Genomic DNA, 288358 nt, shown 5'->3' with positions numbered 1-288358 from the left:
ATGAGTGATTACCTAATTAAACGTATTCTATGATAAGCATCTTTTTAATTTCTGAATTAAAATTAATTTGATCTATAACTAAATTTTTTACTAAATTTCTGTATCGTGGACACTGTAATCATTGTCACAAGTGTCACTGATTGACCCTCTTATCATTCCAAACCAGTGACTCACCATCTTCCGTAGAACACAAAGGTTAATTAATTTTTTAAGAATATCTTGGCCACTCTTTTTAATTTCATGAAGTGAATACTTTTTCTTATGCTTCAAAGAGGATGAAAAAGCACCATAAAATATCATAAAATAACTCAATCAAACTTAAAATTTTGTGTTCAAAATAATAAAGAAAGTCAAACACGTGGGGTAAATGAACGATAATAGAATTAGCTTTTTTGGCATATCCCTTTAAATGCCATGTTAATTCCTTGAAAAAAAAATTATTCTGAAGCTTTTGCATACGGTAAAGTACGTCCTTAAATAACACGGAGATAAAATGTATTCCATCAAAGCAGACATATTGACAAATATCCAAGCGTCAGACAAATAGAGGATGTTTATCCGGGATAAGAAACAAGACGTCTTACAAGAGACACAGCTGTCACTTACCGGGGAACCAAACACATGCGCACACACATAAACAGACAAACAGGCGCGTAACCTTAGCAAGAGGTTGAGGATGTCTAACCAGGGCTGGGTATGCAAACAAACATTCCAGCGATTTTCTGCCTTTGTGCTGGTACCTTGTTAGTAAGGGTGATCATAAAGAGCTTGCAGGGCTGTTTGATCTGGCGAACACATAATAGTCTTGCCATTTTCTCTCCCCATTTCACACCCACATGTGGCATAAAGAGAATTATTCATTGTTTTCCACCGAGCAACAAAGGTCTGGCAGCTCAAAGAGCGTCTGCCTTCAACGTAGTTCGTTTGCTGCTTGTCTGGATCCACAGCCATTGATGGTTTAGGGCTGAAGTGAGTCATTTTTTTCTCTGTTAAAATGTGTTTTACTATCCCAGATTAATATGTAATATATAAGCAAGCTAGGGTCGATTTCCCTAAAAAAGCATAAACACTGCAGCTCTGTGCTACTGCTAAAACAAAACAAAATACTTTTGTTTGACTAGCCCAACAACAACAACATTCGTTCAGACAAATGCCGTGAGTTTGTGGGCGGGGGCTATTTGTTTGGCCAACCAATGGTACTAGACAGAGGATTGTTTTGGAAACCTGTTCGAAAACAGTTCATTTAGTGATGCAAGTGGCACATAAAATACACACTTCAACTTTAAGAAAGAAAGTAAAATATTTTTTTGGTTTACATTTCAGGGCTTTTTAACCACAATAAACACAGCAGTCAATACATGCGAGTCCCTACTACAGTTTTTACAGTCTCTTAAAATACTAGGTGGTTCTTTAATTTTCGTTTTAGAATGGAAAGTCTCACCTCATTGTTTTGTAAAATATTTCTCCTGAAACCGTTCCCGCTTCACCACTTCCTTGTTATTTTTGAGAGGTTTTCAGCTGGATGCCCCAGGATCACTGTCTTTGTATTTGCTTCTGCTTGTTCACATTCTGTTTGTTGAACATCATGATTTGTTAATCGTTTGTGTCAGGGTACAAGACGATGACATTAATAATTACAGCAAATACATCTTGATGTCTAACAAGGGACATTTCCAATATGAAACACCCCCCAAAAAGTCCCCCATCTTGTCTGAGTCACCTTCAGACTAACTCATAAAAAAAGACGTCAAAATATCAGGGGATTTCTCATGACAATGATTTGAAGCATAACATTTAAAATCTTGAAAATCTTCTTTATCCATTCAGACATTTAGGGAGCACTCTCTGCACCCTGAATATCAAGTGTAAGCCAAAAGACAGGCCGTGACTTGTGCCAAGCCTCATCACTAAAAGTCACACAATTCATTACAATACACACCTTGAGTTCTGTCTAGACGAGTGTACCCGCTCTGACTGTGAGTGTCTGGCTTTGACTTGGATGCTGGATGTCTCTGGTCGTTCTTTGCAAGCAGGGTGAGTGCACTGGCCGTAACCCTTCACACAGGCACACTGAGCTCTGCTGACTGCCAGACTCACACCAGCAATCCCATTAGCAAGAGACAGATGATAGTGTTCAAATCAACAATGAGGCAGAATAGCTCCGGTCTCACCATCACTGTGTGATGTTATTGCTTTTATTTGAAGAATGATGGTTATTTGGCTGTCTAGTGTCTAGGTTTCCAATTTTTCATTACGTACCCCAACATTCCCCATTGAGTTGCCCTTAACCGATACCAAATATGTCCAGAAATGTGTTCCTTTGGACTAATATTACATTTGTATTGTTTAGCATTATTACTAATATTACTAAACTTGTCTTAATGATAAGAATAAGAAATAATAATACTAAATTAACTTTCAAGATGTTTCGTCTTTATCATTGTTATTGTTATAATTATTAACTTCTGGAAATGTAATTTATTAATATTATTAATAATAATAATTATTATTATTATTATTATTATTATTACTACTACTAATAACAATAATAATAACAACAAAAACAACTAATAAATCATTTATTATTATAAAATTCATATAAGCATTTATTTATTGTTGTTGTTTTTGTTATTATTACTAGTAGTAGTAGTAATTATTACTATTATTATTTAATTATTTACTAGTACTACTACTAATAGTAATAACAACAAAAACAACTAATAAATCATTTATTATATAATTAATAAGCATTTATTTATTGTTGTTTTTGTTGTTATTATTACTATTAGTAGTCGTGAGAATACATTTTTAATTAGAAATAATTAAGTACTATTATTATTTAATTATTTAATTATTTACTACTACTACTAATATTATTATTATTATTATTATTATAGGAATTTCTTGAATTTAAATTTGCCTAGAGTATAATAAACAAGAAAACAGTGTGAAGAGCAATTAATTACAGAAAACTGACCAATGAAAATAAAACAAAAGACTACATCATGGGAACAAAATGAGACAGAAGGAAACCAAAACAACAAAGCAAAAGCAGAGTGCTGAGAAAACAGGAAACACACACACAAGAATATTTGAGTAAATCAACAGCAGAAGGAGAGAATCATTAAACTGACATGTGAGAGTAGCACAGGGAAAAGAGACTGAAGAGTTTGACGGAAGAGAGGGAAGAGACTTCACAGAGCCGGTGAGAACGGACAGGGGAATAGGAGTGGAGTAGCTCAGATGAGTATTAGGGATAAAGGATGAGGGTCGCCGGTATGAAACAGGTAAGCAGTGCAGGTGACGGGAATGGGAACGATGTGAGCGGATCTTTTAGTGCGAGTGAGGAGGCGGGCAACTTTAGATTGGCAAAGTTCGCCTGGAGAAGAAATGTCTTGTGATTGCACTTCTCCTTTTTTTTTTTGGTCCTTTGCCAGGCTGTGTTTCTAGCCAAGACAGAAAAAAAACAGGAGAGTTGTCTAAACCTGGTAGACAGCACAGAATGTGTGAATTGACAGGTATTCCAATGGCTGCCAAAATCAGCTGTCTGAATCTTCCGCCATCACAAGATCTGCCTTAAATAATTCAGTGCGCGTATATTCACAGTCTCTCTCTCCCTCAAGGCTGAGAAGCAGAGATAAGTGTATAAACTCGGGAAAAGCTGAAAAGTCAATTACTTTGACAAAACTTTCTATTTCAAGGAGAGCGGTGAAACCAAAACCGATCAGGAAATTTGTGTTATCACAGCAATGTGAATTAATGCCAATCCTTTCAGTTGTAAAACTTGGACTGAAATGTGGTAAACAAGTTGTAACCATTTTAAAATAATATTACAAATTAATGCTAATTTTAAGACCACTGGTTCTTAAAAATTTGGTGTATAATGTAAAAACAAAAAAAAGTTTGCATGGCTTTTTGGAGTGGAATTAATTTACTCTAAACTTCAAATGTCAAGTTGCCATTATTGTAAAAAGTGCTTATTTAGATTAAGATTAGATAACATTTTTTTTTAAAGCATTCTATGCTAATTTATTTAGGCTTTTTTCCAATATTATCTTCATCTAATGTTTTATATATTTATTTACTTAAGAATTTATTTGGACTGCATTTTTTATGGACTGCATTTATATAGCGCTTTCACAGACCCAATGGCCACCAAAGCACTTTACATTTTGCCTCACATTCACCCATTCACTCACTCATGATTTATTTAATTAAGAAAGCAAAAATCAACAAAAACAGTGTAAATAAAACTGGCAAAAGGTCCAAAAAAGCAACCATATTAATGATTCATATGCCGGGTACATGCTGGAAAGAGGGTGTACACAAACACAAACACCATTACTTTCATTTAAAATTACTTTCTTTTCACCCTTACAATGTCTTAAATAAGCATATTAAATCCTGATCATGGACCTGGTAAAACAAAGCAAGAAAAAAAAAATGATATGGTAAACTGTGTGAGATCTGCTTAACTATTCTTGGATAGACTGTTGATGTGTAGCGTTCACACAGCCCACCTGCCTGTTTTCTCTCAGGACTCACACTGGAAACAGATGAGAGCGCTCTCAGGCAAAAGCCAATAGATGAAAGAAACTCCACCATTGGATTAGCAGAATCCGTTCTGCATGCCTTGATGAGACTTTGGAATGTTCCACCTCCAAGTTTGCAATCTTTAAGGTCTTTCAGAGACTGTGACCAAAAATAGGCTCGTGTTGTATGTGACCATGTGGTGTTTGTATTTGGATGAAATCTGTTAAAGGGACACCCAGCTCAGTATGCATTGGCTTTGAAATATGGAGCGACAGTTTTGGGAAGCGTTCCACACAATGATAAATATGCTAACAAAATGCTTCAAACACAACAGGACAGACTGACGATTTACACTGAAACATGATGGGAGCTTTTTTAGCTCCATGGCAATTTAACCCTCATGGTCTGTTTTTTAAGAGGCCCGACGACCCCTCAAAAACATATTTAATATGGAAGAACCAGGTTCATACCTTTACAAACCTCCAACATGAAAAATGTTGCACTGCTTTCTAGATAAACATTCCTGTGAATTGTTTAATTAAATTTTAATTAGAATTTCCTACAATGTTGTGATGTCGACCAGCCATTAATCTGAGGGTTTTTTTCTCCAAACAAACAATCGGCAACCATGGGTTTGTTTTTGGCCGATCTCTAGGGACACACTGAAGATGGATGCAAAGAGGAGAGGAGAGCACAGAAAATACAAGGCACGGCAAATATTGTACGAAAAATTGAAATATTGAATTAAGGGTGGGGAGTTTATATGAATACCTATGAAGGTAACTGACTGTCTTCAGAAACGTTTCAATGCATTTTCTTTTCCTCTTACCTTTAATGCCTATTAAAGTAGTGTTTAAGCACAGATCTGCTTTGTGTACAGCGGTAACCAAGGAAACGCTATATCGCTTCTGTTTCATAAGCGCCATAGGCTTTATTTCGAGCGTCACGTGACCAAGCCGGAAAACAGATCACATCGCTTCCGATTCAGGTCTTTTGTATGTGCTTCATGAAATTTTTAGCGGTTTTACTCAAGATAACTTAAAAGGAGCACGCAAAAATTAGCATAACCAATGTCCCTTGCATGTGCAGATTGATATTTAAAAGTTGTAAAAATTTTCTTCATCACATTAACGTTTAGATTTTTAAATAGCATAAAACACCAATAACAAAGTGAACTTAGTAGGTTAGCTGATTACCTTAAAAATCCATAGATATCGTAGTTAGTTCTTACGGCCGTTAACACTTTCTCTGACAAGCGGATGCAATGAGACCCGTTTTCCGGTTTGGTCACGTGACGCTCGGCATAAAGCCTATTAGTGTCAGAGAGTGAATTCGCATTTTTATCCCGTCTGTCTGCCGTTTTGTTTTGTGCAGGTATGTTTTATGTAGCATAATTTCAGAAAGCTAAAGTCAGACCATTCTGTTTTTGCTTTAAACCTTGAAATTATACATTCTAATTAAAATGTTATACTACATGCGAGTGCATCTTTGTTTGGATCATGATTAAAATGCAGTGGTTGCCTATCATTTCAAATGGCTACAGATATGTTTTTGTTTAAGGCCAGTTTGTGCTGTAATAGTGCAAATAAACACCCAACTTTTTTTTGCTTAAGCAAAAATTCCGGTATCGGAATTGGCCAATTTATAAATCAAAATCAAATAAAATCAAATAAAATCAAAAATCAAATAAAATCAAATACTAGTGAACTAGTGAATCTTAACAGAATAACAGGGATAAAAAATAATAATAAAAAAAGTTAGCACAATTTCTATGAATATGACAAATGAAGGGCATGGCCAATGTTCTCAGGTTTCCATCAGGGTACATCATCTTTGCTGACTTCCCATTTTTTATACACCAAAGACAGAGGTAGAGAGTTATTTCGACTCGGTGAGATACACCACCTGCACCCTCAGAAAAAAAAAGCATTTTCACAACAGCTAACACTATCTTTAGACATCTAGATAGTTTGCAAAGTGTCTGCAGAAACTTTGCACTGACCTACAACCAGTTTGGCATATTTTCCAATAATAGAAGCAAAAAAAAAAAAAAAAAGAAAAAGGATTTTACAGACAGAAGCTAGTTTACCCAGTCCAACTTGAACTAGAAGAGCCATCATGTTGTATGTTAAGAGACCCACAGTGAGCTAGAAGTTAACTGGCATTATGGGGTTGGACCGTAAACAGCGGGCCCGTGGGAAGCTGTAAACAAAGCAAGAGCTTGATTATCAGAGCCGATTAAGATGCAGACACAGGACTATGCTAATTTTACCCTATATCCTACAGAAGTAAAACAACAAGAGCACGCTTCATTAAAAAAGGCCATGCATTATTCAGATAACACGGCCAGAGAAACGACTTCAGGCCAATTAAAGGACTGCGCTGGAATTCTCCATAGCCTGCACTTTCCTTTCAAACACATGCAGAGAAACAGATACGCCATTCAATTTTAAAAAGCCAGATCTCTTATTATCATTATAAATGACCAATACTGCTAAAAGGTCTCAGGCAGGGCAAGGAGACACCAGCAAAATAAATGAAAATGGCGTGGACTGGACTGGTGGGAAGGAGAAAAAAAGCATGTATCAGCTATTAGAATGCAAACTGTGCAGGTTTCCCCAGGGTAAAATGGTTGACCTATTTCTCTAATGCCAAGGTTCAGTGCTGCTCTTAAACGCGCACACACACAGTCAAAAGAAAGCTTAAAGGTATAGTGTGTGAATTTGAAATTTTAGAATTATTTTGCATATCCTAAATTGTTATTTAGAGATAACCAAAAACCCTCTGTTTGTTCTGTCAAAAGTCTGGTAGTAGATTCAAGTATCTTCTCCACCAGTGCATCCGATACACACTTTACTATTAAATGAGGCCATGGAAGCTTCAAGGCGTCATAAGTACCAAAGTTGTTAAATAGTACCTGTAAAAAGAATCAACTCTGCTGTTAAACATTTTATTGTAAGTCAAAAGTTTAAGAACATCCAGGTCAAATGCCAAAATAGCAAATGTAGGATGCCTAAAAATATATTCACCCATTCCTCCCTACAAACCTGCATATGTATAACGCACTTCATCAACGCATAAGTTCTTCATTGAATATACACTGTAAATACACAATTTCGGACACAGATAGTAATTATTTTTACAGTAGTGGCCAAGAAATTCTACACTTCACCTTTAACCATTGTATTACAGTAAAAATATGGGTGTGATTTTAATGTTTGGAGTCAATTTGGAGTTATTAAGATTCAATACAATTCCAAAAGAAAAAAAAGCAATGCCAAGATCATGGGTTCAATTCCCAGCATTCTGAACATGCGTGACATAAACAAATAAAAATGTATGCCTTAAATAAAGCATTGTAAGCTCCTTTGGATGAAACTGTCTCCCAAATGCAGGAACGTCATGGTAAATACCCTCCGAGGGTACATCAAAAAATTTATTTTGGGTCTGTGCAGCAACTCCTTTAACAATATAATATCATAATTGTAATATGAATGGTGTTCGCACATTCCACAACACATTAGTGTCAATATTTCTGCAGGTATGATCACCACCTTAAATGAGGAAAAACATCATAGGGTAACCAGTATTTAGAACTCAAATATCTCAATGGGTCAAATTGACCCGCAACATAGTATACTAAAGAAAAGCTACAATCAATTTCCTTTACATAAGTAAAAGTTAAGCTCACACGTTTTGGTAATATAGCCAATGTTCTGTGCTTTTCTAGAGCTGAAACATAAATATGTATGTGTATACAGTACCTGTCAAAAGGTTTGGAAAGTAAACAATTTGTTTATGTTTTTGAAAGAAGTATCTTCTGCTCACCAAGGCTGCATTTGTTGAATCAAATTCAGTAAAAAACACTAATATATGAAATATTATTACAAATTAACTATTTTCTATTTTAATACATTTTAAAATGTAATTTATTCCTGTGACGCAAAGCTGGATTTTCAGCATCACTAATCCAGTCTTCAGTGTCACATGAACCTTTAGAAATCATTCTAAAATGCTGATTTGCATCTATTAAATAATGTTTTGTAACATTATAATGTCTTCACCATCACGTTTGACCAATTTAATACACCCTTGATAAATAAAAGTATTAATTTATCTTTTTTTTTTATCTTAACACAAATGTTTGAATGGTATCATTGTTTCCACAAAGATGTTAAGCAGCTAAATTCAGCTTTGTCATTACAGAAATAAATTACATTTGAAAATATATTAAAATAGAAAACAACTATTTTAAATTGTAATAATATTCCACAAAATTACTGTATTTTTTATTAAATAAATGCAGAAATGGTGAGCATTAAAGACTTCTTAACATTAAAATTGTTGAATGCTTCCCAATTTTGACAGGTATTGTATGCCATTTAAAATGTCTTTCTGTGTGTGTATTGTGTATGTGTTTTTCAGGTTAAACATTAGCCAGTTATTAGCTAGTTGATTGCTTGGCTGAGTCAATGTGACCCTAGCTGTCTCTTGAAGTGAATCATAATGCCTCTATCAGCATTCACTCTCATTCTCATGTCTCTTTCTTTTTAACAACCGCCCTTCATTTGAAGTCACTCTTAATATAGCCTCCGGAAAGTGTCACCCTACCTCAGTACAAGGACAAAGGCAAAGCCTCACAAACCTTACTTTAAAATGCTTAAAAGTTCTCATAAACGCACATGAACAGATGTGAAAGCTAACACAAATGTACTAATTGATCTTCATAGTGAGTGTACCTGTGAAAAGCATATCACCTTCAAATGCTGATGAACAAATCAGCTTCTAGCCTCGGTGCTAATTGAGAATGATGCTAATGTTATTAATACTGAATTAAAAAACTGGGGAAAGGTCACAGGAACATCATGTTTACAGCATGATTCTACTGTTCTGTTATGTGTTGGGCAGCAGCTGGCAGGATGAGGGGTGCAACTCGCACCAACAGTAGGAAGTGATGAGGGCTGCTGACAGGAAGCCTGGAGTTCAGGCCCGTGCTAAGCTAACACCAGTCCACTGGCGATGCAGTCACATGCCCTGTGGAGACTGCGGTTGTCAGAAAGTGGTCTGGAGGCCCAGCTGGCGGGGTGTGATGAGGTAACAGCGGGGGAAGTGCAGGGCAACATGTGGCATGTGGCAACCGCACTCAGCCCTCGACTGTTAGTGACGAGCGGCAACTCATCCTGTCACAAGATTTACCACAACTTTTTTTTTGAGATCCACAGACAATGAGTTCTGTTTCAGCACATGGAACCTTGGATAGTCTGGAACAAGATTAGTATTATATTAAAGTTAAAAGAATATTCTGGGTTCAGTTCACTCAAACAACAGTGGCATATTGCTTATTACCACAAAAAATATTTGTCTTTAAAAAAGCAGAAATCTGGGTTACAGCCAGGTACTTATAATAGATGTGATTGGGGCCAATCCATAAACATTATGATGAGTCAAAATAATTTTTTGTAGTTTTTTAAAGTTATTTCAGCTTGTTAACCCGGAATAACAATACAACATTAAACAGTTTTCAGTCCATTAACTTCCGCATTTTTGAAGTGAAACAGGATATTCAACAAGAAAAATATATTTCGAAAAAGTCATTGGACTAAGAAGTGGACATTATGTAACAAAATTAAGCCACATGGTTGAAAAATAAGAGAGATTGGTGACAGAGATCAGCCAAAAAATAGTCATTCCAGAGTTCTTGATTCATTTATATCCCTTTGGAATATGCCCAGTAAGACCAGGAACATTTATTAAGGTAATTATGGTCAATTTTGATTTCATGTTGATCTTAATAACCAATAACATGCTTGCAAGTAAAGGGCTATGAAAACTCTGTTCAAAATCATTTATAATATTCCAAGTGTAACTATTATACTAAACAAATTAACATGAAATAAGAAAAATGGAAGGCCATAATCCTGCAAACAACCAGAGACTGACATATTCTTGGCTTCAACCAGATACATCCAGTGTTTCAGACCATATAAATAAGCTCTCTGCCCTGCATCTACAACAGGTCTCAAAAATGAGCTCATCTCATCTGTAAGTCTAACTCTACCCAGTCTACATATATGTGTCCTGCCCTTTCCTGACCTGCCCTGCTGTGCCCAGCTGGCCTCGGCTTTTGCAGATCTCATTACAGTGAGATGCTATAGACCAGGACCGTGAATTTTCTCTTCTCACCAATACAGCCAATGCAGACTGAGTCCCACACGCCGCCTCCAAAAGTCCCTGAGGTCAGCACCCCATCTGCTACTGAGACAAGGCTGCGTCTTGACGGACATGTCATAAGGTGTTCAGCTGCCCTCCGAATGGGACTAATGCTGGAGATCTCAGTCTATGCACAACAGTAAATAAGGAGCCTCACCTGGTGATTTACACAAGGGCTGATTAGGTGAGCCAGGCTTTATAGGGGATGAGGCCATACCCAGCGTGGGCACACAAGGACTGGGCTAAACATAGCAGCTGCGCCCGCTGTGATCTCTACCCCTCTACAGGAGACTGACACACACCGCAGTGAATACAAGAACATGGTGTTCGGTAGCTTGGAGGAATAAACCGATGGCTGAAGGTGCATCTAAAGGGTGTTGTGGAAATGATGGACTTCAGTTTTGCCAACATCCATGAAATGGAAAAGCAACTGGGTGGAATGACAAATAAGAGTGTCCAAGATAAAGAAAAGAAACGATCGTTTAAAAAACTAGTTTAAAACATATATGTACCAGTAATGTCTTAGAAACATTTGATTAAATCTGGTTTTAAGAACTGTTATATTGACATTTGCATTTAATGCATTTAAAATGTAATGTGGTGTAAAAAGTGTGAATAGTGAGTTTACATATTATAATCAATCAAATCAAGTATCATTTAAAGTATCTTAAATTGTAAAGACTTGTTGACCTTGACACACAGTCATGAGTGTCTACAGGGTCCTCTCTAACATCATTTCCTGTTTTATATTTATAGTATGTTTGTTTGTTTTCTCGACATTTTAGTTTGACCACAACTCATTGATGGACCCAAAAAGTTTTTCAAATATTAATAAGCATATAATATGATAAAAATATATATAATAATAAAAAACATAAACATCTAACATATAAGAAATATTTTTAGAATCATTTATAATAAATAAAAGATTGTCAAAAAACAATCCTTTCAAGAATGTAAAGGCTTTTTTCTTCATTATATCAGGGCATAGGCTATAATATGATATCTTGGACAGTTGTATCATATTGACATTTTTGTGCCCAAACAAACAAAAAATGAATTCAGAACTTAAAACAGGCTTGTCATAGAAGAGATGTATTAAAGTCATCATATTTTTATTGCATTTTTAAATATATAGATCAGCAAATCAAAAAAGATAAAATCATGGCGCTAAACCATTTTTTGGTTCAAGATCAAGATCATATGTTACTTTCCCCAATAATCTTTAAAAGAGTGAGTCCAATGATCACCGGGTCATATAGATATAGAAAAACTGACTCTATCGAATCTATGGCTCAGTATTGTTGTAACCAGTGCTGATGTCTCCTCCCCACATGGTGATGGCAACTATAAAACACATAGACACGTGTGATGGTGGTAGAACATCATTAGTCAGAGTTAAGTACAGATAGCCAAGTAAAAACACAGACAGCTTAGTCAACAGAGAGCAAACTGCTAGTATGATGGGTACAGAAAGAACACCATGCCAATCCAAAGTTTACTCTGTTTAACAGAAAGATCTTCAAACTGTTCAAGAAATTAGCGTGTCTAATTTATAGGTTTGTACAAGCTTCCCACTCCAGGCACTCAAGGTGAAAATTCAGTCCAGTGCTTAAGCAGGATTATGATGCCGATGGCAGAATTGAGCCACCCTGCTTCTGCACAGGGACCCACTGAGTTTGCTGGCTTTTGTTCCAACAGAGCTTCTAATTACCTCAGCTAATTGAGCTGTTAATTGAACTGTTGTCTTAATTAAATATCTCCTGACGCTTCTTTGCTCCTAGTCCCTGCCAGCAGAGATGAGTGGCCATTGCCACACATACAGGAACGAGCCCATCAAATCCGGTCAGCTAATCAACCTCCTCCTGCAGCCAAAACAGAAGCTATTAAAGATTAGCCTGTGACTACATTGAGATACAAATCAGAAATCCAAAAAATTAATAACAGGTGAAATTAAACTAAAATGGCCTGTTCGTCACACTGAAATTAAAAAGTAACACAAATGATAAAACTCATATTGGTCATTTATCATAACTTGGCATCTAAAAAAAGTACAGAACTGCCAATCAAACGCATGTCCTAACCAAACCCAAAAGTAGCAAGCAAAAAAAAAAACTCCATCTTCCATGTTAATCCGAGTTTCGGTCCTAACGAGCCGCAAAGACAACAAGCAATGTGCAATAGGACATTTCGATTTTTAATCCTGTCATGTCACACTGGTTAGCCCCGCCCACGACAAAATCTCATTGGCTGAAATATGTGCAGAAAGGTCTTTTGTCACTTCATTTGGGACACTTGATAGTTGTCAAAAAGTTATCATGGTGTAAGAAACAAAACTCAAACTCAAGCCATAGAGGCCAGTGATAGTCAACCACCTGCAACAACCACAATACATCCCTTCACCCACCCATCCTCCGATTTCTCCCTCTGTTTCCCCTCCCACTGGGCCTTCATGGGAGCCAAGTCTGGTCAGCCACACTCAGCTGGACGCCTGACTCACACACACTTCCTGGAAGAGGCCAGCACTGAAAAGGAGGAGGATGCAGTGGGACGAAGACGCTAGCGATGATCATGCTAACTTTATCATCCGCTCCCAGCCTGGTGGCAGATGGTGCCAAGCTGCATTTGCGACATACACCAGCATTTCCCACGAGCTCGGGACCACGTGAAAAGAGAGCTTTGTCACAGGCCTCCAAATGTCAACAAGAACGACAAGAAGCTCAAGGCACGGCATGCAGTAGGGGAGGGGGTGCCTTCTTCTGCTTAACATTTACTCATGATAATGATTGACTTTTGTGAAGGAAATGCTTTACCAGCATAAACCCTTAGTGTTTTTTTTTTCCTTGAAAGGATCTTTGGACTAGTGGACGAGGTTCCACATATGGAGAAAGAGAGAAAGTGTGAGAATGGGAGCAAACGAGGCAGGAAGAAGAACTGCTGAGGAATGTGTCGCTTTGAGCAGCAAGTAAATGAACTATTATAAGTGTTTCCATGGCAGCAGTTCATGGTCAACAAAAGAGAAAAGGTCCTGCTGAAGACAACAACAAGAAAACACACGAAGAAAGTAGCTAAAACACAGTTTCAGAAAGACTACATTATATGAAAAAAAACAGTATTTGATAGATATGCAAGTAGCTACAAATTAAAAATGTATTAATAAGTCTAATATGGAAAAATAACAGTGGCTTAACATAAATGTACTACTCCTACTCATCTATAATATCTGGAGAAAAGGGGTTAAGACCCCAAACGAACTTGGTGTGATGTCATTTCGAACAAAAATAGGCCAAAAAGAAGTCAGTTTGGAGTTTGTGAACAGCTTGCTAAAGACAACTTTCTGGCTGGTGCAAACAGATCCACATCGCTATGATCACATGCTTTCTTAAGTGCTGTTTTCTCACCGCTGTCATTTTTGCCCTCTGTTTATTTTGTTATTGAGAGGAAAGCATGCAATATCATGCATAACACAGTTACATATTCATCTACATGCCACTCGCAGCAATGAGAGTGATATTGGTATTTTTGCTCAGGAATTTTACATTTATTTTACTCCTAAGCGAAGAACGACAAAGAACTACTTTGTCATGATGAGTATATCAGAGCCTATAGCGTTCCCATTTCCCTCAATGGCATTTATTTGACTGTGATATAACAATTACATTTTTATTTATTTCAATATTTGAGTATTGTGATTTAAATGTTGCTTGAAAAAAATACATACGTGTATGGATGCATGATATATCTATCACCATATCGGTTTTGGCTGATAAATGTTAATTTTTAATGTTATTGTTATCAGCCCGATAAAAAATATATATTAAAGCCGATAAATAGTGGATTATTTCCTTCAGCTGAGACACTTCAGATGCGCACTGCTCATCATGATGATTTTGAATGGCTTTAAATATGATTGGAATCACTTCAAAAAGGAAAATACAGTTAAATATTTTCAGACAGACGTGCAGCGCAAGTCTGTCATATAAGCTACATAAAATTATAATGAGAACATTACAAGTGTGTGCTTAGGACATGGCTTTTAATGGTGAGACTTTTGTTTTTGTAATCAGGCTCTCAAAAAAAATTTAAAAACAATTGGATTTAGACTTATCGGCCAATATATTGGTTATCGGCTTTCAAATATAAAGAATTATTTGTATTGGCCAAAATTTTCACATCGGTGCATCTCTATACATATGCGTCATCGTCAGACAATTTGACTCGCTTAACTAGCAAGACTTTCTTGTTCAAAGGTAACAGCGTCACCATGTTAGCCTTGCTCAGTTACGTTGGTCCACCAGTTAGACCACCACCAAAGCAGAACTAACAAGCATAAACCAAACTAGAAGAACCAATGTGGAAATTTAATTCTGGTCTGAGCTGGTTATTTCCCCAGTAGGCTATTTTGTGGCCGGAGCTGTAATGTATGGAATGAAAGTTGTGATGGGGGTTTGTCTGTTAAACATTACTGCTTAAACCTGAAAGAGAGTGTAGTTGATGTGAAGAGTTCAGTTTTAAACTGCAAAACTTGCCATTTCACAAAAAGACAAACTGCAAAACTTTCAGATCATTGTATAAAGATTAATATGATTTAGAGTTCAGTTACAGTTGGGTAGTTTAATATGTTCAGGCTATAGATTCAACAGAGAGTAATGCATCATGCTTGGCATCATGGGAGAGGAAGGCCTGCACTAATGTGATTTATAACTTCTGTTAGTGTTGTATTTCAATGATGAGGAAGTTCAGAAATGTACACCACAGATAGGGTGTCTGGTGATACTGATAAAACATGCTATCCTGTCACAATATTTCATGTTATGTGGGAACAGTGGACGATTGCAATATTGCTTACAACACGCAGACAGTTGTGAAAGTCTAAAAAGGCTTATACTGTATGTACACAGCTACAAACCAGCCACAGTGTTATATTTAATAATATTAAAATGATTTTGTCTTGATAATATTTCTAGCACTTAAATGGTGGTGGTACAGCATTTCCACTAGCTGTATTTTAAACCGTAACATTCATTATCTTTTTGCCTACAAGAGGATTGCAGTCATGATCCATTCACAGTAAACTGAGCGATATTCCTATTTGATATTTGTGACAAATGTGTTCCATTTGTGTTGCGATGTGTGGACTGACACATCACTGCTTGTCTGTTCTCCGACACTACAGTGCGATTTTGAAATGCTAGAAAAATTCGGATTTATCTTCACTCTCAGCTCTCCCACTTTACAAAAACGGGAAACTGCAGGGTCAAAGGGCAAACGTTTACACAAAACATAATGACCACTTCTAGAAGCACATGTGACTTCATTTGGGATGTGTACTTGGAATAGTGTTACTGAGTGTGCGAGAAAGGGGTAGGAAAGAGAGAGTGTGTGAGGGAGAAAGTGAAGGAGAGAGAGATCGTAAGGCAAACGTGGGGAACTTTTGACAGTTTTGTGTGTTTGTTCCAGAGTTGTGAGAGAGCAGCAGATGGCTTCACTCCGTGTGAGTTTGCCGTGGAGTGTGACTTTGCCTCTGGTTGTGCCACTGATGTTGCCATCCACCAAGTCAACAGCCAACCGGTGAAGTCAGTCTGTTCAGTCATCCCACCCTCTGACAGAAAGACACTCTGTGCCTTAGTGAAGACACGAACATAAATAAATACATCACTGCACAGTTTTATAAATGATGAAATATTGTGAAAGTCCAAATAACAGAACATGCTGATAGTCCTCTCTTAGATCTTAAAGCTAATATGCGTAATTTTTTTAGGGTGCGTTTACACAAGAACAATGCCTGGATTATTTGTAAAAAAAAATTATGCCTGGATTATTTAAAAAAAAACTTGTGTTCCACATTAAAAAAAAAAAAGTGTCACATGAGAGGAAGTCAATTATGACAGAAATGTCAGTTTTTTGGGAAGAACTGTTCTTTTAAGCTGGGACCAGAGAAAGGGTTTAAAAATCGAAGGGACTGTTTACATGACATCGGTTTTGACTAAAAACAGAAAACTTTTATGCATTTTGGCTGTTCATTTACACGACAACAGTGTTTTGGGGGCCTGAAAACGCAAACTTTTGAAAATGATACCGTTATCATCTCTGTGTAAACTACAAAAACGATGAGGTCATGCGCATAAGTATTAAGGTGAAAAGTGTTTCTTTACAAAGTGACATCGCCAACTACTGGGCCTGGCATGCATAATACAGCGTTTAGTCGCTTTCAAGAATCCGGTTGAAAAGGGATTGGTTTGACAGCGGTCGTCGATACGCAAAAACAGAAAAAAGGTTTCCATTTTTTGTTGAAACTGGTGTTTTGTAAACAGCTCCTTAGATTTTAATACCTTTTCTCTGGTCCCAGCTTAAAAGATCTTTCTGTAAGTTCTGTAAATGCAATATCGAACCCAATAATGGGTAAACTGCACAGCTGTACCCAAATAAAGGCCCCCCAACAACAAAAGAGCAGCATTATGACCACAAACTCAGGTGTTTTGTCAACTAGCGCTGCCAGCACAACTCAACACGCTCCCTTTATCTTCACACACTCCTCGCAAGACGTGTTCCTCTTTAATGGAACATCTGTTTTCCGTCCTTTCATCTCATGGGATTTTCATTTAGCCAAGTTAATTACCCTATCAAACCAGGTTGATTATCATATTCCTCGACTTAAAATAAATTAATTAATAAATAAAAAATTGGTGGCACGGTCTTGCGGTGGCGGTTCAAATCCCACGCAGCCTCTACTGCAGGTATACGGCCCACAAAGAACAGCTGTGTCTGGACCCGGTCCCCTGGGTGGATCCGGGACTATGTGCTAAATCAGAGTCTGGCACAGGTTTGTTGAACAATCTCACAGTAAACATCATTCCTGGATGCGCCTCTAGGGAATAGCCTATAAGGAAATGTGTTAATAGTGATGAAAAGCAATTTATTGAATCGGGAAATAATCCTTGTGCCCCAGCCTTAATCCAAACAGCTCGCTGAGCGCAATTAATAAAACATTTGTCTTTTCACATCAACCTCTATTGACCTTCATCGCTAGACATAATTGAAATGTCTAGTTATTTTTATTTCAACTCTTCAACTGAAGCAATTAAGCTTTGGGGGCGTCCGTTTCTTGTCAAAGCAGATCTTTATTATTTGGCTCTTTCTCCTTTACACATCAGTTAATTAATGTAAAACAGGCCATATTTTCCATGCCATATTTTCACTCTCTAAGGTCTGAAGAAACCCTCCCCCACAAGTGTTTGAACACGCACTTTAAACTACAGTATGTGGACTGTCAGAAAGCTTTATAGAGTTACACAGGGATCATTACTTTAAATAGGTACCTGTACTTGAAATGACCTTTAACACACTGCCGTTACTGTATTAATCTATTATAAAGATAATCTGTTAAATGAATTATACATAGCGTATTTCTGCCGAGCAGCGAGGCACAGGAGACCAGATGGCTCAGGGTGGAGCACTAACTGCTGTAAATTGTCAAGACGAAAATGGATGCTCTAAATATGGTCGTCATGCTGCTTCGTAGGTAGAGATGAGGGAACCAATGGATGGAGAAACGAACATGACCAAATGTGCCACAATATACAGAATATTAGAATATATGATGATACTTTAAAATTAAAAGGATGGTTGCAGGATAGAGAATTGAAGCCAGATGAGACTGTCAATAAAATAGTGGGGCATGATGTTTCAGTGGGGTTGTCACAATGGAACATACCACTAAATAGCCTATTATTGGCTATTCAACTAAATTTAAACTGTAAAACCGCAGGAACGTAAAAGATAACACAAAAAAATCAAACCACTGTTTTGGCCATAAATATTGTAATAAATTGTAAGAATTTATAGCATTTATGACAAAAATGGCCTAGTCCTTACACGGTAAAACATTTTTGTTCAAATCTGCTCTAGCTGACTCATAAATAATTCATATTACAAAACATTTACAAAAATATTGAATAACAGGGTTTTTAACCAAGTACTGCTAATAGGGCTGGGCGATATGGCTGAAAACTGTATCACGATATCAGTGTTTCATATCGGTCGATATCAATAATTATTGATTTTTTTATGACCCATTTAAAATAAGGACCAGGAGAAAAAATATATTACATTTATACATTTTTATTTTAAACTTAACCTTCCTCTGATTACAATCCCAATAAGTTTTATTAATAAAGGCATAGAACCAGTTTATTTATAGTGCACTGATAATAGTTTTATATAATTGGTTTATTAATTAAACTAATAAAAAGATAGATATGAGATATGTTTGGTAATTGTACCTGAATGAATTTAAAATTAATTTGCTATATTTCAGATCAATATATTTGTTTTCCTTCATTTTAATTAACCCTAACTTTATTCTCATCAGAATTATAAATAATTGATTTCCGTATAAAATAATACTACCAACACATTTCATTTTCTTTTTTAATCAATGTGTAACTTAAAAATAAACAGATTAGTGCTCTGTTTTGAGGAGAAGAAATGAAAACCAATGCGATATGACGAATGTCCAAAAGATGGAACACACAGACTGTTTTAAAAAGGGGTTGGATAAATGTTTTGCTTTTAAAACGGTGTGTGACAGTTGTAGGTTACAGTTTGACAAGAAATACAGTGTGACAAAAGCACAATGTTGTGTTTTATTGCGAGTATAGGCCTACACAAATATAAGTAAACACTTTGCAGACTGAATGATGTCCTGTATTAACAAAATGACGGGAGTATGTTTTTATGTCTCCACTGTTCGATCGCGCCCGCGTGTCTCTCTCTCTCTCTCGTGCGCGCGATCGCACACACACACACACACACACACACGTCACACACACACACTCCAGCATTGCAATCTTGACATCGCAGCCTGTTTATGATGCTGTGTTCACATCAAACGCGAATAGAGCGAATTATCCAATAATGTTTCGCAATTCTAGCCTGCATGGCATGCAGATGAAGGGCACTCATTTTCTGCTTATCAATCGCCGGTTACTGAAGAGGAACCCAGCAGCACGAGACAACGATTCTGCAACATGAGTCTGGATATGGCGCAACCAAACTGACACGTTACATGATTGCCTGTTAGCGTGCCACTCCCTACTTTGCTAGGTTACCAGAGAGCGAGTCCCTTTGTTAATGCAACCAAACTTGCTTCGCAACCTGTGGTTTCTTCCGACGAAGAAAAAAATATCGAACGTTTTATCGAACACATTTTTTATTGATATCGATCACGTGTCTATCGCGATACATATCGTTATCGTTTTATCGCCCAGCCCTAACTGCTAAAGAAAAAAATACTACTAATAATAATAATATTTTGAGTATATATTTGAGATACAGACCTTGAGGCAAGCCACGATGTGACAACTAGCCCCAGTCTCTCTAATATCCCCACTACACCTCTACCGTATAAAAATCCCAATAATTTAGAAGCATGGCATTGAAACCTTTGATAAGAATTAGTGTCTCTAACCAAGTGAAACTTTCACATCTTATTATATGTTTGGCCTTTTGCCACTTTAATTGAAAATAAGAAAGGACCGAAATAGAACAAGAGAGATAGAGCCTTATTAGGACATGTTGCGAGCCAAATTCACATTAGCAACGCAGCTGATTGTGCAGGAGCGTATGCTTAGCTTACCGCTAGACCATAGCTCTGACGCTTAACTCTTTTGGGTGGAATATACTGAGGTGAAATCGAGGTTAGTTTATCTCCTAATTAATCACTTTAAACACATGGCTGCACTGCCTTAATTCCAACCATTTGTGTTTACAGAGTACACTTAGATAATATTCAAAAATCAAAACTTTTGGAAAAAAAATTCTGAGAATGTAAGTGAGCCTTTTGTAGCGAAAAAAGAGAGAGAAAGATGACTGCATGAGCTACTGTTATGTAGCATAAGACAGGGTGAGAAAGTTTCTGCAGGTGACCGTAGGGCCGCTGTTTTCACGGTTGCATGCCAGCAAGTAGCACGCGCCTCTGCTACTGTTTAAACCTGCGCGGGTGTCCCGCGTGCACACGCTAATCGCACTGAGTGCTCCCCTGCGTCTCGTTTTATTACCTTGTTGACACCAGCTGCTAGTTTTTAAGCACTTTTAAATGCGGGTGTGAGTGGTGGCTCAAATCACAGAATTAATGCCGTTATTCGGCACGCTTTTCTTTTTGGCAGCGACTTAAGCCCCAGACTTAACAACAAGCCTGTTTTTTTTATGCATTCCGACAGCTGGTGGGAATAAGACTCTTGCCAGTGGAATAAAAAAAGGCCGTACATGAAAACACAAAGAGATAAGTACTGCGCACATAAACCACTCCTGATGGCTCTAATTCTCAGCAGTGGGCCTCTGATTTTATTTTTATTTTTTTGCACTGCGAAAAAGTTACTTTCCACTGTCCTGATATAAGCATACTGATTAGATTTTTGTTGGGTTGTTAGTGTTCTAGTTTTATTCAATTTAAATTCCCTTAATAAGAAAGTAGAGCACTCTGTTTTCCACAGAGTATTAGCAGTTACTAGGGATCCAGATCCAACAACTGATAGGTTTTTTTTTTGTATGCGAGTCCAAATAGTTCTGCAATGTGAACGCTCCAATTTCAAAAGCCGCTTCTCCACAGTCGGGCCAAACCTTTCTCATTGCTTAACCATTACATCCGGTGCTGATCCGGCCCAGACGGTACGGATATGGTTTCATTTTTCTGACTGATAACAGCCACTGTTGGGAATGTAATACAAATGTTTCAGTTTTCGCCTTTGTAAAACAAGAGTTTACAGACAATATGATATGTAGATAGTGATTGGGTTATGGAGGATGATCAGATATTTCTTTTAGTTTTATTATTATTTTTGTTTACAGTTTAAAACACAAATAGCACACTTGGCAAGCTACAGAGAAACTGGTAGCCAGGCAATGCACAAATAACAAATCCTGAGGGGTGACGTCACTACTAAGTTTGGGAATCTAAAATCGATTCAGTGCAAGAAGACCCGTGCGCCAGAGTTTCCGCTAGAAATGGTGCCGGTCAAAGGGACTGGCAGTTTTTGTTTTACGGACATTTTGATGATATGCCGGTCAAATATCGCGTCAAGTTGTGGAAAACTGGAGGCAGTATGTAACTTAAAAAAATGGCATAATCAGGCCGTATAGAATGCAACATGTTTATTAGCCTAACTTTCAAATAGAAAAACAAAACAAAACATGAACGTCCGATTGGTGTCAAACAACGCCAATTGTTTTTACTATGGTTTCACATTCATAGTTTAACAAACCAATCCCCCTTCCAATCCCCACATAAAATATCTGAACAGTAGCCTATCGTTTTTACTCAAGCGAACTTAATTATATACTCTCAGTATGTCTCATTTAGCTGGTAACATTTAAATTGGCCACCGTGAAATGACTCCTTGTCAAATGAACTTGACTAGCCCTATAACATTGTCTCGCGTCATTTTAGGCTACTTTTTACGCTGTTTTGCAGTGCTGAATTGTGCAGCTGCCGACTTAATCAAAACTTCCCAGTGTCTCTCCACAACTTGCAATGCGCATAAGCCGCGTAAGGGCCTGTTCACATATCGCGTCTTTTGCACGCTCAAGTTCGTTATTTCAAATGTAGGTGCGCGGTATGCGTTCTCCATTCTCAAAATGGAAGCGAGATAAAAACATCTCGGTGTGGATTGAGGTATGGCTGCTATTTTTATTTAACGAAAAATCTTAGTCTAACGGAAAAAAAATTGCCGTTTTTTTTTTAAAGCTTCGTTCAAACGGATTCAGGGTTTTCTTTTTGTCATCTTAATTTGTTAATTTAAGTTAAAAAATATATATTTAGTGTTGGCCAATTTTATGTTTTTTATTTGTATTATTTTATTCTGTTTTTCTCTGTTGTCACTGTGAGAAATACTGCAGGTGCGTGAAAATTTGATCTGAATCCAGGTTCTGTTGTTGATCTGTTCTGTATGCTGCTGTTTGCACTTTGCACGTTAAAATAAAACCTTTGATAAATAAATAAAAATGTTTGTATTTTTAACGGGTCACAGATACGCGTCAATTTTATTTTTATTTAATGCCAATTCAATATTATAATTTTATCAGTTAAATGTGCTCTATGGAACTTTTAGCGGCCTCTAGTGGTGATGTTTCAGATCGCAACAAGAGCGCTCGTGCTCGTGTGCGTGTGCGATCTCAGGAGCGAGCATTCACTACCGGCCACACGGAGACTTTCAACGCAACGGCGAAAGCATCACACAACATGCTGGAAACTCATGTAAACTCCCACTGCAACGTTACAATAATAGGCTACTTTTATCAGCTTGACGTTGAACTAATGCTCCATGTTCGTACCATGATAACGCTACATTGACTGCATTTAGCCGACATGTGATGTTATCTAGCATAGCCTACGGCATTTCACTAACTATTCGTGTATCTTTCACAATCAACAATGTCAACATAGGTGAATGTATAATAATGATAACGAAAACGGTGAACTAGACTGAACAATGTCAGTGTAACAGTAAGACAGTAGGAAGTAACATTACTCTACTGAACGTGTCTGGAAATGTTTATTATAAACAATATGATAGTGGGATGAATTACGTTATAGTGTAACGATCCATAACGTAGATCTAGTACATAAAACAATATCCTAAAGCACCTTTTCTTATCCTGGAACAGTCTTTTGTATTCATTCCATGTCTCATGTAGTTTACCTTGCTATTTCATTTGAGTTTACTAATAATTCAAAAGCTCTGCCGATGTTGATCCGTGTTTTCGTCCTGAGTCGATCAGAATCACATTTGGCCTGACGAGCTTCAGCAGATAAAACTTTGTTTTGTTTTTTATATTTATGTGGAGATAGTGTTGGAGTGTGTGTTGTGCTGGAGGCAGGTCGTTTTTGGGTGTTATCAGACTCCATGTCGTCAGCTGCAGTGCCGTCGGTCGCATAGACTGTATATAAGGAGAGAGGCTCGGGAGCGCGCATGCACGTCACCTCCGATGGATTTCGCGGTAAATCCGACCCGGAGACTTCACATATAAATATGAATATTGGCCTTCAGAGGTAATAGCAAAACCCGACAAGTGGATCATTGTAATGTGTGATTACAACCCATTCCCACACAGGCAATAAAAAAAGGATTCATTTTAGAAGAAAAGTTCCATATAGCACCTTTAACGGTTAATAATCGATTAACGAGCGGCGGTTGTCGGTCGGGAAAATTAACCGAAATGAGCATCCCTACTGGATACATTTCGTTGAAATCGCATATGAGGACTTCGCAGGCTGTGGAAAAATGCAATCCTCCATAGCCACGGAGCGCTGTCATGACAGCGAGGGCATCACGTCGCAGGCTTACGGCATTGATAAAAGGAGCGGTGTCCGCAGACTCAAAATGGCAAATAATCCTTCTGATCGGTCGGTGTATTACATATACATTTTAGGCTTATTCTCAAATTCAAATTGTGTTAGGGGGGCGGGATTATTAGGCAATTTAATCTGACAATTTGACCGGAGAGATTTAATTTTGTCGGACATTCCATTTTTTTCCCGGCCAATGTCCGGTAATTACCGGACAACGGAATCCCTGCCGTGCGCTGTTTTCTGTGCTGCACACACACATCTAAAACGTGCACGCAGAAAGCCACCTATTGTACTGAATGGTGCAAGTTGAGTTCTCTTCCGCGCCTTTTTGCACTTGAACGGACAGATACACACAAACAATATGTCAAAATATCCCAGTGAACACAGCTGGTTATGTCTTAAGTGAACGTAAAGTTGAAAAAGAAAACATGTCAAATGTGTAACAGTATATTGAATTGGTGCAGCTATTAAAGTGACAGCAGACTAATATCCCTGCTGCCGTCTCTATAATAACGTTAATCAAACAACAAAAGCCAAAGAGAACATTCACTTGTTCTTCACTGAATAACTTTTGTAACTATATTTGTAATGCATATTTATAAAGTGCAGTGTTATTTTACATTACAGTTTCTGTACCTGAAGACAATCTTAAAACACTGTTTATCTGTTGTATCTTTTTTGCTAATTTGTTTATTTGTTCTTTATTGAATGAATATTTACTTGTCTTAAATAATACTTGAAATTTATGGTATTTTTAAACCATAGGCAAAAGTTCCTTGTTATTTTTGTTCATGGTATTTAGCTACAATGAACTGTATAGCAATAAGACTTAGAATAAATGTTAATGATATCCAAGGTTTTTTTTTTTTATAAAATAAATCAAACTAATAAATAAACAAAATCAAATAAAGGATGACTAAAAGAAACTAATTTTAACTAGAACAGTTTAATATTTACAGCACATTAAACATTGCGACAGAATGAGAAAACCATGAACATTGCTCACATTTTTGTGCAATGGAGTCAAGTGATGAAAATGGCAGGATGATGGAAGAGTAACCTTGACCACAGTATCTTGAGGGGCTGTCAGAACGGGTTGAGTCTACAGACGAGAGGCGCCGTGATTACACTGACAACAACAAGCTGCTAGCGCAGAGTGTGTGTGTTTGTGTGTGTCGACTTCTCTTTGGTGTAATGTCGAGAAAGAGGGAGGATCTGAAGCCTCAGGTAAAATAAATACAAATTCCAAATGGTGCCAGCAGCACCTGCTTGATTTACATTTTCTAATTGCAAAAGAAAGAAATGCCAAAAAAAAACTGTTTTATCAATACATTGACAAGAGAGAGAGATGCACAGCACTGGAAGCGCAGAATAATTAATCAACAGACAGAAAGAACTATTTGTTCTTTGTTCATTGGTTTGAGGGCTCGCTTAGTACAAAGTCTGTGTTCTTAAATGGGCTCTTTAAATTCTGTAGCCTCAGTTTTTATTTAAAATGACAGGAGACAGGCTTCCATAGGACCACAACACAAATCTCTTAAATAATCACAGTTGTTTCTCCTAGAGAGCAATGACTTAAGAGTTAAGACATTAGTTTAAGTCACGTTTCACAGATGTTTCCTCTGAAAAAAAGATCCTATAAATATCTCGTCCTCTAGGGTTTCAAAATGGATTTTCAAATTTGCACCCATATTTTCTACAAAACCAAAGTCTGCAAGCAAAATTAGATATTTTAATGCCCATATTTTCTACAAAACCAAAGTCAGCAAGCAAAATGAGATATTTTAATACAAACTCAAATATTTCTCATATTTTTCAAATACCCACATTCATCTATGCTTTGCAACCCACATTAATTTCCCCCTGAAAAAAAATACTGAAAATTAAACAGTTTTGAACGACAAGAATACGTTCAATTTGTTTTTTTATAAACACACAAAAGAAATATGGCAAAAACAATCACACCTTGAATAATGTGCACTGAAAATTACTGGCAGATGAAGTGCTTTGCAGTTGAGTCCCAAATCAGTTGCAGCCTGTCAGACAGACACACAACAAACAGAAGTTAAAACTGGTTAGCCAGGTCGTCTTTTGACACCTCAACCAAAGGCCCTTGTCGAGAATTCAACAAACAACACCTGCACAGGCTAAAGTAATGTCCTTGATGTAGGGCCCTATGATTTCCGCGATCACGGAATCGCGGACGGAATTACGGAATTGGACAAATAACGCGGAATCTAGTGTTAACGCGGAATTTCGTGGAATTTTACATATTTGGATTGAAATTCTGTTTTTGTTTGGGAGAAGAACGTATGTCTGGTGAAAATGCAGACCGGGGGAAGCAAATCTGGGCGACACAACCCCTCCCGTCATTTCAGCTCCAATGACGGCATCAAAACAATGAAAGCATGGCGAAGCGGCTCTCCATGGCTCTGCTTTCCTCGGCGAAAAAGTTAAGAAACTCGACGCTATAAGCCCTCAGTACCGAGCCGAGCAGTTCGCACGTGACTTTTATGCAGTGTTTTTCACACACATAGACTAATTTGCGGCCACAAAATCAACTCCGGCCGCCACATATTGCGTTTCGTTCATTTTTTTACGTTATTTAAAACACGCGGCGTATTCTTTCCGTTGTATTTCCTTTCCCCGCTCTCCCTTCGTCTCTCTATCACTCACGCGTCTCTCTCACATACACACACACACCGCGTCTGTCTATGAGGCGCCGGAATGGACAAAAGCGAAGCGAACTCCGCGAGCGACACTGGGTGAGAGAGAGACAGAGTGTGACTTTTATTTAAACTTTAAACGAATATAATTTATTTTACTGAACAGTTTAAAGCTCATAACCATATTTTGTTGTTACTTGAAGAGTGCAGTGTCATTTGGCATCATGCAGTATTTGTCCTGAAAAGGCTACTGAGTAAATGTCTGTAATTTAAGGTCATTCCTATTTTATTTGTATACATTTTAATCATTAACTTTAAAAGCACACTCTTTTTATGACTAAAATAACAGTAAAGGGTAAAAAAAAAAGAATTCCCAAAAATTAAAACGGAAAAAACGGAATTTGGGAAAAAATAAAACGGAATTTGGGAAAAAATAAAACGGATTTCATAGGGCCCTATTGATGGCATTCCAGTCACCTGAGAGGGAGAAACTTCCCAGATCTGGGGCTCATTCTCTCTCTCTTTCCCCCCTCACTATCTCTCAGCTTCCAAAACCACCAAAAAAAAAATGTTTTCTTGTGTATGACTCAGGTTGTGCTGAAAAGACAAACAATGGAGCGAGTGAGTGAGAGAAGGGAGGGGAGACAGAGGGAAAACAGACCGCGGGTCAGAAGTCTCAGATGACACAGGTGTTGCTGCTGCCACCAAGAGTGGCACTAAAATTGGCAGGAGCTTCACTGTTGAAGCTTGAGCTTGAGCTTCCTAGCAATGTGGCTGTTTGGCAGATGAGGACATGGCTGTGATTAGCAGCAGCGCACTTGCACTAACAGAGAACGACGGCGGAGGTAAAACCGATCGGCGGAGGAGGGGGGGTTGACAGCTGTGAGCGAATCTCGTAACAGAGAAATGTCGAGCCAAACTGACCAACACTTCATCAGATGTAGCTAATGCTGAAAGAAAGTGTGACAGCTGTAAAGGACAGCAAAGAACTGCACAAAAAAACATGAGATTAAATTTAGATATTCAAGTGTGTGCAATATTCCAGGTTCAATTTGAGTTGTGGCACAATGTTGATTTCCACAAAAAATTTGACACCCAAAAAAACAACAAAACAATGTTCAGGCACCATTTTTAAAGGTTTAAAAGCACAAAATTTGAAGCTTATAACTTTATCAAAAACAAAACGTATTATTAACAATAATTTGAGCTGTAAAGCTTAAATCATTAGTTTGTTTTTGCATGCATGGCTTAGTGTTGTCATGGCAAGAAAAGTTGTAAAACTGGATATAACTTTACACAGAAAAAGATTTTCAGGGATTTTTTTTTTCACACAAAATCTTATCACACATTGTTTACATCTTATGCAGTATTTTTTTCGTTAACTAAAACTATTAAACTTATTTTAAGTAATTGAAATAAATATGAAAATATATTAAACTTAGAAATGTTGCCTTGAAACAGAAATAAGTTTAAGCTGAAGTATTAAAGATTACTAAAACCCAAACTCAAATAAAAATGAAGCTAAATAAGTTATATTAATAACTACCTAAATAACTAACAAAAATGACAAAAGCACATAAATGTAGAAAATTTTAAATAAATGGAATATAATATACTATTATAATAGTATATAAATAATCCTAACATAATGCTGGTCCTGTGTCTCTTCTATTGAAACTGTGAGTATTTTAACGTTTAAAGATTGGCTCCTCACTGCAACCCATATACTTTTTGCTTTTTTAAAAACCAAACAAAAATAATTTTTGTGGGAATCCACATTAGCTGCTGATTGAGCTGAACCTGTACTGACCCGGAATATTCCTTCAAGTGTCCAAAAAAAGTTGTATTTGTTTTGTTAAAATGTTGAAACTTTATTAAAACTTGGCCTAACCGATAATCGCACAATAACACCGACTTGACAAATGACTGTTTGTATATACAACTGACATAGCTTGTGTGCAAATGAAGAAAAGCTGAAGACTGCTTAACGCCTTAACGTCACATGTGAGCTTGTGATAACGAAGAGCAAATTAATCCCCCTCATCAGTTTTGGTAGAAGTTGTGTAGGGAGCCGTCATCTGTGTCAGACTCAGTGTAACAGACACCTGACAATAGGTGAGACGTGTCTGTCAGATGTCTTTGTCATGGCCGCCTGTTCCCTGAGGTGACAACACCTGCGAGTTCAGATCCTCCTAACTGTTCACTCTCACGCTAGCACTGCCAAAAAGGGACATTTCAGTCATAATCACAGGCCAGAGTTGCTCTTGGAAACGTTGCTAAAGATTGAAATCACGCCCATGTTTTATTAAATCTCATTCACTATGTGTCACCTTTTGAATGCATGTACATTACGGCATCAGATAAAGACAGTACAGGAGAATAACAGTGGATTTAAAACTCTACAAAACCCTGTTTTTGTGATGTAAAAAAATGAAACAAAGATAAATTATATAAGAACTTTTGCACCTTTAATGCAAAAATTACATTACATTTTTACATTAAACGTGTAAAGGTCCTGGCATGATTTATCTTTGTTTCATTTTTTTTACATAAAAAACAACAGCTGTTTTGATAGGGGTGTAAAGATTTTTTTTTTTATATCCAACAAATGTACATGTAGACTGCTGATAACTAAGTGATGAATAAAATATAAAAATATTACAAATAATACATTCTGTTTTGTTATTTTGTAACCGTTTTTAAAATGCTTTGATATTTTTACATTTTTGTGAAAGATCCATGCCAACAACGGTTAAGGCTGCACAATGTTAAGTTCTGGCCGATAGAACAAGCCAATCATTATTTCAGCTGATAAATGTCTGATATTAAAATTCTGTTTCATATTCTTAAAATAAACAAAAAATAAAAAAATAAAAAAAATAAAATCAATTATTTTAAAATCTACAAGTAAAATTAGGCATCACAAGTCACATTATAATGAAGATTATGAAATTGAATCAAACTCAAATGGATTAATTTTTATATTTGCTAATGTAACGGAAGTAGGCCAGTAAGAGCTGTGCATGTACAGTTAATCACGATACAATATCGATTCTCTCCGCCAGCGATACGATATTTGCCGATACCTCAAAAAATTCTACGATGCGATTATATTTCGATTTGATTCAGGGCTATATCGATCGATTAATCGATATTTAGATATTATGTACCAAGTCCAAGTGTACACAACCAGTTACGTTTGTTAACTCACAATACATCCAAAAATATATAACAAGAAAGTTGAATTCAACTCTGAAAATTGCACACCCTCTCCCAATTGACCGTTCGCAAAGACCCGCCCCCCTTAGTTACTGTTGCTATGTCCGACAAGCTACGCTGCTCTCTCACACACACACACACACACCATGTTCTCACGCAGTGAAAAATACATCGCGGACTGACAACACGCTGACAGACAGGACAGACCAGGTTACTTTTCGGTTACTTTTGATATTAAACATATTAAACAAAGTCTCACCTTTGGCTCTTTAATGTGTTGTGACAGATCGCTGTAGAGCATCAGTTAAAGCTGCTCGTGATCCGATCATCTCTTCCTTCTAGTTCATTTATAGCATCAAATAAACATGAATGAACATAAGAAGAAATGTTGTTTTAACCGCAGAAAGGCATCAGTACATTCCGTTTTTCAAGTTCAAATCCTCCTATGTTAATCTACTAACTCTCCTTACTGCTTTGTCAGACAAAATGGCGGATGGCGAAGTATGATTGGTCAGATCACCTGTCAATCAAGCTCCCTGGGAAGGGTCAATTGGGACATTTACAAGTTGTTTGTTACAAGTTTTTAAAAAAAAAAACATGATATATGAAAATGAACAAGAACGGAGTTATCTGTTTTTGCAAATGAACTCTTCTGTTATATTAAAGTTCATTGAAAGGATTTTATATATATATATATTTATTTTTTTATTATTACTGCCACAGCCGATATACAACCACAGACAGCAATTATTTTATCGGGGGGCAAAGTTTGCACAGAAATGTAAGATTTTTCCCATCCTCACCAACCTTGTCTTAAAACTGATCATACGATACGACGCCTCCTCGATGCTTTGTCGAGCTCATGCTGCTTTTTGTTTTGATGACGCATGCGGCAGTGCGAGAGACACTGGTGGCTGGTGTTGCCAGATTGGGTGTTTTTTTCGCTACATATTAAGGCCTGTTTACGTGTGTTTTAGCCGGGTTTTCGCCTGGAAGGCTCTATAGAAATCTAGCACCCTATACGAAGTTAAACTGAGAGTGTGCGTTCAGACACCAGAATGAACGCGTTCACAGTATCGTTCACCAGGCAGTAATACAGTACGTTCAGTTCACGTTCGCCCAAAATATGAACGAGTTCATGAACTATCGTTCAATGAACGCGTTCAGGCACAACACTGGTTAGACGTTTGATCGATGCATCGATCCATATCGATGTATTGTTACACCCCTAATGTAAACCTCACTCCCCTGGCCACAAGAGGCGCGCTAGAGGCTGTGGTCTTTAGCATCCTTGTTAGCGTGCCTGCCTCCCACGCGGTTTGAGTCCTGCTCGGAGCAGGTCAAGTAGGACCAGTTGCATTTGGTGACCCGGGTGGGAGTGAGATTTTGGGGGGGTGAGTGTAACGTAGGCCCGTAAGACCTGAGCGTGTAAACCTCACTCCCCTGGCCTAAAGAGGCACGCTAGCGACTGACGCAATCGGCTGTGGTCTTTAGCATCCTTGAAGTGCACCAGCCTCCCACGCAATTTTGGGAGGCGGGTGCGGAGGGTGAGGATTTTGACTGGCCCGACAAAAGAAAAATATTTGCTTTTTTCCTCCAGAGAGTGTAATTACGGCCTTTACCAGCCGGGGCTAACAGGCCGTGCTAATTGATATACATTCTAATACTGAAAGCCTATGGGGTAAAAATCAAATAAAAAGTAAAAGCTTCTCTTCGGTTTAGTAGTCTTTGTTTGTTGCAGGTGATCCTGATCATCTCAGAGCAGGTTTTGGTCTGCCTGCAGTGGTTTCTGGTGTGTTCTCAAAGCAGCCAGGAGCTAAATGAGCAGCGCAGCAGCACCTGAGGCCTGGGGCCTGTGAGTCTGGAGTCTACTTCCTTCCTGCCAGTAGGACAGGAATGAGCTCATCACTGCTCTCCCCTGCTGTTAGCAGCCTGGAGAGCCCATACACTCACTCAGAGAGTCAGGAGGCTCAGCCATATTGCATGCACACACATGAATTGCTTTCCATCATGCTTCATACAATGTCAGACACCATCCCTGAAATGAAAGGATACCACGGCATTGTCGTGATTCCTGAGAGTGTACTCACTGTCCCAATGGTCTCTTCCTTGTGATCAGTTACTAGAAAAGCTTATGTTCAACAATAATAGCTAACCAAGGCACACTGTTCATTAACCAGTTGGTCAGAACCAAATTAATGAGTAATCCTTAAGTGAAAGAGATCAGATCAGATCAGATCACAACAGCTAAAACAATAGATTGGGTACAGGAGAACAGGAAAAAAAAAAACTCTGGTCCCAAAGTTTATGACGAACAAAAAAATAAATGCATTTTTTTCTGAAATATTAGATCAGGACATTCAGAAGACATCTAGGTTTGGCATCCGTCTCTGACTTACAGTGAGTGTACTATTCATTCAGTTATTGTAAAACTACTGATTTAATCACCTTCAAAAGGAAAAATAATAAAATCATAAACAAACAATACATTTCTCAAAACATATCATAGCTCAGGGATTCTTATTAACTACTGTATATAAATCTGCAAAATTCAATAAATGCATATTTAAAAGACTATAAATAATTTTAGACCAAATGAGCTTATGGATCATTAAAAACTTGCAGCAAAATCGAATAAAAATAAAAGTACATAAGAGCCTTTTGCCTTGTTGTACCCTATAAATCCATTAGGGCAATGATTTCCCGACTCCAGAACTAGTTTGTCCTTTACTGTCTAGTGAGCTACTTAATTATAGCAGAACTCTTTCAAATTATGGGTTACCGGGCATAACTTTCAGTATCCTTATCACCTTGAAACATGAACAATCTGGGAGACGCTAAGCTCCCATAACATATTTTCATTTGTGTTGGTCTTCTGCTGGGACAACGGGGTTATTAATTTCATTTGGGCTTCATTAAACCACATTCTGCAATTGGGCTCCTCCGTCTTTAATCATCATTTCTCCCCTTTGCCAGCGTGGCCTCCAGTGGCTTGGAGTGGAGGGTCACAATGTGTTCCCCCATCATATCCACAAAATGGATGACAATAAAAGATCATTCATCTCAATCACTCACTGTTGGACCAGAGTCATCCAAATCCCTGCTGTAATTCATCCAAACTGGAGAGCAAATCACTGTCTTACTGACACATCAAGAGATAATAAGAAAACAAATAGGTACATAAGAGATTGTGAAAACACTTATTCCTGAATGAAAGAAATGAATGCGTTAGCGAATATTAAGACTGATATATGACGGGATTGAAGTCATTATAAATGCATTCTAGTTTAGACAACTCCAAGGACACTATGCAATATAAGCTTCAAGAAAGGACTTGATAGACTGAATGATGAATGAATAGCCTTCATTTGATAGAAATAGTAAAGAAAAAAGGGCATCTAGAAGGGCAGCACATGGAAAATAAAAAAGAAGCAACCATTTGAATAAAAGTTCAGACTATATGAAGTTTTTAAAGATGGATATGAGCTCAAGGTTTGTCAGGAAATCTTTCAGAAAAATCCTTGAATAAAAATTGTTTCCTTTATTATTAACTTGAATGACAAACTTGAAGCGTTTAATAAATTTGACCGACAAACACTGAGCAAATAAATATGAATGACAGACCAGCAGAGAGTGTGATACATTTTCAGAAAAGTATACATATTTAGTATGTTTAGCTTTAATTTACTAGATATCGACAATATCTAGTAAATTAAAACAAAGCATCAAACAAAACTGTTACAAAAAGCATAAAACAAAACATGGTGCTTTTAATGGTGAGACTTTTGTTTTTGTAATCTGGCTGTCAAAAATCGCATAAAAAGTTGGATTTAGATTTATCGGCCAATATACTGTATCGGTTATCGGCTTACGGATATAAAGAATTATCGTTATCGGCAAAATGTTCATATCATCCCTAATTTACAGTTTTATATTTCTCCATGTTTTTAATTTGATTATGCTGACTGATTCGCAAGGCTTCATCATGGGATTGTAGTTATTTCCCTCACTAAAGCCATTAAGTACACAGTCTTGTACCTTTGTATTTTTGTCCAATTTTCAAACACCTTTTTGCTTCAAATCAAAGTTTGTAATGTTATGATTCACCTTGTAGCTGGTTGGATTGGTCCATGGCTTATATCGCTTTAACAAGGTTTAAGAGTCAGACTTGTAACCTGAAGGTCGCGGGTTCGATTCTCAATACTGGCAGGAAACAACTGGGGTGCCCTTGAGAAAGGCACCTAAGCCCCAATCGCTCCCCAGGCGCAGCGGAAAAATTGGCTGCCCACTGCTCCAGGTGTGTGTGTCCACGGTTTGCAGAGTGTGTGTTTACTACTCACTGCTCCTAATGTGTGCGCACTAACTTAGATGGGTTAAATGCAGAGGACAAATGGCCTTCGTGTCACTTCGCACTTATTAAACAAAGACTTTTTTGAAATCCCTATGGGAGAAAGGATTGCAAAAAAATACTTCTGGAACCAACGCTACTGAAAAAGGGGGCGGAGACAGTTGCACTATATTAGCAAATTAAATAGAACTTTAAATAAAACACAACAAAACTGCTTGTATAATAAACTGTTTTAATTTAGTATTAGCAACTAGTCACAAAACTATTACTACATTTTAAACTGTTTTAACTTGGTATAGCCATCACTGTCAAAAAAACAAACAAAACAAAAGACTACAACAAATCAAAACTGTTACTATGACAAAACTGTTTTAAATGAAATAAATGCAAAAAGCAAAAATCCAAAAATTAAATCAAGCAAAAAAACAAAAAAAAAACTGGCACTATAATAAAACCGTTTTAGCTTGTTATAGCCATCACGGTCATAAAAAAAGAAGAAAAATCAGCACAACAAAATAAAACCATTACTATGACGAAACTGTTTAACTCTGCTATAGACTGTCGCAACACCAAACAAAACAGATAAGCTTCCCATATATATATATATATATATATATATATATATATATGTATTAGTGCTGTCAAACGATTAAAATATTTAATCGCGATTTATCGCATTAATGTTAACTCGTGATTAATCGCAATTAATCGCACATTTTTATCTATTCTAAATGTCTCTTGATTTCTTTTTGTCCCATTATTTTTTCTAATTTTAATGCTCTTAACAACATGAAAAAGTGGATCGGCTTTCTTTGTGCAAATGTTTTTTATTGAAAACAACATTGACAATACTGTGTTCAATTTCACACTAAATCATTTTCACTTGGAGCAAATAATCTCTCACACAATGTAACACTGTCCATCAATAAAAGGGTGAAAGAAATACTGACGAGGTCGTGATATTGACGAGGGGGCGGAGAATTCACATCAGCTGTGTGTGTGTGTGTGTGTGCTTGGCCATCAAGTGGTATTTCAGACTGGACGTGCTGCGATGATGATAGCTCAGTTCACAACGACAAAACACACAGATCACTTTGGTCTTGTCAATGGAACCATTTGGCAACTTTTTAAAAGTAAACCTTCAATTCAGAATCTTATTGGCATCCATTTCGGCGTCTCGCGCTCGTCATCCACTCAAAACGTAACGTTAACCTACTATTTGGCCGGCTCGCAACAAGTGTGTTTCCGGTCTAGCTAGATCCGGTGCTTTCAGAAAGGACGTGGAATGCGCGGTGCTATGACAGTTTTCAAAACTTTTTGGATGCCAAAACGTTTCTATTGGCCGTGCTGGTAATCGTCACAACGGCAAAAGTTGAACTATTTTGAATTTTGACCGTGGTGTGCGCGCCGCTGCGCTTTGGTCGACGAAGCAACAAAACGTCCTTGTGCGGCGCAAGCCATTGAAATGAATGGGTTTGATAGCGCCGCGCATGCCGCGTCCGGTTGCAAAAGCATGTGAAAAAAACAACAAAGTTTGCAAGGCCAAAAAGACCGTTAATCGCGTGATGAAAAAAATGAGTCGCGTTAAAATGGGTTTGCGTTAACGCCGTTAATAACGCGTTTAACTGACAGCCCTAATATATATATATTGTGATTTTGCCATCCTAAGCTGTAGCAACTATATGGCATTTTTGTAAAAGGCCGTCAACCTCAGCAGCATCGTCGGCTGTTCTCTGTCCAAGACCCATGCTCATGGGTAACACTAACACCGACCCACATTCTCTACATTCTACATGATCACTAAAATCCTCATTTTATTCCATTGACTTAAATAGAGTTTAACTCGGAGAAATGAAGGCAGGTCGGTCTCACTACAGGAGAGCACAATAACCTCGCAGAAGCGCAGCCAAAAGCTCTTAGCGCTGTGACAGAGCAGATGCCTGGAGTAATGACAGTGGGGATTATCCAATGATTGTGGATGCGTAAATCATTTCGGTTGGGTATGGGCCGCAATGATTAGGAGAGCGAGCGAACAGTTACTTAAAACAAAGAACATATTTAAATGTGTTCTTCAAGGGAAAACAGCTTTAAATTGAGCTGCTGCACGTATCCGAAACGCCGCCTGTGCTCATTATATCCTTGTAAAAGAACAGAATATGGTTAAAATATTCTTTGAAAGGCAAGACATTGCCCAAGGGGAAAGAAGGATACAATCTTTGTATTCCAAACCATGGTGGCACATTTAATCTGTAATAGATCAAGCACAACGGAGGCAATGAAAGTCTCTTATGCTCACCTTGCTTTCTTGAGCTTCCTTTCTTCCATTTTTCTCATCCAGCATCGCCTTCCACCAGGAGCTCACATTGTTGTCTTCTAATCGCATTGCTCACACTCTCTTGATGCCTGCCTTAATTGTTTAATAAATTTTATTCAGTTAAGCATGAATTATTGTTAATTGAACTAAAAAGTAATTTTCTTAATTGAAATGAAGTGGGGGTGGGAGGCATATTAACAAGGTTAAAGCAGAATGCTTGCCTCAACGCCTCGAGATTTGTAATGTCATTTTATGTCATTTGTTTATACATTAATTTACTTCACAGTGTTTTTTTTTCTCCAGCTTTTTACTCTTAAACTCTTAGTATGCCATAAAATGGGGTTGGGGGGGTTAACAGAAATTCATTTGAATTAGCTTTCCAAAAACGTTTTGAACTGCTATTGAATGCCTAAATATTTATTTACGTCATTATTTCTTTGTCACTGTAAATTATCCATATAGCCGTGCTGCTGTGACAGAACTTTCACATGACTTGTGTGTCAGTGTTCCTTAATGCATTGAACTCTATGGAGTAGGCCTGCAAGATATTGGAAAATACTGACGTTGATATTTCTTTTCTGCAACATATATTGGAATATAAACAAAAAAACAAGAATTTTCACAAGATGACTTGAATAGCTTGGAAAGAATAATCATTCTAGAATTATTAGGGTGATTTTGTTGAGTGCAACTGCATTAAAAAACAATTTTAAAAGCTGAAAAATTACTAGTTTGTACTCTGAAGACTTTTTATAAACCATCCTTTTAGAGCTAAATGATTTGGGAAAAACTTGGACTGAACCAGAACAGAATTTAGTTAAGCCACATTCCCAATTTTTGACCCATTCAAGAGTAAGACAATAAAATAATAAGATTTTTATTGTGAAATTTATTAAATAGAAATATTTTTTTTTAATAAAATAAAAAACTATTTCAACTGTAAAAAGAAAAATTAATTAATAAAAATAGTCCAAATAATGTTTTTTTTAGCATAGGTGTAAAACTGCAATACTAATATTTACCTCTTTATGTCTTCATTTTCAAAAATTAAAGCTTTTATTTGGGGTTTGCGGGCGTATATTAATTTCAGGATTCAGAGTGAAGCACGTCACTCTTCATTTTCCACACAGTGTTTAGGCTATACTTATTTAATTAAATCATAGCTTTCGCAATATGATCGCATTACATAGATTTTATTTCAATCTATATCATGCCAACCCGATCACACTAAATGCGTCTCTATAGCACGCCGTGTGTTTACCGTGTAATTTATACGCGAAAATGAGTTTTTACGTGCATAGGATACGCATGGGTTGGTTAGGGTAGGTTTAGTGGTGTGGGGTGCGTGTGTATTATACGTTTGGGTAGAATTAGTGGTGTGGGGTGTGTGTGTATTACACGCAAATGAACTGCGTATCAAATGCACGCGAAAACTGCGTATTATATGCACGTAAAAACTCATTTTCGCGTATACGCACGATAATACACAATGCGTGCTATAGAGACGCATTTACGTGAGAACAGGCTGATCATGCAGCCTTATGAAGCAAAACGGCAAAGCTACTGTATAGCATTAGGCCTACCCACACAACGGACCAATAAGATCAGCCTGGAGGCACGATAACTATCTTTGTCAAGTGTGTTTGAGTGTTTATCTGCAACAATGTAAATATGCCTATAAAAGCATTTCATGTTCAATTCTGTTGTGCCCCCTTTAAGCACAAAAACGCTTACATTGTGAATGGCCCATGCACTTCCTGTTTTTAGCAACCAACTAACAACTTCACAAAACTGGGTTTCTCTGACGGTATCTGCAATGTTTTTCACGTGGGGGTCAAAGTGGCGAATGACGAGTTGGGAGATGCGCTGAAGCCCTGATTCATGTGAAATGACCTTGAGATGTCTCTCTGGAATCAATTAAGTGAGCCAGAGAAACTTCGACTTGGAGAGGTTTGTGTCCACAAATATTAGTCCAAGTGGTTACATAAAACCTAAATTTGTTGTTCTTTCCAGCTTAAATATCAGATGCTGCCAGGAAAGGTCAGTGGGACAAAACTTCAGACCACTTACCATTCTCTCAAGACTTTAAGAAAAAGACAAATACTGCTAAAGAAAGAATCTATTGATGGATGCGACAGCATTGATGCATTATTTTCTTTAAACAAGTACTATCATTGCCTTGGCCTGTCTGAACACTCAGATAGGATGACGGGAAAGCTGTTTATTTGATTTTTTTGGCCCTCAGATGAGTTGTGTTTACAATGACGCATTAAAAGTAAGTGCAAACGTTTCCAGCTGTTGGAAGGGGACAAAAATGATGATTGTTCCCAGACTTATACGCAAGATGAAGTTGCCAAAAACACTAATATCACAGTTTAAATAACTCTGATATGTAAAGGACATGGCGTGTTAAAGAATGTCTGGGTAAAGTTACACTGAACGAGGTAACACCGGTGTAACTGATGCTATAGTGACAAATGCCTTCAGATGAACAATCAACCTGACAGCTGGACGGTAGGCAGTGACATTATTGCTCCGCGTCCTTCTACCTCCTGTGAACACGGCAGACATTAGGCTCGCGCTCTGAATGATTTAGGCGACTTTAATAATTCAGTGTTTCCCTGAGCTAATTAGATGAAGTGCCAGAGGTTTAAGGTCTTGTGAAGGCCCCGAGGGACATGTGGAGGAATGAGCCGTGTGAAATACAACCTCACCCATTGTAGCTGCTTTGGAGGAACTTTTCATTGTATATTTACACATTTGATTCAGTTCATCAAATTGGACAAATTGCTGGGGCCCGCTAATAATTACTTTAAAATGATTTATACTCACAATCTCAATTTAAATAAATACTCTAATCGGAATACAACAGGCCTAAATAAAGTGCAAAGCCAAACTTCTGGGAATGTGCTTTTGCAGGTTTTTTTTCCACAAATTATTATTTGGTTTTTACTGCCAAAAACCACAAATTTGACAGTATTTTACAGAAAAATTACATATAATGTGATGCAGTTAACCAACTAACAGTTTTTTCAGTAAAAAAATGTATTTTGTAACTCTCTCACAATTGTTAATTAAACTTTCTTAAAACACAAAAAGGCATTTGTGAAGCTTTTTTGTAGGGATACAGTAATTATTAATAACAGTTATAAAATATTAATAACAGTTATAAAATATTGATAACAGTTATTAAATATTGATAACAGTTATTACATTTCTGGGTGAATATAAATAAATCTGAATAAGTATTTTCTCAAATATTTTTGAATTTGAATAACTTATTACTATTTTTTCTAAAATAAATAAACTAAAAATAAAACACTAAATAAATAATTGTTTAAAAGTTAAAAATTAAGGCATCACAGCATTATGATGTAGGCTACAGTATGAAAAATGGATATTCATTTTGAGATTTGCTAAAGATTACATTTAATTATTTTATTTATTTATTTTTAATTAGAGATTAACAAAGTAAGTGTTAGATGGCAGCAAATTAAATATATAATTTGTTAGGTGATTTAGAGATAAATGCATCTGCTAAATAAATTTAAAAAAAAATTGAAATTTAAAAAAAAAAAATTTAAACAAATGAGAAGTTTATGGATGTTTAAGGATCATTCAATGGAAAGGGGAAAAATTCTGCTCACACACACACACACACACACAGAACGCTATACCGTATTTCCAGAGACCTCTCTATCTGCTCTAGCCTTTTCTACCAAGTTAACTTTTGGGTCAGGTCTCCAGACAGCGTAATTTTCCACAAGGTGAACCCCCTCACAGGAAAGCTGTCACCTCTGCCTCACCCTTCCATCTCCACAGCCAGAGCGACTGCAGAAGGAGAGGCAAAAGGACAAGCAGATATCACTTATATCATCATAGATACAAAGTGTTGTTTCACAGCACTGCCGGTAAACCAACAGCCCTTAAGCTTCCTAGCAGAAATAGGAAGCTCAGAAGTGAGTTTTTATCTAAGGGAACAGAGACACTTAGTGAAGAAACATTTTATCATAACAGAAAGCAAGAACTGTGTTGCATAAACACATCCTCTTTCGTGAAACGTTGTCTTTATCTGCGTGCTTTTGCATGCGCCTGACTGAAGCTGATAAATCGCATGTAAAGACAACTCAAAAAATATTATTCATTACCCTTACTTAATTTAATTGAAAAAAAGTTTTTTTTGCACACAATTTATTTTAGTTCATCCAAAATAAATGAGGTTGATTAGATTAACACAATTTAGTTGGTTTAGATCAAATTCATTTAATATGCTTAAATTAACTTAAATTACATTTGTCAAACTAAATTTTCTTATGTTGGTCCAACTTAATTTTTCTTTTTTGTTTACTGAGGTTGAATTCATTTTCTCATATTTAAACACGCAGTTTCATTCATCATGTGTATGTATTTGGTGAATATGCAATGTATATAATGCAATAGCCTAGGTATAATGAACATCAAGAAAAGACTGGTGTCAGTTCTTCTTACTTTGCTATACTTGTACTCACTCAGTGCCCATAACCTAAGCACAAGCGCCACTCTTCAGCACAATGATAACCACAATATTCAAAAACATTACAAAAACTCCTGTAAATAACCAACATAACTGAATATTAAACATTAGCATGTCTTTCACATAAAATAACACTTAGTCTTAATCCCTAAATGTACTCTCCCAATTCAGTCTCTTGCGGGGAACTACTAGTCTAATCATATGATGCAAAACAAAATCCTGTGAGACTAGATTGAAACAATCTCATATAATACGTTATAATACACGTATAATATATAAATATATAAGTTAAACTGACACATGGTATAGTTAAGTTGTTTTAACTAAACTATTTTTAGTTGATTCACAAAAATGATTTTTTTTTTTTTTTCAATTAAAGTAAAATGTATCTATTTTCTTTACACTTACAAGTGCAAATACTTAATTTTTTGAGTGTCAAAATTCCACTAATATGAGACTGGAAGCATAGTCAATCTATCATGCAAACTATATTATAAATATTAAGAGTACAAAATACATTATTAATAATAATAATAATAATAATAATAATGTATATGGGGTTAATTATATATATGTAAGTACATTATTATTACAATTATAATAATAATAATTAAGGTAAATCTATTGCTGTTGTTGTTAATAATAATAATATAAGTACATTTATTATTCTTATTATTGTTATTATTATTATTGTATTATTATGAATACTAAAACTAATAATAATACAAGTGATGTTTTTATTATTATTATTAGATTTACTTTTTTGTAGTAGTAGTAGTAGTAGTAGTATTTCTGAGGCCCTGGTCAGGCCAGTAGTTCAGATTTGTATTTGTTCTGCCAATATTCTACCAACAATATAAAAAATCTGTTTAGATGTCAAATATATTATATATTTATTTAACATTACGTTTATAAAAAAAAAAAATAATAATAATGTAACTACAACACAATTATGAATTCAACACTTGCTACAAAAAAATTTGCTACAAAACACTTCAGTAGGCTATTATTACAAAAATCGAAATGCTTTCATTAAAAAACAAGTAAAACACATTTGATTGATTGACAGTAACCCAGACTATGCCTACTAAACCCATGGGTGATCAGAACCTGATTCCGTTTTAATCACATTATACTAACTGTATCGGTTGTCTTGCCTGAGACTCTGTGAGCTCACAAACTATCATTTGAAATCCGTCTGACAACAGAGACAGACATCCCACACAATATTTTGTCAGCAGAATGCAACAAATGTAAACAAAATAGAATGTTAAAAAAACAGAATGCAGACCAAAATGAACTAACCCACAATAAGTAACTGTTTATGCCATATAAAAATACTCTGTCGTCACTTTAGCCAGATCTAAAAAAATCAGCCTGTCATCAATTTTTTTTACATAAATGAGTCAGTGAAGCCAATTAGGATCACAGCTTTACTTGCCTGTGAAAGAGGAAGTAAGACACATGAAAAGTCTACAAATTTGTCTGATCTCGTGAGAAAGTTGACTGAGCTCATGAGAAAAACCTCTGCAAATGATCCAATCTTAGAAGGCTTTGCCTAGAAATCCACAGACTGACAGCTATGCATAAACCCAAACAAAAGCACAGCGAAATGAATGACCTCCTGTAAACAAACTTCAAGTTCCTTCCTAGAGCCAACTGCCCTTCTCTTCTAAACAGAAATCTCATATCATGCTCTAAAAACCTCAAGAGGTGAATAAGAGGAGGTGGAGTGCTGTTCTTACTCAGCTGTTTCCCCGTGCAACATCAACATGTCAGATGTTGTGAGGAACACTGACAACAAGTTAGAGTAATGGATTCAAAACACAGGCCTTTCGCCCACGCGCCAGAAATAGACCCGTGTTTTATCACCAATGACATAACAGAGATTTAACATTTTGCTCTATTTTAAAGAACATGTCAGTTACAACATCTGTAAACCATACGTTTGCATGAAGTCTAGTCATTGCTGTTATTTGTTACCAGCGTTGACAAGTTAGAGACGCTATAACTTACCTACATTTTCAGTAACGTTGGGCCCAGTGTAACTAAGTTCCGCTGTTTTCAAACGTTGTAGCTTTTCCAACATCAGGGTTCTTCTTATTCCATCGAGTAACACTGCAGAGTACACAAAGCGATGTCACTGTATTTTTTATCGTATTAGGCCTATTTTATCTGACTTGCGCTTTTACAGCAACGCGAAATGACGTAAAGAAACTTCTCTCCCTCAAATCTAGCGTTGGGATTTCCGGTTCATTTTATGAATCGATTCGTTTGTAAATGTAAATAAATGATTCACTGATTTAAAAAATCGATTCATAGATCAAATAAACCAGGGGTCTCAAACTCGCGGCCCGCGGGGTGATATTTTGTGGCCCCCTACTTGACATTAAAGTTTAATGTTAGTGCGGCCCGTCGTTGCGTGTGCCGCGAAAAAAAAAAAAAAAAAAAAAAAAAAAAAATGTATCCCTTATGGGCTACCATAGATAGTCTCGTGACAGCTTACGGAGGGTTTGTTGTCAATAGTTGTCATAGACAACCGCGAAGTACAAACATACTGCGCCTGGAAAAAATGAGCGCGTCGCTTCAATTATGAGCGAGCTTGCCGCGCGCCTACATTTGAAATTACGAACTTGAGCGCGCAAAATATGTGAGCGCGATATGTGAACGGCCCCTTGGCGAGCTGCCACCAATCAGGCCACGAGCTACTGGTAGCTCACGAGCGACGTGTTGGAGAGAGACCCTGCTCTAAAACAATGTGAGAATAATCACTTTGAGCTTGTAATATGTGTCCAACAGGTTGATAAGAAGGTTTGCCTTGATTTGTGCAGTCAGTAATTTGAGACACTATACAAAGAATTCAATAAGACGGACAGACATGACTGCAAATATTTGTATTTCAAAAGCAATAATTGTTTTTCTAAGTATAATAAAAGGAAATGTGCCTTCCAAAAAAAACATTCAATATCATTAATGTGTTGTATAAAGAAAATAAAAAGGACATAAGCAAATATAAATATCACAAATATGTGTTATAGACAAAGAAAGTTTGTAAAATGAACTTCAACTGTCAGAAGGACAGCTCATGAAGAACCAATCATGTACAGAAAGGAATGTTCAAATTCAGAGGAACAGTTCAGAAGAAACGTTAATAAATATTGAGAAGATTGGATCAGTTGTGCTCCTTTTTTGGAATACTTGAATACTATTTTTTTGTGGAATACTTGATGCGGCCCAGCCTGACCCCGACTCTACCTCTAGCGGCCCCCAGTTAATTTGAGTTTGAGACCCCTGAAATAAACGAAGGGGTTAAAAAAAATCATGCTAGGACCCACCTACAGCTATATTAACCAAAAAATGTAAGTGATATATGAAAATAAGATAAAGGTTACATTTGTATTTGTCATTGTTTTTGAATCTTTTTCTTATTTTTCCTTGTAATGTTGTTAAGTGAATTCCATGTTTTACTGTAAGGCTTGATGCATAGGCTACTAAACTTCAGCAGTTAAGTAGCCTAAATGAGCTGATTCAGTGGCCACTTCAGGCAGATTCAAACAGTTAACTCCTGGGTCTTTTAAACGATTCATTGAGGAATCGGTTCATATGAATGTTTGTGTATCGGACAACCGGTCGATCTTTGTTTTGTGAAAAGATGTGCGGGAAAATACTAAATCCAACATATCCTACCAAACTTGCTAATTTAATCATTTATAAATGTATATTATCCTATTAGGATATAGCTACTGGTTGGGTTAGAAAAATTTGTGTAGCTTTTTTTAAGGGTATTGTAGTTGACCTACTTTATATCATTAATGGCTTTGCAAAAAGGTTTATAAAACACTAATACGGGTTGGTATGGAGAAGAATGGAGTCTGAAATATATGATCTACTCAAAAAACAATTAGATACATAAACTTTTTTCCCCTTCTTGTTCCTCCTCATTGTAATGGTTATATCTTCTCAAACCATGAAAGTGCTCTTCATGTTGCGTTTCAGTGGGCGAAAGCACGTCTTTGAAATTCATCAGTGTACCATGCAGAAGGTTCCTGCAGCAATTCTGCAAACAAATGAATACCACAGCTACCCTCCCACATACACCAGCTCTGTTATACAATCCAAACTACAGAGGTAATCTCAAGAGGAACATGCTGTCAGATGATTTACCTCTTTAAGGCTAAGACATTTGAAATTGATATTTTGATTGAAGTAAAGAGAGATAGGCTGAGACCTTGAAACTGATCAATGAACACTACTACAGTATAAATATAGCCTACCATACCAAAATACAATATATCAAAATGACTACAAAATAACTATTTATTTTCAAAAACTAGTTTTGCTTACCAGAGTTTGACATTTAGGCCTACCACATGACATAAACAAGGCTTTGTAGTTACTATTTACTTGATTCCTTCATCTTTAGCTTGTTATTTAGGTGGCTAAAGTACACATAGATGGGTAAAATTCACCACTGAACATTTCTTAAACTTTTAAATACATTAAGCAGAATCGCATGGTATAAATAAATGAATAGAAAGAGGGGCACTTGGGGTTGAGCAGAAGTGAAAGTGAAAGTGATTTGAGATACTATGTGAGTGACAACAAATATCAGAATCTATCCCACTTTAGTTTACTTGAACTACTGGGTTGAATCACAGTCGTTGAGCTGAAAATGTGACACAAGTCTGATTGTAGTTCTGAGGACTCATACCATGACACTCTCTTACCTATCAAAACACAGTGAGGATGAAAAAAGAGCATGATGAAAGAATCCCACACCCACTAAAGACGTTGCCCCCCAACTCTACCTCTCATCTTCTCCAAATAATTTTCTACAAGGGCGCAAAAAAGACAGTGTACCATCTGTTTTATCCCTATTCAAATGCAGTATCTCAAATGGTAGAGTGATCAGTGTTATGTTAGAGCAAACATAGCAATTAAGCTAATTAAGTTCCCGCAGATTCCCTTTGATTTATGGCAGTCGGAGGAAGACGATTTCAGGAAACACTGATTCTCTCCCTCCGCTGCGATGCGATGATGATGGGCCTTTAAAGGCAGCGGGAGTAAATGGCTCCTCCGGCGTCTGTCACTAACCCAGGCCAGCATGGGATGAACAGTCATGATGACAGGGCCAGAGTACTGTGTCAACATGCTGACCCCAGCTGTCAATCACCGAATGATGCCCAAGTGCTGCGGTGCAGCGATGTGTGCAACAAAGAGAGACGAGGATAAAAAGTGGAGAATGAGGTGACGAAGGTTGGGAAAGGACACAGAAAATCGAAAAGATTAGTCTCGCTATGACTAGCGGAAAAAGTCTAGTCATCATCTAGACAGAAACCATCCACTTAAACAGAAAGACCCTGTCTGTCTGACTGTCATGTAATCTGACCAACCACTATTTTCTATATTTGCACCTCTTCTATGATGAGCATTTATTTTCTGTATTCACTTTTTTTTTTAAGATTGATAGATTTTTGGTTAAAAAAGTCAAGGTGATTTACAGTAACTGATATCATAATGAAGAATTTTTTTATTAAAAATAGTTTGGCATTGTCTTTTAATGTTTTTTTATGTATGAATATTAATATTTGATATTCATAATTTGTTCTTATTAATATTTGGACTGCTTTTGGTCGCCAAATCAAAGTGATGTGCTGCAAAATACACAAAACAGGAAATGATATCACAGAGCGGACTCCTGCAGAACCTCATGACTGTGTGTCAAGGTTAATAAGTGTCTTAAAATATCAACAATATCAGATCATTTTACATTTTATGATAGGAGAAGTTAGTTTCAAAATGTCACATGATGCACCTAATCAGGATATTGATGAATTTATAATATTTTTTTAAATATTTTTTTTTACCTTGAATAATATATTCATTTATTTTTTTAGACCACTTTATTAACAGATGAACTGATTAAAATTCCCTTTGTCCAAATGTTGAATAAAGCCAGCCAATCAGAATGGATCTAGCGATTTAAGCCATTTTTTTTCTCAGTGAATGGATGTTGGGTGGTCTGTGGGTATGCAGTGAGAATAAAAAGACAAATAATTTATATTGCTAACAGACATTTTACATGATTTAAATGCCTGCGACTCTGAGCTATGCAAGCAATGATGACCGTAAAGTTAAGTCTAATTGAATTACTGCTAGAAATAAACTCAATTTTTGTGTTTTCACAGCATAGCCGCTCTGTGCGTACTTTCCCGAGGCTGTCCCCACTTATAATCATTTTTCCAATATTCAGCACATCTTGCTGTTTTTCAGCTGTATATGCAGCTGGGAATGCCTTCACATGCAAAACAGCCCATCTGCATCTACAGAGGAAACACGGAGCTCATCTGTAAGTAAAGGAATGTACTACTGTACTATTGCCTGTACAATACTGTAAAAGTTCCCAGTATGTTCTTAGAAATGGATGTTGTTTTCTGCTCTGGAGTGAATTTCTCTAGTCTCCAAAGGACAGATCCTGGACAGATAAACGGGTGGGTGGATGACCCAGCAGCATGACCACAGCTGTGCCCTGCTGTGAGACACCCGCTTGCCCACACACACACACACACACACATATCCACTCACTCAGGAACACACAGATGTGGGTCATCGGACATCTGTTTCCACATTGCTGGCCATATTCATTTTAATAACCACTCCCATAATCACACGGATTATTTGAATATTAGTGAGCACAGCACACTCAAAGTTAAGGCCCAGAGTCTGGCTCTGGTAAAAATATAAAGCAGGGCACCATGTGATCAAAAATGGACAGGCTTTCCTTTAGAAGCACAAAGGCGAAAGCTACAAAAACGATTTAAGTACTGTATCCCTCCATAAACAATATTTAAGAAAAAAAGCTATAAAGAATATTACTCTGCCTTATTCTGTCACTGCTGCAACATATAGCTCATTAGTGGCAATTTAAAAATTGCTTTAAAAAACAGATCAACAAGCGTAAATAATTATATGTCGGCATGTACTATACGTGATGGCAAAAAAGTTAAATCCAATGGTTATTTAAGAAAATAGACATTTCTAAACAAAGAGATAGAAATATACACCGATGAGCCAAAACATTATGACCACCTGCCTAATATGCTGTTGGTCCTCATGGACTCTTATAAGACCCCTGAAGTTGTCCTGTGGTATCTGGCACCAAGACATTAGCAGCAGATCCTTCAAGTCCAGGCTGTGAGGTAGCCGCCGTGGATCGAACTTGTTGGTCCAGCACATCCCACAGATGCTCAATTGGACTGGGATTTGGAGTCCAGGGCAACACCTTGAACCATTCCATGTTCCTCAAACAATCCCTGAACAATGTGTGCAGTGTGGCAGGGTGCATTCTCCTGCTGAAAGAGGCCACAGAGAACATTGTTGTCATGAAGGGATGTACCTGGTCTGCAACAATGTTAAGGTTCCCAGCAGAACATTGAGCATCACACTCCCTCCAGCGGCTTGACGTCGTCCCACAGTGCATCCTGCAGCTGCCATCACTTCCCCAGGTAAACGGCGCACAAGTCCACGGCCGTCCACGGGACTCATCAGGCGCTTTGGACAGGGGTCATCACAGGCTCTGATTGGTCTGTGCAGCCCCAAAGGCAGCAATGTTGTGACACATTCCTCCCATAACCAGCATGAAAATCTTGTGTGACTTGTGCCACAGTAGACCTTCTGTTGGTTCGGAACAGACAGGATAGCCTTCATTAACTCGTGCATCGATGAGCCTCGGGCGACCAACACCCTGTCGTTGGTTGGTTTGTCCCTCCTGGGACACTGTTGGTAAATTCTCACCACTGCTGACCAGGAGCAACACACAAGCCTTTGTTAAAGTCTCTCAGATCTTTATTCCTGTCCATTTCTCCTGCATCCAACATGTTGATTAAGAGAACGGATTGTTTGCTTACCATCTAATCTAGACCTTAACATGTGGCCTTGTTGGGAGAAAGATATTCGCTTCACCTGGCTGTGACTGGTTGTAGTATTTTAGCTCATCAGTATATGGAATATATTCATAGACTAAAGGGGTTATGGGCACTCCACTTTACATTTACGTCTCTCTTAATACAGGGTGCAGAGAACTGACTAGTGGTTATAATTCAACAAATTCTATTTTTTTTAATGTTGCCTACAAAATTTGTGACAAACCCGAGACAAGAAAAAACGACCTCTAATAGTAATCACATTATGAATTTTAATTCATCTAGCATGTCTGAATTTGCTTATCTAATGAGATAAAAAAAAAAAAACGAGGCTTTTCCTAATAATCTGCCACCAATGCACACATCAATTAAAAGCACCAATTTAAAACATGTAAAATTATGCCTCTTCTGATTATTCTGGGTTCCAGAAGAAAATAATCCTTCCCTTCTCTGTCGTACACACTCCCACACACCCCCTCAGCGCTTTTTATTACCCTCTTTTTTTCTCCTAAGAGATCTATTTGTGGAAGTCGTGGCCTGCCGGTGTTTATAGTTCTCAGCGGACCCTTGGTACCGCTACTACTGCTGCTGATGTTCTCTGTCTGCCACTGCAACAGCTGCCGTCACCATGGTGCTGTTTATTACTGAACACCACATGCCCCAATACAGGACCCACTCCTAATACTCCAACAACAACCTCTCCTGATTCAGAGCAGGGATAGAGGAGAGAACAGATGACTTGACAAAATATGTGTCAAAACAACACATGACAAAAGTGTTTCAAAAACTAATAAGAAATTAAGAAGGTTTGGTAAAATATTATATTAAAATATGTATTATATTTCACATTTTTTTTCCAAAGAATAATAATAGAACACTATTACAAACTACTTAAAAATGTTTTCTTTTCAAGAATTTCATTCTTTTAAAGAGGCTTTTATCTTTACTATGGTGAAACACCGTCTAATGGCAATTTGCAACCTGTATTTGCAATTGGTGGCGAATTTGTATGCATTTGTACAATCTGATTTGTTTACATTCTACTGATGTTTAGGTTTTAAAGGTAGCCCTTCATGTTTACTTTCTTTTTCCTCTAAAAATTTAATGTTTTCATACAGATCAAATTGTACGAATTCATACAAAATCAATTCATTCAAAATCATCAACACCAAATCAACAAATCAAATCGAATTTTAAAACATGTTCATCATTGGATGTGTGAATTTGATTTTTTTATTTTTATGTATTTTTAAACGCAATAATAGACAGGACAAAATGATTGTCATGTCATTGAACCATTGGTGGCCTGCCTAACTTGTCATATAGTTTTTGAATATCTGATTAGAAATTAAACGTATGCAGGACAGGTGAAAAGAATCAGTTTTTTTTTTATTAACACTATGCAGAAACCATTTGTGCAGTGTATAATACATCTATAATACAAATGAAAAAAGATTAATGATTATCAATGCATGAATCAAACAATCAATTTCCGAAGTCTCTGTAGCTACGGGCAGAAATGAATGAAATTAAAATCGCTCACAGAAACATGAGAGAGTAGCACACAATAGAGGAATCACATGAGCTCCTCCCTGTTAATTTGCATAAATATGAACTTTTCTCAACTTTGTCACATCATGCCTGGACATGCCCATATTACATTGCCAATGGCCCCTATCTGTCATGTCGCCAAAAATTGGTAGTTCTTGTTGAAAATGAGTGTCCTGGTCACTTTGTAAGTCACTGTCAGTGTGAACTCAGTGCGAACTTGTCGGCAGCTCAGTCTTGTTTCTTGATAGAACACACACACACACACACACACACACACACACACACACACACACACACACACACACACACACACACACTCAGACTGCAGTTGGCCAGCAGCAGCTTGTGAGCACATGGACTGATCAGCCACAGGCTGGGAAGTTAATGACATTTGTGAGAGCTTTTGACTGAACCTACGTGAGGTGAGCAGTCTGGCAGGGGCCTCAAGGCCACACACACACACACACACACACACACACACACACACACACACACACACACACACACACACACACACACGTGTGCACACACACATAGCTACTGTACAATCCACAGGCACATGTATACACATACAAGTGTAAATATTTACTTTGACAAAGTTTCGATTTGATTACTAAATAATGCAATGCATCACAAAATCAGAAATTTAGTCATAATCTGTTATGTTCTGATTAGATTACTGTGATATCATTTTACAACTGAAGTCAAGAATTGTATTTTGGATAAAAACTAAATTAATAATAGATGAGTTATTATGATATGATATTTATATTCAAATTGTTATTTATTTATATTAATACAATCAATTGTATTTTCTTTATTTAAATTTGTTGAATTTGTGTGCATTTTTACAACCCTACCAGATACTTATTTTACATTTGCAAATTTTCTTGACACTTACAGTATATCCATACCATTACTGCACTCAAGGTTACATATTAGCTGCATCCCAATTAAGAGGCTGCATCCTTCAGAGGCTGCATTTGAAGGCCGAATGCATCACTGCGGTGCGGCGAAGGCTGTCCCAATTTAAAAGCTCCTTCAAATGGGGCCTACAAATGCATCCTTCGTTCCCCGGGCCACGAAGGATAGAACGAGTGGATCCATCGCAGCCTTACCAGACTGTGATGACTGGATTTTTTTGAGAGAAAATGGCGGATTACACATTTAAATGTAAGTATTGGGTTTCAACTTACTCAAATATCTGATAAAAAAAAAACTTTATAGCAGTTCAAATGTTGTCTTATATCTTACAAACGTCAAACAGTTGCCACAGCTGCTAGGCGACAAGAGAAATCCTCTGTAGGTTAGACCGTCCAATTTTACAACGCTCGCTTTGACCTTCGCAGACTTCGAAGGCATGGATTTTGAAGTATGCAGCCTCTGAATTGGGACACAGCTAATATCAATTCATGCATTCCCTGGGAGTCAAACCCATGACCTTGCTATGCTCTGCTGTTTAAGGTACAGGATCACTACCTCAAAGACAAAATACCGCAACAAAGCATTAGCCATTCATAAGTGCACATTTCAGCCACTGTGAACTCAAACACATCACATATACTCCCCAAACTGCACAGACACACATTGTAAGTGTTAGTAAAAGATAGAGTATGTTTTGCTGAGCAACTAATCGGTGGGTTCGAGACAGGCGGAGGAAGATCTGTTACTCAACATGTGAGATCCTGCTAATCTGCTTTGGCCGGCTGCTTCTCCTGAGCATCTCCACTATCCACACTCACAACAACACAGGTGTCCCTAATGGGTTTAAAAGCATTCTGCAAGAAAGCCATATGACTCTGGTCTCATGCACTTGCATGTGATCAGAGAACAAGGGAAAAGAATGAGAGATTTGAAGGTTAGACAGAGCAGCAAAAATTATAAACCACTTAATTATAATAAAAAAAACGGTGATACAATGATTCATTTAAATCAACACAACAATTTAAGACAGTACAACAAAAATATTGATCTATTATTTATGTGGTCTATATTTTGTGTGTGTCTATATAGAGTATATAAATTACCCAAACATGTTCTTTACAGGTTTTGCAAGATTCCCAAATACACAATATGTTTATGTACTGACTGGGTTAGAGTTCATGGCCTGGGTTTGATGTGGTGTTGACAAAGCTTGACTGCTTTAATGAGATAAAATAAGGCAGCAGGAAAGGATCTACTGTGTGACAACCGGGTTATCAATTCAGTCTATAAGTGAAACCGCGGTTAAACCCTTGTGCAGCATATCTTGCCATGACCAGGTTTCAGCTGCAAAGGGGCGACCAGCTTAATCACAACTGCATTTCCCCTGAAACGCCTTGAGTGGTTTCTACCCAGGGTTCACACATGGATTCTTTCTTGTGTCTCTGTCAGTCTCACTAACTCCACGTGTTTGAGTTTACAAATCACTTCTTTGATCTAGTCCAGTTCATTAGCCTAGACACACAGGGTCGGCTGTACACGGCGGATAAGCTTTATTGTGACCGCATTACTCAGCAGGCTAGCATACGGCAACACCTCTCTCTCTCTTTTCTAGATTGTCTCTTCAGGAGAAACAGGCTGTTCACCTCTTAAATAGACGCTGTCACATGGGCCAGGCACGGGCCGGATTGACTATGCCACTGATCTAAGAGGGAGTGTTTACATGTAAAACACACACACACACACACACACACAGCCAGATAGTCGTCCTGAGAGGAGCCAGGGCAGCTAGTCGCTAAACCGCGTCATTCTCAAGCTGTGCAGGATTTACGCAGTTAGCAAGAGATCAAACAAACTACAGCTCATTTGAAAGTCGCCCTGCTTGCTCTCGCAGTTGTTCCTGCCTTGAGACAGAGTTTGTTCGGTGACGCTGGGTGGACTGTTTTTTTAAGCTCCTGGAACATTAACACGGAAAACAGTAATTAATGCAGTGATAGAAGGCAATATAGAAACAGGTTGGAGAGGAACGACAGATGTAAGAACCGAGATATAGACAGTATGAGGCTTGTTGCGAGTGCTATTTGTGGCTTAACACATATAATCATGAAAATGTGCAATGCAAGGCCGTAGCAATCATGATTTTCTATATTAAAATACATTTTAAAAGCTGTTTTTCTTTGTCGCAGGGCGAAGGAAATGCAGCGGGGTCCATAAAACAACAGCTTTAAAATGAACAAATCTTTTTTTTTTTTTTTTTTATATATTTAATTTATTATAAAAAAGAAATATGTTGTCATTATTTACTCACCCTCAAATCGTTGGGGTAGGGATTCAAAGGGGTAGGGATTCAAATTTAATATGATATTTTTTTGTTTAATATTGAATTTATTGTTTAATATATAACTTTTTTAGTGATTAAAACAGTGAAGTTGATAAAAACGTTTTTTTTTTTTTTTTTGCTTTCTCCGTTAGCCACTTTCTACAGTTATTGTATAAGATGTGCCCTTCATCTTTTTATGGATTGGCACTCGATTTGCTGAATATAAAAGAAGATATTTTGAAGTATGTGCCCCATTGACCTTATTTTTCCCCCATACAATAGAAGTCAATGGGGCCCATCAACTGCTTGATTACCCATATTCTTCAAAATATCTTCTTTTGTGTTCAGCAGAAGAAACAAATTCTTACCAGTTTGGAACAACATGAGGGTGAGTAAACAATGACAGAATTTTCCTTTTTTGGTGAAATATCCCTATAGGGTATACTAACTTTTTCCACTTTGGCATTTCTGTTTAATTATGCCATCAAAATCATTATAAACTGTTCATTTTAAGGGTCAGTTATTCAATTATATTGCTTTTTTATAAACATTGCTGAAATACCAATCTAATATCTGTATGTCCAAAAAAGGTTTATTTAATTTTTCACAGCACTGCATGGTGAACCCACAAAACTGGTAGGCTACAAAAAGATATGAAATTGAACAAATAAATGAATTGAATTCTAACTGGCAGTGATTTCCACAGCAGTGTCCTTTCTTTGACCCCACTCCACCCCTGTCCTCTCCGAAGAGCAGCCCCTATGAGCGTGCTAATTAACACTCATTAGTTCATCATTGTCTGATCCTCTCCTACAAGCCCACAGATGTAACCAGGAAGCTACTCCACTCCGTCGGAGGTAGACTTCTGTCTAGCAAGCAGCCGTGCGGCTCGGCAAGGAAATGATGACAAACTACAGCCAACCACATGCTGAGAGGTTGGACGACTGTGAGTGATTGAGTGATCAATGATAATGAAGAGATATACAGGGAACCAATGGTGTGGCGGCGTAACATCCGTCCTTATGGAAGATGCATATATTTTCACACCCATTCCGAACACATGGAAAGCAGCAAGCAGAAAGACATGGCTTTCCATGCATCCCACCATCTTTTTACCACATGCAGTCATTTCAGTCCAATGATCTGCGGTGGACTCATAAAGAAACATCTGCGTTTAAGCACACAGCAACCCAAGAAAGGGAGAGAAAGAGACACAGATGACACCAGCTCAGCAGACACGACAAAGACAGCAGATTAGTGGGCAGAAGTTGACACACTCTTCTCCCAGAGGAAGATCTGAACACCATACGCCGGCTCCAACATTATCACAAACACTCCCGACACAGTCCTACTGTAACACTAACAGTTTATATGCACCCAGTGAAACATTGTATTGCTCTTTCATATAGTCAGCAGACTTTGATAACTTTTTAATTACATTTCACTTTTCACACTTTCTATCGTCATTTCAAAACATTAAGACAGAAGAAATGAAAACATTTGTTGATGTATTAAGCGTATATCCACTTTCCTGCAGAATTTAGTCTTCAGGATTACTGGAAAGAAAGACACGTGAAGGCAAGCCTGCAACCTTAGCGGAAAACAGCGTAACGTCTGCTAACGCTGCGGTACGCAGGGAAGGAGACAAGAGGCTGTATTTTTTTTTTAATGGATCTCAATAGAGGAGAGGGTTCACTACGCTGAATAAAGCTTATCACTTTTTTATTTTATTTTATTTTTTTATGTAGCCATCTGATAATAAAGGCTTTTTAATCCGAAAGAGTGCCATGGTCATCCTAAAGTTTTTATTGATGGACTATTAAAAACCCTAGACCATGGAGCACCTTGGATACTTCTCCTTAAGATGCGCTCTCTTCTATTGGAGTTTATTTAAAGCTTATCACTTATTGAATCGACAGCCCATTGGCTGATCTTCAACAGGTTTGCTCTTAAACGTTTGTTTTGGATTGATCTATTTTTAGAGTTTACACCGGGGAAAAAATGTTGTTTTATAAGAGAAGTCATGGGCAACTGCCCGACAGGTATGATTTAGTTTACGGCACTTCTCATTCATTTCTATAGTATCTGCAAACTGTGATTGACTGTCGCACAACTCTGAATGAAATTCAATGACGTCAAGGCTGTAAGGTGATTTGTTACCAAGGCACACATGATCCTTGTTAGCCGTTAAACTTTTTCCAATGGTTGAGCCATGGACCCTCATATCTTCCAATAATAAGACCATCTCTGCTAGAAAGATGCAGGCGGGTGATTTTGATCAAGGTTGGAGGTAAACTCTGCAGGAAAGTGGATCACCGGGGCCAGAGTTGAGAACCCCAGGTATAGAGCTATAAAATAGGCATGAAAAGCATAGCCCCAAAAATGTGCAAATGGTTGTTGAAATCTGTTAAAATGACTTCTGATTGCAGACACAAATGTCTTGAAAAATCGGATTTGTAATTGTAGCCAAGTTTACATACAAGGATGTTTTTACAAAAAAACTGATTCACTGATTCAATTGTTCACTGATTTAATTGCTAGTCATCAAGTGATGACACAATCTTTTCATTACATTTTAGCACATGAGTCTGTCAAAACTTCAAATGTTGCGAAAACTAGTTTAGAAACACTTTTTGTAAGGAATTTGGGCTTTAAAGCAAAACAAAATGTGTCACATGACAGAATTGCATATGCGTGCACGTCTTATTAAAGTGTTATTATCTGTAATGTTCAAAGGGTGTCCTAAATCTTTTCAGACTTCACAGTAAAAAGGCCTAACGAAATCTAAATTCTGAAAAAGCTTTCACAGAATCAGTATTTTTATGGTCCCATGAACTTCAATTGCACATTACAGTTGAAGATGCCAAGCAATTTCAGGGCAGCTTTTCTCACAGGGATTAAAACGGTTCAAAGAACCAAAACCAAAAACGAAGTAACGTATATGAAGGCAACTAGGCTGTGGGAAAAAAAAAGATGCAACTATTTTTGTAATTTTGTCAAATATATAAATGTGTGTGTGTGTGTAATGTTTCTATTATTTCGTAACATTTATAAATTATACTTTTTTTTTCTGAAGATGAAAAAAGTCCTACTGCATTCTTTATTAATTTGGAACAGACAGTGGTTAAATAATAACAACTTAATAAATACAACTTTCTTTATCTAATATAACCCAAAATTATCTGTGTTTGGGAATACACTGATACAAATATTCAGGTAGATATTCTGAATGACTTAAATATAGATTGACACATGCGTATGCCTTTTTCTGATGTCTAACTGGAATATTGGCTTAGTATTGCTATTGAAATTAGGTTATAATGACACTAATCAGAATATGACCAAATTCTGAATAATACTGGATTATTCCTGTGCATGTAAACCCAGTCACTGTTAAGACCTCTTCTGAAAAGTGCAATTAGAGCGTCTTCTTTATTTGACTTCTTTGCTACTATAAATGTGTGGTAATTCTCATTGCAGGTTAGGAACCTCCCCTCCCCATGGCCCTTTGACACCACCTCAACTTACATTGTAGTCTCTAAACACGCAGCGTCCAATGTGGGTCTAGTATTAGGATCCCCAGCCCCTCCACGCTAAGATTAGGGCACATTCTCCGATCCAGCACAGTAAGGACTATAAAGCTCCTGCTCTGTGTACGGATGCTGAGGTCTGCACCCATCTGCTCAGCTTCTGCCCACTAATCTGCTACGAACCAGAGAGAGAGAGAGAGAGACTGCGGATAACATTCGTTCTTGTAAGTCTACCACCAGGGGTTTTTACTTGCACCCGAGTGTCCACAGTGACAAATGTGGTTTAGAGGTGACTGATTAAAAAGGAAAGCTGGGCCGCTTGCCTTGCAAGAGTAGCTGTCATCTACAGAAACTCTCAGACCAGACATATTGAAAATCTACAGGCGTAATCGGTTCATACGCAACAGCAGATGTCTGCAAGGAAAAAACGCAGGGTACATGTTTCAATCAAGCGCACAGCAACAAGCAAAGCTAAATGAGTATGGATTAATATGACAGGGCTAACCCGCGCCCTGATTTATAGGGCATTGTGGTATGTGCATATGTGGCGGCGCATATGTGTACCGCAGAACATTAAGGAGGACGGTGCAGACGCTCTTTTCCCATTTCAGTCGAACACAGATCTTATCTCATCCCAGCGAGGAGCCAGCGAGTGGCATTTTCAAAGGAATTAGACCAGAGCTTCCAGCATGTCTGCCAAACGCTGCACGGAGAGTGAACACTCCACTAGGGAACAGATGGTCATTACGATCATTTATAAGTTATTAGCGCACATGATCCTACCTTGGTTTGCCTAATCCAACAGTGCCTGTTTTTATCTGGTTCCGTTCAGAGTGAGCGCACCTGCCCTAATGATCAGGATGCTCCAACTCATCATCTTGGCATATAGTGAATGATGTAGATGTTCCCACCAGGTGAAACACTCCTATTGGTTCAGAAGGAGAGGAACTTGTGGTTGAGAACTTTTTTGCAACATTTAATTAATAACGTAATAAGGGTTGGATCATATAGTAAAGGGTGTAGAAAACTTAAATGGGTGGCACAAATAAAAAAAATAAAAAAATAAAATTGTTGTTATTATAAAAGGTGGTGCAGGAAATTACCCATGCTGGACTTGAACTTACATTGCCCACACAATACAGATTTTACATTCACAGAGTCTGCGGGTCTTCAAAAAGTAGCTTATTAGTGGATGTATGGAAATAATATAATCTTTACATATCATACCTATATGTTATAGATTGAAGACTGAGCTTTAAGAGACAGAAGCTTGAGGTTATATAGCTTTTGTTTTCAGTTCCACATTGAGATTGATTTAACGTTTTTCTTTAATGCTGGTTCTCTTGAGCATGTGCTGAATGGCAGGGCTGTGGAGATGAAGGCTTCCCTGTCATCTCCCATGTTGTCTGTACAAACAAGTCACAGAATGAACACCCCAAACAGGTGTGCGCTGACGCCGGATGTCGAACAGCCTGCCTCAGTCACATAGAGAGGCAAAAATAGAGCCAATCAATGTCCCGCATGGTTACAGTGGGTTTGTTTGTTCCAAGTGCCAAGGCCTCAACATAGAAAGAATCGCTTAAACTTTTAATGAATGAATGAATGTTGACCCTGATTGCTTCTAATCAGGGCATTAAATGAAATGAAATCAATCAAATTAAATATTTTTTACTGTTAAATGGGCTATATGTAATTATTTTTATGTATTAATCTCTTTTTATTGCCAATGTGTGAACAGCTTGTAACGAAACTTAAAAAACGAGACCTTCCCCGAATTCATAGGTTGTATCTGAAAGCCTGTAGACTGGTTTTTATGTGCAGGACTCGGGACGTTTTAGGATGGGATGTTTACGCATGCCCCCGAGAGCCTCTCTTCCTTTCTAAGACACATAAAATGAATGCTTACAATGTTCAAGATAATGCCAAAAGAGCCATTCTGCACTTTAATGTCAATGTGTTATTCAAAGAAAAGGGATTAATGAGGGTTATGCACAACAAACTCTCCGGATTCTGTAAAACAGGACGCATCACTTCCTGTTCAGGTCTTTTTTTCTTCTTTTTTTTTTACAGTAAAACCATGAAAGTAAAAATTTCCTTCCTTCTATTTTAACTATAACAATCCCATCACCCCCAAAACATCCCTTCCCTATCCAGACAGCAACATGTGGATTCAACGCGTACCAGATGTGGGCCGGATCTGGGCCGACACTATGTGCTGTCTGGGTAGGCAGCTTAAATACAATAGAATCTGTTCAGGTCTTTTTGTATGTGCTTCATAATAGAGCCGTTTTATAAGATAACTTCAAAGGAGTGAGCAAAGATGAACATAACTGATGTCCATTGCATATGCAGATTCATATCTAAAAGTTTTTTTTTTACTTCACTGTGAGTTCGTACTGCCGTTAACACTTTCTCCAACAAGCAGAACCAAAGAAACCTGTTATCTGTTCAGATCTAAATAGTCTCAACTTTATAATCAAACTATCATAACAGTGTCATTTTAATTACCTCATCTTTCGACATGATGCCGGTGAATTGCAGAGCTGGTGCAAACATATCCACATCACCATGAACAGATGCTTTCTTAACTGCTGTTGTGTTTATTTTGTTATTGAGAGGAAAGCGCGCAGCGCATTATTCATTCAAACGTTGCTCTCAGAAGTGAAGGGTGTGAAGAACGAAACATTATGGAAGCTTGTTTTTAATAATTTAAATGATAATTGCAACTTTTTATCACAATTTCAAGTTTATATCTCTGAATTCTGACTTTTAATCTTGCATTTGCGTGTCATAAAGTGAGAATTTCAAGATATAAACTCGCAATTCTGTGAAAAAAAGTCAGAATTGCGAGTTTATATCTTGAAATTCTGACTTTATAACATGCAATTGCGACTGTATCGCGCAAATCTGACTTCATAACTCGCAATTGTGCGTTTATAACTTGTAATTCTGACTTTATAACATGCAATTGCGACTGTATCATGCCAGTCTGACTTCATAACTCGCAATTGTGCGTTTATATCTCGCAATTCTGACTTTATAACATGCAATTGCAACTATGTGTGTACAATACATTATGTGTGTACTCGAGCAAGTTGCTGGCTGCAGTTCACTCAACGGCCACCGGTGTCGCTAATAACAAAGATTTCTGAATTCTACATATAGCCCCTTTGAGAGAGAGAGAGAGAGAGAGAGAGAGAGAGAGAGAGAGAGAGAGAGAGAGAGAGAGAGAGAGAGAGAGAGAGAGAGAGATGCTGATTGCTGTTTACATTGAAAGGAATCAAACTCAGGTCCGAGTGCTTCAAGTTCTGTATATAAAAGGGTGGAGAGTATGTGGTTAAATTGGTATAGTGAAGTTACTGCTGGCATGGACTGAGGAGCAGCTTGTCCCCTGCTGATGTGGCTAAAGAAAGAAGGAAGAAACAGGAAGCTATTCGCTGCAAGACAGATGGACGCTCGTCCTGAGGAGATGCTCTTCTTCCACAGCACCTTTACTCATAAAATATACTCACATGGAGAATAGATCGGAAGAGAGGGGAAGGGATGGGAGAGGTGTGACACGTGCGATTTCTGTCAGGTGGAGTGAGAACGCTCCTATCGCATGACTTGAGAGAGCAGTGTCAGATCTGCATGGTGCCAGATTGTCAAGTGACACAGGCAATCGTACTGTACATGTGTCACATGTGTTTTAGGGTAAGGGAGACCACGCACACACACACATGCGCGCCACATGACATGTGTGTGTGGGTTTGAGACGCAGTGATAGGCCTGAATCTCCGGCACCCTCACAGGTGTGTGCATCACCACAGTCGGATGCTCTCATCCACATGAGCGGCACATGAGAGGTGCAAACAGCTGTGTGGTGACTTGATTGCGAATGTGATCTGTGAGCTACGACAGAGCTAATGAGAATGTTTCTATCCAAGAATACATCTGAAATCCACGTTGACCCTCACCTTTATCATGATTGGATACTTTATTTGGTGACTGCATTATCCAATCAGAAAAAAGCAGCTAAATTAGTTTCAGGGTTTTTTTCGTGTTGACAAAAGCTGTGTCATATTTAAGCTAGCGCACACTACATGCTAGTTGCCTTGAGCACATTTAAAGACTCTTTTTCTCGTTTTGTCGTGTTGACACTATGCTGCACACTTTACAATGTTAACAACTTCAGCAACACTACACTTCCAGCACACATTGCAAACTGAGAATGGATTCTTGACAACAAACAGCATGGATGAAACGGTTTGGCTACAATCTGAGGATACAATCGCAGTCTAGTCGCAAATTTAAAGGATAGCTTACTGTAAAAAAAAAAAATTGATGGAGACCTGCACGTGACATCCGTCCAAGACACACTTTTGAGACGTGATACAATAACGGAAATAACAGAAATAGCCAAACAGCAGAATAGATAGCAACTGTTTTTGACATGGAAAAATAATAATTAATAGCACTGGCTATAGCAGTGTTCCTGCTCAGTGAACAACAGGACAGAGATCTGTTTGGGTTCACCCCATCATGCAACCGTCAAATAAAACAGTTGCCATGCCAACTTGCTACTGTAAACAACACTTGCCCTGCCTCCGGGGTCTTCTGATTGGTCTACTGTGTTGGACCTGGCATTGATGAGTGGAGCTGTATAATGCTGCGTTCCAGGCAGGTTTTTTCGAGCACGTAAATCACGACTTCAAACTACGACTCACGACTTTGTCGCGTTCCAAGCCAGTCACGCCAAACCATAGACATAATCATAGACAGTAAAAGAAATGGACAGAGCGATCTCATTGGAACTCAGTTGAGACAGTTGAAGCCCACTTTTAGCGATTTTTGAGAACTTCCGTTCCTGACGCGCAGACTCAGACCGACTCAAACTAAGCTTGATGACGTGAGCAACCTGTCTGACAGACGTTAATCTTCTAGTAGCTGTGCGTGAAAACTGCCAACGTTAATCTTGCAGAGACGGGGAACTTGAGCAAAGAGTTCTTTGGCGTGAGTGAGCAGGAGTAAGAATTCCGTTGCTTTTATGGACTCATTAGCTATGGGCTTCTCCCTTGACGGGACGTGCCCCCGATTGCCTGCGAGCTTCTCCTCCTGTCTGTACGGTAACTTCTGTACAGCGCGACAGAGAGTCGAGTGGTTATGACGCAATCGTTAGCCTATTTTTACTAAATCTGTTTCTACGGGGCCATAGTGTAACATAGAAGGTAATGGAGCCCTTTATACATTGTCGTGTTTCTTTAGAAATAAATAATGGACAAATGGAGTCTTTAAACGCCTCAGATGTAAAGTTATTCGCTGTCAAAGTGACGCAAAAATGAATGGGAGTCAATGGAAATGCTAACGCAAGTGAAGTTCTGCTACAACATGGCGGCACCCGGCCGGCTTCAACTTCCGGTCGATGGATTACCCCCTTGGACATAATAAATACATAGGCCGCTGCAGCGTACGTCAACGGCGCCGCCATATTGGGGATGGCAACTTTCCCATACCTCTCATACCGGGAATTGAGAAAAATGCCTGTTTTGTGCGCTGTTTGGGGCTGTACAAATCGCCACACAATTGAAAACAGCTTTCGAGGAATTACCTTTCACAAGCAAGACTGAGCGTTTGTTTTTGGTTGTATTTGGTCATGATTTAATTAGTAATAGTAACGTTCAGAGGATACATTTAAAAATACTACTGTTATTGTGTCACGAAATGTAGTTTTAATAGTTTTTCAGTCGACAATGTAGTTGTTTAAAGCTCAAATATGTGGTTTGTTTATAAAGATAGCGCCTATTTAAAAATTTTATCTGAAGTTTTCGGAGTTGATGCTATCACCGGGGCTCAGCGCTCGTCTACCCCGCCTGGAACAGCCGTACCTCGGTCAGTGCTTCTGAAGTTTTGCCGCTGACTCGGATGTCTGTAGTCTAGTGGTTAAACATGAGATATAATTCGTCTTGTGTATATCTAACGGGCGATCTTTGGTCTCATTAATCTATAAATGGTTCCCTGGTAAATCGTTTTGGCTGAGGGCAAAGTGAAGTTTCATAACTTTATATTTAGGCTATTTTAACGTTGTATCCTGCTGTATGTTTGACTGAAGCTACTTCTGTTATAATGGCTATTACTGATCAATAAAACTGAAATTTAACAAAAAAGAGTTAAATATTAAAGTCACTATTTAACTTATTTTTTTATTGTGTATATTCTGTAATTGATATTTCTTATTCTAATGCTAAAGTATTATTAATAAACTATATGCTATTATCAATATTGTTATGATTGTATTATTGTACTTATGATATTATATAATTATACTATTCATTACTATTTTATTTGCTGTATACTATTTGTTTATTGTATTGACTATTTACTATTACTTCTCACTTTATGTTATATTTACTATTTGCATTGCACTATAGTTGTACCATAACATATAATAATAATAATAATATTGCTAAATATTATTGCTAAAATCTGGTCAATCACAGAAAATCACACTTTTTCCACAATAAGAAAACTTATATCTCAGTATGGGGGACTTCACCATTCTTATCCAAGAATAAAAAGCCAAATACATGACAAGCCTGAGCTTTGACCATTCTTTATTAAAAAAAAATATTTTACAAGTCTAACTATCGAGATTTTAAATAACTAGAGATGGAACTTTTTGTACACCACATACAAACCACTGAAATCGGTTGATAAATGTAAAAACAGTTTGTTTTTATCCAGAAAAAACGCAGCTCACCCGTTTACTTACATTTGATTACAGTGCAGTCTTGCCCTCCGCAAAATGGCGGACCCGTTGACGTATCGCAGCAACGGTCGACCGCCATGGGACCTTATTTCGGAAAAATATTGTATGGTAGTCAATGGCGAGAGGACAACAAATATTTTGATCACGTTTGAATTGTGCCCTGAATTACACATATGATGTTTGTCAATTTAAAAGATACATTTTAAAGTCAAGAAAGTCGCAGTTTGATGTAAAACTGTTGAGGTATAAGACTTTGAAAATACGTAATTACAAAGACTACAAACCCAAAAGGCGCACATTTTCTCTCAATGAATGAAGCTAACTTTACTGAAGCTAACGTCTGTCATTTTTTCTATAGTCTTACGTTATAATCGTAACGTTACGCCGTCATGCCTGATTGTTTTGTACAAGACTGCACACACACGAGCAACGGATCTCGCTCGTTGTTTCGCTTCCCGGGAGATGTGTCACGTTACGCTAAATAGAACCCAAGCGCAGACAGTAATTTTACAAAACACGGTTTATTACAAACGGAAAACAAAGACCCACGATGGGGCAAACAAACAGCAACTCAGACAATAACTAGACTTGACCACAAATAGGAATAGGAACTGGATCTTTCACAGACAGAGCACAATACTCACAGAACCGACTGTTAACAAGACGAACCAGCACTGAGGAACAAACACCAGGAGCTTACATAGAACACATCACAAAAGGTACAGGTGACACTGATGAACATCAATACTAACGAGGGAACAAGGGGCGTGGTAAGGTCCAGGACACATGATCACAATCACAGGTGACACTGATACAACATTAACAAGGAAACCAGGTAAAACACAAGACAATGCCAACACATAGCCCAAAACAACCGGCCATGTGTTTGCACACAAAACAAGAGACAAATACATGACATAACCTCCTCCTTACGGAGCGGCTACCAGACGCTCCACATGGGACATAACCGACTGTAAACTAGACATAAACCAACAAAACATAACAACCATTAACAGTGGCAAACACGAAAACATAACAGTAGGATCGGGATGACACAATAAAAATAACACATGAGGGAGGGGGGGTGGGGGAACAAAAGAGTTCGTAGGTGGAGGTCCAGGGTGGGTGGGTGGAACAAAAGTCCTAAATTCACTGGACATGGGCACTGATTGAGGACACGAAAACCGGGCAGTTCTGGGTGGAGACACATGAGGTACAGTCTTTGGGGGGACAGGTCGGGGCACAACAGGAACAGGGGTAATCGGGGAAACAACAGATGTTGTGGCAGCAAGCAGAGGAGACGATACAGAACCCAAAACTGGGGGCGTTGCAACTCGCAACGGAACTGGGACAGGGGGTGCCACAGACGACTCAGCGTGGGCAGTAGTAGACTCCACAGCTGGGACAGGGCTGGACCTGGTCACTCTCCCATCTACCACAGCGTGGACATAACTAGACTCCACAGCTGGGACAGGGCTGGACTTGGTCACTCTCCCATCTGCCTTAGCGTGGACCAGACTGTCAGAAGCAACCTGAAGAATCGGCACGGAGCCGGGAAGGGATTGAGACGGCAAACCCGACGATCTCTTCCTCCTCCTCTTTGACCGCGGTGCAGAAGCCATAGCCGGATCTAGGATCGGTACCGTGATCCCCGCAGCCAAGGCTGAAGGACCCCCCGCCAACGTCGAAGCAGCGAGAACGTGGGCGCCAAGCGTTGTCGTGGCTAGGACGCGACTCTCCGGGACCGCTGGTAATGCAGAAGCTGACAACGTCATTGTGGGGTCCTGCCGCTCCTTTCGACGCACATGGTCCACTACCTCTCGAAATGGGCGTCGGATCAGCCCCTGCCGTTCAGCCAGCGGAGGTGGTACATTGAGCCCCGCGATGAAATAGGAGTTTAGGAGGACCTCCGGCGTAAAATTTCTCTTCTCCTCTAGACCCTGGGCATATCTCTCCAGGGATCTCTCTCCCTGGGGAGGAAACGGAATCTTGCCCCTCCTCATGTCCTCGATGGTCGACTGCCACCATCGCTCCTGGTCACCCAACTGGCTACTGGCGGAACAAGACATAGTCGACTGTCTGCTGGGTTCAAATGGGCTGGTTCGTTCTGTCACGTTATGCTAAATAGAACCCAAGCGCAGACAGTAATTTTACAAAACACGGTTTATTACAAACGGAAAACAAAGACCCACGATGGGGCAAACAAACAGTAACTCAGACAATAACTAGACTTGACCACAAATAGGAATAGGAACTGAAACTTTCACAGACAGAGCACAATACTCACAGAACCGACTGTTAACAAGACGAACCAGCACTGAGGAACAAACACCGGGAGCTTACATAGAACACATCACAAAAGGTACAGGTGACACTGATGAACATCAATACTAATGAGGGAACAAGGGGCGTGGTAAGGTCCAGGACACATGATCACAATCACAGGTGACACTGATACAACATTAACAAGGAAACCAGGTAAAACACAAGACAATGCCAACACATAGCCCAAAACAACCGGCCATGTGTTTGCACACAAAACAAGAGACAAATACATGACAAGATGTAGTTCATTGAGCGATTTTCACATAAAACTAAATGTTACTCTTCTGTTTTATGACAAACTGCGACTTTCTTGACTTTCATAATTATCTTTTAAATTGACAAACATCATATGTGTAATTCAGGGCACAGTTCAGACGGAATAAAAAGATAAGTTGTCTCTCGCCATTGACTACCATACATATTTTTTTCCGAAACAAGGTCCCATGAGCCGGAAGCGGAGGGGCGGGACTTAGACTCTCTATAGGGCGTCTATGTATTTATTATGTCTATGCGCCAAACTACCTGAGCGCAAGGAATTGTGGTAGCTAGATGTAAACAAACCATTGCTGTTTTGTATGGTTTCGCGGGCTATGTGACGTCAGAGCTCGTAACTGGGGGGAGTACATCGATCTAGTACGAGTTCACGGGTGGGAAGTCACGGGTTTGACAGCCGTTCCAGTGCACTTTCACGGGTATAAGGTTGGAAAAACACGGGTTGCCTGGAACGTGGCATAAAAGTTGAAATTCTTTTAACTTGACACAGCGTCTTAAAAATGTGCGCTCATGTGCGAGGCGCTGCAAAAGACGCGAGACACGAGCACAGTGGTTATACACGTCTGTCTAGCGCGTGTTTACATAGAAAAACAATGGAAAAGTAGCGGATTGGAAAGGAAAAATACATTCTGTGTGAACGTCACCTAAGTCATTCATTCCCTTGTTTTAGTTAAATCGTGTTAAAAACGTGAGAAGCATGTCAGTGGACATGAAAAAAACACACGGTCTAGAAGTTTAACTTCTTTTGAACTTGACGCATTTTAGAATGCTGGGTTATGTGCGACGCTGCAAAAGACGTGAGCGAAACTGTTAAAGACGTCTATCTAGGATGTGTGTACATTGAAAAACAATGGATAAGTAGCAATTCATTCCCTTGTTTTAGTTCAATCTCGGCAACAGTTTAATTGTTTTCCTCATTTTAGCTTAGTCATGAACACAAAAATTGATTTTATTCCCTCACAATTCTAATATGTTGTTTTGGACCCCATTGACTTTCGTTGTTTCATTGTGGGCAAAAACAGAATCTTCTTTTGTGTTCTGCAGATACTGGTTTGAAACAACATATAGGTGAATAGGCCTATAGAATGATAGGATTTTCATTTTGGGGTAAACTATATAAAACCTGAAATGTAGATGGGTTTCTCGTAATGAGCATTTGACTTTACTGACTGACAATCCTGATGTATCTAGAAATCAGAGCATGACAATGTTATAGAAGAATTGTGCTGCATTTGCGCATTCACAATAGGCCTTTGATCCTTTACAGCATGCGGCAAAGGGTCATATGATAGTGAGATATTTCACTTGTACTGAGTAATACTGGTGGAGTCTCAGCATAAACACCAGATCAAACATCATATATTGTTCACCAGCCAAAGGTTCCCTTTTACACCTGGCATTAACATGCATTAGGTGATCAGATCACAATTGAACAACTGACCACATGAAAACCCAGGTGTAAATACACCAAAGATGTATTGTAATCGGATCAATCAAACCACATTTGGATGTGATCAAGGACAGATTCTGACCACATTGGTGAAGGTGTAAATGCTGATGCGTTTTCTTTGTCTTTTCTTTTTATTCTGCTCTCAACAATGCAAGGAAACAACAAATACCAGGTAGGCTACGTACTGTATATCCCATGTATTATTCCAAAGGAATCCCTTTTTTGAATTATTTGGAATTATCTGTCAATGTTTCTGGCATTCAGTTGCGTAAATGATTAAAATGCATTTAAAGGCAAAATATAAAACCCATGCAGCTAAAGAATATCCTATCTGGACACAAATTGCATGTTAATTCCAGGTGTAAAGGGGCCACTGCATGCGTCTGATCCGAACAGCTCAGTTCTGAGCGCAGGTAAAAATCCCTCCTGTAGCCAGATGGGCTTCACTATTACACATAAAACACAGAGCTGCGCAAATCCTGTGCCCGCATGGTCACAGCAGAAGTGTGACGGGACATCTATTGCCACAGAGAGAGCGCAGTGATAGATAGAATGAAAGAAAAGAGACAGAAAGAGAAACAGAAGGAGGGGGGCTGTGCGCTACAGCTGGCATGGAATTTACAGCGCCAGTCGCCAGTGTTGCAGAGCTCCTTAACAACTTCACAGGCTGCAGAGAAGAGCTTTAAAGTGTCCACATGGCCTCTGCAGCAGGGCTTTAGAAGGGTTCTGCTCAACTCCTTCCACCAGCTGCTGCTGGGGACACCAGCGCGTCTGTGTGTGTGTGTGTGTGAGAGAGAGAGAGAGAGACGGAAACAAATCTGTGCAGAAGAGAAAGGTTGTCAGAGCAGAAAAAAAAATTTATTTTTAAAAAAAACAAATAAATGCTTTAAAAAAATGTATGTTAAGAAAGCAAAAATAAGCAGATAAGACTAACTTTAGCTTTTTGGAAAATAAGGGAGGCTTTCATATAACAACTGATGACTTCAGTTCAGAAACTTATACATTTAAGTAAAAACTGTTTCTGCAGAAAATGTAAAGAAACAAATACTTTTAAATTGATCAAAGGTGAAAGTAAAATCATGTTACAAAAATGTATGTTTCAGATAAATGCTGTTCTTTTGAACTTTCGATTTATCAAAGAATCCTAGAAAACAGTTTTCATGGTAGTATAATAATAAAAAAAGTTTCTTGAGCAGGATCCTTTCTGAAGGATCACGTAACCCTGAAGACTGAAGCAACGATGCTGAAAATTCTGCTTTGCCAGCACAGGAAGAAATTATATTTTAAAATATATTCAAATAGAAAATTGTACGATCACAGACTTTGGTTGATGGGATTCCATCACACAGTCTTACTCCATGTGTGGGGGAGATTTGAGGTAATGTTTCTTTGCTCTTTTGTCATTCTTTGCTCAAATGTTCTCCTCTCACCGGGGTCTCAGATGTCCTTTACAGAGCATATTTCAGTAGTCTTATGACAAAAGGGGGTTTGCGGGGATCAGAGTGTATTCCCACCATCTCTATGCAAGCCCGGGCCACATTCACTGTGGACATTAGCATTTCAAGGAGTTTCTATTAGCGATGGCAAGAAAAGCTTCCCTCTGTGGGGGAGATCCATTTTGTCCTCTTTTCCAACATCTGTTCTAACCTACAGAGCCAGAAGGGGAACTAGATAATGCCAAAGAGGCTTTTGATTTACAGTAATGACACCACTGACTAAGTTTCTGTGAAGAGGAGGGTGGGCAATGAAATAAAAGACAAAAAAAATGTTGTGCTATCTGTAATGAGACAATATTCAGTTCTCTCAGGAAAGCATCAGAGGTGTGTTTCCCACCAACTTGAACCTTCATTTATCTATATTCAATAAGAAAATATGCTGTATTTTTAACGTTTTTTTCTTACTAATTTTTTTTTTAACTGTGACAGTCTTTTAAGAACAGGATAAATAGATATGAAAGGAGAGAGAGACAGTTGACAAGACTGTGGGGCTTGATCCTCGGCCCATCTGCCCTGTCCTTGCAGTCTGTTGCTCAGGCTGGACTGAACTGGATGGCAGGAGGTCCTCTATACCCTCACAGACGCTGCGTGAAGCTAAACCCCTCATGCTCAAGGCTCAGGAGCTCAGTCATGACGCAGCCTGAGCGGCCCAGTGTCAAAGCTCCCAGCTCCACATGTCACTGACGGGACTCAAGACTGGACAAACAGGTGACTGGACTATAAGCAGTGACCTATAGTGTGAGATGATAAACTTCATGTAAAACCATTTGAAACAACATATTTCCAATTCTAGTGTAATTACATGTGTAACACTTTATTTCGATGGTCCACTTTAGACATTCTACTAACTTCATTTGCAATGTCAAATCACTCTCATTAGAGTTTTAACTGTCTGCTTAATATCTGCTAACACTTTATTTTGATGCTCACCCAACAGACATGACTATAAGTAACTTTGCAACTACATGTCAAATTTTTTACTAACCCAAATCCTAACACCTAACCCTAACCATACAGTACTAATACTCTAATGAGAGTTAGTTGACATGTAGTTGCAAACGTACTTATAAGTTAGTAGAATGAATGTCTAAAGTGGACCATCGGAATAAAGCGCAAACAGCACTGTTCATACACTGTAAAAAAATTGCTGTAGTTATGCAGCTGTTTGCCAGTAACTTACTGTAGATTTAAATTGATGTATATTTACTGGCAACAGTTTGTTCAAAGTTAAATGAACATTAAACATTAACAAGTCTTTGTCTTTACAGAATAAAATTATAAAATAACAATCTAATGCAAAGCATTCTGGGAACCAGAAATCTTCATCAACCTTTTTCTGTTTTTTTTTCCTTCAGATTTTGGTTCCCAGAATGCTTTGCATGAGGCTGTTATTTTAGTTTTATTCTGTAAAGATAAAGACTTTTTAATGTTTAATGTTCATTTAACTTTGAACAAACTGTTGCCAGTAAATAACATAAATTTAAAACTACAGTAAGTTATTGGCAAGCAGCTGCCAGTAATACTGTAATTTCTACAGATTTTTTTTACAGTTTATATTAATTAAGAGGCTACATGGAATATTTAGACTTAAAATTCATTTGTAGGAGCATTTAAGTGAACTGTGAAGGTGACAATACACTTTTCCTAATACATATAGGGGAGAGAGACTGGGCTCGGCTGTCACACTTTACTCTAATGTTTCTATGATAGAAAAAGCTGTTGGATATTTCCATCATTATTGAAAAAAATACAGTTCACTGAACAAACATTGACCATTTGTGACATCACCTTGTACTGTCGTATTATATTGCCTTTACAGCCATAAAAAATTAATAATAATAAAAAATATATATATATTGCTTTGAAGGCAATATAGCATGACAACACGAGGTGATTAGTATTAGTATCTCGTATTAGTATTAGTATCAAAAGGTAAGATCAGAGACTTTTCCCATGGGATTTACTGAATAGGCTATGGCCCAAAAGCCTGGTGTGTTTTCTATTGTGTTCTTCCATCTGCACTGTCTTTAATTTAAATGCATGCAGTTGGCCACAAGCTTGTAGTTCAAAACAGATTTTGTGAAGATCACAAATGGCTTCAGTATGTCTGTGTAACTAGATTTGGAAATAATTTAAGTGGAGTGAAATGATTATAAAACATAAAAAATGAATTTCTGTTTCTGAATCATCATGTTTCATGCTTTACCAAACAAGTTTTACAATGTGATGTAATCAAACTGAGCCTATTGAGTTATAGGTTTGGGCCACCTGCACTGACCACCTGGCTGCTTTGTTTAGGGATTTCATTGTTGTGGGCTGTGGGCGTACAATTCATGCTCTCTTTTTTGGACAATGAACTCACTCTCTCACTCACTCGCATTTTCATCTCAAGCGATTCTAAGAAAAAGCATGTGACCTGTCCATGCCAGGCCAGGTGCCATCTTATCTAACCGTGGTGCAGCACTGCAATTATTTTCCCTTGTGTGGTCCAGATGCAAAACCATCAAGAGAACATCACTTCTAATGATTATCTTAGGTGCTATTCTAGAGCCAGAGCGCATTAGATGTGCGTGTGAGACATTATATCTGTGTTTCCAATAATCAGAGCCAGCGGGATCTCGATGCCAACCGTATGAGTGGGAAAAGCACTTCACAGTACCTGCAGTCTCCACAACTTGCTTGAAACTTTAGCTTACAACTTACCGAATAGAGCACAATACACACTTTACATAAGAAAGTCATTATTTTATGTATTGTGAATATTTAAATATTTAAAATATTTTATATTTGATGTATTTATGTATACTTAAGTATATTTAAATGCATTAATAGAATGGAAAGAAAACTGAGCAGCACATCTTTGACCTAAATACTAAGTGAGGCATTACGCAACAATAAATGTTTCAAACAGTATGTGTGGTGCACATCATCTGTGTTATCATCTTAGATATAAAATATTATTTTCCATAAAAATGTCTTATAGACACCATAAAATCAAAATGAACAATTCTTGTTTTTTTTTATTCACTCTTGCAGTGACATCACTTCTCTTCTCTGATGATGTGTTTACTACAACATTTTTTCTCATCCAAGAAGCTGTTTCAGTCATATGTACGTCACAATATATAGGGAAGGAAAGATGATCGTTTCATGTTACATTTCTTGCCGACTTTAACTTATGGCATCTGATCCCAAAAAAAGTCAATATTTACAGCTCTAATTACCTCCTGTTCATTGTCGGACTGCAAATGGAAGGTCAAGTCAAGCAGGGTGCATTATGGCATACAATATTCTGTGCAGTGGTTTGTTGTGTCTTGCACATTTTGAAAAAACACACTCTATAAACTGAAATAACAGTGAGTATATGTTAGCATGCTATCCCGAACATAGAGTGTGTCTTGAACAATGCATACAATCCCAGCATGCAAACACACACAGCTAAGACACATGCTTATGCGCATACACACAAACACGCACGCATACGCATGGCCAGATGGGCTTCAATACTAAGGCTTAGTTTAATGACAAAGAACCCTCAATCTGCACAACATGGGTGGATTTAGCTATCATTTTAAAGTCCATCTGCGAGACGTTTGACTTCCGATCACAATGCTTCCTTGTTTAAATCGAAAAAAGTGCGCAGACTTGTTCATCTGTGGGTACTACGCACGGACGTTTTAAGTAATGAACGTTCGAGCGAGAAGATGTGTCATGCCTTTAGCCCTACAGCCACATCCTAACATGTGATATGTCACCACGAAGCGTTTATTTATCGGGCCTGCTGCAGCCCGGGCCGGTCGGGTAGCAGAGAGAGAGAGACAGATAGACAGACTGACAGCGAGGAGATAGACTAGCTACCTATTTATAGCCCCGGCCATCTGCAAAAGCTCCCTCTTGTCTTTGGTCATCCTGTTCACAAAGGCTGGGAGGCAGATTCCAGCAGCAGCCGCTCCATTCACTATTCATTCCAGGACCCGGCAGCTCCATATGGATCCGGACCACTGCTGGGCCCAGGCGGGCTCTGTTTTTTCCTTGGGATTGACATGGTAATGGAGCTGCGGAGGAAGGAGCTGTTCTGAGATCAGACGAGAGCTGCGGCCCCCTACACCCGGCTCTTTCCTCCACAGCTCCCAGGTCAGCCCTTTCACCCCTTCCGGCCACCCAACCGATCTGGGAGCACTATGGGCATCTGTGAAAGGCTAATGACAGGCTTTTATGTTTGGCCTGCTTTATTATAGCCCCACTAACCCTGTCTGTCCATCCAAGCTGCATGCTGCACGGTGCAGCCGGGCGTCTGGAGAATCCTTTAAAAAATGATCTCACTGGCCCCCACTCAATCTATTATACACTATAGGGAAAGATGCTGAATTGTTCTGTCTGACATGAGATATTTTGAGATGAACAGAGCAAGGTGTATGTCAGGAGATATACAGCATTTTTAAAAGGATAGTTCACCCTAAAAAGAAGAAAATTTGTCATTGTTTGCTCACCCTCATGTTGTTTCATACCTGGATGACTTATTTTCTTCTAAATCAGGTAGAGGTAAAAAAAAAAAAAAAAACATAATACTTTTATTCAGCAAGAATACATTAAAGCGATAAAAAGTGATGGGAATTTTTTTTTACTTTGTGAAGAAAGAAAAGAAAGGTTTATTTATATTTATATACAATGAAACAATGCAACGCGGTTTCCACAGAAATATTAAGCAGCACATCTGTTTTTAACATTGATGATAATAATAAAAAAATCACTAATTCATCATATTAGAATGATTTCTGAAGGATCATGTGACACTGAAGTGAAGACTGGAGTATGGCTGCTGAAAATTCAGCTTTGCCATCACAGAAATAAATTACATTTGAAAATGTATTCAAATAAAAAAAACAGTTATTTAAAATTGTAATAATATATCAAAAAGTTACCTTTTTTTACTGTATTTTCGGTCAAATGAATGCCTTGGTCAGCATAAAAGACACCTTTCAATTTCAACATTAAAACATCTTACCGACCTCAACCTTTTGAACAGTAGTGTAAACATACACATCTCATCAGGTATTTGGACACTATGGAGTCACAATGTTTATAACGTAATGAAGCATTAAAGCAAGTTGCATCTGCTAACAAATGATGCGACAGACATTTATTCAATTGCTTTTTTTAACCAAACTGGTGTAAGAATGTCAGTTCCTCTCAAAATCCTACTAGAGTCACCACAGGTGTAGTTCATCACATTAACTATGAACATGATAGACTAACGTTTGACGACCACAACGTGTCCAAATGCATTTTCCCTTCATTTTGAACAAGATAACTATGGTCTTATCATTTATAACAAACAAAGGTGTATTTGTGATATCTTTCTAAATAAATGCCACTTGGCTTGATATTGTATTACACAAGGCATTCATACATTTTTTATTATGACTTAGATTCTTTATGGTCGCATTTACATTACATGACTTAAGTAACCCAATTTGATTTTTTCCTCCCATGTGGCACAAACATGAAGCAGGAAAAAAGCACATTGATTCCGATGTCCTCAGACCGGTTTCAGGCCTCATTCATATGTGGAAATAAATCTGATATGAATCGGATACTTACATTTGCGTCTGCCATGTAAGTGGACATATAGGATATTCCCCTGTCAATGTGAGTCCTATCATTGAAAAAGCGACGGTGGCGAATGACGTCAACTCAGGTGGACGTCAACAAAAGCTTGCATTATCATTTCATCTGCGTCCATTTCAAATCGCATCGTTTTTTTCTACCTTGGGTTGTTTCGTTTTTTCTACCTTGGGTTGTTTCGCCAAGTGTAAATGCAGATGTCAGATATGGGTCACTTTTAAAAGAAGATGGTCATGAAAAAAAAATCGGATATGGGCATCAGGACCTCCAGTGTAAATGCGGCCACTCTACCATCTCATGTAGCATTTTATCTATGGAAAAAGCATGTATTTTTGATTCCTGCTACAACATCCATCATGACGTGAAAATATAAGTCTAAAGTGGTTATTCAAAGTGAAACTCCCGGGTTGTTGAACAGACACCGTGGTGAAACTGCACTGGGCTGTGACTGTGAGCACAGGGATCTGAGAGTGTCACGATCCTCTTAGTGTGTAAGAGCTCAGACATGGAGTGGCAGGGAACAGCACATGTGTCACAGCTTACATCCCCTTCCCTTTCTCAGATCCCCTTTCACACACTCACAGGTCAGCGTGGCAGAGCAGCATGGATCAGCTCATCAGACACGGGGCCCTCAGGACAGCCGCTGTATCAGGGGCCCCGTGCAGCGCACAGACTCTGCCAAGACCATCACTGTCAGCTTGTCTTTGTCGCCTGATCTGGCCCCGCTGCTACCACTGGACGTTGAACAGCTATTAAAGAGGCCCTTGAAATTCCTTAGCGGCTCATTAGCATATCATGAATAATTCATAGGGATGTGGGGGTGGGGAAGGTGTAGAACCAATGATGAAGAACAGCACCTCTATCAGTGTGCGCACAGCCCATCCTATTCCCGAGAGTCGGCCCCTCGATAAAGCACTGCAGAGGAATCAATACAGCATGACATTAGCCTGCACTGATGCGCTTCTGACCCCATATGTTATTTGCCACAAATATGGCAAGGAGGGGTTGAAAATGAAGGATCTAGTAAATCAATATGAATTAAACTCTAGAATTAATCGGGTAATAACCGAGCTGTCCTTTCTACTGTGTTGTGAGGTTGCAAGAAATACATTATTGCCATCTTGTTTAGTGACACAATTGCATTAAATAAATAGTTCAACCAAAATGAAAATGAAAATTGGGTAATAATTTATTCACCCTCATGCCATTCCAATCCTGCAGGACTTATTGTACTTTCTCCTCTGGAACACACACAAAATGTAGAGTAATATAGTGATCTATGAGCACCATAAAAGTACAATAAATGGTTTATATGACTCTATATTCCAAGTGTTCTAAAGTCATGTGATAATTTAAGGCTAAAATACACTACATGACTTTTGTCCCGATTTACAGTTTGGACAAGCCGATGCTAGTTGCCGAAATTTTTTAGCCTATGTAAAGCCGATTTTAAAAGTTGTGTTAAAGGGAAATTCCAGCTGTGACAAACAGGCCAAATGTTAAGACTCCATTATCAGTTGACTGAACTGATTATTACTGTATCGGTCTGAATAGATTTAGACCGGTTTTGTGAACTAGATCAATCGATTCACTAATAAAAACACTTAAAAACACTAAAAATCATTGTAAATTATATATGTAATTACTAGATTTTGTCATTTTAAAATTCACATAGTGTGTTGCTAAACACTTACAGTTTCAATTAACAGGTTTTTACTGTAGCATTTTTACAGTTTTTTCCTGTAAAAACTACAAACATCTTTTTACAGTGCATTATATCCTGAAAAGTTCTGAATTTGAACATGAGCACAAACAATATGCAGTTAAAATCAGAGAAGTGTTGATTTCGCTGGGGTGCTTAAAACAACAGCGATACCTGTTGAATGTAATCCCCGACCATGAAATGTTGGCACACAGCCATGATATCTTTCTTCAGCGCTGCATGGCGAATACAGAGTCGTGCTGCTACCACAACACTGCAGGGAGAACCCAACTGCATGAGCCCTCGCTGTAAAAACTCTCACCAGACATTTGATATTCATAGAATAATATTCTTACAACCAAACTTGTGGTGTTCAGGAAAGATTTGAGATCTCAGAGTTCCTAGTACTGCACATACTGACCGTCAAGCATCTGAAGTATACTTCCCGTGTTCCTCGAGTGTTTTTATAACCCTAGAACACTAGAAACCTTCTCTGAAAAACATAACAGTGGATCACTAAAAGTGCAATGATTGTCAAAGCTCAATGATTAATGTTCTGTTTGTTCCCTGCACAAAGCACATCCCTGACAGTCCGGTTTGAAACCTGGTACTTTGTTTCCATTATCTTACTACTTCAATCAGTCACATTAATGTACAATCAAACTAAACTGTGAGTTCTTGTTGCCTAAACAACATCAAGGTATTAATTCTCCATCTCAATCATCGGTTTCAAGGGGCAACTGGCATATTATGAAATATTTAGTACAGATAAATGACTTTGATTTAGAAAGCCTGCTGAAACGTGTCTCTACATTTTGGTGTAAAACATAAAGGGGGTGTTCTAGGTTGAATGCAAAGTAAAAGCTCTAAATAATCCCTCACATTCTGACATTTTCATATAGAGTCCAGAAATAACATTCTGTTGACCGTGAGAGCAAAGCTTTACACAAAACCCCAGACCCCTCACTTGTCATGCTCTCCAACTATTTAATAATAGTGAGAGAAACTTATTCCCCATCGACTCTCTCTTCCCTGTGAGCTATATAAAGAGATGAGATTGAGTAAGAGTCCAGTGACTGAGAGCAGAAGCCAGTAGGGAAGTGGCTCAAAAGAAAAACTACAGTATTTGCAATCCAGCTCTACAGCGGAGAAAGAGAATAAAACCAGGCAGTTTGAGTGGCAGAAGCTACCACAATAACCAAAAAGTTGCATGTCCATACGGTATCAGATAGTCTCAGGCAGTTTCAGATCTCCCAAATACTCTCAATTCCCTTGTGACACTGAAGACTAAGGTGTTTGGACTGAGAAAGGAGCCTTTCAGGATTTCTCTTCCTCAATAATGCACACTACTGGTTTCTCTTACTTCTACTTAGGAGGACTGATACATCTTTATTCTATTGTCTATTCTATATTCATCTGCTGCTGCATCTAAGTTGAATTAGTTCATAATCCCTATTCTTATTTTTTCTTTATTCCCTTAAATCAGTTTTAACTCTTTAATTATTTAATTAATTTAAATATAAAGACCCCCCCCCCCCCCCCCATATAATAATATGCCTAATAATAATAATAACAGTATAATAATAGCTTTAAATAATTTTAAAACACTTATAAGGCACAAAAGCAACTCGTTGTAGGTAACAAGCCTCTTTTAGCCAATATATATATAAATTGTGTAAAATTACATAATTTAAGAGCTGTGACAACTTGCCCCGATCCAACACCTTGTCCTGACACAGATTAACCTTTCGGTTAAAATCTACCATCATTAAATTAATCTTGTCTGATAGCTTACAGGTGTGGTTTTGCTGTATTTACTTGTTTATAACAGAAAAACAATTTTATGATTTTTTGGAAAATAACTTTTGTGACAACTAGCCCCTGCTGTAGGGTCTCCCTTATTTGTATTTGTATTATGAAAGAATAGTTATGCTCTGACAGCAAGAAAGTGTTTCAATGGTTTCACAAATAGGCTATTGTGTGAATACAAACAGCAGCACTGCATTACGCAACCAAAAAAAAAAGATACTCGAGTTCTGAATTGCAAAATTTCTCAGGACCCTCTTTGGGAGGCGAACAATAGCTTAAGCCAAACATCAACGCCACGCCCATGGGGTCGATGTTGCTACAAGAGTCGCGAGCCACACTTTCACGCGTGTACTGCTGCACGCGACAGGCGCGTGGGAGCCTCGCAAAGCCTCTACCGAGCGCCGAAACCAACCACAGCCGAACGAGAAACGAAACGATTACATGCGTCCGGATGTTTAAATATGCCGTGGCGAAGTATTTTGTGGGGACTCGAGTTTAATCGGGGTTATTTTCTCCCACGGGTTAACAGGAAGTTTTACGTGAGAGTTTCAAAATCTCGCATTTCTAAAGAGGAATTTAATGAAAGCATCGCGTAATGTTTGCGTTGTTCAGAATACTTTCAAAATGCGCGTGACTTTGAGATTCTTCGGGATAACTGTAGATGGTAGGCTATATAGCTTATGTCTATTTATGTTATGGGCTACTTAAGTGTTGTGCATATGGTTTTCAACGATAGTAGACGACAGTAAGCGACTCTTTGGGATCTGCTGAGCTGGAGACGGAGGAATTGTGCAGCTGCAGTGAGCTGGAACAGCAGAGGAGGCGGGACAGACATCCCGACTCCATCCCGTGGAGAACTGGTCAACTTTCTGCCAACTTTAGATTGTTTTCTTGCCATTATCATTGTTAGCATTTTGACAGGAGACAGAACAAACGTGACTCTAAAATACTGCATATTGGGATATGGTAATGTTCTAGTAAAGTACAATGAGAAGTCTGTAGTCTTAGTTTAAAAGTGGGAGTTTTTCGTTATTAATCTGCTTTTACCGTCTAGATACCATCTACTTCTCTAGGGCATCATTTACTTACCCTCAAGTTGTTCCAACCCTGAATGGGTTTCTTTCTTCTGTTGAACACAAAATAAGATATTTTGAAGAAGGTAACCAGACAGTTGACGGTAGCATTGACTTCCATAGTATTTTTTTCCTACTTTCTGGTTACCGACATTCTTCAAAATATCTTCTTTTGTGTTTAACAGAAGAAAGAAACTCATATACAGGTTTGGAACAACATGAGGATGAGTAAAGAGTGACATAATTTTCATATTTTTTTGGGTGAATTAGGCTACCCCTTTAAGGCAATCTGTGTTCACGCGCGATTCCTATTCCTCCTTGCGTATAAAATACATAGGCTATACTTTTAAGAGACGCACAAGTTTTTTCTTTTCTTTTAAAACCAACCCCATATCTCGCAATTGTTGTTTCGCTTGATGTTTCTTTGTGACGAATGACACATTTAAATGAAGGCGCTTCTTCTTCTCTTTTTAATCCATAATAATGCATGACTAACTGAAAGAACGTTCTACCTCGGGCACATTGAGATAAAGTTGAGGTAACTCAAGGTTACTCATTATTAGGTTCGTTTCAAAGTCTAGATTGTTTCAAAAGGCCGAGGAGTCCTCCAAGTTAAACGTAAGCAAAGAAATGCAAATCGATGCAGGTGTGCGGGCCTCGGAGGTGACGAACTGAACTCCGATCTCGCAGCGCCCGGGCCCCATTGATCAGCTGAGAACTGGCCCCGTCTCCATAGCAGCCGCCTGGACGGCGCCGCGAGGACTGGCTGCAGGGCCGCTGTCAATGGGTGACGTCACGGGGCTGGCGCCAGAGAGTCTGCGAGAGCGCGAGCTCGCGGCGCTGCTCTATAGTGCTGCTTTGCTTGGTGCCAATTCATCACCTGTCAGGGATCAGTCAGGGTGTCATGCGAAATGTACACAGCTGTGAGAACAAAAAAAAAAGGACGAGGGAGAAAATGGAAAAAGCCAGTTGCGGCAGATGCGGACGAGACCACAAGCGTTTGTAAGTCCTGCGCGCGCGGAATGCAGTTTTTCTTGCGAAGATTTCCTTTTAAAAAACAGTCTAAAATGCATCGACCTAGAGATAGCTTACAAGTAGACTAGGCTACTTCATTTTCTAAGCAGTGATAATGAGAATGTATGAGGTGCATTCCGACACATCAACACGATTGCATTCCGACGCATCTCCGCAAACATCTGTTTAGTCGGATATGCACAAGCAACCAGGAAATCTCTGTCTCCATTGTTACTTAGCATGTGTAAACAAAGAGCTTTTTTTCTGTTTTCTGCCACCACTCTCGCCTCGCTCTAGACTGCCAAAAGGTTTCTAAAAAATGGTAATATAATCCGTGTCAGGATAAAAATATTCTTCCCAGTCCCATGAAGAATGCATTTTCACTTCAGTTGCAGCTGTGCAGTTTCACGTTAAAACTTACAGTAGTAGGCTACTCTTTCCCGGTAATTGATTCCTGCGCGTCTATCAATATGCTGCTCGCATTCGTGCACTAGAGAGCAGGAGGATGTCCTGTCATCACTATTACATCTTTTAAACAGGCCTAAAGACTGCTTTCATAATCCCCCTGCAGTCATGATGTGTAAACAAACATAAACATTAAGGGCACAACACCAACTGCAGAAAGTAGCCTTCACAGAGTTGAACCTGTAGGCTATATCATGTTGGTACATTCACAGCAAACACCCTAGATAAAGAAATGCCACTACAAGAGCTTTGGTTTTTTACCTTAATCGATTTTTTAATGGTTTTTGTGTCCTGGAGGAGGTTGGGGGAGGGACACTGTGAGAGTGGGCACAATTTTGAAGAAAAATATTATAATAGAACTAAGGTCAAGTGACTAATAACCCCCCCCCCCCCCCCCCCCCCCCGGCATCATTTTGCCATCTTTATCTAAAAGTATTGTTGCATGCCACTGACTTCTAGGTAAATGTTGATCATTTAATCAGTAAGGGAAAAATATGAAAATAAAGAAGCAATAACATGAAATGTGTTGAAAAGAGATATGTTAAGTCCCCGCCTATGCCTATTTAAAGGTTAATAGAAGGCTTAACTGGGGTTTGTACATTTCATAAACTGCATTATATAGATACATAAAATATGTTTACATCGTACCTAGTAAAATAGTCACGTTACGTAGCCTAGGTATTGTATAGGATGATGTCCAGCATAAATCAGTCTAAGCTTGTTTTGGCTCATTTTGACGGTTACACTAGAAACAAAGGCGGAAAATGCGTGAAAACATCCTTATACTTTCCAGTCCCTAATTCTCTTGATCAGAAACAGGTACACTGATTTGAGAAATTATCCGTGGAAGCTGAAGGCAGTCAGCGCCACCCTAAACACGCGCTTTCACTGGTTAAGAACGCGGAAGAAATGGGCGGGTCTTGAGCGCTCAGCACAGCGGCCAATAGCGTAGTGCGAAGGGGATGATTGACGCGGCTTAACCCACCAATCAGCGCAATCCAAACCAGCGCGTGAACAACCCACCTAGCAGGGTGTATATATACAGCGATGACAGCTCGCTAATCCACTGCGTTTGCTTCAACAGCCCAGCGCAAAGAGGAAATCTCGAACACAAAGGCGACTCTTTCAACGAAACCGTTCCTTACAGAGCTGTCAACATGAAGGCAATAAGCCCAGTGAGGTCTTTCCGGAAAAGTAGCGCGACTGTGACGGAGCACAGTCTGGGAATCTCACGGAGCAAGACCCCCGTGGACGATCCACTGAGCCTGCTCTACAACATGAACGACTGCTACTCTAAACTGAAGGAGCTGGTGCCGAGTATCCCGCAGAACAAGAACGTGAGCAAAATGGAAATCCTGCAACATGTCATCGATTATATCCTGGACCTGCAGATTGCACTTGACTCGAATTCGGCGATCACCAGCCTGCATCACCCGCGAGCAGGGCAGGGGACATCCAGAACACCCCTGACAACACTCAACACAGACATCAGCATCCTCTCATTACAGGTGAATGTCCCCAGAAACAACAGTGTAACTGTTCAGATCTATCTATCTATCGTGAATTTTGAAATGCGCTATTAATGCACGACAAAGCTTCATTGATTTGGTGCGTGTTTATGTGCAAGTTTGACCGCAAATAAATTTACTTTGTTTTTTTTTGTCCCTTTAGACACCTGAGTTTCAATCAGATTTGATCACAGAGGACAGCAGGACACTTTACCGTTAATCAGGTAAATGCTCTTGAACACACTGGTTTTGATGAACCATTTATTATATGCTGTAAATGACAGAAAAATATGTTATGCTGTCAGAACAGAATTGAATTAAGAGCGTGAAATCAAATTTGTTAAGGACAATTTGTGTCACATATAGTCTGTAAAGTAGTATAAAGAGTTTATTAATCATCAGTTGAGGTTGAATGTTGAATGTTGAAATGCTCCCACTGAAGGGAAGGCAGTGCTCGTGTACATCTGGAGCCCAGGGTTTTGCTCAGTCTATGAGTGTTTGGTTAAATGTTCAAACTGCGGCTTCCTCTCTGGCGCCAGGCTGTCCGGATCTCTGCCCTGTTTGCATTCTCTAAATGCGCCTCTTTCTCAATCTTTTGCAGGTGTTTGGTTAAGACACAAGAACACACAGGACCTGGGAACTGGCTTTTCCTCCAATTTCTGTTCTCAGTCTGGAGTTTTTTTTCTTCTTTCTTTCCTGTAATTGAATCAAGAGACTTTTTTTGTTGCTTCTAAAAGGACAATCCATGTGATGTGTTATAAGTTCGGACATTGATTATTTATCTTCTAAAAAGATTTATTTGGTCCTTTCTTCAAGAGGAAGAAGCACTATTCCCTGAAAATAGGAGGGAAACCTGTAAATGATCGCAAGGAACCTTTTCTCTGCATTGAGAAGAAGTCTTACCTTTTTTTTCGTGAAGAACGTGTGAATAGGAGACGACGTGGTTAGTTACTGTACAAAGTTTAAGTCTGTTTTTGTCAATTCTTTTGGCACATGAAGGACTGGACGTTGAAAATGACATGATGAAACCTTGTGAACTCTCAGAGTTTTATCTTGTATAGTTGCAGAAATTGGACTGTCAGTATCTGCAAAGTGTTATGCTGTATGCTGAGACTTTTTATAAAAGTATATTGTAAATCGTACCTTTTTTTTTTTTATACAAAATAAATCAAATGCTTTATTTGACACTGGTCTGTTATGCTTGCATCTTAATGTCAATCTGCCAGTGTTGTGCTGTATATTCTTGACCTTGCCTTTTATATCCTGGTACTTAAAAGCATGTCACTGACCTTTCATACATGCACGTTTGCCCATTACTGACAGGAACCTGCATTAATCTTTTACATTGCCATGTGTTTGTGTAAAAGTGCATTCATTCCAGTTCGTAATGGGGGAAATGTGCCATTTCCTAATATATAACTGTCCACAAATCATACGGCCTAGCAGTTTTTCTTGCGATTTTTAACCTCTTTCTGACCTCCTGTGTGAGGAAACTTGAAGGTGTCTGGAAGTAGAACATTAATTGTGACCGCTTCCACAAGTTCTCTCATTCGTATGTGTTATGGATGAAATGGCAGTTAAAATCAAAATTGAGCTTTTGATTTGTGGAATTCAATTTGTAAAATCATTGTCTGTAGCTTTACAGTCTGTCCCCTAACGAGCACGAAGGAATAAATCGGAGATCTGAATGATTGATTTCATTTATCAAATTTTTTTTTCTACTCTGGAAACCCTAAACATCTTCAGAATTGTACACCAAGCCCTTTTGACCAGAATGGCGTAACTTAAAATAAACGTGAGAGAAGCGGATCACTTTAAATGTTAGCATAGCAGACATTAAAAATGAGATTTAATTTATAGTGCACTTATGAGTCATTTTGTGGGATAAAATACAGGAAAACCATTTAACTACAGAAACAAGATAATAATGGCATGTCCTCTTTATTACATACAATTCTGCAAAGTGTACTTTTAAAAATTAAAGGCATCTCAATTGCAGCCTAGACCTCTATTAGTGTTCTTGATATGAAGAGTGCGCCACCTGCTGGCAGCCAGACATCACCTCAGGAAAATAATAGACACTTATTTTAATGTCTTTTTATGGGGAAAATTATTGTCCATTGGCTAAACACTTAAATTGTGATTTAAAAAAAATTAAAGTTTTGAAAAGTTGATATATTAGGCAGTCCACACTAACCATTAAAAGCATTGCGATTGTTATATTTTAAAATGAAATCAAATTAATTTCAATTTCAGACTCATTCAAAAGGTTTGAAAAAAAAGTTTATTAATGTGAGAAAACAGGACAAAACATTTTGAGGCATTCACACAAATAATTCCTTAGAGAAACCTCCACATTTTCTTGTTTTTCTCTTGATGTAACCGTTCACAAATAGATTCACTCATCTAAAACACTACAAAGCAGAACACAAACTATAGGGATGATCTGAATGGAAATCGGGAATTCAATCACAAATAAATAACAGCTTTCACAATACCGATCACAGCAAAAACACCAGCACTACCTATATGTGGTTAAATCCTCACTCTACATGATTTGAACATTGTGGACCAACATACACTAGATCTTTAATGTTAGCAACGGAGCATGAAATAACAGGATTTGCACTAAACAAATCAGAAACTACGAACAGCTTCACAGCCTCCGTTTATTGCATTTTTAACACCACTCCAACAACAGCAACAAACACATTTCTCACTTTTACACTGCAAATTCTTAAACTGTATTTTTGTTTTACAGTTGAAAAATATCTAAAACGTCCTTAAAATAAAACATTTACGGATGAAACCAGATGAAATTGTGTAATATATTAAGACTTATTTTTATAGAATAAGTTTTCAAATTGTAAAGGTTCAATTTGTAGTATTAATTAATGAATTAGGTTTAATAAACTAACACTGACCGGGAATTTAGTTTAATATTACAGTACCACATTACAACAAACTAATGTTAACTAACATGAACTAACCATGAGCAATACATTTGTTACTGTATTCATCTTTGTTAACATTAGTTAATAAAAATACAGCTGTTCATTGTTCATGTTAATTCACAGTGCATTAACTAATACAACTTTTGATTTTAATAATGTATTAGTAAATGTTGAAATCAACATTAACAGAGATTAATAAATGCTGTGGAAGTATTATTCATTTTTAGTTCATGTTTACCAATTTAGTTAGCTAATACAACCTTCATGTAAAGTGTTACCAATATTACTTTTTAAATATACTATTGATCATTGTTGTAACTCATGTTTATTCATAATACATTAATGTTTAATGAATGCAACTTGAAATGTTAAAAATGTATATGCAGAAATTAACATTAACCTACATTAATAAATGCTATAAAAGTATTTTTCATTGTTAGTTACTTAATGAATTTCCTAATGTTACTGAATTTAACTCATTGTTTTTTAGTAAAACAACTTTAAAAACCATCATTTTAGGCTAGACTTATGCTTAGGTTTTTTTGTTGTATGAACCTTTAAATATTTTGTATGCAAAACTAAACAAAAAATACTGTGTAAGAAAACGATTTTGCAGTGATAGCTAATTTTGAATTTCTGTGTTAAAGTAACAACAGGTAACTTTTCAACCTTCATAATATATTTCCAAGTCTCTTGTGATGGTACATCGACTTACAATAGGTTGAATGACACGTCTGCCATAGCCTGACGGGGTCTGTAGCGTTTTTAATCGTACTTTTAAACTTCGGGTTTTTCGGGTAGTAACCGGCGAACAAAGAGAACTACAAAATTCGACTGCTTTACGGCATATACGTCACTTCCACCACCACCCCCACTTCCTTAAAATCGGACTTGCGAGCCAAATGTTATAGTCATGGCCGAAGCAGCACAGAAAATCAAGAAAGCAAAGGTTTTATCGGAGCAAAGCAAAAAGAGAAAAAGAGAAAGTGATCGCGTTAAAGGCAGAACGAGGATCAACATTGCAGAGCTGCCAACTCTCACGCATTGGCCGTGAGACACCCGCATTTGATTGGTTTCACACGCTCACACGCCACACCCCCGGTTTCTCACGCTAAATTGTCAACCCGGTCGGTCAAAAGCCTGAAAGATGAGTTTATCTATAGATCTACCTGTTGAGCCACTCGTGATCGACAAGTTATACCGCAAATTAGTTAAAATCTCCCGGAATCTATAGCGAGCGCGCACGCGAGACAGAGACTGTGCTCCAACGCGCGCGGACGGCAGAGAGAAAAAAGCGAGCGAGAGACCTTGCGTGTGCAGGGAGCATCGAACCCCCCATCGAAAAAAGAATGCCTCTCTCTAACCTCTCTAATTCGCTAGAGTAGTAGCGAATTATCAATCTGGTAGCTAGTAAACGATATTCTAGTTTTTGATGGTTAGCTATCACTAGTATTCTCGTTCTGATTTGAACTTTGCAATCGATGAAATGCAAATAGCAAATGTTTGACCTAAAAAGTGTAGTCTACTCAACATGTACAAAGAAAGAAGGAAGATTATTAATAAAATCATATTTTAGGATACCTAACATGTCTGTGATATTTGTTTATTTGTCTTGCCTCAAGCTATAATGCAAATCGATTTGTAAAATTTGCAGATTCATTTATGGTAGCTTGATATTATAATATTGACGATATATGGTTATTATCAACCACTCAAACATTGCATTGAAGTATCATATAGATTCAGCAAAACGGTAACCAATAGACTAGGCTACTATAATGACGCTGGCTTGTAAACGTGAGCATCGCGATCATTTGTCGTTAGAAAAAAAATAAAACCCATGAAATTATATTCATATGACATGCTGAAATATATGCCACTGTACCTGGGATGAAGACATTTCACACGCGACGCAAGCAGAACACCTGCATGTGACCTCCTCCTACAGTGTTCAGGGCTATCATGGTTGTCAACAATTGCACGTGCATGTAGGATGACAGAGTTTGACAGTAGTAGAGGACAATACTGTTTCCCAACTGTAGGGGGACCCCGAGAGCAAAAGTTATCTGTTGTTACTTTAACTATGAAGCAGAATCAACACCAAGAAAATGTGCAGTAACAGCGTATGAACGAAAAGTTTTGCTAACTTTTGCAGTTGTTACAGACTGTTTTACGGTAATCATCCTTCAGGGGTGACCAGTCCTGTTCCTGTCCTACCTTCCAGCAAAGTTCAGCTCCAACCCTGAACCAGCGAAACAAGATCTTATAGCACTGGATAACTACAGACAGGTGTGCTTGAACTGAACTCTGCAGGAAGGTAGATCTCCAGGAACAGAACTGGGCATCCTTGAGTTAAATAAACCCGGTTATGCTCAGAGGACACTCTCTCGTTCCTCAGCGGCGTCAGGACCGATGGACCTCTTGCGTTGGACTCCATGCAGGTTCTGGTTGGTCTCTGTGCTGGATCCGGGTCTTATAATGAGTGAGGGGCAGTCGGTGGAGCCGGAGGTCTCCTGCTGAGTGCTGTTGTTGAGGTTGTTGTTGAGCGCAGCGTTGTCGGTCGAGCAGTTGAGGTTACTCCCGGCTGAAGCGGGCCAGCTTTCCTCAGGGGTACTGCTGTCAGACAGAGCGTCAGAGCAGATGGACATCCGGGCCACGGCCTCGTCTTGAAGGTTGCCCAGCCTGTGCGGTAAGACTCGCTTTTTAACCGGGCTCTCAAGAACCAGTTCGATCAGATGGGTCTCCTCTTCTTTCTTCTCCTGGGCCGATTCGCCCTCCTCATCTTGTAGCGAGTGGTCGGATGAGCTCCTGCTGGACCTCACTCCAGAGTCAGAGGATTTCTTGTCCAGCATGATGTCTGAAACGAAGCTCTTCCCTGTAGATAAGAGGCCTAGATCTGGTTCGGCGGCCCAGGGTTCCTCTCTTAGCAGCGGGGTGGCGTCTGTCTCCTCGTCCCCAGAGTCTTCTTCATCTCTCGGCACGCTGTGGTAACAAGGGCCCTGGCCTCTGGTCTTGCGTCTTTTAGTGGCAGATCCATGCTCGGACTTCTCATCCTCCTCTGTAATGGGGTCTAGACAAGCACCATCAGGGGCTGAGGAGAAGTCCGCTATAGTGTCTGCGGGTTTGGAGCCCTTTTTGGCATAGGGTTTGCGCCCATCTTGCTCACCTTCCTTAGTCTTCTCCTCAGAGCTGGCTGAGAGGAACTGGCCGGCCAGGGCTTGAGCGGGACTCTCTCGTCCAGCAGCAGACACCTCCAGCTGGGACATGTGCGAGATGTACTCCTGGTAAGCGGTGCGATACTCTGCCTGCTGCATGTCGGTCAGCTTACAGATGTCGTTGGAAGATTCCTGAGAGTTCAGGCTGGATATGCTGGACGTCCGGTGAGTGTTGGCCTAAAGGAGAAGATCAGGTCAATTTAGACAGTAATAGGCATTTCAAGCAATAATTCGCCCAAAATAAAACTTAAGCCTGTCTTTCATGGAACACAAAAGGAATTATATAGCATTAGGGCTGGGTATCGATTAGGGGTGTCGCAATATACTGGTATTGATGATAACAGTGAAATTTTAAAAAAGGAAGTTAATACACACAATAATATAATAAATAATCCTTATACATTTCATTTTAAATGTCCATTTTTCAGGCTGTTTCAGACAGATCTTTGGAACTATTCATTTGTTCATGAATGAACAGGTAGAATAAACCTACACAGGTATGTTTGTTTTTGCATGCAGCCCTTGTAAATTAACCCAATCAAAATTAACTTTAGCTGGAAATAACATTATTCAAGAACCGCTATAAAGCCAAAACAATCTCTGTTACCTTAAATTATATGTTTATCTCTGTAAAGCGGCTTTGAAACAATCCATTGTTAAAAGCGCTATATAAATGAAGATGACTTGACTTGACTTGTAAACTCAATAGAAAGGCATTTCTTGCCATCATTTTGCGGTACAGTTTTATCGTACCACATTTAATACGACGAACATGCAATAAAAAATTTATCTAGGGATTTCAATCAATTTAACAATTGATTTAACACTTTTTTTACGTCCAGATGTTTAAACCTGGCACGTTCACTCAAGAATTTTGTTGACAGTTCTTCATACAAGACTATCATATGGCTTCAGAAGACTTGGAATAAGTAATTCCTTGTGTTCCATGAGAAGTTATGCAGGGTTCCAGAAACATTACAGTGAGTTGATGACAACATTTTAATTGAACTATCCCTTTGTAGAGACAAAAGTTGCTTTCAAAATGAGTCATTAGGTGCATTCCAACTTGCGTACTTATGGACTATTTGATGCCTTTTTGCTTTAAAAAAATAATAGTGTGAGTAACGCATTCACAGAAAGTCCCCCCCCCCCAAAAAAGTGCACTTTAAAAACCCAGATGATGCACTTATTCAACCTACATTTTTTTTTTTATAACCTTTCCTTACGTTTCCTTTCCGATGTTGAATGATAAAATAATCTCATAAAATCCATTTGTAACGGACGTAGGCCAATAAGAACTGTGCGTGTAAACCTCACTCCATACTACATACTAGCGGCTCTTTAGTGTCCTTGTTAGCATGCCCACCTCCCACGGTTCGAATCCCGCTCAGAGCGAGTTGAGTAGGAGCAGTTACATTTGGTGGCGTTCACCCGGATGGGAGTGAGATTTAGGGGCGGTGTGTGTAAAGTAGGCCAGTAAGAGCTGAGGGTGTAAACCTCACTCCCCTGGCCTCGAGAGACACGCTAGTGGCTTCGGTCTTTAGCATCCTTGTTAGCGCGCCCACCTCCCACACCGGAAATCCAGGTTCAAATCCCGCTCGGAGTGGGTTGAATAGGACTAGTTACACATACACAACAAGGTTGAGTGAATACAAGTGCACAGTGTGTCATTTGGGACAACTATTGTAGAGTATGAATTCTAGCAGACTTGAGAACTTCTCTCAATTTTGACTGCATTGAAGCATTTGCAGCATGTTCCATTTAATGTCCCCTCCATACCCATACCCGCTATAACGCCAAAACAATCTGTTACCTTAAATGATATGTTTATCTCTGTAAAGCTGCTTTGAAACAATCCATTGTTAAAAGCGCTATATAAATGAAGATGACTTGACTTGACCTGACATACCCATACCCATACCCATACCCATACCCATACCCATACCTATACCCATACCCATACCCATACTCATACCCATACTCATACCCATACTCATACTCATACTACTTAGGCTACAAAATGGTGTAAAATAGTGCAGAATTATGCGAAATGGGACACACCAATTCTGTGTACACAACCAACTTCCATGATGCTAATCTAAACCATTATGAGCTCTTGCTTGTGTTGAAACACCATGCCAAGTGTGAACAGATGAGTGCAGAAATAGCTATCTCTGTGTGATAGAGAGCTAGAGTGTGTGTGTGGTCAGCTCTTCACTTCCTCTGCCCATCTAGGTCAGAAAACACTCCGTTTGTCACCCAGTAAACCACATGCTATTTTCATGCTGATGAGAGACTACTGAAAAGCAGAAGCTGCGCTCCACAGTCAAAATGCAACAGTGAAGAAAATGTTAGGTTAAAAAGGCTCAACAACAAAAACGGCAGTTTCTTTGTTTCCATACGCATATATGTTTGTGTTGGCCTCTATGTATATATAATCACGGCGTCTTCTCATGGTGTGCACCTGTGTTTATCTATAGGCTGTACTTCAGTGTTGATGTGTCCAGCTGAATGTGTTTGTGTGCACAGCAGTACCACGCACCAGCCAGTGGGCATTGTGTTGTCTGGCGGGCTCCTCAAGCCCCACACCGCTGAGCTCTTCAAAGCTGAGGTTGAGGCTGTACGCAAAGTTTTCTGAGTTGATGGTCACGTCTTGTGGCGCTTCAGAGGGCCTGAGGGGTTCGGGTTGAATCAACACGCTGCTGCCCTGCTCGCTGCACGCTCCTGATTCATCATTCAGCAGCTGGTTCTCCACATGACGCTGCTCTAGAACCTGCAGCACAAATACAGCAATGTTTCAAGGGATTCAATAGCAAGTGTGCATTTCATTCATTGAGCAAATCTTGCAGACTATCTTTGTGAAACTGTGTTCCTCTTCTCTTGATTCTTGAACGCTAAAAGTACAGGATTACAGGGTTATTTTTCGAAATAATATTTGAGTTTAAATATAAAAGGACAACCTTATGCTTCGAGGTTGCGTACTCTGGATGCGTCACAAAACTCAATGAAAGACTTGTATACACTAATGTTCAAATGGTTAGGGTCATTGCAATTTTGAAATGTTTTTGAAAGTAGTCTCTTATGCTCATTAAGACTGCATTTATTTGATCAAAATACAGTAAAAACATTAATTGAAGTATTGTCACAATTTTCTATTTTAACATTTTCTATTGTAAAAGCTGAATTTTCAGCATCATTACTTTAGTCTTCAGATCTTTTTAGAAATCATTCTAATATGCTGATTTGCTGCTAATGAAACATGTCTTATTATTATCAATGTTAAAAACAGGATACATTGTTTTTGTGGAAACAGTGCTACATTTTTTTTCAGAATTCTTTGATGAATAGAAAGTTCAAAAGAACAGCATTTATTTGAAATATATATCGTTTGTAACATTATAAATGTCTTTGCTGTCACATTTACATTAATTTCTTTCTTTTTTTAAAAATCTTCATGACACCAAACATTTAAATGATAGTCTATGTGATATAATTATAAAATTAAGAATGATTGGACTCTGCTTAATGAGTTATTTCTTTTTACATTTTGTGAGATGGCATTTTACTCAAAATTGGGGGGAAAATGTCTAAATTCATTTAAAAAAATGCACTAGATAGTACAACGAGAAAATTAGTTTTAGTAACGATATGCAAATAAATAATAAAAGTATACACTGGGTCATTGGAATTTTACAAATAATACACTGTTTATATATACACTACCGTTCAAAAGTTCGGGGTCGGTACGATTTTAAATACTTTTAAAAGAATTCTCTTCTGCTAACCATGGCTGCGCTTATTTGATTAAAAATACAACAAAAATCAGTTATAGTATTAAATATTATTCCAGTGTAAATCAGCTGTTTTCTGTGTGAATATATAGTAAAGTGTAATTTATTCCTGTGATCAAAGCTGAATTTTCAGCATCACCAGTGTCAGTGTCTTCAGTGTCAAATGATCCTTCACAAATCAGTATAATATGAGGATTTGATGCTCAAGAAACATTTATTATTATTATCAATGTTGAAACAGTTGTTGGTCTGTCAGTCGTACAGTTTTTTTTTTTTTTTTTTTGGATTCTTTGATGAATAGGAAGTTCAAAATAACAGCATTTGTTTGAAATAGAATCTTTTGTAACATTATAAATGTCTTTACTGTCCTTGATAAATAAAAGTATTGATTTCTTTCCTCCAAAAAATAAAAATAAAATTCTCACTGACCCCAAACTTTTGAACGGTAGTGTATATATATATATATATATATATATATATATATATATATATATATATATATATATAAAATTGAAATTAAATAACATTCCATAACAGACATTTCTATGCGGTTAGAATTAGAAATAGCCAATTTATTCCATACTTTTTACCATGGTTGAGTGAGAAGATCACAGAAGTGTTTGATAAAATAGAAACAATACATTTGTGAAACAAGAATGTTACCTGACCTCTAGGAAAAAGCGTCCCATTTGAATAGGTTTTAGTTTTAAAGAACATGGATACAAGACAAAATTGTTTTTAACTGTGCTTCACTAAGGCATTTATGTGAAATCGCTGAATGGCCGTAGTACTGTGTGAAACCTTTAAGGCATGCCAATATCACAACTAGCCCCAAGCCGTTCCATTTGGACTCGTTTCCAGCCTGAAGAATGCTACTTTCTTGTAAACGTCAAGCTATTCAGATCTTCAAGTGGACACCGAGCTCCCACTGACAATAACCCTCCTTCATCCAGAAAGCAGCCATCTTGGACCAGATGGCTGCCTGCTTGCTGGCAAGTTGGCAACACAACATTCGTTTGTATAAGTGCAAATGGAAATCTGATCAACACAGCTACATGTGTTCCTTATTTCAACCCCATCCAGCCTTCTTCACTACAGAGAGATTAGCTGCGTGCTAAACATTACAAACAGAAAGATGACCACTATCTGATGTGAACGTGTAGGATTAAGAACAGAAAATCACTAGTCAGCTGATGTCTTACCATGGACCTGAAGAGATGCCAGTCTCCAAAGTTCATGTTCATTTCCTTCTTGAGCTCATCAAGGTTGCACTGAGACAGAACCCGACCGTTCACATTGGCCTGCAGTGACACAATTTGACAAAAACATTATGGCATTGAAAAAACTGCTTACAAACTTTAGATCAATTTGATCTTGGCAGTGTGTAGGGGGTTGAAACAAAGTTCACAATAGAGATGTTTAAGTATGCGGGCTGATGGGACACAGCTGGTAGGTTGACTAATGGATGTCTAACGGAGACATCAGATATGTCATTGCTTCCTTCAGATGTTGTCCAGTGGAAAGAAAGGCCTTATTGTGAATCCTCTGTATGCACCACATGGAGCTGATGAAACTAGTCCATCCCTGTAAATACATATTCATCTATTGGAAAAGAGTAATTTACCACACCCCATGTCTCTGTCCTGTTTTCCCCACTTTTCTTTTAGTTATCGGTATATTTCCACGAATATGGTACAAAATAGGGCACCAAATAGGGCATGAAACTGACGTTCAGACTGACTGACTTTAAATTTTTTTTCAAATTTTTTCCGTACTATGGAAGTCAATGGCTACCGTCAACTGTCTGGCAAATTAAAGAAATTTATACAGGTTTGGAACAACTTGAGGGCGAGTAAATGCTGACAGAATTTTCCTTTTTTGGGTGAACTATCCCTTTAAGAACATTTCTAACATATCTGTACTTTATCATTTTTATTTTGCGAAACATTTACTTTTACTTCACTACTTTCCATAGCATGATATTGCACTTTTTACTCCACTGCATTCCTTAAAAACAATATCGTCCTTGTTACTTCGAACTGAAGAAATCTCCACCCTATCCGAGACGCAAGAGCGATGTGCGATTCGTGAACGAGTTGATTCTTTCTAATTCCAAAGAACCTGCTGAATTGGTTCACAAATAACACTGAATGATTCACTCGTGAATTGGACTGATCCAATTGCAGCTGGTCTTGATTGAACAACTCACTGATTCGGTCAAAACGAGCCAAAAATGGATATCGTCGGAGCTCGAATGAACATGCAACTAAGTTAATAATGTATTTTAGTGCTGATTACCGACTAATGCTTGCTAGAATAAATATATCTTTAATCAATCAGAAATTTTACTTTCAATTTTACTTATGGTACTTAAATATTAAAAGTAAGTACTTGATTTTTGAGGAAATACTTTTACTGGAGTAGTATTAGGGGTTAGTAGGGTAAACTAAATTAATACTTTCATTCAGCAAGGATGCATTAAATTGATTAAACATGACAGTAAAGACTTTTAAATGATTACAACAAAAATCTATTTCAAATAAATGCTTTTTTGACCGTTTTATTCATAAAAGAATCTTGCAAAATCACGTTTTCCACAAAAGTATTAAGCACCACAACTGTCTTTAACATTGATAAGAAATGTTTCTTGAGCACTAAATCAGCATATTAAGACTGATTTCTGAAGAATCAATCAAACAGTTATTTTAAATTGTACTAATATTTCACAATATTACCATTGTCCGGTATTTTTTATCAAATAAATGCAGTCTTGGTAAGCATAAGAAACTTCTTTCAAAACTATAAAGAAAAAACAGTAGCAGTTGTGGCGATTAATATTTGTAGAAAATAATAAATATAAATATTTTTAAGGATTCTTTGATGAATAGAAAGAGCAAAAGAACAGCATTTATTTGACACCAAACTTTATAGCAGTAGTGTATATTTATCATAAAGATTTGAACCTCTAATGTTTTAAAGAAGCAATGGAACAACAATGTGTACTGTGTTTGTGAAAGTGCCTTTTACGTGCACAATAAAATCACACGGCAAACCTTTAAACCGACTGCATACTTTTCTGTGGAGCTTTTAGTACACTCTTCCAGAACATACCTTTTTGATTGTGCCGATGTACTGTTCCAGCATGCTGGAGTCCAGGCCCTGGATCTGTCTGAGCTTCTCACACACTCCATCAATGCTAAGAGAACTGAGGAGGACCTGAGCTCCACTAGAAACCACAGAACCAGAGCCCTACACACATACAATAATGTATTCAATATTCATTCATAATACATTCTGGGATAGCAAGGCATGAGCCACGGTCAAAGCCATGCAATGCAAAAGCAGTGCAACTCAAGAAAAGCCAAAGCAGTCATCCAATGTCATCACAGAGTGAGGAACTCTTGAGCAGTTATGGATGATAGAACAATACATGGACTATATTTCATATGAATTCTTATGAAATTGCGCCTTTCAATTATTTGAGCCCTTAGTTAACGCTAATTAATGAACATTTTACAAGCATGCTCTTTAAATGATGATGACTGGGCCATGTTGTATCTATATCTGATTCATGGAAAACATCTGTGATAAGCAGCCAAATAAATAATTAAAAAAAAATGCCCATGACCATGATTCTTTGTTCACAAATGAGTGCTGTGGATTCTCAACATAGCTTGACACCAATTGTTTTCACCTAAAATATTTGTGCTTAAGTCCTACTCATCATCAGCAGGCATGTTTACTAAGAAAAAAATACAAGAAATAAAAGTACATTTTAAAAGTAAAAGTAAATTGAAAGCTATTTTGGGTGGAACTGCAGAGCACTGAAATAGAGGCAGCCAATCAGGATGAGCCTGTGAATAAATATTCACTACATTCAATGATCATTTAGCCAGTTCTCTAAAAACTCATTTGCATTTAGATTCAAGTTGACGTCAAATTTTAACTTGACATACCAGTTTAAATGTATATAATGGAGAATAATATTTGAGAAATTTTCAGGTGAACAACACTTTAAATTTTCTTTACATAAATCGTCATAATGGTTTCAGAGGACTTAAAGGATTAGTTCACTTTTAAAAAAACTTTTGCTGATAATTTACTCACCCCCATGTCATCCAAGATGTCCATGTCTTTCTTTCTTCAGTCGAAAAGAAATTAAGGTTTTTGATGAAAACATTCCAGGATTTTTCTCCATATAATGCACTTTGCTGGGCACCAAACGGTTCAAGGTCCAAAAGACAGTTTCAGTGCAAACTGCAAACTGTTCAAATGGCTTTAAACGACACCAGACGATGAATAAGGGTCTTATCAAGCGAAACGATCGCTCATTTAAAAAAGAAATAACAAAGTTTAAGTTTTATAAGCTCAAATGCTCGCCTTGCTCTGTTCTGTGTGACTCTCCTGTTCGAACTCGTTCATCAAAATGAACGAATCTTTTTCCGAGTCAATTTCGTTCATTTCGTTCGTTAAATGAACCAAATGACTCGAAAAAAGATTTGTTCATTTTGATGAACGAGTTCGAACAGGAGAGTCACGAACGTGCATCACAGAACAGAGCAAGGCGAGCATTTGACATTATTAAACTTAAACTTTGTTATTTCTTTTTTAAATGAGCGATCGTTTCGCTTGATAAGACCCTTATTCATCGTCTGGAATCGTTTAAAGCCCTTTGAACAGTTTGCAGTTTGCACTGAAACTGTCTTTTGGACCTTGAACCGTTTGGTGCCCAGCAAAGTGCATTATATGGAGAAAAAGCCTGGAATGTTTTCATCAAAAACCTTAATTTCTTTTCGACTGAAGAAAGAAAGACATGGACATCTTGGATGACATGGGGGTGAGTAAATTATCAGCAAAAGTTTTTTTTAAAAGTGAACTAATCCTTTAACTTCAATGCAAACCTGTGTGCTGTATATTTTATGGTGCTTTTTAGTCCTTTCTGGATCTGGACAGCATGTGAAAATTTGGACAGTGTATTTGAACAGAAATTTCATAATGACAGAACTGGCTGTTCATTTTGTTCTGGTTCGAAGTGAAGCACGCCAAAATGAGCAGGAGTCCTATAAATAACACAGTAAAACACGGGAAAAACTGAAGGGTTTCAATGTTTGTACCTGCTTCATTCTGAAGGGCTGAGATTTTATCTGGGAGTGGCAAAAGGAGAGGAAAGGAGGGATTAGGTCACATGCTTCAAATCATCAATAAATCAAACGCACACAAGAACATTATTTATGACGGCATCCGACCTGCACGGTTTTCACAGTAATGATTAGATCAGGCCAATCAAACAGAAAACTTCAGATGAAGTGACTCATAACTACAACATTTCGGAGAAAGGACGAACTGGCAAAGAGTTTGAGCAGAAAAGACACACAGAACGATAAAAGGAGAAACGGAGAGGACTTCATGGCGAGAACAAGTTGTTTGATTCCAAAGCGGCCCCACCCTGATGGCCGAGTGTTGGAGCGGGGCGATAAGAGTGTAATTAGCGGGAGGAGGAAACAGACGTGTGCGCTGAAGGAAGCGGCTCTCTCTGCTGATAAGAGCGAGACGTCCCAGGACTGCTGATGCTAATCCAGCCAGCCTCTGATAGCAGCAGCCTTTCACACCACGCACAACAAAGCAGCCATGAGGGGACAGACCAGAGAGCGGATCAAATGATGGAGGCATGAAAGGGCAAAACAACAGAGCTGAAGGAAGGAGGGCAGGATATGAAGAGAGAAAGCAGCGGCAGGGCGGGACTCAAACGAAAACAGCGGGGAAGGAGGATGGAGGAGGCGCAGGAATGGAGAATCAATATGCTGGTGTCGTTGATGATAGTTTTGATGAATGATATGTCAGTGAGCATTGGTAATGGTTGTTATAAAGTGATTTATGATGTAATCGTTCTAATCTGATATAATCTTGTCCAATATTTGGCCGTTTTGAGATTATTGGCATTAGCAGGGAAGCGAATTCACAACAGTAACGTAATTCGAACAGCCCGCAGTCAATGGATAGTACACACTAATTGTATAAATATTGTGTCATTTAATTCAGAAATTAAAAAAAATGCATTTTTATTTTTACGTTTTACATCTTATGCTCACCAAGGCTGCATTTATTCAATCAAAATTAGAGTAAAAAGACAGTAATATTGTGCAAATATTATTACAATTCAAATAACAGCTTTTTATTTTATTACATTTTAGAATTCTGAATTAAAATAATTCATTCATTTATAAAATGTATTCATGTGATGCAAAGCTGAATTTTCAGCATCATTACTCCAGTTTTCAGTGTCACACGATCCTTCAGAAATCATTCAAATATGTTGATTTGCTGCTCAAAACATGTCTTATATATGTGTGTGTGTGTATGTATATATATAAACATGTGTAAAAATCAATTAGTAAATAAAAGTTATACATACATATTTACTAATTGATTTATATATATAAATATATACACTTTCAATAGACTTCTGTTTCAAAGTCAAATATGGATTAAAGAGTAAAGGTGGAAAATAAAACAGATGCTGAAGTCCAGCAATAGGTTGTTTGAATGCTCAAGTTTTGTTCACTAGCTGCACATCAAGCTTTAGGGTTCAAGCAGCGCAGCCTCAAACTGGACACTAAGTGTAACATGCCACCAGCACAAGTGCATATGTGTGTGTGTGTGTGTTACTTTGCATAAAAGATGCAGCAGAATCTTTAATTGTCTGCACAGATATAAACACGTACATACACACTACTAAAGTTACCATAGAGGGGGATGGAGAGGGAAGACCCTCACGTGAGTCCTCTCTGATTATATCCTGATGGAGGGAGAAAGAGCGGAGGAAAGAGGAAGAACCAGAGGATAAAAGACCATTGCAGAAGTGTGGACATTTAGCATGGAAAAGAGAGAGGACTGAAAAAGAGAGTGGCATGAACTATGGGACTTTTCTCAATTTTGCTATAATTCTGAACTCCATCAGGTCTTCAACGAGAGTTTTCATTCTCTACAATGTACAGCGTCGTAGACAGACATTCTGATCTGCAATGTAGGCAGACTAAGTAAACAGCCGGAAATCACAAAGGTCATAATGTCATATTCATAAAACATGCATAGTGGCAGAGAGATTATTACTCATTTGCCATGCAAAAATGTTAGCTAATCTTTAAGCTAATCATTTACATACAAAAGTCTGAAAGGAAGGGTTGCGGGTTAAATCTAAGACTCTGAGAGGAGGAAAGGAAAAAGGTTGTTTAAAATCAAATTACACCCATATTTGGTGTAAGAAGCATCATGGGAAAATGCTAGAAAGCTACAAACGCTTACAATATATGAAATGGCACGACACTGTGATTAACACAGAGACATTAAACCCTAAAACTGCTCTGTGAGTTTAATGTGTAAATTATAGCTACAAGCCACAGGCTGTTTGTCACGAGGAGCTTGAAACAAAGTATGAAAAAAGACATTTAGTGCCAAGAGACATAAAGACATTATTGTGGCCATTTAGACTATAGGCAGTAAAACGCGTGTCTGCCTGCAGTGTACATACAGAGTCGTTTATGTACTTACTAGTCCCAGACTTGGGTCCTTATGTTTAGTAGCAGGGCGTGAAGGGGTGTGATGGGGGTTGCCAGGGTAATTTCGGGGCAGGTGATAAACATGATGAGGGAAGTACGGCTATAGATGTAGAGAGAACAGAAAAATCACGACTGAGGGTCAGATGAGGGTCAGCGCAACATCAGGTTCATTTAATGAAAGGGCAAACACCCATGAGAGCCTATAAACACACTGGTGATTTATTAGGACTGTTCTAAGTATATTTAATATCTTCCATTATTATTAACAATAAAGATAAACTATAAGATGAATATTGTAGGAATAATTACATTATTTTTATTAATAGTGTTAGTATTATTATTATGAATAATCTTAATACTACTACTACTACTTAATATTAATACCAGTAGTAGTACTATTTTCTGAAATATTAATTATTATTGTTATTATTATTATTATTATTATTATTAGTAGTAGTAGTAGTAGTAAACCCCATGAATAAAAAATAAACTCCAAATGAAAAAAAGTTACAATGCAGGTTAATTTTATATAACAACATAAATGTTATTATTATTAATAATAATAATAATAATAATAATAATACCAGCAGTAATAATAGTTGTTATTTTTATTAATCATGCTACTACAACTGGCTACTAATAATTAAAATTAGTAATAATAATAATATCATTATTTTTAACAATAATAATAAACAATAAGCTGAATATTGTATGAAATATTACATTATTGTGATTAATAGAGTTAGTAGTAATGCTATTATTATTAATAATCTTACTACTACTACTGCTACTATTATCATTAATATTTTATGAAATATTATTTAAAAATTAGTAGTAGTAGTAGTAGCAGGAAACCCCATAAATAAAAATAAACCCCCCAATTTTTTTTTTTTTTTTTTTTTTTTTACAAATGTTGGTTAATTTTATATTACAGCATAAATAATTTGTTATTATTAATAATAATAATAACAACAATAATAATAATAATAGTTATTTTTATTAAGGGACCGTTCGGTATTTATGGAATGGACCACCGGAGGAAAATAGGGGAGGGTCATGTCTTTTTATTCTGTGTTGAGGGGAGGGTCATCCAACTTTTTTTAGTCTAGGGGGAGGGTCACCCAACTTTTGTATTCATGCAACATGCATTGTTTGGTGCATAATTTTCCATTTTCCACGCGCAGTTACAAAATCTGCCGTGCAGACCGCCAAGCGAAATGGGCCCTTTGCGCACCTTCACGCTCGTGCGGACGAGGCGAGTATAAACCAAGCTTGAGGCGCCAGAACAGCAGCTGATAGAATGTGCGCTGAAGCACAATACTCTTCAAAAGCAGATCGTGGAGACATTAAATCATCCACGATCAAAAAACGTGATATCGCATAAGCACAAGTCTATAAAACGACTGTTATCATGTCTGAAAACAAACACAAGTAACAGAGTTTACAAAACTGTATCGCACGCGTGCTACAGTGGTACATTTATTCATCGCACAGACCAATCTTTTCGTAGATATATGTCACACTGTACAGCCCTGTACAGGACCCTTTATAATGAACGTTTGGTGTAGGTCTACTAGGCATAGAGATATCTGAACATCTTTGCCAAGTGCAAACCAGTACAGAAGTAATCAATAAATTATCGGGGAGGGATCATGCCTTTTTTCACAATAATTTTGGAGGGTCATAGAAAAATGTATAGCTGGTGAAGGAAGGGGCAAGTCTATTTTGACTATAGATCTCAAAACTCCTCCGGTAGCCCCTTAAATAAAAAACGAACAGTCCCTAATCATGCAACTACAACTTGTTACTAATAATTCTAATTAATAAAAGTATTTTTATTAGAATTAATAAAATAATAATAAATAATAAAATTAATAATAAAACAAAAACTACCATTATAATAATAATAATAATAATGGTTATTATTATTAATAATAATAATAATAACAACAATAACAGCATATTTATGTTGTAATATAAAATAAACCAGCACTGCGTGAATTGTAAAAAAAAATATTATCTGGGGTTTAAGTTTTCTAAAAAAACATGCCAGAAGGTCAGTTTTGTTCTCACTCATATTTTGCTCTATAATTATCACAAGTATGCTTCAGTAACCGTAAACACTGGTGCATTTTGCTTGAACACAATAACCAATGTCTCACCCGGTTGTAGAAGGGGTGCTGGGGTCCCGTAAGCCCACTAAAGTAGCTGCTGTGGGGTTGAGTGGCTGGCATCACTCCAGCAGGGGGGAAAGGCCCAGGGAAAGAGCCCGTGGGAGAGCAGGACAAAGAATTCTGCCCAAATGCAGAGTGTGGCCGTACCGAAGCGTCTTGCAGGGGCAGTGGGGGATAACTGACTCCTCCAAGGTGCATCTGCTCTCGTGCATCTCGTACATCTGAAACGGGGAGGGAGATCGAGAGAGAGACAGAGAGAGAAAGAAAGAGTAGGAGAAAGTTAGATCCGAATCTTGGCCAGCACTTTAAAGGCATTCAAATCCTCCCACTCACAGTCGACTTCAGCCAAATGAAGCATTTATAGTACGTTACATGTGAGAAAAGAAAGGCCTCTGTGGTTTGATTCTCTTAGAAAAACACTGATTTCTCCCAACAGAAGCGGCAAAGCGCAAAAACGCACCTTGAAGAAATAAACGTGGGAAATGGTTCCCAGTGAAATTCACATTCGCTTTACCGTCAAAGTCTCAAGGGCTGAAATAGACGTCAGAATGTGTTTGGTTGGAAGTAATATTTCTGAGTCACCCAGGCAGACCAAATAAGACTGGCTGGGTGACTCAGAAAACAAGCGTCTCATCGAGATTCAGTGACGTTTCATTTCCTGAGGTGAACACAATGGAGACCTTACTCATCTCTCTGGGTTCACAAAGGAACCTTTATTGTCACATTGCACCATGCAACGTCTTCAGTCTCAAAGCACACACCAGCTGACCACCAATATCATGTGATGAGATAATACCTCTCATATTCGCAATGATTTAGAGAAGTCTGCATCAATAAATTGATCACAAAAAAGTTTTCGGTAACACTTTATGTAGCCTTTATGTTTCATAAATAACTTACTAAAATGCTTTATAATATTTTCAGATTGCTGGTTACATCTGAAATTGGTTGTTTGCCATATGTTTAATGCATTATACTTTCTGAAGGTGTGTATTTAATGAATAGATATGTACTATAATTGTGGTTAGAATTATTCATGAGACCATGCATAAGGTGCATTACAAGGCATAATTAATGCTTTAAAATTCTGTTATAATGCATTATATGAACAGGCTTTAAGTAAAGTGTGATCAAGTTTTCTTTCACAGTGTTTATACCAGATGTGACAAAGCATCAAGCAATAAAAGCTATATATTTCATCTAAATTTGACATTTTGTCAATTATTGTCGACTACCAAATAGCATTTATGTGGTTGGGTTTTGGTTAGTTTCTACTTTGCTTTATATAAAAACAATACAAATTCATGGCATATCCTCCTTATTTATAGCTAGGCAAACTTGTTTGTTTGGGTTTGTACCTGCGATGATCTCCCTTAGTTTGGGATCCAGGTTGACAGTACAGGGCAGGAACATCTCCACATCACGAGCGGTGAGAACAGGGGTGTGCGATGAGAGAAACACCTCAAAACTGCGAATATCACCATCGATCTCCAACAGAGGCTCCACATCTTTAGTGGTGGGGATGTTTTTAGAAATCCTGCAATGAGAAGGTGACAATTAACGTACAGAATAAACAGCAAATGTATACCGCTTTCAGAAATTCAACAGATTTTGGGGCTAAAAATGTTCAAGATATTTAAAATCTTGGGGTGGGGGGTTGATGCAAATTATTGTACAGTTAAATAAATATATAATTTACATGTATAACTCCCTCAATAAAATCAAAATGCCTCTGAAAATCAATTCCAGCATGTAAACATTGGGGGTTTATTTCTGATACTGATGTGGACTGATTGATTGATTGGCTGATTTATGGTCACATTGCTTTAGTGTGTATTAATAACAACATGTAAACTTACTCTAAATTGCAGTAAAATGTCTCACTAGTCACAAGCTCACACTCTTAGCCCAAGTTTTTGAGTGCATGTGGTTTCTGCAGTTATTTCTGCACCACGATGTCAGGCGCTTTCAGATAAATGGTTTCCTATTGCAATTTATCTTATTGAGCGTGGGAATTCATATCAAATAAATCTGAAGATTTGCTTCTGCTGAACGCAGACATTTTGTGCACCCCATATTTCTTCCTCTATCTCCTTATCTGCCCCCAGTCCACACCTCTGTCTCTCTGGTAAGAAAAGCTAGTTGAATCTTTTTATTGGTTGATATGAGGGCACAATAAGTCCTTTTTCCATACTGATCATTACATCGTGAAGAGGGTGAGCTCAGTGCTTGGCCCGGTCCCATACCACCGGTTTAAGTAATCCGATTTTAGCTGTTTAAACTGGGCAGGAGAGAGCTGACACAATGACACTCAGATGACCTGTTGCTAAACTGAGATGGTGAGGCAGAGTAAACAAACACTGATATCTAAATGCGAGACGATACACACCTGGAGGGAGCGTCTGAAATGGTCAGTTCATCAAATGACCTCTGACCTGATACGTCACAGCTATTTATACTGTGTCCTTACTAGATACAACAAAGCAACACTGGATTTTGTTGGTTGTTTGGTTGCTATTTCTGCAACGCCATGGTACAGCCTAAACTGAGAGCTCATTGGACCAAAATTCCACTCTGCATGTTTATGAAACATCAAAAATGGATGAGCCAGCCAGGAGAGATTGATTGTGGATGTTGAGAAAAATCCCACATCAATGTTAATATTGTTAAAGGGGTACTTCACCACTGGCAAAATGGGCTGTCAATAATGTTTTTAAATTGTTTTTTTTTTATCTGTGCTACCTGACAAGAGAAAATAGAGAAAAAAAAAAAAAAGAGTCGTCTTTCGAGAATTCAAAGAGTAAATGTTTAGCAGGAGTGAGTTACTTTCAGTCTCTAGTGAAGGATCCAGCGTGTTGTAGGCAGTGGCTAAAGGCTGCAAAGGAGAACGCAGCGACGCAAAATCTGAAAAAGCTCCGTAGTCAACATAAAACTGGATGACCAAAATAACAGTGTTTTAGGCCAAACGGTAGTGATAAAACAAAAAAACTTTGTAAAGGGTTTTTGTCATTTTTATTAGTATTTTTAGTAATTTCTTCATCTCAGCATAAACTTATTTCAGTTAGTTGCCAAGGCATTATTTCAACTGCAGAACATTATTTTTATACATTTAGTTTTAGGTTTAGTTAACAATAATTTATTTATTTAATTACACTACAACTAAAAGTTAAATAAAAATGGCCACAAATTCATTAACATTTTGAATAATAAATCACAATATTTCATTAACTTTGGAAGCCCTAAAATACAAACAAAGAAATAAACAAACAAACAAACAAAAATAAAATGGAAAATTAACTAATATATATTAATCCACATTACAAAATCCTTTGAGTTCCAGAAGAAAAACTTATAATTACATTACAAATAATTACAAAGAAACAAGTAACACATTGGGCCCTATTTTAACGATCTGAAACGCAAGTGTCAAAGCGCTAAGCGCAAAGCGCAAGTAACTTTGTGGGCGGATCCCGGCGCTGTTGCTATTTTCCCGGCGGGATAAATGCCTCTTGCGCCAGGCGCAAATCTAAAAGGGGTTGGTCTGAAGTAGCTTCATTATTCATAGGTGTGGTTTGGGCGTAACGTGAAATAAACCAATCAGAGCGTCATCTCACATTCCCTTTAAGAGCAGGCGCGCTTGTTCTAAAGCGGATTCCTATTATAACGGCGGATTTGCCAGGCGCGCAACAGGAGCGGAGGAGAGCAACGTTCTCGTCAGGGCCGTAAAACACAGAGAAGTGACATTGGGGATGGAGAAACCCACCCAAATTAACTTCTGTTAAATAGGCGTATGATAATTTGGGTAAATGTGTAAGCTACATGTATGCTTTTATAATAAATTGTCTATCTATCTATCTATCTATCTATCTATCTATCTATCTATCTATCTATCTATCTATCTATCTATCTATCTATCTATCTATCTATCTATCTATCTATCTATCTATCTATCTATCTATCTATCTATCTATCTATCTATCTATCTATCTATCTATCTATCTATCTATCTATCTATCTATCTATCCATCTATCTATCTATCCATCCATCCATCCATCCATCCATCCATCCATCCATCCATCCATCCATCCATCCATCCATCCATCCATCCATCCATCCATCCATCCATCCATCCATCCATCCATCCATCCATCCATCCATCCATCCATCCATCCATCCATCCATCCATCCATCCATCCATCCATCCATCCATCCATCCATCCATCCATCTATCTATCTATCTATCTATCGTAATAATGTATGCTTTGCAAAAATGAAAACTGCTGCTTAGATGAGAGAATCAACGTGTATGCGCATTGTGCACACGCTACATTGATTATGGTCAAGCATGCGCCCTTAAAATAGCATAATGAACAACGCGCAACGCACCACTGACTATATTTTTTTCTGGTCAGTGGCGCAATTGTTTTATAGAACAGCAAAATAGCATGAGGGAAAGTTTGCGCCGGAACACGCCTCCTCTTTGCGCTGAACCACCCCGGGGAGCGCAAGTGTATTTCTTAGTTAACCGACGTGCGTCTGTGGAGGGAAAAGCCCGCTTTGCGCGGGTGCAAAATAGGAATGATACATGCGTCAGTGTACAAAGTCATTTGCGCCGGGTGCAAGATAGGGCCCATTGAATTAAACATGCAATTTTCAAGTCGAAACCCAGAAATAGTATTTTCTTGTAAAACATACTCCAATTATATTTATTTTATTTACAACTTTTTTTTATAATTTTTATATAATACATTTTAATAATCTTTATTATGCCTTTTTGTGTGCCAGTGAAACATTATCAAGATTTCACCATGAGATTTTGTTGCATTGCACAGCAGTTTTGCTCAAAGTGTGGATAGAAAAATAACATGTTGGTGAGGACACAGTGTTATCGTCATTATGACCAGGATGGCATGTTAAAATATCATGTTCCAAAAGGTTTAAGTTTAGAAGACCATTTTAGTTAATTGCTTTGGTCTCATCATCCTCTGATGGCTGTATAAATAGCGATGGTCACCAAATGACTCACAATTTCAGTGGAGAAGTGTGCGTGTTGGAGGGCGAGCGAGTGGCTGGGTGTGAGAGCAGATGTTGAAGTCATTGGACAAAGGCCCACACTGTGCTACAGCAGGCCTGTGTGTCAGCGGGTCAGAGTCGGATGCTGTGCTAACAGTCAGCTGACCTTCCGCATGATGGACATTAGGTAGAGGTCTCGTACTTAGGGTGGAGGCTCAAGGACGTGACCAACATAAAGATCAAACTTCAGCGCTAACACATGCTTGCTTGTCTGTTCCACACACACACACACACACATGCAGAAGTATCACTTTAAGAAGGGCTGAGCAAGAGAGACGTGTGCTGGTGAGAGAGGTTTGGTTCATTTCCCACGCACTGGATTAGGAAGAACTGGGCAGATTGTGTCTCTTCCGAAATCCAGCTGGGCTTGTTTATTTGTATGTGTGTGTGAGCATGCACACAGACAAACAGGAGCCAGTGACAAGAGCCTCTCTAGAGAACCAACTTCCTCTGTCACAAGACACACACACACACACACTTTCCACTGTCTCGAGTTTGAAGCAACCTGCTTTACAGAGGAAGAACATTTAAGAAAGATTTAGAAACATTAAACAATTCTTCATAGCCAAGTATGTGTCTGTGAGAAAAATTCGATTAATGATCTCTGAATTAGTGGCGCTTTCTAAAGTAAGCATAGTCTCGCATAGACAGACATTTCATTTATCTTTTGAGTCTGGTCCATATTGCTAAGATGAGACCGCTTGACCGACACGAAAAGCGATCAACCACGGTTTGTTAAGAAATTAGTTTGAAGTCTGTAAAATTCATACCACTGTTCCAGTCTAAATAAATTAACAGCAAGAATAGCTTAATTTTTCAATTATTTATTACTGATGAGTTGATGGAAGATGTGTATTTGATTGAAATTGAGTCAAATTGATGAACTTGAAATTATACCTCAAAGAACATTTTACAGAACACTTCTTAAAGGGATAGTTCACCCAAAAATTTGAATTATTCCATAATTTACTCACCCTCAAGGAGTCATAAGTGTATATGACTTTCTTCTTTCAGACAAACATAATCTGAGTTATATTAAAAAAAATATCCTGGCTCTTCTAAGCTTTATAATGGGAGTGAATGATACCTTCCGCATCCATCCATCATAAAAATAATAATAATTCATACAGCTCCAGGGAATCAAGACCTTCTGAAGCGAAGCAATGTGTTTTTGTAAGAAAAATATCCATATTTATAACTTTAATGACTGGCGAGTCGAGTTCCAGCCGAAGAGTGACCTCTGACCCGACGCATGACGTATTGATGAACGCGGAAGCGCAGAGGATCAAGCAAAACAAAACACTGGTCACGAAATAGAAGTCTAAAATGAGAATTTTTTAAAGACAAATGTCAGAGAAGCTGGAGTTTGTTGCCCAGCCCTATTTGTTTGAAGTGATACGTCTAAGTCCTACGTCATACGGCGGACTCTCTCGTGAACGTGCATACGGACGTTACCGCCAGCTAGTGATTACAGTTTATACAGTTTTAATTATGGATTTTTTTTTTCTTACAAAAAACGCATCGCGTCACTTCAGAAGGCCTTTATAAACCACCTGGAGCCGTATAGTTTACTTTTATGATGGATGGATGCGCTTTTTTGGGCTTCAAAAAACAAGGTACCATTCACTCGCATTATAAAGCTTGGAAGAGCCAGGATATTATTTTATTTAACTGTGTTATGTCTTAACAAAACAAGATTTGGCTATTTTCATAGCTGTAATGACAGCACAAAGTGCCACACATTATGAGTTCATAGTAGCAAACTTGGAAGTCCATAATGAAGGGTTTGTAATCATGTAATTCTAAATAGAGATGTTTGTCATGGACTTGTTTATAGAATACTAAAACAAACACACACATACATTCAATAGTGTGCAGTGAGCAGTTGATGAGAAAACTGCTGTATTTAATCTGGCGTGTAGTGAGACAGCGCAAACACCCCAACACAGGCCTCGTCCAAACACAACACCCAGACTAAAACCTTTGAGGCGTCCATAAACACACCAGAATGACGATGTCATTCCAATGACTGGCTAAAACAAAACCAACCAGATGAGGAGGAAGAGACACATCTGCAGGTCTTCAGGGGAAATTTCACTCTTAGCCAGACCCAGGCTATCTCCCAACACATTTAATGTGCTGGTTTCCTTTGCCTTTACTTCAGCCTTTTGTGTTAGTCAGACTGGGAAGAGCAGAGCACAATGAGATCAGGAAATGACAAGCTGGACTCGAACTTATCACCCACATGAGCACCACAGCTAAATGTGTCAGAGTGTGTGTGCTAAATGCTCGGGCACAGCCATAAATAATCAGACGGGGTAAAGAGAAATCTCATTGCAATATATATTAAAAATAAATAATTTCAAACAGTATTTTATAATTTAATAAACCAATACATGGAAAACATACCAATGTAACAATACATATACTCTTTTCTTGAGCACCAAATCAGCATATTAGAATGATTTCTGAAGGATCATGTGACACTGAAGCTACTGATTTTTTTTCTGTATTGTATACAGTAGTAGTAGTAAAATGCTGTCATCAGTTCAATATAGACCAGAGGACACACTCTTATCTCTGCATTTTCTTGCATTAATGAAGTAATATTGCTTCATAGATTTTTTTAAATGACGTTACATTTTGAATGTTTAAGCTTAAACCGAACAATGTAATAAATGTACAGACACGTCTCTCTTGGCCAACTAAAATAATTATGGCTTTAGAACACAATATCAACAATAATAAATGTTTTTTTCAGATTAACAGTTTTTATTGAATGTCAAAAATAATAAATGTTAAAAAAAGAAAGAAAATTTTGCCCACAAAAACAAAGGAACCTATAGTAATATAGATAAAAAAAAGGGAATCTTACAACAGCTTTTGTCCTTGAAGGTAACTCCTAAGCTTTTCAACCAGAGATATGGCTTAGATTATTTTTAATAGACAGTTTTTTTCCCACCATTTTTTTTAATCAAATAAATGCACCCTTGGTACACATGAGATTCTTTTTTCAAAAATATTTTTTAAAAATCGTACCCACCCAAAACTATCGTGCCTGATGAAGACTGGTCAAAACGTTGCACTGTTTGTTAATCAATTTTTGGAGCTGCAATTTCAGTGTGCGGACATTATTTTTCTTTGTTTATTCAGAATTAGCTTTCGTTTCGGACAGATGCTCTTCAAAAGAAAGTTGAGACATGGTTTTCTCAAGGCCATCTGGGGATTTTTGTTACACATTTTGCCTTTTCATTGGTCATTTTGATGCACAAACAACAGGAAGTAGTCATTTAGTACATTCAGTCTATGATCAAAGTCAAAATTGCCAAAAGTGGAGATGCGTGTTTGATGGTTATGGATATGATATGCGCAGTTACAGCTAATTTTATGAGGCACAGTAGGCAGTGGATTAAGCATGCTAATTCCACCTCGAATACACTAGCAAATTTTTGTATTCAACAATACTAAATTCATGCATACATACATACACAAACATCATGCCATGCCCAGTGGAAAGCTAATCTTTCCCCAGCTGTACACATCAGCATGCTAAGAATAGCATTTATAATCAATTGAAGCTGATGTAATTCTTCCACCAGAAAAAGACAGCTTTTGAAGCTGGTGGGAGAAGTTGGCTGCGACATCAAGTGATTTGTTTAGCAATTACTTCTGACATTCTTGCCTTTACTACGAGAGAAAATTGCAAAGGAAAAAGTGCTATCATTCATCTGTCATGGAAGCACTGGGAATGAGGGAAATTAAGCTTTGCTGTTCAAGATACTTGCCATTTCAAAAGTGCACACAAAGATAAAAGCACATCAAGAATACCAAAGGCGTTTCAAACAATACTGCTATTGATCACACCCGTGTTGCGTCGTTCGGGCTAGCGGAGTGGCTGCCTTAAATGTTGAGCACTTGAGAGGTCTCTCGTCGGTTTATCCAAATGCTAATCGATCCCAAAGCTGGCTTAGCCCTTTTTTTCCTACTCTTGTTCTTTTTCAAAGACTCCCACACAAAGCAGCTGACGGGAAAGAGTATAATTCTCCCACTATTTTCCCCTTTGGCCTGGTGCTGAATGTGGCACTTGACTTTGCTTACAGCCACCCTTGTGTGGACAGTTTGAGGACGCTCAATGAGGCCCAAACACGGTGATGCCACCCTGCCCTCTATAAGGGGCCAGAGACGCAAATGCCAACACACATTTCATTTCTGAACTCCATAAAGAGAATCAATGTGCCCATGAAAAGAACAGTCACCATCACCAGCTGGCAGATTTCGAATGATAGGTGGATGGTGGCGGCCATGGGGTGTTGAGAGGAGGGAAGGGTGGGTGGGCACATGGAGTGATAGCCATGAAGCATTCAAAGATTTTCTTGTATATGATGGCCTTTTGGGGATGGCAAAATGACCTTGCAGATGTTTTATTTATTTATATCTTGGTAGAATTGTATTAGCATTTTATTCGATTAGTTCATAACTCTGCCAGAGATAAAAATGAACTTGGTGTTCTAACTCACAAATACATAATGACTGAAATAAACTAAGCAGTGCAAGAATCCAGAGAAACCTCCAAACTGGCAGCCAAACTTCCAGAAATGAGTAAAACCCATCTGTAAACAAAATATCTTGCCCAGATTCTTAAAAAAAATAAAAATAAATGAACTTTCATGGAATCCCCCCCCCCCCATTCATGAAAGCCGAGCGCTTCCCCAGAGCAGCGGAACACAGGTTTACTGGAAAACAATAGATATTTATAGAACTAAGTCTAATGATGTTGGTTACTGGCAGTTAAAGCTTTGAGAATAACTTCGGACAATAATAATAGACTGACAGTAACCTGATCAAAGTGACAATGTTCCATTTTTATACATCCCAAGAGATATATCAAATATCCAAAACAGAACCTTATGATCAATCATAATCTGATCAAAGGGTAAAAAATAATCTTTCGGAGCATATAGACATTGACTTCGTTGTTTTTTTGTTTTTGTTTTTTTTAAGTGTGTCCTCTGCACGTTCCTGGAATTGATTGCAGGAACAGGAGGGGACACTAGGTGGGAACATACAACAATTGGGCCACCGTTTTCAAGAAGAAGAAGGTGGAAAACGGCAATAAAAACAAGAGTGACAACAACTGCCAAAGGTGGAAACAACAACAATGGAAGTGCAAGGATGTCAGAAGGAACATGTGCTTCTGACACAGTAAAGGAGGCAAAATTATGTGTACTCGTCATCCAGCATAGATTTAATTGGAAAAAAAATGCAAGTTTATCTGAATTTGAGGTGCTCCAGAAAGTTCACATCACAAAAAACAGCAAGGTACCATTTAAATCATACTACTACGTATTGCTAAACGTAAATTTCACTATCAACTGATTAAAGATAATTGACAGGATCTTGAGGCTTTTTGCCTGTGCAAGTAGGGCATCGTCTTCATAAAATAATAATAATAATAATAATTCATTACATTTATATAGCGCTTTTCTAGGCACTCAAAGCGCTTCACATGGAAGGGGGAATCTCCTCAACCACCACCAATGTGCAGCATCCACTTGGATGATGCGACGGCAGCCATATTGTGCCAGAACACCCACCACACACCAGCTTACTGGTGGAGAGGAGACAGAGTGATGAAGCCAATCAGTGTATATATATATATGGGGATGATTAGGAGGCCATGATGGACAGAGGCCACTGGGGCAAATTTGGCCAGGATGCCGGGGTTACACCCCTACTCTTTCGAAAGACATCCTGGGATTTTTAATGACCACAGAGAGTCAGGACCTCGGTTCAACGTCTCATCCGAAGGACGGTGCTCTTTGATAGTATAGTGTCCCCGTCACTATACTGGGGCGTTAGGACCCACACAGACCACAGGGTGAGCGCCCCCTGCTGGCCTCACTAACACCTCTTCCAGCAGCAACCTGGTTTTCTCAGAAGGTCTCCCATCCAGGTACTAACCAGGCTCAGCCCTGCTTAGCTTCAGTGGGCAACCAGTCTTGGGCTACAGGGTGATATGGCTGCTGGATAAAAAACTCTTTACACAGCCTCTACCTTAGAGTTACATTATGCACGAATGTCAGTCTTAGCCACACAACTGACAGGTTATGGAGTGCATCGTTCGGTTTGAAACTAATGTTCTCCCCTCAGATTTGCTGACACAACAATTTAGGGTTCTGGGTGTCGATTTCAGTTCCCCTGGTGATTAAAGTGGTAATTCACCGCTGGCAAGATGGGCTTTTAATAAAACTTGGCTGTCTATGCAGTAGAAATGTGAACTTTAAAAAAATAATCGGTGCTACAGGAAAAAAGCCTGTGGCGTTCCCTTTTGCCTGAAAGGTCGGGAAACTTCAACATTCATAATGCACTGGATGCCACCTCTCTGTCGATCCAACTGTTCATGGACGTGGTGGATACAAAAATGCAGAAGTACAGTATTTTTAACAAAAGTATCATTGTGTGTCATCCGCCATACATTTGACAGCTTCAGGGCTTTTGGTAAAACTACAGATCGTACTTCCGCATAACAGGTAGATCTGCATGAAGGTAACAACAAGTTAATTTGCATATACTACAAACATTGTAACAATACAAAGCTGGTTGAAAATCAGCAAACATGAAGCCCTAACATGTGTGAGCCGACATGATGGCTTTTCCTTTACTCACAATAATGGCCACGAAAATGGACCTTATGGCACAGACCTGCAGAGCATCACAGGACCGATCCAAAGAGCGATTTAAAATCCCTCTGTGGAGCACACAACCTCTTCCCCAGTTTCAAACTCATCTAATCCATCTGGAGGTCACTTTGTGCACCCAATAAATGCACTCCCTATCTTAGATTGGGCTTCTCTCCTTTGGGGAATAGATGGGGCTTTCAACCGCCTAATCATTTATAGAGCCTCTGGGCAAATAATGGCTGCACTTTTTAAATTACTAAGTTTACCTCTTCCACCAAAGAGTTCTTGAAGGATCTGGTTCATGGACAATAGCTTCCCTCCAAAGGCGGAGAAGAAAACACATCGAGATGCTAGAGACAAGACCGCTACGTGACAAAAATATGAATTCACAGGAAAGTGAGAAGTTCCAACTCAAAGGCAAAGGGGTTCAAAAGAGCAGAAGAAAGGAAGCCGTGTGCTTTTCAGAAGAATTACTTAAAGGCTTATTAGTCTTTTCGCATAAAGGAAATCACATAAATGTGCTTCAGAAGGCGCTTTTATCTTCCGACGTAATTGCGACTGAAATTACAATAATTGTACCAATTAAAGTAATCCTGAATGAACAGTATGTCATCTTAATGTTTCAGTACTTGGGAGAAGAGTCTTGTCTAATTAGCTCCAATAGCCTCGCACACATTCAGAGTGTCATTAGTTGGAAAGTTTCGCTAAAAATCGCTTTAAATCCTGGATTTGAAGCCCAGCACTGAGAGCCAATTGTTCCCTCAAAGAATAAGCTGAGCATTGTGACAGGAAGCATTGTGAGTGGGACGAGCCTTTCGGAAAGCGCAAGAGCTTTCGTGTTCTTTTTCTTTCACCCGTGAATGTCACACCGAGTTCGCAGCCAAGGAGATGCCGAGAAGTGTGGACGAAAGGTGAAGGGGCGTGTCCACATTGAATCCCTCCAGCGATTGGTCGTTTTGGAGCATGCCACGCCAACTCTCCTGGTGGGTTAATTAACAAGGGCCGCTCTCAGAGTAGGGGAGGAGGGGACATATGTTACCGGGGCCAGAGCCGGCTGATAAGGGGAGGGCGGACTGGGCATGGTACCCGGCCCAGTCAGGTTCTGTCATACCATCCTGGCACAAGCCAGACACCAGATGTCAGAGCAGAACCACACCTCGTAACAAGCGCAAAACCGGAGCAAAGTGCCATAAATAAACTCCCAGTGGGCCTGACTCTGCTCAAAAAGTCCACTACAGATCATGGCCATCAGCCACCACAACATCTCTTTAGCTCACTTGCTCACTTTCCATTTGGACTTCCGCCTGTTTGCTTTTTATGGTAAAACGGCCCAAATGTGTCTCACTATAACCAAGGCATTCTCAGCCCAAAATAATGGCCGTAAAGACCAAAAAACAACCGTGACTCATGGTCCTACAGAATGGAGACCATTAAGTCCAGACTGAATGGCCTAAAAAAAGCTTCACAGTGAAATAGAGAGTGACTGAAGTGTCAATGTCGGGCAGAAAGGTAATTGGTTGGAAATTTTCCTTTCAATTTGTTGGGCTTGTAGTAGTTTTACTTAAAATACAGAGGTACAAACACACTTTTCTCTGGTCAAGGTGGTTTATAGATATGGTTATAAGCCAGTGTACCTTAAGGACACAGGAATCTTTGTGTTTCTCCTGCGTGGTTGGATTAATGTAGCCTGTCTTAAATGTTATTCATAAAACAAGCTGATGTTATTAACAGATTATTCACATTCTGGTGCAGATTAAAGGGCCAGATCACTAGGGGACTGGAAAGTTGTTTCCATAGTTACTACAGACAACAAAAGACATAACACTCATTCGTGTAGTCTTAGGCCAGAAACATAATGAACAAACAAACAAAAATAAATAAATAAAATAAAAAAGTTTCGTTTTTTTCTCATCATACAACAAAAATGTATATGCTTTTGTACAAATTATACATAAGTGTTCAATAGCAGTTATAGTTTTTGAAAAAGTCAACAAAAGGCATGAAATTGCAAACTGCAAGTATTAAGACAACAATAGTGTCTATAGTACTAAAATGATTAGTTGCTATGAGTAAAAGATCCTCTCACAAAAATTCACCCAAATACGACCAGTTGTTTCACTCGAAGATTATATATAATTTTATTTTATCTCTCTGTAAAGCACTTTGGTTCACCTTGAGTGTTTTAAAGGGCTGTATAAATAAATGTTGATTGATTGATTGATATAAAGAAACTGAGTCACGCTTTCATTTTCTCTCACTTCACTATAATGCAATCGCATACATATTACATAATTACTTTCATTGTTTGTCTTGACTGATATTTGAAGCACTTTGAGTTGCTTTTAATCTATAAAATGCACAAATCTACATATTGACAATTTAACCTGTCAGTCTTGAAAAAGCCACGTATAATTTTTGTAGAGGTTTAGGGTCATGTCCACCAGGCGCAGTTTCTTAGAGGGCGTTCACACAGGACATATTCTTGTATTCAGAACACAGAGGTCTCGGGACACACTTAAGAAAGTGTCATTTTTTATTTACATTTTTTTATAGCAGTAATTTATATCAACAATATATATATTTTTGCTTTTATTTATTGTAGCAGCAGTGTTCCTACTGCAATTATTATTATTTTTTTGCCTTCCAGGGTCTGGGCCTGGTGGAATGTAAGCGTGTAAAAGTCCTAAATTAATATTTTTCAACTAAAGTTTTAAAGGTATGAATGTTACCCTGTTTTCTATCATGCTATTACTACATTTAACTCCTTTTTTATTTTATTATTTTTTTATGAGAATTTTTCAAGAACTGCAGCAAAAAAAAAAAAATTTGCAAGAAATGCAAGAAAATATATTTTTAATCAGAACTGACAAATGTTTCTTGAATATATCATTAGATGAAATTTATAAGAACATATAATATGAAAATTACCAGTATGAACTTCATTAAATTCAATGGATTTAATTAAATTCATCTGAAACTTATAACTCATGACTGCTCAAAACAGTTAATTCATTTTACCGGTAATTAATTAGTGTGTCATTTTATTTTAATTTCAGATTTATTTTGTGCGCATGATTATAAACAAAATGCAGCCCCAGTGGAAATAAAAAAAAATGTGCATGTGTATGTGTGTGTGTGTATAGGAAGGAGGCTAAATGTATTTTACATAAGTAATAATAGATGTATAAAAAATAAAATAAAATAAACATTATTTTATATGTAAAGCTACAGGTTCACTTTCGGGTCAAAATGGACCTGAACACAAAAGGTGTAACAATTATTTTAAATGATTATATCTCTTTCTTATTTTTTTGTTAAAAAAAATCTGGAAAAAAAAAATTGATCTATTTTGTATTTTTGTCTTAACACACTAACACAAAGTTTCATCTTCTTACTAAAAATTATGGATTTTCTTATGTACCTCTTCCGGTTCAAATTGGACCCAATGCAATAGGAGGGTTAAAAGGAAATACATTTTTTTTTACAGAAACAACTTCTCTGAGAGGGTTTTCCTTATCTGATAAAGAAAACTAGTCAAATTCAATAATCAACAATTACCTATCCTGACTAATTCTTAGTTACAAGGACACACTCTAATGAGGTTCTGCATTGTAGTGTTGGTTTTACGGGTTATGCTGTGCAAACTGCTCGAAAGAAATGTCACAAATAAATATACACAAACATTCATTCCGGAAAACACACAAACATTCATTCCGGAAAACACACAAAGGCACTGTGAAAGCTCAGCCTCATAATGACCTACCATGGAGCAATCTTACAAAGAGGAGATTTCGCCACTTCTCTCTTCTAGGACTTTGTGTGTGTGTGTGTGTGTTGTGTGCTAGAGAGAAAGGGAGAAGGATGTAGAAAACCAAGCTAAACTGGGCAACACACCCATACAACACACTCTCATACACACAATACATCCATTTCCCAAGCAAATTATATCGGTCCATCGGCCTTCACAGACTATCACAAGAGTGAACACAAGCCTAGCCCTTATGACTGCGATCGAGAATGACAGCTGACCTATGAAACTCACTCACTTCTCTTCCACACACGGTACGGTGCTTCCTGATTGGCTCTTACATCACTGCAGACCACATACTGACCAAACACCCTTCCGGGTCACTCTGGTCATGAGACTAACGGGCCCAAAACCCCTCCAAGATCAACCGATAAACAGTTTGTGGGTAACTGTTGTAAACCCAGATGAGAAACGGCTGCTGAAACGGACACCAAGTGGGCACACGCAGGTCTGCGTCTACGCAGTCATCTCTATAAAAAACAAGCAAATGCGAGGCCATGTGACCTCGAGAGTGCAACAGAAGGAAGAAAACAAAAAAAAGCACCAGTAGATTTGACCGTTTCTTATCTGAGCAACATCTGTGACAGATAACAGAACAACATTACAGGCCTCTATTTTAACTTCCACAGTGACAGATTCGCTGCCGCTGAAATGCAGTGCTATTGTGGACATGAGGAAATGAAGAGTATTTTCGGGGTATGAAAGAGGAGAAAAACGGGTGAGACGAAGCGCTAAAGGGCATCATGGGGGCTGGGAAAGAAAGAGCGATGGTGAGAGAGAGCAGATGCTGACACTGAGATGCTCTGACACTTCTACAGCCCCAGGAGTCACAGCATGTTAGTGCAGTGTGACAGAGCAACCTTTAAAGGCCAAACACTGAGCATCAGCAAACCTAACGGCCTCAACATCTCCCCTTCCAGCATTTACACACACATACACACCCCTCAAACGCTCTAGAGAGGATGCAGCGGAAGTAAATGTGATTGTGTTGCATGTTTAACAACAAGTAAACAAGACAATTATTAAAGACTGACAGTCTGTTAGTCAGGCAGCGACTGAGCATCATTCTTTTTTGTTTTGCTTTTCATATATATACACATTCTGCTGTAAGAAATTTGCTGAAAGTAAAGATCAAAGCTCGAAATACTTCATGGTACATCATACCCAATGAGACATCCGGATTTATAGGAATTGTGCAGTGGACCAAATATGAAACAGAAATTTCCTACTGCCACCTGCAGGTTGCAAGCATTATTACACTGAAAAACAAATCAACTTAAATTGTATTTAATTGTATGGGAGTTTTGGTGCAATACGCATGACCAAAAATACCCAAACACATCTCACTAGGACTGAAGAAATAATAAACTAATAGAATTAAAGAACTAACTAAATAAATAAAATAATAGAATTAAACAAAATAAGTAAATAAATACTGAACTAAATAATAGATAAATAACTAAAGAAATTAAATAAAATTAATTAAATAAATAACTAAAGTAAATAAAATTATCGATAAATAACTAAAAAATAACTAAAATAAATCATATTTATTGATAACTATATTATTTATTTATTTGAAGTAAATAAATTCCCTCTTATGATATTTGTACAGTAAGATATTTGACGTTTGATGTGAGGTACAGAGAATGTGTATTGTCAGAATGTGTAAGCTGACCTCTCATAAATGGTCTTCATTGTGACCTGGTCTGAGACTCCATCAGTTTCCTCCAGAAAGAGAATGATCCAGGATGTGCGGTACGGCCACTCCTCCGTCAGGTTGATCCAGGATGCCAGCCGGTCCCAGTTAAAGATGATCTGATTGGCTCTAAGCAGGCGACCTATCAAAAGACACTTCATTACTATTATATATATTTGTGAAGCAATCGCTTATGTCTTTAACATGCCACAATAAATAATGAATGTATGAAGCAAAAATGAGGTCACACTGACCTGTGACTGACACTATGTTGAGCAGTCTCCTCATCGTCTGAGGGCTGATGTCACTGAACCAGTCTTCGGTGACCAGCATCTTGGTCAGGTCAAAGGACATCTGCCGCGTAACGGTGCGCTGCATCTGTCTCCTGCGGTACGTGTCCTACACACCAATATGCAGAGAACTCGATGTCAGGGGGCTAATAGAGTCTGTGTGATACCTGTAGGCTAGTTTAGCACACGTTGTGTTGATGTGTAGCTTTAGTCCACGGTCATGTTCCTCTGAACTTCAAATACATTTACAACCTGTTTTACAACAATGACAGTGTTTCCATAAGATCTGTTCAATTTCTTTACAGATCGGTCCCTCTCTTTCACTAACAGACAGACACACACATACACATAGACAGTCTTAAGATGCAACATTTCAATAAGTATGTAGCTTAAATCATAAATGCCCAACAGTGGCTCCAGAAAGTATTTTGACACTTTAAATAAATGGATAAATTGCAGAGATTATCGGAACCATAGACGTTTCACATACTTTTCTTCCTGCAAGTGTTAAAAACTGGCATCTGCAATTATATTTTTTTTGCAATTACAACTGGCCCCAGGGTGGATGTTTGAAGTAATACATGATAATTTGACTACAAAAAAATATGAATTATGAATAATAATAATAAAAATAATAATAAAACAATGTTATATAAATTGGTACGGTCTCATTAGTTAATGTATTAGCTAACAATGAGCAATACATTTGTTACAGTATTTATTAATCTTTGTTAACACTAGTAAAAATTTAATAAAAATACAACAGTTCATTATTTGTTCATGATAGTTCACAGAGCATTAACTAATGCAAACTTTTGAATGTATTGGTAAATGTTGAAATTAACATTAGTTAAAGGAATAGTTCACTTAAAAAAAATCCGTCAATTTACTCACCCTCAAGTTGTTTCAAACCTGTTTGAATTTTTTTCTCCTGCTGAACACAAAGGAAGATGTTTTGAAGAATGTTGGTAACCGAACCGTTGATGGTCCCCGTTGACTTCCATAGTGGGTCTACTATGGAAGTCAACGGGGTCCATCAACTGTTCGGTTACCGATATTCTTCAAAATATCCTCCTTTGTGTTCAGCAGGAGAAAAAAATTCAAACAGGTTTGAAACAACTTGAGGGTGAGTAAATGATGACAGAATTTTCATTTTTAAGTGAACTATTCCTTTAACATGGACTAAGAATGAACAATACTTCTACAGCATTTAATAATCTTAGTTAATGTTAACAAATGAGACCTTATTATAAGTGTTACCCATATTTTGATTAAACTAATATAACTAAACTATAATATATAGTAAATATAATAAAAATAATAATATGTATACTATGAAGTGATGATAATTTGACTACAACAATAAAAATGTATCACTTATGAATTATTATTATCATTTGTATTCATTCATTTATATCATTTGTATTAATATAGTGCATCTATTGTGTACGTGTGTGTGTGTGTGTGTGTGTGTGTGTGTGTGTGTGTGTGTGTGTGTGTGTGTGTGTGTGTGTGAATAACATACGCAATATATGAAATATTATTATTATTATTAATAATAATAATAATAATAATGTGTTACAAAATTTGTAACATTCATAATTGTATAAAGCTTGTTATATAAATGGTCACACATTTATTTTCAGCTTTCTTTTGGCTTATGTCAAATACTTAAGTAGACTGTAGGATAGTCAACACTCAACAAAACCTGACAAAAGTACCAAAAAACATCTAAAGACATCCTGATCCAGTGAAATGGCAGTTGCCATGGACTGTATCAGGAGCTGTGTTTTTGTGCGGATTCATTGTTAAGTCTAGGTAAACCGATGTGCATGACCGTTTGCCTTCTTGTCCGTGCTGTCATCCAGCGGTTTGACTGACTGAGATGTCTGCTCGTCTCAAAGCGTTAGCTGGTCCGGTACGAGCACAATGTAGAGCCGATCACGAGCTCTGGTGGGTCAGCGCTTTAAGCCCACTTTGAAGTTTATAATGCTAAACTTGTGACTTGACTGCTACTTGGAACACATGGCCGTAAATAAGGTGGCCCCTTCTTGATCCAGGATGATGGAGGGGAGCCTTATGTAAAAATATGCATGATGAAATTACTCACAAGTATAGGTGTACCAAACTTATCAGAGATCCCAATTGTGTATCAAGAACGACCCCTGCAGAACCTGACACATTAACCAAGAAATGGACACAACACTAACAGAGCCAACCTACTTTTTTTCTTCTTTAATGACTGAGTCTTCCGCAAGCTGCTCATGAAACAACTTTCCACAACAAAACGTGTAGATCAGGGGTATAGCGAGCTGGATGCTCAGCCAAGAAACAGCAGAGGCAAAACAAGAGGAGCGTGCCCCTGAAATAAAGAGGGGCCAAATAAAGGAGGCAGATAAATCAGCCAAGCAAACAAACAGCCCTCGCAGGGTGAGCAGAGGAGCCACTTAGCCTCCTGCCTCCGTGCCACCGTGCCAGTGCTTTGTCACCAAGACCCACTGCTGCTGCACCCCGTCATTAGGCAATGGCATCTCAGCGGGAAGAGTAAACAGACATTAAATCAATTACAGACGCTCCTCGGCGACATCCATGGTCTCTGACAATACCCCCCATCCAATAAAACCACACACACAATAACAAACACAAGACATGGTCCTAACCGTCCATGATAACAGTGAACAGTGAATAAACAAATCATACGCGAATGAAAGAGCCTGTTAGAGAGAGAAGCAGTGTTAAAGCCTTTATAAACGAGTTATTAATGAGTTATTAATGAGGTAATGGGAGCCATATGGCCTTCGTTGAGCCGCCCATCTCAAATCATGTTGATGGGAAGTGGTGGGAGTGTTGGCGGTTAAGTCTTACCCGGCGGTTCAGCGCTGTTTTACTGCCCTGCCTGCCCTGCTCGCCGAGACTGTTCTGAGACAACTTCCTGTCCATGTCCTCTTGCCACACTACAGATGGAGAGAGTCAGACGTTCAGAGGAAGTATTGGAGCAGAAATGCTGGGCTGTTAGTCAATATTAAACGCAGTACACCACAAAATCAACAAATATCTGCCACAGCAATCGAAATCAGATCAATGCACCACAAACATCTTGCTATACATAAAAAGAACACTATTTAAAAAAGATTTTTCAGAATATCTTCTTTGTTCCACAAAAGAAAGAAAGGAACTCATAAAGGTTTGGAACAAAATGAGGAAGAGTAAATGATGACAGAATTTGTGCCTTTTGGGGGCTATCTCTTAAAATGCATTTTTGCATGGCAAAATGTATGAAATGATAAATAAAATAAAAATTCAGCCTTTGGAAACGTCTCTATACCGACCATCAGGGTTCAGTTGATCTGCATTGGCTGGTGTGGAAATGCAGAGTCTCTTGGCGGTGCTGAGGCCACGACTGTTGAGGAACACAGGCAGGTGGATGATGTTTCGCATGTAGTCGTGGCCGTTGATGTTGGAGTCACGTAGCACACTGTTGAGGTTCTGGTTTATGGCCTTGATGATGATATGAGGGTCGCTGGCAAAGATGGAGATGAAGGGGCCTTTAGAAAAGAGCACTCGAACCTGCAAACAGAAGAGTCGAGAGAAAGTTTCCTCTTTATTAGCAGTGAAAAATCTGGTCCAACGGTTCAACGCATGCTAAACAGTGCATTAGGTATCATATGGTATTTATGGTATGTTTGTTTTGAAGGGTTTTTTTTGTTATTCTAATGCTCTATGGGTGCTCTTCCTCAGGAGAAAATGTATTCATAGTAAGATTAGGCTAAAACCAAAACAGTGATCAAACACACAGACTGACTCCTGAATATACTGTATATGTGCAATACAAAACAAGTATCATATTTTTTCCCTCTTCCACTGTCAGACCACTTCAGAATGAAAGAAGTTATTCAGTTGTAATTCTATTAGACTAGTTATGTTACACAGACCTATAGTTCCAAATATATGCTGTGGATCATGTGTGTGCTCATACACAAGCCACCTTGTATACGTTTACACACACCCAGACATGTACTAATTTGAATGTGTTGGGACTTTCCAGACTAATGAAGAACACTGTAACGTGTATAAGTGTCACAGGATACTGATTTGTGGACTGTAAAAGTAAAAGAACGGCACGCATCATTTAGCGATTGCTGCAAAATTTCTGCTGACATCGCGGTTCTCCACGCCAACTTATTTGTGGCACAAAATATGGCATCTGCATTCATATCTGTAATTTTTCCTATGGAACATCAACCTTACCAGTTGGAACAATATTAAGCTTGAAGGAAAAATCCAATTTGGTCATTCTTGTTCAAATCAGAGACAAAAAAAATCAGAATTTAAAAGAGATGTGGCTAATTGCACCACAAAGGAATCTTTGAGGCTCTTAGTTTGCAGGCTCTCTGGTAAATGGCAGATTTCATTAGACGTGAACAGGCTGCCAACACAAGAGGATTATACCCAAATAATGACATTTAGCTGAAGGAAATTCCATTAGTCCAGCTGGGAGAGAGGAATCTGAACTTCTGGAGCTAAACAAGCCTGAACTCTAAGCACTGCTGCACATCTATGAGATGTTTGAGAGGTGAATGAGCTTGTTCTTCCCACAGAGAGGACATGAGGCACCTTGTTTGTCCATTTAGTCAAGAGCTAGAAGTGAATGTGCTCAGACTAAATGAGTCTTTTATATTTACAGTGGAGATAAATGGCTTGTGCCATCAACAGCTTTTTGGCATTAGTTGAATACACAGGCAAATGCAATCCTGACAGCAAATAAGATTTGTATACTGTTATTCGGTTATATGCGAGATGTTCAATGAGGTTTTACACTAGGCTTAAATGTAGGATTGTGCATGATAGCGTAAACATAAACGCACCGTATCAAGCATCTGTAGTACTTTGTCCTGCTCACAGGAATCCAGGCCATCGATGATGACAGCCAGTCGGGTCTGATTCTGAGTGAAGCCGTCAATGGTTTTAGCCATTTTAGCCATGAGTTCCACTTCACACTTCAAAACCTGAGAGAAAGAAAGGAAACAAATCAGCTGCACAGAACAACAAGCAGTAAAATGGATGTCTTAAATCTGAATTTTTGAACCACGGTGGTGTGACTAAGTGGTTTACGAACTGGGTTCGTAAGGTTACAAAATATGTTAAAATATGACAAATACATTTTCTATCCACAAATGCTGCAAAATAAATTTTTTAAATAAAAAATACTTTTCAATTATGAGATTTTACTGTGGACAGCTATGCAAGTCAAGGTTGTCTCTTCAAGTCATGCCTAGTTAGGCCACAGTGTAAGTCACTTTGGATAAGAAAATATCAGCTAAATTAAAACAAATGTAATAGTGATGACTATACACAAGCACATTACATATTATATTAGTATCATTGGCTCACCTTCATGAATCCCTCACTCTTGAGTTTGTGCATGCTGTTGGCAGCGTTGAGTAGCCTCCTCCTCTGAGAGTGCAGCACAGAGTCCGCCACCTGCCACCAGGTCCGACAGTTCAGAAGCACGGCCAGACCCACCACACTGGCCATGGCGATCAGAACCGCGTTCACCGTGAGGTTCTCTCCATCCACCTTAAAGATGGCCAGTAGGGTCATGCCTGTGATCAGACAGCCCGACGTCAACACAAAAAGCACAAAGGAGGGGACGCAACAGGTCTTCTTCCACTTCTTTCCTGTGAAAAAAATATTGACAAAACAGTATAAAATATGATTAGATTAGCCATGTTTGAAGCCAAACCATTCTTGATGTTTAATATGTAGAGCTACAGTATGAAGAGCATGACTTTGGATCAATGAGATTTCACTCTGGGTACAAGTAAAAAAAAAAAAAAAAATACAAATAATTATGAAATAAATAAAATATTTTACCACAATTATGTTAAGACTGTATTGTTATTGTTACTAAACTAAAAGTATGAAAAATAATTGTCCTTATTTGAAATAAAGCAGAAATAAAATAAAATATAAATATTAGATGAAACATTTAAACTTTGACTTTTTTTTTAATTTCAGTTAGTTCCCAATGCAACAATTTTAGGGTTTTAAACTTTAAGTACTTAAACCAAATCTGAAATTAAAAAAATTAAAGCTACATAGAAATATAAAAATATAAAAATGACAAAAGCACATAACAAAATTACTCAAATTTTAACTATTAAAAATATTTAAAAAAAATACTATAACAGTATATAAATAATACTAAAACAACACTGATTTAAGATAAATAAGACCCTTTACTATGGTAAATTTCACAGTTACAGAGAGCCGTGTGTGTTTTGTATAAAATAAGTTAAAAAGGAATTCATTAAACAAATAATAATAATAAAAATAATAAAAAAAACACAATGCTTTGCTTTTTTTTTTCCTTCTCTACTATCAAGATTCATCCTACATATTCTACAGACACACCTTGAGTTTCGTCATGTTTGAAGACCCTAAAAAGTCTGCTGGCCAAGAAGCCAAACTCTCTCTCACAGGCATCGGACAGCGTGGCTATCATTTCAGCCATGGACGTCTCCCCTCCCACACTCGACAGACGGTTATAGTCTGTGAACAGAAACCTGGACAGATGGAGAACAAAAAAAGACTGACTGAAAATGAGCATCAAACATGTGCGTGTTTCAACAGAATGTGCAGGTAATATAATGTCATCAAGAGAATATTCACAACATTTCTTTATCCTGCCCAAAAATCATTCGGCAAAGTAAATTACATCTTTAAACACAGCAAACCTAACAAACCAAACCAAAAAAAAAAAACACCCCTTAAGGTAGTTGGGTGCTGTTGAAGTGGATGGATGTGTTTGGTCATGGCTACACTATTCTGAGAGCTCTACCTGACAGGCAGGGCTTTGGTGGTCTGTTCCGGAAGCTCGGGGGAATTGACGAACATGAGTTTGAGAAGCAGCTCCAAGTAGCCGATGTGGCGGGCCAGTCTGGTGCTGAGGACCCAGGCCCAACTCCAACTTTCCCCGCCTTTTCTCCCACCAAAGTACACCAACACTGCACACACCATACAAAAAGCACAGGAGACCGAGATGATGCAGTCACTTTTTGATATGAACTGAACCAGAAGTTTGTGAGAATGTAAAACAGGATAAAATGCAGAACAGGCAATTCCACTCACAATCCACATGAGATTCAGAAGTACACTGCTGCATTCTAGTGGACACATTTATATGTACAGTTTAGTGCCTCTTGGTAACCAAGGACGAACCCTCATATTAAGGAGTAAATGGGTCAAAATGTAATAAATAAAATTCAACAAAAGCCTCTACCATTTGAGTTGTAAGCTGAATATATAAACTTCTTTGTGTCCATTGTACATGTACGGTAAATATATTTGCATTACAATAGTAATGAGATGAATAATCATAAGCAAGGGTATAAAATAAATATACATTACAAAATACTTACAAAATCACCAAAAATAAATATACAGTAAGTGCTATTTTAAGAATTAGGGAATGGTTGGCTCTATGAACCCCAGGGGTTGATATATTAGTCCAATTTCAACCATAAAAGTAGAGTTGACAAAAAAACTTAAGTATTCAGGTCAAACAAAACCAAATTTGTCAAGTACAACCATGTAGTCAGACACTCAATAACTAAATCAAATGATCTTTCTGCTCAAATCCTTGACTATACTTTCCTATTTCTCTACCTCAGCACAATCTTTGCTGCACTACAATAACTTTATAGACATCAATTTATCCACTTTCATTTTTTTAAATAATTGTTAATTTTTTAATAACAATAAAAAAAATAGTAATAACAATAATAATTTAATATTAGCAAGATTATATCTAATAATAATATTTATTATTATTATTAAAATATAATCAATGATTAATCAATATTCATATTAATGATTATATTATTATAGATATAATAATATTAATAAGTTATTATTACCATAACAATAATTTATTATTGTTAATACATTTATTGCATGTATTTCTTACTGTGTTTGTGATTTGTTGTTCTATCTACTGTATTTATTGACTTTTTATGTGTAGTTTATTTATTGTTTTATTCTGGCTTAGTACTTTGAATTTGTTTACTATAAAGTCTAAGGGGCCGTTTACACGACACCGTTATCAACTAAAAACGGAAAACTTTGCATTTTGGGCGTTTATTTACACGACACAGATGTGTCGGGCCATCACCGGGATGTGATGGGCCTGAAAAGGCAAACTGTCCTTCTCTGTTATATGTTGCACTATGGTCCCATAGGAATTATTCTCCTTTTATTACACTCAGCCTGTAATGAGAGGCAAGACAGTAAATTCGATGATTTCTCACCAAAGAAGATGTACAGTAGAGTGAGCAGGCTGAGGGCCACAGCGATGGCCAGCTTTGTGTCAACAGCGAAGCCGAGGACCAGAGCCACAGATCCACAAAGCAGCAGAGTCAAAACCACCACCAACCACGAGAACTGGAACAACGGCTCCACCTGCTGCCCGGCAAACGTCTTCATCTCATCTGATACAGTGACAACATACTCAGATCTCAATCAGATGGTACAAATACAACAAGGCCTTCCAGATCTTGAATAGACATTTCTGGCTCATACCCTCCAGTTTCTTAAGCAGGAAGGACTTGCCACTGCCCCACTGAGCGTAAAGCCCCACGCAGATGGGCGGCTGCATGGTGGGCTCACTCAGGATGTCCGCCAGAGCGCTGCTGTACAGGTCATAGCCCAGCATGTCCCCGTCACACTCAGAAGGAGACAGGTGCTCTGGGGAGGAATACATCAGAGCTGTTGTAGACAGACATGTTAGTGTGCAAACCAGTTTTGTTTGAGGAGTACTCACTGGCTCCAAATATCTGGGTGAGGATGCTCTTCTGGTGCGTGCAGTCTATGTTGTAAGGTGTCTCTCCCTCTTTGTTGGGCCGGTAGAGCAGACGACCATCTTTGGGGTTCCTCAAGAGCAGCTCGGCGAGTTTACGGCTTCTTCCACGAATGGCAATATGCAGGGCTGTGTCACCTTTCTGAGAAGATAACATTTAAGATTTAGAGAATATTCAAATGCAGAAATTCACAGTATTATGTATTTATTTTTAAAGGAAATTAATACTTTTATTCAGCAAAGATTGATTACTCTGATCAAAAGTCACATTCATAATGTTACAAAATATTTTTATTTCTAATTAATGCAGTTTTTTTTTACTTTCTATTAAAAAAATAATCATAAAAAAACTACAACTGCACAACTGGTTTTTAACATGAAGAAGAAGAAAGATATGTTTATTGAGTACAAAAAACCCCAGCATATTAGAATGATTTCTGAAGGATCATGTGACACTGAATAATGGCTGTTGGCATCACAGGAATAAATTACACACACACACACATGTATGTATATATACACTCACAGGCCACTTTATTATGTACACCAGATTGGAACTCCTTTTGCCTTCAGAACTGCCTTAATTCTTGGTGGCATAGATTCAACAAGGTGCTGGAAACATTCCTGAGAGATTTTGGTGCTCTATTGGACTGAGATCTGGTGACTGTGGAGACCATTTGAGTATAGTGAACTCATTGTCATGATCAAGAAACCAGTTTGAAATGATTTGAGCTATCCTGCAGGAAGTAGCCATCAGAAGATGTGTAAACTGTGGCCATAAAGGGATGGACAGCAACAATACTCATGTAGGATGTGGCGTTTAAACGATGCTCAGTTGGTACTAAGGGTCCTAAAGTGTATACCAAAGATAATATCCTGCACACCATTACACCACCAGCTGCCTGAACCGTTGATACAATGCAGGATAGGTGCATGATTTCATGTTGTTTAAACAAAATTCTGACTCTACCATTTGAATGGCGCAGCAGAAATCGAGATCATTCTCTGTCTTTTTCGGACCATTCTCTGTAAACCCTAGAGATAGTTGTGCAGTTTCTGAAACCACTGGCATGGTTGTTGATGAATATGGCGGATGTGGACGGATTCCACGTTTAGACTTTGCTGGTCTGAGTCACTTAAATCACATTTCTTCCCCATTCTGACACTCAGTTTGAAATTTAGCAGATCGTCTTGACCACGTCTACATGTCTAAATGCATTGAGTTGCTGCATTAGATATTAGTGTTAACGAGCAGTTGATAACCTAATAAAGTGGCAAGTGAGTGCATGTACACACACACACTTACCTTGTCCACCGCTGACACTTTGGCACCTTTGTCCAAAAGAAGCTCCACAATTTCCATGTTTCTCATCTTGGTGGCTTTTATGAGGGGAGTCTCTGCATCCTGACACATTAATGTAAATAGAATTGTGTCTCTCTTTACAGTAAACAATTGTTAGCACCATATTCATAATTTTCCATATAGGATTACAATACACAATCCAATAAGAAGCATGGTCTTTACCTTAGTGTAGGCCTCAGTATCAGGGTTGCATTGCAGAATGTCTCGTACCATGGTTGCGTTACCTTTCTCGACAGCCCAGTACAGGGCAGTCTTACCATCCTATAATAAAGAGCCAAAAAGAATCATATGACCTGGGTCATCGTGATAGCTATTTCCTTAATCACGTGAGATTAATAATACGTTTCTAATATGAGGTGAAAAGGGCATTAAAACAAAGAGGCTGTTCTGTATAGATTAGAGTTTAGGACTGTGTGCTGATGGATGCAGACGATTGAAATATTGAAGAGGTGGTGTGAGAGAGATGCAGTTACCTGGCCTTTGACATCAATATCAGCATATTTATTAAGCAAAGCTCGGACGATCTCCACATGACCTCCTCTGACGGCTCCGATAAGCACAGTATCACCACTCTGAGACATAAACAAGCACAAGACGAATGGGAATTTCAAGATGCCTGAAATACTAACACTCAAGGTTAAATGAGAAGCTATACGAGAAGCTCTACCCGGTCAGGGATGTTGACATATGTGCCCGCGTCCAATAGATCCTGGACAATCTCAGTGTATCCCTCTATAGCAGAGATCATCAGTGCCGTGTTGCCATCTTTATCAGTCATATTCATGTTGGGGTTTCTCTTAAGCAGCTCCTTCACCACCTCAGTGAAACCACCATGCACAGCCACTATCAGTGCAGTCATCGAGTTCTACAGGAGAGAGATTGAGTTGGGATATTAACATGATACATATTTCAGTGACTATTACATCAGCATATTTGGTGCACCTAAAAAATGTCAAAAATCAATCTAACAAGCACAATGTGCACTGGCGTCTCACTGCATGAAGTTTCCTAGATTAATTGAGCCACGCATGTTACTCCTCTGGCTCTGTGTCTGCGTTTTGAAGTGAAATTCAAGGTGGTTGTATAGTAACAAAGTACATACCGCTCCTTCCTGGTCCACATTGGCGCCGTTCTCCAGCAGGTGCATCACGCAGTCATAATGGCCTTTTCTGGCGGCCCAGATCAGGGGTGTGGTGCCGTACTGACAACGACAACGAAAAACCACAATTAAATGACTTAACAGATCTGATTAACAAGCTTAATGATTTAAAGATTTTTCCCAAACTCTGCATTAGCCATTTTCAAAGCCATACATAACTTGAATTCTATGAATTATTAATGTGGTGATTATTCATTCACAGAATTCAAATCCTTGATTTACAGATAAGCAAATTAAATACATTACTTGGCATAATATCTGGTTAGTGAAATTAGAATAACTCATAAATGCAGTTATTAAAAAGTGGTGCATTTTACTTTATCAATGTTGCTTCTGTCATTAAAAAAAACATTTTTGACCATGAGATACAGTAATTTTAGTAAAATTTGCAATTCAATTCTACCACTATCTACTTATTATTTTTCTATTAAATATTTAACAAGTGCAAAACAGTGTGAGAATCATGGCACAATTTTGCAAAGTATTTACACAAAATTTTGGATTTGGTAGATTTTTTTGATGTTTTTGAAAGAAGTCTCTTATGCTCACCAATGATGCATTTATTTGATAAAAAAAAAAAAAAAAAGTAAAAACAGTAATTTGTGAAACATTATTACAATTAAAATAAGCGTTTTCTTTCTTAATATATTTTAAAATGTAATTTATTCCCGTGATGGCAAAGCTGAATTTTCAGCATCATTACTCCAGTCTTCAGTGTCACATGATCCTTCAGAAATCATTCTAATATGATGATTTGATGCTCAAGAAACATTTCTTGTTATTAATATCAATATTGAAAACAGTTGTGCTGCTTCTTGTGGAAACCAAGAGTTCTTTATTTCTTTCGTTAAAAAAAAAGAAATCTACTTATCTCAAACTTTTGAACGGTAGTGTATATCATTTATTGGTTCATGTGGAAACAGTTGACTTGGCTTTTTTGTTCACTATCAGTGTTTATGAATCTCGTGAAAGCTCAAGTCAGCGTTTCAAGAGATGGGAGTGATAAAGCACCTTGTCAGAGCAGTTGACTTTGGCTCCATGCTGAAGCAGCAGCTGAACAATCTCCGCATGGCCTCTTCCTGCCGCCCATATGATGGGGTAAACACTGTACTACTGGGACAGACAAAAATCAATTACACACCGCAGAAAAACACTCAAACCTAGAGATGAAGTCTCATATAGGGCCACATTTTCACCCACACCTCAGACATCCTCTCTGAGCATTTCTAAATGTACAATAAATGTTTGAAAGAGTTGTTACAGAACTGGAAAAGGCTGTTCGGACCTGTCCGGTGATGTTTGGATTTGCTCCCTTCTCCAGCAGTAGATGTGCCACCTCCACACGTCCCTTATAAGCGGCCCACATGAGCGCACTCCAGCCCCCCTACACAAACATACCAAGGTCATTATATTCCCACATGATCGTCCTAAATAATAATCTCATAGTCACAGGGCTATGTGGACAAACACATTTTCCCTGAGTCAGGGAGTGACTCAAACTACCGGCTGTCTCTTATCTTCCTTATTTGTTATTATAAGCTTTAGCTGCTTTCCCAGACAGCATTTATAGGCATCAGACACATTCAAACATTCCATTTCCAATGCTTAAATGTGCCTATGATACCCACAAATCTATATAAAGGAACTACACACATAACTGCTAATCTTAAATACAGAGTATCACATCTTTCAGTAAGGTAGGAATTAAATTAATCCAGATAGGACAGTGGAGGATACACAGTTTTAAGATTACGGCTTTGAATTTAACGTTAATTAAGTTTGAATAATTATTAAAAAGATTGAGAGATGAAAATGTACCAATTAATAAATAATATATAATCCACACATTTTTTTAATTTGATTAATAAAATGTGTTTAATCAAAAAACATTTTAATAAACAAGATTTAATAATTTAATTAATTAATTTAACTAATCTGATTCAGATGTAATCAATTCACAAATAAGAAAAAAAATCATATATATTTTATTTGTATATTTATAATTTGTATAATTAAATTGGCATTTTATATAAATCATTCACTGATTAATTAATTTGAAATAGAAGGCAACCCTTTACAGTAAGGTCTTATTTGTTAACATTAGTTAATGCATTAGTTAAACTAATTATGAGCAATATATTATTACAGCATTTATTAAGCTTTATTAATGTTAGTTTATAAAAATACAATTGCTCATCGTTTAGTCATGCTAGTTCAGTGCATTACCTAATGTTAACAAATAGAACTTTTGAATTTATAATGTATAAGTAAATGTAAAAATGAACACTAACCAAGTTAGTTGTTATTGTAGTTCATGTTACCTAGTGCAGTTCAGTTCACTAACGGTTACAAAGGAAATTTTATTGTAAAGTGCTACCGAAAATAATACTATTAATTTATTTAAAATTGATTGACAACCTTAATTTTGACAAAAATATACAGCAAAACTAAGCTAAAAAAATAGGTTGAATAAAGACATCGTTCGCAATGATAAGAACAACTGCTGATTTAAGTATAATTACCTTCTTTAAGGCATCCCGTGTCTTTATTCTGTGTCTTACCATGTCTCGATGCTCCACATTGGCATTGTTCTCCAGGAGTTCCTTCACCACTCCAGTGTGTCCCTCTTTAGCAGCTGAAATCAGTGCAGTCCAGCAATCCTAAGACAAGTGGAAAAAACTGCTTATTTAATTACATGGACATCTAAAGATCCTGAGTTTAGAAGATGTCCGTAGAGTTTCAGATCATACCAGCTGGTCATACCAGGTGGTCATAGTAAAGATTCTTCGACTGTCCCCAGAAAGGTTATATACTACACTGTGTATATGCTGGTGTGAGAAGCTCAAAGTGTTTGTGCCTGTAAACGTCGTCATCTAGTCATTTACAAAATGACAGTGCAGGGTACCAATTATTTAGATTCTACGGCCCACCCACACCTATGAAATCATACATCTGGTTAAAGAACTGTAGACAATCAGACATTAGCCATGTTTCCATCCACATACGTTTGTGTGAATTTTGGGATATCGTATTTTTTTTAAATAAAACGCTGGATGGAAATGCTAAGATGTGCATGAATTCTAAAATTGGGCATAAAAAAATTATTTATGCACTCAATTGAGTCGGATAATTTTTTTATACAATAAGAGGACATGCGATAACCTGGAAACATTTACCGAATAAATTATTATTATTTTTTTTTAACTCACGTGACCATCTCAACAGTGGATGTGATTGGATAACTGTACTAACTAGCAGACCAATGCACAGCATCTCAAATGTTGTTTTGGTTATTCTGAAATGCCTGACCCGAAGTCTGTCATCAAAATGATTTGTTATAATGACCTCTCACAACTGTCTCACATGATTGCCTTCACAAACATCAGGCAAGATAACATGACAGCGTTTATTGGTTTTCGTCTGATTGCTCGGATGCACAAGTCATTTGTGATGTCAGATAAAAGAGCCACAGTGTCTTCCCCGATTGCAGCAACTTCCCTTTTTATAACAGATATTTTGTGCCAATTTCCCAGGAAGTGCCTATTAAGTTTTCTTGAGCACATGGGATGGAAACGCTGGTTTGTTTGCAAATGTTTTATGCGATATTCCACTTTTGTGCAGAAGTTAAATTCGCAACTTTGTATGGATAACTACTGACACATTGACTCTTGCAAAAGAGTGCAGTCAGGTGTGACTGACAATCTTTGCTTGATGAAATCATTCTGTTCCAAAAACAAGTGCAAGTTTATGTTTTGCCTATATGATATCTCATGTTGCATCTCTCTGCTGTGTGTGTTTTGTGTTCAAATGTGAAGAACTACTCACGATATCATCCAAATTTACGTTTGCTCCCCTCCGGATGAGCTCCTGCACGATCTCTAGACTGCCCTGCTCTGACGCCACCATGAGAGCAGTCTGGCCGTTCTACAGCAGAAGACAATGACTTTGTATATATCAGTAATGGGCATGCAAATTTTAAAGAAATATTCAGAGTAAGGTTCATCCTAATGTTTATGTACCACATGTTTGGCATGGTGTCAGTGATCAAGGACAATAGTTTCAATTCATTCCTCAGTGTGCAGAAATGAACAAGAAACATGTTTACAGTAAATACACGATTTCCACAGTTTAACCATAACATTTAAACATTACACATAGCATGATACTGGTGTGACAGTTTTCCCAAGTTTTCAGTTTCACATTTTATTCAAGTCTATTGATTGTGGTCTAAACAACAACAAAAAAAGTGTCCTTATGTGGTCTGTAAGTTATGCTGTAAAATACAATTATTATTTTTCATAACTTAATTTTTAGCGCTTCAAATCAACAGCAAATATAAGCAGAAAATATAAAATCAGTTAAATTTTTTCCTCAAAATCATTTTCTTACATATGGGCCATTTACAACATTATATATGGTGAATGAGCAAATAAGTGAGTGGTACAGTAATAAAGTAATGACTCCAAAGATTTAAACTGTCTGATGTGCCTGAGCTCAGCACTATGGCGAAAACAAATTTAAACAAATATGTGTTCATGTATATATATATATATATATAGGGTTCCTGCACACTCACTTCACTTCTGGTGTCCACCTCTCTGTACTTGTCCAGATGAGCTTTGATGGCCGAAAGGTTCTCCTCCTCCACGTAGCTGAACAGACTCTGAATGGTCAGGGAACTCATCTTCAGAGAGTTGCTCACATCCATGGCTGGACTGGGAACTCCACTGGAGAACGTGGAAAAGAGCAGGAGAGATACATCATTAAAGGAAACTCTCCTCTGTTCAGCCATTATAAAAGACAGGCTTCTCCTCCTGAAGCAGAGCAGAAGTGGAACAACAAGAAACACAGTAACAAGCCCAGTCTTGCTGGATTGCACAAACCATTCGAGTTAATGATGAACCGCATGTTAACCGAACAGACAGTAGGCGACTATCTTATCAATATCGTTTAGGATAAAGCCTGAATGATGCGAAGTTAAAAAGCCTCTAATGCTGCCTGAGCAATAAACAGGGACTACTATACTATGGGCTTATTTCCAGCGCACTACTGGCTACACACACACAAAACCTTTTCCCAAAGCTTATACTAAGTTGTTATTCTGAAGAATGAAGGAAGTAGTTCAAGCCTCTTAATGGTCCTTAGAAGGGAAAAAAAACAAAGTTTGAGAAAATTAACAAGGCTTTACTTTGGCCTCAGAAATGCACACTGTATTCCAAGTCCATTCATTAAAACACAACAAGCACACTTCTATGGACGAATTTGTGCTCTATATCACTCATCAATCTTCACTGTGTGGAAGGAGGGGGGAAAAGTCACATATGAAATTATGCGAGCTAGTTTAAACAGTGGATTTTAAAAGTAGGGTAAGTTGGGAGACGATGCCATTAATGTAAAGTAATAAATCAAATATTCTATGTTTTCCAATATTTATTCTCATATTTATGCATTTTGACAATTTACTTGAATAACTGAAATTGAGTCAAAGAGATGCATCTGAATTACACTATATAATAATTAAATTATTATTTGTTTTTTTTTTAAATTAGCATATAATTCATTGAATTTAATAATTCACGGTTTACAATGATTATTACATAAAATAAAAACACCTGCACAAACCAATTTTCAGGGAGTCGTCTTACCCCAATAATCTAACTTTTAACATTTCACTTTAAAATCAAAACATTTTATCATAAAAATCGAAATGAAGGATACACAAAATCCTTCATTAACAAATCGACAATAAAAAAAAATCAATTAATAATCAAACAAAAAATCTATTTAATTTCAATTTAACCTCAAAACGTATTATTGGTTATTTCATTATTTAATATTGATATGCAAATAAAAAGAAACAATTTTAAAGTAACCAGAACAATTATAAAAGCATAACCATTCAATAAATGCATTGAGATTTAGTGATATTTATGGTCAAGAAGATGCCATGGTAGGAGAGCATCTTACACTTTCTTACTCTTTTTGGACATCTAAGTCACACTTAAAACTGTATGCATTTTGCAATTATTTACATTCAACTGGTGTAAAAAAAAAAAAAAAAAAAAACTTTAGACAATGTATGACATCAGCTTCACACACACAACAAAACACAGCATCCATACACTTCATTGTCTTCATTTCAAAATTCAAATCTTATTTTTTTTATTTAAAACCAAACAAGAATGTTTGATGTTGCTATATATAGCAAAGACATTCATTTATTTTAAACGTTTGTGTCCAAACACTTTTAGAGGCAGTAATTTAGACAGATCTAAATGTTAAGTTTTACTATAACATGAGCATAAATCACTATAATAAAGCGTTCAAACAAAAATAAGGCCAAAAGCTTGTACTTTTTTCCAGGGTCATTTGGCCAACTCAGCAGCCCCGGGACAACCCTTCAAAGATGAAACACCATAAGCCACTTCCAGCTGACAACATGCCAAGTATAATAGGTTAAAAACACCCAGTGGGGCCTCAGTGCCCAAAATCCACTTAGTTACAGAAGATACAAGTCCTATCGACAAACTTAAATATCAAAAGCTGACAGATACGGTAATGCAAAGAATCCTTTTCCATCAGCCTTTGTTCATCTCTGAACTGCTGACACACCCTTGAAAGCATCCCAGCTGTCCTCCTGAGACATCACACAATGAGGAGAGCCAATCACGGAGAGCCCCTCAGCCAAATATTGACAGGGCAATGTTCACCCCTCTCCCCAGCCCCAATACACAGCACACAAAGACGAGTGAAGATAACCCATTCCTAACAGATAACCCAAATACTATGCTTTCATTCAACTTTATTCTTCACACTCAGAAGGCTGAAAATATGCAAACTCACCTTGAGCCTAAGTCCCTGTGAGATAAGTTTAAAAGCCTGTCTCTCCTTGTGCTGTTGATACTCCACTCACGCTGTCACTCAGACTGTGTACTAACAAGCCGACCAGGGCTCTGCCTGTCACTCCAGGCACTCATGAATAATGCATGAGGAAGTGTGATGCCCCACCTCTCTTCAGAGAGACGCCCAATGCACACACGTGCAGTGAATCCTACTAGTCAAGCTCAACTCATGAATATTAATGAAGTCTGATGTTATAAGTAAGCCTCCTAAGGGTCCAGCTCACATGCATTTAATATTAATGAGACACGCCTTTGCTCAAGGGTGGGTGTTAGCATACAGGATTTATGAAAGAAAGAGTAATTTTTCAATTTCAGTGTAACTTAAATTTCAGTGTACTTTAGAAAATAAATAATAAATAAATCAAAATAGTTCTGTATAAATGTTTGTTAAAGGTCAATGGACTGGGAGGACATATGGATTTCACATCAGTGGGGAGCAAACAGCACTATGGCAATCTCTAAATATATAAACTGAGTTCTTATAATAGACATGATCTCTAGCCATAAAGTCGTCAACCCATTAGAGAGAGACAGAGATATGAAATTAAGTGTACAGTAGCATTTTTAGACTGGCCTATAATATAAGTAAAGTGACTTTTTTTATAGTTTACTTTGCAATATGAATGACTATTTTTGTTGTTTAAATACCTAATAACATATTCAAAACTGATTTTGGCACAATAACTAAATATTCATTAGAATTCAACATTTAAATAGATAACTTATTTTTCCCCAATTGATTTTAAGGAAAGAAAGCAAAATAATAGAATTATGTTTGTTTTATATACATACATATACACATATTCATGGTTTAACAAAGAAAAAAAACACCCCTGGAATTCCTTGGGGGTTTAGTTACTCACTCCTGGTTTGGGAATCACTGGATCCGTTTCCATAGTGTGGCACAACGGCACAGTGGTAAACAAGTTTACACAAGCACCGTGAAAAACAACTTTTGAAGCAGCTCAAACGTTTGCCCACTGTCTTAAGGTGTAATGAATATCACTATCATACCATACTTTTCTGAAACTGACAGCTGCATTGGAAATTAAAATGACGACTATTCATGCACAAGTGCTTACAAACAAACATTATATACACTGCAACCAACACTGGAGTGAAGAGCACGTGTCCTGACAGCTGAAGCTGAACTGTGTACATCCACTGTTCTCTCTTGTAACAATGTTACAAAGCTACTACGTAGCATTTAAAAAGAATATAAACTTTCTTTGACTCGCGTGAAAATGACAAAATAGTTGATAAGAGCTCACGTTTAAAAAAAAAAAAAAATCCGTTTGTTCAGAAGTCCAAATGGTAAATTAACTTACATGTCCCTGCAAGAAGGTCCAAGTTATTCGATATAATTCACATAACTCTGTGGGTTTCCATAATCTTGCGTTACACCACAGCCATTTTGTGGGGATGAAGATGATATTAAAATTAACTAGACATGTCCACCCACTGTGCACAAAATACGCCCACTGACTGCAGGACACAAGTGACGCCCACATTTGTCAGACAGACAGACAGACAGACAGATGATAGATAGATAGATAGATAGATAGATAGATAGATAGATAGATAGATAGATAGATAGATAGATAGATAGATAGATAGATAGATAGATAGATAGATAGATAGATAGATAGATAGATAGATAGATAGATAGATAGATAGATAGATAGATAGATAGATAGATAGATAGATAGATAGATAGATAGATAGATAGATAGATAGATAGATAGATAGATAGATAGATAGATAGATAGATAGATAGATAGATAGATAGATAGATAGATAGATAGATAGATAGATAGATAGATAGATAGATAGATAGATAGATAGATAGATTAGATAGATAGATAGATAGATAGATAGATAGATAGATAGATAGATAGATAGATAGATAGATAGATAGATAGATAGATAGATAGATAGATAGATAGATAGATAGGATAGATAGGATAGATTAGATAGATTAGATAGATTAGATAGATAGACAGACAGATAGACAGACAGACAGATAGATCGGTAAAAAACCCATCCATCCATCTATCTTCCTTCCATCAATCCATCCATCTATATATCTATCCATCCATGGTATGATTCTTTTTAAAATATGCATTCAATGTCATATCACTGTGGTAAACCAATTACCTATAAGAAAACCAAAAACACTGAGATGAATACCGAGAAGGAAAATATGTTTTATTTGTTTTGTGTCTGTCATCATGGTACTGGAATTAATTTTTAATGTCAAGTCCTTTATTTAAAGGAAAAATCGTTTTGCTTGGTACAACTTAGAGCACTCATTTCATCAAACAAATCAAATACTGGGTATCACATCTCAATTCATGATTATTACAGAAATAAATGGAGACTTTTTCCCCTCTGGACAATTCTCTAAAACTTGTTTTACAGTGTATATTGGTAAATTACATATTAGGTATTACTTTTCCTTTATCTCTCCACAAACTCATAACATTCCATTAACATCCTTAGTTTTCCTGTACACTGTCAGGTTATGCAACATCACAACCAGTCAGTAGGAATTACAAGGGAAAAGTTAATTCTGCAATATCTGGAAAACTTCAGCTTCGGTTTGCATGTTCACTAAGGGCCACAATCACAAATTTTTGAATGACCACTAGAGACTAACAAGACAATGACAAACAACAGAACTGAGGTGACTGGTGGACAACAAATGCACTGGTTTAAAAAGCATTACAGTAGTTTACAGTTTCACACAGCTTTGGGTCATTCTTTGCAAAATCAGTAGTTACAAACGGTATGAAAATGACTGAACCAAAATTTGACAGTGGCTTCACTATTACTAGGGCCTTAACAAAATCAAGATGTTGATTATCTGTATTTAGATGAACATTAGATGAACAATATCTGAACAAAGAAACAATATTTATACATAAACAGCAATGAACACACATTTAACATCATGGTATGTATGGAGCATGTTTACAAAATAAGCCTATAACACTGGAACACCATCCTGATTTTCCTTTGTTGCTACAATGAATGTAACATTTTGGGCAGATTCAAATTCATCCGTTTAACTTCTATTGAGCACATACTCTGACTGTTGAGTAGCACTGAGGTTTCTTGCATTGCTTCGGCAGTTTTTCTACTTTAGCGCAACCCCGACTTTTTCCTACCAAAAGTGCAAATAGGGAGAGAGTGAAAAATAAATCCTCCCAAAATCTCAGTAGGTAAAAATAATGTCAGTTTAAGACCAAATAAATCACTTTTTTTTTCTTTTTTTTGTACAAACCTCTCACCCTGTTGTAAACCCGTACAAATAAAGTGATTTTTTTGTGCACCTCATGTGATTTGGCACTTTGGACATTTGAAGCAAGTTTTGCATTGAGGTGCTAGTTAGTACGCTGGTTACTGAGGGACATGTTGCCTTAGGGCAGTTAAAACAAATAAGAAAATTCTTTAAGAAAAAGAGACAAAAAGGGCAAAAAGACTTATACAGTATATACCTGTCATGCATTTTTCTGCTTTAAAATGATATGTATTGTGAAAAGCGCTATACAAATAAATGTGAATTGAATTGAACTGTTACCAGCAGCCATTCCAGCAGAGTTGCAGATTTATTAATCTTCCGATTTGCAGTTGCTAAAACTGTTGGTACAGGGCTGTAATGCATCACGGTTTTACATGTCTGGAGTCTAAATACAATAAGACTTTAGAGAAGTGTGCTTACGAAACCACAGGGGGCTGGTTCAGAGCTTTTTCTCCAAATGGAGGCTGGTCGACTTCACGCCCAAAAATAACTGTTTCTTACTGAACTGACTTAGTTAACATGAATACAGTGACACTCACTTTGGTAAACGCTTTAGTCCCTTCAGCCCTTCATTACCAAATAAAAAACTAACATGTAGAGTCGCTCTGACCAAGGGCTAAAAGCTTTGGTATAAAATAAACACAACAACATAATTATCCAAAAGTAGATTCTGGGTGAAATATGAAAAAGTCTGATTTTCCAGACACTTGGATCCAATGAGCGAAGTTCTCCGAGACCTTTTAGGGGGTCAAAGTTCAAGAAATATCCTTATATGATATCACAAAATGTACAGGTTTCTTTAGGGCCCAAGAGTACAGATGGATTCATCGAGAAAAAAAAATTGATTTTGAATAGTTGAAACTGCATGTATACGAGTACTGCATGTATAGTACACCACCAGTCAAAAGTCTGGACACACGGCCTCGTACTTTATTATTACTATTTTCCTCACTTTAGAATAATAGTCATCAAAACTATGAAATAAATGGAAGTATGGGAATTATGAAAAAAATCTAAATGTTAATGAAATCAAAATGATGTGCATCTTGGGATGCAAAACAGACTTTTGGCTGGTACTGTACTTTAATACTGAACCACTAGAAAGTTCTGACTGTTGTTGATGTGACAAGAACATTAGCACTGTTTGCAAAAATAATGTGATCCTTTAGCTCAAAGGGAAAGTTCACCCAAAAATTATATTTTGAAAAATATGGGTAACCAAACGGTTGATGGACCCCATTGACTTCCAGTTTTTTTTCTCTCCATACTATGGAAATCAATGGGATCCATCAACTGATTGGTTAGCCATATTCTTCAAAAATTCTTCTTTTGTGTTCAGCAGAAGAAAAAAATTCATCCAGGTTTGGAACAATTTGAGTTGATGATTTTCATTTTTGGGTGAACTAACCCTTTAACATGCACCCATTGTAAAGATACAGGTTATTGCACTATACCATATATGTCTGTAACATAAAAAACACAAACATGCTGAGATATTGAATGTTGCAGTAGAAACATAGATGGTAGAGGAACATCTGGTCATTTGTCATGGTTTAAAACGAGACCTGTGTGCCCTGAGGAAACCTACCACCCATTAAAAAACAGCATTGATACAACCCTTAAATGCAACCAAAAGCCCTTAATAAAAAATAAAATCAAATAAACAAAAATCACTGACAAAAATGAAGACGCTCCCTTAAGTTTGACCCTTGTTCCCAAAGAAAGCAGCAGATATGAACCGACTAGAAAACCAGAGAAAGAACAAAGAATAAAGATGAAACAATGGCAAGATATAGGAACTTAAGGCCTGCAAGTTTGGCAACACACGACTGGACTTTTTTTTCCTTTACCGCACACATTTCCTTTGAGAAGAACTAAAACAGCACAGAGGTTACTTCGTTTAACTGACAATGGCAGAAACCCTCTAGGTACCGTGGAAGCTGATTCCAGTGCTAGACTTCCTGCACTAATGTAGTGAAGCTATAAGCCAACAATGACTGGTCCGTTCCTATGTAACACGATCCCCATACGAGGCTTCTGGAGCTAAATATACGAAGGGTTTAAGGCAACTTCAGATTAACTGACACTTAAGTCAATTATATACCATATTCTATAATCAATCACCCCATTTTCATACAATCCTATGAAGATTTCCTATTTAAAACCAAAACGAGACCAACTCCAACAGGGCAACTATGGGGAAACCGTCTCTTTTCTCTGTATTGTTGCTGGAGTTTATGCCTTGTTAATGTCACTGTCAGTGTCGTTTGGATCTGAGGGAGGAAATGGCCGCTCTGTGTCTCTCAGTGTTGATATCAGAGTTCCTCACAACGCAGCCCGTCCTGCCCTCATGTGGCTTTCTGCTTCTGGTTGCAGTTGTTGTCAGGAGAGGAGAGACAGTTCTGTTCACTGGCCTGAATGCTGATCGGCTCTTCCTGTTGTTTCCTGCGTCTGGACTTCACAGGTAAAACCAGCGCCAGCAACACGCAGATCAGGTGAATGCAGCAGTACCATGAGCTGAAAAGGGGGAAATGACAGACAGCACATTAGGAATTTTTGTTATGTGATTTTGTCATTTATTGATTATACTTTTGATAGTTTTACATAAATATTTAAATTAACCAAGTGTAAGACATTTACCACTCATAGATTTGAATAAGAATAAAAAAAATCTGAAAATATTATATAATATATACTTTATTTTAATTAAAATATGTGTTGTCAACCAGTGGTTCCCAACCTTTTTTGGTCTAAGATGCCCTTTTTCCCAAGAAAATATTTTAGGGCCCCCCTTCACATTTAATGATATTATCACTCTTGTAAGTTTGCAGTAAGGACGACAAAATATGTTGTTTTCAAACAAATGGTACCTATAACCAGATATGTTTATGCACAAATTATAGCCTATAATATTGAAAATGATAACAAAAACATCAGTAGGCCCTTTGTAAGCCTAGGAGAAGCCTATAAATTGGCCCTATTTGAAATGCAAAAACAAAAAATATTCACACTGGTGTGTAGCAGGTAAAGAAAAGAAAGAATATAGGCTATTACTAAATGACTGCTGTCTGGGGCCTCAATACTTGCATGTTATTTGTGAGGCTTTATCAATGTTGAGGCTTTATTTTTTACGCTTTTGGCGCTATAGCGAGCGATGATAAACTTGCGTTTATTAACAGAATAATGCGTCTTTCGGAAGAGCATTGTAGCCGGAACTACTTCTCTCTGTGTACGTCTATGACGAGTCACGCAGGTACTGGGCTACTCCGCAGCGGCAGCGATCCGAACCAGTGTAAAATAGTCCCAATGTAAACACTTATTATAGGTGTACCATAGTGGTTCAGGATAAGACAAAAACATGGATTGGAAAATGGAATCATGATGAACTCGCTCATTATATAAATTTAGTAAATTTTGAACAGAAAAAAAGTTAAGGACTTTTATTTAATGCTCATTGCTCAAAACTTTTCAAAATATGACGCGACCCCCCACAGAGCTCGCCGAGGCCCCCTTGTGGGCCGCGACCCCCCTGTTGGGAACCGATGTTGTAAACTATAAGCTACGTGGTTATTTTGGGGAGGAGACATTTATGGAAAAAGTTGTGCAATCATTAGGGATAATATAATATATTTTAATATAATAATATGTGTGCTTTATATAACATTTGTTTTATAAATTCAAAAACTTTTGCGAGTACACAAATTAAGATGAAATTAAGCTTTATGCACGAGGCCTCCGATCTTTATGCAGTCGGCTACATTACTTTCCAATAGGATCTTGGATTTCCCAGTGTTGTTGTCACTGAGATGAACTGAGCTCCCCATCTCCTCGACATAATTTACAACTTTCTGGGCTGATCTCCCACAGCCTTCAATCTGATCTGCAGTGGCCAGTCACCAATCTCTTGACCTAATTCTGGCTCTTTAATGAAAATGCTTTATGTGTTCTTCAGGCAGACTCATTTAACAGCCCTGCTCCAGCAAATGACCATCATAGATTTAATTTATCTCAGCAGAAGCTGTGAAATACACGGTCTTCCGCTAGCTCATAAAGTGTCACCAGACTCTGGCCTTTAAAGCCATCTAATGAATGGAGCAAGAGATAAAATCAGCCTCTCATTTTTACCTGTCAGCTTCATGTCTTCCGCTAATAACTCTTGGGTTAGTTGGGTTTACAATGACTCCCTAACTTCTTTAAAGCATTTCACTTCTTTATTAATGATTTATCACCAAAGCTCACTCCTAAACAAACAGGAAGAGCCTGTTGCATATTGCTTATCAGTCAGACGAGGTGAATCTTTAACGGCAGGGGTCGGAGACATCAGGACCTGCCCTGGAGTGCTCACATACTGGTGCAAATGCATTACTGACCTATAAAACTTTAGTGAAGGCCCTACTGCCAGCAGTACAAATGGCACAACAGTGTAACAAATGGCGATCTGCGTGCTGAACCACGTGATCACGTCATAGATGAGCTTGAGTGTGTCTGAGCCCAGGAAGTGTTGCCTCACATTGTGTCTTACCTGAAAAAAAAAAGAGGAAATAGAGTAACTTTAAAATGTTTAAAAGATATAATGAGGACTAAAAACCAATGATCCTTTAAAACATTTAAAACATAAATTATCATTTTTTTTGTCTTCAATCAAGTCTTCAATCAAAAAAGTTTAAAGGCATTAAAGATATTGGAATATTTCTGTACACATGTAATTAGAATATTCCATACGTACTGGCATGCCTTCTTTTCTTGATTTATTGGTTTGTTCTTTTTTTTTTCTTTTTGAGGAAAGATATTAATTCCAAAGATGTTTATTTTATTGTTTAATATTTTACAACTGACTGTATAATTATGTAGCACCCATAATCCCTTTCATTTTGACATGTTCAGATATAAATGAATGGTGGATCTGAATAAGGTATTTACTTGACACAGAATTTACATAAATAAATAAAAAAATAATTTTGTCCAGCAAGGATGCATTTAATTATCATTTACATATTCTAAATAAATGCTGTTCATTTGAACTTATTGATAAAATATATATATATATATATATATATCATGGCTTGCACAAACAAACTATGTAGCACAACAGTTTTCAACATTGAAATCATCATATTAGAATGATTTCTGAAGGATCATGTGACTCTGAAGACTAAAGTAATGATGCTGAAAATTCAGCTTTGATCACAGAAATGAATTGCCATTTAAAATATATTCAAATAGAAAAGAGTTATTTTAAATTGTAATAATATTTAATTGCAATATTCATATTTAGTCGTATTCATATGTCTAGAAACTGGAATATTTGTTTAGATGGGTTATGAAAGTAGATTTCAGTACATATTCAGAATATACAAATACCAAACAGCCCAAATTCTGATCAACGTAAGAATATTCGTATTCATGTACAGTAAGCGCAGTAATGGTTTTGAGTTTAAGAAGTGATAACGGCTCTGGAGTTAACAGTGTATCATGCAGGCAATGCCGCGGCGGGCTGAAGACTTTATATTCAGAGTAGCATTTTAAGATGGACTACTGCAAGTATGTGACCTACTTTTTTCTTTAGTTGGAGAGGCCTTGCTTGATCATTACAGTGTGACAGAGGAATCGTAGTTTTATGCAGCACATGACTAGATGAATAATAACCCTGACTGAGTGCGTAGTCTTTTTGCGGCCCATGCATGCCTCTCCTTCATTATTGGAGAAAACCAACATCCAATTTATTCAAATGTAACAGTATTTTTCCATCAAAACAGCTCCCAAAAAATATAAGCTGCATTCCAAGTATTCATCAGATAAAACCTTTGTGATATATTTCTGACTTTCGACCTTGTTTTGACAGCCCATCTCATGTAAAGAATACTCACTGCCCTTGCAGCCATTGTTACAGCAATGCCCGTGACAAAGGTCAGGTAATACCCCGGGTAAAGTCCGTGCCAGATGGCTGAGAGGAGGAATGTGGCCGCGGTGGGATTGTACGGGCAGCGCTCATAACACACCCTGCGGAGACAAAACAACAAAAGCTTGTTTCTAAGATTTCAGGAAGAAGACAAGCTCAGTCAAGATTCTTCTGTTTTGCAAGCATTCACCTTTTTAACCAAAGGGCTGTCTGAATGTTCCAGTTATCCAAGAACATCTTGAAGCTGGTGGCAAACTGTTGAGGACATAAGGAAAAAGATGATATATTAGGGTTCAGGTCGAGTGAGAAGACCAACGTGGAAGTAGTTAGGGCTGTTACAATATATCATGTCACGATATATATCGCAATACAAAATATTTAGTTATGATATAGAGTCTCAGTCTACATTACATTATCACTGGTGTTTTAGAATGCCAAACATTTATTATAATAATATAATAATGATTTATAATTATTCCTATGATTGAAAATCCATATAGCCTATAAATGTATGCTACAGTATAAATTAAAATTAATATTTCAAAAGTATAGAATAGGAAAATTACAATACTTTTGTCCTAATTTCCCACTTGCAAGAAATAAACACTTGAGCTTTTATTTTGGAGAAAACACCAGATCAACACCATGCTGATCGCGTGAGCAAAGTGCGCACTTTTCTTTAAAGTCCCTGTAAAGTCAAAATTAAGTATGTGTTCTGAGTTTGTCACACCACAGAAAAATGTGTTATTAGCCACCCAGACAAATTTGAATGATAAAAAAAGCCGGCAAGTACATAAAATAAGCTATCAAAATCTTGAAAAAATGAGCAGTATTCTCTGCTCTCAAACGCTGGGGGCGTGTCCACTGTCTGCGCTGAAACCACGCCCACTCGCGGGAAAGCTGCCGACGGTGATATTTGTGATACTGCTTTCGGGACGGGGAGATGAAGGCCGAGGCGGGAGATAGTCGGTTCGGCCCCATTCACCAGTAACAGCGGATTATCAGTGAATCCCAGTTGTCTCCGACGAAAGTTTATAAAACTATCCCGTGTAAAATGATCGCTACAGAGGCGGGTGTTGGTGTTGATCCTCAGCTCTCCATCAAGGTTGGCTCTTCACAAAATTAATCCATCTCTTCTCTTCTTGATGTGATCGTTTTTAGGAAATTTAAATAAAGACACCGATCTGTTTTGTACATGATCGCATCCAGGTAGTAGCCTACGCATTTCCGTGTCGAAGGCATAGCTAGCTGGCAAACTGTAGTTTGTACTGACAGTAAGTCGCGATTGAGTGGCCTCAGTGCGTCATCAAGTAGGGGCGTGTCCAGGAGCTCAGGGGCTCCAGTGCGTCATCGAGCCCCGTTTTAGCCCCGCCCAAAAAATCCGGAAAATAGCAATGGTGAAAAACTGTTAAACGGTCTAACTCCACAATTCAGTAATTCACAGTTCACAGTCTTTGTAATATGTTTTAGCAATACATGTCTAACATTTATAATGGGTTTAGAATTTTTTTTTAGAATTGCCTTTACAGGGACTTTAACCCTCTGGGGACCAGAGTGTTTTTGGGGCCCTTTGGATGTTTTGACATGCTCTGACATTTGTGCTTTTTTCAGTTGCTTATAAACATATTAATGGCACAGGTGAAATTAAACTCTATTTAGCACAAACAGGTCTACCATAATGTGTGAGCAACATGTATGTACATGTTTGTATTTTTGAGAGAATATTGTTTATGCGTGGTTATTGAAAAAACTAAAAAATAAAGTTTTTGAAATAAGGACACAAAAAACATACTAAATATGAGTCCACAAGACTTTTGACTAATGTACGTTGTTGCCTAGAGTTTTTGCTTCAAAATGATCTGAAAATCATCCTTCCTAATCATTCACATAAAACAATAGATTGTTTTAAATTGTGAAAAACATTTTTTTGTTTGCCAAGGCAATATGCGGATGGGCGGAACGGCCCAACCCCTATCATGAATAATTAAGTGGTTCTCAGACAGTGACCCTGCATAATAATGAGCCTTTCATTCAGGGGTGTCACACAAGAAAGAATGTAAGGACAATATATATATATATATATATATATATATATATATATATATATATATATATATTGTCATTGCATTCTTTCTTGTATATATATATATAGCCTACATGTATATATATATATATATATATATTTTGTCATTGCATTCTTTCTTGTATATATATATAACCTACATGTGTATATATATATATATACACACACACACACACACACACACAAACACACATATATATATATATATATATATACAAACAATCAAAATATAAATGAAAGGCAGAATCACATTTTTATTCATACCTGGAAACAAATCCTGGTCAAATGCTATATGGGCCATTCTACAGAATTGGTTCAAAGTTACAGTTGGAAACATCTTGAAAAGAAAATAGTCTTTTCCCATAAATGTCTTATAAAGTATTATTTTTTAAAGTAGACCAATACAATAAAAATAAACCAGTCGCATTTCAAAGTCGCTCGCGAAATGACCGCCAGGTGGCGCAAAGGGACATTTATCAAAACGTAAGTGGGGCTAATGTCAATTAACAACAGTAAGGATGAAATTCTACAAGTTATGGTAATTTACAAATAAGCCTACAACAAACATTTATTTTTAAACAAATATTTTTAAATATGCAACATGCACGTTTAAACAACAAACAATACAATCTGAACCAGCGCTCCTGTATTGAGACATGCAGCGCGTTTCAGTTACGATCCTGGTTCCAGTGGCCTTAATACATTCACGGCTTTTTAAAATGTCACAAAGCGTTTTGAGATGGTTTTGAATGAAATATTGAAGTTTATAATTAGGGTATTTTGGCACACCACGCCGAGTGGCTATGCATTATTCTAAAATCTGGCTTTATTCTGGCATGTTGAATTAGAGTTTGACAAACGCGGCGGCGCGTTCATTTGGATTTATTTTTCTCATAACAGCTAAAAGAACTTACTGCGTAATTGTTGGTCATACAGATAAGATATCATCTTTTAAAACTGTAAAAGGTCTACTTTTATTCATGTAGGTAGGCTAAAGTAGGCCTACACTCACACAGGCTAACGACAAAACGTTTTCTCGCTCATGTGAGAAACAAACGTTTGGGCATTTCTCAGTGAGGAAATTAATAGCCGAGCGGTAGAACTTACGATTCATCATCAAGATGACACGGGTTCAAATCCCGATCAAACATGGTCTACTGCAAATTTTATATTTATTAATGCAGAGAGATTTGTCTAGCTCTAAAACTCTGTTACGCCATACAGTTTTTTGGTTATATTTATAAAATAAAATTACCATGCATTTCCATTTTACACTAGGAACAATAGTATCGAACACAACGACGTTGCATCTGTACCAATCGTACGAGGCTACCAATCGTAATTTCAAAAGCAGTTCTGTAAAAAAAGTAATTTTACATATATAGCCTATATATATATATATTTTTTTTATTAGGCCTATTATTATTATTATTATTTTGATTCCCTACAACCTAGAGTTTTTAAAAACATGGTTTTAAGTAAAGTGTGATTTGCCAGAGGGGACGGGGATTTCCTTCTGGTCTAAACATCCCTGCTTCTGCTGAATTATTTGAATCCCCACACCCCTCCCTCCACAGTAATCAATGCTATAGGCTACTTCACCAATAGACCATATCAAATATAAAATAGAGATATGCAACAAGCACGTTTAAACAACGACAAACAATAAAATCAAAACCAGCGTTTCAGTTGTTCATTAGTTCAAGTGGCCTTAATGCATGCACGGCTTTTCAAAATTTTACAAAGCGTGTTGAGATTATTTTGAATGAAATATTGAAGTTTATAATTAAGTGTTTTGGCAGACCACGCCGAGTGGCCCTATGCATTTTTCTAAAGTCGGGTTTTATTCGAACTTTTGCTAACGACAAAAACAGTTTATCTGTCGTCTCTGTCTCCGGGAACTGCGCGTCACAAAAATGAACCGAAGCCACTTCAGCTCAGTCACTATAAGAAATCGGCTCTGTCTAAAGCCTTTAAATGTCTAAATATTCTGGCTAATAAATGTTATCTGATTATGTAATCCATATGAAAACGAGAGGTACAGAGGATGTACTCAAACATGTAGCCTGTAAGCGCTTCCCAATGAGAAAATGACAAGGGTGAAAATCTCGCTCTAATTAAATGTAGCAGGCTAAATCGCCCTGAATTAAAATGTAAAAACAGATCAAATAATGTATTTGTCGAAATGTTGCGATATTGTTTCATTTAAGTTCATAATTATTCAATACATGTTATTTAATTTAGCAGCATTACCACAAAGCACCGTGGTTCGATATTTATTTGAATAAAAAAATAAAAAATAAAAAACTTAATTCACAAATTGCATGCCTGGTTGAAAGGATCCAAAGATCCATGTAGACTTTAATATTGAGTTGAACATTTTGTTCATGAAAACAAATTAACATGCGTTTTTTTCAGATTATATTTAGTTTTGCTTGGAAAAAGCTGGCCCAAACCAGTTTTATTTCATCAATTACTGAAATAATGAAATATTTAGTAATAAACTTTTATGATAGAAATATCACTAGGCTACATGTAACTAAATCATTTAATTCCTTCATTATCAACACTGTCTAGAATTGCGATTTAAGTGTGAATTGCGACTTCTCTTTGTGTTAAGTCAGCCTCAGACTCCGATAGCCTGTGGGGGGTTGGAGGGACAGTTCAGTGCTGTATCGAGCGCGCAGGACAATAGGCATAGGTGTTAATGTTCCTCTTTCATATGGAGAGCGAGGGAGACTAAATAAACTTGTTAAAAAGAGATTCAGCGCGAGAGAGGCAAAGAAAAACGCATGTTTTAATTTAATTATGTTGCTTTGGACAATTTTCGTTTTGTAGGCCTACTGTTTTAATTGTTTAATATAGCTGTCATTTCTTTGGCAATACAAATTTAAAATGTCGCAAGAATAAGATTAGCCTAGTGTTTCTTATTTTGCATCGCAAAAGAAATAAACTCTAAACCCGATGCAACCCTGTTTTAAATTAAAAAAACTGTCCCGACACTTTATTTAAACCTTGAAATGTTCGAACTTGGTTTCAAACTTAAGTAATTTTAGTGTTCTTTTACATTACACAATAATTTAGCAGACTAAAGACGAGCTTCTTCCTTTTACATTACACAATAATTTAGCAGACTAAAGACGAGCTTCTTCATTTTCATTTTCTGATGCAATCGGCTGACAATCTTCCTTCATCAGTTTTTGTCGTTTGTGCAGCGGCTGCGGTTCTACAGGAATGTAGCAAATTTATGTTGTAATAATAATTAAACAAAACTCTTGACTTTAAATAAGTAAACAGTTATAAACAGTTAGCTATTTAAGCATCAAGAAGGTTAAATATAAACGCTGTTGGCCAACATCGGTTAACAACATGTATGCTACATTGAGATTCGATCTCGAGTCGATTGAAGCTCCTCGAAGCTCGTGTTGTTGCGTTAACCTCTGAGCTATCGTCTGTACGTCTGTAAATGTTTTTATTGCAATGTTTTACTTTTTCATTATTTATTCAATTTCATTTCAGTAGCCTAATTTCAGTATTGTGATTATGAATTATTTTAACTATACGTTTCACTTGTTGAATTCATCTGCTACCAGCTTTCAATCGCTCTGAATCAGTGCGGTGCGGCAGCAGATTACGCATTAGAGAGAATAAACAAACACTTTTCAGAGTCTATGATTGTAGCGCCTCTTGGCGGTAAAAGGCAGAAAATACACCCCAAATTTTACCGCCGCGGTGGAACGGCTGATGTGGGCGTTGTCATGGCTTGCCTCACATTTGCGTTTGAATAGCGCGCGGCCTCCGTGGGCGTGTCAGATTAACGCGTAATGAAGTGTAATGAGCTGGGGAAAAAAAATCTGACAGCACTCTCTTTTCGTACAGATTACATAAACTGAGAATATTTGTTTTTTATATAAATTACATCATTGAAAAGAAGAGAATTCAAGCTTCATAAAGAAAAATCTCTCGTGCCTGTATGACAAGTATTTGCAGAGTTAGAGTTAATTTTTCGGACGTGTTTCAGAATGGACTGCACTGACAGAGAGAAGGCAAAACTCGCATCATGTTTATTTTTCTTTATTTGACAAAAAGCACAAAACTTTGTTTTTATTGTGAGTATACAGAAAAATAATAGACAATTAACAAGATCGATTGATGTATAACACTTATATGTACGATCAAAATCAACAGAGTATTTTAAGTCTATTTTTCTGCTATGTGAAAAAAAAACGGCAAAACGCGCGGGCGCGTTTCTGGTCCCCAGAGGGTTAAATCACGCAGCACAAACAGAATGCCTACTTAAAGTCTTGTGCTGTTTAGTCTAAAAAACGAAATATAATACCGAAAACACTCGACATGTCAACAAAACATAAACATAAGATCTTCCCAAACACATATCAAGCTTATTTAAAAACCTCGAAAGCATAAACACTCATTCAAAGTACCTTTAAAAGGGAGATGTAAATAAACATAACCATAAGTTCCCGCCTCCTCAGCACGAGCTGACTGATAAATCTCTAACACACCAAGAGAGGCGGGACTTAAGGCAGAACAGCCAATCATCAGCCGGTCACACTCAAAGCCGGTGTCATGTTCGAGAGGGAGGGGGAGAGGAGGAGCCGCTGCAAGCGCACACACAGAGCAGCCAGAGAAACGGAGGAGCGACTGTAGTGAGGCGTTTCTGCAAAACTGCGGAAAAACTGCAGAAAAAGTGCGGGTGTTGAACCCTCTCACCAGGAAAAGTGTGGGTGTTAAAACACCCACATCCCCCACGGGTGCGACGCCCCTGTCTCTGGGTCCTGATAATGCCAAATGTCTTACGTTACCAGTAAAAAGAGGCCTACATTATTTTAAATATGTCTAGTCAATGCAAGCATATTGGTCTAAAATAATTCTGTATTTTCAGCTTCAGATCATGAATATTGTTATTCTGGTGTCACCATTGTCCTGTGCATTATGTTACTAGCACAAAGTCCAAGTCTATTCATTTACACCCACAATGTAATACCAAATTTAGAATTTTAAATCAACAGTACTTTTTTTGTTAACCTTTTATATCATATGTCTTTGGAGTATCGCAATAATATCGTATAGAATCGTGACATGAGGGTTTTGTTACACCCCTAGATATAGCATGTTTTGTCAGTCTCGTACCTCAATGTGAAGTATTCTTAAATTCGATATTCTGTCCCATCTTGGGGTGCCATCTGTGTTATATCCATTAAATCCAAAGCCAGCTGCATTGTTGATGGCATCGGCTGTAAAAGAGTGAAAGAATTTAGTAAAAAGATCATCTCTAAGGGAAGATAGTGCTTTGGTTCACAAAGCAGCAGAATTTGGTTGTCAGTCCTGTAGGCTACGTTCACACTGTCAGTTTTTAGGATTGAAAACCACATTTACTTACAGGTGTGAGTCTCGATATGTCCCGTTCAAACAGGAACTTTCAGTAGCGTCTCGAATACTGTCAGTACGAACTTGCAATGTGAGTCAAGCCCGTATTCTCTTACCCGTAACGTCCATAAAACTGAAAAGTCTTATCAATTTTGACACGACAAGTCCAATCGAGCTGCGAATTCATCTGTCAAATCTTCATCCGAAAGCAGCTTTTATATCTGGGTTGAGAGAAGAGCATTTGAGATGCGTGAAGAGCACAGAAGAGACGGGAGCAGCTCTGGTGGAGAACAGTGACTGGATATAAAACCTTCAAATGACACAGCTTATATCTCCATCACTGTAAGTTACCGAAACCACACATGGTAGAAATATAGCCCACGTACGTCTGCAAGATGTCTGTTAAAGATCACTTCATCTGGAAAGCATCTGTTTACTAACATCTGATAGACATCTTTAAGATGTCAGTTTAACATACATTCTAAATCATTACATCTTAAAGACATCTTCTAAACGTCTATTTGACATCTGACAGGAAACGTCCTATAGACGTATTTTAGATGAGCAAACACTCTTAAAAATACGTCTTCCAGATGTAAACATCAAATCAAATACACTTGTGCTATCTGGGATTGCAGATGAGCAAACACTCTAAAAAAAATACGTCTTCCAGATGTAAACACACACATCAAATAGACGTCTCTGTGATGTACGTGTGCTATCAGGGATGCGTTTGTGCAGCTCAGAGCAGCTCTCGCACTGTACAACGTGACGGACCAGTAGTCGTCCAGTCTGGTTCCGTTCACACAGCGTGGGTTTTTCGGGAATGAGGTTGAGAGTCCTGAAAATGTACAGGGTGTGAATTCGGTTATAGAATGCGATTGTCACTCCTGTAAATAACTGACCTGTGTGTGAACGTAACCACATTAAGGACTCACACACAACCGTAGTGTTTGAGTCCTTAATGCAGATGCAGGCTCGACTCCCTTTGCACGTTCATTCAGATAGTATTCTCTAAGTTGCTGAGTGAACGGGACATTTTGAGACTTACACCTACAAATAAATGCAATTATCAATCCCAAAAACTGACAATGTGAATGAATTATCCAATTAGAAACAAGGCAACAATTCAGAAAAAACACCCTTTACGAACACAAGAGGGCAGTATGACGCTGCCTTGAACATGGTCTAGTCCATTACTAGACATGCTGGATTGTATACAACAGTGGTTCTCAACCTCTCCTGCAGGGACCCCCTGACACACCATGTTTCTGTTTTAACCCTGAAATGGCACACCTGATTCAATTAATTAAAGGCTTAATGAGTCATTATTAGAGTAGGAAGTAGGAATTAGTTAATTGATCAATTAGTCAACTACTCATTAAGCCTTCAATTAATTGAATCAGGTGTGCCATTTCAGGGTTAAAACAGAAACATGGTGTGTCAGGGGGTCCCTGCAGGAGAGGTTGAGAACCACTGGTATACAATATACGTTTATACGGTTTGTTTTAAAATGAGAAAAAGTCTGCATTATGCAACAATAAAATAGTCATATTATAACAGTAATGTTGTCCTATGACCTCATTAAACAAACCACTGTTGTCACATGACCTCATTAAAAGTATATTTTTTTAATTATATATACATAAGAAGAGCACATTGCCCATCTGTCCTACTCACCTAACGTCCATACAAAGTAGTACTTGGGGCGTAAAGCCAACATGGAGATGTAGAGGTACAAGACCTGGACGTAGAAGGGGTTAGAGGCCATGAAGGTGTCATCGATGACACGATCTGTAGGGCAGGCGGTGTAGATCACCAAATAAACCATTAGGGACAGAACACAGGTGCACAGTTTCTGGATCACATCCCGCTAGAAGAACAAAACAAACCATTGCAGAGAGTCAGGACACTACAATCTATGAAACTGTCCTCAAAAAGCCCTTGAATAGTGCCAAAGTTGTGCCACAGTAGTTTACATAGTTTAAAAAGCCATTGAAAAGAGTATCGCATTTTAAATACAGATACACTACTGTTCATTAAATTATATGTTTATCTCTGTAAAGCTGCTTTGAAGCAATCCATTGTTAAAAGCGCTATATAAATGAAGTTGACTTGACTCAAAAAGTTTGGGGTTAGTAAGATTGTTCATGTTTTTAAATGTTTATGCTCACTCTTATGCTCACCAAGGCACCATTTGTTTGATTAAAAATACAGTAAATAACAGTAATATTCTAAAATATTATTACAATTTATAATAACCGTTTTCTTTTTAAATATATTTTTTTTTTTAAATCCTGTGATGGCAAAGATTTGTTTTCAATCGTCAGTGTCACATGATTCTTCAGAAACCATTCTATGCTTATTTGGTGCTCAAGAAATATTGATTTTTTTTATCAATGTTGAAAACGGTTGTGCTACTTTTTGTGGAATTTTTCAGGATTCTTTGATGAATCTTTTTTTTTTTTAAATAGTATTTATTTGAAATAGAAATCTTTTGTAACAAATGTCTTTACTATCACTGTTGATGATGGATCATGTAATAATTTCTTTAAAAAAAAAATCTAACTGACGTAACTAACATATGAGCTGTAGTGTGTTATAGGAAATGGCCCTTTTTAACCTTACATAATATTTATTTTTCTTTCTTTATTATGTGTCTATAAACATCAGTCTCATTGTGACAACTTACCCCATATAGTGTGAATGTTCAATAGTTTTTCGTACCCAAGTCTTTAAGATGTTTCTTCACGATCATGACAAAATTATAACTCATATCATTGAAGAGCAGAAAGAGCTAGATGGTGAATTATACGGCAGAGTCTGTGTGACAGGAAATTCATTTGTGAACGGAACTGATTCAACAAATGTTTTTATTGATCTTCGTCTGTTAAGAATGAAAACCATCTATCACTGACGATATTCAATGAGGTCTGAAGCTTTTACTGGAGAGTTGTTTTAAAAGTGTTGCTGGAGAAATCCATTAAACTAAAACCATTGTGAAGCTCCTAAGGAAGAAATGCATATAAAAGCATGTTCATCTCCAGAACTACAGTCAAAACAAACTCTCCCCTCAGCAAAGCCCGAGTAATATGAGCTCCTGTCCAAGAAGATTCTCATTGATTTAAATGACGAAAAAACAAACTGCATAAGACAACAGATAAAGACACTCCAATAGGGATGTTTTTAGCATACGGTACAAAGATTTTCAGTTTATGTCAATTTAAATCAAAAGTCTTGTCAGTGAACCTGATTGTCTTCACTGTCCACACCAAAGTAACACTTCACTCAAAAAGCATTTTCCTTGTAAGGACTGCAAAACTGGTTCTGTCACATTTTCCACCCGGCCATTATATTCCTTTAGATTTGCCATGTATAACTTGGGGTTTGTGTTGTGTTTGAGATATATGTATATGTATATATGACAGCCCAAATGTGATCAAGACTACTAAGAGATGTCTTTAGCGTGCAGCTCTGATTCTAACCCCGATTCAGTCACCAGAGGGAGCAAGAGAACCGAGTCATTACACTACCTTAGGTGAAGGGTCATTCTGCTTGAATTTCCCATTCACTTTGCCGTTTGACTCCAGGTGCTTGGGCTCGTAGCAATGGCCTTCTATAAAGGCTATGTAATCATTATAGGAGCAGGTCGGGCCGGCCAGGATCCCCATAAAGTTACAGTTATAACTCAGATACTCCAGCAGACTGGGCATCTTCCTGTACAGAAAACACAAGGACAGAACAACAATAACCCACCACATAAAGTGAATTAAGCAACAAAGCACACCCAATGTCAAATACCAAAACATGATTTGCTCTGTAGGAGAGATAATAATGAAAAAGGACTAATGTTACCAAATTAATGTTATTAGTATAATGTTTTTTATACATTTATTTAAGCAAGCAGGGAATGTTAAAAATACATTTAATGTTACAAGGCCATTAATTAGTTTATGAAGGCTAAGGGATCATGGGAAGGAGCTCTGAAACTGTAGCTTCACAACAAGCTACAAGTTAAACTTACAAGTTAAGCAACCTTTTTGAAAAAGCTGCGCTACAAGCTAGAAATTATTAACAGTTTAAAGCACCAAAACGGTATGAAAATGACATCAAAATGATTTTGTAATGAGGTTATTTACATAGTGATATATTTTTAATGACATTTTTAAATATTACACATGATATGACAAATAAAAATGAAATAAGGCAAATTAAATAAAAAATATAAATGGCAAATACATTAAAAACTAAATAAATAATATGTATATATTTTTGCAATATTTTTTTATTTATTATCTGGTACAAAATCTGAAACGAAATCTCAGCATTAAACTTACACAGATTAATGTATAACAAATAAAATGAGAAAATTTTGCATAAAAGATAAAAACTAGTGATGAATCACAGTCTCTCACTAAATGTTTCACTACAAAAAAAGGTATAAATGCCAAAATGAGGAACTCTGGGACTCTCTAGAATAGATAAATTGCTTGTTTTTAACTAACAAACGTTGCTAAAAATTAATCTGACACATTTGTCATGAACAGTCAAGTAGCATTTTGTCACTGTGTTTATTACTCCTAAAACAGCTGAACAACAATTTAATAAAATGATATGTAAGAGTTTTACAGCACAATTACAGGAATTTGATTTAATTGCTAATGTCTCAGTGCTTGTAGAATATTTGACCAGCACTTTAGCAATGAACAAACATGACATTAACATTGTGTCATGTTTGAACAAGAATGCAACTCATCCAGTATGTAAACATTGACATATTGGTTAACATTCTGTGACCACATGTCTGTGGTGCAAACATTGTCCAAAACTGCACTCATTAACTGTAGGGTGTGACTTCCGAAACCTCCGAATCCTGACGACTTCCTGTGTGGAAATCGGCTCACGTGATGCGGCGGGAATGTTCAGTTGCTTGGCAACAGCCTTCAGGGCCTGATTGTAAATGATTCTCCAAGTGCTATGCTGCTATTTGGGCAATGCAGAGCCATATTAAACTCAAAATTATTGTTAATAAACAATGCTGTGCACTCTCTGAGGGGACTAACAAGCATTTGATCACTAAGAGGGACGTTATATCTTGAATCTGTCACAATTTTTCTGCCATGATTAGAAGACAAATCTCACTAAATGTCTGTTGTATTCATCATGTGTGTTCTATATATATGTATATATATATATGATATGTGATGTAGCCTATAGAATGCAGTCAGAATGCCCCTAAAATTCAAGATATCAGGGCAAAAATGCATCTGTATGAGTTTTTGTCTCATATTTATATCATGATATAGTTAAGCAATATCACACGAGTAACGAGCACAATATCACACGAGTGCTGTTTTTGTCCCGAATAGCATGAGTGCAAATGTGATTGTTTCAAATGTGATGATTTTTATTTTATACAGTTCAATAAATGAGAAGTTAAAGCTGCAGTCCGCAGTTTTCCCTCTTTGTCGCCATCTCTGTTCGAAATCTGCAATTGCAGTTATTCGCGGAATTATCAACTTTACGTGAGTTGTACTTCGACACCCTCGACACGGCACAGCGCGGATGAACACAATGTTTGAGGAGAGTGTGCCGGTGTGGATCATAGGTGTGGATCATAGACTGTGTGGATACTGGCATTCAGAATCACAGATTATTCTTTTTGGAAGTATGACCAACATAATAATTTTCACCGAAAAATGTCATCTGAACAAGTAAGTAACATCCACTTTTGTTCTGGTTCTGACATTGCAGTAAATCGAGCTGATTAAATCTAAAAATCGCTTATCACGCAAAACTGTGCAAATTATACTTTGTTCTCAAATTGTTAATGTTAACAACGTCAGCATTGCGTGACTACATTTAATGTCCTTCCAATATGTAACCTTGTTTTCACATGGGTCCGGTTGCAGTCTCTTTTTTTCTGTAAGTTAGCCACTCCGAAGTCCAAACGAAGTCTTTTGCATTTTACAGCGGGTGAATCTTTAGTTGTCACTGGTGATTGTCGTTTGAACCTTTCTGGATCCGCCATCAAATTGATGTTTAATTATATCAAGTGCTGTGAGAAAAGGCTATAAATCTCCACCTCCAACATCCTCACACTCATAGCCTACTAGTCGAGACTCCTTCTTTATGTGTACAGATGTGACGTAATGACTCAATATAGCCTTGTAGCCGAGACTCCTCCTTTATGTGTACAGACAGATGTGACGTAATGACGCAAAGACATGCTCGAATATCCCGCGGAAATCCACCAGTACCACTGGAATTAAAAACATTATTACAAGCTTACCACTTTGAATCGAGCTAAGGCAAGCAGATAGTTGGCCAGAACACTGGCTGGTTATGTATTTTCTCAAATATGTATTTTGGATCATTTTTAACCCAAAAAAAGCTACGGACTGCAGCTTTAAATTTTATATTTAATTTATATATTAGCTTTATATTTTAGACACAATATTATTGCTTTTGCTCAATGTTACCAACAACAATACTACCTATAAATGTAGTATGCCCGAGCATAACTGTTGTGCATCTCCGAGCAACTCACAGCGCTGCTCAGTTTCTGAATGAATCCACATTTTGATCGAATCATTTGGGTGAACCAATGATTCAATGGCCCATTCACGAGAGCCATTTTACTTCCTAAATAAATCACCCATTTGAATGAAATGAATGAATGACTGAATGAATGACTGAATGAATTGTTTACTCATTTAGACATTTACCGCAACACCTACTGGCAGTTTTAGTTTCTTAATTAGAGTATCATTTAATTTAAAAAATTGCATTTTATATTTCCATATGAATAAAAAACCCATAAAAGGGATTTCACTCAAAAATGAAAATTCTGTCATCATTTACATTTACCGTTGAAGCCTAAAAGTTGTGTAATAAATTCTCTGTTGAATCAAATAAAAATATATTTTTTTATAAAGCTACTTCTTGTATTGTCTATTTAACCCAACAATGACTTTAAATGACCTTTTGGGGGAACATTTATGTGCGATTAATTCGATTATTAATCGCCACATAGTGTAATTAATTAGATTACATGTACATACATGTACTGTATCTACACCTTTTGACTGTTGTCAGTGTGGGTTTGAAGTTGATTTTCTTTCAAAAGAAGCAGAAAGTAAATGAGTGACCTCATCCCAACCACAAACATACCTTTCACACATACCTGACAGCAAGATACTTCTGATTGGGCTTTAGGTGCTCCTCCCTCTTTATCAAGCCTGTGGGAAAAACACACAAACACAGGACACATCAGACACACCTCGCACAAAACACTGTAATTTAGAAACAGAGATGACAAATACTGTTCTGTTTGATTATAATGCAGCAGTACTGCAGCAGTGTGTGTGTGTGTGTGTGTGTGTGGGGGGGGGGGGTTGAGGCCAGTGGGTTCCTGTGGTTCACACTGACCTGCAGAAACAGCAGTTATACTCTGATACAGCAAATATGTGTGAATGAAGCCCACGTGACGATGCAGAATCACACACACTCATCAAGTACAAACGGAAACGAAATCGCGTAGCTGTGCTTACAAATTCAGCGTTTTTAAAGTTACATGTCAAATACAAAAATGTTTTATTATACAGGCTTAGTGAGAGCAAACATGCAAATAATTAATAAACACAAGTCTCTCTTTCGCTTGCCCTCTCTTTTAATTAATACTTTTATTCAGTAGGAACACAGTTAAGTAATTTACTATGTTACAAAATATTTCTATTTTAAATCAATATTGTTCTAATTAACTTTCTATCCATTAAAGAATCCTAGAATGTTCCTTGAACACTAAATCAGCATATTAGAATGATTTCTGAAGGATCATGTGACACTGAAGACTGGAGTAATGATGCAGAAAATTCAGCTTTGCCATCACAGGAATAAATTAATTCAATGTTTAAGCATAAAATAATAAAATAGAAGATGTAAAATTGCAATAATATCTCACAATATTACTAATAATATGTACGAACTGTACATTTAATCAAATAAATGCAGCCTTAGTGTGTATTGGTGAACATAAGAGACTTCTTTCAAAGCATTCAAAATAATCTACAGAATCTTACAGGTTGTATAAAGGGGTGTAACGGTACATAAGTCACAGTTCGGAATGAGTTCGGTAGAACAGGAAACGTTTCTTTACATTTATTTTGAACAGACAGTAGTGCAAATTACAGTTTGTTCCACCTAGCGGCATTTAGTCCCCTAGTTGGTAAAGTACAGCCTCCTTTAGTGTATTAAGCACTAAGCAGTAAATAGAATACACTCTTGCATAGGCCATATTGTTGTATAGTAGGGCTGATAATTTTTTTTTTTTTTTTTACGGTATTCGGTCACAACCAGCTATAAAACTGAAAAGCATCTCTTGTGTTATAAAAGTACAAAATAAATAGAGTAATGAAAAATAAAACTTCACATAAGAGTATATTAACATGGGGTAAGAATGCACAAAGGATGCACAAAGTTCAATATTAAGCTTTTTCAAGAAACCACGGAAAGATGATTCACCTTTCCACGAGGAGACAGCGAGTGAAGCGGCACCTGAGGATTGCCATTTCCGGGACACGGATATTCCATCACTGGACCACGACACAAATTGACACAATGCCAAATGGTTTTGTCTCATAATAACAGCGGAAACGACTTAAAATAAAATTGGTCTTACAGATAAGAGTAAGACATCATTCAAAATTGTAAAGAGTCTATTTTTATTTGTGTACACTACACTCACAATTAAAAACAAAACATTGAGCTTTCTGCACGTCACAAAAAATGAATCGAAACTTGGCGTGTAGGCTAGTAGCAAGCTCTTGCGTGCCATCTGAACTTAGGTTTGGGTTGGTACAAAGCCCGTCTACGGAAAGCCTGGCCACTCCCTATTAAGTCCTATTGTACCGACTTTTTGGTTGTAGTTCCACCAGAGTTCCACTGGGGGCAATAGTCAGAGTGCAAAATGAATGGGAGTCTATGGGGCTAAACGGCTAAATTGGTCTTTTTCACCCGATTGTCATTGAGAAATTTTAGATTTGAATGGTGGTTTTGCAAGTCCAACATGGGTTATAGATCGAAAGTTGAATGAACGAGTACTTATGTCCTTTCGATTTCTTACAGGTTGAGTTGTTGTTGCCCATAACACGCTAGCATTCTGCTAATGGACGCTGATTGGTCAGTGAAGGACTGATTACGACCAGAGATACCGCTTGATGGCATCGTGGCTCACATGTATTTACCTATTTTTTACAGTCTATGGTATTTACCTGTGTCAGTTGTGTAGTAGATGCCTCGAGAGAAAAGAAAGTGCAGAACGCAAAAGCATAGACATAATAAATACATAGACGCCCTATTGGCCACTTTGGAACGTTGCTGCGATAGTTTTCTTATTGTGGAAAAAGCATTTTCTGTGATTGACCCGATTTTAGCAATAACAAAGATAACTGATGGATCCTTTATCTATGGTAATACGATATGGTACAACTACATTGCAGTGCAAATAGTAAATATAAGATAAAGTGAGAAGTAATAGTAAATAGTTTAGTCAATAAAATAAACAAACAAACAGTACAGCAAATAAAATAGTAATGAAAAGGCTATATAAAATATAGGCTATATAAAATAAAATGACACAACCCTGTCTATTTTTCAGTTTTATTGATCAGTAAGAGACATTATAACAGTATAAGTAGCCTAAAAGGTATAAGAAGAGTTATACAAGACAAGAAATAAAGTAAACGATTCAGACACAGCAGGATACAACGTTAAAATAGCCACAATATAAAGTTATGAAACTTCACTTTGCCGTCAGCCAAAGCGATTTGCCAGGGAACAAGATTAATGAGACCAAAGATCGCCCGTTAGATATACACAAGACGAATTATATGTCATGTTTGACCACAAACGTCAGAAGCACCGAGGAAAGGCTGTTCCAGGCGGGGTGCAGAGCGCTGAGACCCCGGTAAAGGCTTGGATATCACAACTCCGAAAACGTCAGATCAAATTTTTAAATTAGCGCTATCTTTATAAATAAACCACAGATTTGAGCTTTCAACAACTACATTGTCGACTGAAAAACTATTAAAACTACATTTCGTGACACAATAACAGTAGTATTTTTTAATTTCGCGGCTTCTCTCGTCTGTCTATGCGCGTAAGCAACAAAGTGACTGAAGGATTGCCGTAAAGCAGGTCTCTGGTCGTACGATGTGTATGACGTCATTGACATTTTAAAAGACTTTTTAAAGCAAATAAAAAAAATCTAAAAAAAAAATATTTTTAGACTCTAAAAAATCTAACACCCAGCAATGTGTAATTTCTTTGCATCTTCTTTCGAATACAACATTCGAATTACTAGACAAAAAATTATATCCTGAGAAAAGTGGATTTTTAGGGGTATTGCTCCATAGACCTCCATTCATTCTGCACTCCGCCTGTGAGCGCCCTCATATGGACCCAGAGTGGAACTGCAACAGTTCAGAACCCGGAAGTTTAATGTGAGTGGGAGTTCTCCCCATATTAGACTTTCTCTGGTTGGTACATAGATCATCTTCTTCAGCACTTTTTACTGTTGTGGCGTTAGCAAACAATGTTACATGACCTTGCGCGCCCCCTTCTGGATTGGAGTGTGGATTACCTGTGACTGACTGTATTCGTCGTCTGACTGCATGCACCAAACCATGAAGTCCGTACAGTGACGAAGGGACAAATATATGTACAGTTATACCCCTAATACACACACACACACACTACCATTGACTGTAGACGTTGATTAAGAGTCTATGGGCAGTGATGTTGTGTTTTGAAGCACTGAGCTGCTCTGCTCTAGCCTGGAGCGGCGAAGTCTCTCGGGTTAGTGAAGAAAAGAGATCAAGCCATTCTTCATTCATCTCTGTCGATGCACTGACAACTAGATTAGTCACCCTATCAGCTTCTGCAGGTTTTAATGGCTGCTGGGAATTGCATAACCAACAGCAGCATGCCATGTACACACAGACACAATTCCACTCTTCTTCCTTCAGCAAATGCGACAGAATCAACAACACCTCATGATATTTGCTCACCGGGCAGCACTCTCAGATTCTACACAGACCCATTGAAACATACTAGTATTAATAGCACAACGAAATGCATTACATTACAGCAGAACCATGGCCTAGCAGTTAGCACAATAGCTACAGACACATTGTGCTAATGCGGGAGACTCAGGTTTGAATCAGTTCCTATAGAGTGCCTAGAGGGATGACGTATTTTTGTAGGCCAAAATCTGGAAATGAGTCAGCAAGACTCAGCATTTTAGGGGTTTTTGGAATGGGTTTTTGGCTAAATGCCAGAATTAAGCTGTGTGGTTAACACAAGCTCATGATATTTTTACCTGTTTAATTCTACAACATAAAAAACATCAGTAATACCCACTTGTGATTTAAAAAAAAAAAAACTTTTACTTGTCTTGAAAAAGTGGCTAAATGGGACGGGACATTAAACATCATCATGATGAACAGGTAAACTCATCTAGTACGCTTTTACAGAACAGTATGATGTTCATATACACACTTTTGCCTTTTTTTTCTTTTGGTAAAATAGCAGCCTTCTTAGTATTCCTCAATCTATTAATTTTAAACAATATAAGAAAAAAATCGAAGTATCAAAAGCATAGGGTCGCTAGCAACCAGAGATATGTAATAGTGTAATAATGTTTTGCGTGTATTGTGAATTCAATAAAAAAATGTAATGTCTGGCAACTCAAAAAGTGCAATTCACCTGTATTCCTAAAGGAGGCAATGATGATGTAACATTTCACTCATAATTATCGCAGGCATAAAACAAAAAGAATATACAAGTATCATCAGCAAAACTTGAAATGACTCAGCGATTTACTGCGGAGCAAGTGCTGTACGCAATCAATCAAATATTAGTGTCCCTGTCATCTGGTGAAGAATCTGTCAGCGATCAAATTATTGATTTTGAAGACGCTGAAAAGACAGTTTTGAGAATATGGTTGAGATCGCGAATATGAGCCAGATGCTGAATGTACTTGAGCTCTGACAATGACAGCGATGATGGTATAAAACCAAGTTCCAAGTTCCATTCCAAGTTCCAAAAGTTAACGAAATGTGCTTTATTTTACTCTTTTGTAATTGTTATTAAAATATCAAGAGAGTTTTACACTATTGTAGCAGTTAGAGAGCCATCCGCGTTAGATATAGATCCAGGTCGTTAAAGACCCGAATATGTAATAATGATTGACTAAACATTCATGCATATAAGGGTTAAATAAGAGTTGTCAGAAACTGTGGTGGTGTTGAAGTCATGTGACCGGGGTGTAGTTCGTTTATTGAATACGTTTAGCTTTTTACTTCTGGTAATTGTATTTAGCCTTCAAAATTCAAAATAGTTGTGTTACTTTGTAAATTTTTCTCACGACGAAAAAAATGTGTAAGAATTATACATTTTTGATGGTCACAGAGCTTCTTTTCTGCAATAATCCAAAAGCCAATGGAAACATCCTATAGGGATTTTATCGAGGAAACCATGGTGATGCTAATTTCCAGGTTGGTCAACAAAAATACGTCATCACTGCAGCATTCTACACCTCAATATTTCCCTGTCACCTCTGTATTATCTCTAGCATTCGACAAAGGCCAAAAATAAAAGTGTTTTAAAAAAGCCTATATATATATTATTAAGAATAATTAAACATTAGTCTAGCACAAGTCAAAGATCATTTGCCAAATTATCAGAGTGCCACACTTTTAGCCTGAGTTCAGTTCTCCATAAAGTGGAGGAGGGAGGAGATGATTGCATAACTTCATTAAAGCACATGGATTAATATGTCATGTGTGTTGTCTGCAGTGGAGCAGGGCAAGTCATGCGGAGGCCGCTCAGAAGTGCTGGGCTGCTGTTTTGGCCAGGCCAGCTGCTCTGTGAGCAACTGCTTCAGAGAAACGGGATGTGCTCTCTTACTCTTCCCAAAAACCCTGTTAAAGGAAATGTGGTGACTGTGATGCCACTTCTGTTTGACTCTAAAAGTGACTCGGTCACATATCACAGCGATTAGCTCTGTGGTTGACTAAGTATGTAAAAACTATGCTAGGATGGCGTGCAATCTAGTTTACTTATCAGTCGCATTGTTTGCATGTGAGATTTGCCGGTCGTCGATAAAACTAGAGTGGTTTCTTTTGGGTTAATGCCATCATGTGTCCTCTGCTGCTCATTCCTTTGTGCTTAAAGGGATAGTTCACCCAAAAATGAAAAATCTGTCAATATTTACTGATGTCATTCCAAACCCTTTTCTTCTGTGGAACACAAAAGAAGATATTTGCAAGAAAGTCAAAGCTGCTCTTTTCCATCCATTGAAATTGAATGGTGACCAGGGGCTGACAGGTTAGAAAAATTACAAAAAGTACCACATAACTGACTGGCACATACACTATTTTCTATCTCAGACCAAAAAAAAAAGACATTAGCCAACCTTTAGGATCAGCAAAATTGTAAGAATGTTTTTGAAAGAAGTCTTGGTATCACTTTACAATAAGGTTTCATTAGTTAACAAACTAATAATGAACGGAACTTCTACAGCATTTATTAATTTTTGTTCATTTTAATTTCAACATTTACTAATACATTACTAAAATCAAAAGTTGTATTTGTTAACATTAATTAATGCACTGTGAACTAACATGAACAAACAATGAACAGCTGTATTTTTATTAACTAGTGTTACAAAGATACTGCAACAAATGTATTGCTCGTTGTAAGTTAATGTTAGTTAATACATTAACTAATGTTATTGAAGTCTTTTATGCTCACCAAGGCTGGTGATCAAAAATACAGTAAAAAAAAATTCAATTCAGCAAAATGTATTTCTTTTATTATTATTATTTTATTATTATATTATTATAAAGTAAAGTTTTTCTATTTTAATATAGTTTAAAATAATTTATTCCTGCGATGGCAAAGCTGAATTTTCACCATCATTAATCCAGTCTTCAGTGTCACATGATCCTTCAGAAATCATTTAATATGCTGATTTGCTGCTCAAAAAAAAAAAAAAAAAAAAATCAAAAACATTAATTTCTTTAAAAAATAAAATATTACTGACTTTTGAACGGTACTGTATATTCAAATATGGTGTGTCAAAATGACAAAAAAATAAATAAATCATTTTGGATGAACGGTCTCTTTCCCAAACTCAGAGGAAGTTCAAATCACCTTCATTCTCCTTTATCAATGATCCAGATCATGCAAAAATGATGTGGTGATGCAGCACAATTAGTATCTCATTAAACAGATTTCACCAAGCTGCATAATAAGCGCTATATTGTGTTGGATGAGGTAAGTGTGGTCTGAAGCGCAACATCCAGCTGGCATCCCTAACTACTTTGGCCCACTCACTAGAGTGCAGCGCCAGCAATGGTACAAATCAATGGCATACGAGGACGTGGTGTAGCAGCAGGGTTTAACAGCCCTTATGTAATTCCTAGAGCCGCTAACATGGGCATAGATAGAAACAATAGAGCTGTTGAAAGATTTCAGGTAGAAATCATGCCAGTTATTCGCTATCGAGGCTTTGCAACCATGAAGATGAGAATGGGATTAATAAAACTGTTACAAACCATCATGAATCTCAAACGCCAAACTTGTGATCTTCTGTGTGATGACCATCATGGGCCTGGAGACAGAGGGGAAAAGGAATGTGTGTATGTGAGATCCTGTTTGCACCTGAAATTGAGTCTGTTGGATCCACATGTACGTGAGAGCTTCCACTTCTATCAAACCAAGCTATTCGACATTTATTATGTATACAGCTGTATTGACCACATCTCCTCACAGCTTCTCAAGGGTTGTGTTCACCTTGGTGTAAATAATTCTGATCAGCTTTGATCCTGAGATAAAACTAGTTCCGGATCATTATGAGGGTGCATGTAGACGCACCGGTGTGTATATAGTAGTAACATGTTGTATATGGTTGTAAGACTGCATATTTGATCTCCCTCATCTGAAGTTGAATGAGCATAGACATTTCAAAATAAGAGTCCCAGTCTATTTCACGCATTGTGTTCAATTCCCACCCAGTTATTATTTGGTTACACAAACTGTATGTAATTTAATTTTCATTTCATTTAAAGTAAACTATTTTAGCTTCTGTCTGTGATGCCCTGTCACAGGAAGGAAAGACTAAGAACATTATTTGAGGCATATTATTAAATATATAGATTTTACTAGTATCAGAGTTAATATATATTTAACAAAAACTATTTAAAAAAAAAACTCTTTTCTTGAAATAAATAAATATAAAAAAAAGTTTAGTTTCATTAGGCCTAACCTTATGTACCAAACTAAAACTGAAATAAAAATGAATAAAAACGACAGATTAAAAAAAAAAAAAAAAAAAAAAAAAAAAAAAAAGACAACAGATTTACTAAAACTTAACTAAAATGAAAATGAAAGCAGAATTAAATTGACTTCAAAATATTAACAAATGATATTTGGAGATATTTGTTACAGTGTGTTATATATATATATATATATATATATATATGCAGAAATAGTTAGTTGTCTCAGAGCCCCTAAAGTTTCTAAATGCGCTCCTACATTTTTCAACTTAGGAGCACATGTGCTCCTTGGGAAAAAAGTAAGCGTCAAGCCCTGCCGATATACTTTGTCTCGCTGTAGTTAACTTGTATATTTAATTGGAGGAGAGCTGGAGTCTCGATGTAGTGTGGCATAAAGCCTAATGCAAGCATATTTTATTGAGATTATTGCAAAGCAGAACACAGTGATTTTTTCTCTCCTTATGTTCAGTCTATAGGTAGCGAGAATTTTGATGTGCATACACGAGGCATCTTTTCACAACAGACACGGACACATACTTGAAAACCCCAGTACTTATAGTTTTGAATATTTTAATTTATATTTAATTTCCATTTTATTTTTAAACAGTCTTTTGAATTTAGTTTAGTTTTTGTTAGTTGTCACTACATCACTGTTAGGCTTTAATATGTTCAGTATTTTCTAATTTCAATTTATTTTGTTTTTATTAGAATTGTACTATAGTTTTAGTATTTATATAAATGATACACTACTGTTTTGGGTAATTTTGGGTAGTAAAAGTTTTTAATTGTTTTTGAAAGAAGTATCTTATGCTCACCAATGTATTTATTTGATCAAAAAATACAGTAAAACTGTAATGTTTTTGTAATTTACAATAGCTGTTTTCTATTTTTGTGGATTTACATTTTTTATTTTTTTCAGGATTCTTTAATGAATCGAAATTACAAAAGGACAGCATTTACTTAAAATAGAAAAGTCTTTACTGTCACTTTTGATTAATTTAATCAATTTCGTACTTGCAGAATAAAAGCTTTCTTTCAACATAAAAAAAAATTCTTACTGACCCCAAACTCGTGATGAGTAGTGTAATCTGAACTAAACTAGTATAACTATATATAATTAATATATAACTATATCATTTAATTTCTCAGCACAGGCAAGTGTTATTGCTATATAGTGAGAGTATCGTCTTTAATGCAGGAACATTTTACAATATATGTATACAAAACTAAAATGAATTTATTTATTTATTGAAATAAAATTTTTGGTAATTTTGGAAACATTAAAATGTATTTTAGTTAGTTTTTTCCCCATTAATTTTGGAAAACATTTTTTTTTTTCAGTTAGCAAAAAAGTGATAATGCAGTGCTAAAATAACTTACCCAGTGAAGTCAGCTGAGTACATGCCATAGTCAAATACAAAGATTCTGGTGACCTGGCAGAAACTGAGATATCCCAGCGTAACCACAAAGCAGTATCTAAGGAGAAGAAGGCAAACGAGGGGAAGAGTTAAAAAAAAAAGAGGCTATATTTGGTAAAACATACAACATACATATTAGGCCTACTTCATTTCAGCAGTGTGTATATTGTGGGCACTATGCAAATATTAAGTATGCAAAAAGTGCAGTATACATAAACCACACAGTGTGAAAATAATTTGCACTAAATTGTCCTTCCATTTTCTGCTTGACAAATAAACCAAGTCATTTTAACATCTCTTTATTGGCTTACTTTTGGCAGTCTAAACAAATGAGTAATTTTCATAGAAGATGGATTTAAAAAAAAAAACTGATTTAATTTAATTTATGAGATTAGAAATGAATGTCTCTCACTGAATTAAACATGTGGAAAATTAAACATGTCATGTGATAATATATTTCTGTTTGAAATGTTTATCGTTGTAAAACTAATTTACATCTATTTATAAGTGTACAGTATGTTTGGTGCAATATTCAGTAAACAGCAAATTCATCTGAATAGACAAACAATTTTCATTGGAAAGACATTGTCCAATTACAAACATTTCTTGTGGTTCAATTATTTCCTTACTATATAATGTTTTGATCAATTTACTTCACTTAATAAAAAGACAGAGAGACCAACAAAACTAGTCAAATAATACATTTTAAAATGCATTCCATTAGTATTTTACTCTTATTTTGTTGGTTAATTTCAATTTAGCAATTGGCGCCATTATCTTAAAATAGCCCGAGCCCCCACTTGGCCGCATATAGCTCACATCTGATATCTGATATTATACAAGCTAATTCATGCAAGTTATTTGCATACTACAACAAATTTGTGAGTGGAGAGAGAGTGATCAAGGCTTCTCTGTTACATCGCTGCCTAAAGCGCCATGTTAGAACAACACTATCAGACTCGTGCCATAACTTCAATTCGGCTTATTAACATCCTCCCACAATCCGATAAGGATCGCTCTTCTATTCAGCACTGAAAGTGATCAAAGACCCACTGATGTTCAGCAGGGCCTCAGTTTGAGGCAAAAGCCTCCCACTATCAGCGCACACAGCTGCAGAACGTTTGGTATGCTACATTCAGGTTTCTGACTCAAGCAGCCAAGTCCCCCGATTCCTCACTAGGAAACAGTTGGCAAATTCTTGGCAATGTAGTTTCTGTCTTTGCCTCAAACAAAGCCAGTTTAACATGTCTACAGTCCCACTCGCAGTATTCAGAGGCGGTGCCTGCTCGGTCTCAACACTAGGCCCTTCATCAGAGCTCTGAGCAGCACTGTGTGTACTAAGAAGACCTTCTTCTGTTTAAGCATTCTGTAGGATGATTGTGTGGAGGTTGCCTTCTAGTTGCACAGGGAACATTGTACAGTTAGAAGATGAGCTGTGATTTTCAATGTAGAATGGTGGTGGGTCAGTCAACGGGACATATGCATCCCAAATCCAAAGTATAGTATGCCAAACATGTCTGGACTGTATACCATTTTTAGTGGATTTTAGTGGAAGTGTGCATCCTTGAATGTTTTTGTTTTGTTTGTTTAGCTAATATTGGCCACAACCGCAAAAAAAAAGTTTGTGATGTTTCTCTATCAACTTGTTCAATAATAATGAATTTTAAGATAATGGTTGTATATGTGCAAGCAAACGACTGTTTACATCCTTCAAAATTATGGTATACTGCCTCCGAAAGCAAGATAGATAACACGTTTATTGCTTTTACTTCTGCAAAGTCATTTATTATATACGGAAATTATTATATACAGTAGTTGCGTTTCCATTACCCTTCAAATTGCGCAAATTGAAATTGCGAAATGAAAATACGGCCAATGGAAGTTTCGCAAAAACTACCATATATATAACAAAAAAGTTTTTTTCCACTTGCATGAGGTCGTTTTTCAGGTCGCCTTGCGTACTTAAAGGTCTATCATTCTTTAAAGATGGGGCCGTATGTTTGGCCAGAAAATAAGAGTTCTTTATTAAACTTATAAAAGAATACTGGATTCTAAACAAAAAAGAAATGCCACAATTTATCAAGACCTCGAAGCATGATTTTTGGAATGACTTATCGCAAGAGGAAAAAATGGGTTAATGGAAACGCCGTCATTCAGAAATAGTTCTTTATCGACATTTAGAAAATATCTCACAAGTTTTGCGCAAATTTGTAATGGAAACCCAGCTAGTGGATTCTCCTACTTTTCTTAGTGATATTTAGCGCCAGTTTATCAGGAAGTGACGATTTTGTTCTCTCTGACTCACTGGATGGAAACAGTGCTTTATTCGCAAATGTTTTATGCGATATTCCAAGTTTGCGCATAGGTTAAATTAGCAACTTTGGATGCAAACATACATAGCTAGTAAAGCTCTGTTTAGTTCCGGTCTCCATGAGGCCTCCCCGTGGGTTCTGATTGGTCGGCTGGACCTCAGCAACAATCCAGAAACAAATATACAGTGAGCCCTTCCCAGTCAATATATTGAAAGTGCAAACTTTCTAACACTAAATCAGTGACAAAAAAGTGATCTGTGCACACAAATCTTTTTACAGTCATACAATGGCTTTCAAGAAAACCCAAAACAAAAACAAACCAAAGCCAAAAAAAAATACCATTGCATTTAAATAAGAAATTTTCATTTTCATTTAAAACAGCATTTTAATTAAATATACAGCCATCTCTATTCAAAAATGCGTTGGCTCCTTGTATGAAAAAAGTTGTGACTTCAATTCCAAAAGTGCCATGTTGTGCATAACGTGCATCACCTATTGATTTTTTTCAGCCTCTTTCCCTTGACACAGTCTCCACTGGAAGGCATAAACTGCCTTTCAAGGACTCACACTCTACAGTAGCCCTTCTATAAATATACATTTACACTATTCATCTCCAATAAGACAGACAAGAGCTCCAGTGACCCATGATGAGGGCAGCTCTCTCTCTCACTCTCATTTCCAGTTCCATTTTCATTTGGCAATGACCACCGCACTAAGTCTCAAGATGATAATTTACAAAGGTGAGACAAGGGTGAGGTGTTATCAGCAGCTGTTAGATGGGGGTCTTGTCTACGTCATAAAACCCTTCTCTCACATGCCTGAGTGGAAACATATTAAAGCAATAAATCACATCATAAACGTGTCATTTTTAATGAAACGGGCGACAGTCACACCATTGTGCAATAGAACAAGACCTGAGAGAACGACCTTTCACCAAAACTCTTTAACTCTCAGAGCAGAAGTTAAAGGCACATGGTTATAGAGAGTAGTCTTGTGCTGTGTATGACTTCACATATTTCACGAGGCTGAACGTGAAAGCAAGACCTCTGTATAAAAGCTTACCATGCTCCATTTAATCTGTATAGATTCTTAAACTCTTAAACCTGAGTTTGACACTCAAAGAATCAAGCTGTCAATACATAGATATCCATTAGAGCTCTAAAAACATATACACACACCAACAGTGTTTTAATCGCTGAAGGTCACCAAGTGGTCTAGTTGTCTGCATTGCCTGCCTGTGTTTTTAATTATTTGCATAAAAAACCCTGAAATTTGCTGCTACACCAACTATCACTGTCACTCAAGTTGCCTCAAATCATATGGCCTGTTTAGACCTAGTCACTTCATGCATTTTCTATGATAGGATAGCTCTCCAAAACGTGAAAAGACCAGATGTAAATGCCCTCTGAAACGCTTCGAGATGGATTTAAACCCGATCACTCAAACAAACCACATCCTGAAACGAAACTGGAAACACTTGTGGTTGTTGAAGCCACATGTATTATTTTTAAACCTCCCAAAATGGTAAAAAATTCTTTAATTCTTTGTATTTGAAAGCTGATAACCGATATATTGGCTGACAATAAATCTAAATCCAAATTATATAATTTTTGAGAGCCTGATTACAAAACCAAAAGTTTCACCAATAAAAGCCATGTCCCAAGCACAAAATTTGAATGTTCTCATAATAGGTTTATGTAGCCTATATGACAGACTTGTACTGCGCATGTTGCACTTAACTGTATTTTACTTTTTTGAAGTGATTCCAATCATATTTCAAGCAATTCAAAACCATCACGGCGAGCAGTGCGCATCTGAAGTGTCTCAGCTGAAGGAAATAATCCATTATTATCAGCTTTAATATCGGCCAAATTTTCTGTTCGGGTTGCCGTCAACGGGCAACCAGATGAGACAAAGGGCTCACGACCGATCTAAATTATCCAGATAGAAATGTATTGGCTATTTTCAATGGGAAAGTGCCAAAGCAACAATCGCTCGGCAAGATTGCCCAGCAACATTGCTCAAAAAGTTGCCCTGTGTATCATCACCTTTAAAGATGCAGTAGGAAAAAGCCTGTCGACAGTTTGTGGTGCAAGAAAATAAAAATCCACATAAATTCGTCAAAAAAGACCAACCAGTTATTATGAATCCAAGGGTGCACATACTTTTTACACATGTATGTTTCTTTCTAGATATTATTAAAAACATCACATTATGGAAATAAAATGGGTTGAACTTGCGAATGCCATTTCGTGCTGGCTTTAATGCCAGAGAAGAGAGAGTATGGAGTATTCAGTGTTTTTATATAAAGAAGTGTTTGCATTATCACGTCAGCAGCTAATCTATGCCAGTTTTATTGCTATTCTGACTTAATGACTCCAGGTTATAAACCAGTTAAGTAATGTGAGCCTCGCAAAATAGATACTTCTGCTTTTTCTGCAAACACACACACAAACATAGTGGTTTTCCACCCCTGTTTTTCAATTTCCCTTCATCCTTTGCTTTGCCCTCTCATCTCCCTTGAGCAGTGGAGCATGGCATCACTCTATTACTGACTGATCGTCTCCTGGAGTTTCAAAAGGTCTGTTCTGTAGCGCTGCATCCCTAATGCGCCCTCTGTTCTCACTGCAGGGAACAGGGCCAGTCTATGTCTCTATCATCCCCACAGACTCCTGCACAAGTTCATCTTATCAGTCTTCAACCATTTACAAGTTGATGCTTTTTACCTTCTTAGAAGAAAACAACAAACAGCCAAGAGAAAGGAAAAGTGACTTGTTTCATAATCGGTGCAAACTACAGATTCCTGTGACCTAAAAGATTATCTTACATCTAATATGAAACGTTCACGGTTCAAAATACGTTGTTTCAAGGTCTAGTTTAGCAATGAAAAGTCCACTAGGTTAAAGGAATGTACTGGGTTCAATCTATTAGACTGTAAAAATCACAAACCATTCAGGAGTGTCCTTTTGTGGTGGAATAACTGTTGTAGGTGGAAAGATCTGGTTATTTGCAACAGACATAATTCACATGGAGTCTGCTTCACATAAACCATAAAGCAGTTACACAGAAAAAGAAAAAAAATCTTGTTAAATTTACGATAAAAAAGCTGCGGTGGTTGCCAGAAATTCACCGTAAAAAACTGTTATGGGATGGTACTAGTGCCTGTATATTTTACAACTTTACAATTTTATTAAGTGATATAATGTTAATATACCTATCTACTTGAACAAATCTGTTTTTTTTTTACCTTAAAATATACCAACACAAAACGCTATCAGGGTAACACAGGTGAAATACAATAAACATGTAATAACATCAACTAACAATTAACTAATTACTGATAACAAAAATAAGAAGAAACTAAATTAATTATATATTTTTTTAAATCATACGTGATGTGTCATGCAGGGACTTCTGGGAATGTCTCTTTACTGTTTTTCACAGTAAATACGATAATTCACAGTTGAAAAAAACAAATATGACAGTGTTTTAGAGTAAAATTACATATAATACAATGTTTTTAGTTTTTCTCCATATATGGTAAGAAAACTTAGTTAACCAATTAACAGGTTTTTACTAGGGATGCTCCGATCAGGATTTTTGCAGCCGATACCGATAGCCGATTTCTTGTCATGGTGATCGGCCGATACCGATCCCGATACCGATGCTTAATATAAGACAAAGATAAATACAAACAAAATGGAGCAGTCTGATGCAGCCCACAAGGTTTAATTAAACATTGTCCAATAGTAAACTTTGGAGGACAAAATAAACATTTAAATACCTAAAATAGAGAGTCTGATGTAACTTAAACCTGGTCTAATACAAGTCTAAGCAGGACAAAATTAATTTAATTAGATTAATTATTAATTTAATTAGAACAAATTGGAGTAGTTTGATGCTACTCATTAGAAGGGATGGGCGTTTCAAGCAAAAATAATATTCGAAGATCTGGGTATTATTCGCTTATTATTCGAAAATCGCACCCCTCCCCCATATGCACGCACACATGCATATATAGGCCACACACATGAGAAAAGCGGAGTGGTGTGACGTTTAAATATAACTTAAAAACATAAATATACGTTTCATATTTATGTTTTATAGTAGGCTAATATAGTGTTCTTTTTTTTTTTTTAAATGTCATATATGTTGATTATATTAAAAGGGAACCGCATGAGATGAGTAAGATAGGATCATAAGATGCCCAATATATCGGAAAACATTTGGAATGGGTCAGACATGATTTTGACCACTTAATTAAGTTTTGTTTTGTAGAAAGCCATTCTTTAAAGTGAATTTCGTTTTGTAAAAATTGTATCTTAATTTCAAACTATGTTTCATCAACCATTTGCCTGGATTTAATAAATAATAAGCAAAATATAGCAGACAATATAATCAGGACACGGACACGCCGGCGCGTGAACTGGAGCGCATCTCATAAGTGAACCGAACCTCAACTTGCCTCACATACCTGAGAACGTATAGTTCAGGCTTGAAATGTCTACTTTAAAAAAAACCAACTATTTAAATCGATAATAAATGGGCTACTCTCTGCTTATGTAGGCTAATCCGTATGAAGTGTGCATTTCTCTCTATAAGCGCGTTCACTATGCGAAGATGGCGTCAACATCGCCAACTGTATCTTTGCAGTTTATTAATAAACAATTAAAATGCATCATGCTGCATAAACATTACTTTTGCCAGTTCTTTGTGGCAAGCTTTATGCATGCGCTTGATATGCAGAATATAGGCAATGATGACGCTCATTATGGTTTAGTATTTTCTCCCATATATATTTAATTAAATTAATATAGATATGCGATTAGACTAATGGCTTAAATGAACTACTACTAGTCGACTAGAAAAAAACTTTAGTTGTGCACGGGCAGCCCAACTTATTTAACATATTTTCTAACCAGCATGTCACTGCGGGCGTTCTGAGCGAATGGCGCTGTGGACTGAGCGAGCGAAGCATACTCGTCTTCAAAAAGGCGCTCTCTCTGGAGGACAATGATCCTCCATGTGAGATTCCTTTGAAACATACACGGCAAATAGCAAATTTTTTTCATTGTTTCTTGACACATCATAGCAGCCTAATACCACACCGGCGATGACATGACTGCCAAATCATTTAAGTCCCCACGCATCATATAGGCTACCTCCTCACGTTTTGACGTCATCAAATTGTGATCGGTTTGTGAGATCGGCCAAGTTGAGTGAGTACCGATCGAGTCATAAAATGTGATGATCGGCCGATACCGATCTCCGGCCGATCGATCGGAGCATCCCTAGTTTTTACTTTAGGTTTTCATTATTTTCTTTAAAAATTACAAATATTTTTTACAGTGTACGTCATGTCATGTTTTGTACTCTTGTGCAAAAATCTGATTAATGGATTTTCATGTTTATGACATTAACTTTACAAAGACATGTTTGGGAAGTAGGAATGCACTGATATTAAAATTCTAGCCAATACCAATAAGCCAATAATATTTTTTTTAATGTCACAGCCGATAACCGATAAATGGCAGATATAAAAAAACTACAAATGAATTTGAGCACCACCACCAATATTACAGTATGAAAAATTCAAATTAAGATTTACTAATATATATATATACATTTAACAGTATTAAGTTTTTTTTAATGTTTTGTTTTTAAAGATGAACTCTTAATGAGTGTTAGCGGCAAAGGGAAACCAAATTAAAAATAAGGGAAATGACAATGCACAAATAAATAACCAGTATTGATGTTTGCTGGTTTTTATTTATTTATTTTTTTTAGAGGAAAATGTGAGGTGGTGTATTGAAGATACAGAACTATACCTGCTACGTGTTTAGTACACGTGGACAAACTCCTTGTATGATAATTATGCAGTTATGCAAACATCTGGGCAGGAGGCCAACGGTCAACTTGTCATAATGACCTTTTTTTTTTACTAGCCGAAGTTCACAAACCAGGCCCGAAGGCCTTTTGGCTGGATGTTCAGATGTATGTGCCAAGGTCAGGTGACCTAGCACAGTTATCTAAATCTTTCAGATATGGGGAAATCAGATGTCCCTGTTATTCAGAAATATGCAATGAAATCATATGATTGTGTCAGTATTTTCTTTGTTTTTGTTGCCATGACCTAGGATTCAGTACACACTACACGTTAGTGTTGATGGTTGCTTTTTAATAATAATCACTATTGCGCAGCACTGGTTATTTCTGGTACCGCCCTGAGCAGCAGTCCAAACCACATGTTCCAGCACATCCATTCATCTGACCTCAGATCAGAGGTAGCCGTCACTCAGCATACAACTTGTGGAAACAATGATGAAAACAGACGCTCACTCGTTGCCCCGGGGCTGTTTACTCAAAAGAATGAAAAGGATGTGTGAGAGCAGCATGGATTACTCTTCAACAAACCAAACGCAGGGTTAGACGAATAACTCGGGCATATTGTGAACTGGATGGCTTGATGACTGCCATGACACTGTTGAGAACACTGTTCCAATGCCACAAATAATACATTTTTGATTTGACATGAGGTTGTTCCTGTTACTGAAATCAGGGCCGTTTGATGGTGTAGGGAATTGTGAGGTCGGTACTCACTTGTGCATGTGTTCCACACCTGTGAAGATCATAACGCCGTAAGCAAGACCGCTCTGTACCAGAAAATGTAAGGCATACCTGAAATGAAGCACAAGGAGAAGAGGATACCAATAAAAGAAGTATGGACTCAAAATGGTATTAAACTGTGACAGTCAGTTTGAACAGGACAGAATTGTGTTTCTGAATAACATAAGACAGACAATCCCATATAGCCCATGTACAAATCCCAGTAGATCAGCAGTTTATGAAGAACTCAGACCAGCCCGTACCAACCACCATGCCACGTTCAAAGTCACTTAAAATCACCTTTCTTCCCCATTCTGTTGTTTGAACTTCAGCAGATCGTCTTGACGTTGTATACATGCCTAAATGCATTGAGTTGCTGCCATGTGATTGGCTGTTTAGATATTTGCGTTAACATATATGCTGTGCCATCCAGGGTGTTTTCCTAGCATCCCCATGATGACCCTAAGCATGACAAGTGGCCAAAACAGGCTTATAACTGAGTTGCTGAATGATTTCATTGCTACTTTCACTAAATCAAGATAACAACTTAATCAATTGTTTACATTGTCTACGCTTTGTTCATTCAAATAGAAGTGTTATAGCTTTGTCATGTCGCTTGCTTGCAGTGCATGTTTGGCTTTACGTTGTCTATTGCAAGAGGCGCGACATCTAGCAAATCCAAAATAACTCTTAATTTGTGTGCACAACATGTCTAACAATGCTGAACTGCTGCAAAAGAAAAGCATGTTGCAAACAGAAAGTTGTCACAAAATTTAGTAAACCTGGCTGTAATCGACGCTATCCAACAGAAGAAACAGATGGGGTGACTATATTTACATTTAGTAATTTAGCAGAAGCTTTTATCCAAAGCGACTTACAACTGAGGACTAAACCAAGCGAGTCATCGTGAAGAGGCAAAAACAACGCAAGAAGTGCTCAAAATACAAAATTTCATCCATCTGGAATTGTTTGGATTGTGACAAAAGTGGGCGGTCTATACCAGAATAGAGGAAGAACTATCTGAACTACTGGTACACAATGCCTATGCTATGTAATGGGAAAAAAAGAGAATTTTCTTTAAGGGGTGAGGCAAGAAATTGCATTTCGTTGAAACAAAAGATGAGCATTTTACTTTGCAATAACATGAGCTGATGAATGTCACACAACAACACCCGGAACTCACATTAAAGGGATACTCCCCTTTTTTTGGAAATAGGCTCATTTTACAACTCCCCCAGAGTTAAACTGTTGAGTTTTACCGTTTTTGAATCCATTCAGCCGATCTCCGGTTCTGGCGGTACCACTTTTAGCATAGCTTAGCATACATCATTGAAGTGGACAAGACCATTAGCATTTCTAAAAGACCAAAGTGTTTCGATATTTTTCCTATTTAAAACTTGACTCTTCTGTAGTTACATCGTGCACTAAGACCGACAGAAAATGTAAAGTTGCGATTTTCTAGGCTGATATGGCTAGGAATTATACTCTCATTCCTGCGTAATAATCAAGAAACTTTACTGCCGTACCATGAGTGCAGCAGGCGTAATGATATGACGCAGCGCCTGAAAATAGGCTACCGTCCGTCAACACAACGGAACTATTTTCAGGCACTGCGTCATATCATTACGCCTGCTGCACTCATGGTACGGCAGTAAACCATGGAAAAATAGGAAAAATATCGAAACTCTTTGGTCATTTTTTTTTTTTTTTAGAAATGCTAATGGTCTTGTCCACTTCAATGATGTATGCTAAGCTATGCTAAAAGTGGTACCGCCAGAACCGGAGATCGGCTGAATGGATTCAAAAACGGTAAAACTCAACAGTTTAACTCTGGGGGAGTTGTAAAATGAGCCTATTTCCAAAAAAAGTGGAGTATCCCTTTAAGAAAGTAAATGAACTGAATGAGCCTCTGCTGGACAGAGAAGGGTTCAGAGAAAAACAAAATCTCTGAGTATGTGACGATAGCTCATCATCTCAACAGAACAGCTGACGGTCTAACCAGGAAGGGAAAGCCCCCTCACACACTGCCACACAAATAGAGAAGACATTTGCTTGATCAAATTGGTACTTACTACAATATGAGGAAAAATAAACGCATTGCAAAAATGCGCAAGTACCACACATTAGCGTCTGCTATATCTTGGTAAACTTCTTCTTGCTGTCATGTTCATTGCATAAGGACTTCCTGTTTGATTTGGGTAGACTGACCTTTGCTCAGAGAGCTGTAATAGACTGCTCCATATGGTCAAATGTTTTTCAATAAATGCCAGCTTGAGCATGACTCCCACTAATGCAACTCGTCACACTCTCAGCTTGTGACAAAAAAAGTGTTTTGATTATGTCAATTTGGTCTGTCTTTATTTTAGTTAATGTTGAAACACAATCCGAGGTCTAAAAGTCGTATGCTTTTACTTTGCACTTTTTTTATTTAGTACAAAATACAGTAAGTACAATTGTTTTGTATTACAGGTTTTCTGAAATGTTGTGTTGAAAAATGCAAATTTATTATTTAATTCATTAAATAAACATGCACTAATTTCATACAATATCAGAACAGAAATGTAAACATTGGATAAACCAGGTTCAAAATTATGTTTCATCTGTTGACCTAGAGTTAAAGGTTTTTACAGAGGGAATCTCTTTTTATTGTTCTATAATCAGAAAATACTTAAAATTCCAAACTCCAACATTTTGATCCCAAATATATCTTAAATCTTTAAACTAAGGTATGAAGAGTATTTTTGTTCGTCATTTTGAAATCAAACATTTGAAAGGCTTTGGAAAAGGTGGTTGATTTTCCTTATTCTTTTCATTAACTGAAAAGTAACATTAAACTATTAAAGTCAACATTGAAAATACAAATAGTACCAATGCATACACAATTACACGTTTTACCTGTTAACTAACAACTCCTTCCATGCATTTAAATGCAGTTATGTTAAACTCAAATTTAATTTGAACTAACAAGCACAGCAGGTAAGTTGCATTTATGGTTCAGTCCTGACAAACCAAACCAAAACAGGCCTTCTAAAAAATTTAACAGAGTTCTTACAATAACGGTGTGTTGTTATAAACGTCTACAGATGAATAAAAAGAGGCCTACAAACTGCTCCATCAGAGCATCTCTCAGTTTCCACCATGCAGTGCACAGCGTAGCTTCTGAGGAGACTCTGGTCTTCTGCCAGTATAGTCTCATTATAAACTGAATGACTCGCTAACCGACTATCAATGACGCTGCTATGGATCAAATGTGGATGGATCTGAGATATATGAGGGATGAAGCAGACAAACACTCACCAGCCAAAGCAGAAGAGGGCCAAATAGAAGCCCAGCAGGGTGGCAACTACATGCCGGATGAAGGGACTCGTCTTACTAGGGTGCAGGTAGAGTCTGAACCAGAAAGCCGTGACCAGGGCGAACAGCTGGCACACCACAAAGTTCACCTAATGAGAGACACAGAAGGTTCATTTTGAGGTGCTCGAGAAGAAAATTCAGAAAGCAACACAACTTTCAATTAAACTCATCTTAATACAGACCACATAAATTAGAAAGGTTCTTCAGATAAGCCTAGGTCCGTGACTTCAAAAAAATCGACTAAAATACACTATAGGATAGGAAAATCAAAACTAAGCTCCATTTAATCTTCAAATGTATGTCTTCAAGTACATCTGGATTATGGCTTTAATGCTGAATTTAAACTATGTTGACATTAACACAAGATAAATGCCTTTGTGAAGAGGATAGTCATGTCAGTGGATGAGAAGAGGGAATTACATCATAACAAGCTTGAAATGTTCTCTTGATTCAGAACAGGGGGTCACTGTTTGGCTGCCGAGTTTCAGCAGTTAGTTCCTGCTAGTAAATGCCGTAACTACAAAATTACGTGGCGAAAAAAAGCATCTTCCTTCATCAAAGGCACATACTACTTAATATACAGTATAGCAAAATAAGTACTTTCAGAAACCCTTCCATATATCCTCTCAGCCTTTGCAAGACACAATGTCCATTGAAATCATTGGATTTTATGACAAGAAAGTTTGGATTTTTCTTCATGCAATCACTCTGCAAAACTAATTCTAAGTGATAAGAAAAGAAACAACATGTAGTTCACAAACCAATGAAAGTGTTTTATCTTGCATGATGTCACTATTACTGTACAAAGTCATGCCTGGACCTGAACGTTACGGTCTTCTGTGCTTTATACGGATGATCTCATAAAGTATGTACAGTTGGCCGCTGAGTTGAATCGTAGTCTCTCGCTCTTTCTTTAATTTCAGGAATATTTTACTTACGCAAGATAACCCTTTTTTGTGAGCTATCCAATAACTTCATGAGTGCAATAGTCAAAACAATACAGCACCTGTATGGTGGCACACTACACAGATACAGAAATACTAGAGCTCAAGATCCTGATGATAAATGAGGTATATGCAAAGCAGTGAAATAAGCATTTAAATCCAAACCCTTCCTAAGCATCGCCAGTATTAATCAGGAGTTTCTCACTGATCGTGAGCAGCAAGTGGGTGAGAGCAGAGATATGCTTGTGATTCACCTAATGGACAGTTTATATCAGCGCTTAAGCTGCTTTTCTGCCATTATGAAAGCTGATGAGGCGCTGGTTATGTTTGGGATGGGATGATAGATGCATACAGCTTACTGCAATACTGGCCACGTACACTATAAAGTTTCACAGTTAAATACGGGCATGAATCCCCTAAATTATCGTTGTGTGTTTGTATGGAACGTGACTTAACAATAGTCTGTGTGCTATAGGTATTCACTTTGGCTATCGTGACCAAAGTAATATTACAGGCAGCGACCAAAGCCTTTTTTAATCATCAGTATCGACAGAGGTGTTGTGTTTTGTATTGAAAGGCTGCTTCACAGAGTGCCCTTTGGGCTGGGCTCGTAGCGCAATCCAGTTTATGGAGCTGTTAAAATATGGGTCACGATATTTTTGACTAGTAAAGCTTTTGGATCTTTTTAGGTTTATTTTGGGCTTGATCTTGTTTGTGTTTTTTCTGGCAACACGAATGAGTCAAGGCTCAAACCTCTTTCCCTGTTTGCACCGCACGCACAGAAGACACATCTCTGATGCGCGTTTAAATACGTCACTGCCAACTAGTGGCTCAGGTCGGTTCAGGATAATATACCATGAAAATAAACTATTTAAAAAATATAGTATGCTACATTGTTGACACATGACCTCACATTGAACAGGGTTCCCACACCTGGGTTAACTTTAAATTCAAGGACCTTTCAATGACTTATCAGGTCCAATAGCCTCAAATTAATGGACTTAATGTCCAACAACAAATGGTGAGGTACCATCATAGTAGTTTCGTGCGCGCGTGAAAGTCATGGCAACGTACAACACAAAGTACCTCATGCGGGAAACCCTTAACGTAACGTGTATACACACGTAACTAACGTAAATCAAGCAAGCTAGTATGCATATGTAACGGAGGCCAGCTAGTAGTTGCTGTCCGAGTAAACCTCACTCCTCTGATCTCAATAGGCGCTCTAGCGACAGATGCTAGAGGCTACAGTCTTTAGCCTACTTGTTAGAGCGCCTGACTCTCATGCCGGAGACCCGGGTTCGAAGCCTGCTCGGAGCGGGTCGAGTGGGACCCGGGTGGAGGGGTTACATTGGTGCCGTGACCCGGATGGGAGTGAGGTTTAGGGGGGTGAGTGTAACGGAGGCCAGCTAGTAGTTGCTGTGCGAGTAAACCTCACTCCTCTAGCATCTGTCGCTAGAGCGCCTATTGAGATCAGAGGCTGCAGTCTTTAGCCTCCTTGTTAGAGCGCCTGACTCTCATGCCGGAGACCCAGGTTCGAGGCCCACTCGGAGCGGGTCGAATTGGACCCGAGTGGAGGGGTTACACATAGGCCACGAAGTGTTGGCAAAATAACACATTAGCGGACCGGAGAGAATAATATGGATTTTTTTCCAGAAAACTTCTTGCACAAAATAAATTCAAGCACTTTCAAGGACCTGTATCTATGCATGTTTATTTTCAAAAACTGTCCAGGGCCTTGAATTCTTTTCTCCAGATTCACAAACTTTCAAGGATTTCAAGGACCCGTGGGAACCCTGATTGAATCACAATGTGATCACAATCTCACATGTTTAATTCAGAAAGTTTTGACCAGTTATCACATAGGGGATGTACACATTAATATCTTTTTATTAACTTTTATCTAAAAATGTCTCCTGTTTTGGCGAATAATGAGTCAAGGAGATTTCGGTTCATTCATCACTCTTGAAATGGGAGGTCGATTCAAGAGCATTGCATTGTGTGATTAAACTACAGCACATTTTGCTGAATATAGAAGGTCATACAGGTATTGTTTTTATAATTCATACAGAAAATATGCATAGTGTGCAAAATATACATATTGCAAAAACAAACCAAGTAGCTATTTTTAATATATCCTCAGCTGTGGAGCAACAGACACATTATTTCTCCCTGCTGCTCAGTGGCCTTCTGTCTAGCTCTCTTGAGTGTGTGTGTGTGTCTGAGAGAGAAAGAGAGAGAGTGTGTGTGAGATAAAGCAAGAGTGAGGTCATCTTCATGTGCCTGCTGCCATGCAAATGAGCTCCAGCTCAACAAAGATACAATCCGTCACCAGCTTAAAATAACTCCGCCTTCCCGACTCCGCACTGTTTTATTTATCGCTCACTCTCCATTCATTTTACTCTAGTTTAGTTCACTTATTCATTTTTACTGGTGATCGATTATGCTACTTGTTTTGTTTTCAAAACAAGCTTTCATTTCAATGGCAGATCATCTGACGCATTTGTACTGTAGACTGACAATTAAAAAAATAGAGACAGTGTGTTGCAAAAATCATATCCCCCTGCAGAATCCTCAACAAGGCATTTCATTGGCAGAGTAACTATATTCAGTGCCCGATTAGAAATGACAGAACATTGCTTTGCGGAGTCTAAATGGTTGAATTAAACATTTAATTCTCTTTTTGTGTGTTTTCAGTTAGGAAGCTAACAGCTATAGCCTTTGGAAATGTATATCACTAATATCACCATAGCTCAAAATAGTCAAATTAAATATTGTTTAGTTTCACAGTTAACAAGCTGCAGCTTTGCCAGTAGGAAAAAGTGACAAAAATAAAATGTTCCTCGCTATTCTAAAAACGGCAGAAATTGTGCTGGAAAGACGACAATAGCATTGGGTTTAGCATGAAACCTTGGGGAATGTACTGAAAGTTCAATCAGAAGGCTTTTAGTTTGTTTTCACTGGTCTATTTCTGTCATTCCCTTGAGACACCTCTCATCCCCTCGGTCCCCTTCAGGTGCTTGTCACTTTCGTTCTGAATTTCCCTGTCTGAAATGTTCCAACTGCTGGAAACGTGTCCTGCCTTGAAAAGAAACCTCACGCATCTCCTTAACGTTACATGCAGTTATACTGTACAGAAACAGCCATTGTTTTCCAGTCTGCTTAAACAGGTCAACAGTGGGCCATAAACAATAGCTCATTGGCTGCTTCTTTGTATCCCCCACGCTTTCTGTATCACAGGAAGCATTGTTATTGGCAGGATAAATCTGCTGCACACACACACACACACACACACACACACACACACACACACACACACACACACACACACACACACACACACACACACACACACACACACACACACACACACACACACACACACACACACACACACACACACACACACACACACACACACACACACACACAACTGTAAGTAATTGTGGTTAGGCAGATTTATTGAGATGATGCGCCTTTGCCATTTTTCTATTGTTACATCTCTAAGAGCTCTTTCATAATTGAAATGACATAAACCGGCGTTTGTGGTCACTTTAGAGCCATTAAAAAAGAACCACAGAATTACAATCAATTAATCTGGGACATTAAATTCAAATTAAACATAACCTTTCTTTGCTCTAAAAGTCACACGAAACAGAGAAGCGCTTGGTGGACAATGTTTCTCTCGTTTTATCAACCAGAAAGCAAAAGCGAAAACACTAAAGTTATAGCAATATATGATGAAACAAACATTGACAGTGTTTCCTGAATGATGCAAATGAGCATACGCATCACCTAAAAGCATTAAGCAAATAAATCGTTCAGTACTGTTTAAGCATCAGCAAATCAAGCCAGTAAATAAACAATCAACTTCACATTGTTTCTCATAGCATGAATATCATGTTATTTAAATTGTGATTAAATTATAGAAAGTGATCAAAGAACGCTGACAATTTGTGAATCTGTCAATCACACAGCGCAAGTTTATCTGGACAATTGCCAAAACTCCCGTTACGTAATCAATGACACTGTTACACTGCACAACGAAGCTCTTACTGTATTTACATTGTGTTTGCATTGTTATTTATGATGAAAGCATTTGTGAGAATGCAGAAATCATGTTGCAATGAGGAGATGATTGCATTCACATGATCAACAGAGTGTCTGTCATCTGCTCAATGCTCATCACTGCAACCTTTCATGTGATATGAATAGATCTAAATATAATGCTATTATCAACACTTTTCACGATTTGTTAATCTCGACAGCTGTAAAGGTAAATACGTAGTAAAAGTATTCGAGAGGGTTCCAAATATAATACTTGTTTAATATGCAAAGATGTTGGCCAATCACAGCAGTGGGCGTTTACAAACAGAGCGTTATCAGAGGGCTAAAATCAGGGTAGGAAATAAATAGCCATTTATTTCTAAATTGTGACTTTTTTTATTTAAAAATCATATTAACATTATAAGTACACCTCAGGAAACATTATAAAACAATAAAAAAAAAATCCAGTTCATGACCCCTTTAACTATTATGTTAACAATAAAACATAATACATAAAACAATAATAATTCTAAAAAACAAGTAATCGAAAATACCTTTTGTTTTTCACAGAAGAAAGTAGGGTTGTCAAACCTAGCGGTAATACCAGTCGGTACTAAAAAAAGTCAACCGTACCAGCATTGCTGCAGTACCGCCAGTATTACAGACTGGTATGTTCAGTAACCACTGATAGAGGCTGCTTTCAAATGCTCTTGTTCGTGTTCGTTTGAGCGCTCCCTGGCAGTCAAAGGTTTCTATTTACAGTCTGTTTTTACAAGCGTTGAGCATTGTAGCCAATCACAATCATATCTGTTGAGTGTGTGGACACAATGGCCTATAAGAGGTGCTAGTCAGTAAGTTAGTCAGAATCCACTTAACACTACTGAAAAGGTTTTGTTTTGTTCAACGCAAGCCACGCATGTGCGATTCCTTTCATTATAACCAACAAAGAGTAATCACGACGTAAATCAGAACAATTAAGACTGCTTTTTTTTGTTATAATGGGAGTTTTCACAAGAGTTCAGAATTTAGTGAGCTTGTGCTTTAGAGATTGACAACCTTAGTGATTCTAAAGCGAGGGTTCTTCTCTTTCTTTCTGTTTATTACCCATTCACAATCTGAATACAAGTTTAGTTTTCATGCTGCTAAACACACTGTAAAGTTTCTGGATTGACAACCATATTTAAATGTGTGTTTTGAATTGGAAACTGTGATTATTGACAGTGATAACCAATGGACGAGATAAAACGGGACACGACTTTTTAAAAGTACCGACAGTTTTTGCTCTGGTATCAAGAACTGCAAAATTTTACTGGTATTGGTAGCAACTACTGAGATGTTGGTACTGTGACAACCCTAGAAGAAAGTAATTATGGTTAGGAACAACATGAGGGTGAGTAAATGATGACAGAATTTTCATTTTTGGATGAACTATTGCTTTAACAGCCTTCCTCATTATCGATTTTCATCACAAATAAATGAATCAGCAATATTTTACAAGATTTTTTAAAAATAAAATAAAATACAAACATCTAGACCATGCGAATTTTTAGAGAGTTAAATTCACCAGTCTAAATAGCATGAGTCTCATCAGTAAGGACACCGAGACAGAAAGAGAAACAGTGATGACAGATTTTGTCCCCCTTTGGCTCTAAACCATCTCTCTTTGCAAGCCATCTGGCTTTGTTTCCACAGACACCTTCAGCCTTTCAGCTGAGAGAGAAATATATGAGGAAAGGGACATTTAGGAACAGAGAAACAGGGAAGGACTTACTAAAGGTCAATATTAAGAAAGGGTCACTGTGTGCTGAGTAAATATCTCAGGGAAATGTAAACCATCCTTTATATTTGAGGGGAAATGTGTACTAGCATGAAGGGCGAGTACTAAGTTCACATTGTACTAAAGCTCAAACATGGGTTTCTAAATGTGACACCATTAGAAAAGTCAACAAACATGCAAAATATAGGTAAAGGAAACAAAGACACTCATACTCTATTTAAACTAGTCCATAAGCTGCTTAATTCAAAAACAAGAGACACTTTAAGCCTTCATGTTGATGTAAAAATCCATCTCTGGCAATGAATCATTGGCAGTTTATAAAGTAATTTGTGAAAAAAGTTTTTTTTTTTAAATTCGAATACCCGCTGTTTAACTCCAGAATCTGTATAATGATGCCTTCATGTGCTATCGGAAATTTCCTACTTCCCACTTCTGAAGTCGTGATTACGAGCTCGTCATACTCAAGTGCTTTGTTGTCGGAAAGAACAGGAAACTTGGAGGACACCAGGTTTATTCTTGCCTATTATTGGGAAATTCTTAAAAGCCAAAATTATATTTAGCGTCCCATTCACTGACAACCATATAAACATTCACTGCGCTATCTCGATAGTCAAGCTTGTTGACAATTCTGGAATTTCGGTCAAATACAGGCTATTTTCGCAGTGTATAAAACATACAATACTCTTCAAATGATTATTCATATATGTAAATATGCACAACTTTAATGACCAGACAAGGCAATGCAGCTGTTGTGGGAAAAACTAACAAAGAATACCAGTCACAGATGTCCCCCCCTCAGCCATGTTTAAAGTTTATGGCATGTCCATTTGGGTATCAAAATTATCCCCGAGCTTCCCAGTGGTAAACACGACTTCAGAGGGCATTCATGTCAAATTTTTAACTAGAAAACTAGTATTTATGTTCATTCCGATATCGTGTGAAGGCAGAATAAGACCACATTAGACAGGTAAACCATAGCTCTTCATTACCATGATCAGACCTTTAATATACCCTGCAGCTGAAAAGGGGATAGCATTGCATTGTTGTGGAGCATGCTGGTTTCCAGCTGACCAGTAGCTGGTCTAACCTGGTTTAGATCATGATTCTCCACCAGGGAGTACGACAGTAATCCATAGGACCCCAATTGATGAGCCAATGTCTTCTGACGCAAAACGATAGGTGTGTGAGAAAAGTACTAATACTTTAATACTAATACTTAGAAACAAACGCTTTTGGCCAACTGTCAGTACGTTGTCAACATCAGCACATCACACATTACACAAGCATGATATACACAAGTTGTGAAACTTGAACAAAAAGTAATGCGGAAGCACAGAGGACCATCACTTCTTGCGTGAGTTTCACAACACGTGTTCGTTTTGCATGGTTTTTGAACCATCAACTTTGAGGGATCCATCCACTTGCATTATACAGACTGGGGCGGTCATGTATATTTGGGAAGCCATGAGGCTATGTAAATGATTGGAGAATTTTCATTTTTGGGTAGAGTATCCCTTTAATTATCTACATGGTTAATTACAGTCATATAACCACATGAGGAAACTATAGCCGCGTTAACACCGCAGGAATTTTCCCAAGGATCTGGGGACTTTGGGGTGGTACTCGGTGTGTTTCCACCACAGGAACCAGGGTCTAAATGAAGTTCTAGGTAAATATTTCCCCCTCCCGTCCCTGTGTCACGGGTCAGGGTGTGTCACTGGTTCTTCTCTGTTGTCATGGTCCTGTCATTTTCTGCAGCGTGTGAATTGAGCAGTCAGTGCTGCCTGGTAGCACTGTGTGCACAATCATAAGCTGATCACCTCCACCTGTTGCTCGTTTCCCTTACCCTTTATATTTCCAGCTGTGTCTACCTCTTGTTGTCAGTTGATCACTATCTTTGCCGCGTGTTTGTCTCATGTGCCGTGCTGTCTTTCATGTTTGTTACTTCAGTTACTCACCTAGTTGAAATTTGTGCTCAGGAACCTAAGTCGAGGAGTCTGTAGCAGCACTGTCTCGCTTGGTGGACTCGGGGCCCGTCTTTCTGTGGTAGTCCTGTGCTAATTTCCTCTCTGTGGTCTCCTCTGTCTGTGTGCGGAGCGCACGGGAACCACCACACTGAGAATCATTTATTTTTTGTTACAAAGTTTACTAATACACTTTTCACGTTTGTCACCGCTATTGAGTCCTCCAATTATCTGAGTTACCCGACACCCTGCTTGCGAGGTAGTACTATTTCAAAGCTCAGGATCTTTCAGGGGCGGGACTTGGTCGCTGAACATGCTGATTGGTTTAGTTCATGCCGCATTTTGATTGGTTGATTCCACACAGCATTTTATTTCAACCATCATTTTTTTTTTATCTGTTGCGGTGAGTGCAGTAAAAGTTGTTTGCTATTCGAATCAACAATGGAGTTTAAAAAATACGACAGATAGACCAACGACGAGGTTCAGGCATTATTAAGCTTAAATTCAGAGGATGAAATCCAGTGGGAACTGTAAAGTAGCGCACAGTCCTACGTCACTGGACTAATTTGCCAAATCTTCACGGTACCTTAGACTGCGGTGGAAACAGGTCTGGAGGGAAAAAAGTTCCTGGGACAAATTGTTCTGGGTAATTTCGGTGGAAATGCGACTTATAACTGCCTACATAGTTAAAATAAAGTCTCAAATAGATTTAGTACGAATCTTAAAAATTTCTGTCAAAATACCAAAATTCCTGTTAAACATTCCAATTAGGTGAATAAATCTATAAATCTGTATTTACGCAGCTTTACATAGCTGTTTAACTGATCGTGATACGCCCATATGCATTCATTTTCTTCATCTGTATCTTTTAACCTTATCTATACTCCTTTATTAAATATGAAGTGAAACAACATATACTGTAAAACAACCAGTAGCCTTGTAGCTAGCACCAACAATCATTCACAAAACAGACGGATGACAAATAGAGTGATGAGGAGTGAGTAGTGTTTTTTAGTGTTTAGTAGTGTTTGTTTTAGAAAGTGTCTTTGGTCACTGAAACGGAAAATTGACCTGCAAGTCATGTTTACAGTCAGTATTCTTGACTACACTCACATACAGTAGTTATGAATAATCACATAGCATGGCCTTTGAGGTTAAAAATAGCATCAGGTGCATGTAGGTCAAAAATACCTTAAAAGAAACGATACATTGAATTCAGTGGGGGAAAAATGTCATACCACTGAGTAGTCTAGCCTAGCAATTAGGTCAATATATGGTTGGGAACATGGTTAACCAACCAGCTCAACTAGGCAAAATAGGCAAGATGGTCTACTAGCTTTAACCAGGTTAATCGTTTTAAACCAGCTTGAATCATGACCAGCTGTTCAATTTCATTAGCTTTTAGCAATGGGCTAAAGAAGCTTGACAACCTACAGACTTTTATGGAAGAGATTATTGGTTGTTGCATCACCCTTTCACGACTCGTTTAGACTTGGTACAACAGCCCTATTTTGGTTTGAGTCTTATTAAATAAGGCATTGATTCTGATTAGTCTAAAAACGGCCTTTAAATGGTCTTAGGGTTCTTTCTCACTGGCAGTTTAATTTTAAACGGGGCACGGTTTGCATGAAAAATTGGTCATGTGGACCCGGGAGTGCAACACAAGACTACCTGTAGAATGTGGTCTGAATTCGGATGCACTGGAACTGTGGCGCGATTCACGTGAATGTCTCGGACATGGGTTCTCACTTGTTCAGGAAGTGAAATAACATGCGCATGCGTTTGAGCCAGTGACGACTTCATTAATTCAACAAAACACATGTAGGAGATGACAATGGTGATGATTTAACGAGAGCACTGGCGTGCACAGACTTCTCTCTGTGTGTGTGTGTGTGTGTGTGTGGAGGGGGGTGGTCTGTGTTTGGTCTCCCTAGGTAGAGATCTTGTTTCCCGGGGGTAGGGTGGGCAGTTCCTCCTGGGGGGGGGGGGGAGGTTGTTCACCCTCTGTAGAAATCGCGTACCGGGTGTAGAAATAACTCGGGGTACCACGATACGACAGAAAAGGACGCTTTCGCGATTAAAGGGGCAGGGGCACAAGAACCACGTCTCCTCGCAGCAGATCTGTTTTGACTCCTTTACACATTTTACTTCATGCGTCATCATATGTTAGCCTGACTACGTCAGACTTCGTACTTCCGCTCAAAAGCCCGAACAAGAAGAGTGTGTATTAAACATTTTGAATGGAGGTGATGTTGTGGCCCTACTCCCTTTGGGAAAAGTTTAATTTATCAACTATTACCGATCGTCAGCGAGAAACTGGGGAGCCTTTTGACAGGTCAGTGTCTCCTTTCTTTTCCAGGTCTTAAATATTGCCATGACATGCTGTAATCTTGCAATTAAGTTGCAGCATTTCCGACAGACTCGAGATGAACAGAGAGCTGTGTTTAACAGAACTAATCCTAACTTTGACAGTTGGCTGCAAATATTTTTTTGTTTCTCTCTACTGTCAAATATCAGTTTAGAGGCCCTGATTGTACCGTGGATGCGTAGATTAACTTTGCATAATCTGCAAAAGTCGTTTACAGCCATGTTCACTCCGGTATTTCGCTCGCATCATCAAGTGTTTACAGCAGGTTTACAGTGGAAGTTCGATCGTAGATTTGAGTTCGATGCATGATGTCTGTGGTTCGATGCGGCTGTGTTGGCACATAACATACGTCATATATAAACTTATCTGATTGGCTTACGGGTAACCAATGATTTTAAACTTCAGACAAGCGCCCCCTAGCGAGAGAGAAAACACTTCTCTATTATGCCATTCCAGACTCTGTCTACGAAGCAAAGTGAAGTAGCAGAGTCTGGTATTACCAGGCTAATCATATGTAGGCTACGTACATACAACACGCGCATTTAGCCCAGCACACAGCATTGTTTTGGATGTTTGTTAAGTTCTGAAGCAAAATGTATCCCTATGCCTTTAGATGCAGTATCTTTAGTTTCGGTGTTAAAAATGCCAATGTGAACACTAAGCGGACCAGGACTCTTTTTTTTTTTTTTGGTCTACACCAAACGAACCGAACTACAAGTGTGACCCTTAGAATTGAAATCAAAAGCTCAAAATAGCTAATTCCAATGTGTGAAACAGGGCCATTCCAACAAGTGGCCCTCCAGATCCCCTATAGCCTCAAATGTAAGGACATATTTGGCTCACTGGAGAAATAAGTCCAAGTTTAATTATACATTATTTCATCATAGCAGTTAGTTAACAAGCTTTTTTGGTATTAAAACAACTTAACTTGCATGGGCACCAGCTCAGAAAACGTGGCAAAAAAAAACTGCTGTATGATTCAGACATCAAATTTTACCAGTAAGAGTCAAACTCGGGTACATGTGTCTTCAAAGCGAATTAATAATGTAGAAAGACGCTCACCTCAATAATTCATGGGAATGTAATACATCACTGATAGTATATAAAGGGAGGTTAGGCACTCCTTTGAGCCCTTCAGTTAAACAGGAAGACATGCACAATCACTTCAAAGCACTCAAATGGTAATCAATATCATGGCAATAAGTGATACTAAACCTAGAGCAATTAAGCTATCTGTGGCACTACCTGTCAGGTTTAACAATGATAAAGAGCCTTGGCAAAGATTCCTGGCAAAGAGGAAAGAAATGCAAGACACTGATTCTTATGCTGTTTCTCTAAGCTCTGAACCTCAAACTGAATACTGAATCACAGTATTATAATTACAATAAAATACACCCTATTCAGATTCATCAACAAACAATTATATAGCATCTGAATCAAACATTTTGTGTTGTGGTTGAGATACTAACCATAACACATTTCACCACCATTTTTCAAGAACCACAACACAAAATGTTTAATTCAGATGCTATATAACTGTTTGTTGATGCTTTTTTATTTGCCTATTTCAGGCAAAGATGAAATTATGAACATTATGAATCTGATCATGGAATTACCATAGTACAATGTTCAAAAACATTAGGTAGGTTTTGTGTGTGTGAGCAGATTTTATTTAAAATTAGTATACTACTTGTTAACAGAATTAACAAATGCAACATGCAGAGAGAAAAGCCTACCAAACTAAAAAGTCTAAAGTGCAGAATGGCTAAACAAATTCAATTAGTCTTGCTGTTTTTTTTCTTCTTCTTCGTCTTTTAAGGTCTTTCACAATTTTATAACAAAAATATAAAGAAGATCCCAAGGACATGAAGCCCAGCACGTCCACACTGTAAAATAAATGCCTTTTATTTGCTGAGCTACACATTTTAAATGATTAAATGATACACCCTACAGCAAAACTGTCTCAATTGTGCTTATGTTTTATGATACAGCAGCTGTTCCATTAACAACGCAGGGGGTAAACAAAACTTGTTCCATTTGATGACATGTCACAGCTCAACTTGGGCCTCACATTTGGTTTCTAAGCAACCGACTGCTCAACAGAGCACAACTTCGCCAAAGGGAAGCAGATCGGCTTTGAGGAGGGACATTAAACTCCTCTGACAGCTCCTGTGGCAGTGTGGAATGCTGTTCTTTTGAGACTGCCAGTAAGAGGCTTGACACATTACTTCTACACAAGGAGCGATTTGGATCTCAATCTCCCATCACCCTCATGGGAACTTTAGGGACCAGTTATGGAGCAAGTAACCAGTTCTGGATTCCCAAACCTATTGGAGAGTTATGTCTGCAATGATGCCTGCCAGAATATGGGCACTTCATCACCTTCTCACACAGATTGAAGAGCAGCTCCAGCACAGTTGCGTCATGTTTTAATAGGCATCATAAATAGGTAGATAGCTAATGAGTAGCAGAAGTCAGAGTTTATCCACAGAGCATCAATGATAATCTGTATGAAAAGACACAGACACTCAATAAACAGAAATCACACACACATAATTACAGAATAAAAGATTATTGAAGATACATTAAAATGGAATTTATGTAAGCTGATATTGGTTTATTATGGCCAATACCGATCACCAATAATTGTATTTTTTGCATTTGAAAACCATTTCAAATGAAGCAGCTAGGCCTAATTAATTAATAAAACTGACCAAATATTTACACAAGATGGATGTTGTTTAAAAGATTCAAATCTGGAATTTACAATGCACATCTAATATAACCAGCTCTTAAAACTGTTTAAAAATCTCAGCTAAAATCCAAGATTTTCACTACACTATTATTGTGGCCAAAAGAATTCATGATAGGAAGAATATCACAATATCCATTGAAATATAAACAAAATAATTTTATGCTATCAGTCAAAATCATCTTTAACTCTTTTTAACATATTTTGTGTTTTCTCTTTTTTTAGCCTATGAATTACATACTTCAATACAACAGTACTCTAAAAAAATATGGATATTCGATACAGGTTTCGATATCACTGGGAAAACGGCCATATAGATATTTTAATTATTGGGTAATTTTGTTGCAATATCTTACACACAGCACAGGGAGGCATTATTTGAAATTCTGAACTAAATTTACAAAAAAAGACAAGCAAACAATCAGTAATAAAATAAGAACAAAAAACAAATTGCAAATGATAGCACAGATAAATACAGGAATAAACACGCTTTACGTTTTTCAGGTGAACTTAATTTGGTACTAGCAAGCTGTTTGAGAGGCGGCTTTATACGCACGACACTTAAATATAGATCAGTGGTGCACACACTTTTGGTGTGAGCGTAAAACCTTCGGGAATGGGTAAAATTATGCGCAATACCCACAACCCCACTCCGAAATTCATACCCTGTAACACTTTTCAACCGGAGCAAATTCAAAGATGAGTGAGAAAGAGGAGGCAGGTGTGTCAAACTGGAGAGAAGAGAGATGGTATCGGGTGTATCGATACTGCAGAAAAGGAGTATTGAATCGTTTCAGATATTTTCAGTACGTATTGAAATATCAATATTTTTGACAACAAGTGGAGAGGCATAGAGAGAGTTTGTAACCATAACTGTGCAAAAGTGACAAAAAAAAGTGGATAACACTGTCTTTTTTACAGAATCCAAAATACACACGGGGGAGCAAAGTAGAGAGTATCGCTTTCAACTGTCATCTTCGACAACCTAATTTTGTGCGACAGCAGTAGCTTTTTCCATTTTATGATGGAATGTCGGAGCATCAACCAGATAGTTATAGTTACTGCGCTGGATTATTTACGATATTATCGTATGTAGTATTAACATGATATACATTAATTTGTCTAATATTGGTTTTAAATAAAAAGCAGTAGAGTGCGACAACTCTTTTTTTGTAATAAAAAAAAACGGCAGATGGAGTGGCACAAAATTACTGTCAACACAACTCTCATTGTGTGAGGTGCTGAAAAAAACCCAGCAATAAGTAGCATCTGTCGACACGTGCACACAAAGCAAGGTTGACAAAGTAAGGTCTTACCATGCCTGTTAAAAAACAATGTTGCAAACAAGTAAAAAGTTATTTATAGTTATTAGCCAATAAGCCGTTGTCAATATATTGTGCAGCACTAAAAGAAACTTATTGAAAAAAGAAGAAGTCAAAGGTAAAGATTATGCAGAAATCTACTTCATGGAGGAAAAGAACAAGCCTGTCAAGTCGGACCAGCCAAACTTGCGTTTTCCACCTGTCGTTTCCCATGGGAATCTACTCTGTAATTCATTTCGCACCTGTGTTACTCTCTAGCACCACCAATGCAAATATAGCAGTCTGCCAGCAGATGCCTCCTCATCTCTGCTCCTGGGCTGAATGCATTTCTTCCTGATTTACTGATTCACTTGGCAATCCATCTCTAAAATAGGTCCCAGCAAGTCAGCAAATCCAACTTTACTTGCAGGCAGAGATAAGAGGCTAGTGTGCCAGAAGTGTTCCCAAGATAAAGTCACATTTCCTCCAGAGCTTTGCTCGAGCTAACCTCTTAGAGACAAGTTCACATGTTCAGTACAATTCATGATATAGCCCGCCATATTCATTTCTATTAAGTCTTTAAATGTATAATTTACAGTTAATCACGTTCGTATTGCTAAACAAAACAAGGACCTCATGCAAATTTAATGAAGGACTGCATTTAAAAAACTCTTTTATGTTTTGTTTTTTCCTTTCTCCAGGCTATTCTGTACAACGAGGACAGTGGGGGGGGGGGGGGGGGGGGGGGGGACACACACACAACAAAAGGCCTCTTTCCACACAAAGCCAATATTATGCTAAGCAGTAAACTAGTCCAATTGTTTACATTATCTACAGATGGGTTGTGCTTGTCCTTGAAAGTCGTCATCATGCTAGGTAGTTATGCAAGTTAATATTATTAATAATATTATTAATTATTATTATATTAGTCATGTAAGGAGGTTTCCAGGGCATTGATATGTGATTGGTAAGATGTTTTGGGTGGTTTTTAGCATTTTTGCTATGCTTGGTGGTGGCTTACCATCCAAAAAGGGCTCACTCCCAAGTTTCTATGATATGGCTCAGATCCCTCCTTTAATGTAAGTCTAGTCTACGGGATTCTTTTCGGCAGTGTAAGGCTGGAAGCTTACGCTGCTATTTTGAACCAATAATCGGAACAAAAAGCAGTTGAATTATGACGTGTAGAATTCAAATATTTATCTGACTCCATTATAATTAATCTGACTCCATTAAAGTTGTTGTTATTCTTTAACCTCTTATTCTTTAAAGGTTAAGGTCTTTCTTAGAAGAACTGATAGGAAAACGTAGGATTTAACCTGAACGTTTAGATAACAAAAATTATAATCACTTTAGCTTTCAACATCATCAATGATAAAAGGAAAGATTCTCAAAGCCTTTAAAGCAGGCAAAGTTATTTATTAAGTTACATGTTTAAATAGACAGACAGTAGAATGGAACAACACACTGTATATGCAAACTTAGTTGTAACAAATAATGTACGGTTGTGCAAACGAGGCCGTAAAAGCCTTTCTCAGAGAATGAGGTTAAACGGGAGTGGCGGGGTTAAAGCCTTTCTCCAAGATCAACAGTTACCTTCTTATACCCTGAGCAAAGCATTGTTAAACATGAGTGGAATACCAACACCGAAACCAACCTACAGGAAACCAAAAGATGAGGCAAATGGGTGGTGATCAAGAGGGGGAGAAGAACATTAACATATTCTCCTCAATGCATGTTTAATTAACCAGTGCCCAGATTGTACATTAGGATACTTTAATATGTCTATTAAGTTTGCCACCATTCATTTCAGTGTATAAGCTGTCAGATGAGACCAAACATGACATAATTACATATTAGAACACACTAGTAAATAAACAGTAGTTGAAAGCATATGTCCGCCTGTGTGAACCAATGGTATGACGTGTCATTGAGGTGCAAATGGCTCTGTCTCTCCTGACAGGACCCTCCTGTGCCTGGAGTGTCCCAACAGTCCTCAATCAGCATATTGATGAAATCCCTTGCACTAGATAGGCATTAACATACTGTGATGATGAAGGCCATTTTGCCACGTTTAATTCACATGTATACCTTTAAAAGGCTTTTTGAAGTACTAGGGCAGTAAAGAGTTCTGCCCATATTTGCTCAGCCCTACAGCAGATTTATCATCCACCAAGTCTGAACACTCCTTAGTATTATTCATTCAAGTTCCTCAAATCAGAAGAGCATTCACATTTTGATTTCTGAAAGCATGTCTTCATCTCAATTGCCCAGATTTAAGAGACCTCTACAATTTCACTAAGTAAATGTTTATACTAAACTACAACTTAGATTATCCAAATCAAGAGTATGTGGTTCATTGGCTCTGTATAAAGGCCCAAAATAAAGACAGACAGAAGCAGGTTGCCTTCTAGATTTCATCCACAAGGAGGAACATAGAGAGACGGAGAACAGAGAGCAGCAGAGGCGGGAACCGACTGTCTGCTCTAGTTGAACATCAAACACGGCTTTTCCAGCCAGACTCAGTTGAGAAGAGAAAAAAATTACTGCATCAGCAACCAGTGGACACTTTAATTTCTTATACGGACATGGAAGCAGAGTAGCTATCAGATTCAAAAAGGTAAACAAATTAAAAAAGTACAAACTAAGGAAGTTCCTTGTAGTTACGTCGTAACCTCCAAATTCCCTCATGTTTTGTGTCCTGTCCAGGAATGTAATTATACAACTGCAAAAACAATCTGCCGAATTTGGAGCGATCTGCTGTCAGAATGGGGAAGAAACGTGATTTAACTTTGAACGTAGCATGGTTGTTTGTGCCAGATGGGCTGGTCTGAGTATTTCAGAAACTGCTTTTCTACTGGGGTTTTCACGCATAACCGTCTCTAAGGTTTACTGAGAATAGTCAGAAAAAGAGAAAATACACAATGAATGGCAGCTCTGAGGGAGAAAATGCCTTGCTGATGCCAGAGGTCAGAGGAGAATGACCAGATTTGCTCAGCTGATAAAAAGGCAACAGCAACTCAAATAACCACTCGTTACAACCGAGGTCTGCAGAAGAGCATCTCTGAACACACAACATGTCAAACCTTGAAGCAGAAGGACCACAGCAGCTGAAGACACACCAGGTGCCACTCCTGCCAGCTAAGAATAGGAACAATTCTTATGGGTGTGGGGGCATATTTTCTTGGCACTTTTTGGCCATCATTTACAGCACAGTCTGAGAATTGTTGCTGACCATGTTCCTTCCTTTATGACCACAGCATACCCATCCTCTGATGGCTACTTCCAGCCAGATATTGCACAATGTCACAAAGCTCAAATCATCTCAAACTGGTTTCTTGAACAGGACAATGAGTTCACTAAACTCAAATGGCCTCCACAGTCACCATCTCAATCCATTAAAGAACCTTTCGGATGTGGAGGAACGGGAGATTCGCATCATGGATGTGCAGCCGACAAATCTGCAGCAACTGTGTGATGCCATCATATCAATATGGACCAAAATCTCTGAGGAATGTTTCCAGCACCTTGTTGAATCTATGCCACAAAGAATTAAGGCAGTTCTGAAGGCAAAAGGGGCTCAAATCTGCTAGCAAGGTGTACCTAATTAAGTGGCCGGTGAGCATACTGTATATGTGCTGTAGAAGCCAAAAGTCAGTATGATTTCAGCTTATTTAAAAATTTAATGAATACAAATTTGCCATATTCCCAGTGGAAAAACTAAAGACTGGAGTATGATGCTGAAAATGTAGCTTTGCCATTACAGGAATAAATTACATGTAAAAACATTTTTAGAAATAGTTTTTACTGTATTTTTAAACAAATACAAGCAGGTGAGCATACAAACATTTAAAATCCCTGTGGAGAAATTTAATGGGAAAAATACTTTCAGACCACAGGTTGCTAAAATAGTGCATGAACAATGCTCTAAAATGAAAAATAAGCAACAGGGAGCATCTCAGATGCTGTAATGTCCATTGTCCTCCTGTATATAAACCTATAGCTGTAGAATCTAGACCGAAGCAGCTTCACCCGATTTCAAACACTTCACCAGACACAAAAGACTCCTGTCACTGGCAGCAGGCTTCGGCTACGTCCCTTTATGTTGATCCAGCGATCACAGCTTCCTTGGTCAGCTATAAATAACCCACCATTCAAGCATGCCCTGCATGACAAGCGGCTGCTATTCACCCTGCCTCAAACAGAATACAAAATTAGCCGAACAGCTAGCCAATACAAAACCAATGCAAAACTCTCAACTCTCTAGAAAGAGGTGATTGTTAAAAAAAAGTGCCTCTGAGATGTCCTGTTAATTTCAACACCTCATTTTGGAAGCCAAAAAGTAAAGCATGTCAAAATGAGAAAAAGTATCTAAACATCCACTATTAACATCAATGAAATGAGGAAAATGCAGCAAAAGGAATAAGACCACATTTGTTGAGACACATGCAGTATGATGACTTGTCAGTTCTCCTATGTAAGTTGCAGCTGATGAGAGTGCACTTAACTAGTAGAGCTAGAAACATGTAATGTGTGACCAAAAAATCCCAAACTATAAGGTGTAAATGAGGCTGACATGGAAGACTAGAAATGGGACTTTGAAATAGGCCTAGATCTTTAGAAAATCATAGACCAATAAATAGACATTTAAAATGGTTTGTTCATGTTAAAATATGTAGTTAAATGTATTGTTAAATAAATAAAATATTTTTAACTGTAAAATGAATAAGAGCATTTACAAATAGAGTGGTGCAGGGATGTACGCTGTAGAGCAAACCGTTAAAGTATCGTCAAGTTATGTTTACTACAGACCTTATTTTACTCATGATTTGAAAAATTCCATTATAAAACCCCACAGGAAAAGCTCAAGGGAACCAGTGGCGAATTAGTCTTCCGGGTTGTGCTGTCATCCCTACACCACTATTACATTCTGAGTACAATCCCATAAATACAATCCTTCAATATATTGAACCAAGCAATACAGATTTATTAAGTACATCTAGCCTGGTGATTGGGAGGGGGATTTCATGCATTTCATGAAGTAAAGAAAATCCCATGAGTTGGAGGGTGAGGGAATTTCCCAATTCAATAGAGTTAGACGTTTTACCAACAGAGTTAAAAAGGCATTAAAATCTGAGAAATGAAGGCAAAGCCAAAGAGAGTCCAGGTGGTAGGCCCCAACAGACCAGTAGTGGGACATAAATAAAAACCAGAACATATGGATTAGAGTGGCTGAACCAGAATGACACCTGTCACACTCAGGTCCAATAGAGACCAATAGAGCCCATGCGAGACCAGTGGGCTCTGCAAACCACCTTACACTGTATAAGCCAGTGATGTACAAAAAAAAAATCATTTTACTGATGCATTTTATGTCATAGAATAAAACTTGAGCTTGTGTTAACCACAGACATTATTTCAGGCATTTAACCAAAAATCCATTGACTTCAAAAATGCAAACTCTCATTCCCGCGGCACTCTATTGTCTCGGTTTCTTTCTTACTCAGCTCGGATATCAGCTCTCCATTTTTAAAATGACCATTAATGCCTCCATATACCAGTTTTCTTCAGTGCTGTCTGCAATTCTACGATTCACCTGGGACAAAGTGCATCTGCTGGAGAAGACAATGGCACGCTGATCCTGACAATTCTCTATACGTGTACTTTCAACAGTTGGACTTCAACCAAGCTTTTTCCATCTCATAATGAGCCTACAAAACGGAAAATGACTAAACGTAATAAGGTGTTTTTTGCAAGAACCGCTAAATCAGATCACGCATCCAGAAAGGGGCACGCTGACAATCCCACCTTACGAGCTGTAATGACTTACAATCAGTCTCTGAAAGTCCTGGTTGCTAGGATACATCACTGCCACAGAGGCTGGCAATGACACTGACAACAAGTCACAAAGAAAGAAAAGCGACTAAAATTGGATCAATTTCCTTTTCATATCAGCCATGAGTCATGACACGAAAAATAACAAAATAACCTGAGCATTGTCAGCAACAGATACCATCTGGAATGCGGCAAAAGATGCCGTCTGCTCTTAAGAAATACAGAAAATTGCTTCATGATGGTCTGCTAGCATTACTTGACTTAACATTTGGGGTGTTTATACCAAACTCAGAAGAAAAGGTTCAATATAGAACCTTAAAGGGTTCTGTCAGGCACTTATAGAACCTTTTAGCCTAGGGGTTCATTTTGTGGATTTAGTTAATTAATTAATTTTGTTTTAATTCATTTTTAATTGTAATTCAATTTTATGAATTAAACCGCTCGTACACATACTAGACTAGAAAGAAAGAAAACCCATTAAACAAAACTATTATGCAATTATTTAAGACATTTCTCATTATATAGAATGAAATGTCTAAAAGCATATTAAACACACCACATAGACATACATTAAAAGCTGGATTTTCACCACAGGGGAACAAAATAATTGGGGGAGATCGGAAATGAGAAAAACATTTAGAGTTCAGAAGCATTTTCATCATGTTCATGTTCACATGTGAACGTGTGCTTGCAAAGATAAAGGCCTCGGACCTGTGCATGAGTGGATACAGTACATGCGCACTCGTGCTACCTCGCACACACACAAACACACGTTCATGACAAACAAACTATTTTGAGTATTACAACAAGCTTTCTTTTTTTTTTTTTTACAAAGATAGACTTTATCCTCAGATCAATGATGCCTACAATCAATCCTTTTCTATAATAAATACAAACCCTGTCCTAATTGTAAGAAAACAAGTTTATAAAAAGATTGAATCCAATATTTGGTGATGATATAGCATAATGAGAGATTTATAAGCCTAAAGAATTTCACTCAAAAACTGAAGTGCATAAGCACAGATCAACGAGGCCTATGATCAATCAGTTCCAAAAACCTGTCCTAATTAAAAGAAAATAAGTTGACAAAAAGATTGAATCCAATATTTGGTGATAATATAACATAACGAGTGATTTACAAGCAATTTTTAAAAGGCCAGTCATTTTTGACCGGGAACATCAAAGGTGTTACAGAGTTTTCAACACAGCGTTAGGGTTAAGACAGAACGTAGCAAGTAGGTCAAAAGCTCTCTGTAAAGTAAAGCGTAATTGTATAGTATGGCGTTTAACTTCAATGATTCAGTAGCTGCCTTCAAATTCATGAGCAGAAGTTGTTTTGAAACAGTGAATTTATCCTGTTAAGGCTGATTCAAAGTTGGCTTCACTACACTTATGGTACAAAGAAGTTTCCAATGAAATATAACACTTAACCATTGTGGCAAGCAGGGCGGGGGCGAGAGCTGTGGGAACGGAGCGAGGCCTCGAGTTTCTCACGGAGGAGCTACGGAAGGATAAAAGGAGGAGTGATGACAGTGAAGGACCAGAGAGGACCAGGTCTGGACTATTTATGTTGCGTTTTATTATGTTTATACACGGTAATCGTCAGTGAGGGGCTGCCGCTTTACTTTCGTTTTGTGTTTATTTATTTTATGATATTAAAGTTACGTTGAAACATTTGCCGGTTCCCGCCTCCTCCTTCCCTGAACCTTTAACACTGCTACTACAATCTGCACCTGTCACCAAGCGATTTGGCCTATAATTTTAAAAACTAAATAATTATTGAGATTCTCTGCAGACTTGTACTGCCGCAGTGAAACATTATCATCACTAAACAAATGCCTTAAAAGGATAGTTCACCCAAAAATGAAAATGTTGTCATCACTTACCCTCAAATTGTTCTAAACCTCTAAGAGTTCGTTTCTTCTGTTGAACACAATCAAAGATATTTTAAAGAATATTGGTAGCCATTGACTTCCATAGTAAGCAAAACAATTCTATGGAAGTCCAAGGCTTCCGTCAACTGTTTACAAGTACATCTTTGAAATTGGGCCTGTGCTCAGAGGCTGCGATGAGTAAGAAGCAGTCATTACTCATACAACAAAAACTTGAGAACTATAAACACCATCCAATCATTCCTGTTCTTGTTGAACAAGCAGATTCATTGTCTTTGGTCACTCTGGACGATGTCCATGTTGGCTACAGTGAAGTTATTTAGGACAGCCATTCCTGTAAGCACAGCTCAAAATTCAAAATATCTTATCATATAATATTATTTTGTGTTCCACATGCAGGTTTGGAACAACAGTAAATTATGTTGGGTGAATTCTCTCTTAAGAGTGCTGAACAAAAACAATCACAGAAGAAAAATCCAGAACTTGCATGCTCTAGCAAAGTGCAAGAGCTGTAATTATCTCCCTCTTATGCAAGTCGTCATATCTGGTTGATGAAATTAGCAGTATTGACAGTAAAATATATGGCTCTGTCTCTTAACGACTGATTTTAATGACAAGCCCTGGAAGTGCTCAGAAAGGAGGGAACCAGAATCAGCCAGATGCAAGACTGGGTAAATAAAAGTTCACACACCCACACCACATCGGAGAAATTACATCAAACACGTGTAGATTCCTGACAGGTAATGAGATGAAATCGTTTGTGTAATTGCTAGGGTTATTTAGAACCAGTTCTATTAAACACACACACACACATCTTAGGTTGTCAGGTTTTATGGGTACTCTATCCTATACAAACTGTATATTCAATCCCCTAACAATTACCCTACCTCTAAACCTACCCATCACAGAAAACTTTCTGCATTTTTACATTTTCAAAAAACATTACCTAATATGATTTATGAGCTGTTTTTCTCATGGGGAGCAAAAATGTCCAAGGACAAGAATTTCGGATATTGTCATCTTTGTAGGGACATTTTGTAGGGTATGCCTGAACCACACAAACACACACAAATTATTTTTACAGTCTGAATCTGCAACCAAATTCAGCATTATTCAGTGTATTGACTATTGTTTATTGTATTTCTTCTGTTTTTGATGCATTTATGTTTATTGTTGATTGTAAAGCACTTTAAGCATGGTAAAAGCGCTTTATAAATTAATTATTTTAACCATTTCAATTAATGAAAATGATTTCTAATAGTTTTAGTTAACAATAACAACACTGCAGCCAATCCAAACATAGTAATAATGGTGCACTGGGTAAGTGGTTTAACTGTGAGGGAAAAAAATCAAACTGCATTAATTAAGTACAACACTACAGTACAACACTCCCATAAGCAGACCTCAAGCAGAGGCAACTGGTCCCAGGAGATTGCCCATTTAGAGAGAGAAAGAGTGGCATATACCTCCTGTGAGAAATCAGAGCTGCGCCTCATGCTCCTGCTGTGCTGAGCGACAAGAGACATTGCTTCCTTATTACATTCCACTACAAAACATATCAACAGGTAGCGAAGAGAAACCAGTAAGATTTCTGGTGTAAATTCATTTAAAAGTTGCACCACTTTTGCGCACGATATGACATTGAGCCTTAACCAGGCGCAAAAAGTGTTGAAATAGCACTGCAGTTTTTTTTTAACTGCAAACACAATTAAATTAGGCTCATATAGACTTCTTTACTATTTGACTTGCTGAAAGTGTGCATCTACCTGTACATGTATGCATTTTTAAAACACAATCTACCTTATTCAGAGAGCAGCGCCACGACAGGGACAGTCATAGGAGGATAGACTTACTGTGTTTTCAATGGCATCCGCTGTAAAAAGCTGTATAGAGCTCCTAGATCACTTATAATTGTGCACAGCTCATATTGTCTGGGTGTTTTTGTCTACTGAAATTCCTTGGCAAGATCATTTTTGCAGTGTTTCGTCAGCAGAACAATCCAAAAACACATTAAATAACAGTGCAACCCACTGAAGAGATCTATGTCTATGCCTCACAGCCTCACTTTCATTCCCGGTAAAAATGAAAGATGGCGCTGCTGTGAATAAGGTCTATTGAGGTGACTAGAACACAGTGGTGAAGGAATGCTGTACAGTCAGAATGGTGAGAGTAAAGATATTTCTGTCATGACAACTCTCTGAGTCATTGGCATGGTAATGGGTATGACAATGTTGTATGTTTGGTCTAGGCGGAATAGATCTGCTACGCTGCTGCTGCTTTTATTGCTGCAGGGCAAGTACGGGACTTGCTACTGCTAATACATACACGACACGCTGCTGTGAGCAAGTAAGACATGCTGCTGCTGTACAATAAAGCGTAGCCTACTTCAATTACCCGTAGCAGATCTATACAGGTGGAGCTGGGGATGGTGGAGGGTTTCTGAAAGCGCGTTGCACTGCTAATGCAAATCCTACCCGAGTATTTGAAGGTTGAGCAGCGAGCTCATTGGCTGATACGGCAGGAACCAATCAGCTTTGCACTATAGATAATGATGTGATTATGAACAGGTGAGTTAAAGGACCTATTAGCCTGCGCCATCAAGAGTTACATGCCAGAACTTTATATTTATAATGTTACAAAAGATTTCTATTTCACATACATTTTTTCACATAAAAAAGAATCTTGCAAAAGAATTATCGCAATGTCCACAAAAGTATAGGCGGCACAACTTTTTTTATAACATTGATGATAAGAATGTTTCCAGAACACCAAATCAGCATATTACTCTATTCAGTTCTCGCACATGCGTCGTGGCGCTCTCGTGAACTCACGTCAGAGGCCCACACGGAAGAAAGTGAATAGTTGAATAAAGTCGTTATTTTGTATCATTCATTCATTCATTCATAACCTAGCAGCTTATGAAGGAGTGAGCCAGCTCTCAGATTTCATCAAAAATATCTTAATTTGTGTTCCGAAGATGAACGAAAGTCTTACGGGGTTGGAACAACATGAGGCTGAGTAATTACTGGCAGAACTTTTGGAAAATTAAAATATCAAAAACATTGATATTGAAAAAAATATATTTAAAAAACTGTTCACACACAGAATAAAGAAGTCAATATTGGTTGTACCCCAACATTCTTTAAAACATATTTTGTGTTCCGCTGAAGAAAGAAAGCCATACAGGTTTGAAACAACATGAGGGTGAGTAAATGATGCATATGTTTTCATTTTAACTATAGTGTCCTAAAATGCAAACCAGGAACCCAAGGGCTTTAGGACCCATGAGCTGATATCCTCACAGCTGACTGGGAAGTGACAAGGCTATTTTAACATTAACAGTCTCAAATTATACAGTCATGTTACAGTGCAAAATGTTGAGCCCAGCCTAGGAACCCACATCTTACGTAACCACAAACAGATCTACATAACTTCACCCCAGAGTTGGCTAAAGCTCAGGAGGTAGTAATCATGACAGCTCTGACTGAATTATTGATTCTTGTCACATTATAGGGTTTGTAGGCTGATGCCTGCCAAAATCTCATTCAAAAAAGCTGGTGAAAAAGCATGCCAACGACAGAGCAAAGGGCACTAGAGCTGCAGACAACCAAATGGACTTACAGATCAAAAACCACCTTGTTTGCTTGGATTTCCATCCTTGATTTATCTTGACTATAGGTTCATGTTGGAGGAATGTTGTCATTAACACTTTAGCTGCTGGGTCCCACACCCAAAAAAAGATATTTAACATATCTAAAAAGTTATAAAGAGGTTGAACAGGTGGGCGTTTCAAAATAAATGCAAGAACATACACAATCCAGAATGCCTGCATTTCTTGCCTCATTCTTGCTTGGACTTGCATTACGAGTTGGGCGGCAGCAGCTAAAGAGGTCAAAGAAGTTGAAAAGTATGATATGTGTGCAGCGGCAAATGCAATGGTGTCGACATAAAGCAAAAGTAATGTTGTAAAATCTAAACACTGAAGTGACTATGCAATGGTGTCGACATAAAGCAAAAGTAATGTTGTAAAATCTGAACAATGAAGTGACTGGCAGAGCTGACCTAACACTGATAAAGGTCTTGCCATTCATGTCTGGTCATGAAAATATCTGCATCATCAGCAATGTGAAGTGTGAACTCTAATTCCATATTAACCAACCTCTTACATTGATACAATTTGGCTTTCAACAAGAAGATGCACTTCAGAACTGTACTTCTTTTCACTTACTGTAATGCATGGCAGTCTGAATTTTAACTGCTAAATTTGATGAATATTTTTATAGTGTAACAGAGCAGATTGTGAACAGAGGCTGTATAACTCTCGTTTAGTGGAGGGTTATGAAAGAACGATGACTTAACCTGAGGCATGACTTATCCAGAGGCATTATTAATAATTTATCCATACAAGAAAGCTATAATAGGCCGATGATTCCGGCAAACACAGAACACATCTGCTGAAAGGTGCTTGTAATGTATCCAATCAGTATGTCAAAAGACAAACAATTTGTTTTGTTTTGTAATATGGTTTTATATAGGTGCTGTGCCATCAAAAAAGTCCAAACTTGAAGGAACGAGCGAGTTAATGAATCTTTTTAGTGTGATTCAAAAGATTCGAGTCACTTGGATGAATCAAAGTACCCGCTATTTAGATAGCAAATAGAATGTACCAGATGATATGAAAAGAAAAACGTTTGGTCTTTTATAAAACATATACACATTTCGAAGTAAGTTACTTAAAATACCGTGGCCTTTGATCTTACATAGTCTACAAGCAAACGAACCCTGAACCAAATAACGTGGAAAATAATGGGGAACCGAAACATCTCTCGTCTCGCTCCCTTCCCTAGAGTGTTATTTTGCTTCATGACTTCATGTAACAAAGGGTTGTATTTAGGACATCTGTAAATATAATCTCTTCTTTTGCAGAACGTCGCTCTAGCTCAGGCGAAATCGTGACTATGGCGCTGTTTCGAAACATATCCAGCTGTATGGCAAGCCGTTTTAGCTTAAATTGTACCCAGCCTTACTTGTTGTAATTTCATTTTTACTAGTAAAAATTTAATTAGAGAACTTTACAATTCAATTCGTACTAGTAGCAATTACAATTAGAGAGCTCTCTAATTCAATTCTTACTAGTAACAATTGCGATTAGAGAGCTCTCTAATTCGATTCTTACTAGTAAGAATGTAATTGCAGAGCTCTTTAATTCAATTAAAGAGCTCTGCAATTGCATTCTTACTAGTAAGAATTAAATTAGAGAGCTCTCTAAATCAGTTTTTACTAGTAAGAATTACATTAGGAGAGCTCTTTAATGCAATTATTACTAGTAAAAACTGATTTAGAGAGCTCTCTAATTCAGTTCTTACTAGTAAGAATGCAATTGCAGAGCTCTTTAATTCAATTAGAGAGCTCTACAATTCAATTCTTACTAGTAGCAATTACAATTAGAGAGCTCTCTAATTCAATTCTTACTAGTGAAAATACAATTAGAGAGCTCTCTAATTGAGTTATTACTAGTAACAATTACAATTGCAGAGCTCTCTAATTCAATTCTTACTAGTAACAATTCCAATTAGAGAGCTCTACAAATGAATTCTTACTAGTCATATGTCTCCATTGACTTCCATTCATTTTTAATTACAGAGCTCTTTAATTGAATTGTTACTAGTAAGAATTACAATTAGAGAGCTCTACAATTGAATTGTTACTAGTAAGAATTACCATTAGAGAGCTCTCTAATTCAATTGTTACTAGTAACAATTCCATTAGAGAGCTCTCTAATCCAATTATGACTAGTAACAATTACAATTAGAGAGCTCTCTAATTCAATTCTTACTAGTAACAATTTGATTGTAGAGCTCTCTAATTGAATTGTTACTAGTAACAATTACAATTAAAGAGCTCTGTAATTTAATTATAGAGCTCTCTAATTGCATTCTTACTAGTAACAATTCAATTATAGAGCTCTCTAATTCAATTCTTACTAGTAACAACTCAATTGCAGAGCTCTTTAATTCAATTAGAGAGCTCTCTATTTCAATTGTTACTAGTAAGAATGCAATTAAAGAGCTCTCTAATCCAATTATTACTAGTAAGAATTCCAATTAGAGAGCTCTCTAATCCAATTATTACTAGTAAGAATTCCAATTAGAGAGCTCTCTAATTCAGTTGTTACTAGTAAGAATGCAATTGCAGAGCTCTTTAATTCAATTACAGAGCTCTGCAATTATACATATCTTTAATTTGTTTTTTTACTAGTAAAAATTCAATTAGAGAGCTCTGTAATTGCATTCTTACTAGTAAGAATTGAATTAGAGAGCTCTCTAATTGTAATTGTTACTAGTAATAATTGGATTAGAGAGCTCGCTAATTGTAATTCTTACTAGTAATAATTGAATTAGAGAGCTCTGCAATTGCATTCTTACTAGTAAGAATTGAATTAGAGAGCTCTCTAATTGTAATTGTTACTAGTAAGAATTGAATTAGAGAGCTCTCTAATTGTAATTGTTACTAGTAAGAATTGGATTAGAGAGCTCTCTAATTGTAATTCTTACTAGTAATAATTGAATTAGAGAGCTCTCTAATTGTAATTCTTACTAGTAACAATTCAATTATAGAGCTCTCTAATTAAAAATGAATAGAAGTCAATGGAGACATATGACTAGTAAAAATTCATTTGTAGAGCTCTCTAATTGCAATTGTTACTAGTAAGAATTGAATTAGAGAGCTCTGTAATTGTAATTCTTACTAGTAATAATTGAATTAGAGAGCTCTCTAATAATAATTGTTACTAGTAAGAATTGAATTAGAGAGCTCTCTAATTGTAATTCTTACTAGTAACAATTCAATTATAGAGCTCTCTAATTGTAATTGTTACTAGTAATAATTGAATTAGAGAGCTCTCTAATTGTAATTGTTACTAGTAATAATTGAATTAGAGAGCTCTCTAATTGTAATTGTTACTAGTAATAATTGAATTGTAGAGCTCTCTAATTGAATTATTACTAGTAAAAATGTAATTACGACGAGTAAGGCTGGGTACAATTAAAGCTAAAACGGCTTGCCATACAGCTGCCTACATAGACATCATCATGGGGTTCATGGGCGCTCGCATGCATAGACTTCTCTGAAAGCGCCTAGATGATAAATCCTTTTTAAAACAGATAGCATTTTTGGTTTAGCAACGTGTGCTGCTAACCCAAATATGTTATGTGACTCTATAGTCAACAGACAATATTTTGAGAGAAATACAGGAAAGAAAAGAAGGGAAACGGGCGTTATGAAACACAAGAAATTGAATTTCAGGGTTGTTATGTTGTACTCTAAAATATCGTACTAAAACGCTCTTATATCATGCAGTTGTCGGTGGCAGACGTGCGCATCAAATGTGCTGGATTTACAGCAAACGACTACACACTAGCTAGCGCTCTTTGCTACGTAAAACGACAAAAGCTAAACATAAATCCCAGTTAAAGTGACAGTTTACCTGGTCCAGTGGTAGATCAATAATCTTACTAATTGGCTGCAGCAGTGTGGCGCCTGTGCAAGACGTAGAAGTGGCCATGATTCAGTCCAGCTCCACTCCCTTACAGTCAAATCGCCCAAAACACTGTCCGTCCTCTTTCTCTCCTTCTCTTCCTCTCTTTATGGTGGATGGGTGTTGGGAATGCTGTTTTATGGTGTTGCTCTCGCGGACTGTCAGCGCTGTTGCACTGCCTGAACATCAACACAAAAGCCCGTGTAGGCGGACTGACTCGCCCAACCCCTCCATTACATCAAACTACTGCTGCTCAATCACACACACACACACGCAGCTCAAGAACTGCCCCACACACACAGCTCAAAAGAACTTAACTGCCACTCCCTCTCATTCATCCCTCTCGTTTGCCACAGCAGTACACTCATATTCATTGAAAAAGATATATTAAATTAACATGCACATGATGTCCAGACAAATCATGAACGGGTCGCCCCCTCATGGCCGCGGCCATGTTGACATCACATGACCAGCTGTGTCATGCAATTTTTTTTAGTTTTAAAATAATAATAACTTCTCTAAAGTATACTTTACGAATCAATAATCAAGTACAAACAATCAAAAACACATATAACTAGTTACTGAATCCAAGGATACATCATGAATAAAAAAAGGTTTCTCTACTAAACACTTTAAAATAACTTAACATCAACAAACATTAAGACATTAGCAAAATTTCTTATGTATATTACTAACCGAATTAATGTCATAACATGATGTATATTTGGATCCCCTGCAATACATATAATGAGAAAATTGGATTGTATTGCATGATTAATATTGGAACAGAAATAGTAATACATGCCTGACTTCTGTGACCTTAAAAATTAGACCCAGAACCAATATGATGTCTATTATAAATACGGTTCTTATTGTGCAGTAAGAATTAAACAAGGTCGAGGACCAGACTTTTTTTCCTGAAAAATATTTTTTAGTGCATCACGCCATCGCCATATGCTGTTATGTGAATCCCAATAAACTGTTGATCCAGTCTTTGAGTTCATTGAGTCGGTCTTTACAAACAATGACCCCTCAAGTTCAAACAAGATGCTTCTGCTCAATTCATCTTCCAAAAATATTCACACATTGTGCTTTTGCTCACGTCTCTATCGCCTCAATAAACTAGTTTAGGAGCTCCTAATTACTGCTGATTAATAGTTAGTAAGTTAGTTGTTAAGTTGGGTAGAATTAAGAGATATAGGCTATATGGAAACAGCCAATAGGCTATCCTAGCAATATGCATGCTAATAAGCAAATAGTTAATAGTGAGAATTGGATCCTAAAACAAACTGTTACCATTTATTTTATTCAGAGCACAATGGTCAAATTGTTTTGTTTGTAGTTAGTACTTTTCGTATATCAGTTATTTTATGCTCAGCATCAACACTCATAAGTGGACTTGTATGTTAGAGGAGAAGCACTCGAGTGCAGTAGTCAGATAGTGCCATCTACTGGTCATGTTAGAATAAATATCCCTGTTTTATCACTTCAGTTTGTCATTTATTAATTAACTTGTTTTTAATTAACAAATTTGTTAGACAAAAACATCTTTATAAAAAATGTCAGAAAGATATTGTTTATTAAGCAGGGTCTGGCAGCAGACTTTATTTGCACCCGCGGTTTCATTCTTGCCAGCAGCATAAAGATCTACTTCTACATAATAAATAACCTATAAATAATACCCATTGCCAAATGTGTTGCTAATAACTAGTTTTCACATGCACATATAGAAGTTTGCTTTTAGTAGGCCTAGGCTAACAAACAACTGTATAGCGGTTGCTGTTTGTGAATGAAAACAAAGGCAGATCATTTTTCAAAGCATCGTTTACATATAGCCTACTGTAATTCAGGTGATTTGATTTCATACAGCTTAACGTGCAAATGGCAGATGCAACTTGTAATGTTCACTTAGCCTAGGGCTACTATTAAAATTACATGCAAATGTCAGTCTGACAGCGCATGTCCATTTTAGAGTTCCAGGATGTCCATAGCTCTAAACCACTCGACCAGTTATGTCGTATTGCATTGCTCGTTTGGCTTTTTAGCTCAGTGGACTTCATGTTAACAAACATTTAAGTAACACTGGTGGGTCAGCATATTAGTTCAAGGTTAGTACAAGTTCGGTACAAGACTTTGTCGCTTTGCTGAACACCAGCGGCAGACATATCCACCCTGAGTCCCTATAGAAAGACTCGTTATTCATTGTGTCTCAGTGTCTGGACGCACATGTTAAGCTCATACGACACACACAGCTCAGGTTTAGCTACAGTACATTAAAGAACAGGGTTGAAACTATATTTCTGCTTAATTGTTTAGGCGAGGGGTCACGAAACTCGGGTCCTGGAGGGCCGCTGTCCTGCAGAGTTTAGCTCCAACTCACCTGCTTAAAAGTTTCTAGTATGCCTAGTGAGACCTTGAGCTGGTTCAGGTGTTTAATTGGGGTTGGAGCTAAACTCTGCAGGACAGCGGCCCTCCAGGACTGAGTTTGGTGACCCCTGGTTTAGGCTAATATTTTTTTTTAAATAAAACCATCTCGCCAAAAAACCTATTTTGTTAATTTGTTTTTATACCGTAGTGCTTATAGTAGTCTTTATAAAGGCAGTGTCAATGTAGTTTTAAATGTTTAACTTAATAAAATGTGTTTCATGTGGAACCAATTAACTGGTTTCAAGTCAATATTAATTTAATATGTTTGAATCAACCTCTCATTCCAGTATGCAATAACTCAGGAACAAACAGAGAAGAATCACTCGTTCACTTTCATACACTGACTCATTGAAGTAAATTAGCTAATTTTGCAGAAAAAAAGCTTAAGGGAAGTTGATTTTTTTTGTTTTGTACAGTTTAAAAATAAAAAAGACAGTTATTTAGGATCTGTACCTGCTGAAAAGTTCCTTTTGACCCCACTAAACAAGTTATCAACATTTTTCCTATGATGCTTTGCATGAATTATTTTGAGGAAGATTCATTGAGTTGCAAACAATTAATGAAACCGTTTAAAGTCGGCATGAAATTAAGTTGTGTTGAGTCTTTTCTTTCCAATATTTCAGAGAGAAATGGCTTCTCGAACAAGAAAAAGATTAGGGCAGGACTTGATTTTGGCAATTGGGAATTGATTGGATGGTTGTGGTTTGCTATTGTTGTGATCTCATGTGAGTAACAGGTTGTCCCGCCCTTGTGCCAGTAAACACCATCAGAGAAGAGATGTCGCTGTAGAGGACAAATGTGGATAAATCATTTATAATAAATACTGCAATGTTCCATAAAAAAAAATTATTGATTTGATTTCATGGTGACTTTAAGTTGACCCATATCATGCAACAAATAAGCTAAATAAGTAAGAACAAGTAGCAGGTCTTGCATTTTATTTGACAGAATACTAACATAACTAGTTGGTCCGATCCAATAAAGATACAAAAAGTTTAACTATATACATAAAAACTAAGAAAATAGAATGGATATAGGAAAAAGATGCAGTTCAAAAACGCATTATACAAATCTGAGCTTTATAAAGTCTTTATAAATGTAAGAAGTTACTATATAGAGAAAAAAGCACTTCAGCGGAGTGAGTGCACAACTTTTAGTCAACAGCCTGTTGACGAGACACAACAATCCACTTATTTTTCCCCGTGCTTTTCATCGTGCCATTTTCTGAAGCAGTTCCTTGTAGGCACAAAGCACAAAGCTACACTGCATTTTGAACAGTACACAGGTGTCTTTACTTTGAGTCCTGAAAGTTTGCAAAAGACACAGATTCTCCTCCCAATTGTGGCATCTGACCCGTAATACTCTGGCCAGCATGTCTGTTTCGTTGAGTCGACCTTAGTTGTGTAGGGATTTGATGTGGACGGCTCTGGGTCACATGATGTGGACGGCTCTGGGTCACATGATTTGGACGGCTCTGGGTCACATGATGTGGATGTCTTGGGGGCAGCTGATGAGTTGGACAGTGTACCAATCCTTACCAGCTCAGACACAAGCGTCTCTCTAAATTCCTTCTGGGTGAGATGGCTCTTATTCTGAGATTTGGACAGTTGCTGATGGAGAATAAAACTGTTCACCACGGCGATATCGATGAAATGAAAAAAAAAGGTCTTGTACCATTTTTTGGTTTTGTGTAGGACATTGTAGTACCCAATTAGAGCATCCGAAACGTCCACACCTCCCATATATTTATTGTAGTCCTTCGTTGCTGCTGGAATTGGGATCTCCCTAATTTCCCACTCCCTCTTGGGATTCCTAACACGCCTGGTGACGGTAGCACCATCATATGCCTTGTGCATTGTTGAACACATTGAAACCGCCCTTGAGTCCATCCACCTCACAAAGAGGAGCTTACCTTTCCGAAGCCAGCGCATGGATCCCTTTTGGGCTCTGAGGCTGAGGTCATTGGTCATTGTTCTAGGAAAGCCCTGTTGGTGGGAACGTATCGTGCCACACGCAAGTGTCTTTTTATCCAGCAAGTCCAATAAAAGGCCTGGGCTTGTATAGAAGTTGTCCATAAACACCTGGTAGCCTTTGCCAAGAAGAGGAAAATCCAGGAGGCGGATCACAGAATCGTAACTCATTCCTTTACCTGTGGCCAGCTTAGATTTACCTTCATAAACAAAGAAGTTCCATGTGTAGGCACAGGCAGAATCAGCAAGAACAAAGAGTTTGTAACCCCACTTGGTAGGCTTGTCCTTCATGTACTGTTTGAAGCCGATTCTCGCTCTAGTAGCCACCATCCTCTCATCCACCGACAGCTGTCTGTTTGGATGGAAGTACGTTTTGCACGCATTGATGATGTCAGTGTAAAGGGGCTTTATTTTGAAAAGCCTGTCATGGTCAGGAGTCCCTTTTTTCAGTGCATTCGCTCGATCCTCTTTAAGATCGCAAAGATGCAGATTCCAAGTGATAGCATTAAATCTGGACCTGGACATCACCGATTTTGGAAAAGGTAAACAGTAAATGTCTTTTCTGGACCAGTAGTCTACAATATTTTTTGCACCAAGAAGCCCCATGTAAATAACAAGCGCAATAAACGAATACATTTCATGTGCTTTCAAAGGCACCCAAGGGAATTTTACACCAGCTTCAGACCTCATTTTCGCATAACTATTTGTGTTCGTCACAATGGTGTCTATCACAGAGGTTGGGAAGAAAAGCTGAAATAGTTGTAAGGGGGAATAGATTCTGTCCATGACGACCTGAGGTCCTGGGGTTCGCTTTGGATGAAAATTGGGTAGCACTGGAGCTTCATCCTCCACGCTGATGTCATTCCAAGAGCCTGTGTCACTCTCCACTGACCTGCCACGTGCAGACCTTTTTCTCACCTGTGGAGAATGAGACCTTCCTTTGGGAGTTGACCATGGACTCAAGGAAACACCAGAACAAGATGTGGGGGTTTTGGGGGTGTAAGGTGTGCTGGTGGGGGATAGAAAGAGAAGACGTTGTTTTTTGGTGGTTGGCTCACTTTCTGGTTCCCATTCTTCTTCACTTGAGAATCTGTAACAAACACAAAATGGTCAATGGTCATGCGCAATACACGTGCATCTCACGCGTGCATATGTAAATCGGATATGTGGACAATGTAATTTACATGGACATAACAGTTGCCTAAATGCAATATGCACATTTATGCACAAAATCTCGCCAAAATTCAAAGGAATACGCAAAAGATGCAACATGCACAATGCAATTTACGCAAGCAACATATGCACAAAGTGCGGGACAATTCAAATGCACGGAACAACAGATTTATAAACAAAATGCACCGAGCAGATAAAACAGTACACCGTTGATATGAAACACACAAATACGTGTATCGGGTCACAATGTGTACGTACTCCTCAAAATCAGTTTCCTCTTCTTCGTCGTTATCGGGCTCTCCCACAGGCTCCTCGTCGATACTGCAAAATTCGTTGTCCCTTACACGACCGAGCTCTTCCGAAACAGAATTACCAAAACGCAGCTTTCGGGTAGCTCTACCCTTTCTAGAAGCCATTGTGTCCACAGAAAGTGCGGCCAACGAAAGAATGTAGATAAATGCTGTTCAACGTGCTCAAACAAACACTCGACATGTGCATTTGCAGAGCCGCAGAGCGAAACGTGACCTGCAGCGCTAGTCCGGCAGCAGCTTCAGACCGGAACTCACGAATGGGCAAACCCACTTCCACCACTAACCCTAACCTCACTACAACCATAACAAAAATACACCCTGACGAATGGCGAACCCCTGTCCACCACTAACCATAACCTCACTGAGACTATAGAAAGCTGAGCGACACGATCTGACCAATCAGAATCGAGTATTCCAAATAAATAAATTAATAAAAATAAATAAATTAATAAATGTTATTAGCACTCTGTCATAAATTTTTATGATTTTTCCCCCCTCATAAGCCCATTTCCGCCACATAAGGGGAAACAAATGCTTTGGTAATTTATAAGTAGGCCTATTACACAAAAAGTACGATAAAAAAGATATAAAAAGTCAACATTATGACACAAGTCGTAATTATGAGATAAAAAGTCATGATTAATTATGACAGAATCCAATATTTTGAGGAAAAAAGGTGTCGAAATTAGCCTATAAGATAAACCATAAAATGGTACAAAATAAAAGTCAACATTTTAAGTAGTTATTACATAATTATTACATAAAAATACAAATGTAATTAAAAATATGTATATTAATTTTTCTCATACTTTTAACAGTTTTTCTCCTCATAATGTCATAGTTTTAACTTAGGCCTAGTTTTTATGTCATAATTTTAACTTTTTATCTCATATTTGTGACTTAGATGTCATCTTTTTTTTTTTTACCACATAATCATTACTTACTATCTCATTATTTCGATTTTTTATTTCATAACTTTGATTTTTTTTTTCTTTAGTGCGGAAATTTCATATTAACTATAAAGAGTACGTCTGTTTTTTATTGTATTTCTATAATTATTTTGTATATAACCTATTTGTGTCATTGTACAGCATGGGTCAACTGTTGTTTTTAATTGTGTTTTATGAATAAATAGTAGACATTGCAACTGTAAATATGGAACAGATTAAAGTACATCACATAGCCTACTCCTGATGTAGCCCATGACTGTAATACATTGCAGCCTCTGCAGATGTTATAAATTCATAAAGTAAACCTCCTCAATAAGAAACCATTTATTCTAAGAGACACCAGCAGAGGTCATGAATCAACCCTGCATGCTTTCACTCTTCATTATGAGCTCTGAGTGGAGAGCATATTAACATTCAGAAGAGAGCCTGCTGTGCAAAATGGGAATCAGAGATAAAACTTGCTCATCATATGAATTATTTTACAATATTCATATATTAACAGGAGTTATTTTGATTGGTCTCGATGTCATTGGGGTCATCAGGGGCCACCAATGTGTGCAAATATCCACAATACATAAACCAAAAGCACAGTAATATTGTCTGTCACATTTTAAACAATTAAACCGTATGAGGCATAAAATTATGAATAGTGTTTCCTCTTTTTAGCCTGAAGTGACTGTTGTCTTTTGTGAGGATGCAAATGCACATATCTTGCTAAAGGGTTGTTGCGTTTACAAATAGGAATATAGATCACGTTTGTAAATAGTCTTTATTTCACGCTGCGCTTGTTTGTACAACTTTATGGAAGGTATAATTGTCTGAAAATACATCATCACATAGATTTTTAAAGAGCTATAATCACTGTTAAAGGACTCTTTAATAATGCATTTAAGACAGAATGTCAGCACAGGAAAAATATAGCACATTTCTGCAGAAAATGAAACCAAAGCACTGTTCTGCGAATGTTGCTTAATTTTTAATGTTCTGATCAGTTAAAAATCTCTTCAGGTTGATTTGGAGTTTATTAAACGTGTGTTACTGACAAACAATTTTGTGAATTATTTATGTTGAAATAACCTGATAATAAACTCTGATTAATTGTTCTCCTTGTATATATATATATATATATATATATATATATATATATATATATATATATATACCCTATATAGCCTTTATATATATATATATATATATATATATATATATATATATATATATATATATATATATATATTTTTTTTTTTTTTTTAATGTATACTGGACCTTAAAAATATAAAATACCAGCTCAATATCTCGAGCACTGGAGAACAAAAACTACTTTATCTGATAATCAATTAATTCAACTGCTCATAAAGACTGGCTCATTACAGGCAGAATTATCATTTTAATTAGTCTTTTGTTTCAGAGGCAGGGGAGGGTGAAGCTTATGGAAGAGGTATGGCAACTAATAATTATAATAATGGCACTAAAAGTACTCTTGTTATTATACAAGCTAATGAATTTATATCCAGGAAGGAGGATAGGGGTTCTTTCTTGAAGCACAAAAGATAAATCTAAAATATTTTGAAATTATTATAGCCCTATAATAAGCATAAATTCTCATATTATTCACAAACGCACTCTATTATTGGGCAACCTCAAAAGTAAAGATTATTAGTCAGTAAGAACTTCAGTTTCAGTCTATTCCTCATGACTTTTGAACTACTCATATGGACTATTTTTATGAATCGTTTTGTCCTTGTTGGAGTTTGGGATTTAAAATCAAAGGTATATGGGAAGCTGCCTAAAACATTTTTTAACAAAAACATTTAAATTAATAATTCATAAAAAAATGAAAAACATACAATAATTCCGTGGTGAGCATGAGTAGCCTAGATAAAGTCAATAAGAATTTTATTGTTGGGCGAACTAACAGCTTTAAAAATCTGTATTAGGCCTACATTGTGATAGCATGCACTTTTTAATTATAAATTCGTCTTTTTTACACTTGAACAAAAAAGTTTCTTAGGCTTCAGAGAGAGAATAAAGGTCAATATCTGTTATTTATACGCTTAAAAATGTCCTTTTCCACCTTAAGAGAGGCGCTCACGATCCTAAAGGCGATCTACAAGCAGGCCACGCCCTGCGTCAGTTACGATTGGCTTAAAGCTGGTAGCTCTGGTTCCTCATTGGTCACTCCTTTCCCATTGAATCTCCTCCACCTTTACTTTGTCAATTTCTGCGCTTTCATTGAATTGCGTTGCAAGAGCTGCATCGACCCAAAGCCTGCAGCAATCCCAGCACGACAACGTACACTACAGTCCCTTAACAGATGAGGACTACATCACCAGACTGGTTTATTATCAAACGGGGGAACCAAATGCGCACTTTCTTTCACTGGTGGAAGAAGTGAGAACCAACACCGTGGGAGAGAGGTTTCCCGTCGTAGAAGCGTCACTTCTCTGTAGTTGGCTAATGATTTTTATTAATTCCCAACTTGTCTTTAATCCACTGAGGACAAAACACAGCGATGATAAGACTTCAGGACGCTCATGAGAGTTTTATTTCGTCATTGTATCTCTGAATTTCGACATTAAGTGCACCACAACCGGTCATTAAAAGGATTTAAACCGACATTTGTGGTTTTTGCGAAAGGAAATACAATGCCGGACCAGATCACAGTGGCGGAGTTTGTGGCGGAGACCAATGAAGATTATAAATCGCCCACCGCCTCAAACTTCACCACTAGAATGACTCACTGCAGGAATACTGTAGCCGCACTGGAGGAGGTGAGACTCATAACTTTAATTAACCTGATATTTTGCGAATGTTAAAACCTTGCTGAGTGTTTTGCTTACTTGCAAGACCACTAGAGTCAGCTATTGCCCCCCCTTGGAGTAACTAAATGAGTTACTGAGGAGGCAAATCCTTTGTTGATGCCTCACCCATCAGACAACTGCTGTATTGCATTGTCTCATGCTGATGATGTGATCTAATAAACAGTTAGTTTATTCACTGCATATTTAGATAAATGCACAGGCTGAAATACATACATTGATTGGGTTAGAAGAATTTATATGGAAGAAAAATAATAGTTGATCAGCACCTGTTACAATTAACATTGGCCCGGTTTCACAGACAGGGCTTAGATTAAGCCAGGATTAGGCCTTAGTTTAATGAGGGCATTTAAATAGCTTTTATAAATGTGCCTTAGAAAAAAACTTTACTGGTGTGCATCTTGAGACAAAACAATGGCCCTGACATATTTTAAGATATGTCAATCCAAGTTGCTTTCAGTTAAAACAGCTCAAACATGCATTTTAGTCTGGGACCAGGCTCCAGCAACTCACTATCTTGTCCGTCAAAGCTGGTTTTTAGTTGGTCTAACAGCTGGTGCAAGCTGGGCATCTGGTTGACCAGCTACAATGTTTCAAAAGCCCACCGTGACATCCTTAAAGATGGTCCAAGTTAGGACATGATAATGACCAGCTTCAAAAAAGATAATAAACCAGACTACAGTTTAATCTGCTTTACAATGTTCTCACAGCCTGGTCAAGATCCAAGTCTAGCTGGTCTCTGAAACTGGCGAAGCAGGTGTTCAGGTAGTTTAGTTTGCTAGTCTGCCAGCCTGAACCCCTAAATCCAGCCATTAGTTAAGACGAACATATTAGACCAGGGTCCAAAACGGGAATATGAACGTGGACCGGTGCATCTAAACTGTGTCTATAATATATTGTATAAAAACATCTCATAAGTGAGTGAAGCCTCGCCCTGGCCAGATATAAATAGCCTTTCTCAACTCTGATGGGCTCTGCTGCTTTTGTGTTGTGTTGAATGGAGACAGCTTCCTGTGGGATATCCATCATCACAGCTCCAGATTATAACCATTATAGATGCTGCAGGCTGTATTTATAAACTTGTTATTAAGTATACAGATAACAATAATGTAGTTTGTCAAGATGTTATGCTATCTTAGAAAGGGTCAAAGCAGTAGGCCTATCTATATGACTGTCACTGATAATAGCAAGGTGAGTTTAATCAATGCCAGTTTTTTGCTAATGTATTTCACTGGTTATAACTTAAATCCGCTTTTTTTTTTAAATGACATTGGGTTAAATGATTCATGTTGTTTTAAGGTAATTCTACAAATGGGTAACTGCTTTCTACCCTGTGACCGAGTGTTCCTATGAAAAACTCAGGAAGTCTGGAGCTAAATGATTGTATTTTTTTGTCTTCCTCTTATTGCATGCTGTTTGTTCGCTCTTTGGCTTTGTGGTCATTGCTTCAGGGACATAAATAGTGCTGCCCACATATTTGTAGTTTTATGGAATCACTGTAAGTTGTGTGTTTTTTGTGTGTTTCGTCTCACACTGACCGCTCGCCAACAATAAGAGTCCAAATCAGCATTTGTTGGAGAAGGATTTCTCGATGCCCTTCCATGTTTTAATTAGAAGCTTTTTGATTGGTCTGTATCTGTATTCACAGAAAATATGTTTATGATGCTTCTCTGTATTGTCTCATGACTTTGAAACTGCTTCCCTCATGGGTCTCATTGTTTCAGCCACTTTAATATAAGGGCCTAATTTAACTTGCAGCTTTTGCCTGATAATAAACAGGACTCTAGAAGGAATTATAATTTCTTTTTAAAGCAATTACACTGGAAAACAAGTTATTTTGAGGCCTGCAGTTGGGAAAGCTTCAGCCACTAGGGAAATGAAGTGCATGACAGTAAAATTATGAAATTGAAATGGGGTAGCCTTCACTTGATAGGCTGGTCATAACCAAGCATTTACTTAACCAATAACCATCAGACTTGTAATGTTACTACACTGAGAATAACTGTATTTAGTACTATATTTATGTATTATATAGAGTACTTCATCTACAAACAAGGTTTGTGCCGTTCCAGCTTTATTGATTGCATCTTTTTAGTGTCAAGTCACCACCTCATGAGTAAAATGTGTTTTTTAGACGGTAAATCAGATCTTGGACTGAAACATATTGGTGTTTTTAATTTAATAACCTCTCTCTTTTATGGCGTGGGAGAGTGGGGTTGGTTTATGGTCGGATGTGTCCTTGTCTTGTTGCGAGGTCAGCTGAGGGCAACAGGTTCAGAATCAATAAGCACCAGTGCTTAATAAATATCTGAATCTTCTCTCACATTTATCTGAATGTTGATTTTCTGACATGACTGTGCTTTCAGGCATGGATATAACTAGACTTTCTTTTAAATAAGTTTAACCCACTTTAGCCCACTTTTGTAGGCCAAAGTAAGCTGGATAGCCTAGTTCAAACTGAGAATGATCTGACTCTCTAGTTTAGATATTGGCAGGAGTTTCATCTCCTTGGTTGCACTTTATCTTTAGAAAGTGTTTCAAACGCATTCAAGGCTTCAGTGCTGCCCACCCTTGTGTGGTTTGAGTGCATCTTTGTAACTTCCACACAGAGTTCACATTCACAGTGTGTCAGTGATGTGTGTGATCCCGCTGAATGACTCTGCTTGGGGATTACAGGGAATCACTGGTATTCCTGGTATCCTTAAGAAATGTTGGCATTGACCTTGTTGTCTGCTGAACCTTCGGCTGTTAAAGCCAGTGGTGCGTTGCTGTCCAGAAGTCATAGCCTAATCAACCAAATAAGCACTCTCTGAACTACAGTTTCTTTTGATATTCCGGTTTGTCCTTAGGAAAGTCAGGTCTCTGTAATGTTCTGCTGCCTAGAAACAGCTTGGGTCTCTTTCACAGTGTTAATTGATGGTTTTTTTTCCATTTGTTTTATCATCCACCTGTCTAATTTTTGATGTAGAACACATCAAAAATAGGCTCTATGCAAAATATTATTTAAATTATTTGTCATTAGATATTTGTTGTTCGGTAGTCAGCTGGAAGCTACCCTGGCATGTTCAAACATTGTAATCGGAATAAAGAATAAATGACTGTTAATGTGTCTTCAGGCCGATGCAAACATTCACATACTGTCAATGCAACAGATTTTTGTAGGAGAGGTGTTCTAATCAACACACTTTTGATAATTTGCACAGAGCTGACAGACATATTCCTTGTAAAAAATTGGACTGAATTTTTGCGCCTAACATTTGGGTTGGTTTACAACCTTTTTGGTGTAAACAAACTCGGTTCCTCAGTGGTTTTCTGACAGGCAATGCTGGTCTATTGCTGGAAAAAGCTATTGTTGTTGCAGGAATACCAGCTTTACCAGTATAGCCATGCTGGGTTACTATAGTATTCAAAGCATGTCTCATAATGATAACCAACTCAGGTCATTTAAAGTGCGTATGTCAGGTTAAATTTGTAATTAGGATTAACACAAAATAGTTAGGGGAAATGCACATTTGACAAGTTGTTGTATTGTTTTGTATGATTTTCGATACCTAAAGGCAGAATATAAGATGAAAAAGTTCGTTATTTTCAGTACTCACTTAAAACTGCTCCTCCGCCCAAACGGATCGCTTGACGTCATAAGAGGGAGACGTCTCCCCAGAGCGCTGAGAAAGTGAGTCTGTGAGCTGTGTTGATAATTGTACGAGTGATAGAGCGAGAGAATTAGTGATTAGGATATTTATTTATTTAGTTAGCTATTTAAGTTAGGTAGTTAGTTAGGTATACGCAGGCGTATTTTCACAATGGTGAATTACTGCGTTTGTGCTGGGTGCTAAAACACAGTTAAAACCGGTCACAGAGTCCACTTTTCCCCAAAAAAGCAGGTCTGTGTTCCGTGCCTGGGTCAACTTTGTTCGTACCAAACGCGTGGACTTCAGTGCTGCTTCGGTATCCAAGATTTCGGTCATTTGCAGCGCACATTTCTTCCAGTTTTTATGTTTCCACTGTTCGATCGCGCCCGCGTGTCTGTCTCTCTCTCTCTCTCGCGTCTCTCTCTCTCGCGTCTCTCTCTCTCTCTCTCTCTCGCTACTTCAGTGCTGCTTCACACACACACACACACACCAACACCAACATATTCCAGCATTGCAATCTTGACATCGAAGCCTGTTCATTATAGCCACGGAGCTTCAGAGCTAAGGCGGAGCTACAGATTATGTGTCCCTAAATAACCCGCGTATCTAACAGTAGTTCCGCATTAATTAATTTGCACGCGAGTTTTATTTATTTTTATACTCGTGTATTCTTATTTATTTTTATACTCGTGTATTCATGCACTGAACCGTGACGCCCGTACCGTTTCGGTTCAATACGAATACATGGTTCCACCTCTAAGTTATGCCTACCGGTATATACACCTGCCCAACTCTCCACTGGTTATCTTCACACCAGATATTTATGTTTCTTCGATAGGAATTATTTAAATTTCTGTTTGCCTCCTCATCTGTCTCACGCCTGGGAGGCTCAAAAGTGTATGGCTGTGGGGGGATTTTGAGGGGGATTTTGGATCTGCTCACAGTGCTCAGAGTCAAAACTCCCCATTCTTGAATAGAACGTTTGTGGCACGACTCCCTCTTCTGACGTCACAGCTCAGCTGTGTTTTAAAAATATGATCTTGACAGAAATGGCTATAAAGCTTACTGTAGGGTAATTACAGTAATAATTTTAATGATAATTACATTTTCACTCAGACATCTAACCCTTATTTAATATATCTAAAAAAAAAATTTAACCTGACATAGACACTTTAAGATGGTCACCAGCTGAACCAGATTAGTTAGTCTACTTGGATTGCTTCTTGATCACTAGTGTCACAGGGCTTGACAGTTACGTTTTTCCAGTTTTCCAAAAACCGCAATGAAAATATCTTAAGAAATCATGTGCTTTTTCTTAATTAATGAATACAAGGAGACATTTATTAGCAAAATTATTTAATTTATTAGAATGCAAAAAGCACACTATAGATTTAAATATTACTGTTATATATTGTTTCAATACAAATAAAATCAATATATTAAATATGTGTTAAATACAGTTTTAATTTTTGAAGCAGTCCAGACAGAAGCTATAATACAAGATACAGTTTATTGTGTAACCAAAATACCAATAATAACCAGAAAAAAAAGGTTATAATGCAAGACTTATTTATAAACAAGCCCAAAATACACTGGGACTCTTATTTTGAAATGTTATATTTTAAAATAAGATTTTTTAATGAGAAATTTTTAACATATTACAATATAAACACCATCAAGTAAACATTATCATAATTCATTGACAGTAGATTGTATGTAATTGCTTGGCATAGCATTCATTGACTGTGAACTGAAGCCGCAAGAACTCGCAACAGTCCCTGCGTTTTGACTTTAAGCGTGCAGCAAATTGAATAAACTTAGACTTTTAAGGACCCACAGGGACTATTTTTATTCTCCTAAATAAATTTTACACTTGGCACTCATCACATTTTATTGGCAAATGCGACATTTCCTTTTAGTCGCAAATGCAAGTAAAACACTCACGCTGTCAAGACCTGCCACAATGCTGATGGAAGCAGCAGCTGCTCTGTGGAACAGGTGAGTTGTTGTGGGGGGTTTAAAGCACCAGTAGTTGAGATTACGATGGACAAAAGCTAAAACAACACTAGCACCTGCCACCTGTCCTCTGTAAATGTTAAGATGCTTTTTAAACCTGCTGTCTTTTGAGACCATAATTCACTCCTTGTGATTAGAAAGTCAACATAAAAAGGAATTTGCATTCCATTTACTTAAACGTGATGTTTTTTTCAAATGAAACGACATTCAACAGGATTTTGTTTTTGGATGGAACTTAAAAGAGCGGAAAATAAGAGAGCTTGGTGACATCTCCTGAGGTGGAGTAAGTGCTTTTCTGTCACCATGCTGCGAATCCATCGTAGCTCACTGTATTTTTGGGAAACTTTCCCTTTGATTTGGGCCAAAGCCACGGCCCTTTCCCAATAGATTCTGGAGTTCTGTATCTCATGGTAGATGCCAAAGGACCTTGAATGAATCCCTGATGACATGTTGGAAAAGTGGGGTTGAGGAAATCCCATTAATTGGGTGGAGCAGGTTGCATTGATCTGCTAGGGTTCACAAGTGCACTGGCTTTGTTTAGTGACTGTTGATGGGGGCAGGGAGACCCTCTGTCCCATCCAGGGGGTTTGTCACAGATTACCAGGGACAACTCCCTTTTCAGGGCCATTGTTAACTGGTCAAGCTCTACTTCTTCATTAATGAAGTTCCCTCCATTGATTTGTTGCTGTTTCCTTTTTGAAGAAGGCCATCCATTTCCCAGGGGTGGCTGGTAATCGTATTACACTGTTTTTTTCACTTTAAGCAATCCCAACGGCAAATTTGAGGACTTTTTAACTGCACGTCATATTTTTTTTCCTTTGCCTTGCATTCAAATCCTAATTTCTACTCTTTAATCTTTTACATTTGTATTTGTCCTAAATATTAACGATGCATAATATATTGCCAACCATATTGGTTATTCGCTAGTATTGTTATGATTCATTAGACTAATATTTACATTATTATTAATATACATATATTTTGTTTTCAATTCAGCACTCAATTTCAAGTTGATTACGGTAGTAAGTTTTTTTCCTTGCACCGTGGAAAAAGCAAAGTCATGATCTCAGAGTTTTCATCTAGCTAGTGTTTAGGTTTTTTTTCTAAAATGTACGAACGCCACCTGCATATACATTTCGACATGCTCTCTTGGGCTCTGGATTGCTGCTATTTTTACAGCTGCTGAATTTTTAATGCTGCTGCCACTGCTGAAAGCTTGTAGACGTGAGGGAGTGTTCATCTCTGAAAAACAAATAAAAATCCTGCAGAACTCACGTTTAATTTTCTCAGTTTTTGACGTTAAAGGATTAGTTAATTAAAAATGTACGCATCCTCATGTTTTTCCAGATCCAGAAATATTTTCAAGAATATTCATACAGCTATATTCCATACAACAGCTGTTTATAATGACCACATCTGTAAAGATCCAAAAAGGACATCACTATAATAATACCATAAAAGTACCGGTAATCAAAAAGCAATAGTATTGCAGTATTCCAGATAATTTCTCTTCAATGTGGAGTGTGGGAACTGTTTCTTTCACATTCATCACATCTCCAGCACACACATTTGGTCTTAATTTGGTCAGATTGTGCCTTCATCAGTCTCCTGGAGTTTACACACTCCCTTGCAGTCGCTTTAAATTATAAAGCAGTCATTAAAACGGGAGCCAGTGTATGTCGTCTTTCCGTGTCACTTTTTGTTTCTTAGGTAATCTGAGTTTTGCCACAAAGCACCAGCAAAAATAATGAATACGTTGGAAAAAAAAATAGCAAGGAGAAATTTTTATTATTTATTAATAAACTAGTCTTTTCTTAGTCACTGTTAGCAGCAGAGATGAAGTTGACGATGCTGACTTGCCATCTCAGCAGTATAGTGGCCTTTTGAGAGAAATTCAGATTACATAATCAGAGAGTATTTGTTTTTGATTCGAGTTGGTTGAAATAGACATTTCAAGCTTTTCTATACAGTTGTTACTGAAATTATTCAACCCCCATTGGAAATCAGGATTATTGGCTACATTTACATACTTTCAACAAAAGTAATTGAAATAGCTCAACACAACAAATGTTTCAAGTGGTTTCCCCAAAATTCCATCTTTTAATGACTTCTGCAGTCTCAAAATTATACAACCCCCTAAATAGAATCCCTCACAACAGCACAAATTTGCAAAACAGGTGTTCAAGCACACCTGATGTAACTAATCAAGGGCTTCATTAGTTGCACTAGGTGTGCTTGAGCTACAACACATGAAATATCTGAACTGGCTTGGTTTGTTGAGTGTCACCTTTGTCTGCATGTAAGAAATACTAATAATAATAATGCAGGGTCAAAATAATTCCTTCGTTACTAATTCGTAAGACGAGTAACACTGGAGCTTGGTTTATTGTGTGTGTGTGTGTGTGTGTGTGTATATATGTGAGAGAGACGCGTGAGTGACAGAGAGACGGAGGGAGAGCAGGGAAAGGAATGCAGCTAAACGAATACGCTGCGTGTTTTAAATAGTGTAAAAAAAAAGAATAACGAAACACAATATGTGGCGGCCGGTGTTGATTCTGTGGCGCACCGCAACCAATTAGTCTGTGTGGGAAACACTGCGCGTACAGTTCACAGAGATTGAGACGACAGAAAGCTCTTCCTGTTTGTTTTCTTTATTTTAAAACAACATTTTGTTGTTATCACAAATAAAAGTAGGCCCTTTACAGTTTCGAATGGATTACTCTTATCTGTATGAACAAAAATGATGGATTGTTTCTGCTGTTATCAGGTAAAAATGTAAGTGATCGCGCCGGTGCCTCATGTAAGCAAAAACGTTAATTTCCACACTCCGCACAAACACTTGGATATGTGCCTAATAATAGCACACATTTAACTAGGTTAACATTAGAGCAAGAGACCATGTAATGTTTCTACTACTTACATGTGTCAAATGATAAGCCATATTTGAGGTCGATGGATGACAGGTGAAAAAACAGTTGTTGTTGTTTTTTCTGTAAATAACCGACTAATAAAAGCCTCTTCTTGTTGACTGTATCTTTGTTCATTTGTTATGAAATGAAAACATGAAACTATTGTATGACTTCAGAAAGCTTAGAATATGGCATATAAGAAGTATGAACCACTTATGTGGCATCCCCCTCTCTGCATTCATGTCCATTATATTGAAAACTGTGAACAGGATATTCTTAAAAAAACACCTTTTATAAAGAAAAGAAAGTCATAAGGGTTTGGAACGATACCAAGGGTTAGTAAATATACAGGATTTTCATTTTAGGTGCGCTGTCCCTTTAAGACAGCGTCTTGGGTTAACCATTAAACAAATGGGAAAAATAACATGGTGCCTTTTGATCTGCATTCATGTCCATTAAATTGAAAACAGTGAACAGGATATTCTTAAAAAAACACCTTTTATAAAGAAAAGAAAGTCATAAGGGTTTGGAACGATACGAGGGTTAGTAAATATACAGGATTTTCATTTTAGGTGCGCTGTCCCTTTAAGACAGCGTCTTGGGTTAACCATTAAACAAATGGGAAAAATAACATGGTGCCTTTTGATCTGCATTCATGTCCATTAAATTGAAAACAGTGAACAGGATATTCTTAAAAAAACACCTTTTATAAAGAAAAGAAAGTCATAAGGGTTTGTAACGATACGAGGGTTAGTAAATATACAGGATTTTCATTTTAGTTGCGCTGTCCCTTTAAGACGGCGTCTTGGGTTAACCATTAAACAAATGGGAAAAATAACATGGTGCCTTTTGATCTGCATTCATGTCCATTATATTGAAAACAGTGAACAGGATATTCTTAAAAAAACACCTTTTATAAAGAAAAGAAAGTCATAAGGGTTTGGAACGATACGAGGGTTAGTAAATATACAGGATTTTCATTTTAGGTGCGCTGTCCCTTTAAGACAGCGTCTTGGGTTAACCATTAAACAAATGGGAAAAATAACATGGTGCCTTTTGATCTGCATTCATGTCCATTAAATTGAAAACAGTGAACAGGATATTCTTAAAAAAACACCTTTTATAAAGAAAAGAAAGTCATAAGGGTTTGGAACGATACGAGGGTTAGTAAATATACAGGATTTTCATTTTAGGTGCGCTGTCCCTTTAAGACAGCGTCTTGGGTTAACCATTAAACAAATGGGAAAAATAACATGGTGCCTTTTGATCTGCATTCATGTCCATTAAATTGAAAACAGTGAACAGGATATTCTTAAAAAAACACCTTTTATAAAGAAAAGAAAGTCATAAGGGTTTGGAACGATACGAGGGTTAGTAAATATACAGGATTTTCATTTTAGGTGCGCTGTCCCTTTAAGACGGCATATTAGGTCTTGGGTTAACCATTAAACAAATGGGAAAAATAACATGGTGCCTTTACCAGCTGAACTCAGGTGCTAGTTTTGTGGATGAGTTGTGGTCAGTCCAGTATGTCTCATAACACTTGATGTGCTGTGTACCCAGAAGGACATAAAACAGGGGCTTTTCTTTGAAGTGCCCACTGCAGGGCAAAAGGTCTTCCTGTTGACAAGTCTTCCACTAAAGACAAATGGACCTATATAGTGATGAGCTTTCAAGAGACGAGGAACCATAGCTACTACTCATTACAGACATTACATCACACAAATTTGATTTTTCAATTGAACTTTTTCTAAAATTTGGGTTGGTGTTCCAGTTCAGTTCTTTATTTTCTCAAAGGAACTTTAGTAGGAAGTTGTCTGCAGTAGCACGTTGCATTTTCATTTTTTTTTTCTCTCTCTCTTTTTAACACACACGCACGCACTCACACACTCAGCTTAGACAATGGTGGTTTTGTTAGGTTGAACTGCCATCAAGAGAAGTCCACAGAGCTTTAGTATGTGTTGTTTTCCTGCATCCAAATTAGTCCATTAGTAATGCGTTCTTTTGCGTTAGAGATGTCACACTGCCACTGGTGTGTGTGTCTAGGTGAGCATTTTAACCCTATAGTGCTCTAGTTACCTCTGTTGTTATGGAGCACTTAACAGCAGTCCTGAGGGATTGTGTTTGTTTGACACTGGTTGCTTAGGGCAATCCCGTGACAAGTAGCAATAAAACCTGTTTGAGTTAATAGTGTACATTATTCAGCCTTGTGAAATCACTCAAGCGAATGCCATTGTACTTTTATAGTAACAGGTTCTATATATGGCACAAGACTTTTTAGCTTTTTTCCATATGACATTAAATGTCCGTTTTCATGTTCCCAGCATGTCATTTTCTGAAAGACTGATGGTTATTTTGACTTGTTTCAGTTTCATAAATCTGATTCAGTTTTAAAGAAACTTTTAATCCTTAAAGTCCCTGTAAAGTCAAAATTAAGTATGTGTTCTGAGTTTGTCACACCACAGAAAAATGTGTTATTAGTCACCCAGCCAAATTTGAATGATAAAAAAAGCCAGCAAGTACATAAAAAAAGCTATCAAAATCTTGAAAAAATGAGCAGTATTCTCTGCTCTCAAACGCTGGGGGCGTGTCCGCTGGCTGCGCTGAAGCCACGCCCACTCGCGGGAAAGCTGCCGTCGCCACACTCAACTCTACAGCCGGAATGGATGCTCGCACGGTGGGCACGCACTGCCGATGATGGCACCAGTTGTCGGCGCGACTGGAGGATGAAGGCCAGGCGGGAGTCGGTTCGCCCCATTCACCAGTAACAGCGGATTATCAGTGAATCCCAGTTGTCTCTGATGAAAGTTTATAAAACTATCCCGTGTAAAATGATCACTTACAGAGGTGGGTTTTGGCGGTGATCCTCAGCTCTCCATCAAGGTGGCTCTTCACAAAATTAATCCACTTCTTCTTGATGTAATCATTTTTCAGAAATGTAAATAAGGACACCGATCTGTTTTGTACTGATCCGGTGATCGCATCCAGGTAGTAACGTAACGCATTTCCGTGACAAAGGCATAGCTAGCTAGCAATCTGTAGGCCGTTACTAATAATAGTACTGACAGTAACTCGCGAATGAGCGGCAAACTGATGTGAATGTGCTCTATAATATTGTTAGGAGCGGCCAGCCTCAGCGGCTTTAGTGCGTCATCAAGTAGGGGCGTGTCCAGGAGCTCAAGGGCTCCAGTGCGTCATCGAGCCCCGTTTTAGCCCCGCCCAGAAAATCCGGAAAATAGCAATGGTGAAAAAACTGTTTAACGGTCTAACTCCACAATTCAGTACTTCACAGTTCACAGTCTTTGTAATATGTTTAATCAATACATTTGTAACATTTATAATGTGTTTAGATTTTTTTTTTGAAATTGCCTTTACAGGGACTTTAAAAAGAACCAATAAGCTCATGGTGTGATAAAAGTCTTGTCCTTTTATAAGGTCATTGCTGCTCTAGACGGCTTGATGTTTCTTGTCTCTGCCTAGTCCAGCTCAGCCATGCAAGCATACTCTGTAATATAGTGAAGCCAAACCTGTTCTGTAGTTTAGAGAAGGCCAGCCTAGACTGTAATCTAGAGAAGACTAGTCTGTAGTAAAGCCAAGTTTAGTCTTATAGTTAAATAAAGCCTGTCTAGTAAACCTGGGCTTAATCTGTTGTCAAGTAAAGTTCAGTCTTGTCTGTTACAAGTCTGTAATAACCTCTAGTGTATTAAAAACCCATCTTAATATGTAGTCTGTTAAAGCCAAGACTAGTGTAGTATAGCCAAGACCATTCTGTTGTCGTGTAAAGTCCAACCTAAGTCTAACAAGTCCAGTTTTGTTTGTAACAAATTGTAGTGTTGCCCATTAGTCTTTTAAACCCCAGTTTGGTAGTCTGGCAAAACACAGCATAGTCTGTATTTCTAATCTAAAAAAACCCCAGGATTTTCTGAAGACTAGTGAAGCCCAGCATATTCTGTAGTTTATTAAAGCTCAGCCTATTCTGTAGTCAAGTGCAACAAATCTAGCCTCAATTGTGTCAAAGTGTGGTAATATCTAGGTTAGAACATAGTCTTGAAAACCCTGCTTAGTCTGTAGTATGGTGAAGCCCATCTTATTCTGTAGTCTACTAAAGCCAAGCCTAATCTGTAGTCAAGTGTAACAAATCTTGTTTGTAACTAACTGTAGTATAGTAAAACCCATGTTAGTTTATAGTCTAGTACAACAGCATAATCTGTAGTAAAGCCCAACCTATTCTGTAGTCCAAGTCTAGTAAAACCAATATGATTCATAAAGCCTAACTCAGCACTGTTCGGCTACATGGCTCCAGAGGGGAGGAATGCATGCTACGCTCAGGTCATGTGTTTTTAAACGAGTTGCAGCTTTTCTTTCTGTTTTCTCTCCTCTCATGTCTGAAGGTGGTTTGCTGAGTAGGCCGTGTAGATGTGCCACGTTGCCGCAGCAGCTCTAACTTGCGCTGTGCATCGTTTTTGGCCAATTTACACCAAATCGACTATTTCTTTGCACTCCAGAATTAAAGTGCAGTTTAGTAGCAATTTTCCTCACTTGATTGATGGTGAATGTGTGAGAATGTGGATAAGGATGAGTTCAGATCACTGTGATGGAGACGGAAATATTAGAAACACTGCTGATGTTTTGAGAAATGGTGACGTTAACTGCTTTTATCGCACTCTTGGTCCCTCTGTGCATTAAATTGTGGTGTGTGTGTGTGTTTGAAACCGTGTAGAAGGCTGAGCTAATAGACCCTTGCTGTGATGGTGTGGCAGACAAGGTGTTCTAGGAGCATAAGTGGGAGGAGATACACCCTGGCAATCACATAAATGGAGTTCACTACAACACACACACACACACACAACATTTCAAAAGCAATGATAGATGTTAGTTTTCATTTACAGACAGTGTCATACACAAACATTGGGGTCAAGCCAGATACCAAGTTAGACATCATAGTTTCCTGAGTTTAGTGGTACAGCAAATAACGGAAGAGCTGTATTTTGAATTCCTTTACATTTCTCTTTCTGCAACAGCCCATGACTGGGAAAAGGCTATTCTTGTTCCTGAATGGCAATGACAACTCAATTATAGTGCCCTGGAATAGCTCTGTGAAGAAATCAGGTGACCTTTTCAGAATAACAGTTAAACCAGTAGAGTAATTATGTTTGATATTTTTTCGCCTGTTTATACCACTATTGACAAGTTGTTTGACTGTTTAAATACCGGTACACACTAAGGGGTTGTACACAAAGGACACGTCACTATTTGACCCTGGGTCAAAGAGTGCATTAAAATACTGGGCAACCCACCAGATCCAGTCCCTTTCGGCTGTACAAAAACATCTGTTTGAAACAAAATCGAGATGCTTGAGGATATCAGAAGCAGATTGGCTTGCGAAATGAAGACCTCTGTGAGAGAAGCAGTTATTGGTGTGGCTGACAATGTAGATATATGAAAATAAAGGTTCTTGGTTCTCGATTTTAGATGATACTGTTAATTTACTTGATACAAAAATTGCACAAATGCAGCATTTATACATGCTAGTCCTCGTATTGCTATAAAGATGAGTGACACATAAGAGTGTCCTGTCCACTATAAAGAAAAGGAAAACTTTTTATGAAAAGTTTTTATAAAAAAAAAAACAAAAAAAATGTATTTCAAGTAAAAAATAAAATAACTTTTTTTTCTTGCACAGTGTAGCTACATGTACATGTACATTCAAACACCTTAATCATTATTTTCAAATTTAAAAAAATATCTATTTTTAGTAGGGACATTTTTTTTATTACGTTTTTTTGTGGAGTCGCATCACATGATATTTTATAACCTGAACTGCCTTTTCATAAAAAGGTTCAATTATTTTGATACATTTATTGACCTTGACACACAGTCAGAGGGTCTGCAGTGGACTTCTCTATGACATCATGACGCACCACATGATTTGGATGTGGCAGACACATTTTTTTTTCCAAATAATAATACTTAATACTGCTTATTACCTACTTATTTAAATTTTACTACGTTTTAAGCATGTAATTCTTTTAATGAGGTTTTCTTCATTATGAAATCAGGACAATTCTACCACACATGTTTTGACATTTTATATCTCAAAAAAATTTTTAATTATATTTTTGTTGGGGAAAGTTAACTTTAATAGTAATTCATTCTGTGAAAGTAACTAATTGCTTTACTTTTGATGGAAAGTAATGCGTTACGTTACTTTTGCGTTACATTTTCTCACCTGTCTGGTCTTGTCTGTTTTTAACTTAATTACAAAAAGTTCTATTTTTTTGCAAATGTAAAAGCCCTTTCACTCCAAAAGTGAAATTAATAAGCACCAGTACAGTAGAGGGCGCAGCTTAAACAAACCTTTCAGCTGTACTGCGTCATTCTGGATAGTTCAGATAGTTCAACACTCCTTTCTTTAGCAATAAAAAAAGAAACAAAAAATTGCTTTTATTAGTATGGTTGATTTGGATCATTGACGATCAGCAGCAAAGATATTGGTCAATAAAGTGAGAGTATATACATAAAATATATTTGTGTTATTTAACATATTTAGCTATTGCAGGTTTGAGTAATTTTCCGAGTTTGTATTCATTTTAAGGAATACTGAATCTGTTTTTGTTCAAGTGAGATGAGTAAATCCCTGCTCACATTTAGACTAGAACTACAATAACCATCATGTTTACACAGCGCACACAACACCTCTGCACTTACTCACGGTTTGGGAACAGGAGAGGGGCCAGTCAATAAATGGGAAAACAAAGTAACTTTCGTTACTTATTTGAAAATGTACTTGTAAATTTTAAAGTAATGTAACTTTACTAGTTACTTGAAATACGTAGTCTGATTACTTAACTCACATTACTTGTAATGTGTAATGCGTTACCCCAAACACTGTGTATAAATTGTATTGTTTATGTATTTTTTTATAAATTAATAGACAAAATTGACTCACATACACCATTGTTTGGATGAAGACAAATTCAGCTCTCTTTCAGGTTTGAACTAATTAGACACTTGAGAGTTTGAGCACACCCATGCCTCCAACACACGAGTGGACCACACAGGGTGGAGTTTACTGCCTGTCTGGAGTATTAGACTGCACCACTCTCATGGTTCCCATTCACAAACACTACAGCGGCGTCAGATATCACACATGAAGAAAACGCGACCCAGAACTGCCTCAGCCTTCTTCCTCTTCACAATATTTGTTTATCGAGAGAAAACATCTGGTGCCTCTGTGAAACCTGGATGTTAATCAGCTCCCTTTCCCCACTGAATTGGATAATTGCGATCCAGACGGCCTCTTTTGGCCCAAGTTCAACTGTGTTTGCACTGTTTTTTTGTCTGGTTTGGGGGGAGATGAAAGTGCGACATGTTATAAAGTGACACCAGACAGGAGCCAAGCACGTGCCCCGCAGACGACGCTCCCATGATTCCAGCTTTGTTCTTTAAAGTGGGCGGCACTGGCATCTGGGTTGAGACTAGAAGGCATGCGGTGAGAGGAAGTAAAAAATAGATTGTGATGCATCAAAAATATGGTATTTGCCACAATTCTTTTGGCTTTGTCAGTTTGGGGCAGTGGGAATTGAGGGGGAGGGTGTTGCTTAGACATGCCGTCATCAAATAGTTGCAAATCTGAGAACAATGCAGGCCAGGTCACGTCTAATCCCACTATGTGCAGTGGACCCGGAATCATTCTGCTCAGCAACTGTTTTCAACATTGGTAATAATAAGAATGTTTCTTGAGCTCCAAATCAGCATATTATAATTATTTCTGAAGGATCATGTGACTCAGAAGACTGGAGTAATGATGCTGAAAATTCAGCTTTGCCATCACAGTAATAAATTACATTTTAGAAAACCGAAAGAAGTTTTAAAATGTAATAATATTTCACAATATTACTGTTTTTACTGTATTTTTGATCAAATAAAGGCAGCTTTGGTGAGCATAAGAGACTGAAATGTAAAAATCCATTTTTATGGTCCAGTAAATTCAGCAATACAGTAAGCATTTCTGTGCCGTGTAAATGTGGAGGCTCTTAGATTAAGCCTATTCACAGTCTGCAAAGGCATTAGAGTTTAAAAAACCTTGTGTAATACAGGGTAAGTGTGTTAAATCTTTGCTTTGGGCTAAGTGTGGCTTAACCGGGGCCAGACGGCAGATTAGGGCCTTGCTCTGGTCAGCCGTTTTGGGCTGATGGCCGGTTGTGGTTGGGCTGTTTTTCGAGTGGTGGTAAGCAAGGCTTCCACACATGTGATTTTGGTGAATATGGCTGAGGTTGTCAAAGAATGGTTGCTAGCTGAACAGGAAGACATCATGATTTCTAAGAATAATTCATCAGTTTTTATGAATCTTTCATCCCTGTTTTGTGGATTAAGCTTAATTAAACCGAGAAACCAAATTGAGCCACAACCTAACGCACACGGTCGGATCATTATTTTTATTGGATTTTAGAGGATAAATTCATTCATTTTCCAAATACCATTAATTAATTCATAAATGTCAGTATGTTTTTGTCATGACATTTTAAAAGGCATGAGGGTCTGACTCTGAACGGGTCGTCTCTGTGATATAAATGCCTGTTTTTTGTTTTTATGCACATTTCTGCATGTTGCTTACGCCACATGACATGGCATTGATTAATATTAATAGTGAGCAGTTTTGTTAAAATAATTAAAATATTTTTTTAAATATTAAAAAAAATTGCCAAGGTTTTATTTGTATTAAATAATATTAAAATTATAACTTTTTATATACATTTTTTTTTATAAAACATACATTTTTATAATTAAAATGTATTAAATAATTAATGTTTTTCTTCATTATGGTATCAGGACAGTTTTTTTTTTACTGTAATTGTTTTTATTAGTTTTATTCACACAATTAAACCATGCTCATCATAGAAAAGCTGTATGGAAGTCACTGTATGAAATGCATAGGCCTATTTAATGTATGTTTTTAGAATATATTAATATACATCCGGATGAAAGAATAAGCATAACGGCATTGGCCCATATCTAGACTGCATATAATCAAATGTTTCAGTAGTTTTAAAGTTTATTTTCCTTATTTGACCCAATACTCCATTGATTTGAGGGTTGGTTCAACTTCTGCCAGTTTGAGACATGGCAGCATCTGTCAGGAGGAGAAAGTTCCTCCATTTGGCCTATGGTGTGACTCTTCCCTGGTGTCCCATAAATCAGGGTCACTGCTGCCTGACGGGGTGATAAGCTCTGAAACCCAGTGCTCTCCCGCCAGCGTGGGGAATATAAAGTGACACAGTCACCCCGGCGATGGCCTGGCACCTTCAGAGATGCTGCTCTCCGGACTGGAGCGGGACAGATGGTGCCTGACGTCATTGACTTGAAGGTCCCTATTTTACTGTTCTGGGATGGTCATCAAACCTTCGGTTTTGTAATGTTTTGGCAGTGTGTGGGGTGTCTGTTATACATTAGTTAGCGGAAATAAAGCAAGTGAAAGATGGGAGAGTGCCTCCTGGCTCTGTTCAGAAAGTTGGTGTGTGGGCGGCAGCACGGGATAAAGACGCCAGGACACCACTAGTACAATGAATGTCTCATTTCTGTGGCAGATGCCGTGTCGCCCATTATCACCTGAGTGATATCAAAGATGACGTTGTGACACTCTTGCTCTTTTTGAAGCAGAGAGAAGAAAAAAGAATGCAATGAAGCACATAGTCATATTTACATTACAGAGATCATATTCGGCATTTTTTTCCCCTGAAGTCCACTTATAATTTTAGTCAAGATTTCTTGGACCTAATCAAATTCTGCTTTACAGTATAATTTTCAACACTCCTCTCTGACCTTTTGTGCTTAATGGAAAATGTTAGAACACAATCCATAATGTAGTACAAGTCTGTTACATTCTAAGTGTTGCCACACGTGGCGCTATAGCAATTTACTATGTCATTTGACCCTTTAAGCCCAAAGTATACTTTTTTTTTTTTACGCATGCACCAGCGCATGCATACATCCAATCGCATAGCCTTTCAAAGGATACTCTGGCGTTCACATCAAGAATATACAGTGTGAAAACCAACACTAACATTGGCTTACATCAAACTCTTTTCCATCACACTGAGGAAAAACCTGGCCAACCAATAAGTTTGGTGCTTTTGATCACATGCCCAGATTTGCTACTGTTACATAAAATGGCAACTTGATGACGCTCACAAACAAACTATTTTGGATATATGCTAAATACTGTTTGACTTCCTTTTCTATAATAAGCTGATGTCAAAAACGGAAATTTGCGCAGCACTTTGTATCCACCTTATTTTTAATGCAAGAGCAAGCATGGCCATTTGTACCTTAAATGGGCGAGGCTTCCGGTGTCATTCACTTCCAATTAATTTACCTGTGCAAAAACAGTCCGTTATAGTGCTTTATATTGCAAACTTGTATGTTTCATATTATTTTAAAATCAACATTATAGACACAATGGTTTGTAGTTTTACAGTTTACGGCACTTTGTTATTCTTCTAGTTTTTTCCTGTACCTGTAGTGGCTAATGAATCGGAAGTCTCACAGCCCCTGTTTACACCTGGTATTAAGATGCGTTTTGGTCGATCGGATCACAAGTGATGAAACTAAATACAGGTGGTTGAGCTTGTCCACTTTCGACCACTTCCAGACCAGAAGTAGTCATAAACTCATTGTCTCATAAACTCATAACAAAAGACCGCCTATTCTCCGCCTACAAGTGTGCTAGCCAGACGGGATTTAAACTTTGTCGGATGAAGACCCAAATTTGGTTTGAAGACGAAAAATGTACCAAGGACAATGTTTTTACAATTCCTGATTTCTAACACACACTCACAGCGTTTGCCATGGTCTTGCAGCTATCAGAGCAGAAGCGAGAGTATTTCTGCTTTTTAAAAGTGCCATCTACTGTCAGAGAGTGAATTTGCATTTTCATTCTTTATGCATCGATCTGAACAGACCAGCTGTATGTGAAAATTTGGGAAATGTAAATCTGAATTGGCATATGTAAATGTGGGCGGTCGCATGTTAATTTCCCACACAGCGCCTCCCAATCATGTGGCTTGGATCATTTCATAAATTTACAGCCCTTACAATGGACTCTGTTTGCAGTTTCAAATGAAGTGAGGTATTTCCGCGGATGAGAGTGAGCGTGTGGCAGGTCTGTAATTCATTTCACACTGTCAGAAACACTAACACAACATCTTGTTGGTCCCCGCATGCTTATTTAACACTCAAACACTTTTACAGGGGAGCCTGTCAGAATGTGTTTCAACATAATGAAAGTACCGCACAAATGTTGACTGAGGTAGACACGTCGTATTTGGTGTGCCCCTCTTCGTTTCAAAGTTGACTGATGAAGTTTGATGGACACTTAGGGTGTATTCACACCTGCCTTGTTTGGTTCTAATGAATCGAACTCTAGTTCGTTTCCCCCCTTGGTGCGGACCTTTTGGGCAGGTGTGAATACAGCAATCGAACTCAGGTGCGGACCAAACAACCGAACCGAGACCCAGCTGAAGAGGTGGTCTCGGTACGGTTCCAAACGAACTCTGGTACGGTTCGTTTACGGTGTGAACATGAACCGACCCAATTGCAAGAAAGCACTGCGCCTTTGAGTTAACAGGCTTCCGTAGTCGGAGTTGCGTGCGTTATGGGTAAGTGATCTGTTGTAGCCTACTACATTACATCTGTTGCGCGTCTTTCTGCGCGTCGTGTGTGCATCATTGGAATGGAATGAATGAATGAGTGTGTGCATCAGGACATTCACATACAGAGCGTTCTCTTTAGTCTAATCGTGCATAGATGCAAAAAAACCAAACATTTGCAGTTCATATAATGTAACGATAGTTAGAATACAAGGATGATGCTGCGTTAATTTACGTTAAGCCTTTTTTGCATTTCCTGATTTCCCTACTTGAGAATCCTTGTCCAATGAATGGACGACCTTAGTTAGCACACATGTGGATTTGTTTACAAATTTTGGTTCACTTGCAAAAAGAGCAGTGTGAAAGCGAACCGTAAAAAAAAAAAAAAAAAAAAAATTTATTTGGTCCGGACCAAAGCAAGTGAACTATCGGACTTTCCTGGTGTGAATACACCCTTAGCCTGTTCAGTTCTAGTCTCACATAGCTAGACCTTCAGACTGATGGCAGAATGTCTGGACTAAATCACAGCTTTCATTGGTCAAGAACCACCGAGGACGTCGGACTCACATGTAAAGCAACCGATCACGGTTTGTTTTAGTTTCGCGTCATATTTAGGGGCGTTAAAATGAAGTGTCGATGTCTCTATTATAACAGACCGGCGTACATCTAATAAATAATTCATTCAAAAACGTTGTGCAAGTTTATGGCAACAATGGCACAGCAAACTTCACATATTTTTGAAAATCCAGCGTTTAGTTGATCCTGATAAGCGCTCTTTGTCAAAGTTGTAAACATGACGGCTTTCTTCTTCCATGAGGGGGTTTGGCACCACGACGGCTTTGTTTCCAGGCGAATCGTTAAAGAACGCGACATGTACGTCTCCCAGAAATCCTGTTGAATTCAACCAATCAGATGACGACTTTGAAACTCCTGAAGTGTTTCCCATTTTGTGTGCCTTATGCATAAGATGTTCAGCCAATGGTCAATGGGTGTGATGTCTGAGGCTGAGACTAGTTCAGTTCTGCCCTCTGCATTCTTTCAAGGACCCCGTTTAGTGTCTCACCAATTTAAATGAAAACCGATGAAGATTAATGTTGAAAGATGTAGATGAAAAAAATGCCACCGTGTTGTCATAACAGCAGTGAGCTTAGAACCTCTGTAACCCCTTATATGCTCTTCATGAGCAGTGGAAAGAGATTCAAGCCATTGTAAATTCCCTTCAAGATTCATTTGAAGGTGTAGCTGAAGAAATATAGTGTCAGATCTCCTTCCGAGATGTGCGTTCATTAAAACACTGTCTCAGTTTGTCCTGGGCTGAGTGCCTCACTTACAGATAAAGATAAAGGCTAGTAAAATGAGATTAAGTGAAGGAGAATAGGGCCTGTAGAGATGAATATAAATGGAGGCCGATGGTGGTTTCAGATTACAGAGAGATACTTGATCAGTCTGTCAGATTTTATGGCACATCACTCTAATGCACCTCTTTCTGCACATAAAAGGGAAATGCACAGTCTGTAAGGCAGTATAAAAGTCTAGATCTGTATTTTTTTTTATTGATTTGTACTAATAAAAAGGAGGATTTCTTTGAAACCATCCTTCATTTCATAGTACACTTACCTAAGTACCATGGCATTGCCATCTGCTACATTATTGTACCATGGTACCATCAAAGTACTTTTTTAATGTTTACATTATGTGCATACAGTGGATATAAAAAGTCTACTCACCCCTGTTAAAACAGCTGTTTTTGAATATATTTTAAAATGCAATTTATTCCTGTGATGGCAAAGCTGAATTTTCAGCATCATTACTCCAGTCTTCAGTGTCACATGATCCTTCAGAAATCATTCTGATATATTGATATTGTTGCGCAAGAAACATTTATGATGTTGAAAACAGTTTCATATTTTTTGTGGAAACGTATATATTTTTAGGATTCTATAAATAGAAATTTTGAAAAACATTATTTTAAATTGTACAAATCTTTCGAAACATTATGCATGTTTTTACCGTCACTTTTGATTCATTCAATGCAATTATAATTCTGCATTCTAATGTCAGACTCTGAAATATCTCCTGGGTTTTGGAGCCGAGCAATCACATATTGTGAACCACGAAGAGACAGGTGGTTGATACTTAACTAGTCACTGGGATTAATACAAGTAATCCACTTATGAATGCTGTTATAAAGTCCTGTTTCTCCAACAATTCTCATGTCACTTCAATAAAAGGCAGTTGTATAGTAGATCTTTGTGTGTGAAACAAAGATACACTGTGAAGTGAATTTCAAGTTTTTTTCTCCCGTCCCAATAGGACACTGAGGTCTAATGCCTAAAATGAAACTGCATCCCTCTTTGACTCAAGTCAAGTTCAAGTGTTGGTCACATCTCATCCAGTCCTTCAATAACGCTAAATATAATTGTTTTTGTGCTGAAATGTAATCCTAACATACAAATATAAAACGATATAAAATACTTTGGCTGATGCTTTTCTTTGGTTACTAAAGCGGTAGTAGTTTCATGAAATAATGTGGTGACTTTCTTTCTATTTTTACTTGATAATTTGATTTATTAATAACTGTACTGTTTTCTCAGTAAGCTTTCATTTTGCTTTGTCAGGCGTCTTGGTTTTGGTGGTTCACGGTTCGGCTCACTCGCGAGTAAAAGCATTGTCATTCTCCCTACCGCTCTGAAACTGAACACTCCAGCCAGCCGCTAGACGAGCATCTGGAAAGCTTTCCTGTGATATATTTGGAAAATAAATATTACACAGCATTTTTAATAAAAGCAGGATTTACAGTGGAGGCTCCTGTGAACGAGGCCAAACAACAGTCGGTGTCAGGGATGGTGTTTCATTAGATTTGTCTGGAGGTTTGAGGCTTTATTAGCTGCATAGAGGTATTGAGAGGTGAAGGAAGAGGATGTGTGATCATCTGACCACATATGAGATGAGCTGGTACAATAGAGGAACTATTATGGTGAAATGCTATTTCCCTTTTTAACGCTTTATGCAGATTTTCAATTGATATCACTTTTTTTTAGGTAATATACCAATCTGACATTTTACAGTGGTACTGAATGGTTAACAGTAGGGCTGCACGATTTTGGGGAAAATCTAATTCTAAAATCTAAAATGGGAATATAGCTTACAATAATTTACACTCTGGCTTAGATTTAGGCTTTAAAGTATGTTGGCTTGTTTCTTATGATTTACACTCCCTTTGAATGTCATATTGTTTATATATATATATAAATATAATTGAAATTTAAAATGCAAAAATGTGGTTAAATAAAAAAAAGTAGGGATGCTCCGATCGATCGGCCGAAGATCGGTATCGGCCGATCATCACATTCTCGGTCAGTCTGCTGTTTCCTCTTTCTCTGTTCCTCCGACAATGCTTTCCTAGCTTTCTGCATCTTATATGCCGGCTCAGCCATGACGATAGTGTGACAAACTCCATCCCTCTATACCTTGTTCCTGTGTGTATGTGTGCAGTTGCCGTAAAGGAATATGTTACATCGCGAGAGCTGATATCACGCGATACTTCCTGACACTGAGCACGGCGGCCCGCCGCACCGAAGTTGCAAGGGAGATTTTTCCGCTCACAGGCACCGGGGGGGGTCGAGACGCCCACCATTCAACCCGAAAGAAGTTATATAACCATTTCAATAACTCTGAAGCTGTTCAGTTAAGCTAAAAAAGCTGCATAGTGCCATTTCAGAGCAAATATAACTGTCAAAAGGATGAAAAATAAGATAAGAAATTATCAAATTTGATATGGCAAAAAACGTGTTGTACAGTAAACAACATTTACATTATAACTGAAATAGACCTAAATACATCAGGTTACATCATACTGAATCAAATGAGGGCTTTCACACTTGAAATAGTTAACCCTGGGTCATTCTAAACCCTGGATGAACAGAATCCTGGGTCATCGTGCTTCACATTTCACACAGCTCATAATTTACCCAGGATTAACAATTCACCCTGGTTATTCATGAGCTATCATTTAACACTGTACACATTTGGCAGAGTTTCATAACCCCGAATAAAAAGTGGTGCTAACCCTACTTCTAAATTACAAGTGTGAAACGGTCATTTACCAGCGGTTAAAAGCAGGGTTAAGTAAGAATGATGATAACCCAGGGTTAATTGCAGTGTGAAAAGCCCTATAGAGAGCTTGTGAATCACAATCGAATTGATTCGTGTACTGTAACTGTACAATAATAATAACACTGGCTCAGATTTAGGCTTTAAAGTATGTACGTTTTTTGCTTATGCTTGACACTCTTTTTGAGTGTTATATTGGTTTGTGTGTGTGTGTGTGTGTGTGTGTGTTATTGCGTCCAAATTACTGACCTAAAGGCTTTGGGATACACATATTACATCTCTCTCTCTCTCTCTCTCTCTCTCTCTCTCTCTCTCTCTCTCTCTCTCTCTCTCTCTCTCTCTCTCTCTCTCTCTCTCTCTCTCTCTCTCTCTCTCTCTCTCTCTCTCTCTCTCTCTCTCTCTCTCTCTCTCTCTCTCTCTCTCTCTCTCTCTCTCTCTCTCTCTCTCTCTCTCTCTCTTTATTTCTGTGTCTGTGTTTAGGCCCTGGATGTGGACCGCAGTGTCCTTTACAAGATGAAGAAGTCAGTTAAGGCCATTTACGCCTCCGGTCTGGGTAAGTGATCTCAGCCACTTCACTGCCTCGGCTCTCTGTCATACATCATCTCAGCCTGTCTCGTGATGTGGCCGCAGTCTGATTGGATTACAGTCAGGAAATCTCTGGAGCACATCTGCTCATCCATCTGATACAAGGAATGCACTCCGCTTTATCTATAGGTGACACTTTTGATACATGATATGTTGATAATGCCAAAAAGCAGAGTTTGTTCTTTAGAATAGAACGGAGTATAGGTGGTAGTGTGTTTGATTTCCATTGTTAGAGATGTTCAGTTTCTCAAAGGGTTTTTCAAGTACAAAGTGATATTTGAAGAGAAGAGTCCTGATAATGTACTAGGGGCAGGAAGACAGGAGGATGGTCAACTAGGCTAGTTGTCTAAAAAGTGAGTTTTTCGGTTGGTGAGGTCTCAACTCAACTTACCTGAATTCATCAAGATTCTTTTTAAGTTTATATAGTATAATGTATAAAAGTAATATTTTGTTTAAATGCTACATTAAAAAAAATATATATATATTTTGATATTATAGGTATTATCAACTAGCTAGAATTTTGAGATCGCAATAGATGTAAAGCACTAATCTCTGTTTTTTCAGAATTAAGAAGTAGGAAATTACTAGTCATCCAATTTTTTTATATCAGCTAGGCATTCCATCAATTTTGTGAATTGGTATGTTTTGTCGAGGCGCAAGTAAATACAGAGGCTGAGCTGAGTATCATCAGTGTAACAGTAAAAGCTAATGCCATGCTTCCTATCCTAATGATATATCTTCCAAGGGTAGCATGTAAAGGAAGAAAAGCAACGGTCCTATTACTGAGCCTTGATGTACTACATACTGAACTTGTGATCGATATACAAAATCAATTGTGATTTTAGACCAATGAAATGTCACTATGGGTGGGGCTATTCCATATAATGAACAACAAATGATTGCTGTGAACTAAAACTCATTAACATGAGCCAAAAATCATCGCTTGCCACTTTACAGTGTCGTGTCTGCTTGGGACACAGCGTTAAATTCATGTAGCTGACAGGCTGTTATCTTCACGCTGACCCACCGGAGAAGACAGCTTCCTTGAATTGCTCTCTTCCTGGAATATAATTAGTGTTTTGGAGTGTTTCCGAGTGATGCTTGATTGAATGGCTCCAGTTATCAGCGTGTACTAAAGGGCTGTTCTTTGTACTGGCTGCCGGTACTAAGGTTGAGCAGTTCTCCATTGTGCCGCCTGTCTCTGCCTATGACAACACAGATCATTCACACACTGAATTTGTTTCAACTGCACAAGGAGGCCCAGACGAGAACGCAGGGGTGAACTCTGCTGATCGACACTTTTCTAGGAACACTGCTGGCTCTGTTCAGGCGGGACAGCTGTCTCCCACACCCCAGGGGACAGCTGTGCCATGGACACTCCCTTCATGTCTATCTGTCTATCCCGTGCATGCTGATGGGATTCCCAGAGCCGTGGCTCTGTTATTGTTTCCTGTATGCGGGAATTGGTGCTTTTGTGCCGTTTCATTCTGGCAGGATCTGGTACTCTCATTTGATTACGCAAATTCCCATTTGATGTAGTATCGTTGAAACTAATTTGCAAGCCTCATCCCTTTTTCCTTATTTGCATTTTACTGATCTAAACACACCTGGCTATTTAATATCCGTACCATATTTGCATATCATACAAAATTAATGCTAATAATAGGGATGCTAAGGAAAGCAATACAATTGCTATTGCTCATTTTTGCATTTGCATTCAAGTATGTTTAGGCAAATACAAATCAATAAAAATGATATTAAAATGCTAAAAACTAAAATCATTTGTTTTAAATGCTGCAAGTGTATTTAGGAATCACAATAATATCCTAAAAAAATAACTTCTCTACTAATTTGTCTAAATAAATAAAACAATAAAACCTAAACCTAAAGTGGAACAATATACCACAACATTATAATATAAAAATAAATATATTTTGTCTAAATAAAAAAATAAAACGCTAAAACCAGTTATTTTAAATGCAACAAGTGAACTTTATAATGTGTAGTACAAAAATGGTATTTGATGATGACAATGGTAATTTAAATGTAAAAATAGGTCCAATGAAAATAAATATCGTCCGAAAACCATATGCTACCGAAATATTGTTTACTTGGCAATTTCTCAGAACACCCTACCTACAACCCAATAACCACCTAGAACAATCTAGCAAAAACCACTCGGCTTAGCAAAAAAAAAAAAAAAAACTCCCTTCTAAATCAATTAAAAGTGGTTATTCATTAGAGAAGCCATATTTCATAATCCTTCATAAGAACGTCATGTTCTACCGCAGTAAGTAATAAATCAGAGACTCTCTGCTCACAGGCTGGTGACCCATGGTGAGTTTGATTAATTTATCTGCTCTTAACGCATTCTGTTATCAGTGAGGAACAGGACATCTGCTCTTAGCTGGCTTTAAAAAGGCCAGATAGCCTGGGATGTAAGTCTCTCAGTGTTGATGTGCGAGAGACAAATCTCCTCATCAGAGTGCTCTGAACTGCTAGGTCACATGCAGAGGTGCAGAAATAGGCATAATTCACACCTGGAGAGAACAGTGACTGTGTGAAAATCACTGCTGGAGTCTGGAATTCACTGCTGAGATTTTGAATCCTCTTGAAATTAATGTATATTATCATTGTCTAAAAAGATGCTACAATGATCACAGGATGACAAAAGTGTTAATGTGCCAAGAATAAAAACAACACATTTTTCTATTTTAGCACTAGTTTATGGGAAAGTTAAAAGGTAAAACTTTCTGCTCTTTTTAATATCATTATAACATTGTGGTTGAGCAAAGACTGCTTTATCACAAAGATTTACAAATGTTTTTCAAAATACACAATGAAGAATTAACATTTGGGGGAAGAATATAATATAATATAAAAGTAATATTGGGTAGGCTAAATAGTATTATATAAAATAAATATATAAACTTATATATACCTGAGCTGTGGCATTCTCGATGTGGGAATATGAAGCATCTTTTAGCATTATGGATTATTCGAAGGAAACTTTGCAAAAATGTGTCCAGCAGGACGTGGTTTTCTCACAACACAAAACATCCCCATGGTCCATTTGAAAGAAAGAAGCACAGGCTGTTACAGTCTTGAAGTCACAGTGTTTACATCATTGTTTGTTTATTCAGTCTCTTCGCCAGCCATCTCATTTACCAAAAGCCTTTTATTGAATAAGCTGCCAGTGTGTCTTCAGCAAGGTGAAAGAGATCAACTCTCACTCTTGAGTGTTCTCACTTCAGCCCAAGAAACACGCACTTCTGTCTAACAGTACTGGATTATTTATGCATGACGATCGTAGTCTATGGCAAACAGCAAGCTGAAGGCTGCCCAGAAAGGATGAGAGAAAGTGAACGAGGAAGAGAGAGAGATAGAGTGAGAGACGCTGATAGAACTGGAGCATCTTTCCCGTATCTGGTTGGAGCCTGAGGCCTGCTGGAGGGTTTTTCCCAATAATGAAACCTTGAGCTGGCATCAGGTGTCACTCACAGTAACAATTGTAGTGATGTCACTAGAGGAGGACTGTTGTCCCCATTGGTGTGTAGAGGATCATTTAGAGCCAGGCATGAATGAAAAAAAAAACCCTCCACAAAATCACAAGTTCACTAACAAGGTTTCTGAAGCATTCTGAGTGTTTTTACACTCAATGCTACATAGTTGCTAGGGTGTTGCTAAACTAACAAAATAACTGACTTTGGCAGACAAAATTTGATTTATAATTAGTCACTATAAAAATGTCATCAATATTGAGTTACTGCACTTAAAATTTAGACATATTGTCAATTATTTGTTTTTTTGCCCCGCCAAAAAATAAATAGTTTACAGCAGAATAAACCATTGCACATCTCAGAGCAACACAGTAGTGTTTTCTCATTCCTGAATGAATAAGTGTTTTTGAACAAATCAATTGAATGAATGATTCAATGACTCACTCTTAAAGACAGTAGCTTTGTCTAAAACAGTGTACTTCTATACTATATATAAATGTGCGTGATATATAGTATGTAGTTTATTATAGTATATAAAATATAATAACGTCACTGGTAGTTCCTATTGTGCTGGGTTATTATGGTGTGTTCAAGTCATCTCGTAAAGATCGTATTTACGAGTTGAACGCACATGAACGCCACCACAATGTCGTAATATGAGTGGGGGGATTGTGATTTTCTTTAAGCCCCGATCTTTACGAGTTTGGGGCGTGTCAGTGCGAAACATGACGGAACACCACAATACAAAGGTATTTAGCAGTGATATTGTCAGGCTTTTCTATTTACAGCGAAGTAAGCTAATTGCCTGCAAAGAATATGATTATATAACAATGTCATATGTAACGATAAAGTTTGCAGTGGATTCATACATCAATTAAAAACATAAAAAAACAAGGTACACCTAATGCATATTTATTTGTTCTTCATTTTGCAGAACTATAGTTTAAGAACCTTGCTGTATATTTGTGTGAATAATTAAAGGGGTGGCTGATTATGATTTCACTTTTCTAACTTTAGTTAGTGTGTAATGTTGCTGTTTGAGCATAAACAACATCTGCAAAGTTACAACGCTCAAAGTTCAAAGCAAAGGAAGATATTTGCTTTTAAAGAGATAGTTTTTTTTAAAGTCCCTGTAAAGTAAAAATTAAGTATGTGTTCTGAGTTTGTCACACCACAGAAAAATATGTTATTAGCCACCCAGACAAATTTGAATGATAAAAAAAGCCGGCAAGTACATAAAATGAGCTATCAAAATCTTGAAAAAATGAGCAGTATTCTCTGCTCTCAAACGCTGGGGGCGTGTCCGCTGGCTGCGCTGAAACCACGCCCACTCGCGGGAAAGCAGCCGACGGTGATATTTGTGATACTGCTTTCGGGACGGGGAGATGAAGGCCGAGGCGGGAGATAGTTGGTTCGGCCCCATTCACCAGTAACAGCGGATTATCAGTGAACCCCAGTTGTCTCCGACGAAAGTTTATAAAACTATCCCGTGTAAAATGATCGCTACAGAGGCGGGTGTTGGCGGTGATCCCCAGCTCTCCATCAAGGTTGGCTCTTCACAAAATTAATCCACCTCTTCTTGATGTGATCGTTTTTAGGAAATTTAAATAAAGACACCGATCTGTTTGTACATGATTACATCCAGGTAGTAGCCTACGCATTTCCGTGTCGAAGGCATAGCTAGCTAGCAAACTGCAGGCTGTAGTAACTAATAGTACTGACAGTAAGTCGCGATTGAGTGGCCTCAGTGCGTCATCAAGTAGGGGCGTGTCCAGGAGCTCAGGGGCTCCAGTGCGTCATCGAGCCCCGTTTTAGCCCCGCCCAAAAAATCCGGAAAATAGCAATGGTGAAAAACTGTTTAACGGTCTAACTCCACAATTCAGTAATTCACAGTTCACAGTCTTTGTAATATGTTTTAGCAATACATTTCTAACATTTATAATGGGTTTAGATTTTTTTTTTAGAATTGCCTTTACAGGGACTTTAAGGACTACAACAATCGGCTGGTAGGGACTACATGACATTCCTCACGGGTTACTGGCATCACCAACCCTAAAATTGACATAAACCCCGCCCCCGGGAACACGCAGTCCATGTTGAGAAGAGGAAGAGTTGTTGTAGTCGAGCACATTTGTGAGTCTGTTCAAGGTGTAGCATCCGTCTTTTCACATGCAATAACACAAATGCAATAGCATGTCACTCTGTATGCATCTTACAACAGTTCCCACACGACCGATTTTATAGATTATCATGACAGAATATGCTAATCACAGACATGAATATAGTTAACTCTACATCAGCAACATAAATTCATCAACTAACCATTCAAAAACGTCCTGTTGCATTCTACATGTTGTCACTTCTTCTTGAGTCTCTCCATCATTGTCCGACTCCAGTTTAAACATAAAAGGCAGAACAGTTTCTGACATTTTAGTGCTTGTCTGCGTAATCGGAGCTGCTAACACACACACAGGAGCTGAAGCTCCGCCCTCTGTGCCGGGAGCACCTGATCATTTGCATTTAAAGGGACACACACGAAACAACAAGTTTTTACTGACATTCAAAAAGGGATAAATTTAACATGCTGTAAAAAATTATCTGTGGGGTATTTTGAGCTAAAACTTCACACACTCTGGGGACAACAGAGACTTATTTGACATATTGTAAAAAGGGGCATTATACCACCCCTTTAAGAGAAAGTGCACCGCCATCTTACTCAGACGAAAGTGACTTGAACGCACCTGGCGTCATAAACACGACGTCCCACCTCGTCAGTATGAACTTCCCAAGAGGACTTGAACAACCCTACTCTGAAGTAGGAGCTAAATTAGTTGCTAGTTCCTGCAGTGCAAACACGCCAAAATCCGGGTACTTCCGCCAATAGTTCTAGGAACCATGAAAAGGTTCCTCTGGTGCGAAAGCCCCTATATTTGGGTGCAGGGATTTAGTTACCGAATCAATCAGGGTTTTTGAATGAATCAGTTGAGTGATTCAAATGACTCATTCATAAAGATAGCCTTCTTATCGCAAAGTACTGGTGTAAACAACCTGCAGATAAGGTCACTGAAAATCTCTTGACAGTCTGTCTGGAACATAAAAACACAGACAAGCGGAGTAATACAAATTCCCAGTGCTTTTGAACTAAATATTAGCACTCTTGGAACGCTTAATAAAATGTAAGTACTGGAACTTACTGTATTATTGTATTGTCTTAGCATCAAAAAGCTTTTAGATAAGCTCTAGGAGTAGATTGTGACTTATGATTGGGGATTTTCCTAAGCCTTTAAACCAGGTGCAATATACACAGGTGTTTAAATGACTCGAGCATTACTCGCATGAACCAACCCCCTTCCACTCACAGGCTCAATCCTGTCTGTGGTTACAGGGATGACTGTCTGAAACCACATGATAAGCTCAGTGAGTCCCAGAAACCGTCAGAAAAGTCAATCATATGCAACAATATTTGTGTAATGCAGTTTCAGAAATTGAACACCCAAGTCATTGCCCTAACTGGTATATGTTTGTGTGACTGATTTTGAAGGTGACCCTGAAAATGGCTAATGTAGCAGTCATTTTGTTCCCCGAAAAGCTCATTCAGACAGCCACAGCACAGAAAGCTTGCTAGGTTTGAGTTACCGTAAAGAAGGACACAGCTTGGATCCGAAGTTTTGTCAGTTGCAGACGAGCAGAAGATGTGCTGAGCTCATATGTCGCTTTAAAAACAAAAGCCAGATCCAAATGCACAGTCGGCCACTGCGGCAGAAAACAAGATGGGATGTTTAAAGTCCAAACACAGCCTGTGTTGAGGCTGTACACACACCGCCGGGCCTGGAGATTTATTGTCATAACATTAGTGGCGGCATCAGCTGTATGTGAAGAACCCTACTGTGAATGTCAAACCGTGTGGTGATCATAAGCTCTGCTGTAATATTTAGAACCCCACATGCCTTTTTTTGTAAAAGACTTGAACCGGTTAAAGTATTCACTGGGTGTGTTGAAAGTCCAGAAAACATTCTTTAGTGAAAAAATATTTGTAGAATGGAATGGGACTGGCATTATCAATGGTAAATTGGTATATGAAGTCAGGAAAGTCTGCAGGCCTGTAATGAGATGTGATGAGTCACTGATGCAGCTGGTGGTTTGAAGGAACCGGTCTTTACAGCTCATAATCAGACACTCTCCCACTGCTCTCCTTCCTCTCCGTGGTCACGATGGGCTGGAGAAGGACAGAGGTGACTCCAATTGTTTTAAGTTGCATAAGGGTCTCAGAATCTGTCTTAACTCGATCAAAGGATAATCGATATCTTATATTTACTAATAATGATATTTAGAATTTTTAACAGGCACTCTCATCCAGATCGATTTAGAATGGCCTTAGCCTGTTGTTCCTAAAGATTGTACACTACCAAGTAGTTGATCAGAAGGAAACTTCTCCATTAACTTAATGTCTGTAGACAATATGGCATATAGGCGAAGGAAAAACGCTTTACAGTAATCCAATAATATTCCTTCTGGTAACTGAGAGTTATTTGCTTGAAGTTTATGTGTTTGTACTTCAGGTTTGAAATCCCTTTGAGTGAAAGTATAAAAGTAAAAACCCATTCTGTCTGTTCTACACTATTAAAGGGATAGTTCACCCAAAAATTAAAATTAGCCCATTTACTCACCCTCAAGTCATCCTAGGTGTATATGACATTCTTCTTTCAGACGAATACAATTGGAGTTATAATGGCCTGGCTCATCCAAGTATTTGTCTTTGCAACATGCTAACATCACATATTTCGGAATCAATTAGTTTGCACTTTTCTGCTAATTGTGTGATGCTAGTGACCCTTAAAGCCTAAATTTAGTCTGTTTTTTACTCGTACGCTAGGTTATGCGTACAGTTTACATGATGTACATTCCATCATCAGCATAGTATATGCGCAGCCCAGTTTTTCTAATCGCGCATACTCTGTACACTCAGCTTGCACGTGTGGCAATTTTTTGGGGGCTAATTAGCTGGTCAACAAGTTTGCATCATATTGGCCCAAAGAAACTGAAGAAACGGAACAATGTTCTACTAGTGATCACAACAACAATAGATGGCTGCTTTGAAGAGCAATTGTGTGTGAGGGGCAGATACTGGACGAAGATGAAACATTCTGGTGCGCAGGTGTCAAGCACCTTTGTTCGCACATGGCTGCATGCTATCAAATGCATACTTTAAAAAACTATACATTCTCTAAGCGTTCACGACTAAACTGAAGTATATTTTGGGTTTAAAACATTGCTGTCTTATGTTGAACATCTCAGATCATTTTAGTGTCAGGATGTTGGTTTAGAAGACATCTACAGTGACGGTATACAGAGAGACAACTAGTTTTTGGAAAACAGCTTTTTTCTTTTTAAATGTTCAGTTTCCTGACTACTACATTAGATATCAAGCTAATAGGAATCTGGACTCCCTGCGTTTGAACTGGAGTTAGCAGTTTTTACTAATGCATATACTCCACATTTGTGGTCTCGCTTGTATTTATCAAGTGCTAATATATTGAAGCAGGTGTAGCCATTCATCAAACTGAATAGGCAAAGACATACAGCATAAACAGATGCCCTATCCCTGCTCTCCCAGCCAGGTATAAGAAATTGTGGTTTCAATATTGACTGGAATCTCCTCAGCATATGACCTTCAGATATCCATTATCCCTATTAGCCTGTATCTAATTACCATGCCTGTTGTTGTGACCTGGGCAGTGCTCCAATTCTACTCAAGCACATGAGCGCTAAGATCTGCTAGAGTGCATCTCCAGGTCTTCCTTTTGTTTTTGTGATGTGATGTCGCTACATGGCCCCAGTTCTGGACTAGCTTTAGGGTGATAGCGTACCACTGCCTCACTTCCTTTCCCATTGTGTCCTTCCTATCGAGATACAATGGGTCACCTAAAGAGAAAGCTCTCAAGCTAACTATCGCAGACTGCACTAAAACAAATCAGTTATGAATAAATTATTCATAAGAAGGCATTGACTATGTAATACTATGTGGCTATTCTTGGCGACAGTCTCTGTTTGAGGAAATTGCGCTGGATAACTTTAACTAGTTGTGGGAAGACGTTCACCCACGAGGGAGTCTCGAAAAAAGCTCCAGGTGTTGATTACAAACACGTTGGCACGCTGACTAGCATCCCGACATTTTATGACATGTCTGTACTTGTAAATTACACATTTTCCCTGCAGACAAACTATTGGGAGTTTGTAACATCACTGCATGAGTGAATTACATGCTTGCTTGTTTTTATCTTTTATGCTTTGCCCCTGGAGAGGATGACAACTGGGAGTTTGATGGAATTAAGAGGAAGTTCTGGGTTTTTGTATTTGTTTAAGTTTCCATCAGGCTCTATCAGGGTCTTTTTGTCTTGCCATACAATAACAATGAACAGAGTGTGGAAAAGACTCATTAAAACAATAAATAGACTATATTGTGTGTCAGTGGTTGGACAAAGTAGATGTGAATAGGTGGACTGTAACTGATAATGCTGGAATACATACAAGATATCACAATCTGGAGGAAAGAAAGCAACAGTAGGAAAGAACAATATGAGGGGAAGAAAAGCACGATACTGCGACTACAAAGAATATTAGGCTTACGTGTGTGTGTGTAGACCTTAAAAAAACTTGTTCTTTTTCATTATTCCATTATTCCATTATTCCAAGTCTACATAGAATTTAGTGGCTTATGGATTATTTAAGTTTTGGTGTAGACAATATTGCCTTTCTGTTTGTAGCTCATGTGGAGAACGAGGAGCAGTACACTCAAGCTCTGGAGAAGTTCGGAGAGAATATTGTGTACAGAGATGATCCTGACCTGGGATCAGCATTCCTGAAGTTCTCAGTCTTCACCAAGGAACTCACAGCCCTATTCAAGAACCTGGTGAGGACACTTATTTTGCATTTATGTGATTTTTATGTAGAGCAAATGGGTTTCAAACATCTTACCTTTCAGCTGTTAATGTGCTTGGACCTCTGGGCCCAAAAGCTGATCTTGAGTCATTGGTCTACAGGGTGGATCAACTTTCATGAAGGTGTTTTAGCAATTAATGGTATTTTTACCTCAAATAAGTTGAGCTTAACATTTGTCAGTCATTCTGTAATTTATGATTTGGAATATTTTCTTGCAAACCTAATGAATAATTCCTCTAACGTTGTGTTTGTATGAATACTACTTAAACACTCTGATTTTTCTCCCGCTGCAATTGACTCTTTTGTTTCCCCGCCGCCTTGTCTTTATCTCTGATTGCACAATTACACAGCTGGGAAGACAGGCATTTGTCTAATGCTGTGCTTTCGCTCTCTAGTTTCAGAACATGAATAACATCATTACCTTCCCATTGGACAGTCTGCTGAAGGGAGATCTGAAAGGGGTTAAAGGGGTAAGTTAATTACTTTAAGTCTATAAATGCTTTTTCTCTGCTTTTTGGCAGTTTATCAGCAGCATATTGATCAGTGCTTGTCTCAAGGTGTTTTAGGCACATGCTAGTCACCCAATACACAGTGGATGGATAATATTCCTTGGCATGAAGATCTTGAGTTTCATGTGCAATCACATTACTTTTTGCAAGAATTTACACCATCATTCCCTTAGTTTTGACAACGGACAACTCCGTCATTGGAAATCTGTGTTGTTCTTCTTTTTTGGACTTTTTATTAGCAATCCAACTTTTAAACATAATGTTCTCCAACGCTGTTGGTTGAATATGTTTGGCGGAAAGTTTAATACCAGTCTTAGACCCCTGTATGTCTGTTTATGCTCATATGAACATGCATGAGCGAAAGACAGCTGGTAGCAGCTCTATACTGAACTGATTCTCAGAATGTTCTTTTAGGCCTCCTCATTTTATTAATGTCCACTGTGATCTCCTGACCTTCTCTGCACCATGTGACTCTGTCTTGTTAGCTCTAGGGGGGAATCTGATGTGATTTACTCCTAATGAGGCGCTTCACTCAGCTCCCTGTCTCGTTTCCCTGGAGACCCTCTCTCTCTCTCTCTCTCTCTCTCTCTCTCTCTCTCTCTCTCTCTCTCTCTCTCTCTCTCTGTGATGAGGTTGAAAAGACATTCAGCTTGGGTGATGTGATTCCTTAAGTTTGTACTATGTGTAATGTGTAGTTAAAAATGAAAGGACAGTTAATGGTTAAGTGAATCAGTGAGACCCCTACAGACTTTAATTGGGCCTTAATAGTGACTTATTGTAATGTGTTACACAGTGACCTAAGCGTTTCTCTCCATCTGAGGTAGCATTCACAACATCACTGCCTCTCAGCACGATTTCTCATACTGAAGGCCTGTTCACGCCAAGACGAAATGTGTTGATTTAAAAATTTGCTGTGATAAACATGTTAATTTGAATGTGTCTGTGCAAACTGATATGAATATTCGTATGTCGTCAATCCAACAGAGATATTTTACGAAGAGATGTTTTTATCTGTTTTCCATCACACTGTGAAAAACTGGTCAACTAATAACATTCACGCTGTTGTTCACGTGTCCTGAGCTGTTGCTGTTACATAAAAGTACGAGTTGGTGGAACTCACGAAAAGAGTATTTTGTTAAATGACAATGAATAGTGGAGGCTGGAGGGAGAATCTACAGCTCTTTCGTCACTGTACTCTTGTACTGTTTCTGATGTTGTTTGATAAACACCATAGTGAATACATAAAATCTGAATGCTGTTTGAAAACACGTAAATACCATTTTACTTCCTTTCTGTGACAAACAGGTGTCAGAAAAGCTTAGTTGTGCAGCTCTTTGTGTTCCAGGGTAACCTGGGTATTTCTCCTTTTCTTATAAGCGCCACCTACTGTCAGAAACAAAATTAGCATTTTCATTCAGCCCTTTTGCTGTTTTTTCGTATTGGTTTTGAACAGACAAATCGCATTAGAAAATCGTATTTTCTTGCAGAACATTTTTCTTGGTGTAAACAGGCCTTTAAGGTTTAAGAGTTTGTTTATAGAAATGTTTATTTATTTATTTATTTTTTAAATATATAATTACATTATTACTATTTGTATTATATTTAGTAATATAAGAAACTATAAAGTCACAATAACAAGAAATAGTCAAAAATAAATGTGAGTTATAAAGTTGCAGTTACCTTTCTATTTTTCTACTCTGGCGAACTGACTGGATTAAAATGATTGGTTAAAATGAGCTAGTAGTTTGGCCTCAACCCATGCAGAAGCATCAGATTCTCATATAAATCCACCTCAGATGAAGATGTAATTCCTGCTTTGTGTCAGTTTTTTTGTTGAGGGGATTGAGAAAATACCGGCGGCTGCCTCGATTAACCTGCAGTTGTGGAATGCTAATGGTCTCAGAAGGGTTTGCATCAGCATTGTGCTTGATTCTGAGCGCAGTAGGGGACCGCCGCTAATGGGTGGAGATTACCGGCCTTGTCTTGGGCCATCATTCCAGTCATTAACCTGAACCTGTGCCTCATTAACCCGTCAACAAATGGATCTTTGAAATAAAGTGTCTTTGGTGTCATTACAAGGTCATCTGCTTTGTTACCTGTCTTTGGATCCAAAGTCTGTTAAATATTTGTAAAAATGAATGCTGTATGAAGTGTTCACTGGATACATAATGTTAATGAATTCAACCTTGATGTAAATGTTACGGTTTCAGAAAGCTTGACCCCAACGTTCCCTGTTCCTGACCCTGAGTTGCATGTTTTCAGAATTGCTGAGGGAGGCGGAATTGCAATCCTCATAAAACAGGCACACAGACAAGCTGACATCATGCCAAAACCCCTCAACTTGATGATGCTGCTGTCTTTTCCTCAGCCGCATCTATTGTCTTACAGTGTGTGTTTGTGAATGACACATCCTCTGTTCAGTCAGTCGGCTGACTTTGCTGGAGTAGACGGTTTTGTGGGCCTCAGAGAGAGTGATGTCAGCGTTGAAGCCCGCTGAGCTGTGAAACCCACCCACTCAAGCTTTTTTAGACCCCTCTGGCTGATAGATGATGTGGTCTCAAAGTCCAGGTGATGGCATTGTGACTCAGCTTGTTAGAGGCATGTTCCCTGGTGCTGTGTGGTGAGGAATGATGATTTATAGTTCAGCTCAAACGGTGTTTAATGTCACTGGCATTCAGAAATGTGCATCTCTCTTTCTCTCTCTCTCTGTCCCTTTTCTATGTTCATGAGTGAATTGGCTGAATTGCTGAAAGGTCATTCTCGTCTGAATCCTGAAGTGGCCCTTTTGGTTATTGAGATCTGTCCTGTAATGAGCCATGAAGATCTCTCTAATTCAAACCTCAAGAATGTTCTTAAAAACCGCAGCAGACTATAGACCTGCATCTAACCACCATTTTCAGTATTCGATTAATCTGTCGATTATTTCTTTTATTAATCAGTTATTTCACATCTTGTACAATGCTCCTCCTTCAAACAATGTGTCTAATATAAAAGTCTATATAATATGTGCTGTTATTGAGTGCAAAAGTTGATATAAATATAATCCTCTTCCAAAACAATGGCAGGGTCACAATGGGATGCTGGTGGAGGAAAACATTTTCTGACTTGCTCCTCCAAAATACCCAAAAGTGGCTCAAGAATTTTAGATCTGGTGACTGCAGGCCATGGGAAATGTTCAACTTCACTTTCATGTTCATCAAACCATTCTGTCACAAGCCTTGCTGTGTGAATTACTGATACACGGCACCACCTTTAGTGTCCAATGTTTGATTAGGTGCTCATGGTCCTCCAGTATGGTTCTGTAGTTGCTGGCAGTGACAGTAGGGGATGCCATGATATTGTAGCCCAGCAAATGAGCTAAATGAGCCAGAGAAATACACACCAACAATTTGTCCTCTTTTGAACTCTCCTATTATGTTGTGTGGATTGCAATATTTTATGTACATCTGTGCTATTGCTCTGCTAATTCAACCTTCACATCTGCTCTTACTGATGGAATGTGAAATCAGTGAAGACTGGCCACCAGGCCGCGCATATATAGGCATGAAACCTCCAACATTGGCCAGGGTTTCAGTTTCATTGTTCAACCCCTATATAGACATAACATTTATGTAATTTGAATGAAAAAATTGCCACATCACAACCCTATTTGAATGGGCACGACACTTCCTGTCTCTTCTAATTCATATTACAATGATTCAAGTTTGGATGTATGTTCTTGAACTAATTTTTCTGGTCAATCTCCTCTTACTGAGACATTTTGCTGGCACAGATGAGACTGTTTTCTGCACAACTCAAGCTGCGTGTAACATCTCTTATGGAAGCGCATTAGCGGAGTGCATAGGACTCTTAGGAAGTTCCTCTACAAACACAGCCTCCTGTTATTAGTATAAACCCTCGGTAGAGCTGCTGCAGAACGCTCTGTTTGTTCAAGCAGAGAATTTCCCTAAAGCTTTCAGATGATGTCATTACAAAAAGCAGCCACTGGCATTACATCAGGTACTTTCTTTATGAGCATGACATCATGCGTGATGATGCACACTGAGTTTGGCAAATGAGTGGTGATTTTATGCCACTATTCTGCTTATCTAAGTCTCAAACGGCATTGCCTGTTTTGTGCAAAACACAAGCTCCAATCTGATTGTCTGGCTGATGCATCCAGTCTAAACAATCTTGATAATTTGCGTTAATGTTCCTCAATGCATACAACACAACCAATGAGCTAACATCGAATTGTATGGCAATGCTGAAGGCATATCATGATGTTCAGAGGACAACAACATTGCATAAAATTCTACAACCTGGACCAGACATTATGCTGATAGTGAAACGTCTAGCTCTGTGAGACAAAACGCTGTTGCTCAGGCCTAGTTATTTGGGTTACACTGCTACACAGAAGTCAAAATGAAAGTTGAGTCATACGTTTGTCTAATGAAAATCCTCTCTCTCTCTCTCTCTTGCAGGATCTCAAGAAGCCCTTTGATAAAGCCTGGAAAGACTATGAGACTAAAGTGTAAGACATTTTCAAATAATCTAAAACCATTGATTCATTTCTGTCATGCGTGTTTGCTTATGTTTATATCTCAGTCTGAAAATTAATCAAATTGAAAGGAAGCATCAGTTTCCCGAGTGTCAAAATGAGGGATCAGTGCCGCCCAGCACTCTGGATAATGAGCTGTCATTGTGACCACCTCACTTCCTGTACTCCTATCCTATGCTATCACACTGATTGTTCTGCATGCCACAATGTATGACATTTATAGAGCACTTCTTATATATTTCCCAAGCTGCAAGGGACATTCTTTACTAAAAGGGTAATATATTTTCTTATAACACATCATTTGATTAATTGATTTACCTTTACCTTTTATGGTCCTGTCTTTATAAATATCATTGCTGTTTTCCATCATCGGCAGTTTGGCTCAGTCAAATACATGTTTCACTTGCCCATCACTGGATATAATCTCCGGTGTCTGATTTTGACCGATACCTTCATGTTTCCAGACAGCAAGAAACAAAACCAGCCTCTAATGTGACACTGGCCCTAACTTCATTAAACTGGTTTTCATCGTCACCACCGCTACAGTTTGAGTTCTCTTCAATCTCTGTGTCTGTGCAAAGCTTTCGGCTTTCTCGCAAATTGCAGTTTGCGTGGCAAGCTTCATTAGTGCAAATATCCTGCTGATGAGTATGCTAGAGATCTCGCTGTGTTTGTGTAATAGTCAGAGAATCTGAAATTGTGGCTCGAGAGAGCAGGTGAACAGTGGGAAACATCAAATCACGATTCATATTTACTTCGTTTGCGTGTGTTTCTTTCTCCCAAATATGAAAGCAACACTCCACCATTTTATGTTGATTTATTTTTAACTGGTTTGATATTGAACATGATTTATTTTCAGTAAAAATGGTGGACTGTTCTTTACAGTCACCCGTGGAAGTGATGTGCTGGTATGAGGGAGTCTGTTCAGACTCATTTCTTCCATCTGTCAGATGTACAGATGCAATACCTCATTGTAAGTAATCATTGTCGGGGAAGCTACTTTGAAAAACGTTAGCTATATTTAAAAAAAACAACTTTTTGATGCCTTTATTGGATAGAATTTGTATATATATATATATATAAAATTCTACAAGAAGTAAAAATAGAAAGAATTTTACACTATTGACAATGAATAATTAATATAACCCAAAAAATAATTAGGAGTATTTCATTAAATATTTATTTTACTACACCACATTCAGTTGTCAAGTTTTTTTTTAAATCAAAGATGGATTAAAAAAATATTAAATAGGCTTTAATATTTACATTTTTTATTGTTACCTGGCTTTTGCAATAAAAAAAGCCACACACAAAAAACGTTTGGCTACAAAAAAAAAGAAGAAAAAAAGAAAACCTTGCAATGCAAGGACTTTTGGAAACATTGAGTGGTGCAAATTAGTCAGCAAGTTTCTGAAACGGTTCATTGAATTCAAATATTCTTTGGAACCATATGTTAGAACAGGTTCACTAAAGTGAATCAGACTTGACAGTGCTATTTGAAAGAGACAGTTTTTATGTAATACTGCAAGCAAAATTTTCTGGTTTCTGGAAAAGCTACATTATTTTAAACAGCTGATCTTCTGTAACACTATCAAAAAGTGTAAATAAAGGAATAGTTTGCAAAAAAAAAAAAAAAATTCTCATTATTTACTCACCCTCATGCTCTAACAAAGCTGTATGACTTTCTTACTTCTGTGAAACACAAGATATTTTGAAGAACATTGGGAACCAAATAACATTGAACCCCATTGATTTTCATTGCACGAAACAAAAACCAAACAAAACTGATACATTTTTTTAAATGACATCTTTTGTGTTCTGCACAGGATAGAAGTGCATAGAGTTTTGGAATGACATGAGAGTGAGTAATTTTTTTTGTTTGGCTAAACAATCCCTTCAACCGCTAAAGGGCCATTTACACGGCACCGTTTTCAACTAAATACAGAAAACGTATGCATTTTGGCTGTTCATTTACACGACAACAGCTTTTTGGGAATAAAACCATTATCGTCTTAAAAAAACTAAAATTTGTAAAAACGGTGACATCATGTGCATGCATTTCCAATGTTTCTTTACAAAGTGACATCTCCAACTACTGGCCTGGCATGCATAGTACAGCGTTTTTAGTCGTTTTCACGGATCCATGTGAACGGGGATCATTTTTACAATGTTATCGTCTGTACGCAAAAAAACGCAAAGGAAGAACTTTTCGATGTTTAGTACATGAGTCGTGTAAACATCCTAAAAAGTATTTATATTTTTGGGTAAAAAAAAAAAAAAAAAAAAACCTTTTAAGTTTATATTCTGGCTTCTCCCCATCACTAAAATACAGAAATCAAAATTGTTGTCAGAGGCAGCTTCTCATGCTAACACATCACTTCATTCAGCGCTTGATGCATTTTATCACAATCCTTTTTTGCCTTTACCTTTTCTAGTTTCACTAACTAGAAATGTTTTGTACTGGAAATGGCTTCTAGTGTTCAGCCATCTCCTGATCACATCTCCACGCTAGGCTTGAAACTCTGAAAGCAGAGGTTCCAGAAATGGCCAGCCTGCTTCATGATCGGCCGCTGGAGCTGAGAGCGTATAAAAGCCTAAACCAAACGCATGAGGCTCTCTCTGGAATCCTTCCCAACAGAGGAAATGCTGCATCCGTAACGCGGGGTACAATATGCCGCTGGAGCATATGGAAAAGAATGCCCTGCTGCATGAGTGTTTCCTGTGCGTGTGTTTGTATTTGTGTATCCGAATATTAAGGTCATCTGTGTGTTTCGCGCAGTTCTAAAATAGAGAAGGAGAAAAAAGAGCACGCCCGACAACATGGAATGATCCGGACTGAGATCAGTGGAGCGGAGATAGCAGAGGAGATGGAAAAGGAGCGCCGTTTCTTTCAGCTTCAGATGTGTGAGGTCAGAAGAGACTAATTTCATTGGAGAATGGTGTTATGGTGCTGTAATAGGCACTTCCTGTGCAGTGTGTGTTTTAGTCTCCTCCATTGGTTTGTTACAGTACCTCCTCAAAGTCAACGAAATCAAGATCAAGAAAGGTGTCGACCTGCTCCAGAATCTCATCAAATACTTTCATGCACAGTGCAAGTAAGTCTGGCCACATGCCAACGTTTGTATTAAACAATGGCCATCATAAGGGCCGGCTCACACAGAACACTGCGCTACTTTTCTATTGTTTTTCTATGTGAACACGTGCAAGACGGACATATTTAACCCATTTAATGCATTTGCGTCTCGCATCTTTTGCAGTCTTGCGCGTGACGCATTCTAAAAATGCCGCCACAATTTAAATTGTTCATCTTTAAAAAAAAAACGTGTCTCAGACTCCCACCCTGCGACAACTCATTCTGGGAAATGGCACACCCCCCCCCATATATATATATAATACTACATTATATTGTGATAATGCGATACCATGTGTAAACGAAAATGCGTCCTGGCTGACCACTTGTGATTGGTTCGCTGAAAATAATTCTTAGTGAAAACGGTTTCTCTCTCCCTCGCTTGGTTTACGGGGTATTGTATTTAATTTGCTGGCGTCAGGGAGCCGCTATCAATGTTTTTTTTTTTCTGTTCCACTGACCTTCAAAAATGTATTCTGTGTGTACCGGCCCTAAGACAGCATTTTTGGGCATAAAAAGGTGCAAAATGTAAATAAAAAAAATTTTTTTTTTTTTTTTTTAGGTAGGCATCTTTATACTTAATATTTATATTTTAAGGGTGTGTTTAAAGCAATTAAAGGGATAGTTCAATCAGAAATGAAACTCATTTACCATGTATTCATCCACATGTGGTTCCAAAGCTCTATGACTTTCTTTGTTCTGTGGAACACAAACAAAAATATTCTGAGCAATGTTCTAAAGAGTGTTTTTTGTGTCCATACATTGTCAAAGTCAATTGAGTCCAGTGTTGTTTTTATAAAAAATGTTTTAACTGAAATGGAGCCTGTGTTTAATTATTTAGAAAATAACTGGCATTGTGTCTTCTGTCATAGCTTCTTTCAGGATGGTCTCAAAGCAGTGGACAACCTCAAACCCTCAATAGAAAAACTCGCCACAGACTTGCACTCGGTGAGATATTCACAGCCGAAGCATTGCCATACCGGGCCCTAACGTGGCTCACACCACCGATCTCAAGATCAGTTCTCATTTTTAACTTCTGTTTCCACTTCTGATTATGTCTTCAGATCAAACAGGTACAAGATGAAGAACGCAGGCAGCTAACCCAGTTACGGGACGTGCTAAAGACATCTCTGCAAGTGGAGCAGAAGGAGGTTAGTCCTTTCTCAAATCAAATCTCTCACAATGCACAGCAATAGAAAAACTATTCATAGTGCTCTGTGATGTGTTTGATGTGTATCGATTAAAATATTTTACTTCTGCTCAGCTCTTCTCTCAGTAAACATCGCATTGAACCTGGTGATCAACCTCTACAGCATCATCTTCCTGCCAATTTTCTCCCCCTTAAGCTTTAGTCAGTCTCGAGACATTTACGTGTTTTCTCGCGCAAGTAGCTTTAGCATATATGATTACAGACATTAAGAGATTACACACATTTAATCTCAATGCAAATAATCAGAAGTTAACAATCCTCTTAACTCCATGTGAACAACTAAGAGTTTTATTTGTCCCGCCATCTTACATTACACTACTGGGTTACACCTGACAGCCCTGTTTATTATAAGAGCGCACTATATATCTGGGATCATAGTGTTTTCAACCTACATATTTTATTTATTTATGGCGTTTATTACTATAGGTGTGTACAATATATCTGTGATCGTGGTTTCTGACAATTTATTTGATTTTATTATTTCATTTGATTTTATTATTATTTTTATTTTGATATTATTTTTGTCAGTCTTGTTTACTAAAGGAGTACACAATATATTTGTGATCATGTGGTAAAAAAAAAAAAAAAATCTTTTTCAGTAGGCAACAGTCTTATTTGGATGACATCGACTATTTTTTCCCATTTCAAGCAGCATATTACTCTCAATTTTTGGGTTAGTTCACCCAAAAAAAAAAAAAAAGTCATCAATGAAGATATTTTAAATGAAATCTCAGAGATTGAGTGAACTAAGAGTGATACTGGGTGAACTAACCCTTTAAGTGTGAATTTAAGTGTTTGGGTTTTTATTAGATTTCTTTTTTTTTTATTGATTATCAACCATAACATACAAATAACTGGCTATTGGTATTACCCAAAGTTTGGAGTTTGATGATTTCCTACCGTGTGTAGGAGTGTTGTTTTCAGTTTGGTCTACAAAATGCATGAATAACCTGTCTAAAGAATGCTCTCTTCTCTTCTTTAATGCTACCGACCTTTGGCAACGAAGTCTAGGAGAGTAAGTGCCTACTTGGTATACATGAACATATTTGCGCATTTGCCTTTTGTTTACAAAATGTAGAAGAAAAAACATTCAATGCAGATTAATTTATTAAATCTAAGGCTCTAATGTTGCCACTGATGTCTTTTATCCGACCCTGATTGATATGGCAGTATGTTTAAGCCGAGCTTTTTACAGTCAGAATACAGAATACAGCTCATTTTGGCTTTCGCTCAACTCAAAACATCAGTACTAAAATGGAAGCGTTCTCATTACTGGCTCAGAGCCTTGTGTTCCAAAACAGTGCGTTTCCAAATGAGCTCAGCTCCCTGGAGAGGCTTGAAGCCCACTGCTCCCATTTCCTCACTGGAGTGACAACACTGCCGTAAAAACCCCCCAGCTTTTCGCTTCCTCTGACTGCTGACATGCCAGTGGTTCACTGTTGCTGTGTGTACAGAGAATACACTTACATATCTGCATCTCCTCACAGGACTCACAGGTCAGACAGAGCGCCACCTACAGTCTACACCAGCCTCAGGGCAACAAAGAACACGGGACGGACCGCAGCGGGAACCTTTACAAGAAGAGCGATGGGTAATCATATTTTGGCATCACATAACAGAGTGTGCATTAAAATGCCATATAGTGAGTTGATGCACACTCATTACAGCGACTAAAGTCCATCTTGCGTAATTGATCATGTATTTAGAGCAGTGGAGGTGTGTTTAAATCTTTGTTGTATGTTGATGTGACTTTTACTGTTTCCTGCCTCCTTCCTCAGGTTGCGGAAAGTGTGGCAGAAGAGAAAGTGCACAGTGAAGAACGGTTATTTGACTATCTCGCACGGGACGGTACGTAACCGCATCTGACCTTCTTCATATCTGATTGGTTTCCGTGCTCATATGCTTCTACATTCACTAACTAACATCTGGGTAGTTGAAATGCCAAGTCGCGCAGTGACAGTGTAACTTTCAATTTTAATAGGGATGGGACAAAGAATCTTAACATATTAATAGGGATGGGACAAAGAATCTTAACATATTGATAGAGTACAGTTTTATGCTTATTTTAATTGAGACTAAAGGGAATATTTGTGCTTTTAAAAATTAATTTGTCACGCTGTATGAGCATTTATTTAAACTAAAAAGATAATTAAAAAAATAATTAATAATAATAATAATTGATGAATGAATTAAAAGAGGGGCAGCCACCTTATCTTTGATAAATCAGGGGAGTTTCCTCATTAGTGCAGTGCTAACTCAGTAGGCTTTTAGCCACTTGGTGAACATCATTAGTCATTCTAGTGTATTTTCTAGAGCCATTTCCTTTGCCCTCAGTGCTGTTCAGACTTGAAGACCAAGACAACTGGCGAGGGGATTACAGGAAGTGTAGTATAAAAGAGGAATTCAGCGGTTGAATAAGGGGTTAGTATTCTGTCATCAATCATTCACTCTCATGTCATTCCAAACCTGTAAGACTTTTGGATTTGGAACGACATATACACATTCATCAACTCACACATCAGTTGTGGTAAATGGAAGCTCAAGGATGTTCGTTTGACGTGCAAGAACCAATGAGGTTCATTCTCGTGTTACGCAACAAGTTTGAGCTTCAGTAAGCAGAACCAATGAGGTTCATTCTCGTGTTCATTTGTGTTCTGAAGATGAACGAAAGTCTTACGAGTTTGGAACAACATGAGGGTGAGTGATTGATGACAGAATTTCATTTTTGGGTGAACTATCCCTTTAAAGTAAGGCAGCAATTAACAGCTGAGTTATGACAATTTTTTATATGTATGAAAAAAAGCCAAATACACGTACATTTATGAAGGGATTTATAAAGGTGAATGTGAAATATAGGTGGTCTGAGAGTGAATATCATTAAAACTAAAAGAAATAGAAAAAATAAGCAAGATATTGGACAACGAAAATGAATCCTGTTTAAGGACCATTAGGGTTTTTTGTGTGCGAGTTCTTTTCATGAATGTTCTTTTCGTGTAATTATTCTTGTTAGATTCTTATTACTTTAAGAGTGTAGTTTTTCCTGTATTTAAGTAAAAAAGATATGGTAATGCAATTTAAAAATAAAAATTTAATCAGTATAAATTAAATCCAGTACAACAAATACAACCATTATGTATAAATATTTCACAGTAAATAATAAATCATAATTGTTGCATTATAGTAATGAGACTTTTTTTGTATCACACCATGATGGATGTTCTGAAATGTTCTCTCTCTCTCTCTCTCTCTCTCTCTCTCTCTCTCTCTCTCTCTCTCTCTCTCTCTCTCTCTCTCTCTCTCTCTCTCTCTCTCTCTCTCTCTCTCTCTCTCTCTCTCTCTCTCTCTCTCTCTCTCTCTCTCTCTCTCTCTCTCTCTCTCTCTCTCTCTCTCTCTCTCTCAGGCTAACAGACCTCCTGCCAAACTCAATCTTCTCACCTGTCAGGTGAAGCACAACCCAGAGGAGAAGAAAAGTTTCGACCTCATCTCCCGTACGGTTACACCCGTCACATTTACTTCACACACATGTTTATAAATCCGATTTGGGAGATCTGTAAAATGTAGTTAAAACCTGGCTGCTAAAGACCTAGCTGAGAATGTTCAGAGCAAAAAAAAAACTTTAAGGGTACAGTGTAACTGTGTTGTTGTTATCTATGAGGAAACACTGACCCTGGCTGAGGGATTTTCTCCCATGTTCCTGTGCTTCCTTTAACATCTCATCTAACCACAGGAAACTAATGTCAGAGAGAAAAACAAGTTCAGTTTTATGTGTCGCTCCATGAGTGGGAGAGTTTGAGCTTATCTTGCCTGCCCCGTCCTCTTATGTTTTTTTTCCAGTTTTCCTCATTCCAAATAGATTCTCACAGTGTCACTCTTGTGAGGGAAATGCAAGCGTTTCTTCCTCAGTAGAATTGAATTGAATATGTTTATTGTCATTGTACAATGAAATTTAGTCTCTCATTCGAAAAGTGCACACACACACCCATACCAAAAATATAAACTGATGAAAACAAATGGTACAGAATGCAAATGTAAACGGTGCAAAAAAAAAAAAAAAGGTTCTTCAGATAGTGTATTCAAAACAGCAGAGCCTCGGAAATAACCCTATTAAATGAGATCTTTATTCATTCGATTTTTTAATTTTATAAACTATTAAAAAACGTTTTTGTTAATTGAATTAAATCTGAATAAAATATAAGATAAATTATAAATATTAGATAATTATAATTAGATTAGTTTAAGCAATAAAATGACAAGCTAGAATCTGAAATAAAAATAAATAGAAGCTAAAAAACAAACTAAACTTTTAAAATGACTAAAACATAAACTAAAATTGCAATCAAATCTGAAAATATAAAAATAAAAGCTAATTCAGAATATTAAAGCTCCAGTCCGTAACTTTTTTAAGTTAAAAACAATCCAAAATAATTATATTAAAAAAAACTTATTCTGCCAGTGGTCAAAAATATCTGCTTGCCATAGCTAGATTCAAAACGGTTAGCTTGTAATAATGATTTTAATTCCAGTGGTACTGGTGGGTTTCCGCGGGAAATTCGAGCATGTCTTTGAGTCATGACGTCACACCCGTACACATAAAGAAGGAGTTTCGGCTCCTTCGGCTATACTGCGCGTGACGAGATGTTTAGATGTATAGGCTTTTCTCGCAGCACTTTACATAATTAAACTTATGGCATCCAGAAAGATCCAAACAACAATCATCAGTGTCAACTGGAGATTCAGCAGTTATAAAACCCAAAAGACTTCGTACTTCGGATTTAAGGTGGCTAGAGAAAGAGAAAGAAACCGTCTCATGCGAACACAAGGATTTAAACATCGGCGGGGCTTTTGAAAAGTGTGTGAACTCCGTGTTTTGAAGGGGTTCAAAACGGAAGAAGAGACGGCTTTTTTCTGCTGAACAAGTAAGACATTTCAATAGTTCAATCGTGTAACAGTACGTTTTCTTAATTCACAGTTATGGAGTTTCCTTTGTTGTGCCTTTCTCGTTTTGCTATTATGGAGAATATGAATTCTGAACTACACAGGTAACCATAAAACACATTAAATTTAACATTAGTCACGCTATGCTGATGTGATGTTGTTAACATGAATTTGAGAACAAAGTAGGCTATAATTTGCACGGTTGCTGTAAATCGCGTTGATTAAATCTAACGAAGCTTATCATGTCGAATGCTTTTTCCCCCTTAGTTGGTCAGAACAAAAATGGATGTTACTTACTTGTTCAGAAGACATTTTCTTATGAAAATTCTTATGTTGGTCAAACTTTCAAAAAGTGAATCTGTGATTCTGAATGACAGTATCCACACAGCGCGGTGACTGACAGCAGCACTCGCCTCAAAGCACTGTGTTCATCCGCGCTGTTTCATGCCGATTTACAACCCACGTAAAGATGATAATTCCGCGAATCACTGCAGTTACAGATTTCGAACAGACAGATGGCGACAAAGAGGAAAAGCCACGGACTGGAGCTTTAATAAACACTACTAATGAATAATAAATGAATACTATAATGGTATATAAACAATACTAAAATTTATGGAAATTTCATTGGACATAAATTATGAATGTTATACAAGCTAGTTTAGTTGGATCAAATTCGCCAGGACAACTTTTTACAATGTTTATTACAACCGAATGACAGTCCTGTCTATTTGTAGTGTTTCATGTAGGATATCACAACATTTTGCGACAAAAAAATATAATAACATATGGACCTTATTGTAATTTTGGTACAAATCAGTGTGAAAAGGGATTGTTACTCAGAGTTGTACTCAAAATATAGGGCAGATCTTTGTCACGTTGTTTTCACCAAGATCTATTTGTCCTTTGATCTAACAGTCTTTCTCTTTTTCTTTCACTCTTAGATGACAGAACGTATCATTTCCAGGCAGAGGATGAGCCAGAGTGTCAAATGTAAGTGTGTTTGTGTGTGCTGTGCGTCCTGAAACCTGTCATATGATATTCTCAAGAGTTTTAGGGAGTAAGTAACAACAGCGTTTCCGTTATCTATGCGTCTCTTCTCAGATGGATCTCAGTTCTGCAGAACAGCAAGGAGGAGGCGCTCAACAACGCCTTTAAGGGAGACCAGCATGTTGGCGAGAACAACATTGTGCAGGAGCTGACCAAGGCCATCCTGGGTGAGGTCAAGCGGATGGCGGGGAACGACGTCTGCTGTGACTGTGGAGCTCCCGGTGAGTAACCTGGACATCGACAGGAAGGAGGAAGTGGAGAAGGAGGGAGGGGGGCTGTTTTGAATTGTCTCACAGGAAGAACAAAGCGGTAGTAAAGGAACTCGGTTAAAATGATCGAATTTGCATATGCTGCTCTGTTTGGACCTGTCAGGAAAGAAAAGACCTGCGGAACAAAACAACCTGTCAAAAAAAGAAGAAAAAAGAAACTGCCACAATAAGGCTGAATTTCATCTATCTTTATTCTCTCATTATTATTATAATTATTATTGTTGTTTAATAATGAATACAGCAATAAATATAATTATACAATTTAATTAATTTATTACATATATTAATAATAATGTATTTCAATAATGCTAGTAATAACAACATTTATTTATTATATAATTTAATTGATTTATTAAATATAATGTAACTTTAAAATGATGATGAAAATAATAATATGTATTAAATATTACATTAATTAAATAATAATAATACAACAATAAAATAATTATATAATGTAATACATTTATTAAATATAATAATCTAATACAATAATGATAATTTATACTTATAACGTATTCATTATTATTATTTTTTAATAATAATAAATGCAGCAAAAAATAATAAAGATATACTGTATAATTAAATTAAATATGGTAATTTTAAATTAAAAAATCGAATTAATATATTTGTTTAAAACTAATAATAAATACAAAACAAAATAATAAAAATGTAAATTGAATATGGTAGAATTTAAAATTCGAATTAATATAATAATAATCATTATTATTATTATATAATGTGATTGTATTTATTTATTTTCTAAAAGTACCTCATTATATAAAATTAATTTGATCAATTTATAAAATATAATAATGTAATATTACAATGATGTCAACAACATTTGTTTATTATTCCAATTAATATAATAATGTTAATTTATTATTATTATCATCATCATCATTATTATTATTATGCATTTTTTATTTAGTTTACCTTTCCCAAAACAACTCTGGATATTTTGGGATCAAGAACAGTTGCAAGCTAGAGTAGTGTGTGTGCTAACTGCTCGCTCCAGCAATTTGCATAATTGATCAATGATAAAACTCTACTTGACAATCATTGTGGGAATGAGGATTAGCCGTTTCATCTTTTAAGTTCCGTTTCGATGTTACACATTCTTGATTGACAGCTTCTTCTCCCCTCTCATTCTCCCTCAGGTCCCACGTGGCTCTCCACCAACCTGGGCATCCTGACTTGTATCGAATGTTCAGGGATCCACCGGGAGTTGGGTGTGCACTACTCCAGAATCCAGTCTCTAACACTGGATGTTCTCAGCACCTCCGAGCTCTTGGTTAGTGCTTGATCTTTGATTTCACAGATTCCCCAGCGCTGCTGCTGGAAGCCTAAGATTGGCTTTATTTATTTAGTTTGCACTGGATTCTTTCAATTCTTTGAAATTTTTATAGGGTTTGCTTAAATCACTTGGGCTCTTTGGGAGTTATTCCACACGCATGATTTCAGCCCAAAGCTTTTTTGGCTTGCAATTTAGGATCATTAAAGCAATTACACAAGACTGCAGAACTATTAGCCACAGTGAGAAAGCCTCGGGTCTCTGATTGAGTGCCAAGAGACATTGTTTGGCTGATTGGGATATTATGAAGTAACAAAACAGATCAAATGGACCCTGAATAAATGCTTTTATTGATACTTTAGAGTTGCGAAATGCAATTAGTTTTTGTTTTGATTTCATGCGTGTGTTTGCATGCATGTGTGTGTTGTGGTGTTTAGCTGGCCAAGAACGTGGGGAATGCTGGATTTAATGAGATCATGGAAGCTTGTCTGACGGCAGAAGACGTGATCAAACCAAACCCAGCCAGTGACATGTAAGCCAAAGTTTCTCTTTGGGAATTTGTCATCACTGATGTTGTATTTTTATGCTAATTCATTCTTGTTTAATTTCCTTTTAATGCCTCAGGCAGGCGAGGAAAGACTTCATCATGGCCAAGTACACGGAGAAGCGCTTTGCTCGTAAGAAGTGCCCCGACGCGCTGTCGAAGCTGCACACGCTCTGTGATGCCGTGAAGGCCCGGGATATATTCTCTCTCATTCAGGTCTACGCTGAGGGGGTCGACCTAATGGAGCCGATTCCTCTGGCCAATGGCCATGTGAGTCTGTTACTATCTTTCCTCGGATTTGATAAGAGTTATTCAGTTACTTCCTTTACAAACATTTACCATGGTAATCATAGTTTGCGTTAAAATACAAAAAAAAAATACAAAAAAAAATCAAATAATAATTAAATGTCTTTTTTTTTCATACTTTGAATTTTATTTCAAAGTATAAATTAAATCCACATTTAACGTTAAACCACAGGTGAAAAAAAAATACAGTATGTGTGTCTCTGTGTATGTACAGTCGTGGTCAAAAGTTTACATCATCTTGCAGAATCTGTAAAATGTTAATTATTTTAACAAACTAAGGGATCATACAAAAATACATGCTTATAAATGAATCAATTTTTTGTCTTGTGGACTATATGTAAACACATTTTATGTAAAATACCTTATTCATGACAGTACTAAATAAAAACAAATAACATGCATTTTGCATGATCCCTCTTATATTTAGTTAAAATAATGAACATTTTGCAGATTCTGCCAGGTGTATGTAAACTTATGACCAAGACTGTACGTGTGTGTATAGATAATGTGGATTTGAATTTTTATTTAATTTATACTTTGAAATAAAATTCAGATAAAATGTACTTGTTTTATATTTAAATGTGGTCCCTTACTCATTTATTATTAAATACAGTAGTTTTTTCCTGTTTTTTTAATGTGGATTTATCTAATATATTGGCATTTGAAATAAAATAAAATATTTAAGTACTATATATACATATATATAATATTGCTCTATTTGAATCCGATCCCTTACTAATTTATCATGAATTTACAGTAGTAACCGTTACTGGGATATTTTGGAGGAAATTCATGGTATTTTTCTGTAAACATGACAGTATTCAGTAATATTTTGCATTCAAGCACAGAAAACTTGTGTGCTTTTGAGTATAATAAATATTTTAGTTTCACATGAATCATCAACATCATTCATTAACCATCATATTCGCCATATGCGAGAGACTGTTCATGTATTTTCTTGCCGATGATTTTTCCGGGGTAGGTCGCCAGGTCTTTCCCCAACCCTCCCCATCATGTGACTTGGGACTCACACACACAGACGCATTCACACTTACTATGGACAATTTAGCCTCTCTAACTCTCGTATACTGCATGTTTTTAGATTGGGGTAAACCCAGCCAGACACAGGGAGAACATGCAAACTACTACATAAAACTGAACAGGCTACATTTTCACGAAAGATCACATAAGTGTTCTGTATATAAGTACTCATGGTTAATTGGCCCAAAATATCATGGTCTATTCAATCATGAGTGGCTCTAATGCACAAACACAAGCTACTGTATAAATGTCATGTTGTTTGTTTGTTTGGTGTGGTAGGAACAAGGTGAGACCGCCCTTCATCTGGCCGTGAGACTGGTGGACAGAACCTCCCTTCACATCATAGACTTCCTCACCCAGAACAGGCAAGACTCAGACAGCCGAGCAGAGGCTGGAAAACACCTTTCCCGAGTTTATTTCCCCTCCTTACTGATGCTTGACTGATGCTACCCAACAACTAAATCTGAATGAACGGCTTTTTTTGTCATTGATTTGACCAAAGCTGTTTAAAAGTGCTGGTTTTGAATGTTAAAGAGGCAATTATAGCTGTGCCTGGAATGGAAAATTGAGATTGAATGCTTTCTAAACAGGCAAAATTGTGTGTTTCTCTCCCCTCAGTTTAAACTTGGATAAGCAAACGGCTAAAGGAAGTACAGCGCTGCATTACTGCTGCCTGACGGACAACAGCGAGTGTCTCAAACTTCTGCTGAGAGGAAAAGCCTCTATAGACATCGGTATGCAGCAAATCAAATCTCCTGTTGTCCCTGTTGAAACAGGAAGTTTGGGTGTGACATATTGACGGGGTCACTTTCATGATGTCTTTAAGGAATTCCCAGGATCCTTGATTTGTCTGGTGGCACTTTTTTTAGGATGTTGTTCTCACACCATGTCCTTATTTTGACTGCTGGGAAAAGTTAGTGTGGTGATTTTGTAATTCTGTTGTTGTTCTGTTATTGACAATCTGTCCACCAAGAATGGGAAGAAAAGATAACAGGGAGTCATATGTTACCTAGCGGTTCTGCGTGTGTGTGTGTGTGTGTATGTGGGTGGGTGAATCTGTGCCAGGGAATCTCCTCTCAGATCCCTGGCAGCATCTTTTGTGAGCAAGCTGTCTGGATCGACTTGGCTTTGTCTTGTCTGTAAAGTCAAATTCAGCACAGGAAGCCAAGAGTACAGAATGTGGCGGGAACCTCATTCTTTCCAGCTTGGCGACTGTGATGCTTTGTAAAATGTATCAAACCAGTGTATCCTCCTCTTGAAATGTGTTTCTGTGTATATTTAGCTAATGAGGCTGGCGAGACCCCGCTTGACATCGCCAGGCGACTCAAACACCTGCAGTGTGAGGAACTGGTGAGCTGTCCTGTTGTACATACAACGTTCTTGTAGTTTAATATGTGAGATAACTGGCCTAAGATGTTGTTTATGGTATGCTTGTCTCTCTTTTAGCTGAACCAGGCACTTGCAGGGAAGTTCAATGCTCATGTGCATGTGGAGTACGAGTGGAGACTTCAGCATGAAGACCTGGACGAGAGTGATGAAGATCTGGATGAGAAGGTGAGGAAAAACTCCTGAAGGAGAAGTATTTTGGTTGCACTAATATATTTGTGTGTATATGTGTTGATATTTAGTAATAGCTAATGTCTAATTTAGTGTGTGTAGATATTTAGTAATATTTAGTTTTCATTTAAATAGTTATTGTAGCAGAGTAGATTAAAATATAGGAAAAATCCAGTAAAAAATAATCAAGGCATGTTTTCAACGCTGTTTTAACTAAATGAACACAAGAAATAATTATATTGGATTATATTTAATCAGTTCGCTTAGACAGTTTGAACTGATTCCGCATTTCAAAGCGCATATTTTGCTGATGTCCAAATATTCAATTGACCAAATAATAAGTGCTTTGTAATCATCTCAATTGTTAAAATGTTGATTAATTTTTGTTTTGCTTGCAAAATCTGTTGATTTTTTTTTTTTTGTGGAATATTCAATGTGTTTACCCAGTCCCACTTATGACCTTTGTGTCTATAGTCCAGTCCTCACCGGCGGGACGAGAGGCCCATCAGCTGCTACACACCGGGCAGTAACTCCCTTCAGCCCAGTCCAGCCAGCCTGGCACGAGACGCTCGAGACATGGTCAAAGACAAGCAGCGGTTCGTGCCAAACCTGGTCAACAACGAGACCTATGGAACCATTATCAACACCAACTCACCGGTCACCCTGTCCACCTCTGCTCCACCTCTACCACCCCGAAATTTAGGTACTAATTTCACTCAGATAAAAGAAAAAACACCGATTGAGAGAAGAAAAAGACCCTTTTGCCTTCAGAACTGCCTTAATTCTTTGTGGTATAGATTCAACAAGGTGCTGAAAACATTCCTGAGATTTTGCATCACAAGTTGCTGCAGATTTGTGAGTTGCACGTCCATGATGCGAATCTCCCGTTCCTCCACTTCCCAAAGGTGCTCTATTGGGCTGAGATCTGGTGACTGTGGAGACCATTTGAGTATAATCAACTAATTTTCATGTTCAAGAAACCAGTTTGAGATGAGTTGAGATTTGTGACAATCTTTTTGTGAATCAGACCAGGCGTTTTTTTCTATTATCCCATTTTTGTGAGCCCATGTGAATTGTACCTCAGTTTCCTGTTCTTAGCTGGCAGGAGTGGCACCTGGTGTGTCTTCAGCTGCTGTGGTCCTTCTGCTTCAAGGTTCGGTGTGTTGTGTGTTCAGAGATGCTCTTCTGCAGACCTCGGTTGTAACGAGTGGTTATTTGAGTTGCTGTTGGCTTTCTATCAGCTGAACCAATCTGGTCATTCTCCTCTGACCTCTGGCATCAGCAAGGCATTTTCCCCCACAGAACTGCCACTCATTGTGTATTTTCTCTTTTTCTGACCATTCTCTGTAAACCTTAGAGATGGTTATGCGTGAAAATCCCAGTAGATCAGTTTCTCAAATACTCAGATCAGCCCAAACAACAACCATGCCACATTTAAAGTCACTTAAATCAAGTTTCTTCCCCATTCTGACACTCAGTTTGAACTTCAGCAGATTGTCTTGATCATATCTAAATGCATTGAGTTGCTGGATTAGATATTTGTGTTAACGGGCAATTGAACAGGTGTACCTAATAATGTGGCCGGTGAGTGTGTATATAAACAGTCTAGCATACATTTGAACTACTTCAACTACTTTTTTTTTTTTTTTTTTTTTTTTTATCATTGCTGGATCCACTTTGTTAATATTTAAAATTGTACATGAAAAATATACTAAACATACACAGAAAGCAAATAATTCTACGAGTCACTAATTCTGTTCAGGCCACAACTGGCTGCTGTATTTTTAGCCTCACAAATGTCAGGTCTTAAAATGGCAGAAATCTTTGACCTGTTCTTGGATTCTCACCCTCACCCAGTTACACTGCAGAGCTCCATGGCAACGGCCGTGTGAAGATTCTGACCTATATGTGCGCTCCCAAAGTCTCTGGACGGAGCCGTTATGAGCTCAAACGCTGGGCGTCTTTCAAACGCTTTCAGAAATGTTCTGAGAGAACTTACAGGTCTGTTAAGATAACAAGGGAGATGCCAGTAAACAGGAAATTGGTGGAATTTGTCTGTTAGAGTTTCACTTGGATAAAAAAAAAAGACACTGATTTCTGTGTTAGAACGAGATGAGTGAGGCTTTGAAGTGGATCCCATAAGACACTAATGAAATTAGATGCATAATGGATCTCTGCAGGTCTGGAGCAGGACCAAAGTCCAGAAAAAGAGTTAACAAAAGCGCTGTCCTCTCTTTTCATCTTTTTTTCGTCTTCTCTTCTTCCCACAGTACAGCCGTCTGGTCTTGCTGGAATAGCTCAGGGATCACCCGGTTGGAAGCCTGGCTCCCTAGATCTGACCGGCAGGCAGAGATCTTCCTCTGACCCCCCCAACATGCACCCCCCAGCGCCCCCCTTACGGGTCACATCCACTTCCCGTGAGTTGGCTGTACATTAATGAGTAGATGAACTTTTGCTCGAGGCCGAGTGCTTTGTGTTAAGAAGATTAGATTTGAGTCAGATTGTTCTTTGATTGATCCTGGATCAGCTGGTTGTGATGTCATGGCGGTGTGTCTAAACGTATGAATATTAATTAGGTTATGCTGTGTTTGTGAGTTGAGTTTGTCTAATCACATAGCCTAATTGATATTCATGAACCAATAGCAGGTATCAGGCTTCAAAAATTCTGGTTGTTTTCTGATTTCCAAAAACAACTTCAGGACAAGCTCGCTGTCATTCTCTTTCATTCAATTCATGTGTTCGGGGATTTAAAGATCACTATATGCTCAGATCTGTCTTTTTGTTCTCTTAATTCATGGTCAAAAAGTTACTTTGAACTGTTTGAAATGGCATGAGATATCAAAAAACTTTCTTTTAGTGTAAAGAATATTTTAAATGTTTTATTATTTATATATCATTATTATTACAGTGACTCAATAATAACAACATTTAATCAGCTATACATAAACTATATTTTAAACTTAAAAAAGCCTATTTAATATCAGTATATTTTAAATGTATAATTTTTGTTATCATTAATATAATATTTTTTCTTATTAGCAAACAGGCAACAAAATAAAACATAAATATTCTTAACCTTTAGAAACAAGACAAACCCAAACCAAAGGCAAATAGTTATTAAAAATAATGAAATGTGATTAAAGAAATGTATCATTTTCTAATTAATCCTATAAACTTAACAACTACCTTACCAACTATTAATAAGCAGTAATTCAGGAGTTTATTGAGGTCTTAGTTAATAATTGGACCCTAAACTAAAGTGTGACATATTTTTTTATATAAAAATATACATCTTTATCCAGAAATCAAGGAAAACTGAAAAAGTCATGGAAATTCACGCGTGGGAACCCTGCTACCAATATTGTCAAAAATAAAATATTGAAACGTCTGTGCTTTTTTTTAGTAGTTGTGAGCTGTTTATGTTGAACATAATTGCATCTATTTGATGGTCTCTGCAGTTCTTGTGCCCAGTGGTGCTCCCCCTCCTATGGCTAAAACTGCCAGTATGATGGAGGCCAAGAATATACAACCCAAACCTGGACACGGTCCTCCTGGTCAGAACGTCAACCGGGCTACAAGGTCAGAATACTAAATAACCCATGACCACATGCACACACACATATGCCCTCTACTCTGACAGTCCTGCCCTATAGGACAACACAGACTCATTATAGCTGCGGTTAGCCGCTAGTCCTTGAGTGGAACTTTCTCCAGTGTTTGGTGCGTCTGACTCCTGTAAAAGGTGAGCGTGTCCTTATCTGGATGCAGAGGTGGAAAATGCCCATAGGGAACTGCTGATTTACCAGGTCATTAATTCCTATTCAAGTCCTCATTCACGCACACAGTGCCAGAGGACGACACAAGTAGGGCACTCATCTGAGCATGACCTGAGTCTAAATATCGTTACTTTTAGTACTCAATATTACAAGAACTGAACACAATATTCACATCTCTTCTTTTTGTTGGTTGCAGCACGGACAAAACCTTCAGTAAAAGCACACTGATGCGCTCTGGATCCATCGAGAGACCAGGTAGATGTCAGAGAAACCATGTTAACTGTAAGTTGATTGTTTTAATAAAAAGGCTTGCTGCCATTATTGTATTGAAAAGGCAATTCTGACAGTGAAGTCATTTTCTGTGTTTTTTTTTTTTGTTAAACAGCTAAAGTTCCTGGAGGCCCCCAAAACACCATTGGTCAAACTCTGGCCGCTACCCAAATGCCCAGGAAAACCTACCTGGTATGTTTAACCACAAGAGGAAATTCCAGACATGTGAATCAAGTGAATTCATGATGGATACCACCTAATATGCCATACTGTGTATGAGATACTAAGTGACATGTTCTTGTGTTTCCAAACCTGATCGGTGTGTGGCAAGCAGAAGCCGAAGCGTGTGAAGGCCATGTATAACTGTGTGGCTGATAATCCAGACGAGCTGACGTTCTCTGAGGGAGAGGTCATCGTGGTGGATGGTGAGGAGGACCAGGAGTGGTGGGTGAGTATCCTGACTGCTGCACACTAGACTTCAACTCTATGTAGAAGACTCACTTTATATAGTAGCAGTGGTATGAGAGAGAGAACCAGAGAAGGAAAGTGAGTTTACTGTATTTCCCTTAATATTACTGGCTGGTTGTTAATAAGTAAACTCACTGAGGGCCGCGGTCTGGTTCAGTGTCTCTCGCTGGAAAACAAGTAGCCGGTCTGTATTCAGCCAATCGCCTTCATTTCCACTGGCTGTGTTTGGTCATTCAGTCTCCATGGAGGCTCATCAATGGTACAGCCAAATCCCCAAATCTCTGTGTTCCTGTGTGACTTCAGTGGTATTTACATATGAATGTGCTTCAGTGGGTTCAAACTGCATTTCCACCTTACTTGTTGTTGTTGTTTTTTTTCTTAATTGTGTATTACGCATTGCACATTTTTATTACTCAGATCAACACTAATATAATTTGTGTAATAAAACTCTGTATAGGCCAGTTTTTTTGGTTGTTGTTGTTCCATTTGTTTTGTGAAAACGGAAAAACGTATAAAAACATGAAAAAATAAATCAAGCATCGCGTTAGTTCAGGCAGGCCACGTCAGCCAAGCTCGCATCAGCTGTTCCTGACGTGTTCCAATCCAGTGTCGACGTCATCTATCACACGGCACATATAAACTCCCATTCCTTCAGCATTTCCTCCATAGCATCGCTGATCGCATTTAAACTCCCTCCTCCAACCCCAACCGAACCTTTAATCATTCTGACTATTTTGTTTTTCCCGTACACAGGGATTAAAGTTCTCCGTCGCTACGACGGATTTCCGTTAATTGCAGCGAGTCTATGACGGATATCCGTCAATTGCAGGGTTCCCGTCTGTCCTTATGTCTTAAATTAACTTTTCATAATTTTAAGGCCGTAAATAGGCTTTCATTTCGCAAACAGTGTGATAAATGTCTTAATTTTAGTTTGAATAGGTCTTAAATTAAGGAAAGATGATGCGTATTCACCCTGCTGAGGGGGGATGTGATAAAGCCTGGAGTGGAGCAAAAGCACGTTCCTCTCTCCACTCTAAGCATTCTGTTATCACTTCGCTTATGATCCACTCCGGGTTTTCAATTCCCGCTCACGGAAAAACTGCTCCCTGGACCCTGTTCACTCAATCTTGTCAGGCGAGGCTACAGCTCGTTTGCTGCGGTCCCATGATAGAAAACAGAACGCGGGTCAATATTGGTCGTTTCTCAATACCAAGTACGCAAACTTCGGACTTGCGTCCTTGGTAGTTCGGACTTGCCAAGTTCGACTCAGGAGAACAAACTCCCGAGGACGAGAGGACGCTGCTAACAGCGCGTTCTTGATCGCGTCACTTAGCACGCGGCTACTCCGGTTATCAACTCTGACTTTTTTCATCAACACCACTGTGCCTCTTTTCTTTTATAAATGAACATAATTATTATCATAAACATATAAATGGCCACACAAATGTGGTTCAGGCAACGCAGATTGATTTATCATATAGTTATAACAACACGAAATATAGCTAAAACACAAACCTGCTTCTTTTTGTTTTCATTTTAAAAATATGAAACATTATTTATCATTAAAACTGACATTTAACAAACAGACAGGGTTGTATCGTTTTATTGTATTATGCGTACACATACAGTGAAGAGAATGCATAGTAATATAATATTTTATATATTTTAGAATATATAAAATTACACAACCATGTCTCTTTTTTGTTAAATGTCAGTTTTAATGCTAATATCCCGTTCAAAAGTAGTAGCCTAATAGGTAGGCTATAATAAGCTATACAATGAGAAATAAAGCAAACAATTCAATTAAACATAAGTCAGCTCTGTAATAGGCTACAAAGTTAAAGTTAAATATAGCCTACATAATAAAGTTATAAAACTTCACTTTGCCCTCAGCCAAAACAATTTGCCATGGCACAAACTATATATTAATATAGTTTAGCATTGTTTGGTCTCATAAGATAAATAAAAACATGCACTGAAAAGTTATGTAGATGGTTGATTATTTGTCAAGATAAGTAATTGTTTTTCATAGATTAAAATAGCTTTTAAATTACTCAATATTAGATCGGTTTTAAACATCTTCCCTTAAAACGCTATTGGTCTCGACTATTTAAATAAAGTTACAGGAATATGACTTGGCCTGAAAAAAATTTCAGTCAGAAGAATTTTTTTCACTTTAATCCCTGCGTACAGTTCAATTCATTGCAAGCTTTTCTATCATGTACTTGTATTTTCACAACTCATGTAATTGAGAATTGTAGTTATGTATGCATATACTGGTTCTGTTCTGTACCCCAGGGGGGGTTGACTTGCTGCTCTCCCCGCTCTGTTCAGGCATACAGTAGGGGTTTTTGCCCAGAACAGAACCATACCGCCAACACTAACTGTATGCTATAATTGTAATATACTTTATATACTTGGTGAAGTGGTCCTGACTGAAATGAATCCAGTGTTTAAAAAAAAAAAAAAATTTTTTTACCTTTATTTAACCAGGAGAGAACCTCACTGCGATTAAAATCTCTTTTACAGGAGTGTCCTGGCCAAGATAGGTGGCCCAATTGTTCAAACACACATATAACAATAAAACACACAATAAATTAGTATTAAAAATACAACCTCAGAAGCATTTGCAAATCATTAAATCTTATAAGTGTTCTAAAATTGCTGAAAGACACCAGATGATTCAGCCTCAATGTGATTAGTAGTTGATATTTTAGTATTATTTACATACCATTATGGTATTTATTACAATTTTGAAATAATTTTCTTTTATTATTTCCGTAGTTTCATATGCTTTTGTCATTTTTATTAGTTTTTAACTGTCTAGCTTTAATTTTTATTTGATATATTTTTCTTTATTTTTAATTTTAGTACTTCAACATTTCTAATTTTCAATTAAGTTTTTTTAAGTTGACATATTTCATCTAATATTGATAATTTTATTTCAGCCTTATTTCCATTAACAAAAATCATTTTAAATTTTTCAGTTAATAATTACAACACTGGTTAAATCAGCTTTATCTGTTGTATTGGTATAATGACACACACACACACACACACACACACACACACACACACACACACACACACACACACACACACAAAGCCTTATCTCTCAGCTCTGTATTCAATTTTAGGAACATTTCTAACACACTTTCTCTTGATCTTTTTGTAGCTGGGCCACATTGAGGGAGAGCCAATGAGAAGAGGAGCGTTTCCTGTCACATTCGTGCAATTCATTATGGACTGAAGGGCGGGAGATCACGGACACTGAGCTGGACGGATGACGGCACTTCTCTGCCTCTGTGTCCGCACTAACCATCATCATCATCATCATCATCATCATCGCCGCTATTCCCTTTCTCATGAGGCTTGTGTCCTCACTGAGCTTCCACTAATCCCTGCTCTCACCTGGCTTGAGCAGTCACTGGAATATAACAGCTACCTGGGCTTTGGATTTTTCTTTAGTTTTTAAGTTTGTGGCCTAGATATGTTGCAGAACGACAGTTTGCTGCAATAAATGCACTTTTGACTTAATTTATCATGACCATAATGCTGAGAAGAATGTCACCAAGATGAAGGATTTAGTCCGAGATCATTCACACCCTTATTCCGTTTAGACACAATAAATAGCGTAAGGTTTTGAAGTACAGTACACATTATCTGTGAATATAGTCTTATTTGCCCACATTCCATGTCTGGCAAGGAAAGGCAGAAGGATAATCTGAGAATCACTGACTTTTGAGGACTCGGTTGGGAAAGATAGCTTCGTCAATGGTGCTAAGCCAGGAATATGCTACGAGAGCCGTCTGCCCTAGGAGGGGGAGCTCCAGTGGGGTGTCCCCATTTTCACACTACCTGCCCCAGTGCTGAGTGTATAAATAGGCGTTCCACCGCTCACACCTGGGAGATATCTGAAGTGCACTGTGGATGAGAGAGATGGAGAAAC

General features: G+C 37.7%; 5 protein-coding genes and 1 pseudogene across 13 annotated transcripts; 2 read left to right on the top strand and 4 right to left on the bottom strand.

The window, feature by feature from the left end:
* Window positions 1-82107: 82107 nt before the first annotated feature.
* On the top strand, window positions 82108-84065 carry id2a (inhibitor of DNA binding 2a). Its single transcript, XM_056245639.1, has 3 exons — window positions 82108-82880; window positions 83044-83104; window positions 83482-84065. Exons 1-2 carry the CDS (start codon window positions 82530-82532, stop codon window positions 83098-83100), a joined length of 408 nt encoding a protein of 135 aa, XP_056101614.1. The 5' UTR covers window positions 82108-82529; the 3' UTR covers window positions 83101-83104; window positions 83482-84065.
* A 3962-nt stretch (window positions 84066-88027) lies between these two features.
* Window positions 88028-139823, bottom strand: kidins220a (kinase D-interacting substrate 220a). Of its 5 annotated transcripts, none has more exons than XM_056245635.1 (31): window positions 139731-139823; window positions 136077-136227; window positions 135326-135424; window positions 134062-134160; window positions 132786-132884; window positions 132512-132610; window positions 131444-131542; window positions 131009-131206; window positions 130815-130913; window positions 130504-130602; window positions 130285-130383; window positions 128943-129120; window positions 128702-128866; window positions 128431-128610; window positions 126963-127128; window positions 126536-126687; window positions 125513-125799; window positions 124987-125127; window positions 123451-123688; window positions 122987-123075; window positions 120086-120230; window positions 119811-119973; window positions 103929-104107; window positions 102559-102791; window positions 100389-100496; window positions 99583-99636; window positions 97955-97984; window positions 95952-96089; window positions 94043-94141; window positions 91592-91822; window positions 88028-89226 (listed from the first exon to the last, which is right to left on the bottom strand). In XM_056245635.1, the coding sequence occupies exons 2-31, from the start codon at window positions 136206-136208 to the stop codon at window positions 88207-88209; spliced, it is 5118 nt and encodes a 1705-aa protein (XP_056101610.1). In that variant the 5' UTR covers window positions 136209-136227; window positions 139731-139823; the 3' UTR covers window positions 88028-88206. The 5 variants fall into 5 exon arrangements, with proteins under 5 accessions (XP_056101610.1, XP_056101609.1, XP_056101611.1 ...); XM_056245634.1 differs by lacking the exon at window positions 139731-139823 and adding an exon at window positions 138344-138449; XM_056245636.1 differs by lacking the exons at window positions 97955-97984; window positions 139731-139823 and adding an exon at window positions 138344-138449.
* On the bottom strand, window positions 113556-113672 carry LOC130080325 (5S ribosomal RNA; annotated as a pseudogene).
* A 3158-nt stretch (window positions 139824-142981) lies between the features above and the next one.
* Window positions 142982-214789, bottom strand: mboat2a (membrane bound O-acyltransferase domain containing 2a). The gene is made up of 13 exons (XM_056245633.1): window positions 214471-214789; window positions 184051-184196; window positions 180748-180825; window positions 171798-171893; window positions 169698-169753; window positions 162263-162317; window positions 158610-158793; window positions 156757-156949; window positions 154840-154943; window positions 147796-147860; window positions 147574-147706; window positions 146077-146228; window positions 142982-144223 (listed from the first exon to the last, which is right to left on the bottom strand). Exons 1-13 carry the CDS (start codon window positions 214546-214548, stop codon window positions 144055-144057), a joined length of 1509 nt encoding a protein of 502 aa, XP_056101608.1. The 5' UTR covers window positions 214549-214789; the 3' UTR covers window positions 142982-144054.
* A 3269-nt stretch (window positions 214790-218058) lies between these two features.
* LOC130080288 (piggyBac transposable element-derived protein 4-like) lies at window positions 218059-220575 on the bottom strand. The gene is made up of 2 exons (XM_056245632.1): window positions 220350-220575; window positions 218059-220008 (listed from the first exon to the last, which is right to left on the bottom strand). The coding sequence occupies exons 1-2, from the start codon at window positions 220505-220507 to the stop codon at window positions 218139-218141; spliced, it is 2028 nt and encodes a 675-aa protein (XP_056101607.1). The 5' UTR covers window positions 220508-220575; the 3' UTR covers window positions 218059-218138.
* A 2982-nt stretch (window positions 220576-223557) lies between these two features.
* asap2a (ArfGAP with SH3 domain, ankyrin repeat and PH domain 2a) lies at window positions 223558-287701 on the top strand. Of its 5 annotated transcripts, none has more exons than XM_056245630.1 (29): window positions 223558-224123; window positions 248970-249042; window positions 259339-259484; window positions 259909-259983; window positions 264486-264535; window positions 264810-264836; window positions 267342-267471; window positions 267572-267657; window positions 268565-268640; window positions 268757-268850; window positions 270388-270493; window positions 270681-270750; window positions 272303-272390; window positions 274782-274830; window positions 274942-275108; window positions 276314-276447; window positions 276885-276979; window positions 277072-277261; window positions 278618-278703; window positions 278957-279072; window positions 279621-279688; window positions 279785-279892; window positions 280370-280598; window positions 282166-282312; window positions 283354-283474; window positions 283868-283926; window positions 284057-284133; window positions 284276-284389; window positions 287585-287701. In XM_056245630.1, the coding sequence occupies exons 1-29, from the start codon at window positions 223998-224000 to the stop codon at window positions 287657-287659; spliced, it is 2982 nt and encodes a 993-aa protein (XP_056101605.1). In that variant the 5' UTR covers window positions 223558-223997; the 3' UTR covers window positions 287660-287701. The 5 variants fall into 5 exon arrangements, with proteins under 5 accessions (XP_056101605.1, XP_056101603.1, XP_056101602.1 ...); XM_056245628.1 differs by having other exon boundaries at window positions 223559-224123; window positions 268757-268843; window positions 270390-270493; window positions 283868-283953; XM_056245627.1 differs by having other exon boundaries at window positions 223559-224123; window positions 283868-283953.
* The last annotated feature ends 657 nt before the right edge of the window (window positions 287702-288358 follow it).

The sequence above is a fragment of the Rhinichthys klamathensis genome, unplaced genomic scaffold (genome assembly GCF_029890125.1).
Source record: "Rhinichthys klamathensis goyatoka isolate OS25496 unplaced genomic scaffold, OSU_Roscu_1.1 h1tg000032l_1, whole genome shotgun sequence".
Classification (NCBI taxonomy): Eukaryota; Metazoa; Chordata; class Actinopteri; order Cypriniformes; family Leuciscidae; genus Rhinichthys; species Rhinichthys klamathensis.
Note: the sequence above shows the minus strand (reverse complement) of the source record. Positions and strands in the feature narration are given on the sequence as shown.

Bases quoted from the DNA above. Each gene is read 5' to 3' on its own strand.
- id2a (XM_056245639.1), top strand. From the start codon at position 82,530: ATGAAGGCAATAAGCCCAGTGAGGTCTTTCCGGAAAAGTAGCGCGACT. The intron at 82,881-83,043 runs GTGAATGTCCCC...TTGTCCCTTTAG, and splicing joins TCAGCATCCTCTCATTACAG to ACACCTGAGTTTCAATCAGA.
- mboat2a (XM_056245633.1), bottom strand. From the start codon at position 214,548: ATGGCCACTTCTACGTCTTGCACAGGCGCCACACTGCTGCAGCCAATT. The intron at 156,950-158,609 runs GTAGTGTAATGA...TTGTTCTTCTAG, and splicing joins AGAATGACCCTTCACCTAAG to CGGGATGTGATCCAGAAACT. The intron at 146,229-147,573 runs GTGAGTATTCTT...TTTTTTTTTCAG, and splicing joins TAACAATGGCTGCAAGGGCA to GTAAGACACAATGTGAGGCA.
- kidins220a (XM_056245635.1), bottom strand. From the start codon at position 136,208: ATGGATGTGAGCAACTCTCTGAAGATGAGTTCCCTGACCATTCAGAGT. The intron at 130,914-131,008 runs GTAGAGCTTCTC...TTTATGTCTCAG, and splicing joins ATGTCAACATCCCTGACCGG to AGTGGTGATACTGTGCTTAT. The intron at 99,637-100,388 runs GTAAGTACATAA...TCCCTCCATCAG, and splicing joins AGGACCCAAGTCTGGGACTA to GATATAATCAGAGAGGACTC.
- asap2a (XM_056245627.1), top strand. From the start codon at position 223,998: ATGCCGGACCAGATCACAGTGGCGGAGTTTGTGGCGGAGACCAATGAA. The intron at 274,831-274,941 runs GTAAGTGTGTTT...GTCTCTTCTCAG, and splicing joins GATGAGCCAGAGTGTCAAAT to ATGGATCTCAGTTCTGCAGA. The intron at 278,704-278,956 runs GCAAGACTCAGA...CTCTCCCCTCAG, and splicing joins GACTTCCTCACCCAGAACAG to TTTAAACTTGGATAAGCAAA.
- LOC130080288 (XM_056245632.1), bottom strand. From the start codon at position 220,507: ATGGCTTCTAGAAAGGGTAGAGCTACCCGAAAGCTGCGTTTTGGTAAT. The intron at 220,009-220,349 runs GTACGTACACAT...TGTTTGTTACAG, and splicing joins GAGGAAACTGATTTTGAGGA to ATTCTCAAGTGAAGAAGAAT.